Source organism: Hypanus sabinus, chromosome 18 (assembly GCF_030144855.1).
Source record: "Hypanus sabinus isolate sHypSab1 chromosome 18, sHypSab1.hap1, whole genome shotgun sequence".
Lineage (NCBI taxonomy): Eukaryota > Metazoa > Chordata > Chondrichthyes > Myliobatiformes > Dasyatidae > Hypanus > Hypanus sabinus.
The window spans coordinates 38573149-38813522 of record NC_082723.1 but is presented as its reverse complement, the minus strand read 5'-3'; the positions used below and the strand labels follow the sequence as shown (position 1 = coordinate 38813522).

At 44.0% G+C, this 240374-nt stretch overlaps 2 protein-coding genes across 7 annotated transcripts; one reads left to right on the top strand and one right to left on the bottom strand.

Moving 5' to 3' along the window:
• The first annotated feature begins 1676 nt into the window (after nt 1-1676).
• card9 (caspase recruitment domain family, member 9) lies at nt 1677-203559 on the top strand. 5 transcript variants are annotated; one of them, XM_059943784.1, is made up of 12 exons: nt 1677-1741; nt 11867-12084; nt 14149-14286; nt 16332-16657; nt 17740-17919; nt 19812-19955; nt 192244-192369; nt 193173-193364; nt 194986-195031; nt 196199-196284; nt 200387-200463; nt 202419-203559. In XM_059943784.1, exons 2-12 carry the CDS (start codon nt 11895-11897, stop codon nt 202543-202545), a joined length of 1632 nt encoding a protein of 543 aa, XP_059799767.1. In that variant the 5' UTR covers nt 1677-1741; nt 11867-11894; the 3' UTR covers nt 202546-203559. The 5 variants fall into 5 exon arrangements, with proteins under 5 accessions (XP_059799767.1, XP_059799769.1, XP_059799771.1 ...); XM_059943786.1 differs by having other exon boundaries at nt 1698-1741; nt 11870-12084; XM_059943788.1 differs by having other exon boundaries at nt 1740-1866; nt 11870-12084.
• Nucleotides 203560-210527: 6968 nt separating this feature from the next.
• Nucleotides 210528-232373, bottom strand: LOC132407527 (paired mesoderm homeobox protein 2-like). 2 transcript variants are annotated; one of them, XM_059994190.1, is made up of 5 exons: nt 231722-231855; nt 230963-231371; nt 216271-216455; nt 214887-215065; nt 210528-212528 (listed from the first exon to the last, which is right to left on the bottom strand). In XM_059994190.1, exons 2-5 carry the CDS (start codon nt 231249-231251, stop codon nt 212393-212395), a joined length of 789 nt encoding a protein of 262 aa, XP_059850173.1. In that variant the 5' UTR covers nt 231252-231371; nt 231722-231855; the 3' UTR covers nt 210528-212392. The 2 variants fall into 2 exon arrangements, with proteins under 2 accessions (XP_059850173.1, XP_059850175.1); XM_059994192.1 differs by lacking the exon at nt 230963-231371 and having other exon boundaries at nt 231722-232373.
• Between the last annotated feature and the right edge of the window lie 8001 nt (nt 232374-240374).

The following is a 240374-nucleotide window of genomic DNA, read 5'->3' as shown; positions in this document are numbered from 1 at the left end:
CCCACCAGATTTCCATTTACCATTGTATTGGTTTTCATTTTCCCCTGGTAATTTGGGAGGCTGTGACGAAATAGTAAAAGCTTTACTTCTTGTGCCACTCTGGAGAGTTAGTAACCTCAGTGAGTGTGCTGCTTCCTGTGCATGTGCAACTGAGACCATGTCTGTGAGGGTGCAGCCAGACGGCTGAGTGTGAAAAGCGACACCATCCAAAGCAAAGCAGTCCATTTGTCCCATGGACCGACCATCACTGCAAACTGTGTCCATCTCTAATGCAAAATGCAGCACAGCAGCTCAGAGGATTCTGCAGCATCTCCCTCGTGTGTCACTTAACCCTGTTTAGGACAAGGTGCTCACCATCTTCCAATTCACTGCCATGCCGAATACTGAACGTCAGTTGGTAACGTGTGCCCCTCATCTACGTGGTATTCAGATCACCCAAATCTAATCTTCCCTGAAGAGAGACAGGCCAAAGATGAGGTTGTGGGGGAAAGTTTTGTTTCATGGTTCCTTCACGATTTTAAATCTGTCCTTTCACTTGCCTGATTTCAGAAGCAGAACTTTGGCTTTTCGTTGTTCTAGCTACTAACAGCAGGGTTCCAGATTATTTCAAACGTGCCTTAAAGCAATTCAGTAATCAAATAGTTAAGATGCCAAATGGGTAAATAATCTGAACTGAAAAAGATAAGTGGGCGCAGTCAGTTTATTCCCTACCCCCTCCACCGTCACCCACCGTGCGAAGTGTGACAGACACTGGGAGGTACTGTTTGGATGCAGATACAGTGTGAAGTTCCGACCTCCAACCTGAAGTACCGGATTAACCATTTCACTTTCCACAATTGCTGGCTGACCTACCCAAAGTTTGAGGCATTTTCAGGGAAGTTGTAACCTGCTTATCTGCAGTGAGAACTGTGAAGCCAGAGAATGTGGCTTGTACTGAAGAAGGGGCGGGGGAGAAATTCCAAACAGTATTTCGGTCCACCTGGTTGCATAAGACACTGGCTCCACGGGCGATAGTGGAACATTCCCCCAAGAGGATTACAGCCTTGTCGTTGCGTGCCTCAATGGCCCGGAGAACCATGCTGGCTGGAGTCAGGGCTTTATACTTTGACTCTTGGTAGGGTCACCCATGCCAAACAGGTCAAAGGGTAGAGGCCGATCCTCCAGGTTCAGGGGTTTAGCTCAGGGCAAACAAAACTGTTAAAGAAAAAAAAACAATGAATATATCTCTGCGCCAATATTCCTGAGCCTGCACCTGTGACTGACGGTAAACCGAGAGGAAGCTGCTGACAAGATGAGGGAAGCCGTGAACGCCGCCAGAGATCGTGGACCTTCATTGCTGCCCCGAACAAACAGACAAAAGAGGAAGAAAACACAAATATTTCTTAAAGAATTTGATTGTTAACGATTCAAGGTATATAATTGGTTTACAATCAGGGCTACAAGTAGTGGATGCCAAATTAATATTTACAGCATTTGAATGTATTTTGCTGGTCCAGATGTCTGATTTATTCGCCTACTACCACACCACCGTACACGGATCGGGATTTCGACGAGCCAGCACGGACTGAATGGTTTAAGCTGCGCAGTTCAGTAATTGTGAGAAATCCCGTGGAGATTCCCGTGAACGTGAGAGCTGACCTCACCGACTTCATTCCTGTTTACAGTGCGTCAGGACTTCCTCTTGCAGAAGCTGTGCGCTGGTCTAACTCACGGATGCTTCATTCGCTTCCCGGCTGATAGGGTAAGAGTTTTGTGTAGTTATCTTTTATAAATTGTGCCCAGGACACCGGGGGCGCTGAAAACTTGCTGCGCACTCAGGGTGCCGAGCCGCGATCCCAAGGAGGTGAGAGTTTCTTTAAAAAGCAGGTAAGAGACGTGGGTTTGCTAGAGAGCCGAACGCCTCGCGTGTAGTATCTGTGGATCCTCCGGGGAAGGAAGGTGTAGGAATGAGATACATTGTGGTGCTGAGGGAGTACAGAACCACTGTTCAGGAATTCCACTTTTGGATTAAATTTTAATTCAAAGTCCATCCGCTACTGACCTTATTTCAAGGAAGAATAGTCTCCGAATAGAAGGGCGTCCATTTATAATAGAGATTAGGAGTAATTTCTTTATACAGTGAATCTGTGTAGTTCATAGCCCAATCGGATGTGGAGGCCCAGACTTTGAGTTTGTTTAAAGCGAAGATGATAGGTTCGTAATTAGTAAGGGCGTCAAAGGTTACGGGGAGAAGGCGGGAGAATGGAGTTGAGAGCGAAAATAAATCAGCCATGATGGAATGGCAAGGAGTTGATGGGCTGAATGGCCTAATCCTGCTTCTATTTCTTATGGTCCGAAAAGTACCGACTAAACTTTGTATCTCAACAGGCGTCTATTATGAACCATCTCCACGATAGGGGTAAGTTAGCAGTTAAGGTTTCCCCACAGTAACTGCAACCACACTTCAAAACCTGAGGGGTTTTGATTTGAGTGAAACATTTTTGACATCATCTAATATTTAAAGACAAACGCATAGACTTTATAACCCGCGTCTGCGTCTTCAGGTCAGCAACACTCATCCACATCATCGATCGCCGTAACAAACTTAAATAACTGCAAATATAGTCTCGTATTTCACTTGATCAAAGTTCCATGGAGCAAACAGTACCTGTGGAACTTACACCCCAGGAATTCGCCGAGTGGCGCGCACACACACACTGACCCTCACTGGGGGACGGGTCCCACACACACTGACACTCACCGGGGGAAGGGTCCCACACACACACTGACCTTCACCGTGGGATGGGTCCCACACTCACTGACCCTCAGCGGGGTACGGGTCAGCCCACACTCACACTGACCATCACTGGGGGACGGGTCCCCCCCACACACACACACTGACTCTCACTGGGGGGACAGGTCCCACACACATTGACCCTCACTGGGGACGGGTCCCACACACATTGACCCTCACTAGGGGATGGGTCCCTCCCCCACACACACTGACCCTCACTGGGGACGGGTCCCACACACACTGACCCTCACTGGGGACGGGTTCTAACCCCACACACACACTGACCCTCACTGGGGACGGGTCCCCCTCACACACACACTGACCCTCACTGCAGGGACAGGTCCCACACACATTGACCCTCACTGGGGGACGGGTCCCACGGGTCCCACCCACACACACACTGACCCTCAATGGGGGACAGGTCCCCCCACACACACACACACACTGACACTCAATGAGGGACAGCTTCCACACACACTGACCCTCATCGGGGACGGGTCCCTCCCATACACACAGACCCTCACTGGGGGATGTGTCCCACACACACTGACCCTCACTGGGGGACGGGTCCCCCCCACACACACACTGACCCTCACTGGGGGACAGGTCCACCCCCACACACACTGACCCTCACTGGGGACGGGTCCCACTTACATTGACCCTCACTGGGGGACGGGTTCCTCCCCCACACACACTGACCCTCACAGGGGGACGGGCCTCACTCGCAGTGACCCTCACCGTGGGATGGGTCCCACACACACACTGACCTTCACTGGGGGATGGGTCCCACACACACTGACCCACACTAGGGGACGGGTCCCCCCCCCACACACACTGACCCTCACTGGGGGATGGGTCCCACCCCCACACACTCTGACCCTCACTGGGGACGGGTCCCACACACACTGACCCTCACAGGGATATGGGTCCCCTCACACACACACTGACCCTCACTGCGGGGACAGGTCCCAAACACATTGACCCTCACTGGGGGACGGGTCCCCCCACACATACACTGATTCTTACTGGGGGACGGGTTACACACACACTGACCATCACTGGGGACGAGTCCCACACACAGACACCCTCACCGGGGGACGGGTCCCCCCCCCCCCACACACACACTGACCATCACTGGGAGATGGGTCCCCCCCACACACACACACTGACTCACTGGGGAAGGGTCCCCCCCACACACACACTTACCCTCTCTGTGGGATGGGTCCCACAAACACTGACCCTCACTGGGGACGGGTCCCACACACACTGACCCTCACTGGGGGATGGGTCCCAACCCCAAACACACTGACCCTCACTGGGGACGGGTCCCACACACAGACCCTCACTGGGGATGGGTCCCACACACACTGACCCTCACTGGGGTATGGGTCCCCCCACACATACTGTCCCTCACTGGGGATGGGTCCCCCTCACACACACAATGACCCTCACTGGGGACGGGTTCCACACACACTGACCCTCACTGGGGACGGGTTCTAACCCCACACACACACTGACCCTCACTGGGGATGGGTCCCCCTCACACACACACTGACCCTCACTGCGGGGACAGGTCCCACACACATTGACCCTCACTGGGGGACGGGTCCCTCCCCCACACACACTGACCCTCACTGGGGACGGGTCCCACACACACTGACCCTCACTGGGGGACGGGTCCCCCCCCCCACACACACACTGACACTCAATGAGGGACAGGTTCCACACACTGACCCTCACTGGGGACGGGTCCCTCCCACACACACACTGACCCACACTGGGGGATGTGTCCCACACACACTGACCCTCACTGGGGGATGTGTCCCACACACTGACCCTCACCGGGGGACAGGTCCCCCCCACACACACACTGACCCTCACTGCGGGACGGGTCCCACCCCCATACACACTGACTCTCACTGGGGACGGGTCCCACACACACTGACCCTCACTGGGGTATGGGTCCCCCCCACACACACTGACCCTCACTGGGGACGGGTCCCCCTCACACACACACTGACCCTCACTGCGGGGACAGGTCCCACACACATTGACCCTCACTGGGGGACGGGTTTCTCCCCCTCACACACTGACCCTCACAGGGGGACGGGCCCCACACGCAGTGACCCTCACTGGGGGATGGGTCCCACCCCCACACACACTGACCCTCACTGGGGTATGGGTCCCCCCCACACACACTGACCCTCACAGGGGGACGGGCCCCACACGCAGTGACCCTCACTGGGGGATGGGTCCCACCCCCACACACACTGACCCTCACTGGGGTATGGGTCCCCCCCACACACACTGACCCTCACTGGGGACGGGTCCCCTTCACACACACACTGACCCTCACAGGGGGACGGGCCCCACACGCAGTGACCCTCACTGGGGGATGGGTCCCACACTCACTGACCCTCAGTGGGGGACGGGTAACCCCCACACTCACACTGACCATCACTGGGGGACGGGTCCCCAACCCCCCCCCCCACACACACACACACACACTGTCCTTCACTGGGGGATGGGTCCCACACACACTGACCCACACTAGGGGACGGGTCCCCCCCCACACACACTGACCCTCACTGGGGGATGGGTTCCACCCCCACACACTCTGACCCTCACTGGGGACGGGTCCCACACACAGACCCTCACTGGGGACGGGTCCCACACACACTGACCCTCACAGGGGTATGGGTCCCCTCACACACACACTGACCCTCACTGGGGGATGGGTCCCACCCCCACACACTCTGACCCTCACTGGGGACGGGTCCCACACACAGACCCTCACTGGGGACGGGTCCCACACACACTGACCCTCACAGGGGTATGGGTCCCCTCACACACACACTGACCCTCACTGGGGGACGGGTTTCTCCCCCTCACACACTGACCCTCACAGTGGGACGGGCCCCACACGCAGTGACCCTCACTGGGGGATGGGTCCCACCCCCACACACACTGACCCTCACTGGGGTATGGGTCCCCCCCACACACACTGACCCTCACAGGGGGACGGGCCCCACACGCAGTGACCCTCACTGGGGGATGGGTCCCACCCCCACACACACTGACCCTCACTGGGGTATGGGTCCCCCCCACACACACTGACCCTCACTGGGGACGGGTCCCCTTCACACACACACTGACCCTCACAGGGGGACGGGCCCCACACGCAGTGACCCTCACTGGGGGATGGGTCCCACACTCACTGACCCCCAGTGGGGGACGGGTAACCCCCACACTCACACTGACCATCACTGGGGGACGGGTCCCCAACCCCTCCCCCCACACACACACACACACTGACCTTCACTGGGGGATGGGTCCCACACACACTGACCCACACTAGGGGAAGGGTCCCCCCCCCACACACACTGACCCTCACTGGGGGATGGGTTCCACCCCCACACACACACTGACACTCAATGAGGGACAGCTTCCACACACACTGACTCTCACTGGGGACGGGTCCCACACACACTGACCCTCACTGGGGACAGGTCCCCCCCACACACACACTGACCCTCACTGGGGGACAGGTCCACCCCCACACAAACTGACCCTCACTGCGGGACGGGTCCCCCCCCCACACACACTGACCCTCACTGGGGGATGGGTCCCACCCCCATACACACTGACTCTCTCTGGGGACGGGGACGGGTCCTATACACACTGACCCTCACTGGGGTATGGGTCCCCCCCATACACACTGACCCTCACTGGGGACGGGTCCCCCTCACACACACACTGACCGTCACAGGGGGACTGGCCCCACACACAGTGACCCTCACTGGGGGATGGGTCCCACACTCACTGACCCTCAGTGGGGGACGGGTAACCCCCACACTCACACTGACCATCACTGGGGGATGGGTCCCCAACCCAACACACACACACACACACACACACACACACACACACACACTGACCTTCACTGGGGGATGGGTCCCACACACACTGACCCACACTAGGGGATGGGTCCCCCACACACACACACTGACCCTCAATGGGGGACAGGTCCCCCCACACACACACACACTGACACTCAATGAGGGACAGCTTCCACACACACTGACCCTCACTGGGGACGGGTCCCTCCCTCACACACTGACCCTCACTGGGGATGGGTCCCCCCCCCCCACACACACACTGACCCTCACTGGGGGACAGGTCCCTCCCACACACACACTGACCATCACTGGGGATGAGTCCTACACACAGACACCCTCACCGGGGGACGGGTCCCCCCCCCCACACACACACTGACCATCACTGGGGGATAGGTCCCCCCCCCACACACACTGACTCACTGGGGAAGGGTCCCCCCACAAACACACTTACCCTCTCTGTGGGATGGGTCCCACACACACTGAACCTCACTGCGGATGGGTCCCAACCCCACACACACTGACCCTCACTGGGGACGGGTCCCACACTCACTGACCCTCACTGGGGGATGGGTCCCAACCCCACACACACTGACCCTCACTGGGGACGGGTCCCACACACAGACCCTCACTGGGGATGGGTCCCACACACACTGACCCTCACTGGGGTATGGGTCCTCCCCACACACACTGACCCTCACTGGGGACGGGTCCCACACAGATTGACCCTCACTGGGTGATGGGTCCCTCCCCCACACACACTGACCCTCACTGGAGACGGGTTTTAACCCCACACACACACTGACCCTCACTGGGGACGGGTCCCCCTCACACACACACTGACCCTCACTGCGGGGACAGGTCCCTCACACATTGACCCTCACTGGGGGACGGGTCTCTCCCCCACACACACTGACCCTCACTGGGGACGGGTCCCACACACACTGACCCTCACTGGGGGACGGGTCCCCCCCACCACACACACACACTGACCCTCAATGGGGGACAGGTCCCCCCACACACACACACACTGACACTCAATGAGGGACAGGTTCCACACACACTGACCCTCACTGGGGATGGGTCCCTCCCACACACACACTGACCCTCACTGGGGGATGTGTCCCACACACTGACCCTCACCGGGGGACAGGTCCCCCCCCACACACACACTGACCCTCACTGGGGGACAGGTCCCTCCCACACACACACTGACCCTCACTGGGGGATGGGTCCCACCCCCATACACACTGACTCTCACTGGGGATGGGTCCTACACACACTGACCCTCACTGGGGTATGGGTCCCCCCCACACACACTGACCCTCACTGGGGACGGGTCCCCCTCACACACACACTGACCGTCACAGGGGGATGGGTCCCCAACCCCCCCCCCCACACACACACACACACACACACACACACACACACACACACTGACCTTCACTGGGGGATGGGTCCCCCACACACTGACCCACACTAGGGGATGGGTCCCCCCCACACACACACTGACCCTCAATGGGGGACAGGTCCCCCCACACACACACACACTGACACTCAATGAGGGACAGCTTCCACACACACTGACCCTCACTGGGGACGGGACCCTCCCTCACACACTGACCCTCACTGGGGATGGGTGTCCCCCCCACACACACACTGACCCTCACTGGGGCACAGGTCCCTCCCACACACACACTGACCATCACTGGGGACGAGTCCCACACACAGACACCCTCACCGGGGGATGGGTCCCCCCCCCACACACACTGACCATCACTGGGGGATGGGTCCCCCCCCCACACACACTGACTCACTGGGGAAGGGTCCCCCCCACACATACACTTACCCTCTCTGTGGGATGGGTCCCACACACACTGACTCACTGGGGAAGGGTCCCCCCCACACACACACTTACCCTCTCTGTGGGATGGGTCCCACACACACTGACCCTCACTGGGGGATGGGTCCCAACCCCACACACACTGACCCTCACTGGGGACGGGTCCCACACACAGACCCTCACTGGGGATGGGTCCCACACACACTGACCCTCACTGGGGTATGGGTCTTCCCCACACACACTGTCCCTCACTGGGGACGGGTCCCCCTCACACAAACACTGACCCTCACTGGGGGACGGGTCCCCAACCCCACACACACACACACACACACACACACACACACACACTGACCTTCACTGGGGGATGGGTCCCACACACACTGACCCACACTAGGGGACGGGTCCCCCCCACACACACACTGACCCTCAATGGGGGACAGGTCCCCCCACACACACACACTGACACTCAATGAGGGACAGCTTCCACACACACTGACCCTCACTGGGGACGGGTCCCTCCCTCACACACTGACCCCCACTGGGGATGGGTTCCCCCCCCCACACACACACTGACCCTCACCGGGGGACGGGTCCCCCACACACACACACTGACCCTCACTGGGGGACAGGTCCACCCCCACACACACTGACCCTCACTGCGGGACGGGTCCCCCCCACACACACACTGACCCTCACTGGGGACGGGTCCCACTTACATTGACCCTCACTGGAGGACGGGTTCCTCCCCCACACACACTGACCCTCACATGGGGACGGGCCCCACACGCAGTGACCCTCACAGTGGATTGGGTCCCACACACACACTGACCCTCACTGGGGGATGGGTCCCACACTCACTGACCCTCAGTGGGGGACGGGTCCCCCCCACACACACACTGACCCTCACTGGGGGACAGGTCCACCCCCACACACACTGACCCTCACTGCGGGACGGGTCCCCCCCCCCACACTCACACTGACCATCACTGGGGAACGGGTCCCCAACCCCACACACACTGACCCACACTGGGGACGGGTCCCACACACAGACCCTCACTAGGGGAAGGGTCCCCCTCCCACACACACTGACCCACACTGGGGACGGGTCCCACACACAGACCCTCACTAGGGACGGGTCCCACACACACTGACCCTCACTGGGGTATGGGTCCCCCCCCACACACACTGACCCTCACTGGGGACGGGTCCCCCTCACACACACACTGACCCTCACTGCGGGGACAGGTCCCACACACATTGACCCTCACTGGGGGACGGGTCCCCCCACAAATACACTGATTCTTACTGGGGGACGGGTTACACACACACTGACCATCACTGGGGACGAGTCCCACACACAGACACCCTCACCAGGGGACGGGTCCCCCCCCACACACACACTGACCCTCACTGCGGGATGGGTCCCCCCCACACACACTGTCCCTCACTGGGGACGGGTCCCACACACATTGACCCTCACTGGGGGATGGGTCCCTCCCCCACACACACTGACCCTCACTGGGGACGGGTTCTAACCCCACACACACACTGACCCTCACTGGGGACGGGTCCCACACACACACACTGACCCTCAATGGGGGACAGGTCGCCCCACACACACACACACACACTGACACTCAATGAGGGACAGGTTCCACACACACTGACCCTCACTGGGGACGGGTCCCTCCCACACACACACTGACCCTCACTGGGGGATGTGTCCCACACACACTGACCCTCCCTGGGGGATGGGTCCCCCCCACACACACACTGACCCACACTGGGGACGGGTCCCACACACAGACCCTCACTAGGGACGGGTCCCACACACACTGACCCTCACTGGGGTATGGGTCCCCCCCCACACACACTGACCCTCACTGGGGACGGGTCCCCCTCACACACACACTGACCCTCACTGTGGGGACAGGTCCCACACACATTGACCCTCACTGGGGGATGGGTCCCCCCACAAATACACTGATTCTTACTGGGGGACGGGTTACACACACACTGACCATCACTGGGGACGAGTCCCACACACAGACACCCTCACCAGGGGACGGGTCCCCCCCCCACACACACACTGACCCTCACTGGGGAATGGGTCCCCCCCACACACACTGTCCCTCACTGGGGACGGGTCCCACACACATTGACCCTCACTGGGGGACGGGTCCCTCCCCCACACACACTGACCCTCACTGGGGACGGGTTCTAACCCCACACACACACTGACCCTCACTGGGGACGGGTCCCACACACACACACTGACCCTCAATGGGGGACAGGTCGCCCCACACACACACACACACACACACACACACACTGACACTCAATGAGGGACAGGTTCCACACACACTGACCCTCACTGGGGACGGGTCCCTCCCACACACACACTGACCCTCACTGGGGGATGTGTCCCACACACACTGACCCTCCCTGGGGGATGTGTCCCCCCCACACACACACTGACCCTCACTGGGGACGGGTTCCACACACACTGACCTTCACTGGGGGACAGGTCCACCCCCACACAAACTGACCCTCACTGCGGGACGGGTCCCGCCCCACACACACACTGACCCTCACTGGGGATGGGTCCCACTTACATTGACCCTCACTTCGGGACGGGTTCCACCCCCACACACACTGACCCTCACAGGGGGACGGGCCCCACATGCAGTGACCCTCACTGGGGGATGGGTCCCACACACACTGACGATCACTGGGGGATGGGTCCCACCCCCACGCACACTGACCCTCACAGGTAGGGGAGCATCACAATCTGTACACACATTCCATTGGTCGCCTGATTTCACCGAGACCAAAGGAACAATTTCGATGCCAGGTGCTTCTTCTCGTCGGAGATTGAAGCGTCCGCCTTAATTTGGTGAACTGGGACTCCGGGGCGAGATTGTCTGAGTGAGGAGGCGGTTACTGAGCAGCCCCGAGGCAATATTTCGGAAGATGCTATCTCGCATGAGCTTGTTTATTAAAGTGAAACGTTTGCCTATGAATCAGCATGAATAGGGCTTCGTTTTTGACGAGGGCGTCGTCTTGAACCGTTAGTGAAACGGGATACATGTCCGCCTTTGCTCAGAGTGAAAACCGGTGCCGGATGCGATGCTCTTTACTTCAGCCGCCAAATCCTTGACTTCCTGAAGCAGGTTGAATGGAGATGTGGCGTGAAGGAGAGGGCTTAGCTTCGGCTCCAGGGTCGGTAACATTCGGGGGTGGGCTGGGACACTGGGAGACAGTTGTGAGGGTTAATGGTCAGTAAAGGCGCGGGGGCGAGAGGTCCGTACGGGCTGTACTTTATGGACCTCCTAATGCCTGCGTTCTGTTCAGAAGCGATCCGCTCGGGGATTGGGACAGAATGTCCGACAATCAGGAGTCTGATGCCGAGGAGTTATGGAACACCCTGGATAACTACAGGGCAAGACTCACCTCAGTGATCGAGCCCAGCCGGATTACACCCTACCTCCGCCAGTGCAAGGTCCTCAATCATGAAGACGAGGAACAGATCTTCAACGACCCCAACCTCGTCATCCGAAGGCGGAAAGTGGGTGAGTCCCGTGGGGGGAGGGCAGGAACCTGAAACCACCGCCCCCCCCCACCCCCAGGTCAGGTCATAATTTCCGTCCCCGCGAGAGGTGAGAGCCGATTCAGGCCATTTCCAGCTATGGTCAGCACTGTTTGTTGGATCGTGATTTTTTTTCTGTATATAAGTGAGCAAGGCGTAAAAGATTTTTATGAGCTGTAACTATTGAGAGGACTTGGTGAAGGGGCATCTCAGTCCGGGCAGTTAGGTCGGAGACTCACAAGACGTGAAGCCGTCATCATCTCCTGGACCTGACCTGGGTAATCCCTCTGCCTTGCTCTGTCTGTGTTTATGGTTGGCTTTAGGTCTGTATTTTGGCCAGATCCACATTTCATAAGTAACCTTTGTATCCAGGGTGAAAATCCCAGGAGGCATAACTTTAAGGTGCTGAGAATAACATTTGGATGTTAAGGCGGGTTTTTGACGGAGGGTGGCGGGCGCGTGGAACACGCCGGCACTGGTGGCGGTGGAGACGGATACATTAGGGACATTTAAGAGATAGAAGAATTTAAAAAAAACTACAGCACAATGCAGGTCCTTCGGCCCGCAATGCCACCACAGATAGGCACGTGGATTAAATAGAAATGGAAGCGGAGGAGGGGTCGTATTGACTTTGGAACAGGTTAAAGGGAGGACAGACACATCATTGTGGGTCGAAGGACATCCTGAATTATGAAAGTTGCTATTGAAATGTAAACAGCCTGTAGTCCAGGAGTGCTGTTTGAATCCGTAATCTGCTGATTTTGAATGGAGGGTCCTGTCGTTATCAGGAACCTAATGGGGGTAGAATGCCCCACTTAGGGCGGCACAGTAGAATAGAGGTAAGGGTAATATTATTAGAGCACCAGAGACCTGGGTTCAATTCATACTCTGCCTGTAAAGAGTTGATACATTCTGAGAAGGATCTAGTGCTTTCAGCCGTGTACAGATATCGAATTGAAGCGATGTTTCGATGACAAACTCCGCCATCTTCATCAGGAATGATGCCTGGGCATGTCTAGTCCGGTGGTATTTATACCCCCGTCATCCGTCCCTCCTGATTGTTTGGCCCTCATCCAATCAGTCTTGCGCTGTCTCACCTTCTTTACAATCGAATTCCAGTTCTTATTTAGAGCGAGATCCTCGTCTTCATTAAAGTTATTTCCCTCTAGTTTTATTTGCAAGCGCTAGGTTCCGCAGCCGCCGATTTCTCCGGGTAACCCGAACGGATACAGCTCCTGATGGGGATTTCCACCGTGCCGATGCAGTATACGCTACTCTGGATTCACAGGGAATCCTGTCAATGGTCATCTTTTACCCACCTAAGCTGTGATTGGAGCTTCATTACGGGTTTGTGGATGGTATTGATCCGGCCTTTCTTCAGGTTCCTGGTAACTGTCACTACTGCATGCCTTCGCTAAATTTCTGGATCGCCAGGAGCGGCGTTTATCGGCCAAATGGCAGAACATTGCATTTGCAATGGTAACAGGATTGACACCGACAGCACAGAGCTACTGTGCCGCGCCAGTGCCTTTTGAGAATGCCTAGTGAAGCAAGCCTTTGAAATAAAACCAGAGGAAAATAGTTTTAACCAAGACTAAGCTTTCGCTCTAAGTAAGAACTAGAATTCGATTGTAAACAAGGCAGAAACCTGACCGGATGAGGACTAACTAGTCCGGAGGGACGGACGACGGGGGTATAAATACCACCGGCCTAGACACGCCCGGGCATCATCCCCGATAAGATGGCGGAGTTTGTCATCGTAACACCGGTTATAATCAATACCTGTACTCGGCTGGAAGAGTTTATTCGTTTATACGTTCCCCTCGTGACCACGTGAGTTTCCTCCAGGTGCTTCGGTTTCCTCCCACGTTGCAAAGGCTAGTGGTTTAATGGGCAGTGTGGGCTGGTGGGTCGGAGGAGTCCGGTTACTGTACTGAATCATCAGATAAATAGAATTATCCAGGCCGATCGCAGCCTGCAGCGGGCATTCCAGTGGAGCCTAAGGACCTGTGTAGTACAACTAACCAATCCCCTCTTGTGTCTGCAGGCATGCTGCTCGACATTCTCCAGCGGACTGGCCGCAAGGGTTACATCGCCTTTCTGGAGAGCCTGGAGCTTTACTATCCCGACCTTTACAGGAAGATTACAGGAGAGGACCCCGCTCGCACTTTCTCCGTTATCCTAGGTGAAGAGTAAATACTCTATAACTTTGACCGCCTTCTGGTTTTGTACTTAATTAGGACTGAATTCTTATCTATCTATCTGTCTGTCTGTCTGTCTGTCTGTCTGTCTGTCTGTCTGTCTGTCTGTCTGTCTGTCTGTCTGTCTGTCTGTCTGTCTGTCTGTCTGTCTGTCCGTCCGTCCGTCCATCCATCCATCATAGTAACAAGTCCATCCAGCCCACTGTCTTTCATTCACACTGGAGTTCAGTCAATGTTGTTTCTTGAAGTTCATCACTCCCTGACCTAAACTTGCTCTAGGTCCATTAACTTCTCCAATGGAAATTTTTGATCCAGTATCAGGAACCTGCAGATGCTGGACATCTAGTAACCACAGTAAAGGTATGGAAAATGGAATATGGCCATCCCTGGACCTTAGCCTGTTTGTTGAGAAGCGAGGGAACAATGCAACTGGTCCAGTGCGCCTGGTATCAGGATCAGGATCATCTGTTTGGAGTGACAGGACCCACAGGGAAGAGGGTCTGTTTGTTGGCCATGGCTTAGTTGCTGACACCATGGACATAAACTCCACTTGAAAAACGTGAATAGAAACCATGGTTAATGCTCCCAAGTTCCTGGGGCATGATTTGAAGCACTACAGTGTTCTGTCCAACTTATGTCTCTGAACACCACTTAGCAGGCCAGGCAGCATCCAGGAAGAGAACACAGTCGACGTTTTGGGCTGAAACCCTTCAGCAGGACTGGTGAGGGGCTTTTGGTCCAAAACATCGACTGTATTCTTTTTCCATGGATGCTGCCTGGCCTGCTGAATTCCTCCAGCATTTTGTGTGTGTTGCTCAGATTTCCAGCATCTGCAGATTTTCTCTTTTTAGTCACTAACTTCATTGTTTTATATGGGACCATAGGGCACAGGAGCAGAATTAGGCCATTCATCCCATTGAGTCTGTTCCACTATTCCATCACAGCTAATTTATTACCCCCCTCAACCCCATTCACCTGCCTTCTCCCAGGATCCTTTGATACCCTGACCAATGAACCTCTGCTTGAAATATACCCAAAGGCCTGGCTTCCACAGCCATCTGTAGCAATGAACTCCATACATTTATCACTTTCTGCCTAAAAAACTGCTCTTTTCTCAAGGGATGCCCTTCTATCCCCTAGAACCCCCCCCCCCCCCAACTCCATTATATGGAAACTCCTGGCTGTAGCTGTTAGAGGTTTCATATGGGATCTTACTGTGTACAAAATGCATTGGTAGTTGTATTTGTCACATGCCACACCCTGACCAACACACCACAGCAAATTCATAGTATACATAAAGCTGATTCTTGATCTTTGATTTCCTATAATAGCAACAGTTTCAAAATTCATCGTTGGCTGTGAAGTAACTTTTCAGTTGTGCTAGTTTGTTGAGGGAATGTGTTGGTTGAGATGTGGATTGTTCTTTGGTTTGTTACGAGCAGGAATGCTTCTTTGTCGGATAAGTGTTTCTCTCGCCGTTGTTTCGCTTTAGAATGGCTGATATGGTAATTGTATTCATTTGTTAATCAATGGGGAATGTTATTGTGTCTTGTGATGCTGGGAACTTGGGGGAGGGGTTTTCGCGGGTTTTTGGTGTGAGGGGAGTCGGGAGGAAGACGCCGAGGAAGGAGGACGTGCGCTGGACTGCTCGTAAGACCACCCCAATACAATTACCATATCAGCCATTCTAAAGTGAAACAACGGCGAGAGAAACACTTATCCGACAAAGAAGCATTCCTGCTCGTAACAAACCAAAGAAGCCATTTTGAGTAACATACACAGGACATTGTACAGTGGATTGAGCATAGATCTGATGGATGGGTTGACAGCAGCCCTCACTGTGCAGTGACAAGGAGAATGAGATTGAGAATGGCTGCAGAGAGAAATAAAGTTCACGTCTGAATGATCTTTTCTCTGCGACAACCGCTCAGCCCTCTGCTGCAATGGACCTGTCAATAAGGAGGTGGCTGATGCTTGGGGTGGTTATCCAAGCTAGAAGACTGACCAGGGTCTCACTGCCTTTGCTTAGATGCTGGAGGGGAGTCGAGCCTGACCCAGCTGCTGATGGCCGAAGTGCAGAAGCAGCAGCAGGCGGTGATCCAGAGCAATCGGCGGGTTCAGGAGCTGACCGCCGAGCTGAAGAGCAAGGAGGACAACATCAGGCAGATGCAGGTGAAGCTGAGCGAGCTGCACAAGCACCAGGAGCGGTTTTGGAAGATGCGGGAGGAGCGCAACAACTACAGTGAGGAGCTGAGAATGTGCAAGGAGGAGAACTACAAATGGGCAAAGGACTTCGCAATGCAGAGTGAGGAGAAGAACAAGGCCATGATGAGGAACAGAGACCTGCAGCTGGAGGTGGGTGGAAACGTGAATCAGAGCCCATCCCCTCGCAGGATCCCACTGGAATCTTCTCTTCATTATCCATCCTGAATCAGAGCCCATCCCCTCCCAGATTCCCACTGGAACCTTCTCTTCATTATCCATCCTGAATCAGAGCCCATCCCCTCCCAGGTTCCCACTGGAACCTTCTCTTCATTATCCATCCTGAATCAGAGCCCATCCCCTCCCAGATTCCCACTGGAACCTTCTCTTCATTATTCATCCTGAATCAGAGCCCATCCCCTCCCAGATTCCCACTGGAACCTTCTCTTCATTATCCATCCTGAATCAGAGCCCATCCCCTCCCAGGTTCCCACTGGAACCTTCTCTTCATTATTCATCCTGAATCAGAGCCCATCCCCTTCTTGGCCTTGGGAAATTTGATTGCCTGTTTTCCGGTTTTGTACACATTTGTTTTCTCATCCGTATCTTAAGGAATCAAACCACTTCCCATTCACTCTTGTAACAAATGAACAAGCCCCTGTGTGCTTACTGCCCATGATCTCACTGGAGTTTTGGGCAGCAATGAAGGTCCCCCATTTCTGTCTGACCATACAGTTGCAAACAGATATAGAAGGATTCTTCTTTGCTGTTTCTGTAACAACTTTTGTTTTACCAGCCAGGGTTGTTAGCCCTGACTTGAAGCCCTGAACCTGGAGGACTGGTGGACCCCTCTTAGTCTGGCCTCTACCCTTTGACCTGTTTGGCATGCGTGACCCTACCACGAGTCAGGGCCCAAGTCCCCGACTCCAGCCAACTCAGCTCTCTGGGTCATTGAGTCATGCAAGCCTCCAAAACCTATGGCAAGGTTGTGGTCCTCTTGGAGGAAGCCCTTACTTATCTGCCCCTATATTTAGAATCCAACTTGACCCATTTCCTTCCCCATTAGTCCCATTGTACAGGTTCTCAATGACTAATCTCCTTCCCATCCCTGAGGCCAGAGCTTTTGCCATCAGAGGGCCGATTTGCAGGTGTAGCTAATGCTTTAGTTTCTGATGGTGACGGGTGAATCTGGACTGTGTGAACTAAATGCTGAGGCATTTTAAACCTTGCTCCAGATCGAGAAACTGAAGCACAGTCTAATGCTGGCGGAGGACGGGTACAAGGTGGAAAGGACTCACACCATTAAACTCCGGCACGCCATGGAGCAGAGACCAAAGCAGGAACTTATCTGGGAGCTCAGGCGTGAGAACGACCTACTGAAGGCAAAGTTGCAGGAGCTGGTCTGTCCTGTGCAGGTAATCACCACCTGGAATGAGAAAGGAGTTTCCTTTTCATTACCTTTCCTCCACATTTTGCTGTTTCATGTATTAAGGTGAAACAAGCTTGGGTTTGAGGAGACCTTTAGCCAGAGCCTCCAGGAGAGAAGCTGCTCTACTGCTCTAACAGAGCCACACGAGCAGGCTGGCCATGCCATTCGTGTCCCCAGTACCATTCTCCAAAGCTCATATCCTGGTCTGAGACCGAGGAAAAGACTCCAGGATGATCTCAAAGCTTCCTTGAAGAGATTTACTCACTCTTGGGAATCCCTGGCCAAGAAGGAGCATTTGGGAATGGTCTGTGAACCTTGAGCTTATGGTTTTGGCTTTAGTGGTTGGGAGCATTGACTGTGGAGTTCAGTGAGAGCTTGGGCCAGCTTGTACACAGCATCCCCAGTCTTTGGTTTCAAGTTTACCTCAGTGCCATGATCAGACCATGACATTTGGGAGATTTTCCCAGGAGAGGGGCTTCTTCTGGGCTTTCCATGTTCTCCAAGTCAAGTTCAACTTGATATCAGTGTCGACATGGAGCATTCTGCAAGTCTTCCTGGGCTGGGGAAGGCATTTGTGCTGGTATTGGTTCATTTCTGTCACATGATACTGTGAAAGGTTTGTCTTGCGTAATGTTTATACAGATCAAATCATCACGCAGTGCAGTGAACTAGAATAAGTAAGACAATAACAATAAGAATAAAGTGTAAAAGCGATTGAAACAGTGCAGTGCAGGTAAACAATGAAGTGTGAGATAATAACGAGGTAGATTGTGAGGCCAAGCATCCATCATATCATACGAGGGATCCTTTCAAGCGTCTGATTACAAAGGGAAAGAATCCATCATTGAGCCTGGTGGGACATGCTTTCAGGCATTTGTATCTTCTGCCTGATAGGAGAGGGGAGACAAGAGAATGTCCGGGGTGGGTCAGCTGCTTTACCGAGGCAGAATCCATGGAGGAGTGACCGGTTCCTGTGGTGTGCTGAGCTGTGTCCACAACCCTCTGCAGAGCAGTTGCCACACGAAGCAGCATCTTCAGAGCTGGGGCTCAAGTTCAAATTTGTCTTTTTACGGGAGTGGACCTTGTCTTTGCCCGGGTATCTTAGAACATAGAACACAGAACAGTACAGCACGTTACAGGCTTTTCGGCCCACAATGTTGTGCTGACCCTCAAACCCTGCCTCCCATATAACCCCCCACCTTAAATTCCTCCATATACCTGTCTAGTAGTCTCTTAAACTTCAGAACATTCTGCAAAAGCCATCTCTTCCTTCAACTTCACAGCCACCTTGAGGTGCTGCCACTGACCTGGAAATCCAGTTCAAAGCAGAAGACAAATGAAACAATCTGGAAGTTGAATATAAAACCAGAAATACTCAGCCGGTCAGACAGTAAACCTGTCCTTCTTCAGTTGCTGGTGTGTAAAGACTCCTGTTTTCCCACTCTTCTAGTTCTGTTCTGTTGATGAGTCCTCAACCTGAACTGTTTGCTCTGTTTCTCTCCCATGAGTGCTGTCCGGTCTTCTGAATGTTTGTATAGGTTACTGCGAGTTCCAATTGGACATGGTGACTGGACGTCAAGCCGTGCCTCATGTCCCAAGCTGGAAATGACACTTGGTACATAGAGGTAGTTTGTAATTAATGAGGCTCTGTAGTTTCAGAGTGCCTCCTGGACATTTTACAGTCATGATTGTCTGTCCTTTGCAGAGTTTGTGCCAAAGAGTTCCACTTAAGCTGATTTCAGTGTGCTTCAACTTAATTGTGTTATAACAGATTTGACAGATTATAAACATACAACACACTTAACTTACACAAAGCTAATCTGCAGCAGACATCAGGAAACCTAATCTGCTTTTATTTAACTGTTGCACAAATTAAAGGCTGACGATGTCGATAAAAGTAAGATATACATCCAGATTCTGGAAGATGACCGGAGGACGGCACTGGAAGAACATCAAGAATTTGTCAACAGCATTTACAGTTTACGTAAAGAGCTTCAGGATGTGGCAGAGTTACGAGACAAGGTAGGATTTTATCTCCCCTGTTTCCTGCTTTCCAAAGCTTGGCAGCACTGTCAAGGATAGTGTTTAATTCCCTTCATCTTGGGAAGGCAGTTTGGATCCCCTGTCCATAGCCCCAAGGCTCAGCTTACACTCCCATCATAATGCAGTCATTTGGTAGAGGTCAATTCACTGAAGGCTCTGCAGATAGGAAGTTAATCTTTTCATCTATGGGAGCCATCAACTAGACACTACTACATTCAGTAAGAATCAGGTCCAGCAGATCACGAACCTTTAGGTCAGGATAGGAGGAGGCGATGAGGGGGTGATCTCTGTTTCAGCTGTACTGGAGTTAGACGGGTATGGGGTGACTGTCAATGTGTGTGCTGACAACATCTTTTCACAGCTTCCTCTTCCCTTTACGCAGGGAGATTCGTCAACTGGCATCCAGCTTTGAGATGCATTTTGTTCCAGTAAAAATTAGAAAATCAAAGTCATGATATCAGTCCTTGAAATTTTCCACCATGTCCATTCTACTCCCTGTCTCAAAGGACCAGATCTTTTGCAACTGATAACACTGAGTTGATTTTTCAGTCCCCTGGCTTCCCTTTTAACAACAACCCTTGCTGAGACACCCATAACTTACTTTGTCAGCACAGCTCTCTCATTCCATCTGTAGACTTGATTGTCCTTCATGTTGACCATTAACCAACTATATTGACCATAACAGCCCAAGTGCCATTGACCAACAATGATGACCATATCAACCAGAGTGCCATTTCCCAACTATATTGACCATATCAACCCAAGTGCCATTGACCAACAATGATGACCATATCAACCCAAGTGCCATTGCCCAACAATGATGACCATATCAACCCAAGAGCTGTTGACCAATAATGATGACCATATCAACCCAAGTGCCATTGACCAACAATGATCACCATATCAACCCAAGTGCCATTGCCCAACAATGATGACGATATCAGCACAAGTGCAATTGACAAAAAATGATGACGATATTAACCCAAGTGCCGTTGACCAACAATGATGACCATATCAACCCAAGTGCCATTGACCAACAATGATGATCATATCAACCCGTGCCATTGAACAACAATGATGACCATATCAACCCAAGTGCATTGCCCAACAATAATGACCATATCAACCCAAGTGCATTGCCCAACAATGATGACCATATCAATCCAAGTGCCATTGCCCAACAATGATGACCATATCATTCCAAGTGCCATTGCGCAATTGTATTGACCATATCAACACAACTGCCATTGCCCTACAATGATGACCATATCAACCCAAGTGCCATTGCACAACAATGCTGACCATATCAACACAAGTGCCATTGACCAACAATGTTGACCATATCAACCCAAGTGCCATTCACCAACAATAATGAATATATCAACACAAGTGCCATTGAAAAACAATGTTGACCATAACAACCCAAGTGCCATTGCCCAACAATGATCACCATATCAACACAAGTGCCATTGACCAACACCGATGACCATATCAACCCAAGTGCCATTGCGCAACTATATTGACCATATCAACCCAAGTTCCATTGCCCAACTATATTGACCATATCAACCCGTCCCATTGACCAACAATGATGACCATATCAACCCAAGAGCTGTTGACCAATAATGATGACCATATCAACCTAAGTGCCATTGACCAACAATGATGACCATATCAACCTAACTGCCGTTGCCCAACCATAATGACCATATCAACCCAAGTGCCACTGCCCAACAATGATGACCATATCAACTCAAATGCCATTGCCCATATTGACCATATCAACCCAAGTGCCATTGAACAAAAATGATGACCATATCAACCCAAGTGCAATTGCCCAACAATGATGAATATATCAACCTAACTGCCGTTGCCCAACTATAATGACCATATCAACCCAAGTGCCATTGCCCAACAATGATGACCATATCAACCTAAATGCCATTGCCCATATTGACCATATGAACCCAAGTGCCATTGCCCAACAATGATGACCCTATCAACCCAAGTGCCATTGACCAACAATGATGAACATATCAACCCAAGTGCCATTGACCAACAATGATAACCATATCAACCCAAGTATCATTCACAAACAATAATGACTATATCAACCCAAGTGCCATTGACCAACAATGTTGACCATATCAACCCAAGTGCCATTGACCAACAGTGATGACCATATCAAGCCAAATGACATTGCCCAACCATATTTACCATATCAACCCAAGTGCCATTGCCCAACAATAATGACCATATCAACCCAAGTACATTGCCCAACAATGATGACCATATCAATCCAAGTGCCATTGCCCAACAATGATGACCATATCATTCCAAGTGCCATTGCGCAATTATATTGACCATATCAACAGTGCCATTGACCAACAATAATGATTATATCAACCCAAGTGCCATTGACCAACAATAACGACCATATCCACCCAAGTGCCAGTGACCAACAATGATGACCATATCAACCCAAGTGCCATTGACCAACAATGATGACCATATTATTTCAAGTGCCATTGCCCAATTATATTGACCATATCAACAAAGTGCCATTGACCAACAATAATGACCATATCATCCCAAGTGCCAGTGACCAACAATGATGACCATATCAACCCAAGTACATTGCCCAACAATGATGACCATATCAATCCAAGTGCCATTGCCCAACAATGATGACCATATCAACCCAAGTACGTTGCCCAACAATGATGACCATATCATTTCAAGTGCCATTGCCCAATTATATTGACCATATCAACAAAGTGCCATTGACCAACAATAATGACCATATCTTCCCAAGTGCCAGTGACCAACAATGATGACCATATCAACCCAAGTACATTGCCCAACAATGATGACCATATCAACCCAAGTGCAAGTGACCAACAATGATGACCATATCAACCCAAGTGCCATTGACCAACTATGTTGACCATATCAACCCAAGTGCCATTGCCCAACTATATTGACCATATCAACCCAAGTGCCATTGACCAACAATGCTAGCCACATCAACTCAAGTGCGATTGACCAACAATGATGACCATATCAACCGCAAGAGCTGTTGACCAATAATGATGACCATATCAGCCCAAGTGCCGTTGACAAACAATGATGACCATATCAACCCAAGTGCCATTCACCAACTATGATGACCATATCAACCCAAGTGCCATTGCACAACAATGATAACCATATCAATCCAAGTGCCATTGCCCAACTATAATGATCATATCAACCAAGTCCCTTTGACCAACAATAATGACCATATCAACCGACATGACATTGACCAACAATGCTGACCATATCAACCCAAGTGCCATTGCCCAAATATATTGACCATATCAACACAAGTGCCAGTGACCAACAATGATGACCATATCAACCCAAGTGCCATTGCCCAACAATGATGACCATATCAATCCAAGTGCCATTGCCCAACTATATTGATCATATCAATCAAGTGTCTTTGATCAACAATAATGACCATATCAATCCAAGTGTCATTGCCCAACTATATTAATCATATCAATCAAGTGTCTTTGATCAACAATAATGACCATATCAATCCAAGTGCCATTGCCCAACTATATTAATCATATCAATCAAGTGTCTTTGATCGACAATAATGACCATATCAACCAACATGCCATTGACCAACAATGCTGACCATATCAACACAAGTGCCATTGACCAACAATGTTGACCATATCAACCCAAGTGTCATTCACCAGCAATAATGAATATATCAACACAAGTGCCATTGAAAAACAATGTTGACCATATCAACCCAAGTGCCATTGCCCAACAATGATGACCATATCAACACAAGTGCCATTGACCAACACCGATGACCATATCAACCCAAGTGCCATTGCGCAACTATATTGACCATATCAACTCATGTCCCATTGACCAACAATGATGACCATATCAACCCAAGAGCTGTTGACCAATATTGATGACCATATCAGCCCGTGCCGTTGACCACCAATGATGACCATATCAACCCAAGTGCTATTGACCAACAATAATGACCATATCAACCCAACTGCCATTGCCCAACAATGATGACCATATCAACTCAAATGCCATTGCCCATATTGACCATTTCAACCCAAGTGCCATTGAACAAAAATGATGACCATATCAACCCAAGTGCCATTGCCCAACAATGATGACCATATCACTCCAAGTGCCATTGCCCAACTATATTGATGATATCAACCATGTGCCTTTGATCAACAATAATGACCATATCAACCGACATGACATTGACCAACAATGCTGACAATGTCAACCCAAGTGCCATTGCCCAGCTATATTGACCATATCAACACAAGTGCCATTGACTAACAATAATGACCATATCATCCCAAGTGCCAGTGACCAACAATGATGACCATATCAACCCAAGTGCCATTGACCAACTATGTTGACCATATCAACCCAAGTGCCATTGCCCAACTATATTGACCATATCAAAGCAAGTGCCATTGACCAACAATGTTGACCATATCAACCCAAGTGTCATTCACCAGCAATAATGACCATATCAATCCAAGTGCCATTGCCCAACAATGATGACCATATCAACCCAAGTACATTGCCCAACAATGATGACCATATAAATCCAAGTTCCATTGCCCAACAATGATGACCATATCATTCCAAGTGCCATTGCGCAATTATATTGACCATATCAACAAAGTGCCATTGACCAACAATAATGATTATATCAACCCAAGTGCCATTGACCAACAATAACGGCCATATCAACCCAAGTACCATTGACCAACTATGTTGACCATATCAACCCAAGTGCCATTGCCCAACTATATTGACCATATCAACCCAAGTGCCATTGACAAACAATGCTAACCACATCAACTCAAATGCGATTGCCCAACAATGATGACCATATCAACCGCAAGAGCAGTTGACCAATAATGATGACCAGATCAGCCCAAGTGCCGTTGACCAACAATGATGACCATATCAATCCAAGTGCCATTGCCCAACTATGATGACCATATCAACCAAGTGCCTTTGACCAACAATAATGACCATATCAACCGACATGACATTGACCAACAATGCTGACCATATCAACCCAAGTGCCATTGCCCAAATATATTGACCATATCAACACAAGTGCCAGTGACCAACAATGATGACCATATCAACCCAAGAGCTGTTGACCAATAATGATGACCATATCAGCCCAAGTGCCGTTGACCAACAGTGATGACCATATCAACCCAAGGGCCATTGACCAACAATGATGACCATATCAAGCCAAGTGCCATTGCCCAACTATATTGACCATCTCAACCCAAGTGCCATTGACCAACAATGATGACCATATCAACCCAAGAGCTGTTGACCAATAATGATGACCATATCAGCCCAAGTGCCGTTGACCAACAGTGATGACCATATCAACCCAAGTGCCATTCACCAACCATGATGACCATATCAACCCAACTGCCTTTGCCCTACAATGATGAGCATATCAACCCAAGTGCCATTGCCCAACAATGATGACCATATCAATCCAAGTGCCATTGCCCAACTATATTGATCATATCAATCAAGTGTCTTTGATCAACAATAATGACCATATCAACCAACATGCCATTGACCAACAATGCTGACCATATCAACACAAGTGCCATTGACCAACAATGTTGACCGTATCAACCCAAGTGTCATTCACCAGCAATAATGAATATATCAACACAAGTGCCATTGAAAAACAATGTTGACCATATCAACCCAAGTGCCATTGCCCAACAATGATGACCATATCAACACAAGTGCCATTGACCAACACCGATGACCATATCAACCCAAGTGCCATTGCGCAACTATATTGACCATATCAACCCAGGTCCCATTGACCAACAAAGATGACCATATCAACCCAAGAGCTGTTGACCAATAATGATGACCATATCAGCCCAAGTGCCGTTGACCACCAATGATGACCATATCAACCCAAGTGCCATTGACCAACAATAATGACCATATCAACCCAAGTGCAATTGCCCAACAATGATGACCATATGAACCTAACTGCCGTTGCCCAACCATAATGACCATATCAACCCAACTGCCATTGCCCAACAATGATGACCATATCAACTCAAATGCCATTGACCAACAATGATGATCATATCAACCCGTGCCATTGAACAACAATGATGACCATATCAACCCAAGTGCATTGCCCAACAATAATGACCATATCAACCCAAGTGCATTGCCCAACAATGATGACCATATCAATCCAAGTGCCATTGCCCAACAATGATGACCATATCATTCCAAGTGCCATTGCGCAATTGTATTGACCATATCAACACAACTGCCATTGCCCTACAATGATGACCATATCAACCCAAGTGCCATTGCACAACAATGCTGACCATATCAACACAAGTGCCATTGACCAACAATGTTGACCATATCAACCCAAGTGCCATTCACCAACAATAATGAATATATCAACACAAGTGCCATTGAAAAACAATGTTGACCATAACAACCCAAGTGCCATTGCCCAACAATGATCACCATATCAACACAAGTGCCATTGACCAACACCGATGACCATATCAACCCAAGTGCCATTGCGCAACTATATTGACCATATCAACCCAAGTTCCATTGCCCAACTATATTGACCATATCAACCCGTCCCATTGACCAACAATGATGACCATATCAACCCAAGAGCTGTTGACCAATAATGATGACCATATCAACCTAAGTGCCATTGACCAACAATGATGACCATATCAACCTAACTGCCGTTGCCCAACCATAATGACCATATCAACCCAAGTGCCACTGCCCAACAATGATGACCATATCAACTCAAATGCCATTGCCCATATTGACCATATCAACCCAAGTGCCATTGAACAAAAATGATGACCATATCAACCCAAGTGCAATTGCCCAACAATGATGAATATATCAACCTAACTGCCGTTGCCCAACTATAATGACCATATCAACCCAAGTGCCATTGCCCAACAATGATGACCATATCAACCTAAATGCCATTGCCCATATTGACCATATGAACCCAAGTGCCATTGCCCAACAATGATGACCCTATCAACCCAAGTGCCATTGACCAACAATGATGAACATATCAACCCAAGTGCCATTGACCAACAATGATAACCATATCAACCCAAGTATCATTCACAAACAATAATGACTATATCAACCCAAGTGCCATTGACCAACAATGTTGACCATATCAACCCAAGTGCCATTGACCAACAGTGATGACCATATCAAGCCAAATGACATTGCCCAACCATATTTACCATATCAACCCAAGTGCCATTGGCCAACAATAATGACCATATCAACCCAAGTACATTGCCCAACAATGATGACCATATCAATCCAAGTGCCATTGCCCAACAATGATGACCATATCATTCCAAGTGCCATTGCGCAATTATATTGACCATATCAACAGTGCCATTGACCAACAATAATGATTATATCAACCCAAGTGCCATTGACCAACAATAACGACCATATCCACCCAAGTGCCAGTGACCAACAATGATGACCATATCAACCCAAGTGCCATTGACCAACAATGATGACCATATCATTTCAAGTGCCATTGCCCAATTATATTGACCATATCAACAAAGTGCCATTGACCAACAATAATGACCATATCATCCCAAGTGCCAGTGACCAACAATGATGACCATATCAACCCAAGTACATTGCCCAACAATGATGACCATATCAATCCAAGTGCCATTGCCCAACAATGATGACCATATCAACCCAAGTACGTTGCCCAACAATGATGACCATATCATTTCAAGTGCCATTGCCCAATTATATTGACCATATCAACAAAGTGCCATTGACCAACAATAATGACCATATCTTCCCAAGTGCCAGTGACCAACAATGATGACCATATCAACCCAAGTACATTGCCCAACAATGATGACCATATCAACCCAAGTGCAAGTGACCAACAATGATGACCATATCAACCCAAGTGCCATTGACCAACTATGTTGACCATATCAACCCAAGTGCCATTGCCCAACTATATTGACCATATCAACCCAAGTGCCATTGACCAACAATGCTAGCCACATCAACTCAAGTGCGATTGACCAACAATGATGACCATATCAACCGCAAGAGCTGTTGACCAATAATGATGACCATATCAGCCCAAGTGCCGTTGACAAACAATGATGACCATATCAACCCAAGTGCCATTCACCAACTATGATGACCATATCAACCCAAGTGCCATTGCACAACAATGATAACCATATCAATCCAAGTGCCATTGCCCAACTATAATGATCATATCAACCAAGTCCCTTTGACCAACAATAATGACCATATCAACCGACATGACATTGACCAACAATGCTGACCATATCAACCCAAGTGCCATTGCCCAAATATATTGACCATATCAACACAAGTGCCAGTGACCAACAATGATGACCATATCAACCCAAGTGCCATTGCCCAACAATGATGACCATATCAATCCAAGTGCCATTGCCCAACTATATTGATCATATCAATCAAGTGTCTTTGATCAACAATAATGACCATATCAATCCAAGTGTCATTGCCCAACTATATTAATCATATCAATCAAGTGTCTTTGATCAACAATAATGACCATATCAATCCAAGTGCCATTGCCCAACTATATTAATCATATCAATCAAGTGTCTTTGATCGACAATAATGACCATATCAACCAACATGCCATTGACCAACAATGCTGACCATATCAACACAAGTGCCATTGACCAACAATGTTGACCATATCAACCCAAGTGTCATTCACCAGCAATAATGAATATATCAACACAAGTGCCATTGAAAAACAATGTTGACCATATCAACCCAAGTGCCATTGCCCAACAATGATGACCATATCAACACAAGTGCCATTGACCAACACCGATGACCATATCAACCCAAGTGCCATTGCGCAACTATATTGACCATATCAACTCATGTCCCATTGACCAACAATGATGACCATATCAACCCAAGAGCTGTTGACCAATATTGATGACCATATCAGCCCGTGCCGTTGACCACCAATGATGACCATATCAACCCAAGTGCTATTGACCAACAATAATGACCATATCAACCCAACTGCCATTGCCCAACAATGATGACCATATCAACTCAAATGCCATTGCCCATATTGACCATTTCAACCCAAGTGCCATTGAACAAAAATGATGACCATATCAACCCAAGTGCCATTGCCCAACAATGATGACCATATCACTCCAAGTGCCATTGCCCAACTATATTGATGATATCAACCATGTGCCTTTGATCAACAATAATGACCATATCAACCGACATGACATTGACCAACAATGCTGACAATGTCAACCCAAGTGCCATTGCCCAGCTATATTGACCATATCAACACAAGTGCCATTGACTAACAATAATGACCATATCATCCCAAGTGCCAGTGACCAACAATGATGACCATATCAACCCAAGTGCCATTGACCAACTATGTTGACCATATCAACCCAAGTGCCATTGCCCAACTATATTGACCATATCAAAGCAAGTGCCATTGACCAACAATGTTGACCATATCAACCCAAGTGTCATTCACCAGCAATAATGACCATATCAATCCAAGTGCCATTGCCCAACAATGATGACCATATCAACCCAAGTACATTGCCCAACAATGATGACCATATAAATCCAAGTTCCATTGCCCAACAATGATGACCATATCATTCCAAGTGCCATTGCGCAATTATATTGACCATATCAACAAAGTGCCATTGACCAACAATAATGATTATATCAACCCAAGTGCCATTGACCAACAATAACGGCCATATCAACCCAAGTACCATTGACCAACTATGTTGACCATATCAACCCAAGTGCCATTGCCCAACTATATTGACCATATCAACCCAAGTGCCATTGACAAACAATGCTAACCACATCAACTCAAATGCGATTGCCCAACAATGATGACCATATCAACCGCAAGAGCAGTTGACCAATAATGATGACCAGATCAGCCCAAGTGCCGTTGACCAACAATGACGACCATATCAATCCAAGTGCCATTGCCCAACTATGATGACCATATCAACCAAGTGCATTTGACCAACAATAATGACCATATCAACCGACATGACATTGACCAACAATGCTGACCATATCAACCCAAGTGCCATTGCCCAAATATATTGACCATATCAACACAAGTGCCAGTGACCAACAATGATGACCATATCAACCCAAGAGCTGTTGACCAATAATGATGACCATATCAGCCCAAGTGCCGTTGACCAACAGTGATGACCATATCAACCCAAGGGCCATTGACCAACAATGATGACCATATCAAGCCAAGTGCCATTGCCCAACTATATTGACCATCTCAACCCAAGTGCCATTGACCAACAATGATGACCATATCAACCCAAGAGCTGTTGACCAATAATGATGACCATATCAGCCCAAGTGCCGTTGACCAACAGTGATGACCATATCAACCCAAGTGCCATTCACCAACCATGATGACCATATCAACCCAACTGCCTTTGCCCTACAATGATGAGCATATCAACCCAAGTGCCATTGCCCAACAATGATGACCATATCAATCCAAGTGCCATTGCCCAACTATATTGATCATATCAATCAAGTGTCTTTGATCAACAATAATGACCATATCAACCAACATGCCATTGACCAACAATGCTGACCATATCAACACAAGTGCCATTGACCAACAATGTTGACCGTATCAACCCAAGTGTCATTCACCAGCAATAATGAATATATCAACACAAGTGCCATTGAAAAACAATGTTGACCATATCAACCCAAGTGCCATTGCCCAACAATGATGACCATATCAACACAAGTGCCATTGACCAACACCGATGACCATATCAACCCAAGTGCCATTGCGCAACTATATTGACCATATCAACCCAGGTCCCATTGACCAACAAAGATGACCATATCAACCCAAGAGCTGTTGACCAATAATGATGACCATATCAGCCCAAGTGCCGTTGACCACCAATGATGACCATATCAACCCAAGTGCCATTGACCAACAATAATGACCATATCAACCCAAGTGCAATTGCCCAACAATGATGACCATATGAACCTAACTGCCGTTGCCCAACCATAATGACCATATCAACCCAACTGCCATTGCCCAACAATGATGACCATATCAACTCAAATGCCATTGACCAACAATGATGATCATATCAACCCGTGCCATTGAACAACAATGATGACCATATCAACCCAAGTGCATTGCCCAACAATAATGACCATATCAACCCAAGTGCATTGCCCAACAATGATGACCATATCAATCCAAGTGCCATTGCCCAACAATGATGACCATATCATTCCAAGTGCCATTGCGCAATTGTATTGACCATATCAACACAACTGCCATTGCCCTACAATGATGACCATATCAACCCAAGTGCCATTGCACAACAATGCTGACCATATCAACACAAGTGCCATTGACCAACAATGTTGACCATATCAACCCAAGTGCCATTCACCAACAATAATGAATATATCAACACAAGTGCCATTGAAAAACAATGTTGACCATAACAACCCAAGTGCCATTGCCCAACAATGATCACCATATCAACACAAGTGCCATTGACCAACACCGATGACCATATCAACCCAAGTGCCATTGCGCAACTATATTGACCATATCAACCCAAGTTCCATTGCCCAACTATATTGACCATATCAACCCGTCCCATTGACCAACAATGATGACCATATCAACCCAAGAGCTGTTGACCAATAATGATGACCATATCAACCTAAGTGCCATTGACCAACAATGATGACCATATCAACCTAACTGCCGTTGCCCAACCATAATGACCATATCAACCCAAGTGCCACTGCCCAACAATGATGACCATATCAACTCAAATGCCATTGCCCATATTGACCATATCAACCCAAGTGCCATTGAACAAAAATGATGACCATATCAACCCAAGTGCAATTGCCCAACAATGATGAATATATCAACCTAACTGCCGTTGCCCAACTATAATGACCATATCAACCCAAGTGCCATTGCCCAACAATGATGACCATATCAACCTAAATGCCATTGCCCATATTGACCATATGAACCCAAGTGCCATTGCCCAACAATGATGACCCTATCAACCCAAGTGCCATTGACCAACAATGATGAACATATCAACCCAAGTGCCATTGACCAACAATGATAACCATATCAACCCAAGTATCATTCACAAACAATAATGACTATATCAACCCAAGTGCCATTGACCAACAATGTTGACCATATCAACCCAAGTGCCATTGACCAACAGTGATGACCATATCAAGCCAAATGACATTGCCCAACCATATTTACCATATCAACCCAAGTGCCATTGCCCAACAATAATGACCATATCAACCCAAGTACATTGCCCAACAATGATGACCATATCAATCCAAGTGCCATTGCCCAACAATGATGACCATATCATTCCAAGTGCCATTGCGCAATTATATTGACCATATCAACAGTGCCATTGACCAACAATAATGATTATATCAACCCAAGTGCCATTGACCAACAATAACGACCATATCCACCCAAGTGCCAGTGACCAACAATGATGACCATATCAACCCAAGTGCCATTGACCAACAATGATGACCATATCATTTCAAGTGCCATTGCCCAATTATATTGACCATATCAACAAAGTGCCATTGACCAACAATAATGACCATATCATCCCAAGTGCCAGTGACCAACAATGATGACCATATCAACCCAAGTACATTGCCCAACAATGATGACCATATCAATCCAAGTGCCATTGCCCAACAATGATGACCATATCAACCCAAGTACGTTGCCCAACAATGATGACCATATCATTTCAAGTGCCATTGCCCAATTATATTGACCATATCAACAAAGTGCCATTGACCAACAATAATGACCATATCTTCCCAAGTGCCAGTGACCAACAATGATGACCATATCAACCCAAGTACATTGCCCAACAATGATGACCATATCAACCCAAGTGCAAGTGACCAACAATGATGACCATATCAACCCAAGTGCCATTGACCAACTATGTTGACCATATCAACCCAAGTGCCATTGCCCAACTATATTGACCATATCAACCCAAGTGCCATTGACCAACAATGCTAGCCACATCAACTCAAGTGCGATTGACCAACAATGATGACCATATCAACCGCAAGAGCTGTTGACCAATAATGATGACCATATCAGCCCAAGTGCCGTTGACAAACAATGATGACCATATCAACCCAAGTGCCATTCACCAACTATGATGACCATATCAACCCAAGTGCCATTGCACAACAATGATAACCATATCAATCCAAGTGCCATTGCCCAACTATAATGATCATATCAACCAAGTCCCTTTGACCAACAATAATGACCATATCAACCGACATGACATTGACCAACAATGCTGACCATATCAACCCAAGTGCCATTGCCCAAATATATTGACCATATCAACACAAGTGCCAGTGACCAACAATGATGACCATATCAACCCAAGTGCCATTGCCCAACAATGATGACCATATCAATCCAAGTGCCATTGCCCAACTATATTGATCATATCAATCAAGTGTCTTTGATCAACAATAATGACCATATCAATCCAAGTGTCATTGCCCAACTATATTAATCATATCAATCAAGTGTCTTTGATCAACAATAATGACCATATCAATCCAAGTGCCATTGCCCAACTATATTAATCATATCAATCAAGTGTCTTTGATCGACAATAATGACCATATCAACCAACATGCCATTGACCAACAATGCTGACCATATCAACACAAGTGCCATTGACCAACAATGTTGACCATATCAACCCAAGTGTCATTCACCAGCAATAATGAATATATCAACACAAGTGCCATTGAAAAACAATGTTGACCATATCAACCCAAGTGCCATTGCCCAACAATGATGACCATATCAACACAAGTGCCATTGACCAACACCGATGACCATATCAACCCAAGTGCCATTGCGCAACTATATTGACCATATCAACTCATGTCCCATTGACCAACAATGATGACCATATCAACCCAAGAGCTGTTGACCAATATTGATGACCATATCAGCCCGTGCCGTTGACCACCAATGATGACCATATCAACCCAAGTGCTATTGACCAACAATAATGACCATATCAACCCAACTGCCATTGCCCAACAATGATGACCATATCAACTCAAATGCCATTGCCCATATTGACCATTTCAACCCAAGTGCCATTGAACAAAAATGATGACCATATCAACCCAAGTGCCATTGCCCAACAATGATGACCATATCACTCCAAGTGCCATTGCCCAACTATATTGATGATATCAACCATGTGCCTTTGATCAACAATAATGACCATATCAACCGACATGACATTGACCAACAATGCTGACAATGTCAACCCAAGTGCCATTGCCCAGCTATATTGACCATATCAACACAAGTGCCATTGACTAACAATAATGACCATATCATCCCAAGTGCCAGTGACCAACAATGATGACCATATCAACCCAAGTGCCATTGACCAACTATGTTGACCATATCAACCCAAGTGCCATTGCCCAACTATATTGACCATATCAAAGCAAGTGCCATTGACCAACAATGTTGACCATATCAACCCAAGTGTCATTCACCAGCAATAATGACCATATCAATCCAAGTGCCATTGCCCAACAATGATGACCATATCAACCCAAGTACATTGCCCAACAATGATGACCATATAAATCCAAGTTCCATTGCCCAACAATGATGACCATATCATTCCAAGTGCCATTGCGCAATTATATTGACCATATCAACAAAGTGCCATTGACCAACAATAATGATTATATCAACCCAAGTGCCATTGACCAACAATAACGGCCATATCAACCCAAGTACCATTGACCAACTATGTTGACCATATCAACCCAAGTGCCATTGCCCAACTATATTGACCATATCAACCCAAGTGCCATTGACAAACAATGCTAACCACATCAACTCAAATGCGATTGCCCAACAATGATGACCATATCAACCGCAAGAGCAGTTGACCAATAATGATGACCAGATCAGCCCAAGTGCCGTTGACCAACAATGATGACCATATCAATCCAAGTGCCATTGCCCAACTATGATGACCATATCAACCAAGTGCCTTTGACCAACAATAATGACCATATCAACCGACATGACATTGACCAACAATGCTGACCATATCAACCCAAGTGCCATTGCCCAAATATATTGACCATATCAACACAAGTGCCAGTGACCAACAATGATGACCATATCAACCCAAGAGCTGTTGACCAATAATGATGACCATATCAGCCCAAGTGCCGTTGACCAACAGTGATGACCATATCAACCCAAGGGCCATTGACCAACAATGATGACCATATCAAGCCAAGTGCCATTGCCCAACTATATTGACCATCTCAACCCAAGTGCCATTGACCAACAATGATGACCATATCAACCCAAGGGCCATTGACCAACAATGATGACCATATCAAGCCAAGTGCCATTGCCCAACTATATTGACCATCTCAACCCAAGTGCCATTGACCAACAATGATGACCATATCAACCCAAGAGCTGTTGACCAATAATGATGACCATATCAGCCCAAGTGCCGTTGACCAACAGTGATGACCATATCAACCCAAGTGCCATTCACCAACCATGATGACCATATCAACCCAACTGCCTTTGCCCTACAATGATGAGCATATCAACCCAAGTGCCATTGCCCAACAATGATGACCATATCAATCCAAGTGCCATTGCCCAACTATATTGATCATATCAATCAAGTGTCTTTGATCAACAATAATGACCATATCAACCAACATGCCATTGACCAACAATGCTGACCATATCAACACAAGTGCCATTGACCAACAATGTTGACCGTATCAACCCAAGTGTCATTCACCAGCAATAATGAATATATCAACACAAGTGCCATTGAAAAACAATGTTGACCATATCAACCCAAGTGCCATTGCCCAACAATGATGACCATATCAACACAAGTGCCATTGACCAACACCGATGACCATATCAACCCAAGTGCCATTGCGCAACTATATTGACCATATCAACCCAGGTCCCATTGACCAACAAAGATGACCATATCAACCCAAGAGCTGTTGACCAATAATGATGACCATATCAGCCCAAGTGCCGTTGACCACCAATGATGACCATATCAACCCAAGTGCCATTGACCAACAATAATGACCATATCAACCCAAGTGCAATTGCCCAACAATGATGACCATATGAACCTAACTGCCGTTGCCCAACCATAATGACCATATCAACCCAACTGCCATTGCCCAACAATGATGACCATATCAACTCAAATGCCATTGACCAACAATGATGATCATATCAACCCGTGCCATTGAACAACAATGATGACCATATCAACCCAAGTGCATTGCCCAACAATAATGACCATATCAACCCAAGTGCATTGCCCAACAATGATGACCATATCAATCCAAGTGCCATTGCCCAACAATGATGACCATATCATTCCAAGTGCCATTGCGCAATTGTATTGACCATATCAACACAACTGCCATTGCCCTACAATGATGACCATATCAACCTAAATGCCATTGCCCATATTGACCATATGAACCCAAGTGCCATTGCCCAACAATGATGACCCTATCAACCCAAGTGCCATTGACCAACAATGATGAACATATCAACCCAAGTGCCATTGACCAACAATGATAACCATATCAACCCAAGTATCATTCACAAACAATAATGACTATATCAACCCAAGTGCCATTGACCAACAATGTTGACCATATCAACCCAAGTGCCATTGACCAACAGTGATGACCATATCAAGCCAAATGACATTGCCCAACCATATTTACCATATCAACCCAAGTGCCATTGCCCAACAATAATGACCATATCAACCCAAGTACATTGCCCAACAATGATGACCATATCAATCCAAGTGCCATTGCCCAACAATGATGACCATATCATTCCAAGTGCCATTGCGCAATTATATTGACCATATCAACAGTGCCATTGACCAACAATAATGATTATATCAACCCAAGTGCCATTGACCAACAATAACGACCATATCCACCCAAGTGCCAGTGACCAACAATGATGACCATATCAACCCAAGTGCCATTGACCAACAATGATGACCATATTATTTCAAGTGCCATTGCCCAATTATATTGACCATATCAACAAAGTGCCATTGACCAACAATAATGACCATATCATCCCAAGTGCCAGTGACCAACAATGATGACCATATCAACCCAAGTACATTGCCCAACAATGATGACCATATCAATCCAAGTGCCATTGCCCAACAATGATGACCATATCAACCCAAGTACGTTGCCCAACAATGATGACCATATCATTTCAAGTGCCATTGCCCAATTATATTGACCATATCAACAAAGTGCCATTGACCAACAATAATGACCATATCTTCCCAAGTGCCAGTGACCAACAATGATGACCATATCAACCCAAGTACATTGCCCAACAATGATGACCATATCAACCCAAGTGCAAGTGACCAACAATGATGACCATATCAACCCAAGTGCCATTGACCAACTATGTTGACCATATCAACCCAAGTGCCATTGCCCAACTATATTGACCATATCAACCCAAGTGCCATTGACCAACAATGCTAGCCACATCAACTCAAGTGCGATTGACCAACAATGATGACCATATCAACCGCAAGAGCTGTTGACCAATAATGATGACCATATCAGCCCAAGTGCCGTTGACAAACAATGATGACCATATCAACCCAAGTGCCATTCACCAACTATGATGACCATATCAACCCAAGTGCCATTGCACAACAATGATAACCATATCAATCCAAGTGCCATTGCCCAACTATAATGATCATATCAACCAAGTCCCTTTGACCAACAATAATGACCATATCAACCGACATGACATTGACCAACAATGCTGACCATATCAACCCAAGTGCCATTGCCCAAATATATTGACCATATCAACACAAGTGCCAGTGACCAACAATGATGACCATATCAACCCAAGTGCCATTGCCCAACAATGATGACCATATCAATCCAAGTGCCATTGCCCAACTATATTGATCATATCAATCAAGTGTCTTTGATCAACAATAATGACCATATCAATCCAAGTGTCATTGCCCAACTATATTAATCATATCAATCAAGTGTCTTTGATCAACAATAATGACCATATCAATCCAAGTGCCATTGCCCAACTATATTAATCATATCAATCAAGTGTCTTTGATCGACAATAATGACCATATCAACCAACATGCCGTTGACCAACAATGCTGACCATATCAACACAAGTGCCATTGACCAACAATGTTGACCATATCAACCCAAGTGTCATTCACCAGCAATAATGAATATATCAACACAAGTGCCATTGAAAAACAATGTTGACCATATCAACCCAAGTGCCATTGCCCAACAATGATGACCAAATCAACACAAGTGCCATTGACCAACACCGATGACCATATCAACCCAAGTGCCATTGCGCAACTATATTGACCATATCAACTCAGGTCCCATTGACCAACAATGATGACCATATCAACCCAAGAGCTGTTGACCAATATTGATGACCATATCAGCCCGTGCCGTTGACCACCAATGATGACCATATCAACCCAAGTGCTATTGACCAACAATAATGACCATATCAACCCAACTGCCATTGCCCAACAATGATGACCATATCAACTCAAATGCCATTGCCCATATTGACCATTTCAACCCAAGTGCCATTGAACAAAAATGATGACCATATCAACCCAAGTGCCATTGCCCAACAATGATGACCATATCACTCCAAGTGCCATTGCCCAACTATATTGATGATATCAACCATGTGCCTTTGATCAACAATAATGACCATATCAACCGACATGACATTGACCAACAATGCTGACAATGTCAACCCAAGTGCCATTGCCCAGCTATATTGACCATATCAACACAAGTGCCATTGACTAACAATAATGACCATATCATCCCAAGTGCCAGTGACCAACAATGATGACCATATCAACCCAAGTGCCATTGACCAACTATGTTGACCATATCAACCCAAGTGCCATTGCCCAACTATATTGACCATATCAAAGCAAGTGCCATTGACCAACAATGTTGACCATATCAACCCAAGTGTCATTCACCAGCAATAATGACCATATCAATCCAAGTGCCATTGCCCAACAATGATGACCATATCAACCCAAGTACATTGCCCAACAATGATGACCATATAAATCCAAGTTCCATTGCCCAACAATGATGACCATATCATTCCAAGTGCCATTGCGCAATTATATTGACCATATCAACAAAGTGCCATTGACCAACAATAATGATTATATCAACCCAAGTGCCATTGACCAACAATAACGGCCATATCAACCCAAGTACCATTGACCAACTATGTTGACCATATCAACCCAAGTGCCATTGACAAACAATGCTAACCACATCAACTCAAGTGCGATTGCCCAACAATGATGACCATATCAACCGCAAGAGCAGTTGACCAATAATGATGACCAGATCAGCCCAAGTGCCGTTGACCAACAATGATGACCAGATCAATCCAAGTGCCATTGCCCAACTATGATGACCATATCAACCAAGTGCCTTTGACCAACAATAATGACCATATCAACCGACATGACATTGACCAACAATGCTGACCATATCAACCCAAGTGCCATTGCCCAAATATATTGACCATATCAACACAAGTGCCAGTGACCAACAATGATGACCATATCAACCCAAGAGCTGTTGACCAATAATGATGACCATATCAGCCCAAGTGCCGTTGACCAACTGTGATGACCATATCAACCCAAGGGCCATTGACCAACAATGATGACCATATCAAGCCAAGTGCCATTGCCCAACTATATTGACCATCTCAACCCAAGTGCCATTGACCAACAATGATGACCATATCAACCCAAGAGCTGTTGACCAATAATGATGACCATATCAGCCCAAGTGCCGTTGACCAACAGTGATGACCATATCAACCCAAGTGCCATTCACCAACCATGATGACCATATCAACCCAACTGCCTTTGCCCTACAATGATGAGCATATCAACCCAAGTGCCATTGCCCAACAATGATGACCATATCAATCCAAGTGCCATTGCCCAACTATATTGATCATATCAATCAAGTGTCTTTGATCAACAATAATGACCATATCAACCAACATGCCATTGACCAACAATGCTGACCATATCAACACAAGTGCCATTGACCAACAATGTTGACCATATCAACCCAAGTGTCATTCACCAGCAATAATGAATATATCAACACAAGTGCCATTGAAAAACAATGTTGACCATATCAACCCAAGTGCCATTGCCCAACAATGATGACCATATCAACACAAGTGCCATTGACCAACACCGATGACTATATCAACACAAGTGCCATTGCGCAACTATATTGACCATATCAACCCAGGTCCCATTGACCAACAAAGATGACCATATCAACCCAAGAGCTGTTGACCAATAATGATGACCATATCAGCCCAAGTGCCGTTGACCACCAATGATGACCATATCAACCCAAGTGCCATTGACCAACAATAATGACCATATCAACCCAAGTGCAATTGCCCAACAATGATGACCATATGAACCTAACTGCCGTTGCCCAACCATAATGACCATATCAACCCAACTGCCATTGCCCAACAATGATGACCATATCAACTCAAATGCCATTGCCCATATTGACCATTTCAACACAAGTGCCATTGACCAACAATAATGACCATATCATCCCAAGTGCCAGTGACCAACAATGATGACCATATCAACCCAAGTGCCATTGACCAACTATGTTGACCATATCAACCCAAGTGCCATTGCCCAACTATATTGACCATATCAACGCAAGTGCCATTGACCAACAATGTTGACCATATCAACCCAAGTGCCATTCACCAACAATAATGAATATATCAACCCAAGTGCCATTGAAAAACAATGTTGACTATATCAACCCAAGTGCCATTGAGCAAAAATGATGACCATATCAACACAAGTGCCATTGACCAACACCGATGACCATATCAACCCAACTGCCATTGCCCAAATATATTGACCATATCAACCCAAGTGCCATTGCCCAACTATATTGACCACATCAACCCAACTTCGATTGCCCTACTATATTGACCATATCAACCCAAGTGCCATTGACCAACAATGATGACCATATCAACCCAAGAGCTGTTGACCAATAATGATGACCATATCAACCCAAGTGCCATTGTCCAACAATAATGACCATATCAACCCAAGTGCAATTGCCCAACAATGATGAACATATCAACCTAACTGCCGTTGCCCAACTATAATGACCATATCAACCCAAGTGCCATTGCCCAGCAATGATGACCATATCAACCCAAATGCCATTGCCCATATTGACCATATCAATCCAAATGCCATTGCCCAACAATGATGACCATATCAACCCAAGTACATTGCCCAACAATGATGACCATATCAATCCAAGTGCCATTGCCCAACAATGATGACCATATCAACCCAAGTACATTGCCCAACAATGATGACCATATCAATCCAAGTGCCATTGCCCAACAATGATGACCATATCATTCCAAGTGCCATTGCGCAATTATATTGACCATATCAACAAAGTGCCATTAACCAACAATAATGATTATATCAACCCAAGTGCCATTGACCAACAATAACGACCATATCCACCCAAGTGCCAGTGACCAACAATGATGACCATATCAACCCAAGTGCCATTGACCAACAATGATGACCACATCAACCCAAGTACATTGCCCAACAATGATGACCATATCATTTCAAGTGCCATTGCCCAATTATATTGACCATATCAACAAAGTGCCATTGACCAACAATAATGACCATATCTTCCCAAGTGCCAGTGACCAACAATGATGACCATATCAACCCAAGTACATTGCCCAACAATGATGCCCATATCAACCCAAGTGCAAGTGACCAACAATGATGACCATATCAATCCAAGTGCCATTGACCAACTATGTTGACCATATCAACCCAAGTGCCATTGCCCAACTATCTTGACCATATCAACCCAAGTGCCATTGACCAACAATGCTAGCCACATCAACTCAAGTGCGATTGACCAACAATGATGACCATATCAACCGCAAGAGCTGTTGACCAATAATGATGACCATATCAGCCCAAGTGCCGTTGACCAACAATGATGACCATATAAACCCAAGTGCCATTCACCAACTATGATGACCATATCAACCCAAGTGCCATTGCACAACAATGATAACCATATCAATCCAAGTGCCATTGCCCAACTATAATGATCATATCAACCAAGTCCCTTTGACCAACAATAATGACCATATCAACCGACATGACATTGACCAACAATGCTGACCATATCAACCCAAATGCCATTGCCCAAATATATTGACCATATCAACACAAGTGCCATTGACCAACAATGATGACCATATCAACCCAAGAGCTGTTGACCAATAATGATGAACATATCAACCCAAGTGCCATTGACCAACAATGATGACCATCTAAAAACAAGTGCCACTGGCAAGCTATATTGACGATATCAGCCCAAGTGCGAGTGACCAACAATGATGACCATATCAACCCAAGTGCCATTGCCCAACAATGATGACCATATCAATCCAAGTGCCATTGCCCAACTATATTGATCATATCAATCAAGTGTCTTTTAATCAACAATAATGACCATATCAATCCAAGTGCCATTGCCCAACTATATTAATCATATCAATCAAGTGTCTTTGATCGACAATAATGACCATATCAACCAACATGCCATTGACCAACAATGCTGACCATATCAACACAAGTGCCATTGACCAACAATGTTGACCATATCAACCCAAGTGTCATTCACCAGCAATAATGAATATATCAACACAAGTGCCATTGAAAAACAATGTTGACCATATCAACCCAAGTGCCATTGCCCAACAATGATGACCATATCAACACAAGAGCCATTGACCAACACCGATGACCATATCAACCCAAGTGCCATTGCGCAACTATATTGACCATATCAACCCAGGTCCCATTGACCAACAATGATGACCATATCAACCCAAGAGCTGTTGACCAATAATGATGACCATATCAGCCCGTGCCGTTGACCACCAATGATGACCATATCAACCCAAGTGCTATTGACCAACAATAATGACCATATCAACCCAAGTGCAATTGCCCAACAATGATGACCATATCAACCTAACTGCCGTTGCCCAACCATAATGACCATATCAACCCAACTGCCATTGCCCAACAATGATGACCATATCAACTCAAATGCCATTGCCCATATTGACCATTTCAACCCAAGTGCCATTGAACAAAAATGATGACCATATCAACCCAAGTGCCATTGCCCAACAATGATGACCATATCACTCCAAGTGCCATTGCCCAACTATATTGATGATATCAACCATGTCCCTTTGATCAACAATAATGACCATATCAACCGACATGACATTGACCAACAATGCTGACAATGTCAACCCAAGTGCCATTGCCCAGCTATATTGACCATATCAACCCAAGTGCCATTGACCAACAATAACGGCCATATCAACCCAAGTACCATTGACCAACTATGTTGACCATATCAACCCAAGTGCCATTGACAAACAATGCTAACCACATCAACTCAAGTGCGATTGCCCAACAATGATGACCATATCAACCGCAAGAGCAGTTGACCAATAATGATGACCAGATCAGCCCAAGTGCCGTTGACCAACAATGATGACCAGATCAATCCAAGTGCCATTGCCCAACTATGATGACCATATCAACCAAGTGCCTTTGACCAACAATAATGACCATATCAACCGACATGACATTGACCAACAATGCTGACCATATCAACCCAAGTGCCATTGCCCAAATATATTGACCATATCAACACAAGTGCCAGTGACCAACAATGATGACCATATCAACCCAAGAGCTGTTGACCAATAATGATGACCATATCAGCCCAAGTGCCGTTGACCAACTGTGATGACCATATCAACCCAAGGGCCATTGACCAACAATGATGACCATATCAAGCCAAGTGCCATTGCCCAACTATATTGACCATCTCAACCCAAGTGCCATTGACCAACAATGATGACCATATCAACCCAAGAGCTGTTGACCAATAATGATGACCATATCAGCCCAAGTGCCGTTGACCAACAGTGATGACCATATCAACCCAAGTGCCATTCACCAACCATGATGACCATATCAACCCAACTGCCTTTGCCCTACAATGATGAGCATATCAACCCAAGTGCCATTGCCCAACAATGATGACCATATCAATCCAAGTGCCATTGCCCAACTATATTGATCATATCAATCAAGTGTCTTTGATCAACAATAATGACCATATCAACCAACATGCCATTGACCAACAATGCTGACCATATCAACACAAGTGCCATTGACCAACAATGTTGACCATATCAACCCAAGTGTCATTCACCAGCAATAATGAATATATCAACACAAGTGCCATTGAAAAACAATGTTGACCATATCAACCCAAGTGCCATTGCCCAACAATGATGACCATATCAACACAAGTGCCATTGACCAACACCGATGACTATATCAACACAAGTGCCATTGCGCAACTATATTGACCATATCAACCCAGGTCCCATTGACCAACAAAGATGACCATATCAACCCAAGAGCTGTTGACCAATAATGATGACCATATCAGCCCAAGTGCCGTTGACCACCAATGATGACCATATCAACCCAAGTGCCATTGACCAACAATAATGACCATATCAACCCAAGTGCAATTGCCCAACAATGATGACCATATGAACCTAACTGCCGTTGCCCAACCATAATGACCATATCAACCCAACTGCCATTGCCCAACAATGATGACCATATCAACTCAAATGCCATTGCCCATATTGACCATTTCAACACAAGTGCCATTGACCAACAATAATGACCATATCATCCCAAGTGCCAGTGACCAACAATGATGACCATATCAACCCAAGTGCCATTGACCAACTATGTTGACCATATCAACCCAAGTGCCATTGCCCAACTATATTGACCATATCAACGCAAGTGCCATTGACCAACAATGTTGACCATATCAACCCAAGTGCCATTCACCAACAATAATGAATATATCAACCCAAGTGCCATTGAAAAACAATGTTGACTATATCAACCCAAGTGCCATTGAGCAAAAATGATGACCATATCAACACAAGTGCCATTGACCAACACCGATGACCATATCAACCCAACTGCCATTGCCCAAATATATTGACCATATCAACCCAAGTGCCATTGCCCAACTATATTGACCACATCAACCCAACTTCGATTGCCCTACTATATTGACCATATCAACCCAAGTGCCATTGACCAACAATGATGACCATATCAACCCAAGAGCTGTTGACCAATAATGATGACCATATCAACCCAAGTGCCATTGTCCAACAATAATGACCATATCAACCCAAGTGCAATTGCCCAACAATGATGAACATATCAACCTAACTGCCGTTGCCCAACTATAATGACCATATCAACCCAAGTGCCATTGCCCAGCAATGATGACCATATCAACCCAAATGCCATTGCCCATATTGACCATATCAATCCAAATGCCATTGCCCAACAATGATGACCATATCAACCCAAGTACATTGCCCAACAATGATGACCATATCAATCCAAGTGCCATTGCCCAACAATGATGACCATATCAACCCAAGTACATTGCCCAACAATGATGACCATATCAATCCAAGTGCCATTGCCCAACAATGATGACCATATCATTCCAAGTGCCATTGCGCAATTATATTGACCATATCAACAAAGTGCCATTAACCAACAATAATGATTATATCAACCCAAGTGCCATTGACCAACAATAACGACCATATCCACCCAAGTGCCAGTGACCAACAATGATGACCATATCAACCCAAGTGCCATTGACCAACAATGATGACCACATCAACCCAAGTACATTGCCCAACAATGATGACCATATCATTTCAAGTGCCATTGCCCAATTATATTGACCATATCAACAAAGTGCCATTGACCAACAATAATGACCATATCTTCCCAAGTGCCAGTGACCAACAATGATGACCATATCAACCCAAGTACATTGCCCAACAATGATGCCCATATCAACCCAAGTGCAAGTGACCAACAATGATGACCATATCAATCCAAGTGCCATTGACCAACTATGTTGACCATATCAACCCAAGTGCCATTGCCCAACTATCTTGACCATATCAACCCAAGTGCCATTGACCAACAATGCTAGCCACATCAACTCAAGTGCGATTGACCAACAATGATGACCATATCAACCGCAAGAGCTGTTGACCAATAATGATGACCATATCAGCCCAAGTGCCGTTGACCAACAATGATGACCATATAAACCCAAGTGCCATTCACCAACTATGATGACCATATCAACCCAAGTGCCATTGCACAACAATGATAACCATATCAATCCAAGTGCCATTGCCCAACTATAATGATCATATCAACCAAGTCCCTTTGACCAACAATAATGACCATATCAACCGACATGACATTGACCAACAATGCTGACCATATCAACCCAAATGCCATTGCCCAAATATATTGACCATATCAACACAAGTGCCATTGACCAACAATGATGACCATATCAACCCAAGAGCTGTTGACCAATAATGATGAACATATCAACCCAAGTGCCATTGACCAACAATGATGACCATCTAAAAACAAGTGCCACTGGCAAGCTATATTGACGATATCAGCCCAAGTGCGAGTGACCAACAATGATGACCATATCAACCCAAGTGCCATTGCCCAACAATGATGACCATATCAATCCAAGTGCCATTGCCCAACTATATTGATCATATCAATCAAGTGTCTTTTAATCAACAATAATGACCATATCAATCCAAGTGCCATTGCCCAACTATATTAATCATATCAATCAAGTGTCTTTGATCGACAATAATGACCATATCAACCAACATGCCATTGACCAACAATGCTGACCATATCAACACAAGTGCCATTGACCAACAATGTTGACCATATCAACCCAAGTGTCATTCACCAGCAATAATGAATATATCAACACAAGTGCCATTGAAAAACAATGTTGACCATATCAACCCAAGTGCCATTGCCCAACAATGATGACCATATCAACACAAGAGCCATTGACCAACACCGATGACCATATCAACCCAAGTGCCATTGCGCAACTATATTGACCATATCAACCCAGGTCCCATTGACCAACAATGATGACCATATCAACCCAAGAGCTGTTGACCAATAATGATGACCATATCAGCCCGTGCCGTTGACCACCAATGATGACCATATCAACCCAAGTGCTATTGACCAACAATAATGACCATATCAACCCAAGTGCAATTGCCCAACAATGATGACCATATCAACCTAACTGCCGTTGCCCAACCATAATGACCATATCAACCCAACTGCCATTGCCCAACAATGATGACCATATCAACTCAAATGCCATTGCCCATATTGACCATTTCAACCCAAGTGCCATTGAACAAAAATGATGACCATATCAACCCAAGTGCCATTGCCCAACAATGATGACCATATCACTCCAAGTGCCATTGCCCAACTATATTGATGATATCAACCATGTCCCTTTGATCAACAATAATGACCATATCAACCGACATGACATTGACCAACAATGCTGACAATGTCAACCCAAGTGCCATTGCCCAGCTATATTGACCATATCAACACAAGTGCCATTGACCAACAATAATGACCATATCATCCCAAGTGCCAGTGACCAACAATGATGACCATATCAACCCAAGTGCCATTGACCAACTATGTTGACCATATCAACCCAAGTGCCATTGCCCAACTATATTGACCATATCAAAGCAAGTGCCATTGACCAACAATGTTGACCATATCAACCCAAGTGTCATTCACCAGCAATAATGACCATATCAATCCAAGTGCCATTGCCCAACAATGATGACCATATCAACCCAAGTACATTGCCCAACAATGATGACCATATCAATCCAAGTGCCATTGCCCAACAATGATGACCATATCATTCCAAGTGCCATTGCGCAATTATATTGACCATATCAACAAAGTGCCATTGACCAACAATAATGATTATATCAACCCAAGTGCCATTGACCAACAATAACGACCATATCAACCCAAGTACCATTGACCAACTATGTTGACCATATCAACCCAAGTGCCATTGCCCAACTATATTGACCATATCAACCCAAGTGCCATTGACAAACAATGCTAACCACATCAACTCAAGTGCGATTGCCCAACAATGATGACCATATCAACCGCAAGAGCAGTTGACCAATAATGATGACGAGATCAGCCCAAGTGCCGTTGACCAACAATGATGACCATATCAATCCAAGTGCCATTGCCCAACTATGATGACCATATCAACCAAGTGCCTTTGACCAACAATAATGACCATATCAACCGACATGACATTGACCAACAATGCTGACCATATCAACCCAAGTGCCATTGCCCAAATATATTGACCATATCAACACAAGTGCCAGTGACCAACAATGATGACCATATCAAGCCAAGTGCCATTGCCCAACTATATTGACCATCTCAACCCAAGTGCCATTGACCAACAATGATGACCATATCAACCCAAGAGTTGTTGACCAATAATGATGACCATATCAGCCCAAGTGCCGTTGACCAACAGTGATGACCATATCAACCCAAGTGCCATTCACCAACCATGATGACCATATCAACCTAACTGCCTTTGCCCTACAATGATGAGCATATCAACCCAAGTGCCATTGCCCAACAATGATGACCATATCAATCCAAGTGCCATTGCCCATCTATATTGATCATATCAATCAAGTGTCTTTGATCAACAATAATGACCATATCAACCAACGTGCCATTGACCAACAATGCTGACCATATCAACACAAGTGCCATTGACCAACAATGTTGACCGTATCAACCCACGTGTCATTCACCAGCAATAATGAATATATCAACACAAGTGCAATTGAAAAACAATGTTGACCATATCAACCCAAGTGCCATTGCCCAACAATGATGACCATATCAACACAAGTGCCATTGACCAACACCGATGACCATATCAACCCAAGTGCCATTGCGCAACTATATTGACCATATCAACCCAGGTCCCATTGACCAACAATGATGACCATATCAACCCAAGAGCTGTTGACCAATAATGATGACCATATCAGCCCAAGTGCCGTTGACCACCAATGATGACCATATCAACCCAAGTGCCATTGACCAACAATAATGACCATATCAACCCAAGTGCAATTGCCCAACAATGATGACCATATGAACCTAACTGCCGTTGCCCAACCATAATGACCATATCAACCCAACTGCCATTGCCCAACCATGATGACCATATCAACTCAAATGCCATTGCCCATATTGACCATTTCAACCCAAGTGCCATTGAACAAAAATGATGACCATATCAACCCAAGTGCCATTGCCCAACAATGATGACCATATCACTCCAAGTGCCATTGCCCAACAATGCTGACAATGTCAACCGAAGTTCCATTGCCCAGCTGTATTGACTATATCAACACAAGTGGCATTGACCAACAATAATGACCATATCATCCCAAGTGCCAGTGACCAACAATGATGACCATATCAACCCAAGTGCCATTGACCAACTATGTTGACCATATCAACCCAAGTGCCATTGCCCAACTATATTGACCATATCAACGCAAGTGCCATTGACCAACAATGTTGACCATATCAACCCAAGTGTCTTTCACCAGCAATAATGACCATATCAATCCAAGTGCCATTGCCCAAGAATGATGACCATATCAACCCAAGTACATTGCCCAACAATGATGACCATATCAATCCAAGTGCCATTGCCCAACAATGATGACCATATCAACACAAGTGCCATTGACCAACACCGATGACCATATCAACCCAAGTGCCATTGCGCAACTATATTGACCATATCAACCCAGGTCCCATTGACCAACAATGATGACCATATCAACCCAAGAGCTGTTGACCAATAATGATGACCATATCAGCCCAAGTGCCGTTGTCCACCAATGATGACCATATCAACCCAAGTGCCATTGACCAACAATAATGACCATATCAACCCAACTGCCATTGCCCAACAATGATGACCATATCAACTCAAATGCCATTGCCCATATTGACCATTTCAACCCAAGTGCCATTGAACAAAAATGATGACCATATCAACCCAAGTGCCATGGCCCAACAATGATGACCATATCACTCCAAGTGCCATTGCCCAACTATATTGATGATATCAACCATGTGCCTTTGATCAACAATAATGACCATATCAACCGACATGACATTGACCAACAATGCTGACAATGTCAACCCAAGTGCCATTGCCCAGCTATATTGACCATATCAACACAAGTGCCATTGACTAACAATAATGACCATATCATCCCGTGCCAGTGACCAACAATGATGACCATATCAACCCAAGTGCCATTGACCAACTATGTTGACCATATCAACCCAAGTGCCATTGCCCAACTATATTGACCATATCAAAGCAAGTGCCATTGACCAACAATGTTGACCATATCAACCCAAGTGTCATTCACCAGCAATAATGACCATATCAACCCAAGTACATTGCCCAACAATGATGACCATATAAATCCAAGTTCCATTGCCCAACAATGATGACCATATCATTCCAAGTGCCATTGCGCAATTATATTGACCATATCAACAAAGTGCCATTGACCAACAATAATGATTATATCAACCCAAGTGCCATTGACCAACAATAACGGCCATATCAACCCAAGTACCATTGACCAACTATGTTGACCATATCAACCCAAGTGCCATTGCCCAACTATATTGACCATATCAACCCAAGTGCCATTGACAAACAATGCTAACCACATCAACTCAAGTGCGATTGCCCAACAATGATGACCATATCAACCGCAAGAGCAGTTGACCAATAATGATGACCAGATCAGCCCAAGTGCCGTTGACCAACAATGATGACCATATCAATCCAAGTGCCATTGCCCAACTATGATGACCATATCAACCAAGTGCCTTTGACCAACAATAATGACCATATCAACCGACATGACATTGACCAACAATGCTGACCATATCAACCCAAGTGCCATTGCCCAAATATATTGACCATATCAACACAAGTGCCAGTGACCAACAATGATGACCATATCAACCCAAGAGCTGTTGACCAATAATGATGACCATATCAGCCCAAGTGCCGTTGACCAACAGTGATGACCATATCAACCCAAGGGCCATTGACCAACAATGATGACCATATCAAGCCAAGTGCCATTGCCCAACTATATTGACCATCTCAACCCAAGTGCCATTCACCAACAATGATGACCATATCAACCCAAGAGCTGTTGACCAATAATGATGACCATATCAGCCCAAGTGCCGTTGACCAACAGTGATGACCATATCAACCCAAGTGCCATTCACCAACCATGATGACCATATCAACCCAACTGCCTTTGCCCTACAATGATGAGCATATCAACCCAAGTGCCATTGCCCAACAATGATGACCATATCAATCCAAGTGCCATTGCCCAACTATATTGATCATATCAATCAAGTGTCTTTGATCAACAATAATGACCATATCAACCAACATGCCATTGACCAACAATGCTGACCATATCAACACAAGTGCCATTGACCAACAATGTTGACCGTATCAACCCAAGTGTCATTCACCAGCAATAATGAATATATCAACACAAGTGCCATTGAAGAACAATGTTGACCATATCAACCCAAGTGCCATTGCCCAACAATGATGACCATATCAACACAAGTGCCATTGACCAACACCGATGACCATATCAACACAAGTGCCATTGCGCAACTATATTGACCATATCAACCCAGGTCCCATTGACCAACAAAGATGACCATATCAACCCAAGAGCTGTTGACCAATAATGATGACCATATCAGCCCAAGTGCCGTTGACCACCAATGATGACCATATCAACCCAAGTGCCATTGACCAACAATAATGACCATATCAACCCAAGTGCAATTGCCCAACAATGATGACCATATGAACCTAACTGCCGTTGCCCAACCATAATGACCATATCAACCCAACTGCAATTGCCCAACAATGATGACCATATCAACTCAAATGCCATTGCCCATATTGACCATTTCAACACAAGTGCCATTGAACAAAAATGATGACCATATCAACCCAAGTGCCATTGCCCAACAATGCTGACAATGTCAACCCAAGTTCCATTGCCCAGCTGTATTGACTATATCAACACAAGTGGCATTGACCAACAATAATGACCATATCATCCCAAGTGCCAGTGACCAACAATGATGACCATATCAACCCAAGTGCCATTGACCAACTATGTTGACCATATCAACCCAAGTGCCATTGCCCAACTATATTGACCATATCAACGCAAGTGCCATTGACCAACAATGTTGACCATATCAACCCAAGTGCCATTCACCAACAATAATGAATATATCAACCCAAGTGCCATTGAAAAACAATGTTGACTATATCAACCCAAGTGCCATTGAGCAAAAATGATGACCATATCAACACAAGTGCCATTGACCAACACCGATGACCATATCAACCCAACTGCCATTGCCCAAATATATTGACCATATCAACCCAAGTGCCATTGCCCAACTATATTGACCACATCAACCCAACTTCCATTGCCCTACTATATTGACCATATCAACCCAAGTGCCATTGACCAACAATGATGACCATATCAACCCAAGAGCTGTTGACCAATAATGATGACCATATCAACCCAAGTGCCATTGTCCAACAATAATGACCATATCAACCCAAGTGCAATTGCCCAACAATGATGAACATATCAACCTAACTGCCGTTGCCCAACTATAATGACCATATCAACCCAAGTGCCATTGCCCAGCAATGATGACCATATCAACCCAAATGCCATTGCCCATATTGACCATATCAATCCAAATGCCATTGCCCAACAATGATGACCATATCAACCCAAGTACATTGCCCAACAATGATGACCATATCAATCCAAGTGCCATTGCCCAACAATGATGACCATATCAACCCAAGTACATTGCCCAACAATGATGACCATATCAATCCAAGTGCCATTGCCCAACAATGATGACCATATCATTCCAAGTGCCATTGCGCAATTATATTGACCATATCAACAAAGTGCCATTAACCAACAATAATGATTATATCAACCCAAGTGCCATTGACCAACAATAACGACCATATCCACCCAAGTGCCAGTGACCAACAATGATGACCATATCAACCCAAGTGCCATTGACCAACAATGATGACCACATCAACCCAAGTACATTGCCCAACAATGATGACCATATCATTTCAAGTGCCATTGCCCAATTATATTGACCATATCAACAAAGTGCCATTGACCAACAATAATGACCATATCTTCCCAAGTGCCAGTGACCAACAATGATGACCATATCAACCCAAGTACATTGCCCAACAATGATGCCCATATCAACCCAAGTGCAAGTGACCAACAATGATGACCATATCAATCCAAGTGCCATTGACCAACTATGTTGACCATATCAACCCAAGTGCCATTGCCCAACTATATTGACCATATCAACCCAAGTGCCATTGACCAACAATGCTAGCCACATCAACTCAAGTGCGATTGAACAACAATGATGACCATATCAACCGCAAGAGCTGTTGACCAATAATGATGACCATATCAGCCCAAGTGCCGTTGACCAACAATGATGACCATATCAACCGACATGACATTGACCAACAATGCTGACCATATCAACCCAAATGCCATTGCCCAAATATATTGACCATATCAACACAAGTGCCATTGACCAACAATGATGACCATATCAACCCAAGAGCTGTTGACCAATAATGATGAACATATCAACCCAAGTGCCATTGACCAACAATGAAGACCATCTCAAAACAAGTGCCACTGGCAAGCTATATTGACGATATCAGCCCAAGTGCGAGTGACCAACAATGATGACCATATCAACCCAAGTGCCATTGCCCAACAATGATGACCATATCAATCCAAGTGCCATTGCCCAACTATATTGATCATATCAATCAAGTGTCTTTTAATCAACAATAATGACCATATCAATCCAAGTGCCATTGCCCAACTATATTAATCATATCAATCAAGTGTCTTTGATCGACAATAATGACCATATCAACCAACATGCCATTGACCAACAATGCTGACCATATCAACACAAGTGCCATTGACCAACAATGTTGACCATATCAACCCAAGTGTCATTCACCAGCAATAATGAATATATCAACACAAGTGCCATTGAAAAACAATGTTGACCATATCAACCCAAGTGCCATTGCCCAACAATGATGACCATATCAACACAAGAGCCATTGACCAACACAGATGACCATATCAACCCAAGTGCCATTGCGCAACTATATTGACCATATCAACCCAGGTCCCATTGACCAACAATGATGACCATATCAACCCAAGAGCTGTTGACCAATAATGATGACCATATCAGCCCGTGCCGTTGACCACCAATGATGACCATATCAACCCAAGTGCTATTGACCAACAATAATGACCATATCAACCCAAGTGCAATTGCCCAACAATGATGACCATATCAACCTAACTGCCGTTGCCCAACCATAATGACCATATCAACCCAACTGCCATTGCCCAACAATGATGACCATATCAACTCAAATGCCATTGCCCATATTGACCATTTCAACCCAAGTGCCATTGAACAAAAATGATGACCATATCAACCCAAGTGCCATTGCCCAACAATGATGACCATATCACTCCAAGTGCCATTGCCCAACTATATTGATGATATCAACCATGTCCCTTTGATCAACAATAATGACCATATCAACCGACATGTCATTGACCAACAATGCTGACAATGTCAACCCAAGTGCCATTGCCCAGCTATATTGACCATATCAACACAAGTGCCATTGACCAACAATAATGACCATATCATCCCAAGTGCCAGTGACCAACAATGATGACCATATCAACCCAAGTGCCATTGACCAACTATGTTGACCATATCAACCCAAGTGCCATTGCCCAACTATATTGACCATATCAACGCAAGTGCCATTGACCAACAATGTTGACCATATCAACCCAAGTGTCATTCACCAGCAATAATGACCATATCAATCCAAGTGCCATTGCCCAACAATGGTGACCATATCAACCCAAGTACATTGCCCAACAATGATGACCATATCAATCCAAGTGCCATTGCCCAACAATGATGACCATATCATTCCAAGTGCCATTGCGCAATTATATTGACCATATCAACAAAGTGCCATTGACCAACAATAATGATTATATCAACCCAAGTGCCATTGACCAACAATAACGACCATATCAACCCAAGTACCATTGACCAACTATGTTGACCATATCAACCCAAGTGCCATTGCCCAACTATATTGACCATATCAACCCAAGTGCCATTGACAAACAATGCTAACCACATCAACTCAAGTGCGATTGCCCAACAATGATGACCATATCAACCGCAAGAGCAGTTGACCAATAATGATGACCAGATTAGCCCAAGTGCCGTTGACCAACAATGATGACCATATCAATCCAAGTGCCATTGCCCAACTATGATGACCATATCAACCAAGTGCCTTTGACCAACAATAATGACCATATCAACCGACATGACATTGACCAACAATGCTGACCATATCAACCCAAGTGCCATTGCCCAAATATATTGACCATATCAACACAAGTGCCAGTGACCAACAATGATGACCATATCAACCCAAGAGCTGTTGACCAATAATGATGAACATATCAACCCAAGTGCCATTGACCAACAATGATGACCATATCAAGCCAAGTGCCATTGCCCAACTATATTGACCATCTCAACCCAAGTGCCATTGACCAACAATGATGACCATATCAACCCAAGAGTTGTTGACCAATAATGATGACCATATCAGCCCAAGTGCCGTTGACCAACAGTGATGACCATATCAACCCAAGTGTCATTCACCAACCATGATGACCATATCAACCTAACTGCCTTTGCCCTACAATGATGAGCATATCAACCCAAGTGCCATTGCCCAACAATGATGACCATATCAATCCAAGTGCCATTGCCCAACTATATTGATCATATCAATCAAGTGTCTTTGATCAACAATAATGACCATATCAACCAACGTGCCATTGACCAACAATGCTGACCATATCAACACAAGTGCCATTGACCAACAATGTTGACCGTATCAACCCAAGTGTCATTCACCAGCAATAATGAATATATCAACACAAGTGCCATTGAAAAACAATGTTGACCATATCAACCCAAGTGCCATTGCCCAACAATGATGACCATATCAACACAAGTGCCATTGACCAACACCGATGACCATATCAACCCAAGTGCCATTGCGCAACTATATTGACCATATCAACCCAGGTCCCATTGACCAACAATGATGACCATATCAACCCAAGAGCTGTTGACCAATAATGATGACCATATCAGCCCAAGTGCCGTTGACCACCAATGATGACCATATCAACCCAAGTGCCATTGACCAACAATAATGACCATATCAACCCAAGTGCAATTGCCCAACAATGATGACCATATGAACCTAACTGCCGTTGCCCAACCATAATGACCATATCAACCCAACTGCCATTGCCCAACCATGATGACCATATCAACTCAAATGCCATTGCCCATATTGACCATTTCAACCCAAGTGCCATTGAACAAAAATGATGACCATATCAACCCAAGTGCCATTGCCCAACAATGATGACCATATCACTCCAAGTGCCATTGCCCAACAATGCTGACAATGTCAACCCAAGTTCCATTGCCCAGCTGTATTGACTATATCAACACAAGTGGCATTGACCAACAATAATGACCATATCATCCCAAGTGCCAGTGACCAACAATGATGACCATATCAACCCAAGTGCCATTGACCAACTATGTTGACCATATCAACCCAAGTGCCATTGCCCAACTATATTGACCATATCAACGCAAGTGCCATTGACCAACAATGTTGACCATATCAACCCAAGTGTCTTTCACCAGCAATAATGACCATATCAATCCAAGTGCCATTGCCCAAGAATGATGACCATATCAACCCAAGTACATTGCCCAACAATGATGACCATATCAATCCAAGTGCCATTGCCCAACAATGATGACCATATCAACACAAGTGCCATTGACCAACACCGATGACCATATCAACCCAAGTGCCATTGCGCAACTATATTGACCATATCAACCCAGGTCCCATTGACCAACAATGATGACCATATCAACCCAAGAGCTGTTGACCAATAATGATGACCATATTAGCCCAAGTGCCGTTGACCACCAATGATGACCATATCAACCCAAGTGCCATTGACCAACAATAATGACCATATCAACCCAAGTGCAATTGCCCAACAATGATGACCATATGAACCTAACTGCCGTTGCCCAACTATAATGACCATATCAACCCAACTGCCATTGCCCAACAATGATGACCATATCAACTCAAATGCCATTGCCCATATTGACCATTTCAACCCAAGTGCCATTGAACAAAAATGATGACCATATCAACCCAAGTGCCATTGCCCAACAATGATGACCATATCACTCCAAGTGCCATTGCCCAACAATGCTGACAATGTCAACCCAAGTTCCATTGCCCAGCTGTATTGACTATATCAACACAAGTGGCATTGACCAACAATAATGACCATATCATCCCAAGTGCCAGTGACCAACAATGATGACCATATCAACCCAAGTGCCATTGACCAACTATGTTGACCATATCAACCCAAGTGCCATTGCCCAACTATATTGACCATATCAACGCAAGTGCCATTGACCAACAATGTTGACCATATCAACCCAAGTGCCATTGCCCAACAATGATGACCATATCAACACAAGAGCCATTGACCAACACCGATGACCATATCAACCCAAGTGCCATTGCGCAACTATATTGACCATATCAACCCAGGTCCCATTGACCAACAATGATGACCATATCAACCCAAGAGCTGTTGACCAATAATGATGACCATATCAGCCCGTGCCGTTGACCACCAATGATGACCATATCAACCCAAGTGCTATTGACCAACAATAATGACCATATCAACCCAAGTGCAATTGCCCAACAATGATGACCATATCAACCTAACTGCCGTTGCCCAACCATAATGACCATATCAACCCAACTGCCATTGCCCAACAATGATGACCATATCAACTCAAATGCCATTGCCCATATTGACCATTTCAACCCAAGTGCCATTGAACAAAAATGATGACCATATCAACCCAAGTGCCATTGCCCAACAATGATGACCATATCACTCCAAGTGCCATTGCCCAACTATATTGATGATATCAACCATGTCCCTTTGATCAACAATAATGACCATATCAACCGACATGACATTGACCAACAATGCTGACAATGTCAACCCAAGTGCCATTGCCCAGCTATATTGACCATATCAACACAAGTGCCATTGACCAACAATAATGACCATATCATCCCAAGTGCCAGTGACCAACAATGATGACCATATCAACCCAAGTGCCATTGACCAACTATGTTGACCATATCAACCCAAGTGCCATTGCCCAACTATATTGACCATATCAAAGCAAGTGCCATTGACCAACAATGTTGACCATATCAACCCAAGTGTCATTCACCAGCAATAATGACCATATCAATCCAAGTGCCATTGCCCAACAATGATGACCATATCAACCCAAGTACATTGCCCAACAATGATGACAATATCAATCCAAGTGCCATTGCCCAACAATGATGACCATATCATTCCAAGTGCCATTGCGCAATTATATTGGCCATATCAACAAAGTGCCATTGACCAACAATAATGATTATATCAACCCAAGTGCCATTGACCAACAATAACGACCATATCAACCCAAGTACCATTGACCAACTATGTTGACCATATCAACCCAAGTGCCATTGCCCAACTATATTGACCATATCATCCCAAGTGCCATTGACAAACAATGCTAACCACATCAACTCAAGTGCGATTGCCCAACAATGATGACCATATCAACCGCAAGAGCAGTTGACCAATAATGATGACCAGATCAGCCCAAGTGCCGTTGACCAACAATGATGACCATATCAATCCAAGTGCCATTGCCCAACTATGATGACCATATCAACCAAGTGCCTTTGACCAACAATAATGACCATATCAACCGACATGACATTGACCAACAATGCTGACCATATCAACCCAAGTGCCATTGCCCAAATATATTGACCATATCAACACAAGTGCCAGTGACCAACAATGATGACCATATCAACCCAAGAGCTGTTGACCAATAATGATGAACATATCAACCCAAGTGCCATTGACCAACAATGATGACCATATCAAGCCAAGTGCCATTGCCCAACTATATTGACCATCTCAACCCAAGTGCCATTGACCAACAATGATGACCATATCAACCCAAGAGTTGTTGACCAATAATGATGACCATATCAGCCCAAGTGCCGTTGACCAACAGTGATGACCATATCAACCCAAGTGCCATTCACCAACCATGATGACCATATCAACCTAACTGCCTTTGCCCTACAATGATGAGCATATCAACCCAAGTGCCATTGCCCAACAATGATGACCATATCAATCCAAGTGCCATTGCCCAACTATATTAATCATATCAATCAAGTGTCTTTGATCGACAATAATGACCATATCAACCAACATGCCATTGACCAACAATGCTGACCATATCAACACAAGTGCCATTGACCAACAATGTTGACCATATCAACCCAAGTGTCATTCACCAGCAATAATGAATATATCAACACAAGTGCCATTGCCCAACAATGATGACCATATCAACCCAAGTACATTGCCCAACAATGATGACCATATCAATCCAAGTGCCATTGCCCAACAATGATGACCATATCATTCCAAGTGCCATTGCGCAATTATATTGACCATATCAACAAAGTGCCATTAACCAACAATAATGATTATATCAACCCAAGTGCCATTGACCAACAATAACGACCATATCCACCCAAGTGCCAGTGACCAACAATGATGACCATATCAACCCAAGTGCCATTGACCAACAATGATGACCACATCAACCCAAGTACATTGCCCAACAATGATGACCATATCATTTCAAGTGCCATTGCCCAATTATATTGACCATATCAACAAAGTGCCATTGACCAACAATAATGACCATATCTTCCCAAGTGCCAGTGACCAACAATGATGACCATATCAACCCAAGTACATTGCCCAACAATGATGCCCATATCAACCCAAGTGCAAGTGACCAACAATAATGACCATATCAATCCAAGTGCCATTGACCAACTATGTTGACCATATCAACCCAAGTGCCATTGCCCAACTATATTGACCATATCAACCCAAGTGCCATTGACCAACAATGCTAGCCACATCAACTCAAGTGCGATTGAACAACAATGATGACCATATCAACCGCAAGAGCTGTTGACCAATAATGATGACCATATCAGCCCAAGTGCCGTTGACCAACAATGATGACCATATCAACCGACATGACATTGACCAACAATGCTGACCATATCAACCCAAATGCCATTGCCCAAATATATTGACCATATCAACACAAGTGCCATTGACCAACAATGATGACCATATCAACCCAAGAGCTGTTGACCAATAATGATGAACATATCAACCCAAGTGCCATTGACCAACAATGAAGACCATCTCAAAACAAGTGCCACTGGCAAGCTATATTGACGATATCAGCCCAAGTGCGAGTGACCAACAATGATGACCATATCAACCCAAGTGCCATTGCCCAACAATGATGACCATATCAATCCAAGTGCCATTGCCCAACTATATTGATCATATCAATCAAGTGTCTTTTAATCAACAATAATGACCATATCAATCCAAGTGCCATTGCCCAACTATATTAATCATATCAATCAAGTGTCTTTGATCGACAATAATGACCATATCAACCAACATGCCATTGACCAACAATGCTGACCATATCAACACAAGTGCCATTGACCAACAATGTTGACCATATCAACCCAAGTGTCATTCACCAGCAATAATGAATATATCAACACAAGTGCCATTGAAAAACAATGTTGACCATATCAACCCAAGTGCCATTGCCCAACAATGATGACCATATCAACACAAGAGCCATTGACCAACACAGATGACCATATCAACCCAAGTGCCATTGCGCAACTATATTGACCATATCAACCCAGGTCCCATTGACCAACAATGATGACCATATCAACCCAAGAGCTGTTGACCAATAATGATGACCATATCAGCCCGTGCCGTTGACCACCAATGATGACCATATCAACCCAAGTGCTATTGACCAACAATAATGACCATATCAACCCAAGTGCAATTGCCCAACAATGATGACCATATCAACCTAACTGCCGTTGCCCAACCATAATGACCATATCAACCCAACTGCCATTGCCCAACAATGATGACCATATCAACTCAAATGCCATTGCCCATATTGACCATTTCAACCCAAGTGCCATTGAACAAAAATGATGACCATATCAACCCAAGTGCCATTGCCCAACAATGATGACCATATCACTCCAAGTGCCATTGCCCAACTATATTGATGATATCAACCATGTCCCTTTGATCAACAATAATGACCATATCAACCGACATGTCATTGACCAACAATGCTGACAATGTCAACCCAAGTGCCATTGCCCAGCTATATTGACCATATCAACACAAGTGCCATTGACCAACAATAATGACCATATCATCCCAAGTGCCAGTGACCAACAATGATGACCATATCAACCCAAGTGCCATTGACCAACTATGTTGACCATATCAACCCAAGTGCCATTGCCCAACTATATTGACCATATCAACGCAAGTGCCATTGACCAACAATGTTGACCATATCAACCCAAGTGTCATTCACCAGCAATAATGACCATATCAATCCAAGTGCCATTGCCCAACAATGGTGACCATATCAACCCAAGTACATTGCCCAACAATGATGACCATATCAATCCAAGTGCCATTGCCCAACAATGATGACCATATCATTCCAAGTGCCATTGCGCAATTATATTGACCATATCAACAAAGTGCCATTGACCAACAATAATGATTATATCAACCCAAGTGCCATTGACCAACAATAACGACCATATCAACCCAAGTACCATTGACCAACTATGTTGACCATATCAACCCAAGTGCCATTGCCCAACTATATTGACCATATCAACCCAAGTGCCATTGACAAACAATGCTAACCACATCAACTCAAGTGCGATTGCCCAACAATGATGACCATATCAACCGCAAGAGCAGTTGACCAATAATGATGACCAGATCAGCCCAAGTGCCGTTGACCAACAATGATGACCATATCAATCCAAGTGCCATTGCCCAACTATGATGACCATATCAACCAAGTGCCTTTGACCAACAATAATGACCATATCAACCGACATGACATTGACCAACAATGCTGACCATATCAACCCAAGTGCCATTGCCCAAATATATTGACCATATCAACACAAGTGCCAGTGACCAACAATGATGACCATATCAACCCAAGAGCTGTTGACCAATAATGATGAACATATCAACCCAAGTGCCATTGACCAACAATGATGACCATATCAAGCCAAGTGCCATTGCCCAACTATATTGACCATCTCAACCCAAGTGCCATTGACCAACAATGATGACCATATCAACCCAAGAGTTGTTGACCAATAATGATGACCATATCAGCCCAAGTGCCGTTGACCAACAGTGATGACCATATCAACCCAAGTGTCATTCACCAACCATGATGACCATATCAACCTAACTGCCTTTGCCCTACAATGATGAGCATATCAACCCAAGTGCCATTGCCCAACAATGATGACCATATCAATCCAAGTGCCATTGCCCAACTATATTGATCATATCAATCAAGTGTCTTTGATCAACAATAATGACCATATCAACCAACGTGCCATTGACCAACAATGCTGACCATATCAACACAAGTGCCATTGACCAACAATGTTGACCGTATCAACCCAAGTGTCATTCACCAGCAATAATGAATATATCAACACAAGTGCCATTGAAAAACAATGTTGACCATATCAACCCAAGTGCCATTGCCCAACAATGATGACCATATCAACACAAGTGCCATTGACCAACACCGATGACCATATCAACCCAAGTGCCATTGCGCAACTATATTGACCATATCAATCCAGGTCCCATTGACCAACAATGATGACCATATCAACCCAAGAGCTGTTGACCAATAATGATGACCATATCAGCCCAAGTGCCGTTGACCACCAATGATGACCATATCAACCCAAGTGCCATTGACCAACAATAATGACCATATCAACCCAAGTGCAATTGCCCAACAATGATGACCATATGAACCTAACTGCCGTTGCCCAACCATAATGACCATATCAACCCAACTGCCATTGCCCAACCATGATGACCATATCAACTCAAATGCCATTGCCCATATTGACCATTTCAACCCAAGTGCCATTGAACAAAAATGATGACCATATCAACCCAAGTGCCATTGCCCAACAATGATGACCATATCACTCCAAGTGCCATTGCCCAACAATGCTGACAATGTCAACCCAAGTTCCATTGCCCAGCTGTATTGACTATATCAACACAAGTGGCATTGACCAACAATAATGACCATATCATCCCAAGTGCCAGTGACCAACAATGATGACCATATCAACCCAAGTGCCATTGACCAACTATGTTGACCATATCAACCCAAGTGCCATTGCCCAACTATATTGACCATATCAACGCAAGTGCCATTGACCAACAATGTTGACCATATCAACCCAAGTGTCTTTCACCAGCAATAATGACCATATCAATCCAAGTGCCATTGCCCAAGAATGATGACCATATCAACCCAAGTACATTGCCCAACAATGATGACCATATCAATCCAAGTGCCATTGCCCAACAATGATGACCATGTCAACACAAGTGCCATTGACCAACACCGATGACCATATCAACCCAAGTGCCATTGCGCAACTATATTGACCATATCAACCCAGGTCCCATTGACCAACAATGATGACCATATCAACCCAAGAGCTGTTGACCAATAATGATGACCATATTAGCCCAAGTGCCGTTGACCACCAATGATGACCATATCAACCCAAGTGCCATTGACCAACAATAATGACCATATCAACCCAAGTGCAATTGCCCAACAATGATGACCATATGAACCTAACTGCCGTTGCCCAACTATAATGACCATATCAACCCAACTGCCATTGCCCAACAATGATGACCATATCAACTCAAATGCCATTGCCCATATTGACCATTTCAACCCAAGTGCCATTGAACAAAAATGATGACCATATCAACCCAAGTGCCATTGCCCAACAATGATGACCATATCACTCCAAGTGCCATTGCCCAACAATGCTGACAATGTCAACCCAAGTTCCATTGCCCAGCTGTATTGACTATATCAACACAAGTGGCATTGACCAACAATAATGACCATATCATCCCAAGTGCCAGTGACCAACAATGATCACCATATCAACCCAAGTGCCATTGACCAACTATGTTGACCATATCAACCCAAGTGCCATTGCCCAACTATATTGACCATATCAACGCAAGTGCCATTGACCAACAATGTTGACCATATCAACCCAAGTGCCATTGCCCAACAATGATGACCATATCAACACAAGAGCCATTGACCAACACCGATGACCATATCAACCCAAGTGCCATTGCGCAACTATATTGACCATATCAACCCAGGTCCCATTGACCAACAATGATGACCATATCAACCCAAGAGCTGTTGACCAATAATGATGACCATATCAGCCCGTGCCGTTGACCACCAATGATGACCATATCAACCCAAGTGCTATTGACCAACAATAATGACCATATCAACCCAAGTGCAATTGCCCAACAATGATGACCATATCAACCTAACTGCCGTTGCCCAACCATAATGACCATATCAACCCAACTGCCATTGCCCAACAATGATGACCATATCAACTCAAATGCCATTGCCCATATTGACCATTTCAACCCAAGTGCCATTGAACAAAAATGATGACCATATCAACCCAAGTGCCATTGCCCAACAATGATGACCATATCACTCCAAGTGCCATTGCCCAACTATATTGATGATATCAACCATGTCCCTTTGATCAACAATAATGACCATATCAACCGACATGACATTGACCAACAATGCTGACAATGTCAACCCAAGTGCCATTGCCCAGCTATATTGACCATATCAACACAAGTGCCATTGACCAACAATAATGACCATATCATCCCAAGTGCCAGTGACCAACAATGATGACCATATCAACCCAAGTGCCATTGACCAACTATGTTGACCATATCAACCCAAGTGCCATTGCCCAACTATATTGACCATATCAAAGCAAGTGCCATTGACCAACAATGTTGACCATATCAACCCAAGTGTCATTCACCAGCAATAATGACCATATCAATCCAAGTGCCATTGCCCAACAATGATGACCATATCAACCCAAGTACATTGCCCAACAATGATGACCATATCAATCCAAGTGCCATTGCCCAACAATGATGACCATATCATTCCAAGTGCCATTGCGCAATTATATTGGCCATATCAACAAAGTGCCATTGACCAACAATAATGATTATATCAACCCAAGTGCCATTGACCAACAATAACGACCATATCAACCCAAGTACCATTGACCAACTATGTTGACCATATCAACCCAAGTGCCATTGCCCAACTATATTGACCATATCATCCCAAGTGCCATTGACAAACAATGCTAACCACATCAACTCAAGTGCGATTGCCCAACAATGATGACCATATCAACCGCAAGAGCAGTTGACCAATAATGATGACCAGATCAGCCCAAGTGCCGTTGACCAACAATGATGACCATATCAATCCAAGTGCCATTGCCCAACTATGATGACCATATCAACCAAGTGCCTTTGACCAACAATAATGACCATATCAACCGACATGACATTGACCAACAATGCTGACCATATCAACCCAAGTGCCATTGCCCAGATATATTGACCATATCAACACAAGTGCCAGTGACCAACAATGATGACCATATCAACCCAAGAGCTGTTGACCAATAATGATGAACATATCAACCCAAGTGCCATTGACCAACAATGATGACCATATCAAGCCAAGTGCCATTGCCCAACTATATTGACCATCTCAACCCAAGTGCCATTGACCAACAATGATGACCATATCAACCCAAGAGTTGTTGACCAATAATGATGACCATATCAGCCCAAGTGCCGTTGACCAACAGTGATGACCATATCAACCCAAGTGCCATTCACCAACCATGATGACCATATCAACCTAACTGCCTTTGCCCTACAATGATGAGCATATCAACCCAAGTGCCATTGCCCAACAATGATGACCATATCAATCCAAGTGCCATTGCCCAACTATATTAATCATATCAATCAAGTGTCTTTGATCGACAATAATGACCATATCAACCAACATGCCATTGACCAACAATGCTGACCATATCAACACAAGTGCCATTGACCAACAATGTTGACCATATCAACCCAAGTGTCATTCACCAGCAATAATGAATATATCAACACAAGTGCCATTGAAAAACAATGTTGACCATATCAACCCAAGTGCCATTGCCCAACAATGATGACCATATCAACACAAGAGCCATTGACCAACACCGATGACCATATCAACCCAAGTGCCATTGCGCAACTATATTGACCATATCAACCCAGGTCCCATTGACCAACAATGATGACCATATCAACCCAAGAGCTGTTGACCAATAAAGATGACCATATCAGCCCGTGCCGTTGACCACCAATGATGACCATATCAACCCAAGTGCTATTGACCAACAATAATGACCATATCAACCCAAGTGCAATTGCCCAACAATGATGACCATATCAACCTAACTGCCGTTGCCCAACCATAATGACCATATCAACCCAACTGCCATTGCCCAACAATGATGACCATATCAACTCAAATGACATTGCCCATATTGACCATTTCAACCCAAGTGCCATTGAACAAAAATGATGACCATATCAACCCAAGTGCCATTGCCCAACAATGATGACCATATCACTCCAAGTGCCATTGCCCAACTATATTGATGATATCAACCATGTCCCTTTGATCAACAATAATGACCATATCAACCGACATGACATTGACCAACAATGCTGACAATGTCAACCCAAGTGCCATTGCCCAGCTATATTGACCATATCAACACAAGTGCCATTGACCAACAATAATGACCATATCATCCCAAGTGCCAGTGACCAACTATGATGACCATATCAACCCAAGTGCCATTGACCAACTATGTTGACCATATCAACCCAAGTGCCATTGCCCAACTATATTGACCATATCAAAGCAAGTGCCATTGACCAACAATGTTGACCATATCAACCCAAGTGTCATTCACCAGCAATAATGACCATATCAATCCAAGTGCCATTGCCCAACAATGATGACCATATCAACCCAAGTACATTGCCCAACAATGATGACCATATCAATCCAAGTGCCATTGCCCAACAATGATGACCATATCATTCCAAGTGCCATTGCGCAATTATATTGGCCATATCAACAAAGTGCCATTGACCAACAATAATGATTATATCAACCCAAGTGCCATTGACCAACAATAACGACCATATCAACCCAAGTACCATTGACCAACTATGTTGACCATATCAACCCAAGTGCCATTGCCCAACTATATTGACCATATCATCCCAAGTGCCATTGACAAACAATGCTAACCACATCAACTCAAGTGCGATTGCCCAACAATGATGACCATATCAACCGCAAGAGCAGTTGACCAATAATGATGACCAGATCAGCCCAAGTGCCGTTGACCAACAATGATGACCATATCAATCCAAGTGCCATTGCCCAACTATGATGACCATATCAACCAAGTGCCTTTGACCAACAATAATGACCATATCAACCGACATGACATTGACCAACAATGCTGACCATATCAACCCAAGTGCCATTGCCCAAATATATTGACCATATCAACACAAGTGCCAGTGACCAACAATGATGACCATATCAACCCAAGAGCTGTTGACCAATAATGATGAACATATCAACCCAAGTGCCATTGACCAACAATGATGACCATATCAAGCCAAGTGCCATTGCCCAACTATATTGACCATCTCAACCCAAGTGCCATTGACCAACAATGATGACCATATCAACCCAAGAGTTGTTGACCAATAATGATGACCATATCAGCCCAAGTGCCGTTGACCAACAGTGATGACCATATCAACCCAAGTGCCATTCACCAACCATGATGACCATATCAACCTAACTGCCTTTGCCCTACAATGATGAGCATATCAACCCAAGTGCCATTGCCCAACAATGATGACCATATCAATCCAAGTGCCATTGCCCAACTATATTAATCATATCAATCAAGTGTCTTTGATCGACAATAATGACCATATCAACCAACATGCCATTGACCAACAATGCTGACCATATCAACACAAGTGCCATTGACCAACAATGTTGACCATATCAACCCAAGTGTCATTCACCAGCAATAATGAATATATCAACACAAGTGCCATTGAAAAACAATGTTGACCATATCAACCCAAGTGCCATTGCCCAACAATGATGACCATATCAACACAAGAGCCATTGACCAACACCGATGACCATATCAACCCAAGTGCCATTGCGCAACTATATTGACCATATCAACCCAGGTCCCATTGACCAACAATGATGACCATATCAACCCAAGAGCTGTTGACCAATAAAGATGACCATATCAGCCCGTGCCGTTGACCACCAATGATGACCATATCAACCCAAGTGCTATTGACCAACAATAATGACCATATCAACCCAAGTGCAATTGCCCAACAATGATGACCATATCAACCTAACTGCCGTTGCCCAACCATAATGACCATATCAACCCAACTGCCATTGCCCAACAATGATGACCATATCAACTCAAATGACATTGCCCATATTGACCATTTCAACCCAAGTGCCATTGAACAAAAATGATGACCATATCAACCCAAGTGCCATTGCCCAACAATGATGACCATATCACTCCAAGTGCCATTGCCCAACTATATTGATGATATCAACCATGTCCCTTTGATCAACAATAATGACCATATCAACCGACATGACATTGACCAACAATGCTGACAATGTCAACCCAAGTGCCATTGCCCAGCTATATTGACCATATCAACACAAGTGCCATTGACCAACAATAATGACCATATCATCCCAAGTGCCAGTGACCAACTATGATGACCATATCAACCCAAGTGCCATTGACCAACTATGTTGACCATATCAACCCAAGTGCCATTGCCCAACTATATTGACCATATCAAAGCAAGTGCCATTGACCAACAATGTTGACCATATCAACCCAAGTGTCATTCACCAGCAATAATGACCATATCAATCCAAGTGCCATTGCCCAACAATGATGACCATATCAACCCAAGTACATTGCCCAACAATGATGACCATATCAATCCAAGTGCCATTGCCCAACAATGATGACCATATCATTCCAAGTGCCATTGCGCAATTATATTGACCATATCAACAAAGTGCCATTGACCAACAATAATGATTATATCAACCCAAGTGCCATTGACCAACAATAACGACCATATCAACCCAAGTACCATTGACCAACTATGTTGACCATATCAACCCAAGTGCCATTGCCCAACTATATTGACCATATCAACCCAAGTGCCATTGACAAACAATGCTAACCACATCAACTCAAGTGCGATTGCCCAACAATGATGACCATATCAACCGCAAGAGCAGTTGACCAATAATGATGACCAGATCAGCCCAAGTGCCGTTGACCAACAATGATGACCATATCAATCCAAGTGCCATTGCCCAACTATGATGACCATATCAACCAAGTGCCTTTGACCAACAATAATGACCATATCAACCGACATGACATTGACCAACAATGCTGACCATATCAACCCAAGTGCCATTGCCCAAATATATTGACCATATCAACACAAGTGCCAGTGACCAACAATGATGACCATATCAACCCAAGAGCTGTTGACCAATAATGATGAACATATCAACCCAAGTGCCATTGACCAACAATGATGACCATATCAAGCCAAGTGCCATTGCCCAACTATATTGACCATCTCAACCCAAGTGCCATTGACCAACAATGATGACCATATCAACCCAAGAGTTGTTGACCAATAATGATGACCATATCAGCCCAAGTGCCGTTGACCAACAGTGATGACCATATCAACCCAAGTGCCATTCACCAACCATGATGACCATATCAACCTAACTGCCTTTGCCCTACAATGATGAGCATATCAACCCAAGTGCCATTGCCCAACAATGATGACCATATCAATCCAAGTGCCATTGCCCAACTATATTGATCATATCAATCAAGTGTCTTGGATCAACAATAATGACCATATCAACCAACGTGCCATTGACCAACAATGCTGACCATATCAACACAAGTGCCATTGACCAACAATGTTGACCGTATCAACCCAAGTGTCATTCACCAGCAATAATGAATATATCAACACAAGTGCCATTGAAAAACAATGTTGACCATATCAACCCAAGTGCCATTGCCCAACAATGATGACCATATCAACACAAGTGCCATTGACCAACACCGATGACCATATCAACCCAAGTGCCATTGCGCAACTATATTGACCATATCAACCCAGGTCCCATTGACCAACAATGATGACCATATCAACCCAAGAGCTGTTGACCAATAATGATGACCATATCAGCCCAAGTGCCGTTGACCACCAATGATGACCATATCAACCCAAGTGCCATTGACCAACAATAATGACCATATCAACCCAAGTGCAATTGCCCAACAATGATGACCATATGAACCTAACTGCCGTTGCCCAACCATAATGACCATATCAACCCAACTGCCATTGCCCAACCATGATGACCATATCAACTCAAATGCCATTGCCCATATTGACCATTTCAACCCAAGTGCCATTGAACAAAAATGATGACCATATCAACCCAAGTGCCATTGCCCAACAATGATGACCATATCACTCCAAGTGCCATTGCCCAACAATGCTGACAATGTCAACCCAAGTTCCATTGCCCAGCTGTATTGACTATATCAACACAAGTGGCATTGACCAACAATAATGACCATATCATCCCAAGTGCCAGTGACCAACAATGATGACCATATCAACCCAAGTGCCATTGACCAACTATGTTGACCATATCAACCCAAGTGCCATTGCCCAACTATATTGACCATATCAACGCAAGTGCCATTGACCAACAATGTTGACCATATCAACCCAAGTGTCTTTCACCAGCAATAATGACCATATCAATCCAAGTGCCATTGCCCAAGAATGATGACCATATCAACCCAAGTACATTGCCCAACAATGATGACCATATCAATCCAAGTGCCATTGCCCAACAATGATGACCATATCAACACAAGTGCCATTGACCAACACCGATGACCATATCAACCCAAGTGCCATTGCGCAACTATATTGACCATATCAACCCAGGTCCCATTGACCAACAATGATGACCATATCAACCCAAGAGCTGTTGACCAATAATGATGACCATATCAGCCCAAGTGCCGTTGACCACCAATGATGACCATATCAACCCAAGTGCCATTGACCAACAATAATGACCATATCAACCCAAGTGCAATTGCCCAACAATGATGACCATATGAACCTAACTGCCGTTGCCCAACCATAATGACCATATCAACCCAACTGCCATTGCCCAACAATGATGACCATATCAACTCAAATGCCATTGCCCATATTGACCATTTCAACCCAAGTGCCATTGAACAAAAATGATGACCATATCAACCCAAGTGCCATTGCCCAACAATGATGACCATATCACTCCAAGTGCCATTGCCCAACAATGCTGACAATGTCAACCGAAGTTCCATTGCCCAGCTGTATTGACTATATCAACACAAGTGGCATTGACCAACAATAATGACCATATCATCCCAAGTGCCAGTGACCAACAATGATGACCATATCAACCCAAGTGCCATTGACCAACTATGTTGACCATATCAACCCAAGTGCCATTGCACAACTATATTGACCATATCAACGCAAGTGCCATTGACCAACAATGTTGACCATATCAACCCAAGTGTCTTTCACCAGCAATAATGACCATATCAATCCAAGTGCCATTGCCCAACAATGATGACCATATCAACCCAAGTACATTGCCCAACAATGATGACCATATCAATCCAAGTGCCATTGCCCAACAATGATGACCATATAATTCCAAGTGCCATTGCGCAATTATATTGACCATATCAACAAAGTGCCATTAACCAACAATAATGATTATATCAACCCAAGTGCCATTGACCAACAATAACGACCATATCCACCCAAGTGCCAGTGACCAACAATGATGACCATATCAACCCAAGTGCCATTGACCAACAATGATGACCATATCAATCCAAGTGCCATTGCCCAACAATGATGACCATATCATTTCAAGTGCCATTGCCCAATTATATTGACCATATCATCAAAGTGCCATTGACCAACAATAATGACCTTATCATCCCAAGTGCAAGTGACCAACAATGATGACCATATCAACCCAAGTGCCATTGACCAACTATGTTGACCATATCAACCCAAGTGCCATTGCCCAACTATATTGACCCTATCAACCCAAGTGCCATTGACTAACAATGCTAACCACATCAACTCAAGTGCGATTGCCCAACAATGATGACCATATCAACCGCAAGAGCAGTTGACCAATAATGATGACCATATCAGCCCAAGTGCCGTTGACCAACAATGATGACCATATCAACCCAAGTGCCATTCACCAACTATGATGACCATATCAACCCAAGTGCCATTGCACAACAATGATGACCATATCAATCCAAGTGCCATTGCCCAACTATAATGATCATATCAACCAAGTGCCTTTGACCAACAATAATGAGCATATCAACCGACATGACATTGAGCAACAATGATGACCATATCAACCCAAGAGCTGTTGACCAATAATGATGAACATATCAACCCAAGTGCCATTGAACAACAATGATGACCATCTCAAAACAAGTGCCACTGGCAAGCTATATTGACCATATCAGCCCAAGTGCGAGTGACCAACAATGATGACCTTATCAACCCAAGTGCCATTGCCCAACTATGATGACCATCTCAACCCAAGAGCCATTGCCCTACAATGATGACCATATCAATCCAAGTGCCATTGCCCAACTATATTGATCATATCAATCAAGTGTCTTTGATCAACAATAATGACCATATCAATCCAAGTGCCATTGCCCAACTATATTAATCATATCAATCAAGTGTCTTTGATCAACAATAATGACCATATCAACCAACATGCCATTGACCAACAATGCTGACCATATCAACACAAGTGCCATTGACCAACAATGTTGACCATATCAACCCAAGTGCCGTTGCCCAACAATGATGACCATATCAACACAAGTGCCATTGACCAACACCGATGACCATATCAACCCAAGTGCCATTGCGCAACTATATTGACCATATCAACCCAGGTCCCATTGACCAACAATGATGACCATATCAACCCAAGAGCTGTTGACCAATAATGATGACCATATCAGCCCAAGTGCCGTTGACCACCAATGATGACCATATCAACCCAAGTGCTATTGACCAACAATAATGACCATATCAACCCAAGTGCAATTGCCCAACAATGATGACCATATCAACCTAACTGCCGTTGCCCAACCATAATCACCATATCAACCCAACTGCCATTGCCCAACAATGATGACCATATCAACTCAAATGCCATTGCCCATATTGACCATTTCAACCCAAGTGCCATTGAACAAAAATGATGACCATATCAACCCAAGTGCCATTGCCCAACAATGATGACCATATCACTCCAAGTGCCATTGCCCAACTATATTGATGATATCAACCATGTGCCTTTGATCAACAATAATGACCATATCAACCGACATGACATTGACCAACAATGCTGACAATGTCAACCCAAGTGCCATTGCCCAGCTATATTGACCATATCAACACAAGTGCCATTGACCAACAATAATGACCATATCATCCCAAGTGCCAGTGACCAACAATGATGACCATATCAACCCAAGTGCCATTGACCAACTATGTTGACCATATCAACCCAAGTGCCATTGCCCAACTATATTGACCATATCAACGCAAGTGCCATTGACCAACAATGTTGACCATATCAACCCAAGTGTCATTCACCAGCAATGATGACCATATCAATCCAAGTGCCATTGCCCAACAATGATGACCATATCATTCCAAGTGCCATTGCGCAATTATATTGACCATATCAACAAAGTGCCATTGACCAACAATAATGATTATATCAACCCAAGTGCCATTGACCAACAATAACGACCATATCAACCCAAGAGCTGTTGACCAATAATGATGAGCATATCAACCCAAGTGCCATTGACCAACAATAATGACCATATCTTCCCAAGTGCCAGTGACCAACAATGATGACCATATCAACCCAAGAGCTGTTGACCAATAATGATGAACATATCAGCCCAAGTGCCGTTGACCAACAATGATGCCCATATCAACCCGTGCCGTTCACCAACTATGATGACCATATCAACCCAACTGCCATTGCCCAACTATATTGACCATATCAACCCAAGTGGCATTGCCCAACTATATTGACCACATCAACCCAAGTTCCATTGCCCTACTATATTGACCATATCAACCCGTGCCATTGACTAACAATGATGACCATATCAACCCAAGAGCTGTTGACCAATAATGATGACCATATCAACCCAAGTGCCATTGACCAACAATAATGACCATATCAACCCAAGTGCAATTGCCCAACAATGATGAACATATCAACCTAACTGCCGTTGCCCAACTATAATGACCATATCAACCCAAGTGCCATTGCCCAGCAATGATGACCATATCAACCCAAATGCGATTGCCCATATTGACCATATCAATCCAAGTGCCATTGCCCAACAATGATGACCATATCATTCCAAGTGCCATTGCACAATTATATTGACCATATCAACAAAGTGCCATTGACCAACAATAATTATTATATCAACCCAAGTGCCATTGACCAACAATAACGACCATATCCACCCAAGTGCCAGTGACCAACAATGATGACCATATCAACCCAAGTGCCATTGACCAACAATGATGACCATATCAATCCAAGTGCCATTGCCCAACAATGATGACCACATCATTTCAAGTGCCATTGCCCAATTATATTGACCATATCAACAAAGTGCCATTGACCATATCAACCCAAGTGTCATTCACCAGCAATAATGACCATATCAATCCAAGTGCCATTGCCCAACAATGATGACCATATCATTCCAAGTGCCATTGCACAATTATATTGACCATATCAACAAAGTGCCATTGACCAACAATAATGATTATATCATTTCAAGTGCCATTGCCCAATTATATTGACCATATCAACAAAGTGCCATTGACCAACAATAATGACCATATCATCCCAAGCGTCAGTGACCAACAATGATGACCATATCAACCCAAGTGCAATTGCCCAGCAATGATGACCATATCAACCAAACTGCCGTTGCCCAACCATAATGACCATATCAACCGACATGCCACTGACCAACAATGCTGACAATATCAACCCGTGCCATTGCCCAACTATAATGACCATATCAACTCAAGTGCCATTGATCAACAATAATGACCATATCAACCGACATGACATTGACCAACAATGCTGACAATATCAACCCAAGTGCCATTGCCCAGCTATATTGACCATATCAACACAAGTGCCATTGACCAACAATAATGACCATATCATCCCAAGTGCCAGTGACCAACAATGATGACCATATCAACCCAAGTGCCATTGACCAACTATGTTGACCATATCAACCCAAGTGCCATTGCCCAACTATATTGACCATATCAACGCAAGTGCCATTGACCAACAATGTTGACCATATCAACCCAAGTGTCATTCACCAGCAATGATGACCATATCAATCCAAGTGCCATTGCCCAACAATGATGACCATATCATTCCAAGTGCCATTGCGCAATTATATTGACCATATCAACAAAGTGCCATTGACCAACAATAATGATTATATCAACCCAAGTGCCATTGACCAACAATAACGACCATATCAACCCAAGTGCCATTGACCAACTATGTTGACCATATCAACCCAAGTGCCATTGCCCAACTATATTGACCATATCAACCCAAGTGCCATTCACAAACAATGCTAACCACATCAACTCAAGTGCGATTGCCCAACAATGATGACCATATCAACCGCAAGAGCAGTTGACCAATAATGATGACCATATCAGCCCAAGTGCCGTTGACCAACAATGATGACCATATCAATCCAAGTGCCATTGCCCAACTATGATGACCATATCAACCAAGTGCCTTTGACCAACAATAATGACCATATCAACCGACATGACATTGACCAACAATGCTGACCATATCAACCCAAGTGCCATTGCCCAAATATATTGACCATATCAACACAAGGGCCATTGACCAACAATGATGACCATATCAACCCAAGAGCTGTTGACCAATAATGATGAACATATCAACCCAAGTGCCATTGACCAACAATAATGACCATATCTTCCCAAGTGCCAGTGACCAACAATGATGACCATATCAACCCAAGAGCTGTTGACCAATAATGATGAACATATCAACCCAAGTGCCATTGACCAACAATGATGACCATATTAAGCCAAGTGCCATTGCCCAACTATATTGACCATCTCAACCCAAGTGCCATTGACCAATAATGATGACCATATCAACCCAAGAGCTGTTGACCAATAATGATGACCATATCAACCCAAGTGCCATTCACCAACCATGATGACCATATCAACCCAACTGCCTTTGCCCTACAATGATGAGCATATCAACCCAAGTGCCATTGCCCAACAATGATGACCATATCAATCCAAGTGCCATTGCCCAACTATATTGATCATATCAATCAAGTGACTTTGATCAATAATGACCATATCAACCAACATGCCATTGACCAACAATGCTGACCATATCAACACAAGTGCCATTGACCAACAATGTTGACCGTATCAACCCAAGTGTCATTCACCAGCAATAATGAATATATCAACACAAGTGCCATTGAAAAACAATGTTGACCATATCAACCCAAGTGCCATTGCCCAACAATGATGACCATATCAACACAAGTGCCATTGACCAACACCGATGACCATATCAACCCAAGTGCCATTGCGCAACTATATTGACCATATCAACCAAGGTCCCATTGAACAACAATGATGACCATATCAACCCAAGAGCTGTTGACCAATAATGATGACCATATCAGCCCAAGTGCCGTTGACCACCAATGATGACCATATCAACCCAAGTGCCATTGACCAACAATAATGACCATATCAACCCAAGTGCAATTGCCCAACAATGATGACCATATCAACCTAACTGCCGTTGCCCAACCATAATGACCATATCAACCCAACTGCCATTGCCCAACAATGATGACCAAATCAACTCAAATGCCATTGCCCATATTGACCATTTCAACCCAAGTGCCATTGAACAAAAATGATGACCATATCAACCCAAGTGCCATTGCCCAACAATGATGACCATATCACTCCAAGTGCCATTGCCCAACAATGCTGACAATGTCAACCCAAGTTCCATTGCCCAGCTGTATTGACTATATCAACACAAGTGGCATAGACCAACAATAATGACGATATCATCCCAAGTGCCAGTGACCAACAATGATGACCATATCAACCCAAGTGCCATTGACCAACTATGTTGACCAGATCAACCCAAGTGCCATTGACCAACAATAACGACCATATCCACCCAAGTGCCAGTGACCAACAATGTTGACCATAACAACCCAAGTGCCATTGCCCAACAATGATGACCATATCAACACAAGTGACATTGACCAACACCGATGACCATATCAACCCAACTGCCATTGCCCAACTATATTGACCATAGCAACCCAAGTGCCATTGCGCAACTATATTGACCATATCAACCCAAGTTCCATTGCCCAACTATATTGACCATATCAACCCGTCCCATTGACCAACAATGATGACCATATCAACCCAAGAGCTGTTGACCAATAATGATGACCATATCAACCCAAGTGCCATTGACCAACAATGATGACCATATCAACCTAACTGCCGTTGCCCAACCATAATGACCATATCAACCCAAGTGCCATTGCCCAACAATGATGACCATATCAACTCAAATGCCATTGCCCATATTGACCATATCAACCCAAGTGCCATTGAACAAAAATGATGACCATATCACTCCAAGTGCCATTGCCCAACTATATTGATCATATCAACCATGTGCCTTTGATCAACAATAATGACCATATCAACCCAAGTGCAATTGCCCAACAATGATGAATATATCAACCTAACTGCCGTTGCCCAACTATAATGACCATATCAACCCAAGTGCCATTGCCCAACAATGATGACCATATCAACCCAAATGCCATTGCCCATATTGACCATATGAACCCAAGTGCCATTGCCCAACAATGATGACCCTATCAACCCAAGTGCCATTGACCAACAATGATAAATATATCAACCCAAGTATCATTCACAAACAATAATGACTATATCAACCCAAGTGCCATTGACCAACAATGTTGACCATATCAACCCAAGTGCCATTGACCAACAGTGATGACCATATCAAGCCAAATGACATTGCCCAACCATATTTACCATATCAACCCAAGTGCCATTGCCCAACAATAATGACCATATCAACCCAAGTACATTGCCCAACAATGATGACCATATCAATCCAAGTGCCATTGCCCAACAATGATGACCATATCATTCCAAGTGCCATTGCCCAACAATGATGACCATATCATTCCAAGTGCCATTGCGCAATTATATTGACCATATCGACAAAGTGCCATTAACCAACAATAATGATTATATCAACCCAAGTGCCATTGACCAACAATAACGACCATATCCACCCAAGTGCCAGTGACCAACAATGATGACCATATCAACCCAAGTGCCATTGACCAACAATGATGACCATATCAATCCAAGTGCCATTGCCCAACAATGATGACCATATCATTTCAAGTGCCATTGCCCAATTATATTGACCATATCATCAAAGTGCCATTGACCAACAATAATGACCTTATCATCCCAAGTGCAAGTGACCAACAATGATGACCATATCAACCCAAGTGCCATTGACCAACTATGTTGACCATATCAACCCAAGTGCCATTGCCCAACTATATTGACCATATCAACCCAAGTGCCATTGACCAACAATGCTAACCACATCAACTCAAGTGCGATTGCCCAACAATGATGACCATATCAACCGCAAGAGCAGTTGACCAATAATGATGACCATATCAGCCCAAGTGCCGTTGACCAACAATGATGACCATATCAACCCAAGTGCCATTCACCAACTATGATGACCATATCAACCCAAGTGCCATTGCACAACAATGATGACCATATCAATCCAAGTGACATTGCCCAACTATAATGATCATATCAACCAAGTGCCTTTGACCAACAATAATGAGCATATCAACCGACATGACATTGACCAACAATGATGACCATATCAACCCAAGAGCTGTTGACCAATAAAGATGAACATATCAACCCAAGTGCCATTGAACAACAATGATGACCATCTCAAAACAAGTGCCACTGGCAAGCTATATTAACCATATCAGCCCAAGTGCGAGTGACCAACAATGATGACCATATCAACCCAAGTGCCATTGCCCAACTATGATGACCATCTCAACCCAAGAGCCATTGCCCTACAATGATGACCATATCAATCCAAGTGCCATTGCCCAACTATATTAATCATATCAATCAAGTGTCTTTGATCAACAATAATGACCATATCAACCAACATGCCATTGACCAACAATGCTGACCATATCAACACAAGTGCCATTGACCAACAATGTTGACCATATCAACCCAAGTGTCATTCACCAGCAATAATGAATATATCAACACAAGTGCCATTGAAAAACAATGTTGACCATATCAACCCAAGTGCCATTGCCCAACAATGATGACCATATCAACACAAGTGCCATTGACCAACACCGATGACCATATCAACCCAAGTGCCATTGCGCAACTATATTGACCATATCAACCCAGGTCCCATTGACCAACAATGATGACCATATCAACCCAAGAGCTGTTGACCAATAATGATGACCATATCAGCCCAAGTGCCGTTGACCACCAATGATGACCATATCAACCCAAGTGCTATTGACCAACAATAATGACCATATCAACCCAAGTGCAATTGCCCAACAATGATGACCATATCAACCTAACTGCCGTTGCCCAACCATAATCACCATATCAACCCAACTGCCATTACCCAACAATGATGACCATATCAACTCAAATGCCATTGCCCAAATTGACCATTTCAACCCAAGTGCCATTGAACAAAAATGATGACCATATCAACCCAAGTGCCATTGCCCCACAATGATGACCATATCACTCCAAGTGCCATTGCCCAACTATATTGATGATATCAACCATGTGCCTTTGATCAACAATAATGACCATATCAACACAAGGGCCATTGACCAACAATGCTGACAATGTCAACCCAAGTGCCATTGCCCAGCTATATTGACCATATCAACACAAGTGCCATTGACCAACAATAATGACCATATCATCCCAAGTGCCAGTGACCAACAATGATGACCATATCAACCCAAGTGCCATTGACCAACTATGTTGACCATATCAACCCAAGTGCCATTGCCCAACTATATTGACCATATCAACGGAAGTGCCATTGACCAACAATGTTGACCATATCAACCCAAGTGTCATTCACCAGCAATAATGACCATATCAATCCAAGTGCCATTGCCCAACAATGATGACCATATCAACCCAAGTACATTGCCCAACAATGATGACCATATCAATCCAAGTGCCATTGCCCAACAATGATGACCATATCACTCCAAGTGCCATTGCCCAACTATATTGATGATATCAACCATGTGCCTTTGATCAACAATAATGACCATATCAACCGACATGACATTGACCAACAATGCTGACAATGTCAACCCAAGTGCCATTGCCCAGCTATATTGACCATATCAACACAAGTGCCATTGACCAACAATAATGACCATATCATCCCAAGTGCCAGTGACTAACAATGATGACCATATCAACCCAAGTGCCATTGACCAACTATGTTGACCATATCAACCCAAGTGCCATTGCCCAACTATATTGACCATATCAAAGCAAGTGCCATTGACCAACAATGTTGACCATATCAACCCAAGTGTCATTCACCAGCAATAATGACCATATCAATCCCAGTGCCATTGCACAACAATGATGACCATATCAACCCATGTACATTGCCCAACAATGATGACCATATCAATCCAAGTGCCATTGCCCAACAATGATGACCATATCATTCCAAGTGCCATTGCGCAATTATATTGACCATATCAACAAAGTGCCATTGACCAACAATAATGATTATATCAACCCAAGTGCCATTGACCAACAATAACGACCATATCAACCCAAGTGCCATTGACCAACTATGTTGACCATATCAACCCAAGTGCCATTGCCCAACTATATTGACCATATCAACCCAAGTGCCATTCACAAACAATGCTAACCACATCAACTCAAGTGCGATTGCCCAACAATGATGACCATATCAACCGCAAGAGCAGTTGACCAATAATGATGACCATATCAGCCCGTGCCGTTGACCAACAATGATGACCATATCAATCCAAGTGCCATTGCCCAACTATGATGACCATATCAACCAAGTGCCTTTGACCAACAATAATGACCATATCAACCGACATGACATTGACCAACAATGCTGACCATATCAACCCAAGTGCCATTGCCCAAATATTTTGACCATATCAACACAAGGGCCATTGACCAACAATGATGACCATATCAACCCAAGAGCTGTTGACCAATAATGATGAACATATCAACCCAAGTGCCATTGACCAACAATAATGACCATATCTTCCCAAGTGCCAGTGACCAACAATGATGACCATATCAACCCAAGAGCTGTTGACCAATAATGATGAACATATCAACCCAAGTGCCATTGACCAACACTGATGACCATATCAAGCCAAGTGCCATTGCCCAACTATATTGTCCATCTCAACCCAAGTGCCATTGACCAACAATGATGACCATATCAACCCAAGAGCTGTTGACCAATAATGATGACCATATCAGCCCAAGTGCCGTTGACCAACAGTGATGACCATATCAACCCAAGTGCCATTCACCAACCATGATGACCATATCAACCCAACTGCCTTTGCCCTACAATGATGAGCATATCTACCCAAGTGCCATTGCCCAACAATGATGACCATATCAATCCAAGTGCCATTGCCCAACTATATTGATCATATCAATCAAGTGTCTTTGATCAACAATAATGACCATATCAACCAACATGCCATTGACCAACAATGCTGACCATATCAACACAAGTGCCATTGACCAACAATGTTGACCGTATCAACCCAAGTGTCATTCACCAGCAATAATGAATATATCAACACAAGTGCCATTGAAAAACAATGTTGACCATATCAACCCAAGTGCCATTACCCAACAATGCTGACCATATCAACACAAGTGCCATTGACCAACACCGATGACCATATCAACCCAAGTGCCATTGCGCAACTATATTGACCATATCAACCCAGGTCCCATTGACCAACAATGATGACCATATCAACCCAAGAGCTGTTGACCAATAATGATGACCATATCAGCCCAAGTGCCGTTGACCACCAATGATGACCATATCAACCCGTGCCATTGACCAACAATAATGACCATATCAACCCAAGTGCAATTGCCCAACAATGATGACCATATCAACCTAACTGCCGTTGCCCAACCATAATGACCATATCAACCCAACTGCCATTGCCCAACAATGATGACCATATCAACTCAAATGCCATTGCCCATATTGACCATTTCAACCCAAGTGCCATTGAACAAAAATGATGACCATATCAACCCAAGTGCCATTGCCCAACAATGATGACCATATCACTCCAAGTTCCATTGCCCAGCTATATTGACTATATCAACACAAGTGCCATTGACCAACAATAATGACCATATCATCCCAAGTGCCAGTGACCAACAATGATGACCATATCAACCCAAGAGCCATTGACCAACTATGTTGACCATATCAACCCAAGTGCCATTGCCCAACTATATTGACCATATCAACGCAAGTGCCATTGACCAACAATGTTGACCATATCAACCCAAGTGTCTTTCACCAGCAATAATGACCATATCAATCCAAGTGCCATTGCCCAACAATGATGACCATATCAACCCAAGTACATTGCCCAACAATGATGACCATATCAATCCAAGTGCCATTGCCCAACAATGATGACCATATCATTCCAAGTGCCATTGCGCAATTATATTGACCATATCAACAAAGTGCCATTTACCAACAATAACGACCATATCCACCCAAGTGCCAGTGACCAACAATGATGACCATATCAACCCAAGTGCCATTGACCAACAATGATGACCATATCAATCCAAGTGCCATTGCCCAACAATGATGACCATATCATTTCAAGTGCCATTGCCCAATTATATTGATCATATCATCAAAGTGCCATTGACCAACAATAATGACCTTATCATCCCAAGTGCAAGTGACCAACAATGATGACCATATCAACCCAAGTGCCATTGACCAACTATGTTGACCATATCAACCCAAGTGCCATTGCCCAACAATATTGACCATATCAACCCAAGTGCCATTGACCAACAATGCTAACCACATCAACTCAAGTGCGATTGCCCAACAATGATGACCATATCAACCGCAAGAGCAGTTGACCAATAATGATGACCATATCAGCCCAAGTGCCGTTGACCAACAATGATGACCATATCAACCCAAGTGCCATTCACCAACTATGATGACCATATCAACCCAAGTGCCATTGCACAACAATGATGACCATATCAATCCAAGTGCCATTGCCCAACTATAATGATCATATCATTTCAAGTGCCATTGCCCAATTATATTGACCATATCAACCAAGTGCCATTGACCAACAATAATGACCATATCATCCCAAATGCCAGTGACCAACAATGATGACCATATCAACCCAAGTGCAATTGCCCAACAATGATGACCATATCAATCTAAGTGCCATTGCCCAACAATGATGACCATATCATTCCAAGTGCCATTGCACAATTATATTGACCATATCAACAAAGTGCCATTGACCAACAATAATGATTATATCAACCCAAGTGCCATTGACCAACAATAATGACCATATCCACCCAAGTGCCAGTGACCAACAATGATGACCATATCAACCCAAGTGCCATTGACCAACAATGATGACCATATCAATCCAAGTGCAATTGCCCAACAATGATGACCATATCAACCTAACTGCCGTTGCCCAACCATAATGACCATATCAACCGACATGCCATTGACCAACAATGCTGACAATATCAACCCAAGTGCCATTGCCCAACTATATTGACCATATCAACACAAGTGCCATTGACCAACAATGTTGACCATATCAACCCAAGTGCCATTCACCAACAATAATGAATATATCAACCCAAGTGCCATTGAAAAACAATGATGACCATATCAACCCAAGAGCTGTTGACCAACAATGATGACCATATCAACCCAAGTGCCATTGACCAACAATAATGACCATATCATCCCAAGTGCCAGTGACCAAGAATGATGACCATATCAACCCAAGTGCAATTGCCCAACAATGATGACCATATCAACTAAACTGCCGTTGCCCAACCATAATGACCATATCAACCGACATGCCATTGACCAACAATGCTGATAATATCAACCCAACTGACATTGCCCAACTATAATGACCATATCAACACAAGTGCCATTGACCAACAATGTTGACCATATCAACCCAAGTGCCATTCACCAACAATAATGAATATATCAACCCAAGTGCCATTGAAAAACAATGTTGACCATATCAACCCAAGTGCCATTGAGCAAAAATGATGACCATATCAACACAAGTGCCATTGACCAACACCGATGACCATATCAACCCAACTGCCATTGCCCAACTATATTGACCATATCAACCCAAGTTCCATTGCCCAACTATATTGACCATATTAACGCAAGTGCCATTGACCAACAATGTTGACCATATCAACCCAAGTGTCATTCACCAGCAATAATGACCATATCAATCCAAGTGCCATTGCCCAACAATGATGACCATATCAACCCAAGTACATTGCCCAACAATGATGACCATATCAATCCAAGTGCCATTGCCCAACAATGATGACCATATCATTCCAAGTGCCATTGCACAATTATATTGACCATATCAACAAAATGCCATTGACCAACAATAATGACCATATCATCCCAAGTGCCAGTGACCAACAATGATGACCATATCAACCCAAGTGCAATTGCCCAACAATGATGACCATATCAATCCAAGTGCCATTGCCCAACAATGATGACCATATCATTCCAAGTGCCATTGCACAATTATATTGACCATATCAACAAAGTGCCATTGACCAACAATAATGATTATATCAACCCAAGTGCCATTGACCAACAAAAACGACCATATCCACCCAAGTGCCAGTGACCAACAATGATGACCATATCAACCCAAGTGCCATTGACCAACAATGATGACCATATCAATCCAAGTGCCATTGCCCAACAATGATGACCATATCAACCTAACTGCCGTTGCCCAACCATAATGACCATATCAACCGACATGCCATTGACCAACAATGCTGACAATATCAACCCAAGTGCCATTGCCCAACTATATTGACCATATCAACACAAGTGCCATTGACCAACAATGTTGACCATATCAACCCAAGTGCCATTCACCAACAATAATGAATATATCAACCCAAGTGCCATTGAAAAACAATGTTGACTATATCAACCCAAGTGCCATTGAGCAAAAATGATGACCATATCAACACAAGTGCCATTGACCAACACCGATGACCATATCAACCCAACTGCCATTGCCCAAATATGTTGAGCATATCAACCCAAGTGCCATTACCCAACTATATTGACCACATCAACCCAACTTCCATTGCCCTACTATATTGACCATATCAACCCAAGTGCCATTGACCAACAATGATGACCATATCAACCCAAGAGCTGTTGACCAATAATGATGACCACATCATTTCAAGTGCCATTGCCCAATTATATTGACCATATCAACAAAGTGCCATTGACCATCAATGTTGACCATATCAACCCAAGTGTCATTCACCAGCAATAATGACCATATCAATCCAAGTGCCATTGCCCAACAATGATGACCATATCATTCCAAGTGCCATTGCACAATTATATTGACCATATCAACAAAGTGCCATTGAACAACAATAATGATTATATCAACCCAAGTGCCATTGACCAACAATAATGACCATATCATCCCAAGTGCCAGTGACCAAGAATGATGACCATATCAACCCAAGTGCAATTGCCCAACAATGATGACCATATCAACTAAACTGCCGTTGCCCAACCATAATGACCATATCAACCGACATGCCATTGACCAACAATGCTGACAATATCAACACAAGTGCCATTGCCCAACTATATTCACCATATCAACCCAAGTTTCATTGCCCAACTATATTGACCACATCAACCCAAGTTCCATTGCCCTACTATATTGACCATATCAACCCAAGTGCCATTGACCAACAATGATGACCATATGAACCCAAGAGCTGTTGACCAATAATGATGACCATATCAACCCAAGTGCCATTGACCAACAATAATGACCATATCAACCCAAGTGCAATTGCCCAACAATAATGAACTTATCAACCTAACTGCCGTTGCCCAACTATAATGACCATATCAACCCAAGTGCCATTGCCCAACAATGATGACCATATCAACCCAAATGCCATTGCCCATATTGACCATATCAACCCAAGTGCCATTGCCCAACAATGATGACCATATCAACCCAAGTGCCATTGACCAACAATGATGAGCATATCAACCCAAATGCCATTACCCAACTATATTGACCACATCAACCCAACTTCCATTGCCCTACTATATTGACCATATCAACCCAAGTGCCATTGACCAACAATGATGACCATATCAACCCAAGAGCTGTTGACCAATAATGATGACCATATCAACCCAAGTGCCATTGTCCAACAATAATGACCATATCAACCCAAGTGCAATTGCCCAACAATGATGAACATATCAACCTAACTGCCGTTGCCCAACTATAATGACCATATCAACCCAAGTGCCATTGCCCAGCAATGATGACCATATCAACCCAAATGCCATTGCCCATATTGACCATATCAATCCAAGTGCCATTGCCCAACAATGATGACCATGTCATTCCAAGTGCCATTGACCAATTATATTGACCATATCAACAAAGTGCCATTGACCAACAATAATGATTATATCAACCCAAGTGCCATTGACCAACAATAACGACCATATCCACCCAAGTGCCAGTGACCAACAATGATAAACATATCAACCCAAGTGCCATTGACCAACAATGATGACCATATCAATCCAAGTGCCATTACCCAACAATGATGACCACATAATTTCAAGTGCCATTGCCCAATTATATTGACCATATCAACAAAGTGCCATTGACCATCAATGTTGACCATATCAACCCAAGTGTCATTCACCAGCAATAATGACCATATCAATCCAAGTGCCATTGCCCAACAATGATGACCATATCATTCCAAGTGCCATTGCACAATTATATTGACCATATCAACAAAGTGCCATTGACCAACAATAATGATTATATCAACCCAAGTGCCATTGACCAACAATAATGACCATATCATCCCAAGTGCCAGTGACCAACAATGATGACCATATCAACTAAACTGCCGTTGCCCAACCATAATGACCATATCAACCGACATGCCATTGACCAACAATGCTGACAATATCAACCCAAGTGCCATTGCCCAACTATATTCACCATATCAACCCAAGTGGCATTGCCCAACTATATTGACCACATCAACCCAAGTTCCATTGCCCTACTATATTGACCATATCAACCCAAGTGCCATTGACCAACAATGATGACCATATCAACCCAAGAGCTGTTGACCAATAATGATGACCATATCAACCCAAGTGCCATTGACCAACAATAATGACCATATCAACCCAAGTGCAATTGCCCAACAATAATGAACATATCAACCTAACTGCCGTTGCCCAACTATAATGACCATATCAACCCAAGTGCCATTGCCCAACAATGATGACCATATCAACCCAAATGCCATTGCCCATATTGACCATATCAACCCAAGTGCCATTGCCCAACAATGATGACCATATCAACCCAAGTGCCATTGACCAACAATGATGAGCATATCAACCCAAATGCCATTGACCAACAATGATAACCATATTAACCCAAGTACCATTCACAAACAATAATGACTATATCAACCCAAGTGCCATTGAGCAACAATGCTGACAATATCAACCCAAGTGCCATTGCCCAAATATATTGACCATATCAACACAAGTGCCATTGACCCACAATGATGACCATATCAACCCAAGTGCCATTGACCAACACCGATGACCATATCAACCCAAGTGCCATTGCGCAACTATATTGACCATATCAACCCAGGTCCCATTGACCAACAATGATGACCATATCAACCCAAGAGCTGTTGACCAATAATGATGACCATATCAGCCCAAGTGCCGTTGACCACCAATGATGACCATATCAACCCAAGTGCCATTGACCAACAATAATGACCATATCAACCCAAGTGCAATTGCCCAACAATGATGACCATATCAACCTAACTGCCGTTGCCCAACCATAATGACCATATCAACCCAACTGCCATTGCCCAACAATGATGACCATATCAACTCAAATGCCATTGCCCATATTGACCATTTCAACCCAAGTGCCATTGAACAAAAATGATGACCATATCAACCCAAGTGCCATTGCCCAACAATGATGACCATATCACTCCAAGTTCCATTGCCCAGCTATATTGACTATATCAACACAAGTGCCATTGACCAACAATAATGACCATATCATCCCAAGTGCCAGTGACCAACAATGATGACCATATCAACCCAAGAGCCATTGACCAACTATGTTGACAATATCAACCCAAGTGCCATTGCCCAACTATATTGACCATATCAACGCAAGTGCCATTGACCAACAATGTTGACCATATCAACCCAAGTGTCTTTCACCAGCAATAATGACCATATCAATCCAAGTGCCATTGCCCAACAATGATGACCATATCAACCCAAGTACATTGCCCAACAATGATGACCATATCAATCCAAGTGCCATTGCCCAACAATGATGACCATATCATTCCAAGTGCCATTGCGCAATTATATTGACCATATCAACAAAGTGCCATTTACCAACAATAACGACCATATCCACCCAAGTGCCAGTGACCAACAATGATGACCATATCAACCCAAGTGCCATTGACCAACAATGATGACCATATCAATCCAAGTGCCATTGCCCAACAATGATGACCATATCATTTCAAGTGCCATTGCCCAATTATATTGATCATATCATCAAAGTGCCATTGACCAACAATAATGACCTTATCATCCCAAGTGCAAGTGACCAACAATGATGACCATATCAACCCAAGTGCCATTGACCAACTATGTTGACCATATCAACCCAAGTGCCATTGCCCAACAATATTGACCATATCAACCCAAGTGCCATTGACCAACAATGCTAACCACATCAACTCAAGTGCGATTGCCCAACAATGATGACCATATCAACCGCAAGAGCAGTTGACCAATAATGATGACCATATCAGCCCAAGTGCCGTTGACCAACAATGATGACCATATCAACCCAAGTGCCATTCACCAACTATGATGACCATATCAACCCAAGTGCCATTGCACAACAATGATGACCATATCAATCCAAGTGCCATTGCCCAACTATAATGATCATATCATTTCAAGTGCCATTGCCCAATTATATTGACCATATCAACCAAGTGCCATTGACCAACAATAATGACCATATCATCCCAAATGCCAGTGACCAACAATGATGACCATATCAACCCAAGTGCAATTGCCCAACAATGATGACCATATCAATCTAAGTGCCATTGCCCAACAATGATGACCATATCATTCCAAGTGCCATTGCACAATTATATTGACCATATCAACAAAGTGCCATTGACCAACAATAATGATTATATCAACCCAAGTGCCATTGACCAACAATAATGACCATATCCAACCAAGTGCCAGTGACCAACAATGATGACCATATCAACCCAAGTGCCATTGACCAACAATGATGACCATATCAATCCAAGTGCAATTGCCCAACAATGATGACCATATCAACCTAACTGCCGTTGCCCAACCATAATGACCATATCAACCGACATGCCATTGACCAACAATGCTGACAATATCAACCCAAGTGCCATTGCCCAACTATATTGACCATATCAACACAAGTGCCATTGACCAACAATGTTGACCATATCAACCCAAGTGCCATTCACCAACAATAATGAATATATCAACCCAAGTGCCATTGAAAAACAATGATGACCATATCAACCCAAGAGCTGTTGACCAACAATGATGACCATATCAACCCAAGTGCCATTGACCAACAATAATGACCATATCATCCCAAGTGCCAGTGACCAAGAATGATGACCATATCAACCCAAGTGCAATTGCCCAACAATGATGACCATATCAACTAAACTGCCGTTGCCCAACCATAATGACCATATCAACCGACATGCCATTGACCAACAATGCTGATAATATCAACCCAACTGACATTGCCCAACTATAATGACCATATCAACACAAGTGCCATTGACCAACAATGTTGACCATATCAACCCAAGTGCCATTCACCAACAATAATGAATATATCAACCCAAGTGCCATTGAAAAACAATGTTGACCATATCAACCCAAGTGCCATTGAGCAAAAATGATGACCATATCAACACAAGTGCCATTGACCAACACCGATGACCATATCAACCCAACTGCCATTGCCCAACTATATTGACCATATCAACCCAAGTTCCATTGCCCAACTATATTGACCATATCAACGCAAGTGCCATTGACCAACAATGTTGACCATATCAACCCAAGTGTCATTCACCAGCAATAATGACCATATCAATCCAAGTGCCATTGCCCAACAATGATGACCATATCAACCCAAGTACATTGCCCAACAATGATGACCATATCAATCCAAGTGCCATTGCCCAACAATGATGACCATATCATTCCAAGTGCCATTGCACAATTATATTGACCATATCAACAAAATGCCATTGACCAACAATAATGACCATATCATCCCAAGTGCCAGTGACCAACAATGATGACCATATCAACCCAAGTGCAATTGCCCAACAATGATGACCATATCAATCCAAGTGCCATTGCCCAACAATGATGACCATATCATTCCAAGTGCCATTGCACAATTATATTGACCATATCAACAAAGTGCCATTGACCAACAATAATGATTATATCAACCCAAGTGCCATTGACCAACAAAAACGACCATATCCACCCAAGTGCCAGTGACCAACAATGATGACCATATCAACCCAAGTGCCATTGACCAACAATGATGACCATATCAATCCAAGTGCCATTGCCCAACAATGATGACCATATCAACCTAACTGCCGTTGCCCAACCATAATGACCATATCAACCGACATGCCATTGACCAACAATGCTGACAATATCAACCCAAGTGCCATTGCCCAACTATATTGACCATATCAACACAAGTGCCATTGACCAACAATGTTGACCATATCAACCCAAGTGCCATTCACCAACAATAATGAATATATCAACCCAAGTGCCATTGAAAAACAATGTTGACTATATCAACCCAAGTGCCATTGAGCAAAAATGATGACCATATCAACACAAGTGCCATTGACCAACACCGATGACCATATCAACCCAACTGCCATTGCCCAAATATGTTGAGCATATCAACCCAAGTGCCATTACCCAACTATATTGACCACATCAACCCAACTTCCATTGCCCTACTATATTGACCATATCAACCCAAGTGCCATTGACCAACAATGATGACCATATCAACCCAAGAGCTGTTGACCAATAATGATGACCACATCATTTCAAGTGCCATTGCCCAATTATATTGACCATATCAACAAAGTGCCATTGACCATCAATGTTGACCATATCAACCCAAGTGTCATTCACCAGCAATAATGACCATATCAATCCAAGTGCCATTGCCCAACAATGATGACCATATCATTCCAAGTGCCATTGCACAATTATATTGACCATATCAACAAAGTGCCATTGAACAACAATAATGATTATATCAACCCAAGTGCCATTGACCAACAATAATGACCATATCATCCCAAGTGCCAGTGACCAAGAATGATGACCATATCAACCCAAGTGCAATTGCCCAACAATGATGACCATATCAACTAAACTGCCGTTGCCCAACCATAATGACCATATCAACCGACATGCCATTGACCAACAATGCTGACAATATCAACACAAGTGCCATTGCCCAACTATATTCACCATATCAACCCAAGTGGCATTGCCCAACTATATTGACCACATCAACCCAAGTTCCATTGCCCTACTATATTGACCATATCAACCCAAGTGCCATTGACCAACAATGATGACCATATGAACCCAAGAGCTGTTGACCAATAATGATGACCATATCAACCCAAGTGCCATTGACCAACAATAATGACCATATCAACCCAAGTGCAATTGCCCAACAATAATGAACATATCAACCTAACTGCCGTTGCCCAACTATAATGACCATATCAACCCAAGTGCCATTGCCCAACAATGATGACCATATCAACCCAAATGCCATTGCCCATATTGACCATATCAACCCAAGTGCCATTGCCCAACAATGATGACCATATCAACCCAAGTGCCATTGACCAACAATGATGAGCATATCAACCCAAATGCCATTACCCAACTATATTGACCACATCAACCCAACTTCCATTGCCCTACTATATTGACCATATCAACCCGTGCCATTGACCAACAATGATGACCATATCAACCCAAGAGCTGTTGACCAATAATGATGACCATATCAACCCAAGTGCCATTGTCCAACAATGATGACCATATCAACTAAACTGCCGTTGCCCAACCATAATGACCATATCAACCGACATGCCATTGACCAACAATGCTGACAATATCAACACAAGTGCCATTGCCCAACTATATTCACCATATCAACCCAAGTGGCATTGCCCAACTATATTGACCACATCAACCCAAGTGCCATTGCCCAACAATGATGACCATATCAACCCAAATGCCATTGCCCATATTGACCATATCAACCCAAGTGCCATTGCCCAACAATGATGACCATATCAACCCAAGTGCCATTGACCAACAATGATGAGCATATCAACCCAAATGCCATTACCCAACTATATTGACCACATCAACCCAACTTCCATTGCCCTACTATATTGACCATATCAACCCAAGTGCCATTGACCAACAATGATGACCATATCAACCCAAGTGCAATTGCCCAACAATGATGAACATATCAACCTAACTGCCGTTGCCCAACTATAATGACCATATCAACCCAAGTGCCATTGCCCAGCAATGATGACCATATCAACCCAAATGCCATTGCCCATATTGACCATATCAATCCAAGTGCCATTGCCCAACAATGATGACCATGTCATTCCAAGTGCCATTGACCAATTATATTGACCATATCAACAAAGTGCCATTGACCAACAATAATGATTATATCAACCCAAGTGCCATTGACCAACAATAACGACCATATCCACCCAAGTGCCAGTGACCAACAATGATAAACATATCAACCCAAGTGCCATTGACCAACAATGATGACCATATCAATCCAAGTGCCATTACCCAACAATGATGACCACATCATTTCAAGTGCCATTGCCCAATTATATTGACCATATCAACAAAGTGCCATTGACCATCAATGTTGACCATATCAACCCAAGTGTCATTCACCAGCAATAATGACCATATCAATCCAAGTGCCATTGCCCAACAATGATGACCATATCATTCCAAGTGCCATTGCACAATTATATTGACCATATCAACAAAGTGCCATTGACCAACAATAATGATTATATCAACCCAAGTGCCATTGACCAACAATAATGACCATATCATCCCAAGTGCCAGTGACCAAGAATGATGACCATATCAACCCAAGTGCAATTGCCCAACAATGATGACCATATCAACTAAACTGCCGTTGCCCAACCATAATGACCATATCAACCGACATGCCATTGACCAACAATGCTGACAATATCAACCCAAGTGCCATTGCCCAACTATATTCACCATATCAACCCAAGTGGCATTGCCCAACTATATTGACCACATCAACCCAAGTTCCATTGCCCTACTATATTGACCATATCAACCCAAGTGCCATTGACCAACAATGATGACCATATCAACCCAAGAGCTGTTGACCAATAATGATGACCATATCAACCCAAGTGCCATTGACCAACAATAATGACCATATCAACCCAAGTGCAATTGCCCAACAATAATGAACATATCAACCTAACTGCCGTTGCCCAACTATAATGACCATATCAACCCAAGTGCCATTGCCCAACAATGATGACCATATCAACCCAAATGCCATTGCCCATATTGACCATATCAACCCAAGTGCCATTGCCCAACAATGATGACCATATCAACCCAAGTGCCATTGACCAACAATGATGAGCATATCAACCCAAATGCCATTGACCAACAATGATAACCATATTAACCCAAGTACCATTCACAAACAATAATGACTATATCAACCCAAGTGCCATTGAGCAACAATGCTGACAATATCAACCCAAGTGCCATTGCCCAAATATATTGACCATATCAACACAAGTGCCATTGACCCACAATGATGACCATATCAACCCAAGTGCCATTGACCAACAATGATGAACATATCAAACCAAGTGCCATTGACCAACAATGATGAACATATCAACCCAAGTGCCATTGACCAACAATGATAACCATATCAACCCAAGTGCCATTGACCAACAATGATAACCATATCAACCCAAGTTCCATTCACAAACAATAATGACTATATCAACGCAAGTGCCATTGACCAACAATGTTGACCATATCAAACCAAGTGCCATTGAGCAACAGTGATGACCATATCAAGCCAAATGACATTGCCCAACCATATTTACCATATCAACCCAAGTGCCATTGCCAAACAATAATGACCATATGAACCCAAGTACATTGCCCAACAATGATGACCATATCAATCCAAGTGCCATTGCCCAACAATGATGACCATATCATTCCAAGTGCCATTGCGCAATTATATTGACCATATCAACAAAGTGCCATTTGACCAACAATAATGATTATATCAACGCATGTGCCATTGACTAACAATAACGACCATATCCACCCAAGTGCCAGTGACCAACAATGATGACCATATCAACCCAAGTGCCATTGACCAACAATGATGACCATATCAATCCGTGCCATTGCCCAACAATGATGACCATATCATTTCAAGTGCCATTGCCCAATTATATTGACCATATCAACAAAGTGCCATTGACCAACAATAATGACCATATCATCCCAAGTGCCAGTGACCAACAATGATGACCATATCAACCCAAGTGCCATTGACCAGCTATGTTGACCATATCAAACCAAGTGCCATTGCCCAACAATGCTAACCACATGAACTCAAGTGCGATTGACCAACAATGATGACCATATCAACCGCAAGAGCTGTTGACCAATAATGATGACCATATCAGCCCAAGTGCCGTTGACCAACAATGATGACCATATCAACCCAAGTGCCATTCACCAACTATGATGACCATATCAACCCAAGTGCCATTGCACAACAATGATGACCATATCAATCCAAGTGCCATTGCCCAACTATAATGATCATATCAACCAAGTGCCTTTGACCAACAATAATGAGCATATCAACCGACATGACATTGACCAACAATGCTGACCATATCAACCCAAGTGCCATTGCCCAAATATATTGACCATATCAACACAAGTGCCATTGACCAACAATGATGACCATATCAACCCATGAGCAGTTGACTAATAATGATGAACATATCAACCCAAGTGCCATTGACCAACAATGATGACCATCTCAAACCAAGTGCCACTGGCAAGCTATATTGACCATATCAGCCGAAGTGCGAGTGACCAACAATGATGACCATATCAACCCAAGTGCCATTGCCCAACTACATTGACGATCTCAAACCAAGTGCCATTGACCAACAATGATGACCATATCAACCCAAGAGCTGTTGACCAATAATGATTACCATATCAGCCCAAGTGCCGTTGACCAACAGTGATGACCATATCAACCCAAGTGCCATTGCCCTACAATGATGACCATATCAACCCTAGTGCCATTGCACAACAATGATGACCATATCAATCCAAGTGCCATTGCCCAACTATATTGATCATATCAACCAAGTGCCTTTGATCAACAATAATGACCATATCAAAGGACATGCCATTGACCAACAATGCTGACAATATCAACTCAAATGCCATTGCCCATATTGACCATTTCAACCCAAGTGCCATTGAACAAAAATGATGACCATATCAACCCAAGTGCCATTGCCCCACAATGATGACCATATCACTCCAAGTGCCATTGCCCAACTATATTGATGATATCAACCATGTGCCTTTGATCAACAATAATGACCATATCAACCGACATGACATTGACCAACAATGCTGACAATGTCAACCCAAGTGCCATTGCCCAGCTATATTGACCATATCAACACAAGTGCCATTGACCAACAATAATGACCATATCATCCCAAGTGCCAGTGACCAACAATGATGACCATATCAACCCAAGTGCCATTGACCAACTATGTTGACCATATCAACCCAAGTGCCATTGCCCAACTATATTGACCATATCAACGCAAGTGCCATTGACCAACAATGTTGACCATATCAACCCAAGTGTCATTCACCAGCAATAATGACCATATCAATCCAAGTGCCATTGCCCAACAATGATGACCATATCAACCCAAGTACATTGCCCAACAATGATGACCATATCAATCCAAGTGCCATTGCCCAACAATGATGACCATATCATTCCAAGTGCCATTGCGCAATTATATTGACCATATCAACAAAGTGCCATTGACCAACAATAATGATTTTATCAACCCAAGTGCCATTGACCAACAATAACGACCATATCCACCCAAGTGCCAGTGACCAACAATGATGACCATATCAACCCAAGTGCCATTGACCAACAATGATGACCATATCAATCCATGTGCCATTGCCCAACAATGAAGATCCATATCATTTCAAGTGCCATTGCCCAATTATATTGACCATATCATCAAAGTGCCATTGACCAACAATAATGACCTTATCATCCCAAGTGCAAGTGACCAACAATGATGACCATATCAACCCAAGTGCCATTGACAAACTATGTTGACCATATCAACCCAAGTGCCATTGCCCAATTATATTGACCATATCAACCCAAGTGCCATTGACCAACAATGCTAACCACATCAACTCAAGTGCGATTGCCCAACAATGATGACCATATCAACCGCAAGAGCAGTTGACCAATAATGATGACCATATCAGCCCAAGTGCCGTTGACCAACAATGATGGCCATATCAACCCAAGTGCCATTCACCAACTATGATGACCAGATCAACCCAAGTGCCATTGCACAACAATGATGACCATATCAATCCAAGTGCCATTGCCCAACTATAATGATCATATCAACCAAGTGCCTTTGACCAACAATAATGACCATATCAACCGACATGACATTGACCAACAATGCTGACCATATCAACCCAAGTGCCATTGCCCAAATATATTGACCATATCAACACAAGTGCCATTGACCAACAATGATGACCATATCAACCCAAGAGCTGTTGACCAATAATGATGAACATATCAACCCAAGTGCCATTGACCAACAATAATGACCATATCAACCCAAGTGCAATTGCCCAACAATGATGAACATATCAACCTAACTGCCGTTGCCCAACTATAATGACCATATCAACCCAAGTGCCATTGACCAACAATGATGACCACATCAATCCATGTGCCATTGCCCAACAATGAAGATCCATATCATTTCAAGTGCCATTGCCCAATTATATTGACCATATCATCAAAGTGCCATTGACCAACAATAATGACCTTATCATCCCAAGTGCAAGTGACCAACAATGATGACCATATCAACCCAAGTGCAATTGCCCAACAATGATGACCATATCAACTAAACTGCCGTTGCCCAACCATAATGACCATATCAACCGACATGCCATTGACCAACAATGCTGACAACATCAACCCAAGTGCCATTGCCCAACTATAATGACCATATCAACACAAGTGCCATTGACCAACAATGTTGACCATATCAACCCAAGTGCCATTGCCCAACAATGATGACCATATCAACCCAAGTACATTGCCCAACAATGATGACCATATCAATCCAAGTGCCATTGCCCAACTATAATGATCATATCAACCAAGTGCCTTTGACCAACAATAATGAGCATATCAACCGACAGGACATTGACCAACAATGCTGACCATATCAACCCAAGTGCCATTGCCCAAATATATTGACCATATCAACACAAGTGCCATTGACCAACAATGATGACCATATCAACCCAAGAGCTGTTGACCAATAATGATGAACATATCAACCCAAGTGCCATTGACCAACAATGATGACCATCTCAAACCAAGTGCCACTGGCAAGCTATATTGACCATATCAGCCCAAGTGCGAGTGACCAACAATGATGACCATATCAAGCCAAGTGCCATTGCCCAACTATATTGACCATCTCAACCCAAGTGCCATTGACCAACAATGATGACCATATCAACCCAAGAGCTGTTGACCAATAATGATGACCATATCAGCCCAAGTGCCGTTGGCCAACAGTGATGACCATATCAACCCAAGTGCCATTCACCAACCATGATGACCATATCAACCCAACTGCCTTTGCACTACAATAATGACCATATCAACCCAAGTGCCATTGCCCAACAATGATGACCATATCAATCGAAGTGCCATTGCCCAACTATATTGATCATATCAATCAAGTGTCTTTGATCAACAATAATGACCATATCAACCAACATGCCATTGACCAACAATGCTGACCATATCAACCCAAGTGCCATTGCCCAGCAATGATGACCATATCAACCCAAATGCCATTGCCCATATTGACCATATCAATCCAAGTGCCATTGCCCAACAATGCTGACCATATCAACCCAAGTGCCATTGACCAACAATGATGACCATATCAACCCAAGAGCTGTTGACCAATAATGATGACCATATCAACCCAAGTGCCATTGACCAACAATAATGACCATATCAACCCAAGTGCAATTGCCCAACAATAATGAACATATCAACCTAACTGCCGTTGCCCAACTATAATGACCATATCAACCCAAGTGCCATTGCCCAACAATGATGACCATATCAACCCAAATGCCATTGCCCATATTGACCATATCAACCCAAGTGCCATTGCCCAACAATGATGACCATATCAACCCAAGTGCCATTGACCAACAATGATGAGCATATCAACCCAAATGCCATTACCCAACTATATTGACCACATCAACCCAACTTCCATTGCCCTACTATATTGACCATATCAACCCAAGTGCCATTGACCAACAATGATGACCATATCAACCCAAGAGCTGTTGACCAATAATGATGACCATATCAACCCAAGTGCCATTGTCCAACAATAATGACCATATCAACCCAAGTGCAATTGCCCAACAATGATGAACATATCAACCTAACTGCCGTTGCCCAACTATAATGACCATATCAACCCAAGTGCCATTGCCCAGCAATGATGACCATATCAACCCAAATGCCATTGCCCATATTGACCATATCAATCCAAGTGCCATTGCCCAACAATGATGACCATGTCATTCCAAGTGCCATTGCACAATTATATTGACCATATCAACAAAGTGCCATTGACCAACAATAATGATTATATCAACCCAAGTGCCATTGACCAACAATAACGACCATATCCACCCAAGTGCCAGTGACCAACAATGATAAACATATCAACCCAAGTGCCATTGACCAACAATGATGACCATATCAATCCAAGTGCCATTACCCAACAATGATGACCACATCATTTCAAGTGCCATTGCCCAATTATATTGACCATATCAACAAAGTGCCATTGACCAACAATAATGATTATATCAACCCAAGTGCCATTGACCAACAATAATGACCATATCATCCCAAGTGCCAGTGACCAAGAATGATGACCATATCAACTAAACTGCCGTTGCCCAACCATAATGACCATATCAACCGACATGCCATTGACCAACAATGCTGACAATATCAACCCAAGTGCCATTGCCCAACTATATTCACCATATCAACCCAAGTGGCATTGCCCAACTATATTGACCACATCAACCCAAGTTCCATTGCCCTACTATATTGACCATATCAACCCAAGTGCCATTGACCAACAATGATGACCATATGAACCCAAGAGCTGTTGACCAATAATGATGACCATATCAACCCAAGTGCCATTGACCAACAATAATGACCATATCAACCCAAGTGCAATTGCCCAACAATAATGAACATATCAACCTAACTGCCGTTGCCCAACTATAATGACCATATCAACCCAAGTGCCATTGCCCAACAATGATGACCATATCAACCCAAATGCCATTGCCCATATTGACCATATCAACCCAAGTGCCATTGCCCAACAATGATGACCATATCAACCCAAGTGCCATTGACCAACAATGATGAGCATATCAACCCAAATGCCATTGACCAACAATGATAACCATATTAACCCAAGTACCATTCACAAACAATAATGACTATATCAACCCAAGTGCCATTGAGCAACAATGCTGACAATATCAACCCAAGTGCCATTGCCCAAATATATTGACCATATCAACACAAGTGCCATTGACCCACAATGATGACCATATCAACCCAAGTGCCATTGACCAACAATGATGAACATATCAAACCAAGTGCCATTGACCAACAATGATGAACATATCAACCCAAGTGCCATTGACCAACAATGATAACCATATCAACCCAAGTTCCATTCACAAACAATAATGACTATATCAACGCAAGTGCCATTGACCAACAATGTTGACCATATCAAACCAAGTGCCATTGAGCAACAGTGATGACCATATCAAGCCAAATGACATTGCCCAACCATATTTACCATATCAACCCAAGTGCCATTGCCAAACAATAATGACCATATGAACCCAAGTACATTGCCCAACAATGATGACCATATCAACCCAAATGCCATTGCCCATATTGACCATTTCAACCCAAGTGCCATTGAACAAAAATGATGACCATATCAACCCAAGTGCCATTGCCCCACAATGATGACCATATCACTCCAAGTGCCATTGCCCAACTATATTGATGATATCAACCATGTGCCTTTGATCAACAATAATGACCATATCAACCGACATGACATTGACCAACAATGCTGACAATGTCAACCCAAGTGCCATTGCCCAGCTATATTGACCATATCAACACAAGTGCCATTGACCAACAATAATGACCATATCATCCCAAGTGCCAGTGACCAACAATGATGACCATATCAACCCAAGTGCCATTGACCAACTATGTTGACCATATCAACCCAAGTGCCATTGCCCAACTATATTGACCATATCAACGCAAGTGCCATTGACCAACAATGTTGACCATATCAACCCAAGTGTCATTCACCAGCAATAATGACCATATCAATCCAAGTGCCATTGCCCAACAATGATGACCATATCAACCCAAGTACATTGCCCAACAATGATGACCATATCAATCCAAGTGCCATTGCCCAACAATGATGACCATATCATTCCAAGTGCCATTGCGCAATTATATTGACCATATCAACAAAGTGCCATTGACCAACAATAATGATTTTATCAACCCAAGTGCCATTGACCAACAATAACGACCATATCCACCCAAGTGCCAGTGACCAACAATGATGACCATATCAACCCAAGTGCCATTGACCAACAATGATGACCATATCAATCCATGTGCCATTGCCCAACAATGAAGATCCATATCATTTCAAGTGCCATTGCCCAATTATATTGACCATATCATCAAAGTGCCATTGACCAACAATAATGACCTTATCATCCCAAGTGCAAGTGACCAACAATGATGACCATATCAACCCAAGTGCCATTGACAAACTATGTTGACCATATCAACCCAAGTGCCATTGCCCAATTATATTGACCATATCAACCCAAGTGCCATTGACCAACAATGCTAACCACATCAACTCAAGTGCGATTGCCCAACAATGATGACCATATCAACCGCAAGAGCAGTTGACCAATAATGATGACCATATCAGCCCAAGTGCCGTTGACCAACAATGATGGCCATATCAACCCAAGTGCCATTCACCAACTATGATGACCAGATCAACCCAAGTGCCATTGCACAACAATGATGACCATATCAATCCAAGTGCCATTGCCCAACTATAATGATCATATCAACCAAGTGCCTTTGACCAACAATAATGACCATATCAACCGACATGACATTGACCAACAATGCTGACCATATCAACCCAAGTGCCATTGCCCAAATATATTGACCATATCAACACAAGTGCCATTGACCAACAATGATGACCATATCAACCCAAGAGCTGTTGACCAATAATGATGAACATATCAACCCAAGTGCCATTGACCAACAATAATGACCATATCAACCCAAGTGCAATTGCCCAACAATGATGAACATATCAACCTAACTGCCGTTGCCCAACTATAATGACCATATCAACCCAAGTGCCATTGACCAACAATGATGACCACATCAATCCATGTGCCATTGCCCAACAATGAAGATCCATATCATTTCAAGTGCCATTGCCCAATTATATTGACCATATCATCAAAGTGCCATTGACCAACAATAATGACCTTATCATCCCAAGTGCAAGTGACCAACAATGATGACCATATCAACCCAAGTGCAATTGCCCAACAATGATGACCATATCAACTAAACTGCCGTTGCCCAACCATAATGACCATATCAACCGACATGCCATTGACCAACAATGCTGACAACATCAACCCAAGTGCCATTGCCCAACTATAATGACCATATCAACACAAGTGCCATTGACCAACAATGTTGACCATATCAACCCAAGTGCCATTGCCCAACAATGATGACCATATCAACCCAAGTACATTGCCCAACAATGATGACCATATCAATCCAAGTGCCATTGCCCAACTATAATGATCATATCAACCAAGTGCCTTTGACCAACAATAATGAGCATATCAACCGACAGGACATTGACCAACAATGCTGACCATATCAACCCAAGTGCCATTGCCCAAATATATTGACCATATCAACACAAGTGCCATTGACCAACAATGATGACCATATCAACCCAAGAGCTGTTGACCAATAATGATGAACATATCAACCCAAGTGCCATTGACCAACAATGATGACCATCTCAAACCAAGTGCCACTGGCAAGCTATATTGACCATATCAGCCCAAGTGCGAGTGACCAACAATGATGACCATATCAAGCCAAGTGCCATTGCCCAACTATATTGACCATCTCAACCCAAGTGCCATTGACCAACAATGATGACCATATCAACCCAAGAGCTGTTGACCAATAATGATGACCATATCAGCCCAAGTGCCGTTGGCCAACAGTGATGACCATATCAACCCAAGTGCCATTCACCAACCATGATGACCATATCAACCCAACTGCCTTTGCACTACAATAATGACCATATCAACCCAAGTGCCATTGCCCAACAATGATGACCATATCAATCGAAGTGCCATTGCCCAACTATATTGATCATATCAATCAAGTGTCTTTGATCAACAATAATGACCATATCAACCAACATGCCATTGACCAACAATGCTGACCATATCAACCCAAGTGCCATTGACCAACAATGATGACCATATCAACCCAAGAGCTGTTGACCAATAATGATGACCATATCAACCCAAGTGCCATTGACCAACAATAATGACCATATCAACCCAAGTGCAATTGCCCAACAATGATGAACATATCAACTTAACTGCCGTTGCCCAACTATAATTACCATATCAACCCAAGTGCCATTGCCCAGCAATGATGACCATATCAACCCAAATGCCATTGCCCATATTGACCATATCAATCCAAGTGCCATTGCCCAACAATGCTGACCATATCAACCCAAGTGCCATTGACCAACAATGATGACCATATCAACCCAAGAGCTGTTGACCAATAATGATGACCATATCAACCCAAGTGCCATTGACCAACAATAATGACCATATCAACCCAAGTGCAATTGCCCAACAATAATGAACATATCAACCTAACTGCCGTTGCCCAACTATAATGACCATATCAACCCAAGTGCCATTGCCCAACAATGATGACCATATCAACCCAAATGCCATTGCCCATATTGACCATATCAACCCAAGTGCCATTGCCCAACAATGATGACCATATCAACCCAAGTGCCATTGACCAACAATGATGAGCATATCAACCCAAATGCCATTACCCAACTATATTGACCACATCAACCCAACTTCCATTGCCCTACTATATTGACCATATCAACCCAAGTGCCATTGACCAACAATGATGACCATATCAACCCAAGAGCTGTTGACCAATAATGATGACCATATCAACCCAAGTGCCATTGTCCAACAATAATGACCATATCAACCCAAGTGCAATTGCCCAACAATGATGAACATATCAACCTAACTGCCGTTGCCCAACTATAATGACCATATCAACCCAAGTGCCATTGCCCAGCAATGATGACCATATCAACCCAAATGCCATTGCCCATATTGACCATATCAATCCAAGTGCCATTGCCCAACAATGATGACCATGTCATTCCAAGTGCCATTGCACAATTATATTGACCATATCAACAAAGTGCCATTGACCAACAATAATGATTATATCAACCCAAGTGCCATTGACCAACAATAACGACCATATCCACCCAAGTGCCAGTGACCAACAATGATAAACATATCAACCCAAGTGCCATTGACCAACAATGATGACCATATCAATCCAAGTGCCATTACCCAACAATGATGACCACATCATTTCAAGTGCCATTGCCCAATTATATTGACCATATCAACAAAGTGCCATTGACCAACAATAATGATTATATCAACCCAAGTGCCATTGACCAACAATAATGACCATATCATCCCAAGTGCCAGTGACCAAGAATGATGACCATATCAACTAAACTGCCGTTGCCCAACCATAATGACCATATCAACCGACATGCCATTGACCAACAATGCTGACAATATCAACCCAAGTGCCATTGCCCAACTATATTCACCATATCAACCCAAGTGGCATTGCCCAACTATATTGACCACATCAACCCAAGTTCCATTGCCCTACTATATTGACCATATCAACCCAAGTGCCATTGACCAACAATGATGACCATATGAACCCAAGAGCTGTTGACCAATAATGATGACCATATCAACCCAAGTGCCATTGACCAACAATAATGACCATATCAACCCAAGTGCAATTGCCCAACAATAATGAACATATCAACCTAACTGCCGTTGCCCAACTATAATGACCATATCAACCCAAGTGCCATTGCCCAACAATGATGACCATATCAACCCAAATGCCATTGCCCATATTGACCATATCAACCCAAGTGCCATTGCCCAACAATGATGACCATATCAACCCAAGTGCCATTGACCAACAATGATGAGCATATCAACCCAAATGCCATTGACCAACAATGATAACCATATTAACCCAAGTACCATTCACAAACAATAATGACTATATCAACCCAAGTGCCATTGAGCAACAATGCTGACAATATCAACCCAAGTGCCATTGCCCAAATATATTGACCATATCAACACAAGTGCCATTGACCCACAATGATGACCATATCAACCCAAGTGCCATTGACCAACAATGATGAACATATCAAACCAAGTGCCATTGACCAACAATGATGAACATATCAACCCAAGTGCCATTGACCAACAATGATAACCATATCAACCCAAGTTCCATTCACAAACAATAATGACTATATCAACGCAAGTGCCATTGACCAACAATGTTGACCATATCAAACCAAGTGCCATTGAGCAACAGTGATGACCATATCAAGCCAAATGACATTGCCCAACCATATTTACCATATCAACCCAAGTGCCATTGCCAAACAATAATGACCATATGAACCCAAGTACATTGCCCAACAATGATGACCATATCAATCCAAGTGCCATTGCCCAACAATGATGACCATATCATTCCAAGTGCCATTGCGCAATTATATTGACCATATCAACAAAGTGCCATTTGACCAACAATAATGATTATATCAACGCATGTGCCATTGACCAACAATAACGACCATATCCACCCAAGTGCCAGTGACCAACAATGATGACCATATCAACCCAAGTGCCATTGACCAACAATGATGACCATATCAATCCGTGCCATTGCCCAACAATGATGACCATATCATTTCAAGTGCCATTGCCCAATTATATTGACCATATCAACAAAGTGCCATTGACCAACAATAATGACCATATCATCCCAAGTGCCAGTGACCAACAATGATGACCATATCAACCCAAGTGCCATTGACCAGCTATGTTGACCATATCAACCCAAGTGCCATTGCCCAACAATGCTAACCACATGAACTCAAGTGCGATTGACCAACAATGATGACCATATCAACCGCAAGAGCTGTTGACCAATAATGATGACCATATCAGCCCAAGTGCCGTTGACCAACAATGATGACCATATCAACCCAAGTGCCATTCACCAACTATGATGACCATATCAACCCAAGTGCCATTGCACAACAATGATGACCATATCAATCCAAGTGCCATTGCCCAACTATAATGATCATATCAACCAAGTGCCTTTGACCAACAATAATGAGCATATCAACCGACATGACATTGACCAACAATGCTGACCATATCAACCCAAGTGCCATTGCCCAAATATATTGACCATATCAACACAAGTGCCATTGACCAACAATGATGACCATATCAACCCATGAGCAGTTGACTAATAATGATGAACATATCAACCCAAGTGCCATTGACCAACAATGATGACCATCTCAAACCAAGTGCCACTGGCAAGCTATATTGACCATATCAGCCGAAGTGCGAGTGACCAACAATGATGACCATATCAACCCAAGTGCCATTGCCCAACTACATTGACGATCTCAAACCAAGTGCCATTGACCAACAATGATGACCATATCAACCCAAGAGCTGTTGACCAATAATGATTACCATATCAGCCCAAGTGCCGTTGACCAACAGTGATGACCATATCAACCCAAGTGCCATTGCCCTACAATGATGACCATATCAACCCTAGTGCCATTGCACAACAATGATGACCATATCAATCCAAGTGCCATTGCCCAACTATATTGATCATATCAACCAAGTGCCTTTGATCAACAATAATGACCATATCAAAGGACATGCCATTGACCAACAATGCTGACAATATCAACTCAAATGCCATTGCCCATATTGACCATTTCAACCCAAGTGCCATTGAACAAAAATGATGACCATATCAACCCAAGTGCCATTGCCCCACAATGATGACCATATCACTCCAAGTGCCATTGCCCAACTATATTGATGATATCAACCATGTGCCTTTGATCAACAATAATGACCATATCAACCGACATGACATTGACCAACAATGCTGACAATGTCAACCCAAGTGCCATTGCCCAGCTATATTGACCATATCATCAAAGTGCCATTGACCAACAATAATGACCTTATCATCCCAAGTGCAAGTGACCAACAATGATGACCATATCAACCCAAGTGCAATTGCCCAACAATGATGACCATATCAACTAAACTGCCGTTGCCCAACCATAATGACCATATCAACCGACATGCCATTGACCAACAATGCTGACAACATCAACCCAAGTGCCATTGCCCAACTATAATGACCATATCAACACAAGTGCCATTGACCAACAATGTTGACCATATCAACCCAAGTACATTGCCCAACAATGATGACCATATCAATCCAAGTGCCATTGCCCAACAATGATGACCATATCAACCCAAGTACATTGCCCAACAATGATGACCATATCAATCCAAGTGCCATTGCCCAACTATAATGATCATATCAACCAAGTGCCTTTGACCAACAATAATGACCATATCAACCGACATGACATTGACCAACAATGCTGACCATATCAACCCAAGTGCCATTGCCCAAATATATTGACCATATCAACACAAGTGCCATTGACCAACAATGATGACCATATCAACCCAAGAGCTGTTGACCAATAATGATGAACATATCAACCCAAGTGCCATTGACCAACAATGATGACCATCTCAAACCAAGTGCCACTGGCAAGCTATATTGACCATATCAGCCCAAGTGCGAGTGACCAACAATGATGACCATATCAAGCCAAGTGCCATTGCCCAACTATATTGACCATCTCAACCCAAGTGCCATTGACCAACAATGATGACCATATCAACCCAAGAGCTGTTGACCAATAATGATGACCATATCAGCCCAAGTGCCGTTGGCCAACAGTGATGACCATATCAACCCAAGTGCCATTCACCAACCATGATGACCATATCAACCCAACTGCCTTTGCACTACAATAATGACCATATCAACCCAAGTGCCATTGCCCAACAATGATGACCATATCAATCGAAGTGCCATTGCCCAACTATATTGATCATATCAATCAAGTGTCTTTGATCAACAATAATGACCATATCAACCAACATGCCATTGACCAACAATGCTGACCATATCAACCCAAGTGCCATTGACCAACAATGATGACCATATCAACCCAAGAGCTGTTGACCAATAATGATGACCATATCAACCCAAGTGCCATTGACCAACAATAATGACCATATCAACCCAAGTGCAATTGCCCAACAATGATGAACATATCAACCTAACTGCCGTTGCCCAACTATAATGACCATATCAACCCAAGTGCCATTGCCCAGTAATGATGACCATATCAACCCAAATGCCATTGCCCATATTGACCATATCAATCCAAGTGCCATTGCCCAACAATGCTGACCATATCAACCCAAGTGCCATTAACCAACAATGATGACCATATCAACCCAAGAGCTGTTGACCAATAATGATGACCATATCAACCCAAGTGCCATTGACCAACAATAATGACCATATCAACCCAAGTGCAATTGCCCAACAATGATGAACATATCAACCTAACTGCCGTTGCCCAACTATAATGACCATATCAACCCAAGTGCCATTGCCCAGCAATGATGACCATATCAACCCAAATGCCATTGCCCATATTGACCATATCAATCCAAGTGCCATTGACCAACAATGATGACCATATCAATCCAAGTGCCATTGCCCAACAATGATGACCACATCATTTCAAGTGCCATTGCCCAATTATATTGACCATATCAACCCAAGTGTAATTCACCAGTAATAATGACCATATCAATCCAAGTGCCATTGCCCAACAATGATGACCATATCATTCCACGTGCCATTGCACAATTATATTGACCATATCAACAAAGTGCCATTGACCAACAATAATGATTATATCAACCCAAGTGCCATTGACCAACAATAACGACCATATCCACCCAAGTGCCAGTGACCAACAATGATGACCATATCAACCCAAGTGCCATTGACCAACAATGATGACCATATCAATCCAAGTGCCATTGCCAAACAATGATGACCATATCATTTCAAGTGCCATTGCCCAATTATATTGACCATATCAACAAAGTGCCATTGACCAACAATAATAACCATATCATCCCAAGTGCCTGTGACCAAGAATGATGACCATATCAGCCCAAGTGCCGTTGACCAACAATGATGACCATATCAACCGACATGCCATTGACCAACAATGCTGACAACATCAACCCAAGTACATTGCCCAACAATGATGACCATATCAATCCAAGTGCCATTGCCCAGCAATGATGACCATATCAACCGCAAGAGCAGTTGACCAATAATGATGACCATATCAGCCCAAGTGCCATTGACCAACAATATCGACCATATCCACCCAAGTGCCAGTGACCAACAATGATGACCATATCCACCCAAGTGCCATTGACCAACAATGATGACCATATCAACCAAGTGCCTTTGACCAACAATAATGAGCATATCAACCGACATGACATTGACCAACAATGCTGACCATATCAACCCAAGTGCCATTGCCCAAATATATTGACCATATCAACACAAGTGCCATTGACCAACAATGATGACCATATCAACCCATGAGCAGTTGACTAATAATGATGAACATATCAACCCAAGTGCCATTGACCAACAATGATGACCATCTCAAACCAAGTGCCACTGGCAAGCTATATTGACCATATCAGCCGAAGTGCGAGTGACCAACAATGATGACCATATCAACCCAAGTGCCATTGCCCAACTACATTGACGATCTCAAACCAAGTGCCATTGACCAACAATGATGACCATATCAACCCAAGAGCTGTTGACCAATAATGATTACCATATCAGCCCAAGTGCCGTTGACCAACAGTGATGACCATATCAACCCAAGTGCCATTGCCCTACAATGATGACCATATCAACCCTAGTGCCATTGCACAACAATGATGACCATATCAATCCAAGTGCCATTGCCCAACTATATTGATCATATCAACCAAGTGCCTTTGATCAACAATAATGACCATATCAAAGGACATGCCATTGACCAACAATGCTGACAATATCAACTCAAATGCCATTGCCCATATTGACCATTTCAACCCAAGTGCCATTGAACAAAAATGATGACCATATCAACCCAAGTGCCATTGCCCCACAATGATGACCATATCACTCCAAGTGCCATTGCCCAACTATATTGATGATATCAACCATGTGCCTTTGATCAACAATAATGACCATATCAACCGACATGACATTGACCAACAATGCTGACAATGTCAACCCAAGTGCCATTGCCCAGCTATATTGACCATATCAACACAAGTGCCATTGACCAACAATAATGACCATATCATCCCAAGTGCCAGTGACCAACAATGATGACCATATCAACCCAAGTGCCATTGACCAACTATGTTGACCATATCAACCCAAGTGCCATTGCCCAACTATATTGACCATATCAACGCAAGTGCCATTGACCAACAATGTTGACCATATCAACCCAAGTGTCATTCACCAGCAATAATGACCATATCAATCCAAGTGCCATTGCCCAACAATGATGACCATATCAACCCAAGTACATTGCCCAACAATGATGACCATATCAATCCAAGTGCCATTGCCCAACAATGATGACCATATCATTCCAAGTGCCATTGCGCAATTATATTGACCATATCAACAAAGTGCCATTGACCAACAATAATGATTTTATCAACCCAAGTGCCATTGACCAACAATAACGACCATATCCACCCAAGTGCCAGTGACCAACAATGATGACCATATCAACCCAAGTGCCATTGACCAACAATGATGACCATATCAATCCATGTGCCATTGCCCAACAATGAAGATCCATATCATTTCAAGTGCCATTGCCCAATTATATTGACCATATCATCAAAGTGCCATTGACCAACAATAATGACCTTATCATCCCAAGTGCAAGTGACCAACAATGATGACCATATCAACCCAAGTGCCATTGACAAACTATGTTGACCATATCAACCCAAGTGCCATTGCCCAATTATATTGACCATATCAACCCAAGTGCCATTGACCAACAATGCTAACCACATCAACTCAAGTGCGATTGCCCAACAATGATGACCATATCAACAGCAAGAGCAGTTGACCAATAATGATGACCATATCAGCCCAAGTGCCGTTGACCAACAATGATGACCATATCTACCCAAGTGCCATTCACCAACTATGATGACCAGATCAACCCAAGTGCCATTGCACAACAATGATGACCATATCAATCCAAGTGCCATTGCCCAACTATAATGATCATATCAACCAAGTGCCTTTGACCAACAATAATGACCATATCAACCGACATGACATTGACCAACAATGCTGACCATATCAACCCAAGTGCCATTGCCCAAATATATTGACCATATCAACACAAGTGCCATTGACCAACAATGATGACCATATCAACCCAAGAGCTGTTGACCAATAATGATGACCATATCAACCCAAGTGCCATTGACCAACAATAATGACCATATCAACCCAAGTGCAATTGCCCAACAATGATGAACATATCAACCTAACTGCCGTTGCCCAACTATAATGACCATATCAACCGACATGCCATTGACCAACAATGCTGACAACATCAACCCAAGTGCCATTGCCCAACTATAATGACCATATCAACACAAGTGCCATTGACCAACAATGTTGACCATATCAACCCAAGTACATTGCCCAACAATGATGACCATATCAATCCAAGTGCCATTGCCCAACAATGATGACCATATCAACCCAAGTACATTGCCCAACAATGATGACCATATCAATCCAAGTGCCATTGCCCAACTATAATGATCATATCAACCAAGTGCCTTTGACCAACAATAATGACCATATCAACCGACATGACATTGACCAACAATGCTGACCATATCAACCCAAGTGCCATTGCCCAAATATATTGACCATATCAACACAAGTGCCATTGACCAACAATGATGACCATATCAACCCAAGAGCTGTTGACCAATAATGATGAACATATCAACCCAAGTGCCATTGACCAACAATGATGACCATCTCAAACCAAGTGCCACTGGCAAGCTATATTGACCATATCAGCCCAAGTGCGAGTGACCAACAATGATGACCATATCAAGCCAAGTGCCATTGCCCAACTATATTGACCATCTGAACCCAAGTGCCATTGACCAACAATGATGACCATATCAACCCAAGAGCTGTTGACCAATAATGATGACCATATCAGCCCAAGTGCCGTTGGCCAACAGTGATGACCATATCAACCCAAGTGCCATTCACCAACCATGATGACCATATCAACCCAACTGCCTTTGCACTACAATAATGACCATATCAACCCAAGTGCCATTGCCCAACAATGATGACCATATCAATCGAAGTGCCATTGCCCAACTATATTGATCATATCAATCAAGTGTCTTTGATCAACAATAATGACCATATCAACCAACATGCCATTGACCAACAATGCTGACCATATCAACCCAAGTGCCATTGACCAACAATGATGACCATATCAACCCAAGAGCTGTTGACCAATAATGATGACCATATCAACCCAAGTGCCATTGACCAACAATAATGACCATATCAACCCAAGTGCAATTGCCCAACAATGATGAACATATCAACCTAACTGCCGTTGCCCAACTATAATGACCATATCAACCCAAGTGCCATTGCCCAGTAATGATGACCATATCAACCCAAATGCCATTGCCCATATTGACCATATCAATCCAAGTGCCATTGCCCAACAATGCTGACCATATCAACCCAAGTGCCATTGACCAACAATGATGACCATATCAACCCAAGAGCTGTTGACCAATAATGATGACCATATCAACCCAAGTGCCATTGACCAACAATAATGACCATATCAACCCAAGTGCAATTGCCCAACAATGATGAACATATCAACCTAACTGCCGTTGCCCAACTATAATGACCATATCAACCCAAGTGCCATTGCCCAGCAATGATGACCATATCAACCCAAATGCCATTGCCCATATTGACCATATCAATCCAAGTGCCATTGACCAACAATGATGACCATATCAATCCAAGTGCCATTGCCCAACAATGATGACCACATCATTTCAAGTGCCATTGCCCAATTATATTGACCATATCAACCCAAGTGTAATTCACCAGCAATAATGACCATATCAATCCAAGTGCCATTGCCCAACAATGATGACCATATCATTCCACGTGCCATTGCACAATTATATTGACCATATCAACAAAGTGCCATTGACCAACAATAATGATTATATCAACCCAAGTGCCATTGACCAACAATAACGACCATATCCACCCAAGTGCCAGTGACCAACAATGATGACCATATCAACCCAAGTGCCATTGACCAACAATGATGACCATATCAATCCAAGTGCCATTGCCAAACAATGATGACCATATCATTTCAAGTGCCATTGCCCAATTATATTGACCATATCAACAAAGTGCCATTGACCAACAATAATGACCATATCATCCCAAGTGCCTGTGACCAAGAATGATGACCATATCAGCCCAAGTGCCGTTGACCAACAATGATGACCATATCAACCGACATGCCATTGACCAACAATGCTGACAACATCAACCCAAGTGCCATTGCCCAACTATAATGACCATATCAACACAAGTGCCATTGACCAACAATGTTGACCATATCAACCCAAGTACATTGCCCAACAATGATGACCATATCAATCCAAGTGCCATTGCCCAGCAATGATGACCATATCAACCGCAAGAGCAGTTGACCAATAATGATGACCATATCAGCCCAAGTGCCATTGACCAACAATATCGACCATATCCACCCAAGTGCCAGTGACCAACAATGATGACCATATCCACCCAAGTGCCATTGACCAACAATGATGACCATATCAATCCAAGTGCCATTGCCCAACAATGATGACCATATCATTTCAAGTGCCATTGCCCAATTATATTGACCATATCAACAAAGTGCCATTGACCAACAATAATGACCATATCATCCCAAGTGCCTGTGACCAAGAATGATGACCATATCAACCCAAGTGCAATTGCCCAACAATGATGACCATATCAACTAAACTGCCGTTGCCCAACCATAATGACCATATCAACCGACATGCCATTGACCAACAATGCTGACAACATCAACCCAAGTGCCATTGCCCAACTATAATGACCATATCAACACAAGTGCCATTGACCAACAATGTTGACCATATCAACCCAAGTACATTGCCCAACAATGATGACCATATCAATCCAAGTGCCATTGCCCAACAATGATGACCATGTCAACCCAAGTACATTGCCCAACAATGATGACCATATCAATCCAAGTGCCATTACCCAACAATGATGACCATATCATTCCAAGTGCCATTGCACAATTATATTGACCATATCAACAAAGTCCCATTGACCAACAATAATTATTATATCAACCCAAGTGCCATTGACCAACAATAACGACCATATCCACCCAAGTGCCAGTGACCAACAATGATGACCATATCAACCCAAGTGCAATTGCCCAACAATGATGACCATATCAATCCAAGTGCCATTGCCCAACAATGATGACCATACCATTCCAAGTGCCATTGCACAATTATATTGACCATATCAACAAAGTGCCATTGACCAACAATAACGACCATATCCACCCAAGTGCCAGTGACCAACAATGATGACCATATCAACCCAAGTGCCATTGACCAACAATGATGACCATATCAATCCAAGTGCCATTGCCCAACAATGATGACCATATCAACCTAACTGCCATTGCCCAACCATAATGACCATATCAACCGACATGCTATTGACCAACAATGCTGACAATATCAACCCAAGGGCCATTGCCCAACTATATTGACCATATCAACACAAGTGCCATTGACCAACAATGTTGACCATATCAACCCAAGTACATTGCCCAACAATGATGACCATATCAATCCAAGTGCCATTGCCCAACAATGATGACCATATCATTTCAAGTACCATTGCCCAATTATATTGACCATATCAACAAAGTGCCATTGACCAACAATAATGACCATATCATCCCAAGTGCCAGTGACCAACAATGATGACCATATCAACCTAACTGCCGTTGCCCAACCATAATGACCATATCAACCGACATGCCATTGACCAACAATGCTGACATTATCAACACAAGTGCCATTGACCAACAATGTTGACCATATCAACCCAAGTGCCATTCACCAACAATAATGAATATATCAACCCAAGTGCCATTGAAAAACAATGTTGACTATATCAACCCAAGTGCCATTGAGCAAAAATGATGACCATATCAACACAAGTGCCATTGACCAACACCGATGACCATATCAACCCAACTGCCATTGCCCAACTATATTGACCATATCAACCCAAGTGCCATTGCCCAACTATATTGACCACATCAACCCAACTTCCATTGCCCTACTATATTGACCATATCAACCCAAGTGCCATTGACCAACAATGATGACCATATCAACCCAAGAGCTGTTGACCAATAATGATGACCATATCAACCCAAGTGCCATTGACCAACAATAATGACCATATCAACCCAAGTGCAATTGCCCAACAATGATGAACATATCAACCTAACTGCCATTGCCCAACTATAATGACCATATCAACCCAAGTGCCATTGCCCAGCAATGATGACCATATCAACCCAAATGCCATTGCACATATTGACCATATCAATCCAAGTGCCATTGCCCAACAATGATGACCATATCATTCCAAGTGCCATTGCCCAACAATGATGACCATATCATTCCAAGTGCCATTGCGCAATTATATTGACCATATCAACAAAGTGCCATTAACCAACAATAATGATTATATCAACCCAAGTGCCATTGACCAACAATAACGACCATATCCACCCAAGAGCCAGTGACCAACAATGATGAACATATCAACCCAAGTGCCATTGACCAACAATGATGACCATATCAATCCAAGTGCCATTGCCCAACGATGATGACCACATCATTTCAAGAGCCATTGCCCAATTATATTGACCATATCAACAAAGTGCCATTGACCATCAATGTTGACCATATCAACCCAAGTGTCATTCACCAGCAATAATGACCTTATTAATCCAAGTGCCATTGCCCAACAATGATGACCATATCATTCCAAGTGCCATTGCACAATTATATTGACCATATCAACAAAGTGCCATTGACCAACAATAATGATTATATCAACCCAAGTGCCATTGACCAACAATAACGACCATATCCACCCAAGTGCCAGTGACCAACAATAATGACCATATCATCCCAAGTGCCTGTGACCAAGAATGATGACCATATCAACCCAAGTGCAATTGCCCAACAATGATGACCATATCAACTAAACTGCCGTTGCCCAACCATAATGACCATATCAACCGACATGCCATTGACCAACAATGCTGACAACATCAACCCAAGTGCCATTGCCCAACTATAATGACCATATCAACACAAGTGCCATTGACCAACAATGTTGACCATATCAACCCAAGTACATTGCCCAACAATGATGACCATATCAATCCAAGTGCCATTGCCCAACAATGATGACCATGTCAACCCAAGTACATTGCCCAACAATGATGACCATATCAATCCAAGTGCCATTACCCAACAATGATGACCATATCATTCCAAGTGCCATTGCACAATTATATTGACCATATCAACAAAGTGCCATTGACCAACAATAATTATTATATCAACCCAAGTGCCATTGACCAACAATAACGACCATATCCACCCAAGTGCCAGTGACCAACAATGATGACCATATCAACCCAAGTGCAATTGCCCAACAATGATGACCATATCAATCCAAGTGCCATTACCCAACAATGATGACCATATCATTCCAAGTGCCATTGCACAATTATATTGACCATATCAACAAAGTGCCATTGACCAACAATAATTATTATATCAACCCAAGTGCCATTGACCAACAATAACGACCATATCCACCCAAGTGCCAGTGACCAACAATGATGACCATATCAACCCAAGTGCCATTGACCAACAATGATGAGCATATCAACCGACATGACATTGACCAACAATGCTGACAATATCAACCCAAGTGCCATTGCCCAGCTATATTGACCATATCAACGCAAGTGCCATTGACCAACAATGTTGACCATATCAACCCAAGTGTCATTCACCAGCAATAATGACCATATCAATCCAAGTGCCATTGCCCAACAATGATGACCATATCAACCCAAGTACATTGCCCAACAATGATGACCATATCAATCCAAGTGCCATTGCCCAACAATGATGACCATATCATTCCAAGTGCCATTGCTCAATTATATTGACCATATCAACAAAGTGCCATTGACCAACAATAATTATTATATCAACCCAAGTGCCATTGACCAACAATAACGACCATATCCACCCAAGTGCCAGTGACCAACAATGATGACCATATCAACCCAAGTGCAATTGCCCAACAATGATGACCATATCAATCCAAGTGCCATTGCCCAACAATGATGACCATACCATTCCAAGTGCCATTGCACAATTATATTGACCAGATCAACAAAGTGCCATTGACCAACAATAACGACCATATCCACCCAAGTGCCAGTGACCAACAATGATGACCATATCAACCCAAGTGCCATTGACCAACAATGATGACCATATCAATCCAAGTGCCATTGCCCAACAATGATGACCATATCAACCTAACTGCCATTGCCCTACCATAATGACCATATCAACCGACATGCCATTGACCAACAATGCTGACAATATCAACCCAAGGGCCATTGCCCAACTATATTGACCATATCAACACAAGTGCCATTGACCAACAATGTTGACCATATAAACCCAAGTGCCATACACCAACAATAATGAATATATCAACCCAAGTGCCATTGAAAAACAATGTTGACTATATCAACCCAAGTGCCGTTGAGCAAAAATGATGACCATATCAACACAAGTGCCATTGACCAACACCGATGACCATATCAACCCAACTGCCATTGCCCAACTATATTGACCATATCAACCCAAGTGCCATTGCCCAACTATATTGACCACATCAACCCAACTTCCATTGCCCTACTATATTGACCATATCAACCCAAGTGCCATTGACCAACAATGATGACCATATCAACCCAAGAGCTGTTGACCAATAATGATGACCATATCAACCCAAGTGCCATTGACCAACAATAATGACCATATCAACCCAAGTGCAATTGCCCAACAATGATGAACATATCAACCTAACTGCCGTTGCCCAACTATAATGACCATATCAACCCAAGTGCCATTGCCCAGCAATGATGACCATATCAACCCAAATGCCATTGCCCATATTGACCATATCAATCCAAGTGCCATTGCCCAACAATGATGACCATATCATTCCAAGTGCCATTGCCCAACAATGATGACCATATCATTCCAAGTGCCATTGCGCAATTATATTGACCATATCAACAAAGTGCCATTAACCAACAATAATGATTATATCAACCCAAGTGCCATTGACCAACAATAACGACCATATCCACCCAAGTGCCAGTGACCAACAATGATGAACATATCAACCCAAGTGCCATTGACCAACAATGATGACCATATCAATCCAAGTGCCATTGCCCAACGATGATGACCACATCATTTCAAGAGCCATTGCCCAATTATATTGACCATATCAACAAAGTGCCATTGACCATCAATGTTGACCATATCAACCCAAGTGTCATTCACCAGCAATAATGACCATATTAATCCAAGTGCCATTGCCCAACAATGATGACCATATCATTCCAAGTGGCATTGCACAATTATATTGACCATATCAACAAAGTGCCATTGACCAACAATAATGATTATATCAACCCAAGTGCCATTGACCAACAATAACGACCATATCCACCCAAGTGCCAGTGACCAACAATGATGACCATATCAACCCAAGTGCCATTGACCAACAATGATGACCATATCAATCCAAGTGCCATTGCCCAACAATGATGACCATATCATTTCAAGTGCCATTGCCCAATTATATTGACCATATCAACAAAGTGCCATTGACCAACAATAATGACCATATCATCCCAAGTGCCTGTGACCAAGAATGATGACCATATCAACCCAAGTGCAATTGCCCAACAATGATGACCATATGAACTAAACTGCCGTTGCCCAACCATAATGACCATATCAACCGACATGCCATTGACCAACAATGCTGACAACATCAACCCAAGTGCCATTGCCCAACTATAATGACCATATCAACACAAGTGCCATTGACCAACAATGTTGACCATATCAACCCAAGTACATTGCCCAACAATGATGACCATATCAATCCAAGTGCCATTGCCCAACAATGATGACCATATCAACCCAAGTACATTGCCCAACAATGATGACCATATCAATCCAAGTGCCATTGCCCAACAATGATGACCATATCATTCCAAGTGCCATTGCACAATTATATTGACCATATCAACAAAGTGCCATTGACCAACAATAATTATTATATCAACCCAAGTGCCATTGACCAACAATAACGACCATATCCACCCAAGTGCCAGTGACCAACAATGATGACCATATCAATCCAAGTGCCATTGCCCAACAATGATGACCATATCATTTCAAGTACCATTGCCCAATTATATTGACCATATCAACAAAGTGCCATTGACCAACAATAATGACCATATCATCCCAAGTGCCAGTGACCAACAATGATGACCATATCAACCCAAGTGCAATTGCCCAACAATGATGACCATATCAATCCAAGTGCCATTGCCCAACAATGATGACCATATCATTCCAAGTGCCATTGCACAATTATATTGACCATATCAACAAAGTGCAATTGACCAACAATAACGACCATATCCACCCAAGTGCCAGTGACCAACAATGATGACCATATCAACCTAACTGCCGTTGCCCAACCATAATGACCATATCAACCGACATGCCATTGACCAACAATGCTGACAATATCAACCCAAGTGCCATTGCCCAACTATATTGACCATATCAACACAAGTGCCATTGACCAACAATGTTGACCATATCAACCCAAGTGCCATTCACCAACAATAATGAATATATCAACCCAAGTGCCATTGAAAAACAATGTTGACTATATCAACCCAAGTGCCATTGAGCAAAAATGATGACCATATCAACACAAGTGCCATTGACCAACTCCGATGACCATATCAACCCAACTGCCATTGCCCAACTATATTGACCATATCAACCCAAGTGCCATTGCCCAACTATATTGACCACATCAACCCAACTTCCATTGCCCTACTATATTGACCATATCAACCCAAGTGCCATTGACCAACAATGATGACCATATCAACCCAAGAGCTGTTGACCAATAATGATGACCATATAAACCCAAGTGCAATTGCCCAACAATGATGAACATATCAACCTAACTGCCGTTGCCCAACTATAATGACCATATCAACCCAAGTGCCATTGCCCAGCAATGATGACCATATCAACCCAAATGCCATTGCCCATATTGACCATAGCAATCCAAGTGCCATTGCCCAACAATGATGACCATATCATTCCAAGTGCCATTGCACAATTATATTGACCATATCAACAAAGTGCCATTAACCAACAATAATGATTATATCAACCCAAGTGCCATTGACCAACAATAACGACCATATCCACCCAAGTGCCAGTGACCAACAATGATGACCATATCAACCCAAGTGCCATTGCCCAACAATGATGACCATATCAATCCAAGTGCCATTGCCCAACAATGATGACCATACCATTCCAAGTGCCATTGCACAATTATATTGACCATATCAACAAAGTGCCATTGACCAACAATAACGACCATATCCACCCAAGTGCCAGTGACCAACAATGATGACCATATCAACCCAAGTGCCATTGACCAACAATGATGACCATATCAATCCAAGTGCCATTGCCCAACAATGATGACCATATCAACCTAACTGCCATTGCCCAACCATAATGACCATATCAACCGACATGCTATTGACCAACAATGCTGACAATATCAACCCAAGGGCCATTGCCCAACTATATTGACCATATCAACACAAGTGCCATTGACCAACAATGTTGACCATATCAACCCAAGTACATTGCCCAACAATGATGACCATATCAATCCAAGTGCCATTGCCCAACAATGATGACCATATCATTTCAAGTACCATTGCCCAATTATATTGACCATATCAACAAAGTGCCATTGACCAACAATAATGACCATATCATCCCAAGTGCCAGTGACCAACAATGATGACCATATCAACCTAACTGCCGTTGCCCAACCATAATGACCATATCAACCGACATGCCATTGACCAACAATGCTGACATTATCAACACAAGTGCCATTGACCAACAATGTTGACCATATCAACCCAAGTGCCATTCACCAACAATAATGAATATATCAACCCAAGTGCCATTGAAAAACAATGTTGACTATATCAACCCAAGTGCCATTGAGCAAAAATGATGACCATATCAACACAAGTGCCATTGACCAACACCGATGACCATATCAACCCAACTGCCATTGCCCAACTATATTGACCATATCAACCCAAGTGCCATTGCCCAACTATATTGACCACATCAACCCAACTTCCATTGCCCTACTATATTGACCATATCAACCCAAGTGCCATTGACCAACAATGATGACCATATCAACCCAAGAGCTGTTGACCAATAATGATGACCATATCAACCCAAGTGCCATTGACCAACAATAATGACCATATCAACCCAAGTGCAATTGCCCAACAATGATGAACATATCAACCTAACTGCCATTGCCCAACTATAATGACCATATCAACCCAAGTGCCATTGCCCAGCAATGATGACCATATCAACCCAAATGCCATTGCACATATTGACCATATCAATCCAAGTGCCATTGCCCAACAATGATGACCATATCATTCCAAGTGCCATTGCCCAACAATGATGACCATATCATTCCAAGTGCCATTGCGCAATTATATTGACCATATCAACAAAGTGCCATTAACCAACAATAATGATTATATCAACCCAAGTGCCATTGACCAACAATAACGACCATATCCACCCAAGAGCCAGTGACCAACAATGATGAACATATCAACCCAAGTGCCATTGACCAACAATGATGACCATATCAATCCAAGTGCCATTGCCCAACGATGATGACCACATCATTTCAAGAGCCATTGCCCAATTATATTGACCATATCAACAAAGTGCCATTGACCATCAATGTTGACCATATCAACCCAAGTGTCATTCACCAGCAATAATGACCATATTAATCCAAGTGCCATTGCCCAACAATGATGACCATATCATTCCAAGTGCCATTGCACAATTATATTGACCATATCAACAAAGTGCCATTGACCAACAATAATGATTATATCAACCCAAGTGCCATTGACCAACAATAACGACCATATCCACCCAAGTGCCAGTGACCAACAATAATGACCATATCATCCCAAGTGCCTGTGACCAAGAATGATGACCATATCAACCCAAGTGCAATTGCCCAACAATGATGACCATATCAACTAAACTGCCGTTGCCCAACCATAATGACCATATCAACCGACATGCCATTGACCAACAATGCTGACAACATCAACCCAAGTGCCATTGCCCAACTATAATGACCATATCAACACAAGTGCCATTGACCAACAATGTTGACCATATCAACCCAAGTACATTGCCCAACAATGATGACCATATCAATCCAAGTGCCATTGCCCAACAATGATGACCATGTCAACCCAAGTACATTGCCCAACAATGATGACCATATCAATCCAAGTGCCATTACCCAACAATGATGACCATATCATTCCAAGTGCCATTGCACAATTATATTGACCATATCAACAAAGTGCCATTGACCAACAATAATTATTATATCAACCCAAGTGCCATTGACCAACAATAACGACCATATCCACCCAAGTGCCAGTGACCAACAATGATGACCATATCAACCCAAGTGCAATTGCCCAACAATGATGACCATATCAATCCAAGTGCCATTACCCAACAATGATGACCATATCATTCCAAGTGCCATTGCACAATTATATTGACCATATCAACAAAGTGCCATTGACCAACAATAATTATTATATCAACCCAAGTGCCATTGACCAACAATAACGACCATATCCACCCAAGTGCCAGTGACCAACAATGATGACCATATCAACCCAAGTGCCATTGACCAACAATGATGAGCATATCAACCGACATGACATTGACCAACAATGCTGACAATATCAACCCAAGTGCCATTGCCCAGCTATATTGACCATATCAACGCAAGTGCCATTGACCAACAATGTTGACCATATCAACCCAAGTGTCATTCACCAGCAATAATGACCATATCAATCCAAGTGCCATTGCCCAACAATGATGACCATATCAACCCAAGTACATTGCCCAACAATGATGACCATATCAATCCAAGTGCCATTGCCCAACAATGATGACCATATCATTCCAAGTGCCATTGCTCAATTATATTGACCATATCAACAAAGTGCCATTGACCAACAATAATTATTATATCAACCCAAGTGCCATTGACCAACAATAACGACCATATCCACCCAAGTGCCAGTGACCAACAATGATGACCATATCAACCCAAGTGCAATTGCCCAACAATGATGACCATATCAATCCAAGTGCCATTGCCCAACAATGATGACCATACCATTCCAAGTGCCATTGCACAATTATATTGACCAGATCAACAAAGTGCCATTGACCAACAATAACGACCATATCCACCCAAGTGCCAGTGACCAACAATGATGACCATATCAACCCAAGTGCCATTGACCAACAATGATGACCATATCAATCCAAGTGCCATTGCCCAACAATGATGACCATATCAACCTAACTGCCATTGCCCTACCATAATGACCATATCAACCGACATGCCATTGACCAACAATGCTGACAATATCAACCCAAGGGCCATTGCCCAACTATATTGACCATATCAACACAAGTGCCATTGACCAACAATGTTGACCATATAAACCCAAGTGCCATACACCAACAATAATGAATATATCAACCCAAGTGCCATTGAAAAACAATGTTGACTATATCAACCCAAGTGCCGTTGAGCAAAAATGATGACCATATCAACACAAGTGCCATTGACCAACACCGATGACCATATCAACCCAACTGCCATTGCCCAACTATATTGACCATATCAACCCAAGTGCCATTGCCCAACTATATTGACCACATCAACCCAACTTCCATTGCCCTACTATATTGACCATATCAACCCAAGTGCCATTGACCAACAATGATGACCATATCAACCCAAGAGCTGTTGACCAATAATGATGACCATATCAACCCAAGTGCCATTGACCAACAATAATGACCATATCAACCCAAGTGCAATTGCCCAACAATGATGAACATATCAACCTAACTGCCGTTGCCCAACTATAATGACCATATCAACCCAAGTGCCATTGCCCAGCAATGATGACCATATCAACCCAAATGCCATTGCCCATATTGACCATATCAATCCAAGTGCCATTGCCCAACAATGATGACCATATCATTCCAAGTGCCATTGCCCAACAATGATGACCATATCATTCCAAGTGCCATTGCGCAATTATATTGACCATATCAACAAAGTGCCATTAACCAACAATAATGATTATATCAACCCAAGTGCCATTGACCAACAATAACGACCATATCCACCCAAGTGCCAGTGACCAACAATGATGAACATATCAACCCAAGTGCCATTGACCAACAATGATGACCATATCAATCCAAGTGCCATTGCCCAACGATGATGACCACATCATTTCAAGAGCCATTGCCCAATTATATTGACCATATCAACAAAGTGCCATTGACCATCAATGTTGACCATATCAACCCAAGTGTCATTCACCAGCAATAATGACCATATTAATCCAAGTGCCATTGCCCAACAATGATGACCATATCATTCCAAGTGGCATTGCACAATTATATTGACCATATCAACAAAGTGCCATTGACCAACAATAATGATTATATCAACCCAAGTGCCATTGACCAACAATAACGACCATATCCACCCAAGTGCCAGTGACCAACAATGATGACCATATCAACCCAAGTGCCATTGACCAACAATGATGACCATATCAATCCAAGTGCCATTGCCCAACAATGATGACCATATCATTTCAAGTGCCATTGCCCAATTATATTGACCATATCAACAAAGTGCCATTGACCAACAATAATGACCATATCATCCCAAGTGCCTGTGACCAAGAATGATGACCATATCAACCCAAGTGCAATTGCCCAACAATGATGACCATATGAACTAAACTGCCGTTGCCCAACCATAATGACCATATCAACCGACATGCCATTGACCAACAATGCTGACAACATCAACCCAAGTGCCATTGCCCAACTATAATGACCATATCAACACAAGTGCCATTGACCAACAATGTTGACCATATCAACCCAAGTACATTGCCCAACAATGATGACCATATCAATCCAAGTGCCATTGCCCAACAATGATGACCATATCAACCCAAGTACATTGCCCAACAATGATGACCATATCAATCCAAGTGCCATTGCCCAACAATGATGACCATATCATTCCAAGTGCCATTGCACAATTATATTGACCATATCAACAAAGTGCCATTGACCAACAATAATTATTATATCAACCCAAGTGCCATTGACCAACAATAACGACCATATCCACCCAAGTGCCAGTGACCAACAATGATGACCATATCAATCCAAGTGCCATTGCCCAACAATGATGACCATATCATTTCAAGTACCATTGCCCAATTATATTGACCATATCAACAAAGTGCCATTGACCAACAATAATGACCATATCATCCCAAGTGCCAGTGACCAACAATGATGACCATATCAACCCAAGTGCAATTGCCCAACAATGATGACCATATCAATCCAAGTGCCATTGCCCAACAATGATGACCATATCATTCCAAGTGCCATTGCACAATTATATTGACCATATCAACAAAGTGCAATTGACCAACAATAACGACCATATCCACCCAAGTGCCAGTGACCAACAATGATGACCATATCAACCTAACTGCCGTTGCCCAACCATAATGACCATATCAACCGACATGCCATTGACCAACAATGCTGACAATATCAACCCAAGTGCCATTGCCCAACTATATTGACCATATCAACACAAGTGCCATTGACCAACAATGTTGACCATATCAACCCAAGTGCCATTCACCAACAATAATGAATATATCAACCCAAGTGCCATTGAAAAACAATGTTGACTATATCAACCCAAGTGCCATTGAGCAAAAATGATGACCATATCAACACAAGTGCCATTGACCAACTCCGATGACCATATCAACCCAACTGCCATTGCCCAACTATATTGACCATATCAACCCAAGTGCCATTGCCCAACTATATTGACCACATCAACCCAACTTCCATTGCCCTACTATATTGACCATATCAACCCAAGTGCCATTGACCAACAATGATGACCATATCAACCCAAGAGCTGTTGACCAATAATGATGACCATATAAACCCAAGTGCAATTGCCCAACAATGATGAACATATCAACCTAACTGCCGTTGCCCAACTATAATGACCATATCAACCCAAGTGCCATTGCCCAGCAATGATGACCATATCAACCCAAATGCCATTGCCCATATTGACCATAGCAATCCAAGTGCCATTGCCCAACAATGATGACCATATCATTCCAAGTGCCATTGCACAATTATATTGACCATATCAACAAAGTGCCATTAACCAACAATAATGATTATATCAACCCAAGTGCCATTGACCAACAATAACGACCATATCCACCCAAGTGCCAGTGACCAACAATGATGACCATATCAACCCAAGTGCCATTGACCAACAATGATGACCATATCAATCCAAGTGCCATTGCCCAACAATGATGACCATATCATTCCAAGTGCCATTGCGCAATTATATTGACCATATCAACAAAGTGCCATTAACCAACAATAATGATTATATCAACCCAAGTGCCATTGACCAACAATAACGACCATATCCACCCAAGTGCCAGTGACCAACAATGATGACCATATCAACCCAAGTGCCATTGACCAACAATGATGACCATATCAATCCAAGTGCCATTGCCCAACAATGATGACCATATCATTTCAAGTGCCATTGCCCAATTATATTGACCATATCAACAAAGTGCCATTGACCAACAATAATGACCATATCATCCCAAGTGCCTGTGACCAAGAATGATGACCATATCAACCCAAGTGCAATTGCCCAACAATGATGACCATATCAACTAAACTGCCGTTGCCCAACCATAATGACCATATCAACCGACATGCCATTGACCAACAATGCTGACAACATCAACTCAAGTGCCATTGCCCAACTATAATGACCATATCATTCCAAGTGCCATTGCCCAACAATGATGACCATATCAACCCAAGTACATTGCCCAACAATGATGACCATATCAATCCAAGTGCCATTGCCCAACAATGATGACCATATCATTCCAAGTGCCATTGCACAATTATATTGACCATATCAACAAAGTGCAATTGACCAACAATAATTATTATATCAACCCAAGTGCCATTGACCAACAATAACGACCATATCCACCCAAGTGCCAGTGACCAACAATGATGACCATATCAATCCAAGTGCCATTGCCCAACAATGATGACCATATCATTTCAAGTACCATTGCCCAATTACATTGACCATATCAACAAAGTGCCATTGACCAACAATAATGACCATATCATCCCAAGTGCCAGTGACCAACAATGATGACCATATCAACCCAAGTGCAATTGACCAACAATGATGACCATATCAATCCAAGTGCCATTCACCAACAATAATGAATATATCAACCCAAGTGCCATTGAAAAACAATGTTGACTATATCAACCCAAGTGCCATTGAGCCAAAATGATGACCATATCAACACAAGTGCCATTGACCAACACCGATGACCATATCAACCCAACTGCCATTGCCCAGCTATATTGACCATATCAACCCAAGTGCCATTGCCCAACTATATTGACCACATCAACCCAACTTCCATTGCCCTACTATATTGACCATATCAACCCAAGTGCCATTGACCAACAATGATGACCATATCAACCCAAGAGCTGTTGACCAATAATGATGACCATATCAACCCAAGTGCCATTGACCAACAATAATGACCATATCAACCCAAGTGCAATCGCCCAACAATGATGAACATATCAACCTAACTGCCGTTGCCCAACTATAATGACCATATCAACCCAAGTGCCATTGCCCAGCAATGATGACCATATCAACACAAATGCCATTGCCCATATTGACCATATCAATCCAAGTGCCATTGCCCAACAATGATGACCATATCATTCCAAGTGCCATTGCACAATTATATTGACCATATCGACAAAGTGCCATTGACCAACAATAATGATTATATCAACCCAAGTGCCATTGACCAACAATAACGACCATATCCACCCAAGTGCCAGTGACCAACAATGATGACCATATCAACCCAAGTGCCATTGACCAACAATGATGACCATATCAATCCAAGTGCCATTGCTCAACAACGATGACCACATCATTTCAAGTGCCATTGCCCAATTATATTCACCATATCAACAAAGTGCCATTGACCATCAATGTTGACCATATCAACCCAAGTGTCATTCACCAGCAATAATGACCATATCAATCCAAGTGCCATTGCCCAACAATGATGACCATATCATTCCAAGTGCCATTGCGCAATTATATTGACCATATCAACAAAGTGCCATTAACCAACAATAATGATTATATCAACCCAAGTGCCATTGACCAACAATAACGACCATATCCACCCAAGTGCCAGTGACCAACAATGATGAACATATCAACCCAAGTGCCATTGACCAACAATGATGACCATATCAATCCAAGTGCCATTGCCCAACGATGATGACCACATCATTTCAAGAGCCATTGCCCAATTATATTGACCATATCAACAAAGTGCCATTGACCAACAATAATGACCATATCAACCCAAGTGCCATTGACCAACAATAACGACCATATCCACCCAAGTGCCAGTGACCAACAATGATGACCATATCAACCCAAGTGCCATTGACCAACAATGATGACCATATCAATCCAAGTGCCATTGCTCAACAACGATGACCACATCATTTCAAGTGCCATTGCCCAATTATATTGACCATATCAACAAAGTGCCATTGACCATCAATGTTGACCATATCAACCCAAGTGTCATTCACCAGCAATAATGACCATATTAATCCAAGTGCCATTGCCCAACAATGATGACCATATCATTCCAAGTGCCACTGCACAATTATATTGACCATATCAACAAAGTGCCATTGACCAACAATAATGATTATATCAACCCAAGTGCCATTGACCAACAATAACGACCATATCCACCCAAGTGCCAGTGACCAACAATGATGACCATATCAACCCAAGTGCCATTGACCAACAATGATGACCATATCAATCCAAGTGCCATTGCCCAACAATGATGACCATATCATTTCAAGTGCCATTGCCCAATTATATTGACCATATCAACAAAGTGCCATTGACCAACAATAATGACCATATCATCCCAAGTGCCTGTGACCAAGAATGATGACCATATCAACCCAAGTGCAATTGCCCAACAATGATGACCATATCAACTAAACTGCCGTTGCCCAACCATAATGACCATATCAACCGACATGCCATTGACCAACAATGCTGACAACATCAACCCAAGTGCCATTGCCCAACTATAATGACCATATCAACACAAGTGCCATTGACCAACAATGTTGACCATATCAACCCAAGTACATTGCCCAACAATGATGACCATATCAATCCAAGTGCCATTGCCCAACAATGATGACCATATCATTTCAAGTGCCAGTGACCAACAATGATGACCATATCAACCCAAGTGCAATCGCCCAACAATGATGACCATATCAACTTAACCTCCGTTGCCCAACCATAATGACCATATCAACCGACATGCCATTGACCAACAATGCTGACAATATCAACCCAAGTGCCATTGCCCAACTATATTGACCATATCAACCCAAGTGCCATTCACCAACAATAATGAATATATCAACCCAAGTGCCATTGAAAAACAATGTTGACCATATCAACCCAAGTGCCATTGAGCAAAAATGATGACCATATCAACACAAGTGCCATTGACCAACACCGATGACCATATCAACCCAACTGCCATTGCCCAACTATATTCACCATATCAACCCAAGTGCCATTGCCCAACTATATTGACCACATCAACCCAACTTCCATTGCCCTACTATATTGACCATATCAACCCAAGTGCCATTGACCAACAATGATGACCATATCAACCCAAGAGCTGTTGACCAATAATGATGACCATATCAACCCGTGCCATTGACCAACAATAATGACCATATCAACCCAAATGCAATTGCCCAACAATGATGAACATATCAACCTAACTGCCGTTGCCCAACTATAATGACCATATCAACCCAAGTGCCATTGCCCAGCAATGATGACCATATCAACCCAAATGCCATTGCCCATATTGACCATATCAACCCAAGTGCCATTGCCCAACAATGATGACCATATCAACCCAAGTGCCATTGACCAACAATGATGAACATATCAACCCAAATGCCATTGACCAACAATGATAACCATATTAACCCAAGTAACATTCACAAACAATAATGACTATATCAACCCAAGTGCCATTGACCAACAATGCTGACAATATCAACCCAAGTGCCATTGCCCAAATATATTGACCATATCAACACAAGTGCCATTGACCCACAATGATGAGCATATCAACCCAAGTTCCATTGACCAACAATGATGACCATATCAAACCAAGTGCCATTGACCAACAATGATGAACATATCAACCCAAGTGCCATTGACCAACAATGATAACCATATCAACCCAAGTTCCATTCACAAACAATAATGACTATATCAACCCAAGTGCCATTGACCAACAATGTTGACCATATCAACCCAAGTGCCATTGAGCAACAGTGATGACCATATCAAGCCAAATGACATTGCCCAACCATATTTACCATATCAACCCAAGTGCCATTGCCAAACAATAATGACCATATCAACCCAAGTACATTGCCCAACAATGATGACCATATCAATCCAAGTGCCATTGCCCAACAATGATGACCATATCATTCCAAGTGCCATTGCGCAATTATATTGACCATATCAACAAAGTGCCATTGACCAACAATAATGATTATATCAACGCATGTGCCATTGACCAACAATAACGACCATATCAACCCAAGTGCCATTCAACAACTATGATGACCATATCAGCCCAACTGCCATTGCCCTACAATGATGACCATATCAACCCTAGTGCCATTGCACAACAATGATGACCATATCAATCCAAGTGCCATTGCCCAACTATATTGATCATATCAACCAAGTGCCTTTGATCAACAATAATGACCATATCAAAGGACATGCCATTGACCAACAATGCTGACAATATCAACCCAAGTGCCATTGCCCAACTATATTGACCATATCAACACAAGTGCCATTGACCAACAATGTTGACCATATCAACCCAAGTGCCGTTCACCAAAAACAATGAATATATCAACCCAAGTGCCATTGAAAAACAATGTTGACCATATCAACCCAAGTGCCATTGACCAACAATGTTGACCATATCAACCCAAGTGCCATTGCCCAATTATATTGACCATATCAACCCAAGTGCCATTGACCAACAATGCTAACCACATCAACTCAAGTGCGATTGCCCAACAATGATGACCATATCAACCGCAAGAGCAGTTGACCAATAATGATGACCATATCAGCCCAAGTGCCATTGACCAACAATGATGACCATATCAACCCAAGTGCCATTCACCAACTATGATGACCATATCAACCCAAGTGCCATTGCACAACAATGATGACCATATCAATCCAAGTGCCATTGCCCAACTATAATGATCATATCAACCAAGTGCCTTTGACCAACAATAATGACCATATCAACCGACATGACATTGACCAACAATGCTGACCATATCAACCCAAGTGCCATTGCCCAAATATATTGACCATATCAACACAAGTGCCATTGACCAACAATGATGACCATATCAACCCAAGAGCTGTTGACCAATAATGATGAACATATCAACCCAAGTGCCATTGACCAACAATGATGACCATCTCAAACCAAGTGCCACTGGCAAGCTATATTGACCATATCAGCCCAAGTGCGAGTGACCAACAATGATGACCATATCAAGCCAAGTGCCATTGCCCAACTATATTGACCATCTCAACCCAAGTGCCATTGACCAACAATGATGACCATATCAACCCAAGAGCTGTTGACCAATAATGATGACCATATCAGCCCAAGTGCCGTTGGCCAACAGTGATGACCATATCAACCCAAGTGCCATTCACCAACCATGATGACCATATCAACCCAACTGCCATTGCCCTACAATAATGACCATATCAACCCAAGTGCCATTGCCCAACAATGATGACCATATCAATCCAAGTGCCATTGCCCAACTATATTGATCATATCCATCAAGTGTCTTTGATCAACAATAATGACCATATCAACCAACATGCCATTGACCAACAATGCTGACCATATCAACACAAGTGCCATTGATCAACAATAATGACCATATCAACCGACATGACATTGACCAACAATGCTGACAATATCAACCCAAGTGCCATTGCCCAGCTATATTGACCATATGAACGCAAGTGCCATTGACCAACAACGTTGACCATATCAACCCAAGTGTCATTCACCAGCAATAATGTCCATATCAATCCAAGTGCCATTTCCCAACAAGGATGACCATATCAACCCAAGTACATTGCCCAACAATGATGACCATATCAATCCAAGTGCCATTGCCCAACAATGATGACCATATCATTCCAAGTGCCATTGCACAATTATATTGACCATATCAACAAAGTGCCATTGACCAACAATAATTATTATATCAACCCAAGTGCCATTGACCAACAATAACGACCATATCCACCCAAGTGCCATTGACCAACAATGATGACCATATCAACCCAAGTGCCATTGACCAACAATGATGACCATATCAATCCAAGTGCCATTGACCAACAATGATGACCATATCAACCTAACTGCCGTTGCCCAACAATAACGACCATATCAACCCAAGTGCCATTGCGCAATTATATTGACCATATCAACAAAGTACCATTCACAAACAATAATGACTATATCAACCCAAGTGCCATTGACCAACAATGATGACCATATCAATCCAAGTGCCATTGCCCAACAATGATGACCATATCATTTCAAGTGCCATTGCCCAATTATATTGACCATATCAACAAAGTGTCATTGACCAACAATAATGACCATATCATCCCAAGTGCCAGTGACCAACAAAGATGACCATATCAACCCAAGTGCAATTGCCCAACAATGATGACCATATCAACCTAACTGCCGTTGCCCAACCATAATGACCATATCAACCGACATGCCATTGACCAACAATGCTGACAATATCAACCCAAGTGCCATTGCCCAACTATGATGACCACATCAACCCAAGTGCCATTGACCAACAATTTTGAACATATCAACCCAAGTGCCATTGACCAACAATGATGACCATATCAACCCAAGTGCCATTCACCAACTATGATGACCACATCAACCCAAGTGCCATTGCACAACAATGATGACCATATCAACCCAGGTTCCATTGACCAACAATAAGGACCATATCAACCCAAGTACATTGCCCAACAATGATGACCATATCAATCCCAGTGCCATTGCCCAACAATAATGACCATATCAAACCAACTGCCATTCACAAACAATAACGACCATATCAACCAATGTGCCAGTGACCAACAATGATGACCATATCAACCCAAGTGCCATTGATCAACAATGATGACCATATCAACTCCAGTGCCATTGCCCAACTATATTGACCATATCAACCCAAGTGCCATTGACCAACCATATTGACCATATCAACCAACTGTCTTTGACCAACAATGTTGACCATATCAACCCAAGTGCCATTGATCAACAATGATGACCATATCAACCCAAGTGCCATTGACCAACAATGATGACCATATCAACTCCAGTGCCATTGCCCAAATATATTGACCATATCAACCCAACTGCCATTGTCCAACCATATTGACCATATCAACCAACTGTCTTTGACCAACAATGATGACCATATCAACCCAAGTGCCATTGACCAACAATGATGGCCATATCAATCCAAGTGCCATTGCCCAACAATGATGACCATATCATTTCAAGTACCATTGCCCAATTACATTGACCATATCAACAAAGTGCCATTGACCAACAATAATGACCATATCATCCCAAGTGCCAGTGACCAACAATGATGACCATATCAACCCAAGTGCAATTGACCAACAATGATGACCATATCAATCCAAGTGCCATTCACCAACAATAATGAATATATCAACCCAAGTGCCATTGAAAAACAATGTTGACTATATCAACCCAAGTGCCATTGAGCCAAAATGATGACCATATCAACACAAGTGCCATTGACCAACACCGATGACCATATCAACCCAACTGCCATTGCCCAGCTATATTGACCATATCAACCCAAGTGCCATTGCCCAACTATATTGACCACATCAACCCAACTTCCATTGCCCTACTATATTGACCATATCAACCCAAGTGCCATTGACCAACAATGATGACCATATCAACCCAAGAGCTGTTGACCAATAATGATGACCATATCAACCCAAGTGCCATTGACCAACAATAATGACCATATCAACCCAAGTGCAATCGCCCAACAATGATGAACATATCAACCTAACTGCCGTTGCCCAACTATAATGACCATATCAACCCAAGTGCCATTGCCCAGCAATGATGACCATATCAACACAAATGCCATTGCCCATATTGACCATATCAATCCAAGTGCCATTGCCCAACAATGATGACCATATCATTCCAAGTGCCATTGCACAATTATATTGACCATATCAACAAAGTGCCATTGACCAACAATAATGATTATATCAACCCAAGTGCCATTGACCAACAATAACGACCATATCCACCCAAGTGCCAGTGACCAACAATGATGACCATATCAACCCAAGTGCCATTGACCAACAATGATGACCATATCAATCCAAGTGCCATTGCTCAACAACGATGACCACATCATTTCAAGTGCCATTGCCCAATTATATTGACCATATCAACAAAGTGCCATTGACCATCAATGTTGACCATATCAACCCAAGTGTCATTCACCAGCAATAATGACCATATCAATCCAAGTGCCATTGCCCAACAATGATGACCATATCATTCCAAGTGCCATTGCGCAATTATATTGACCATATCAACAAAGTGCCATTAACCAACAATAATGATTATATCAACCCAAGTGCCATTGACCAACAATAACGACCATATCCACCCAAGTGCCAGTGACCAACAATGATGAACATATCAACCCAAGTGCCATTGACCAACAATGATGACCATATCAATCCAAGTGCCATTGCCCAACGATGATGACCACATCATTTCAAGAGCCATTGCCCAATTATATTGACCATATCAACAAAGTGCCATTGACCATCAATGTTGACCATATCAACCCAAGTGTCATTCACCAGCAATAATGACCATATTAATCCAAGTGCCATTGCCCAACAATGATGACCATATCATTCCAAGTGCCACTGCACAATTATATTGACCATATCAACAAAGTGCCATTGACCAACAATAATGATTATATCAACCCAAGTGCCATTGACCAACAATAACGACCATATCCACCCAAGTGCCAGTGACCAACAATGATGACCATATCAACCCAAGTGCCATTGACCAACAATGATGACCATATCAATCCAAGTGCCATTGCCCAACAATGATGACCATATCATTTCAAGTGCCATTGCCCAATTATATTGACCATATCAACAAAGTGCCATTGACCAACAATAATGACCATATCATCCCAAGTGCCTGTGACCAAGAATGATGACCATATCAACCCAAGTGCAATTGCCCAACAATGATGACCATATCAACTAAACTGCCGTTGCCCAACCATAATGACCATATCAACCGACATGCCATTGACCAACAATGCTGACAACATCAACCCAAGTGCCATTGCCCAACTATAATGACCATATCAACACAAGTGCCATTGACCAACAATGTTGACCATATCAACCCAAGTACATTGCCCAACAATGATGACCATATCAATCCAAGTGCCATTGCCCAACAATGATGACCATATCATTTCAAGTGCCAGTGACCAACAATGATGACCATATCAACCCAAGTGCAATCGCCCAACAATGATGACCATATCAACTTAACCTCCGTTGCCCAACCATAATGACCATATCAACCGACATGCCATTGACCAACAATGCTGACAATATCAACCCAAGTGCCATTGCCCAACTATATTGACCATATCAACCCAAGTGCCATTCACCAACAATAATGAATATATCAACCCAAGTGCCATTGAAAAACAATGTTGACCATATCAACCCAAGTGCCATTGAGCAAAAATGATGACCATATCAACACAAGTGCCATTGACCAACACCGATGACCATATCAACCCAACTGCCATTGCCCAACTATATTCACCATATCAACCCAAGTGCCATTGCCCAACTATATTGACCACATCAACCCAACTTCCATTGCCCTACTATATTGACCATATCAACCCAAGTGCCATTGACCAACAATGATGACCATATCAACCCAAGAGCTGTTGACCAATAATGATGACCATATCAACCCGTGCCATTGACCAACAATAATGACCATATCAACCCAAATGCAATTGCCCAACAATGATGAACATATCAACCTAACTGCCGTTGCCCAACTATAATGACCATATCAACCCAAGTGCCATTGCCCAGCAATGATGACCATATCAACCCAAATGCCATTGCCCATATTGACCATATCAACCCAAGTGCCATTGCCCAACAATGATGACCATATCAACCCAAGTGCCATTGACCAACAATGATGAACATATCAACCCAAATGCCATTGACCAACAATGATAACCATATTAACCCAAGTAACATTCACAAACAATAATGACTATATCAACCCAAGTGCCATTGACCAACAATGCTGACAATATCAACCCAAGTGCCATTGCCCAAATATATTGACCATATCAACACAAGTGCCATTGACCCACAATGATGAGCATATCAACCCAAGTTCCATTGACCAACAATGATGACCATATCAAACCAAGTGCCATTGACCAACAATGATGAACATATCAACCCAAGTGCCATTGACCAACAATGATAACCATATCAACCCAAGTTCCATTCACAAACAATAATGACTATATCAACCCAAGTGCCATTGACCAACAATGTTGACCATATCAACCCAAGTGCCATTGAGCAACAGTGATGACCATATCAAGCCAAATGACATTGCCCAACCATATTTACCATATCAACCCAAGTGCCATTGCCAAACAATAATGACCATATCAACCCAAGTACATTGCCCAACAATGATGACCATATCAATCCAAGTGCCATTGCCCAACAATGATGACCATATCATTCCAAGTGCCATTGCGCAATTATATTGACCATATCAACAAAGTGCCATTGACCAACAATAATGATTATATCAACGCATGTGCCATTGACCAACAATAACGACCATATCAACCCAAGTGTCATTCAACAACTATGATGACCATATCAGCCCAACTGCCATTGCCCTACAATGATGACCATATCAACCCTAGTGCCATTGCACAACAATGATGACCATATCAATCCAAGTGCCATTGCCCAACTATATTGATCATATCAACCAAGTGCCTTTGATCAACAATAATGACCATATCAAAGGACATGCCATTGACCAACAATGCTGACAATATCAACCCAAGTGCCATTGCCCAACTATATTGACCATATCAACACAAGTGCCATTGACCAACAATGTTGACCATATCAACCCAAGTGCCGTTCACCAAAAACAATGAATATATCAACCCAAGTGCCATTGAAAAACAATGTTGACCATATCAACCCAAGTGCCATTGACCAACAATGTTGACCATATCAACCCAAGTGCCATTGCCCAATTATATTGACCATATCAACCCAAGTGCCATTGACCAACAATGCTAACCACATCAACTCAAGTGCGATTGCCCAACAATGATGACCATATCAACCGCAAGAGCAGTTGACCAATAATGATGACCATATCAGCCCAAGTGCCATTGACCAACAATGATGACCATATCAACCCAAGTGCCATTCACCAACTATGATGACCATATCAACCCAAGTGCCATTGCACAACAATGATGACCATATCAATCCAAGTGCCATTGCCCAACTATAATGATCATATCAACCAAGTGCCTTTGACCAACAATAATGACCATATCAACCGACATGACATTGACCAACAATGCTGACCATATCAACCCAAGTGCCATTGCCCAAATATATTGACCATATCAACACAAGTGCCATTGACCAACAATGATGACCATATCAACCCAAGAGCTGTTGACCAATAATGATGAACATATCAACCCAAGTGCCATTGACCAACAATGATGACCATCTCAAACCAAGTGCCACTGGCAAGCTATATTGACCATATCAGCCCAAGTGCGAGTGACCAACAATGATGACCATATCAAGCCAAGTGCCATTGCCCAACTATATTGACCATCTCAACCCAAGTGCCATTGACCAACAATGATGACCATATCAACCCAAGAGCTGTTGACCAATAATGATGACCATATCAGCCCAAGTGCCGTTGGCCAACAGTGATGACCATATCAACCCAAGTGCCATTCACCAACCATGATGACCATATCAACCCAACTGCCATTGCCCTACAATAATGACCATATCAACCCAAGTGCCATTGCCCAACAATGATGACCATATCAATCCAAGTGCCATTGCCCAACTATATTGATCATATCCATCAAGTGTCTTTGATCAACAATAATGACCATATCAACCAACATGCCATTGACCAACAATGCTGACCATATCAACACAAGTGCCATTGATCAACAATAATGACCATATCAACCGACATGACATTGACCAACAATGCTGACAATATCAACCCAAGTGCCATTGCCCAGCTATATTGACCATATGAACGCAAGTGCCATTGACCAACAACGTTGACCATATCAACCCAAGTGTCATTCACCAGCAATAATGTCCATATCAATCCAAGTGCCATTTCCCAACAAGGATGACCATATCAACCCAAGTACATTGCCCAACAATGATGACCATATCAATCCAAGTGCCATTGCCCAACAATGATGACCATATCATTCCAAGTGCCATTGCACAATTATATTGACCATATCAACAAAGTGCCATTGACCAACAATAATTATTATATCAACCCAAGTGCCATTGACCAACAATAACGACCATATCCACCCAAGTGCCATTGACCAACAATGATGACCATATCAACCCAAGTGCCATTGACCAACAATGATGACCATATCAATCCAAGTGCCATTGACCAACAATGATGACCATATCAACCTAACTGCCGTTGCCCAACAATAACGACCATATCAACCCAAGTGCCATTGCGCAATTATATTGACCATATCAACAAAGTACCATTCACAAACAATAATGACTATATCAACCCAAGTGCCATTGACCAACAATGATGACCATATCAATCCAAGTGCCATTGCCCAACAATGATGACCATATCATTTCAAGTGCCATTGCCCAATTATATTGACCATATCAACAAAGTGTCATTGACCAACAATAATGACCATATCATCCCAAGTGCCAGTGACCAACAAAGATGACCATATCAACCCAAGTGCAATTGCCCAACAATGATGACCATATCAACCTAACTGCCGTTGCCCAACCATAATGACCATATCAACCGACATGCCATTGACCAACAATGCTGACAATATCAACCCAAGTGCCATTGCCCAACTATGATGACCACATCAACCCAAGTGCCATTGACCAACAATTTTGAACATATCAACCCAAGTGCCATTGACCAACAATGATGACCATATCAACCCAAGTGCCATTCACCAACTATGATGACCACATCAACCCAAGTGCCATTGCACAACAATGATGACCATATCAACCCAGGTTCCATTGACCAACAATAAGGACCATATCAACCCAAGTACATTGCCCAACAATGATGACCATATCAATCCCAGTGCCATTGCCCAACAATAATGACCATATCAAACCAACTGCCATTCACAAACAATAACGACCATATCAACCAATGTGCCAGTGACCAACAATGATGACCATATCAACCCAAGTGCCATTGATCAACAATGATGACCATATCAACTCCAGTGCCATTGCCCAACTATATTGACCATATCAACCCAAGTGCCATTGACCAACCATATTGACCATATCAACCAACTGTCTTTGACCAACAATGTTGACCATATCAACCCAAGTGCCATTGATCAACAATGATGACCATATCAACCCAAGTGCCATTGACCAACAATGATGACCATATCAACTCCAGTGCCATTGCCCAAATATATTGACCATATCAACCCAACTGCCATTGTCCAACCATATTGACCATATCAACCAACTGTCTTTGACCAACAATGATGACCATATCAACCCAAGTGCCATTGACCAACAATGATGGCCATATCAACCCAAGTGCCATTCCAATATTGACCATATCAACCCAAGTGCCATTGACGTAGAATGATGACCATATCAACCCAAGTGCCATTGTCCAACAATGATGAACATATCAACCGAAGTGCCATTGCCCAACAATGAAGACCATATAAATCCAAGTGCCATTGCCCAACTATATTGACCATATCAACCCAAGTGCCATTGACCAACAATGATGACCATATCAACCCAAGTGCCATTCACCAACTATGTTGACCATATCAACCCATCTGCCATTGCCCAACAATGATGACCATATCAAGCCAAGTGCCGTTGCCCAACTATAATGACCATATCCACCCAAGTGCCATTGACCAACAACGTTGACCATATCAACCCAAGTGCCATTGACCAACAATGATGACCATATCAACGCAAATGCCATTCCCATATTGACCATATCCACCCAAGTGCCATTGACCAACAATGATGACCATATCAACCCAAGTGCCATTGACCAACAATGTTGAACATATCAACCCAAGTGCCATTGACCAACAATGATGACCATATCAACGCAAATGCCATTCCCATATTGACCATATCCACCCAAGTGCCATTGACCAACAATGTTGAACATATCAACCCAAGTGCCATTGACCAACAATGATGACCATATCAAACAAACTGCCATTCACAAACAATAACGACCATATCAACCCAGGTGTCAGTGACCAACAATGATGACCATATCAACCCAAGTGACATCACCAACAATGTTGACCATATCAACCCAAGGGCCATTAACCAGCAATGATGCCCATATCAACGCGTGCCATTGACCAACAATGATGACCGTATCGACCCAAGAGCTGCTGACCTATAATAATAACCATAACAGCACAAGGGCCGTTGACCAACAATGATGACCATATCAACCCAAGTGCCATTGCCCAACAAAGATGACAATATCAGCACAAGTGCCATTGACCAACAATGATGAGAATATCAACCCAAGTGCCATTGATCAACAATGATGACCATATCAACCCAAGTGCCATTGACCAACAATAATGACCATATCAACCCAAGTGCCATTGACCAGCAATGATGACCAGATCAACCCAAGTGCCATTGACCAACAACATTGACCATATCAACCCGTGCCATTGACCAGCAATGATGAACAGATCAACCCAAGTGCCATTCACCAACTATGATGACCATATCAACCCAACTGCCATTGCCGAACAATGATGACCATATCAACCCAAGTGCCATGGCCCATCAATGATGACCATATCAATCCAAGTGCCATTGCCCAACTATATTGATCATATCAACCAAGCGCCTTTGACCAGCAATAATGACCTTATCAATCCAAGTGCCATTGACCAGCAATGATGACCAGATAAACCCAAGTGCCATTGACCAACAACATTGACCATATCAACCCAAGTGCCATTGACCAACAATGATGAACATATCAACCGAAGTGCCATTGCCCAACAATGAAGACCATATCAATCCAAGTGCCATTACCCAACTATATTGACCATATCAACCCAAGGGCCATTCACCAACTATGATGAACATATCAACCCAACTGCCATTGCCCAACAATGATGACCATATCAACCCAAGTGCCGTTGCCCAACTATAATGACCATATCAACCCAAGTGCCATTGACCAACAATGAAGACCATATCAATCCAAGTGCCATTGACGTACAATGATGACCATATCAACCCAAGTGCCATTGCCCATCTATATTGACCATATCAACCCAAGGGCCATTGACCAACAATGATGACCATATCAACCCAAGAGCTGTTGACCAATAATGATGACCATATCAGCCCAAGTGCCGTTGACCAACAATGATGCCCATATCAACCCGTGCCGTTCACCAACTATGATGACCATATCAACCCAACTGCCATTGCCCAACAATGATGACCGTATCAACCCAAGTGCCATTGACCAACAACGTTGACCATATCAACCCAAGTGCCATTGCCCAACAATGATGACCATATCAACCCAAGTGCCGTTGCCCAACTATAATGACCATATCAACCCAAGTGCCATTGACCAACAACGTTGACCATATCAACCCAAGTGCCATTGACCAGCAATGATGACCATATCAACGCAAATGCCATTGCCCATATTGACCATATCCACCCAAGTGCCATTGACCAACAATGATGATCATCTGAAAACAAGTGCCATTTACAATCAATAACGATCATATCAACTCAAGTGCCAGTGACCAACAATGATGGCCATATCAACCGAAGTGACATTGACCAACAATGTTGACCATATCAACCCAAGTGTCATTGACCAACAATGATGACCATATCAACCCAAGGGCCATTAACCGGCAATGATGCCCATATCAACGCGTGCCATTGACCAACAATGATGACCATATCAACCCAAGTGCCATTGCCCAACTATATTGACCATTTCAACAAAGTGCCAGTGACCAACAATGATGACCATATCAACCGAAGTGACATTGACCAACAATGTTGACCATATCAACCCAAGTGTCATTGACCAACAATGATGACCATATCAACCCAAGTGCAATTGACCAACAATGATGACCATATCAATCCAAGTGCCATTCACCAGCAATAATGAATATATCAACCCAAGTGCCATTGAAAAACAATGTTGACTATATCAACCCAAGTGACATTGAGCCAAAATGATGACCATATCAACACAAGTGCCATTGACCAACACCGATGACCATATCAACCCAACTGCCATTGCCCAGCTATATTGACCATATCAACCCAAGTGCCATTGCCCAACTATATTGACCACATCAACCCAACTTCCATTGCCCTACTATATTGACCATATCAACCCAAGTGCCATTGACCAACAATGATGACCATATCAACCCAAGAGCTGTTGACCAATAATGATGACCATATCAACCCAAGTGCCATTGACCAACAATAATGACCATATCAACCCAAGTGCAATCGCCCAACAATGATGAACATATCAACCTAACTGCCGTTGCCCAACTATAATGACCATATCAACCCAAGTGCCATTGCCCAGCAATGATGACCATATCAACACAAATGCCATTGCCCATATTGACCATATCAATCCAAGTGCCATTGCCCAACAATGATGACCATATCATTCCAAGTGCCATTGCACAATTATATTGACCATATCAACAAAGTGCCATTAACCAACAATAATGATTATATCAACCCAAGTGCCATTGACCAACAATAACGACCATATCCACCCAAGTGCCAGTGACCAACAATGATGACCATATCAACCCAAGTGCCATTGACCAACAATGATGACCATATCAATCCAAGTGCCATTGCTCAACAACGATGACCACATCATTTCAAGTGCCATTGCCCAATTATATTGACCATATCAACAAAGTGCCATTGACCATCAATGTTGACCATATCAACCCAAGTGTCATTCACCAGCAATAATGACCATATCAATCCAAGTGCCATTGCCCAACAATGATGACCATATCATTCCAAGTGCCATTGCGCAATTATATTGACCATATCAACAAAGTGCCATTAACCAACAATAATGATTATATCAACCCAAGTGCCATTGACCAACAATAACGACCATATCCACCCAAGTGCCAGTGACCAACAATGATGAACATATCAACCCAAGTGCCATTGACCAACAATGATGACCATATCAATCCAAGTGCCATTGCCCAACGATGATGACCACATCATTTCAAGAGCCATTGCCCAATTATATTGACCATATCAACAAAGTGCCATTGACCATCAATGTTGACCATATCAACCCAAGTGTCATTCACCAGCAATAATGACCATATCAATCCAAGTGCCATTGCCCAACAATGATGACCATATCATTCCAAGTGCCACTGCACAATTATATTGACCATATCAACAAAGTGCCATTGACCAACAATAATGATTATATCAACCCAAGTGCCATTGACCAACAATAACGACCATATCCACCCAAGTGCCAGTGACCAACAATGATGACCATATCAACCCAAGTGCCATTGACCAACAATGATGACCATATCAATCCAAGTGCCATTGCCCAACAATGATGACCATATCATTTCAAGTGCCATTGCCCAATTATATTGACCATATCAACAAAGTGCCATTGACCAACAATAATGACCATATCATCCCAAGTGCCTGTGACCAAGAATGATGACCATATCAACCCAAGTGCAATTGCCCAACAATGATGACCATATCAACTAAACTGCCGTTGCCCAACCATAATGACCATATCAACCGACATGCCATTGACCAACAATGCTGACAACATCAACCCAAGTGCCATTGCCCAACTATAATGACCATATCAACACAAGTGCCATTGACCAACAATGTTGACCATATCAACCCAAGTACATTGCCCAACAATGATGACCATATCAATCCAAGTGCCATTGCCCAACAATGATGACCATATCATTTCAAGTGCCAGTGACCAACAATGATGACCATATCAACCCAAGTGCAATCGCCCAACAATGATGACCATATCAACTTAACCTCCGTTGCCCAACCATAATGACCATATCAACCGACATGCCATTGACCAACAATGCTGACAATATCAACCCAAGTGCCATTGCCCAACTATATTGACCATATCAACCCAAGTGCCATTCACCAACAATAATGAATATATCAACCCAAGTGCCATTGAAAAACAATGTTGACCATATCAACCCAAGTGCCATTGAGCAAAAATGATGACCATATCAACACAAGTGCCATTGACCAACACCGATGACCATATCAACCCAACTGCCATTGCCCAACTATATTCACCATATCAACCCAAGTGCCATTGCCCAACTATATTGACCACATCAACCCAACTTCCATTGCCCTACTATATTGACCATATCAACCCAAGTGCCATTGACCAACAATGATGACCATATCAACCCAAGAGCTGTTGACCAATAATGATGACCATATCAACCCGTGCCATTGACCAACAATAATGACCATATCAACCCAAATGCAATTGCCCAACAATGATGAACATATCAACCTAACTGCCGTTGCCCAACTATAATGACCATATCAACCCAAGTGCCATTGCCCAGCAATGATGACCATATCAACCCAAATGCCATTGCCCATATTGACCATATCAACCCAAGTGCCATTGCCCAACAATGATGACCATATCAACCCAAGTGCCATTGACCAACAATGATGAACATATCAACCCAAATGCCATTGACCAACAATGATAACCATATTAACCCAAGTAACATTCACAAACAATAATGACTATATCAACCCAAGTGCCATTGACCAACAATGCTGACAATATCAACCCAAGTGCCATTGCCCAAATATATTGACCATATCAACACAAGTGCCATTGACCCACAATGATGAGCATATCAACCCAAGTTCCATTGACCAACAATGATGACCATATCAAACCAAGTGCCATTGACCAACAATGATGAACATATCAACCCAAGTGCCATTGACCAACAATGATAACCATATCAACCCAAGTTCCATTCACAAACAATAATGACTATATCAACCCAAGTGCCATTGACCAACAATGTTGACCATATCAACCCAAGTGCCATTGAGCAACAGTGATGACCATATCAAGCCAAATGACATTGCCCAACCATATTTACCATATCAACCCAAGTGCCATTGCCAAACAATAATGACCATATCAACCCAAGTACATTGCCCAACAATGATGACCATATCAATCCAAGTGCCATTGCCCAACAATGATGACCATATCATTCCAAGTGCCATTGCGCAATTATATTGACCATATCAACAAAGTGCCATTGACCAACAATAATGATTATATCAACGCATGTGCCATTGACCAACAATAACGACCATATCAACCCAAGTGCCATTCAACAACTATGATGACCATATCAGCCCAACTGCCATTGCCCTACAATGATGACCATATCAACCCTAGTGCCATTGCACAACAATGATGACCATATCAATCCAAGTGCCATTGCCCAACTATATTGATCATATCAACCAAGTGCCTTTGATCAACAATAATGACCATATCAAAGGACATGCCATTGACCAACAATGCTGACAATATCAACCCAAGTGCCATTGCCCAACTATATTGACCATATCAACACAAGTGCCATTGACCAACAATGTTGACCATATCAACCCAAGTGCCGTTCACCAAAAACAATGAATATATCAACCCAAGTGCCATTGAAAAACAATGTTGACCATATCAACCCAAGTGCCATTGACCAACTATGTTGACCATATCAACCCAAGTGCCATTGCCCAATTATATTGACCATATCAACCCAAGTGCCATTGACCAACAATGCTAACCACATCAACTCAAGTGCGATTGCCCAACAATGATGACCATATCAACCGCAAGAGCAGTTGACCAATAATGATGACCATATCAGCCCAAGTGCCATTGACCATCAATGTTGACCATATCAACCCAAGTGTCATTCACCAGCAATAATGACCATATTAATCCAAGTGCCATTGCCCAACAATGATGACCATATCATTCCAAGTGCCACTGCACAATTATATTGACCATATCAACAAAGTGCCATTGACCAACAATAATGATTATATCAACCCAAGTGCCATTGACCAACAATAACGACCATATCCACCCAAGTGCCAGTGACCAACAATGATGACCATATCAACCCAAGTGCCATTGACCAACAATGATGACCATATCAATCCAAGTGCCATTGCCCAACAATGATGACCATATCATTTCAAGTGCCATTGCCCAATTATATTGACCATATCAACAAAGTGCCATTGACCAACAATAATGACCATATCATCCCAAGTGCCTGTGACCAAGAATGATGACCATATCAACCCAAGTGCAATTGCCCAACAATGATGACCATATCAACTAAACTGCCGTTGCCCAACCATAATGACCATATCAACCGACATGCCATTGACCAACAATGCTGACAACATCAACCCAAGTGCCATTGCCCAACTATAATGACCATATCAACACAAGTGCCATTGACCAACAATGTTGACCATATCAACCCAAGTACATTGCCCAACAATGATGACCATATCAATCCAAGTGCCATTGCCCAACAATGATGACCATATCATTTCAAGTGCCAGTGACCAACAATGATGACCATATCAACCCAAGTGCAATCGCCCAACAATGATGACCATATCAACTTAACCTCCGTTGCCCAACCATAATGACCATATCAACCGACATGCCATTGACCAACAATGCTGACAATATCAACCCAAGTGCCATTGCCCAACTATATTGACCATATCAACCCAAGTGCCATTCACCAACAATAATGAATATATCAACCCAAGTGCCATTGAAAAACAATGTTGACCATATCAACCCAAGTGCCATTGAGCAAAAATGATGACCATATCAACACAAGTGCCATTGACCAACACCGATGACCATATCAACCCAACTGCCATTGCCCAACTATATTCACCATATCAACCCAAGTGCCATTGCCCAACTATATTGACCACATCAACCCAACTTCCATTGCCCTACTATATTGACCATATCAACCCAAGTGCCATTGACCAACAATGATGACCATATCAACCCAAGAGCTGTTGACCAATAATGATGACCATATCAACCCGTGCCATTGACCAACAATAATGACCATATCAACCCAAATGCAATTGCCCAACAATGATGAACATATCAACCTAACTGCCGTTGCCCAACTATAATGACCATATCAACCCAAGTGCCATTGCCCAGCAATGATGACCATATCAACCCAAATGCCATTGCCCATATTGACCATATCAACCCAAGTGCCATTGCCCAACAATGATGACCATATCAACCCAAGTGCCATTGACCAACAATGATGAACATATCAACCCAAATGCCATTGACCAACAATGATAACCATATTAACCCAAGTAACATTCACAAACAATAATGACTATATCAACCCAAGTGCCATTGACCAACAATGCTGACAATATCAACCCAAGTGCCATTGCCCAAATATATTGACCATATCAACACAAGTGCCATTGACCCACAATGATGAGCATATCAACCCAAGTTCCATTGACCAACAATGATGACCATATCAAACCAAGTGCCATTGACCAACAATGATGAACATATCAACCCAAGTGCCATTGACCAACAATGATAACCATATCAACCCAAGTTCCATTCACAAACAATAATGACTATATCAACCCAAGTGCCATTGACCAACAATGTTGACCATATCAACCCAAGTGCCATTGAGCAACAGTGATGACCATATCAAGCCAAATGACATTGCCCAACCATATTTACCATATCAACCCAAGTGCCATTGCCAAACAATAATGACCATATCAACCCAAGTACATTGCCCAACAATGATGACCATATCAATCCAAGTGCCATTGCCCAACAATGATGACCATATCATTCCAAGTGCCATTGCGCAATTATATTGACCATATCAACAAAGTGCCATTGACCAACAATAATGATTATATCAACGCATGTGCCATTGACCAACAATAACGACCATATCAACCCAAGTGCCATTCAACAACTATGATGACCATATCAGCCCAACTGCCATTGCCCTACAATGATGACCATATCAACCCTAGTGCCATTGCACAACAATGATGACCATATCAATCCAAGTGCCATTGCCCAACTATATTGATCATATCAACCAAGTGCCTTTGATCAACAATAATGACCATATCAAAGGACATGCCATTGACCAACAATGCTGACAATATCAACCCAAGTGCCATTGCCCAACTATATTGACCATATCAACACAAGTGCCATTGACCAACAATGTTGACCATATCAACCCAAGTGCCGTTCACCAAAAACAATGAATATATCAACCCAAGTGCCATTGAAAAACAATGTTGACCATATCAACCCAAGTGCCATTGACCAACTATGTTGACCATATCAACCCAAGTGCCATTGCCCAATTATATTGACCATATCAACCCAAGTGCCATTGACCAACAATGCTAACCACATCAACTCAAGTGCGATTGCCCAACAATGATGACCATATCAACCGCAAGAGCAGTTGACCAATAATGATGACCATATCAGCCCAAGTGCCATTGACCAACAATGATGACCATATCAACCCAAGTGCCATTCACCAACTATGATGACCATATCAACCCAAGTGCCATTGCACAACAATGATGACCATATCAATCCAAGTGCCATTGCCCAACTATAATGATCATATCAACCAAGTGCCTTTGACCAACAATAATGACCATATCAACCGACATGACATTGACCAACAATGCTGACCATATCAACCCAAGTGCCATTGCCCAAATATATTGACCATATCAACACAAGTGCCATTGACCAACAATGATGACCATATCAACCCAAGAGCTGTTGACCAATAATGATGAACATATCAACCCAAGTGCCATTGACCAACAATGATGACCATCTCAAACCAAGTGCCACTGGCAAGCTATATTGACCATATCAGCCCAAGTGCGAGTGACCAACAATGATGACCATATCAAGCCAAGTGCCATTGCCCAACTATATTGACCATCTCAACCCAAGTGCCATTGACCAACAATGATGACCATATCAACACAAGAGCTGTTGACCAATAATGATGACCATATCAGCCCAAGTGCCGTTGGCCAACAGTGATGACCATATCAACCCAAGTGCCATTCACCAACCATGATGACCATATCAACCCAACTGCCATTGCCCTACAATAATGACCATATCAACCCAAGTGCCATTGCCCAACAATGATGACCATATCAATCCAAGTGCCATTGCCCAACTATATTGATCATATCAACCAAGTGCCTTTGATCAACAATAATGACCATATCAAAGGACATGCCATTGACCAACAATGCTGACAATATCAACCCAAGTGCCATTGCCCAACTATATTGACCATATCAACACAAGTGCCATTGACCAACAATGTTGACCATATCAACCCAAGTGCCGTTCACCAAAAACAATGAATATATCAACCCAAGTGCCATTGAAAAACAATGTTGACCATATCAACCCAAGTGCCATTGACCAACTATGTTGACCATATCAACCCAAGTGCCATTGCCCAATTATATTGACCATATCAACCCAAGTGCCATTGACCAACAATGCTAACCACATCAACTCAAGTGCGATTGCCCAACAATGATGACCATATCAACCGCAAGAGCAGTTGACCAATAATGATGACCATATCAGCCCAAGTGCCATTGACCAACAATGATGACCATATCAACCCAAGTGCCATTCACCAACTATGATGACCATATCAACCCAAGTGCCATTGCACAACAATGATGACCATATCAATCCAAGTGCCATTGCCCAACTATAATGATCATATCAACCAAGTGCCTTTGACCAACAATAATGACCATATCAACCGACATGACATTGACCAACAATGCTGACCATATCAACCCAAGTGCCATTGCCCAAATATATTGACCATATCAACACAAGTGCCATTGACCAACAATGATGACCATATCAACCCAAGAGCTGTTGACCAATAATGATGAACATATCAACCCAAGTGCCATTGACCAACAATGATGACCATCTCAAACCAAGTGCCACTGGCAAGCTATATTGACCATATCAGCCCAAGTGCGAGTGACCAACAATGATGACCATATCAAGCCAAGTGCCATTGCCCAACTATATTGACCATCTCAACCCAAGTGCCATTGACCAACAATGATGACCATATCAACACAAGAGCTGTTGACCAATAATGATGACCATATCAGCCCAAGTGCCGTTGGCCAACAGTGATGACCATATCAACCCAAGTGCCATTCACCAACCATGATGACCATATCAACCCAACTGCCATTGCCCTACAATAATGACCATATCAACCCAAGTGCCATTGCCCAACAATGATGACCATATCAATCCAAGTGCCATTGCCCAACTATATTGATCATATCAATCAAGTGTCTTTGATCAACAATAATGACCATATCAACCAACATGCCATTGACCAACAATGCTGACCATATCAACACAAGTGCCATTGATCAACAATAATGACCATATCAACCGACATGACATTGACCAACAATGCTGACAATATCAACCCAAGTGCCATTGCCCAGCTATATTGACCATATCAACGCAAGTGCCATTGACCAACAACGTTGACCATATCAACCCAAGTGTCATTCACCAGCAATAATGACCATATCAATCCAAGTGCCATTTCCCAACAAGGATGACCATATCAACCCAAGTACATTGCCCAACAATGATGACCATATCAATCCAAGTGCCATTGCCCAACAATGATGACCATATCATTCCAAGTGCCATTGCACAATTATATTGACCATATCAACAAAGTGCCATTGACCAACAATAATTATTATATCAAACCAAGTGCCATTGACCAACAATAACGACCATATCCACCCAAGTGCCATTGACCAACAATGATGACCATATCAACCCAAGTGCCATTGACCAACAATGATGACCATATCAATCCAAGTGCCATTGACCAACAATGATGACCATATCAACCTAACTGCCGTTGCCCAACAATAACGACCATATCAACCCAAGTGCCATTGCGCAATTATATTGACCATATCAACAAAGTAACATTCACAAACAATAATGACTATATCAACCCAAGTGCCATTGACCAACAATGATGACCATATCAATCCAAGTGCCATTGCCCAACAATGATGACCATATCATTTCAAGTGCCATTGCCCAATTATATTGACCATATCAACAAAGTGCCATTGACCAACAATAATGACCATATCATCCCAAGTGCCAGTGACCAACAAAGATGACCATATCAACCCAAGTGCAATTGCCCAACAATGATGACCATATCAACCTAACTGCCGTTGCCCAACCATAATGACCATATCAACCGACATGCCATTGACCAACAATGCTGACAATATCAACCCAAGTGCCATTGCCCAACTATGATGACCACATCAACCCAAGTGCCATTGACCAACAATTTTGAACATATCAACCCAAGTGCCATTGACCAACAATGATGACCATATCAACCCAAGTGCCATTCACCAACTATGATGACCACATCAACCCAAGTGCCATTGCACAACAATGATGACCATATCAACCCAGGTTCCATTGACCAACAATTATGACCATATCAACCCAAGTACATTGCCCAACAATGATGACCATATCAATCCCAGTGCCATTGCCCAACAATAATGACCATATCAAACCAACTGCCATTCACAAACAATAACGACCATATCAACCAATGTGCCAGTGACCAACAATGATGACCATATCAACCCAAGTGCCATTGATCAACAATGATGACCATATCAACTCCAGTGCCATTGCCCAACTATATTGACCATATCAACCCAAGTGCCATTGACCAACCATATTGACCATATCAACCAACTGTCTTTGACCAACAATGTTGACCATATCAACCCAAGTGCCATTGATCAACAATGATGACCATATCAACCCAAGTGCCATTGACCAACAATGATGACCATATCAACTCCAGTGCCATTGCCCAAATATATTGACCATATCAACCCAACTGCCATTGTCCAACCATATTGACCATATCAACCAACTGTCTTTGACCAACAATGATGACCATATCAACCCAAGTGCCATTGACCAACAATGATGGCCATATCAACCCAAGTGCCATTCCAATATTGACCATATCAACCCAAGTGCCATTGACGTAGAATGATGACCATATCAACCCAAGTGCCATTGTCCAACAATGATGAACATATCAACCGAAGTGCCATTGCCCAACAATGAAGACCATATAAATCCAAGTGCCATTGCCCAACTATATTGACCATATCAACCCAAGTGCCATTGACCAACAATGATGACCATATCAACCCAAGTGCCATTCACCAACTATGTTGACCATATCAACCCATCTGCCATTGCCCAACAATGATGACCATATCAAGCCAAGTGCCGTTGCCCAACTATAATGACCATATCCACCCAAGTGCCATTGACCAACAACGTTGACCATATCAACCCAAGTGCCATTGACCAACAATGATGACCATATCAACGCAAATGCCATTCCCATATTGACCATATCCACCCAAGTGCCATTGACCAACAATGATGACCATATCAACCCAAGTGCCATTGACCAACAATGTTGAACATATCAACCCAAGTGCCATTGACCAACAATGATGACCATATCAACGCAAATGCCATTCCCATATTGACCATATCCACCCAAGTGCCATTGACCAACAATGTTGAACATATCAACCCAAGTGCCATTGACCAACAATGATGACCATATCAAACAAACTGCCATTCACAAACAATAACGACCATATCAACCCAGGTGTCAGTGACCAACAATGATGACCATATCAACCCAAGTGACATTGACCAACAATGTTGACCATATCAACCCAAGGGCCATTAACCAGCAATGATGCCCATATCAACGCGTGCCATTGACCAACAATGATGACCGTATCGACCCAAGAGCTGCTGACCTATAATAATAACCATAACAGCACAAGGGCCGTTGACCAACAATGATGACCATATCAACCCAAGTGCCATTGCCCAACAAAGATGACAATATCAGCACAAGTGCCATTGACCAACAATGATGAGAATATCAACCCAAGTGCCATTGATCAACAATGATGACCATATCAACCCAAGTGCCATTGACCAACAATAATGACCATATCAACCCAAGTGCCATTGACCAGCAATGATGACCAGATCAACCCAAGTGCCATTGACCAACAACATTGACCATATCAACCCGTGCCATTGACCAGCAATGATGAACAGATCAACCCAAGTGCCATTCACCAACTATGATGACCATATCAACCCAACTGCCATTGCCGAACAATGATGACCATATCAACCCAAGTGCCATGGCCCATCAATGATGACCATATCAATCCAAGTGCCATTGCCCAACTATATTGATCATATCAACCAAGCGCCTTTGACCAGCAACATTGACCATATCAACCCAAGTGCCATTGACCAACAATGATGAACATATCAACCGAAGTGCCATTGCCCAACAATGAAGACCATATCAATCCAAGTGCCATTACCCAACTATATTGACCATATCAACCCAAGGGCCATTCACCAACTATGATGAACATATCAACCCAACTGCCATTGCCCAACAATGATGACCATATCAACCCAAGTGCCGTTGCCCAACTATAATGACCATATCAACCCAAGTGCCATTGACCAACAATGAAGACCATATCAATCCAAGTGCCATTGACGTACAATGATGACCATATCAACCCAAGTGCCATTGCCCATCTATATTGACCATATCAACCCAAGGGCCATTGACCAACAATGATGACCATATCAACCCGAGCTGTTGACCAATAATGATGACCATATCAGCCCAAGTGCCGTTGACCAACAATGATGCCCATATCAACCCGTGCCGTTCACCAACTATGATGACCATATCAACCCAACTGCCATTGCCCAACAATGATGACCATATCAACCCAAGGGCCATTCACCAACTATGATGAACATATCAACCCAACTGCCATTGCCCAACAATGATGACCATATCAACCCAAGTGCCGTTGCCCAACTATAATGACCATATCAACCCAAGTGCCATTGACCAACAATGAAGACCATATCAATCCAAGTGCCATTGACGTACAATGATGACCATATCAACCCAAGTGCCATTGCCCATCTATATTGACCATATCAACCCAAGGGCCATTGACCAACAATGATGACCATATCAACCCGAGCTGTTGACCAATAATGATGACCATATCAGCCCAAGTGCCGTTGACCAACAATGATGCCCATATCAACCCGTGCCGTTCACCAACTATGATGACCATATCAACCCAACTGCCATTGCCCAACAATGATGACCGTATCAACCCAAGTGCCATTGACCAACAACGTTGACCATATCAACCCAAGTGCCATTGCCCAACAATGATGACCATATCAACCCAAGTGCCGTTGCCCAACTATAATGACCATATCAACCCAAGTGCCATTGACCAACAACGTTGACCATATCAACCCAAGTGCCATTGACCAGCAATGATGACCATATCAACGCAAATGCCATTGCCCATATTGACCATATCCACCCAAGTGCCATTGACCAACAATGATGATCATCTGAAAACAAGTGCCATTTACAATCAATAACGATCATATCAACTCAAGTGCCAGTGACCAACAATGATGACCATATCAACCGAAGTGACATTGACCAACAATGTTGACCATATCAACCCAAGTGTCATTGACCAACAATGATGACCATATCAACCCAAGGGCCATTAACCGGCAATGATGCCCATATCAACGCGTGCCATTGACCAACAATGATGACCATATCAACCCAAGTGCCATTGCCCAACTATATTGACCATTTCAACAAAGTGCCATTGACCAACAATGATGACCGTATCGACCCAAGAGCTGTTGACCTATAATAATAACCATATCAGCCCAAGTGCCGTTGACCAACAATGATGACCATATCAACCCAAGTGCCATTGCCCAACAAAGATGACAATATCAGCACAAGTGCCATTGACCAACAATGATGAGAATATCAACCCAAGTGCCATTGACCAACAATGATGACCATATCAACCCAAGTGCGATTGAGCAACAATGATGACCATATCAACTCCAGTGCCATTGCCCAACTATATTGACCATATCAACCCAAGTGCCATTGTCCAACCATATTGACCATATCAACCAAGTGCCTTTGACCAACAATGATGACCATATCAACACAAGTGCCATTGCCCAACAAAGATGACAATATCTGCCCAAGTGCCATTGACCAACAATAATGTCCATATCAATCCAGTGCAATTGACCAACTATATTGATAATACCAACCAAGTGCCTTTGACCAACAATAATGACCATATCAACCCAAGTTCCATTGACCAGCAATGATGACCAGATCAACCCAAGTGCCATTGACCAACAACGTTGACCATATCAACGCAAGTGCCTTTGACCAACAATGATGGCCATATCAACCCAAGTGCCATTCCCATATTGACCATATCAACCTAAGTGCCATTGACGTAGAATGATGACCATATCAACCCAAGTGCCATTGCCCAACAAAGAAGACCATATCAACCCAAGTGCCATTGACCAACAATAATGACCATATCAATTCAACTGCGATTGACCAACTATATTGACCATATCAACTGAACTGCCATTGAAAAACAATGATTAACATATCAACCCAAGTGCCATTGACAAACAATAATGAACATATCAATCCAAATGCCATTACCCAACTATATTGATAATATCAACCAAGTGCCTTTGACCAACAATAATGACCACATCAACCCAAGTGCCATTGACCAGCAATGATGTCCATATCAACCGAACTGCCGTTGCCGAACAATGATGACCATATCAACCCAAGAGCCATTGCCCAACTATATTGATCATATCAACCAAGTGCCTTTGACCAACAATAATGACCATATCAACCCAAGTGCCATTGACCAGCAATGATGACCAGATCAACCCAAGTGCCATTGACCAACAACATTGACCATATCAACCAAAGTGCCATTGACCAGCAATGATGACCAGATCAACCCAACTGCCATTGCCGAACAATGATGACCATATCAACCCAAGTGCCATTGACCAACAACGTTGACCATATCAACCCATGTGCCATTGCCCAACAATGATGACCATATCAACCCAAGTGCCATGGCCCATCAATGATGACCATATCAACCCAAGAGCCATTGCCCAACTATATTGATCATATCAACCAAGTGCCTTTGACCAACAATGATGACCATATCAACCCAAGTGCCATTGCCCAACAATGATGACCATATCAACCCAAGTGCCGTTGCCCAACTATAATGACCATATCAACCCAAGTGCCATTGACCAACAACGTTGACCATATCAACCCAAGTGCCATTGACCAGCAATGATGACCATATCAACGCAAATGCCATTGCCCATATTGACCATATCCACCCAAGTGCCATTGACCAACAATGATGATCATCTGAAAACAAGTGCCATTTACAATCAATAACGATCATATCAACTCAAGTGCCAGTGACCAACAATGATGGCCATATCAACCGAAGTGACATTGACCAACAATGTTGACCATATCAACCCAAGTGTCATTGACCAACAATGATGACCATATCAACCCAAGGGCCATTAACCGGCAATGATGCCCATATCAACGCGTGCCATTGACCAACAATGATGACCATATCAACCCAAGTGCCATTGCCCAACTATATTGACCATTTCAACAAAGTGCCATTGACCAACAATGATGACCGTATCGACCCAAGAGCTGTTGACATATAATAATAACCATATCAGCCCAAGTGCCGTTGACCAACAATGATGACCATATCAACCCAAGTGCCATTGCCCAACAAAGATGACAATATCAGCACAAGTGCCATTGACCAACAATGATGAGAATATCAACCCAAGTGCCATTGACCAACAATGATGACCATATCAACCCAAGTGCTATTGAGCAACAATGATGACCATATCAACTCCAGTGCCATTGCCCAACTATATTGACCATATCAACCCAAGTGCCATTGTCCAACCATATTGACCATATCAACCAAGTGCCTTTGACCAACAATGATGACCATATCAACACAAGTGCCATTGCCCAACAAAGATGACAATATCTGCCCAAGTGCCATTGACCAACAATAATGTCCATATCAATCCAGTGCAATTGACCAACTATATTGATAATACCAACCAAGTGCCTTTGACCAACAATAATGACCATATCAACCCAAGTTCCATTGACCAGCAATGATGACCAGATCAACCCAAGTGCCATTGACCAACAACGTTGACCATATCAACGCAAGTGCCTTTGACCAACAATGATGGCCATATCAACCCAAGTGCCATTCCCATATTGACCATATCAACCTAAGTGCCATTGACGTAGAATGATGACCATATCAACCCAAGTGCCATTGCCCAACAAAGAAGACCATATCAACCCAAGTGCCATTGACCAACAATAATGACCATATCAATTCAACTGCGATTGACCAACTATATTGACCATATCAACTGAACTGCCATTGAAAAACAATGATTAACATATCAACCCAAGTGCCATTGACAAACAATAATGAACATATCAATCCAAATGCCATTACCCAACTATATTGATAATATCAACCAAGTGCCTTTGACCAACAATAATGACCACATCAACCCAAGTGCCATTGACCAGCAATGATGTCCATATCAACCGAACTGCCGTTGCCGAACAATGATGACCATATCAACCCAAGTGCCATTGACCAACAACGTTGACCATATCAACCCATGTGCCATTGCCCAACAATGATGACCATATCAACCCAAGTGCCATTAACCAACAACGTTGACCATATCAACCCAAGTGCCATTGACCAGCAATGATGACCATATCAACGCAAATGCCATTGCCCATATTGACCATATCCACCCAAGTGCCATTGACCAACAATGTTGAACATATCAACCCAAGTGCCATTGACCAACAATGATGATCATCTCAAAACAAGTGCCATTTACAATCAATAACGATCACATCAACTCAAGTGCCAGTGACCAACAATGATGACCATGTTAACCCAAGTGACATTGACCAACAATGTTGACCATATCAAACCAAGTGTCATTGACCAACAATGATGACCATATCAACCCAAGGGCCATTAACCGGCAATGATGCCCATATCAACGCGTGCCATTGACCAACAATGATGACCATATCAACCCAAGTGCCATTGCCCAACTATATTGACCATTTCAACAAAGTGCCATTGACCAACAATGATGACTGTATCGACCCAAGAGCTGTTGACCTATAATAATAACCATATCAGCCCAAGTGCCGTTGACCAACAATGATGACCATATCAACCCAAGTGCCATTGCCCAACAACATTGACCATATCAACCAAAGTGCCATTGACCAGCAATGATGACCAGATCAACACAAGTGCCATTGACCAACAACGTTGACCATATCAACGCAAGTGCCATTGACCAACAATGATGACCATATCAACCCAAGTACCATTCCCATATTGACCATATCAACCCAAGTGCCATTGACCAACAATGATGAACATATCAACCCAAGTGCCATTGACCAACAATGATGAACATATCAACCGAAGTGCCATTGCCCAACAATGAAGACCATATCAATCCAAGTGCCATTGCCCAACCATATTGACCATATCAACCCAAGTGCCGTTGACCAACAATGATGCCCATATCAACCCAAGTGCCATTCACCAACTATGATGACCATATCAACCCAACTGCCATTGCCCAACAATGATGACCATATCAACCCAAGTGCCATTGACCAACAATGATGAACATATCAACCGAAGTGCCATTGCCCAACAATGAAGACCATATCAATCCAAGTGCCATTGCCCAACTATATTGACCATATCAACCCAAGGGCTATTGACCAACAATGATGACCATATCAACCCAAGAGCTGTTGACCAACAATGATGCCCATATCAACCCGTGCCATTCACCAACTATGATGACCATATCAACCCAACTGCCATTGCCCAACAATGATGACCATATCAACCCAAGTGCCGTTGCCCAACTATAATGACCATATCAACGCAAATGCCATCGCCCATATGGACCATATCCACCCAAGTGCCATTGACCAACAATGATGACCATATCAACCCAAGTGCCATTGACCAACAATGATGACCATATCAACCCAAGTGCCAGTGACCAACAATGTTGAACATATCAACACAAGTGCCATTGACCAACAATGATGATCATCTCAAAACAAGTGCCATTTACAATCAATAACGATCATATCAACTCAAGTGCCATTGAACAACAATGATTAACATATCAAACCAAGTGCCATTGACCAACAATAATGACCATATCAACACAACTGCCATTGCCGAACAATGATGACCATATCAACCCAAGTGCCATGGCCCAACTATATTGATCATATCAACCAAGTGCCTTTGACCAACAATGATGACCATATCAACCCAAGTGCCATTGCCCAACAATGATGACCATATCAACCCAAGTGCCGTTGCCCAACTATAATGACCATATCAACCCAAGTGCCATTGACCAACAACGTTGACCATATCAACCCAAGTGCCATTGACCAGCAATGATGACCATATCAACGCAAATGCCATTGCCCATATTGACCATATCCACCCAAGTGCCATTGACCAACAATGATGATCATCTGAAAACAAGTGCCATTTACAATCAATAACGATCATATCAACTCAAGTGCCAGTGACCAACAATGATGGCCATATCAACCGAAGTGACATTGACCAACAATGTTGACCATATCATCCCAAGTGTCATTGACCAACAATGATGACCATATCAACCCAAGGGCCATTAACCGGCAATGATGCCCATATCAACGCGTGCCATTGACCAACAATGATGACCATATCAACCCAAGTGCCATTGCCCAACTATATTGACCATTTCAACAAAGTGCCATTGACCAACAATGATGACCGTATCGACCCAAGAGCTGTTGACCTATAATAATAACCATATCAGCCCAAGTGCCGTTGACCAACAATGATGACCATATCAACCCAAGTGCCATTGCCCAACAAAGATGACAATATCAGCACAAGTGCCATTGACCAACAATGATGAGAATATCAACCCAAGTGCCATTGACCAACAATGATGACCATATCAACCCAAGTGCTATTGAGCAACAATGATGACCATATCAACTCCAGTGCCATTGCCCAACTATATTGACCATATCAACCCAAGTGCCATTGTCCAACCATATTGACCATATCAACCAAGTGCCTTTGACCAACAATGATGACCATATCAACACAAGTGCCATTGCCCAACAAAGATGACAATATCTGCCCAAGTGACATTGACCAACAATAATGACCATATCAATCCAGTGCAATTGACCAACTATATTGATAATACCAACCAAGTGCCTTTGACCAACAATAATGACCATATCAACCCAAGTTCCATTGACCAGCAATGATGACCAGATCAACCCAAGTGCCATTGACCAACAACGTTGACCATATCAACGCAAGTGCCTTTGACCAACAATGATGGCCATATCAACCCAAGTGCCATTCCCATATTGACCATATCAACCTAAGTGCCATTGACGTAGAATGATGACCATATCAACCCAAGTGCCATTGCCCAACAAAGAAGACCATATCAACCCAAGTGCCATTGACCAACAATAATGACCATATCAATTCAACTGCGATTGACCAACTATATTGACCATATCAACTGAACTGCCATTGAAAAACAATGATTAACATATCAACCCAAGTGCCATTGACAAACAATAATGAACATATCAATCCAAATGCCATTACCCAACTATATTGATAATATCAACCAAGTGCCTTTGACCAACAATAATGACCACATCAACCCAAGTGCCATTGACCAGCAATGATGTCCATATCAACCCAAGAGCCATTGCCCAACTATATTGATCATATCAACCAAGTGCCTTTGACCAACAATAATGACCATATCAACCCAAGTGCCATTGACCAGCAATGATGACCAGATCAACCCAAGTGCCATTGACCAACAACATTGACCATATCAACCAAAGTGCCATTGACCAGCAATGATGACCAGATCAACACAAGTGCCATTGACCAACAACGTTGACCATATCAACGCAAGTGCCATTGACCAACAATGATGATCATCTGAAAACAAGTGCCATTTACAATCAATAACGGTCATATCAACTCAAGTGCCAGTGACCAACAATGATGACCATATCAACCGAAGTGACATTGACCAACAATGTTGACCATATCAACCCAAGTGTCATTGACCAACAATGATGACCATATCAACCCAAGGGCCATTAACCGGCAATGATGCCCATATCAACGCGTGCCATTGACCAACAATGATGACCATATCAACCCAAGTGTCATGGCCCATCAATGATGACCATATCAACCCAAGTGCCATTCCCATATTGACCATATCAACCTAAGTGCCATTGACGTAGAATGATGACCATATCAACCCAAGTGCCATTGCCCAACAAAGAAGACCATATCAACCCAAGTGCCATTGACCAACAATAATGACCATATCAATTCAACTGCGATTGACCAACTATATTGACCATATCAACTGAACTGCCATTGAAAAACAATGATTAACATATCAACCCAAGTGCCATTGACAAACAATAATGAACATATCAATCCAAATGCCATTACCCAACTATATTGATAATATCAACCAAGTGCCTTTGACCAACAATAATGACCACATCAACCCAAGTGCCATTGACCAGCAATGATGTCCATATCAACCGAACTGCCGTTGCCGAACAATGATGACCATATCAACCCAAGAGCCATTGCCCAACTATATTGATCATATCAACCAAGTGCCTTTGACCAACAATAATGACCATATCAACCCAAGTGCCATTGACCAGCAATGATGACCAGATCAACCCAAGTGCCATTGACCAACAACATTGACCATATCAACCAAAGTGCCATTGACCAGCAATGATGACCAGATCAACCCAACTGCCATTGCCGAACAATGATGACCATATCAACCCAAGTGCCATTGACCAACAACGTTGACCATATCAACCCATGTGCCATTGCCCAACAATGATGACCATATCAACCCAAGTGCCATTGACCAACAACGTTGACCATATCAACCCAAGTGCCATTGACCAGCAATGATGACCATATCAACGCAAATGCCATTGCCCATATTGACCATATCCACCCAAGTGCCATTGACCAACAATGTTGAACATATCAACCCAAGTGCCATTGACCAACAATGATGATCATCTCAAAACAAGTGCCATTTACAATCAATAACGATCACATCAACTCAAGTGCCAGTGACCAACAATGATGACCATGTCAACCCAAGTGTCATTGACCAACAATGATGACCATATCAACCCAAGGGCCATTAACCGGCAATGATGCCCATATCAACGCGTGCCATTGACCAACAATGATGACCATATCAACCCAAGTGCCATTGCCCAACTATATTGACCATTTCAACAAAGTGCCATTGACCAACAATGATGACCGTATCGACCCAAGAGCTGTTGACCTATAATAATAACCATATCAGCCCAAGTGCCGTTGACCAACAATGATGACCATATCAACCCAAGTACCATTCCCATATTGACCATATCAACCCAAGTGCCATTGACGTACAATGATGAACATATCAACCGAAGTGCCATTGCCCAACAATGAAGACCATATCAATCCAAGTGCCATTGCCCAACTATACTGACCATATCAACCCAAGTGCCATTGACCAACAATGATGACCATATCGACCCAAGAGCTGTTGACCAATAATGATGACCATATCAGCCCAAGTGCCGTTGACCAACAATGATGCCCATATCAACCCAAGTGCCATTCACCAACTATGATGACCATATCAACCCAACTGCCATTGCCCAACAATGATGACCATATCAACCCAAGTGCCATTGACCAACAATGATGAACATATCAACCGAAGTGCCATTGCCCAACAATGAAGACCATATCAATCCAAGTGCCATTGCCCAACTATATTGACCATATCAACCCAAGGGCTATTGACCAACAATGATGACCATATCAACCCAAGAGCTGTTGACCAATAATGATGACCATATCAGCCCAAGTGCAGTTGACCAACAATGATGCCCATATCAACCCGTGCCATTCACCAACTATGATGACCATATCAACCCAAGTGCAATTGCCCAACAATGATGACCATATGAACCTAACTGCCGTTGCCCAACCATAATGACCATATCAACGCAAATGCCATTGCCCATATGGACCATATCCACCCAAGTGCCATTGACCAACAATGATGACCATATCAACCCAAGTGCCAGTGACCAACAATGTTGAACATATCAACACAAGTGCCATTGACCAACAATGATGATCATCTCAAAACAAGTGCCATTTACAATCAATAACGATCATATCAACTCAAGTGCCATTGAACAACAATGATTAACATATCAAACCAAGTGCCATTGACCAACAATAATGACCATATCAACACAACTGCCATTGCCGAACAATGATGACCATATCAACCCAAGTGCCATGGCCCATCAATGATGACCATATCAACCCAAGAGCCATTGCCCAACTGTATTGATCATATCAACCAAGTGCCTTTGACCAACAATGATGACCATATCAACCCAAGTGCCATTGCCCAACAATGATGACCATATCAACCCAAGTGCCATTGACCAACAACGTTGACCATATCAACCCAAGTGCCATTGACCAGCAATGATGACCATATCAACGCAAATGCCATTGCCCATATTGACCATATCCACCCAAGTGCCATTGACCAACAAAGATGATCATCTGAAAACAAGTGCCATTTACAATCAATAACGATCATATCAACTCAAGTGCCAGTGACCAACAATGATGGCCATATCAACCGAAGTGACATTGACCAACAATGTTGACCATATCAACCCAAGTGTCATTGACCAACAATGATGACCATATCAACCCAAGGGCCATTAACCGGCAATGATGCCCATATCAACGCGTGCCATTGACCAACAATGATGACCATATCAACCCAAGTGCCATTGCCCAACTATATTGACCATTTCAACAAAGTGCCATTGACCAACAATGATGACCGTATTGACCCAAGAGCTGTTGACCTATAATAATAACCATATCAGCCCAAGTGCCGTTGACCAACAATGATGACCATATCAACCCAAGTGCCATTGCCCAACAAAGATGACAATATCAGCACAAGTGCCATTGACCAACAATGATGAGAATATCAACCCAAGTGCCATTGACCAACAATGATGACCATATCAACACAAGTGCCATTGCCCAACAAAGATGACAATATCTGCCCAAGTGACATTGACCAACAATAATGACCATATCAACTCCAGTGCCATTGCCCAACTATATTGACCATATCAACCCAAGTGCCATTGTCCAACCATATTGACCATATCAACCAAGTGCCTTTGACCAACAATGATGACCATATCAACACAAGTGCCATTGCCCAACAAAGATGACAATATCTGCCCAAGTGACATTGACCAACAATAATGACCATATCAATCCAGTGCAATTGACCAACTATATTGATAATATCAACCAAGTGCCTTTGACCAACTATAATGACCATATCAACCCAAGTTCCATTGACCAGCAATGATGACCAGATCAACCCAAGTGCCATTGACCAACAACGTTGACCATATCAACGCAAGTGCCTTTGACCAACAATGATGGCCATATCAACCCAAGTGCCATTCCCATATTGACCATATCAACCTAAGTGCCATTGACGTAGAATGATGACCATATCAACCCAAGTGCCATTGCCCAACAAAGAAGACCATATCAACCCAAGTGCCATTGACCAACAATAATGACCATATCAATTCAACTGCGATTGACCAACTATATTGACCATATCAACTGAACTGCCATTGAAAAACAATGATTAACATATCAACCCAAGTGCCATTGACAAACAATAATGAACATATCAATCCAAATGCCATTACCCAACTATATTGATAATATCAACCAAGTGCCTTTGACCAACAATAATGACCACATCAACCCAAGTGCCATTGACCAGCAATGATGTCCATATCAACCGAACTGCCGTTGCCGAACAATGATGACCATATCAACCCAAGAGCCATTGCCCAACTATATTGATCATATCAACCAAGTGCCTTTGACCAACAACATTGACCATATCAACCAAAGTGCCATTGACCAGCAATGATGACCATATCAACCCAAGTGCCATGGCCCATCAATGATGACCATATCAACCCAAGAGCCATTGCCCAACTATATTGATCATATCAACCAAGTGCCTTTGACCAACAATAATGACCATATCAACCCAAGTGCCATTGACCAGCAATGATGACCAGATCAACCCAAGTGCCATTGACCAACAACATTGACCATATCAACCAAAGTGCCATTGACCAGCAATGATGACCAGATCAACACAAGTGCCATTGACCAACAACGTTGACCATATCAACGCAAGTGCCATTGACCAACAATAATGATCATCTGAAAACAAGTGCCATTTACAATCAATAACGGTCATATCAACTCAAGTGCCAGTGACCAACAATGATGACCATATCAACCCAAGTGACATTGACCAACAATGTTGACCATATCAAACCAAGTGTCATTGACCAACAATGATGACCATATCAACCCAAGGGCCATTAACCGGCAATGATGCCCATATCAACGCGTGCCATTGACCAACAATGATGACCATATCAACCCAAGTGCCATTGCCCAACTATATTGACCATTTCAACAAAGTGCCATTGACCAACAATGATGAACGTATCGACCCAAGAGCTGTTGACCTATAATAATAACCATATCAGCCCAAGTGCCGTTGACCAACAATGATGACCATATCAACCCAAGTGCCATTGCCCAACAACATTGACCATATCAACCAAAGTGCCATTGACCAGCAATGATGACCAGATCAACACAAGTGCCATTGACCAACAACGTTGACCATATCAACGCAAGTGCCATTGACCAACAATGATGACCATATCAACCCAAGTACCATTCCCATATTGACCATATCAACCCAAGTGCCATTGACCAACAATAATGACCATATCAACCCAAGTGCAATTGCCCAACAATGATGACCATATCAACCCAAGAGCTGTTGACCAATAATGATGACCATATCAGCCCAAGTGCAGTTGACCAACAATGATGCCCATATCAACCCGTGCCATTCACCAACTATGATGACCATATCAACCCAACTGCCATTGCCCAACAATGATGACCATATCAACCCAAGTGCCGTTGCCCAACTATAATGACCATATCAACGCAAATGCCATTGCCCATATGGACCATATCCACCCAAGTGCCATTGACCAACAATGATGACCATATCAACCCAAGTGCCATGGCCCATCAATGATGACCATATCAACCCAAGAGCCATTGCCCAACTATATTGATCATATCAACCAAGTGCCTTTGACCAACAATAATGACCATATCAACCCAGGTGCCATTGACCAGCAATGATGACCAGATCAACCCAAGTGCCATTGACCAACAACATTGACCATATCAACCAAAGTGCCATTGACCAGCAATGATGACCAGATCAACACAAGTGCCATTGACCAACAACGTTGACCATATCAACGCAAGTGCCATTGACCAACAATGATGATCATCTGAAAACAAGTGCCATTTACAATCAATAACGGTCATATCAACTCAAGTGCCAGTGACCAACAATGATGACCATATCAACCCAAGTGACATTGACCAACAATGTTGACCATATCAACCCAAGTGTCATTGACCAACAATGATGACCATATCAACCCAAGGGCCATTAACCGGCAATGATGCCCATATCAACGCGTGCCATTGACCAACAATGATGACCATATCAACCCAAGTGTCATGGCCCATCAATGATGACCATATCAATCCAAGTGCCATTGCCAAATTATATTGATCATATCAACCAAGTGCCTTTGACCAACAATAATGACCATATCAACCCAAGTGCCATTGACCAGCAATGATGACCAGATCAACCCAAGTGCCATTGACCAACAACATTGACAATATCAACCCGTGCCATTGACCAGCAATGATGAACAGATCAACCCAAGTGCCATTACCCAACTATATTGACCATATCAACCCAAGGGCCATTCACCAACTATGATGAACATATCAACCCAACTGCCATTGCCCAACAATGATGACCATATCAACCCAAGTGCCGTTGCCCAACTATAATGACCATATCAACCCAAGTGCCATTGACCAACAATGAAGACCATATCAATCCAAGTGCCATTGCCCAACTATATTGACCATATCAACCCAAGTGCCATTGCCCAACTGTATTGACCATATCAACCCAAGTGCCATTGCCCAACAATGATCACCTCATCAACTCAAGTGCCATTGCCCAACAAAGATGACAATATCATCACAAGTGCCTTTGACCTACAATGATGACCTTATCAACCCAAATGCCATTGACCAACAATGATGACCATATCAACTCAAGTGCCATTGCCCAACTATATTGACCATATCAACCCAAGTGCCATTGCCCAACTATATTGACCATATCAACCCAAGTGCCATTGCCCAACAATGATCACCTTATCAACTCAAGTGCCATTGCCCAACAAAGATGACAACATCGTCACAAGTGCCATTAACTAACAATGATGACCTTATCAACCCAAGTGCCATTGACCAACAATGATGACCATATCAACTCAAGTGCCATTGCCCAACTATATTGACCATATGAACCCAAGTGCCATTGAACAAGAATAATCACCATATCAAGCCAACTGCCATTGCCCAATAATAATGACCATATCAACCCAAGTGCCATTGCACAACAGTGATGACGATATCATTCCAAGTGCCATTGCCCAATTATACTGACCATATCAACAAAGTGCCATTGACCAACAATAACGACCATATCCACCCAAGTGCCAGTGACCAAGAATGATGACCATATCAACCCAAGTGCCATTAACCAGCAATGATGACCATAACAACGCAAGTGCCATTGACCAGCAATGGTGACCATATCAGCTCAAGTGTCATTGACCAACAATGATGAACGTATCAACCCCAGTGCACTGCCCAACAATGATGACCATATCAATCCAAGTGCCATTGCCCAACTATATTGACCATATCAACCCAAGTGCCATTGCCCAACTGTATTGACCATATCAACCCAAGTGCCATTGCCCAACAAAGATGACAATATCATCACAAGTGCCTTTGACCTACAATGATGACCTTATCAACCCAAATGCCATTGACCAACAATGATGACCATATCAACTCAAGTGCCATTGCCCAACTATATTGACCATATCAACCCAAGTGCCATTGCCCAACTATATTGACCATATCAACCCAAGTGCCATTGCCCAACAATGATCACCTTATCAACTCAAGTGCCATTGCCCAACAAAGATGACAACATCGTCACAAGTGCCATTAACCAACAATGATGACCTTATCAACCCAAGTGCCATTGACCAACAATGATGACCATATCAACTCAAGTGCCATTGCCCAACTATATTGACCATATGAACCCAAGTGCCATTGAACAAGAATAATCACCATATCAAGCCAACTGCCATTGCCCAATAATAATGACCATATCAACCCAAGTGCCATTGCACAACAGTGATGACGATATCATTCCAAGTGCCATTGCCCAATTATACTGACCATATCAACAAAGTGCCATTGACCAACAATAACGACCATATCCACCCAAGTGCCAGTGACCAAGAATGATGACCATATCAACCCAAGTGCCATTAACCAGCAATGATGACCATAACAACGCAAGTGCCATTGACCAGCAATGGTGACCATATCAGCTCAAGTGTCATTGACCAACAATGATGAACGTATCAACCCCAGTGCACTGCCCAACAATGATGACCATATCAGCCCAAGTGCAGTTGACCAACAATGATGCCCATATCAACCCGTACCATTCACCAACTATGATGACCATATCAACCCAACTGCCATTGCCCAACAATGATGACCATATCAACCCAAGTGCCGTTGCCCAACTATAATGACCATATCAACGCAAATGCCATTGCCCATATGGACCATATCCACCCAGGTGCCATTGACCAACAATGATGACCATATCAACCCAAGTGCCATGGCCCATCAATGATGACCATATCAACCCAAGAGCCATTGCCCAACTATATTGATCATATCAACCAAGTGCCTTTGACCAACAATAATGACCATATCAACCCAAGTGCCATTGACCAGCAATGATGACCAGATCAACCCAAGTGCCATTGACCAACAACATTGACCATATCAACCAAAGTGCCATTGACCAGCAATGATGACCAGATCAACACAAGTGCCATTGACCAACAACGTTGACCATATCAACGCAAGTGCCATTGACCAACAATGATGATCATCTGAAAACAAGTGCCATTTACAATCAATAACGGTCATATCAACTCAAGTGCCAGTGACCAACAATGATGACCATATCAACCGAAGTGACATTGACCAACAATGTTGACCATATCAACCCAAGTGTCATTGACCAACAATGATGACCATATCAACCCAAGGGCCATTAACCGGCAATGATGCCCATATCAACGCGTGCCATTGACCAACAATGATGACCATATCAACCCAAGTGTCATGGCCCATCAATGATGACCATATCAATCCAAGTGCCATTGCCAAATTATATTGATCATATCAACCAAGTGCCTTTGACCAACAATAATGACCATATCAACCCAAGTGCCATTGACCAGCAATGATGACCAGATCAACCCAAGTGCCATTGACCAACAACATTGACAATATCAACCCGTGCCATTGACCAGCAATGATGAACAGATCAACCCAAGTGCCATTACCCAACTATATTGACCATATCAACCCAAGGGCCATTCACCAACTATGATGAACATATCAACCCAACTGCCATTGCCCAACAATGATGACCATATCAACCCAAGTGCCGTTGCCCAACTATAATGACCATATCAACCCAAGTGCCATTGACCAACAATGAAGACCATATCAATCCAAGTGCCATTGCCCAACTATATTGACCATATCAACCCAAGTGCCATTGCCCAACTGTATTGACCATATCAACCCAAGTGCCATTGCCCAACAATGATCACCTCATCAACTCAAGTGCCATTGCCCAACAAAGATGACAATATCATCACAAGTGCCTTTGACCTACAATGATGACCTTATCAACCCAAATGCCATTGACCAACAATGATGACCATATCAACTCAAGTGCCATTGCCCAACTATATTGACCATATCAACCCAAGTGCCATTGCCCAACTATATTGACCATATCAACCCAAGTGCCATTGCCCAACAATGATCACCTTATCAACTCAAGTGCCATTGCCCAACAAAGATGACAACATCGTCACAAGTGCCATTAACCAACAATGATGACCTTATCAACCCAAGTGCCATTGACCAACAATGATGACCATATCAACTCAAGTGCCATTGCCCAACTATATTGACCATATGAACCCAAGTGCCATTGAACAAGAATAATCACCATATCAAGCCAACTGCCATTGCCCAATAATAATGACCATATCAACCCAAGTGCCATTGCACAACAGTGATGACGATATCATTCCAAGTGCCATTGCCCAATTATACTGACCATATCAACAAAGTGCCATTGACCAACAATAACGACCATATCCACCCAAGTGCCAGTGACCAAGAATGATGACCATATCAACCCAAGTGCCATTAACCAGCAATGATGACCATAACAACGCAAGTGCCATTGACCAGCAATGGTGACCATATCAGCTCAAGTGTCATTGACCAACAATGATGAACGTATCAACCCCAGTGCACTGCCCAACAATGATGACCATATCAATCCAAGTGCCTTTGGCCAACTATATTGATAATATCAACAAAGTGCCCTTGACCAACAATGATGACCATATCAAGCCAAGGGACATTGCCCAACAAAGATGACAATATCAGCCCAAGTGCCATTGACCAATAATGATGACCATATCTACACAGGTGCCATTGACCCACAATGATGACCATATCAACCCAAGTGCCTTTGACCAACAATGATGATCATATCCACACAAGTGCCATTGACCAACTATATTGACCATATCAACGCAAGTGCCTTTGACCAACAATGATGACCATATCAATCAAGTGCCATTGACCATCAATGATGACCATATCAACCCAAGTGCCATTGCCCAACAAAGATGACAATATCAGCCCAAGTGCCATTGACCAACAATAATGACCATATCAATCCAAGTGCGATTGACCAACTATATTGACCATATCAACTCAACTGCCATTGAAAAACAATGATTAACATATCAACCCGTGCCATTGACCAACAATAATGAACATATCAATCCAAATGCCATTACACAACTATATTGATAATATCAACCAAGTGTCTTTGACGAACAATAATGACCATATCAACCCAAGTGCCATTGACCAGCAATGATGACGAGAACAACCCAAGTGCCATTGACCAACAACGTTGATCATATCAACCCAAGTGGCATTGACCAGCAATGATGACCCGATCAACCCAAGTGCCATTGACCAACAACGTTGACCATATCAACCCAACTGCCATTGCCCAACAATGAAGACCATATCAATCCAAGTGCCATTGCCCAACTATATTGACCATATCAGCCCAAGTGCCATTGACCAACAATGATGACCATATCAACCCAAGAGCTGTTGACCAATAATGATGACCATATCAGCCCAAGTGCCGTTGACCAACAATGATGCCCATATCAACCCAAGTGCCATTGACCAACTATGATGACCATATCAACCCAACTGCCATTGCCCAACAATGATGACCATATCAACCCAAGTGCCATTGACCAACAATGATGAACATATCAACCGAAGTGCCATTGCCCAACAATGAAGACCATATCAATCCAAGTGCCATTGCCCAACTATATTGACCATATCAACCCAAGGGCTATTGACCAACAATGATGACCATATCAACCCAAGAGCTGTTGACCAATAATGATGACCATATCAGCCCAAGTGCAGTTGACCAACAATGATGACCATATCAACCCAAGTGCCATTTCCCAACAAAGATGACAATATCAGCACAAGTGCCATTGACCAACAATGATGACCATATCAACCCAAGAGCTGTTGACCAATAATGATGACCATATCAGCCCAAGTGCCGTTGACCAACAATGATGCCCATATCAACCCAAGTGCCATTGACCAACTATGATGACCATATCAACCCAACTGCCATTGCCCAACAATGATGACCATATCAACCCAAGTGCCATTGACCAACAATGATGAACATATCAACCGAAGTGCCATTGCCCAACAATGAAGACCATATCAATCCAAGTGCCATTGCCCAACTATATTGACCATATCAACCCAAGGGCTATTGACCAACAATGATGACCATATCAACCCAAGAGCTGTTGACCAATAATGATGACCATATCAGCCCAAGTGCAGTTGACCAACAATGATGCCCATATCAACCCGTGCCATTCACCAACTATGATGACCATATCAACCCAACTGCCATTGCCCAACAATGATGACCATATCAACCCAAGTGCCGTTGCCCAACTATAATGACCATATCAACGCAAATGCCATTGCCCATATGGACCATATCCACCCAAGTGCCATTGACCAACAATGATGACCATATCAACCCAAGTGCCATGGCCCATCAATGATGACCATATCAACCCAAGAGCCATTGCCCAACTATATTGATCATATCAACCAAGTGCCTTTGACCAACAATAATGACCATATCAACCCAAGTGCCATTGACCAGCAATGATGACCAGATCAACCCAAGTGCCATTGACCAACAACATTGACCATATCAACCAAAGTGCCATTGACCAGCAATGATGACCAGATCAACACAAGTGCCATTGACCAACAACGTTGACCATATCAACGCAAGTGCCATTGACCAACAATGATGATCATCTGAAAACAAGTGCCATTTACAATCAATAACGGTCATATCAACTCAAGTGCCAGTGACCAACAATGATGACCATATCAACCGAAGTGACATTGACCAACAATGTTGACCATATCAACCCAAGTGTCATTGACCAACAATGATGACCATATCAACCCAAGGGCCATTAACCGGCAATGATGCCCATATCAACGCGTGCCATTGACCAACAATGATGACCATATCAACCCAAGTGTCATGGCCCATCAATGATGACCATATCAATCCAAGTGCCATTGCCAAATTATATTGATCATATCAACCAAGTGCCTTTGACCAACAATAATGACCATATCAACCCAAGTGCCATTGACCAGCAATGATGACCAGATCAACCCAAGTGCCATTGACCAACAACATTGACAATATCAACCCGTGCCATTGACCAGCAATGATGAACAGATCAACCCAAGTGCCATTACCCAACTATATTGACCATATCAACCCAAGGGCCATTCACCAACTATGATGAACATATCAACCCAACTGCCATTGCCCAACAATGATGACCATATCAACCCAAGTGCCGTTGCCCAACTATAATGACCATATCAACCCAAGTGCCATTGACCAACAATGAAGACCATATCAATCCAAGTGCCATTGACGTACAATGATGACCATATCAACCCAAGTGCCATTGCCCATCAATATTGACCATATCAACCCAAGGGCCAATGACCAACAATGATGACCATATCAACCCAAGAGCTGTTGACCAATAATGATGACCATATCAGCCCAAGTGCCGTTGACCAACAATGATGCCCATATCAACCCGTGCCGTTCACCAACTATGATGACCATATCAACCCAACTGCCATTGCCCAACAATGATGACCGTATCAACCCAAGTGCCGTTGCCCAACTATAATGACCATATCAACCCAAGTGCCATTGACCAACAACGTTGACCATATCAACCCAAGTGCCATTTACAATCAATAACGATCATATCAACTCAAGTGCCAGTGACCAACAATGATGACCATATCAACCCAAGTGACATTGACCAACAATGTTGACCATATCAACCCAAGTGTCATTGACCAACAATGATGACCATATCAACCCAAGGGCCATTAACCGGCAATGATGCCCATATCAACGCGTGCCATTGACCAACAATGATGACCATATCAACCCAAGTGCCATTGCCCAACTATATTGACCATTTCAACAAAGTGCCATTGACCAACAATGATGACCGTATCGACCCAAGAGCTGTTGACCTATAATAATAACCATATCAGCCCAAGTGCCGTTGACCAACAATGATGACCATATCAACCCAAGTGCCATTGCCCAACAAAGATGACAATATCAGCACAAGTGCCATTGACCAACAATGATGACCATATCAACCCAAGAGCTGTTGACCAATAATGATGACCATATCAGCCCAAGTGCCGTTGACCAACAATGATGCCCATATCAACCCAAGTGCCATTGACCAACTATGATGACCATATCAACCCAACTGCCATTGCCCAACAATGATGACCATATCAACCCAAGTGCCATTGACCAACAATGATGAACATATCAACCGAAGTGCCATTGCCCAACAATGAAGACCATATCAATCCAAGTGCCATTGCCCAACTATATTGACCATATCAACCCAAGGGCTATTGACCAACAATGATGACCATATCAACCCAAGAGCTGTTGACCAATAATGATGACCATATCAGCCCAAGTGCAGTTGACCAACAATGATGCCCATATCAACCCGTGCCATTCACCAACTATGATGACCATATCAACCCAACTGCCATTGCCCAACAATGATGACCATATCAACCCAAGTGCCGTTGCCCAACTATAATGACCATATCAACGCAAATGCCATTGCCCATATGGACCATATCCACCCAAGTGCCATTGACCAACAATGATGACCATATCAACCCAAGTGCCATGGCCCATCAATGATGACCATATCAACCCAAGAGCCATTGCCCAACTATATTGATCATATCAACCAAGTGCCTTTGACCAACAATAATGACCTTATCAACCCAAGTGCCATTGACCAGCAATGATGACCATATCAACCCAAGTGCCATTGACCAACAACATTGACCATATCAACCAAAGTGCCATTGACCAGCAATGATGACCAGATCAACACAAGTGCCATTGACCAACAACGTTGACCATATCAACGCAAGTGCCATTGACCAACAATGATGATCATCTGAAAACAAGTGCCATTTACAATCAATAACGGTCATATCAACTCAAGTGCCAGTGACCAACAATGATGACCATATCAACCCAAGTGACATTGACCAACAATGTTGACCATATCAACCCAAGTGTCATTGACCAACAATGATGACCATATCAACCCAAGGGCCATTAACCGGCAATGATGCCCATATCAACGCGTGCCATTGACCAACAATGATGACCATATCAACCCAAGTGTCATGGCCCATCAATGATGACCATATCAATCCAAGTGCCATTGCCAAATTATATTGATCATATCAACCAAGTGCCTTTGACCAACAATAATGACCATATCAACCCAAGTGCCATTGACCAGCAATGATGACCAGATCAACCCAAGTGCCATTGACCAACAACATTGACAATATCAACCCGTGCCATTGACCAGCAATGATGAACAGATCAACCCAAGTGCCTTTACCCAACTATATTGACCATATCAACCCAACTGCCATTGCCCAACAATGATGACCATATCAACCCAAGTGCCGTTGCCCAACTATAATGACCATATCAACCCAAGTGCCATTGACCAACAATGAAGACCATATCAATCCAAGTGCCATTGACGTACAATGATGACCATATCAACCCAAGTGCCATTGCCCATCAATATTGACCATATCAACCCAAGGGCCAATGACCAACAATGATGACCATATCAACCCAAGAGCTGTTGACCAATAATGATGACCATATCAGCCCAAGTGCCGTTGATCAACAATGATGCCCATATCAACCCGTGCCGTTCACCAACTATGATGACCATATCAACCCAACTGCCATTGCCCAACAATGATGACCGTATCAACCCAAGTGCCGTTGCCCAACTATAATGACCATATCAACCCAAGTGCCATTGACCAACAACGTTGACCATATCAACCCAAGTGCCATTGCCCAACAATGATGACCATATCAACCCAAGTGCCGTTGCCCAACTATAATGACCATATCAACCCAAGTGCCATTGACCAACAACGTTGACCATATCAACCCAAGTGCCATTGACCAGCAATGATGACCATATCAACGCAAATGACATTGCCCATATTGACCATATCCACCCAAGTGCCATTGACCAACAATGATGATCATCTGAAAACAAGTGCCATTTACAATCAATAACGATCATATCAACTCAAGTGCCAGTGACCAACAATGATGACCATATCAACCTAAGTGACATTGACCAACAATGTTGACCATATCAACCCAAGTGTCATTGACCAACAATGATGACCATATCAACCCAAGGGCCATTAACCGGCAATGATGCCCATATCAACGCGTGCCATTGACCAACAATGATGACCATATCAACCCAAGTGCCATTGCCCAACTATATTGACCATTTCAACAAAGTGCCATTGACCAACAATGATGACCGTATCGACCCAAGAGCTGTTGACCTATAATAATAACCATATCAGCCCAAGTGCCGTTGACCAACAATGATGACCATATCAACCCAAGTGCCATTGCCCAACAAAGATGACAATATCAGCACAAGTGCCATTGACCAACAATGATGAGAATATCAACCCAAGTGCCATTGACCAACAATGATGACCATATCAACCCAAGTGCTATTGAGCAACAATGATGACCAGATCAACTCCAGTGCCATTGCCCAACTATATTGACCATATCAACCCAAGTGCCATTGTCCAACCATATTGACCATATCAACCAAGTGCCTTTGACCAACAATGATGACCATATCAACACAAGTGCCATTGCCCAACAAAGATGACAATATCTGCCCAAGTGCCATTGACCAACAATAATGACCATATCAATCCAGTGCAATTGACCAACTATATTGATAATATCAACCAAGTGCCTTTGACCAACAATAATGACCATATCAACCCAAGTTCCATTGACCAGCAATGATGACCAGATCAACCCAAGTGCCATTGACCAACAATGATGGCCATATCAACCCAAGTGCCATTCCCATATTGACCATATCAACCTAAGTGCCATTGACGTAGAATGATGACCATATCAACCCAAGTGCCATTGCCCAACAAAGAAGACCATATCAACCCAAGTGCCATTGACCAACAATAATGACCATATCAATTCAACTGCGATTGACCAACTATATTGACCATATCAACTGAACTGCCATTGAAAAACAATGATTAACATATCAACCCAAGTGCCATTGACAAACAATAATGAACATATCAATCCAAATGCCATTACCCAACTATATTGATAATATCAACCAAGTGCCTTTGACCAACAATAATGACCACATCAACCCAAGTGCCATTGACCAGCAATGATGTCCATATCAACCGAACTGCCGTTGCCGAACAATGATGACCATATCAACCCAAGTGTCATTGACCAACAATGATGACCATATCAACCCAAGTGCCATTGACCAACAACGTTGACCATATCAACCCAAGTGCCATTGACCAACAATGATGACCATATCAACGCAAATGCCATTGCCCTTATTGACCATATCAATCCAAGTGCCATTGACCAACAATGATGACCATATCAACCCAAGTTCCATTGACCAATCATGTTGAACATATCAACCCAAGTGCCATTGACCAACAATGATGACCATCTCAAAACTACTGCCATTCTCAAACAATAACGATCATATCAACTCAAGTGCTATTGAACAACAATGATTAACATATCAAACCAACTGCCATTCACAAGCAATAACGACCAATTCAACCCAAGTGCCAGAGACCAACAATGATGACCATATCAACCCGTGACATTGACCAACAATGTTGACTATATCAACCCAAGTGTCATTGACCAACAATGATGACCATATCAACCCAAGGGCCATTAACCTGCAATGATGACCATATCAGCGCGTGCCATTGACTAACAATGATGACCATATCAACCCAAGTGCCATTGCCCAACTATATTGACCATTTCAACAGTGCCATTGACCAACAATGATGACCATATCAACCCAAATGCCATTGCCCATATTGACCATATCAACCCAAGTGCCATTGACCAACAATGATGACCATATCAACCCAAGTGCCATTGACCAACAATGTTGAACATATCAACCCAAGTGCCATTGACCAGCAATGATGACCATCTCAAAACAAGTGCCATTCTCAAACAATAACGATCATATCAACTCATGTGCCATTGAACAACAATGATTAACATATCAAACCAAGTGCCATTGACCAACAACGTTGACCATATCAACCCAAGTGCCATTGACCAACAATGATGACCATATCAACCCATGTGCCATTGACCAACAATGTTGAACATATCAACCCAAGTGCCATTGACCAACAATGATGACCATCTCAAAACAAGAGCCATTCTCAAACAATAACGATCATATCAACTCAAGTGCCATTGAACAACAATGAAGACCATATCAATCCAAGTGCCATTGCCCAACTATATTGACCATATCAACCCACGTGCCATTGACCAACAATGATGACCATATCAACCGAAGAGCTGTTGACCAATAATGATGACCATATCAGCCCAAGTGCCATTGTCCAACAAAGATGACAATATCAGCCCGAATGCCATTGACCAACAATGATGACCATATCAACCCAAGTGCCATTGACCAACAATGATCACCATATCAACTCAAGTGCCATTGCCCAACAAAGATGACAATATCATCACAAGTGCCATTGACCTACAATGATGACCTTATCAACTCAAGTGCCATTGCCCAACTATATTGACCATATCAACCCAAGTGCCATTGACCAACAATGATGACCATATCAAACCACGTGACATTGACCAAACATGTTGACCATATCAACCCAGGGGTCATTGACCAGCATGATGACCATATCAACCCAAGTGCCATTGACCAACAATGTTGAACATATCAACCCAAGTGCCATTGACCAGCAATGATGACCATCTCAAAACAAGTGCCATTCTCAAACAATAACGATCATATCAACTCATGTGCCATTGAACAACAATGATTAACATATCAAACCAAGTGCCATTGACCAACAACGTTGACCATATCAACCCAAGTGCCATTGTCCAACAAAGATGACAATATCAGCCCAAGTGCCATTGACCAACAATGATGACCATATCAACTCAAGTGCCATTGCCCAACAAAGATGACAATATCATCACAAGTGCCTTTGACCTACAATGATGACCTTATCAACCCAAATGACATTGACCAACAATGATGACCATATCAACTCAAGTGCCATTGCCCAACTATATTGACCATATCAACCCAAGTGCCATTGCCCAACTATATTGACCATATCAACCCAAGTGCCATTGCCCAACAATGATCACCTTATCAACTCAAGTGCCATTGCCCAACAAAGATGACAATATCATCACAAGTGCCTTTGACCTACAATGATGACCTTATCAACCCAAATGCCATTGACCAACAATGATGACCATATCAACCCAAGTGCCATTGCCCAACTATATTGACCATATCAACCCAAGTGCCATTGCCCAACTATATTGACCATATCAACCCAAGTGCCATTGCCCAACAATGATCACCTTATCAACTCAAGTGCCATTGCCCAACAAAGATGACAATATCGTCACAAGTGCCATTAACCAACAATGATGACCTTATCAACCCAAGTGCCATTGACCAACAATGATGACCATATCAACTCAAGTGCCATTGCCCAACTATATTGACCATATGAACCCAAGTGCCATTGAACAAGAATAATCACCATATCAAGCCAACTGCCATTGCCCAATAATAATGACCATATCAACCCAAGTGCCATTGCACAACAGTGATGACGATATCATTCCAAGTGCCATTGCCCAATTATACTGACCATATCAACAAAGTGCCATTGACCAACAATAACGACCATATCCACCCAAGTGCCAGTGACCAAGAATGATGACCATATCAACCCAAGTGCCATTAACCAGCAATGATGACCATAACAACGCAAGTGCCATTGACCAGCAATGGTGACCATATCAACTCAAGTGTCATTGACCAACAATGATGAACGTATCAACCCCAGTGCACTGCCCAACAATGATGACCATATCAATCCAAGTGCCTTTGGCCAACTATATTGATAATATCAACAAAGTGCCCTTGACCAACAATGATGACCATATCAAGCCAAGGGACATTGCCCAACAAAGATGACAATATCAGCCCAAGTGCCATTGACCAATAATGATGACCATATCTACACAGGTGCCATTGACCCACAATGATGACCATATCAACCCAAGTGCCTTTGACCAACAATGATGATCATATCCACACAAGTGCCATTGACCAACTATATTGACCATATCAACGCAAGTGCCTTTGACCAACAATGATGACCATATCAATCAAGTGCCTTTGACCAACAATGATGACCATATCAACCCAAGTGCCATTGCCCAACAAAGATGACAATATCAGCCCAAGTGCCATTGACCAACAATAATGACCATATCAATCCAAGTGCGATTGACCAACTATATTGACCATATCAACTCAACTGCCATTGAAAAACAATGATTAACATATCAACCCGTGCCATTGACCAACAATAATGAACATATCAATCCAAATGCCATTACACAACTATATTGATAATATCAACCAAGTGTCTTTGACGAACAATAATGACCATATCAACCCAAGTGCCATTGACCAGCAATGATGACCAGAACAACCCAAGTGCCATTGACCAACAACGTTGACCATATCAACCCAAGTGGCATTGACCAGCAATGATGACCCGATCAACCCAAGTGCCATTGACCAACAACGTTGACCATATCAACCCAACTGCCATTGCCCAACAATGAAGACCATATCAATCCAAGTGCCATTGCCCAACTATATTGACCATATCAGCCCAAGTGCCATTGACCAACAATGATGACCATATCAACCCAAGAGCTGTTGACCAATAATGATGACCATATCAGCCCAAGTGCCGTTGACCAACAATGATGCCCATATCAACCCAAGTGCCATTCACCAACTATGATGACCATATCAACCCAAATGCCATTGCCCAACAATGATGACCATATCAACCCAAGTACCGTTGCCCAACTATAATGACCATATCAACCCAAGTGCCATTGACCAACAACATTGACCATATCAATCCAAGTGCCATTGACAAGCAATGATGACCATATCAACGCAAATGCCATTGACCAACAATGATGACCATATCAACGCAAATGCCATTGCCCTTATTGACCATATCAATCCAAGTGCCATTGACCAACAATGATGACCATATCAACCCAAGTGCCATTGACCAACAATGATGACCATCTCAAAACTACTGCCATTCTCAAACAATAACGATCATATCAACTCAAGTGCCATTGAACAACAATGATTAACATATCAAACCAAGTGCCATTGACCAACAATAATGACCATATCAAACCAACTGCCATTCACAAGCAATAATGACCATATCAACCGAAGTGCCAGAGACCAACAATGATGACCATATCAACCCGTGACATTGACCAACAATGTTGACTATATCAACCCAAGTGTCATTGACCAACAATGATGACCATATCAACCCAAGGGCCATTAACCAGCAATGATGACCATATCAGCGCGTGCCATTGACCAACAATGATGACCATATCAACCCAAGTGCCATTGCCCAATTATATTGACCATATCAACCCATGTGCCATTCCCATATTGACCATATGAACCCAAGTGCCATTGACCAACAATGATGAACATATCAACCCAACTGCCATTGCCCAACAATGAAGACCATATCAATCCAAGTGCCATTGCCCAACTATATTGACCATATCAACCCAAGTGCCATTGACCAACAATGATGACCATATCAACCCAAGAGCTGTTGACCAATAATGATGACCATATCAGCCCAAGTGCCGTTGACCGACAATGATGCCCATATCAACCCAAGTGCCATTCACCAGCTATGATGACCATATCAACCCAAATGCCATTGCCCAACAATGTTGACCATATCAACCCAAGTGCCGTTGCCCAACTATAATGACCATATCAACCCAAGTGCCATTGACCAACAACATTGACCATATCAACCCAAGTGTCATTGACAAGCAATGATGACCATATCAACGCAAATGCCATTACCCATATTGACCATATCAACCCAAGTGCCATTGACCAACAATGATGACCATATCAACCCAAGTGCCATTGACCAACAACGTTGACCATACCAACCCAAGTGCCATTGACCAACAATGATGACCATATCAACGCAAATGCCATTGCCCTTATTGACCATATCAATCCAAGTGCCATTGACCAACAATGATGTCCATATCAACCCAAGTGCCATTGACCAACAATGTTGAACATATCAACCCAAGTGCCATGGACCAAAAATGATGACCATCTCAAAACTAGTGCCATTCTCAAACAATAACGATCATATCAACTCAAGTGCCATTGAACAACAATGATTAACATATCAAACCAAGTGCCATTGACCAACAATAATGACCATATCAAACCAATTGCCATTCAGAAGCAATAACGACCATATCAACCCAAGTGCCAGAGAACAACAATGATGACCATATCAACCCGTGACATTGACCAACAATGTTGACTATATCAACCCAAGTGTCATTGACCAACAATTATGACCATATCAACCCAAGGGCCATTAACCAGCAATGATGACCATATCAGCGCGTGCCATTGACTAACAATGATGACCATATCAACCCAAGTGCCATTGCCCAACTATATTGACCATTTCAACAGTGCCATTGACCAACATTGATGACCATATCAACCCAAATGCCATTGCCCATATTGACCATATCAACCCATGTGCCATTGACCAACAATGATGACCATATCAACCCAAGTGCCATTGACCAACAATGTTGAACATATCAACCCAAGTGCCATTGACCAGCAATGATGACCATCTCAACCCAACTGCCATTGCCCAACAATGATGACCATATCAACCCAAGTGCCGTTGCCCAACAATAATGACCATATCAACCCAAGTGCCATTGACCAACAACGTTGACCATATCAACCCAAGTGCCATTGACCAACAATGATGACCATATCAACGCAAATGCCATTGCCCTTATTGACCATATCAACCCAAGTGCCATTGACCAACAATGATGACCATATCAACCCAAGTGCCATTGACCAACAATGTTGAACATATCAACCCAAGTGCCATTGACCAACAATGATGACCATCTCAAAACAAGAGCCATTCTCAAACAATAACGATCATATCAACTCAAGTGCCATTTAACAACAATGAAGACCATATCAATCCAAGTGCCATTGCCCAACTATATTGACCATATCAACCCACGTGCCATTGACCAACAATGATGACCATATCAACCGAAGAGCTGTTGACCAATAATGATGACCATATCAGCCCAAGTGCCATTGTCCAACAAAGATGACAATATCAGCCCAAGTGCCATTGACCAACAATGATGACCATATCAACCCAAGTGTCATTGACCAACAATGATCACCATATCAACTCAAGTGCCATTGCCCAACAAAGATGACAATATCATCACAAGTGCCATTGACCTACAATGATGACCTTATCAACTCAAGTGCCATTGCCCAACTATATTGACCATATCAACCCAAGTGCCATTGACCAACAATGATGACCATATCAACCCAAGAGCTGTTGACCAATAATGATGACCATATCAGCCCAAGTGCCGTTGACCAACAATGATGCCCATATCAACCCAAGTGCCATTCACCAACTATGATGACCATATCAACCCAAATACCATTGCCCAACAATGATGACCATATCAACCCAAGTGCCGTTGCCCAACTATAATGACCATATCAACCCAAGTGCCATTGACCAACAACATTGACCATATCAACCCAAGTGCCATTGACAAGCAATGATGACCATATCAACGCAAATGCCATTGCCCATATTGACCACATCAACCCAAGTGCCATTAACCAACAATGATGACCATATCAACCCAAGTGCCATTGACCAACAACGTTGACCATATCAACGCAAGTGCCATTGACCAACAATGATGACCATATCAACGCAAATGCCATTGCCCTTATTGACCATATCAATCCAAGTGCCATTGACCAACAATGATGACCATATCAACCCAAGTGCCATTGACCAACAATGTTGAACATATCAACCCAAGTGCCATTGACCAACAATGATGACCATCTCAAAACTAGTGCCATTCTCAAACAATAACGATCATATCAACTCAAGTGCTATTGAACAACAATGATTAACATATCAAACCAAGTGCCATTGACCAACAATAATGACCATATCAAACCAACTGCCATTCACAAGCAATAACTACCAATTCAACCCAAGTGCCAGAGACCAACAATGATGACCATATCAACCCAAGGGCCATTAACCTGCAATGATGACCATATCAGCGCGTGCCATTGACTAACAATGATGACCATATCAACCCAAGTGCCATTGCCCAACTATATTGACCATTTCAACAGTGCCATTGACCAACAATGATGACCATATCAACCCAAATGCCATTGCCCATATTGACCATATCAACCCAAGTGCCATTGACCAACAATGATGACCATATCAACCAAAGTGCCATTGACCAACACTGATGATCATATCAATCCAAGTGCCATTGTCCAACCGTATTGACCATATCAACCCAAGTGCCATTGACCAAAAATAATCATCATATCAAGTCAAGTACGTTTCCCCAATAATAATGACCATATTAACCCAAGTGCATTGCCCAGCAATGATGACAATATCAATCCAAGTGCCATTGCCCAACAATGATGACCATATCCACCCAAGTGTCATTGACCAACAATGATGACCATATCAACCCAAGTGCCATTTACCAACAATGATGATCATATCCACACAAGTGCCATTGCCCAAATATATTGCCCATATCAACCCAAGTGCCATTGACCAACAATGATGACCATATTAACCCAGGAGCTGTTGACCATTAATGATGACCATATCAGCCCAAGTGCCGTTGACCAGCAATGATGACCATATCATCCCAAGTGCCATTCACCAACTACGATGACCATGTCAACGCAAGTGCCATTGCCCAACAAAGATGACCATATCAGCCCAAGTGCCATTGACCACCAATGATGACCATATCAACACTATTGCCATTGACCAGCAATGATGACGATATCAACTCAAGTGTCAATGACCAAGAATGATGACCATATCAACCCAAGTGCTAGTGACCAACAATGATGACCATATCAACCCAAGATGCATTGCCCAACGATGACCATATCAACCCAAGTGCCATTGACCTACAATGTTGACCATATCAACCCAAGTGACATTGCCCAACTGTATTGACCATATCAACCCAAGTGCCATTGACCAACAATGTTGACCATATCAGCCCAAGTGCCGTTGACCAACAATGATGACCATATCATCCCATGTGCCATTCACCAATTACGATGATCATATCAACGCAAGTGCAATTGCCCAAATATATTGACCATATCAACCCACGTACCATTGCCCAACAAAGATGACAATATCAGTCCAATTGCCATTGACCAACAATGAGGACCATGTCAACCCAAGTGCCATTGCCCATCTATATTGACCATATCATCCCAAGTGCCATTGACCAACAATGTTGACCATATCAACCCAACTGCCATTGCCCATCTATATTGACCATATCAACCCAAGTGCCATTGACCTACAATGTTGACCATATCAACCCAAGTGACATTGCCCAACTGTATTGACCATATCAACCCAAGTGCCATTGACCAACAATGTTGACCATATCAGCCCAAGTGCCGTTGACCAACAATGATGACCATATCATCCCATGTGCCATTCACCAATTACGATGATCATATCAACGCAAGTGCAATTGCCCAAATATATTGACCATATCAACCCACGTACCATTGCCCAACAAAGATGACAATATCAGTCCAATTGCCATTGACCAACAATGAGGACCATGTCAACCCAAGTGCCATTGCCCATCTATATTGACCATATCATCCCAAGTGCCATTGACCAACAATGATGACTATATCAACCCAAGAGCTGTTGACCAATAATGATGACCATATCAGCCCAATTGTCATTGACCAACAATGACCATATCATCCCAAGTGCCATTCACCAACAATGTTGACCATATCAACCCAACTGCCATTGCCCATCTATATTGACCATATCAACCCAAGTGCCATTGACCAACTATATTGACTATATCAACCCAAGTGCCATTGACCAACAATTTTGACCATATCTACCCAAGTGCCATTGACCAACAATAATGACCATATCAACCCGTGCCATTGACCAACAATGATGACCATATCAACCCAAGTGCCATTGCCCAACAATGATGACCATATCAACCCAAGTGCCATTGCCCAACAATGATGACCATATCAACCCAAGTGCCATTGCCCAACTATATTGACCATATCAACCCAAGTGCCATTGCCCAACTATATTGACCATGTCAACCCAAGTGCCATTGACCAACATTGCCTTCCTGGCCAGCGAAATCAGCATTTGGATCGTGTACCTCACCTTCAGCACTCTTAACTCCAATTCTGACCTGTTGAATAGCTCCCCCCTTTCCTCTGGCTGCACAAAATTTGCTTGTCCTTAAAACCCTTCATCTTCTGCCCTTCTTTTAAAAGCAAATGGAAGTTCTTCGCTTTGAGCAGGCGTTTGACTGTGCTCCCTGACGTCCGAGGTCGACTGTTCCTCTGGCAAATGGTTAGAGAAATTTCTTCCACATTGAACTCACTACAGAACACCGGTCACATGGGAAGTCGATGATAAGCCTCAGCAGCCTAGGGTTGGGTTTGTTCCCTTGGGGGAGGGACACAAGAGGACATCTTAATCATTACTGCAGACATTGGAGTCAGCAGCAAGAATAAGCCTGGGAAGGAAGCCCAACTTGACAAAATAGTCTGGAGACACCCATAGCTGTAGATCCCAGAACTATGATGGAGGGTCACCCCCACCTTCTGTGAATCTAGGAGCAACCCTGGTGCTGCTGACCCAGCCGGAGCAGGGGCTATGCACCTGATTAAAGAACCATTGGTAGACTCAGTTGTTCTTCCTAATTCCAACTCTTGTCTTGCTCTCTTGGTTCCTGGTAAAGTACCTGGAAGAGAAGGAGGTATTCGAGCTGAAGTGTGTAACACTGCGGAAAGATTCCCAGATGTACAAGGATCGCATTGAAGCAATCTTGCTCCAAATGCAAGAAGTGGTGACAGAGAGGGATCAGGTAACTGGAAAAGAGATTCTCTCCTTCAAATCGTAACTTACACTATATGGAGCCTGCACTTCCTGATGGTCTCACTGTTTCCATGGAGACATCCCATGCTTCTGAGTAGCCCTCCCCTCCCCACCCACCCCAAAGGCCTTGAAAGGTTACCTTTGCCAAAGACCTTTAAACTATTTAATTTTTTTCCCATAAAAGCATTTAGAAACCCCTGAAATAATTTAAGTCAATATTTTAAAATTTAGACTTTTTTAAAGTTAGTTATTTTAAAACATGAAAAGTAGTAACATATAATTTTAAAACTTTAAAATTAAGTATAAAATAACTCATATACTAAGTTGTATCAATCTTTCTCCAGAGTGCTGGCAACTTATTTCAGCTGAAGGAGTTTGTGGTTTGTCCAGCAGAAACTTACACGGGGTAAAGCTCAGGGAGTGGGCAGTAATCAGTGATGTCACTGCTCCAGCAGAAACCAGCAGGCGCCCTACTCCTGTGTTTCAACACACGAGGTGCGACCGAGGTTACGCTGGGTATGGAACAGCGGAAAGTTGGCCAATCCCTGTCGAATCTTCAGCTGGAGATGAGCACCATCTGACCCAACAATCTGGCTCAATGTCGAGTGGCAGGGTCAAGGTGGGGAGGTCAGTGCACTGTGACCCCCTGGAAGTCTTTCCAGAGGAACACTAACACTGAGAGACTCACGTCAGGAGGAAGCCTGACCGTCACAAGACAGGTGCTTCAGTTGTTGTCTGAGCTTGGGTCTCACTTGGTACCTGTGTCTCCCCGTGTCTGCTGCCCCGCCACAGGCTCTGAAGTCGAGGGAGGAGATCCACAAGCTGCACACGCAGACCTTGCAGCAGAAGGACGATTATCGGAAGCTGATCCGTGAGCAGGGCGAAAGATGCGACGAGCTGCAGATTGAACTGTTCCGGCAAGAGGAGCAACTCCTGAACCTGCAGGCCAAACTCAAGAAGGTCAAACAGCTGCCAGACAGTTCGGTAACACCCAGCTTCCTCGTTACGTGGGGGGTAGGGTCGGGACCTGGTCTGCCACAGTGGAGCTCCAGTCCAGCGTTAGACTTCAGCCTGCAGTGTGGGACTTTGCTCCACGTTCCCGATTGTCTGTAGGGGCAAGTTCGCTCCCAATCCATGTCTCTGCTCCCTGATAGTATCTGATCCAATCTGGTTTGTCATGGTGATGGAGGACTGTCTTTATGTGTGTACGGGTGGGTTGGGAGTCAAGGGGCTGCTGCTTCTCTGCTGAACATTGTGGGCGTGCATTGTTGGTGCTGGAAAGTGTGGCCACACTTACGGGCTGCCCCCAGCACATCCTTAGGTTGAGTTGGTTGCTCAAGCAAACGACGCACTTTCTGGTGCATTTGGACGTGGACTTGAACCGGAATCTGAGTTAGGAGCTTGGAGCTGGGCTCTGGGGTTCACAGCATGGTGTCGAGATGAAGGCTTTAAGGGTTGTCTGATGTTTGGTTTGAAGACACATGAAGTGATTTATAATTCATAAAACCGTTCTTGAGTTTTTCTTCAGACTTTGATGAGGCCACCTGCCAAGCTTCTCAGGATGCGAGTCACTTTGCTTCCACTTGGCGTAATGGTGCTGCCCTGCTCCAAGTGGGATCCCTTCTCCCGACGGTGCTGACTGTAACAGACTGGCATTGTTTACCGGCACGCCCTGCCCCGCGGTGCCGGTCCTTTACTAGAGAACACAGGCTGCATTCTTCAGCATGGGGAGAGGGAATTCACAGCCCGTTAAATCTTGATCCAATCTGCACCCCCAGACCAAGTGCATGGACGGATACACGCGGTGGCCACTTTATGAGGTACACCTGCTCGTTAATGCAAAAATCCCATCAGCCAATCGTGACGGCAACTCTGCATAAAAGCAGGCAGACACGGTCAAGAGCTTCAGTTGGGTTTCAGACCAAACAGCAGAATGGGGGAAGAAATTAGATCTATGTGACTTTGACTGTGGAGTGATTGTTGGTGCCAGGCAGGGTAATTTAAGTATCTCCTGGGGTTTTCATGCACAGCCGTCTCTAGAGTTTACAGAGAATGGTGAGAAAAAAATAAAAGATATACAATTAGTGGCACTTCTGTGGATGAAAATATCTTGTTAATGAGGGAGGTCAGGGGAGAATGGTCAGGCTGGTTCAAGCTGACGGTAACTCAGATAACCTCGATTTACGACCATCGGGTGCAGAAGCACATCTCCGAATGCACAACACATCGAACCTTGAAACGGGCAGGCTGGAGCTGCAAAAGATGACTGGCTCCACTGCTGTGCCTAATAAAGTGGCCAGTAGTGTATATAGACACTCATACATCTGCTGACAGATCCTGAGGGAGACATATGTGTTCAAGTGTCACGTGTTTGGATGGGTTTGTACGCACACCTATTCATACACACATACACTTCAATTGTGCCCCTTCTGTCAGCAAGTGAGATGAGTTAATTCAGCGTAGGGCTGGTAGAACAAGTACTTTTAATGGAAGTAGTCCTTATGTTTAATACATGTCTCCATTTATAGTTAAACTCCATGTTGGCTGTGTGATTATGGCAACTGGCACGGACAGACACTGCTCACTTCACCCTCTCTTTTAACAGATCACCCCCACCGGAATCCCGGATTCAGAACAGGACTTGGCTGAATGTGAGTCTCTTCGGTAAAGCCCTGCCACGTAGGGTAGCGATGTCAACCCTCAGATGCAGTTCAACACACTTACTGCGAACGCTGTTGGTGTTGGTGTCGTGTCCTCGGTCCCAAGGGCAGTAGTTTGGGAAAGAGCAGCAGATATCCCCCTGGGGTTTGTACCTGAACCGACATAATAAGAAGGTAGACTGGCGTACTTGCCGAATGCTATCTGTGCTCGGGTTGTGCTGCGTTCATCAGTGGGATCTTGCTGTTGGGCTCACTCAGGACAGCGGGGGGGTGCAGTGGGAAAATTGCTGGGTAACTTATCCCAAAGGCTGAGCTAACAGCCCAGAAGCATTAGTTCTAATCTCAGCACGGCAGCCGGGGAATTTTAATTAATCTGGAATTTGTACAACGCTGTGGCGGTAGTGATGATGGTGCGAACGTTGGAATGCATTCCACCAATGTGTCTGAAAGGAGGAATGTGCCGACTCTGGTTGACTGAACTCGGACAGAGTTGCTGGCCCACGGTGATGTGTGTAACTGCTCTCTGAACCGGGCCGACGGGCAGTAAGCCTGCCCTTGCTGGTCACTTCCAAGGTTCACGCAGGGCGAAATTTAGTAAGTCATCTGGCAGTTCAGGATATCTGGAGAGAATTTCGTTCTGACCTGCCTGCTGATAGGTGCTGAGTTCAGCTCTGTCGCTGCCCGGTCCTGCATGAGTCTCGTCCACCACCTTTTGGGGGCAATGCGGCACATTGGGGGGGTGGGGGTCATGGACTCTAGAAGCAACTCCATCCTTCCTGTTCCTCGCAGAAGCTCTGAAGGTGTGAACCACCTTCCCCAACAATTCCCACATCCTACCTGTCCTGGCCAGCTTGATGGGCTGCTTCTGTCCACCACCTTCCCCCAACACTACTCCCTCAACCTCTCCACCTCTCCCAGCTTCTCGTCATCCCTCCCCTCCCCCACTCCCCACATCCCCCCCCCCCCCCACCAGCCACCAGTAGATGCCGGGGACCCCAGCCCAGCTGAACTGAAGGACCCGGAACGAAGAGGCAAGCTGACATTTCCCTGAAGAAGGGTCTCGGCCTGAAGCATTTCCGCAGATGCTGGCTGACCTGCTGAGCTCCTCCGGCATTTTGTGTGCGTTGTTTCCCTGATTGTGTTGTCTACTCCTTTCAGGCTGTTGGACACAGAGCACAGAGAATCTGAAGGACACTAGCACCGAGCAGTTCCCAGAAACGCTGAAATATTCTGGCGTAAAGAGCGTAAGTTGTCCTGCTATTCAAAGCATCTTCATCACCTGGTTCCCATCCATGACCTTATCTGTCCTTACCCTGTCAACTCAAGAAATTGTGGTACCTGGCAAGGTAAATCCAGGGGTTCACAACATGGCTTAGCACAGCCTGCATTGTCCACTGGGGCAGTGCTCATGGACACCATCAACTGTACCCTCAAACGCATCTCTCTCATTTCACCCCATCCTCCCGCCACCCCACCAGGGACAGGGTTCCCCTTGTCCTCACCTACCACCCCACCAGCCTCCAGGTCCAACGTATAATTCTCCGCAACTTCCACCATCTCCAACGGGATACCACCACCAAGCACATCTTTCCCTCCCCTCCCTTTCTGCTTTCCGCAGGAATCGCTCCCTATGCGACTCCCTTGTCCACTCGTCCCCCCCCCCCCATCCCTTCCCACCGATCTCCCTCCCAGCACTTATCCTTGTAAACGGAACAAGTGCCAAACCTGCCCTTACACTTCCTCCCTCACCACCATTCAGGGCCCCAGACAGTCCTTCCAGGTGAGGCGACACTTCACCTGTGAGTCGGCTGGTGTGGTATACTGCATCCGGTGCTCCCGGTGTGGCCATTTATATATTGGTGAGACCCGACGCAGACTGGGAGACCGTTTCTCTGAACACCTACACTCAGTCCGCCAGAGAAAGCAGGATCTCCCAGTGGTCACACATTTTAATTCCACATCCCATTCCCATTCTGTTATGTCTGTCCATGACCTCCTCTACTGTCAAGATGAAGCCACACTCAGGTTGGAGGAACAACACCTTATATTCCATCTGGGTAGCCTCCAACCTGATGGCATGAATATTAACTTACGTTAATGCCCAGCCTTCCCTTCTTACCCCATCCCTATTTTTAATTTTTTTTCTCTCTTTGACCTCTCTTGCCTGTCCTCCATCTCCCTCTGGTGCTCCCCCCCCTTCTTTCCTCGGCCTCCCGTCATGATCTTTTCCCTTCTCCAGCTCTGTATCCCTTTTGCCAATCAACCTTCCAGCTCTTAGCTTCATCCCTCCCCCTCCTGTCTTTTCCTATCATTTTGGATCTCCCCCACCCCCTCCCACTTTCAAATCTCTTACTATCTCCTTCTTCTGTTAGTCCTGACAAAGGGTCTCAACCCGAAACATCGACTGTACTTCTTCCTATAGATGTTGCCTGGCCTGCTGCGTTCCATCAGCATTTTGTGTATGTTGAATGACTTGCTGACTTTGGGGGTTTCTCCAACCCTTGTCTTCGCTGGTCTGCCAGCCTGACGTCCAGCCACAGATGTCTTTCATCCATGTCACTTTGCTGGCCTTTGATCGTGGAATGAGGAATGCAGAGTGGAGGCCTAGATTTCAGCCTGACCTCGAACTCTAACTCCCCCACATCCGTGTCCCAAGACCCTAACCTGACCCCTGACTCCCTTCTCTGTCCCCAAAACATCCCTACAAACTTGAAAAAGCAAACAGGTCTGAGCCACGACCTTGATGGAGGGTTTGAGTTATAAGAACTGGCTGAAAAGGCTGGGGAACAACCTTTAAAAAAAAACAAGAAGGGATGCAGTACGTAGGTAGTTTTTGTTTTATTTCATGGAAGAAATCATAGAAAGCCTCTTAGTAAAAGTAGAAGACAGAAAGTCTGAAGGAAAATAACATGAGTGAAACATTAGAGAAAGCCAATGAATCTGAAAGCCACTGGCCTGCATCCCAAGGGATGGCAGTGGAAGTAATAGATGTCCAGGTAGTTGTGTTCCAAAATGTGGTGAACTACATATACCTGTCTGGACACGCCCCTTTGCTGACTGCTCCTGTGGCTCCTCCCACAGACCCCCGTATAAAGGCGATTGGAGGCACTGCTCCCCCCTCAGTCTCCAAGATGTCGTGGTCATGTTTGCAGCTAATAAAAGCCTATCTTTTGCCTCCCGTCTCCGAGAGTTATTGATGATGCATCACAAAGCTCTGGATTCTAGAACAGCTTCCACAGACTGGAAGGTGGCAAATTTTAAGTGGAATGTTACAATCTTCCATTAAGGAGCTGATGATTTATAAAGCAGTAGGACGAGGCAGAGTCATGTGGATTTGTGAAAGGGAAGATCATGCTTGAGAGACCTATTGATTTTCTGAGGATGGAACCAGCAAAAGAGGTAAGGCAGAATGTAGAGTGTTTTGGTTGTTTAAAGGGATTTGATAAGGAACTGCACGAGAGATTACTAAACGAAGTGAGGGCAGGAGGTGTCGGGGATGATATGCTGTCATGGAGTGGGGTTTGGATGTTGAACGAAGTAGGAGTAAGCAGTTTTGAGTGGATGGCTACAATTAATGAGGCGCAGGGGTCAGTGTGACATCTCAAATTAGTAAATGAGTAAATGGAGGTATGGTATAGATCAACCATTATCTGATGGGATGGAGGAATCACTTCAGGGGATGTGTGAGCTTCCCCAGGCAACAGGTCAGCATTGACCTGGTGGGCCGAAGGGCCTGTTACCTCGCTGTTTGATTCTGTGATCCTCTACAAAAATCAGAAAACGCTCACCTTATTAAACCTTGTTCCGCTGGTCGTTCTGTCTTTGCCGATCCGGTCACCCAGCTCGGATCTATGATCTTCAGCCAGTGAAAATCTACTTAGCTCAGATGTAAGGCTGTGAATTGAGCTGGTACGGACATCAGATATCATGGGAAGAATGGGGCTGAATGGCCTCATCCTGCTCCTATGTCTTATGGTATCTATTGACTTTAGTTGGAGAGAGTTCAGTTGAGGAAGGACTTTTGAAACTTTGATCTGCGAGCTGATTTGAAGATTATATTCTTTTTGTCCTGGTTCCTGGAACTCTGCCCATTTCCATCACACACATCCTCCACAGAAAGAGTTTCTAACTGTTCCTTTCAAAATCCTATCAGCCCTATCCATCTAAATTTCTATCCTGGAGAATGTAATCTCCAATTATAATTTTCCCGTAAGTCCCGGTATTAATTTATTTTTATTATGTATACTGAGATAGTCATTGTTTTGCTTGCCATCCAGACTGATCATGCCTTACATCATTACTTCCAGGTAGTAAACTACAAGTCAGAATACAGAACATTGAGATGCCCTTGCAGAGAAAGTGCAGTGCTGGTAGACAAATAACATGCAAGAGCAACCATGAGGTAGACTGGGAGATTAAGGTTTAAAAGTTTATCTTTTAGCAAATGAGTGGTCTATTCAGGAGTCTGATAACAGTGGGATTGAATCTGTTGGATATTGATGTTCTTGATCCAACGTTCTTTTAGAAGCCTCCACAAGAATTAAACCTTCATAGTCATTTTATTAAGTGTTAACAAAACAAAAGGAAGTTGAACAGGCAGTGATCGAAGTCCGCTAAGTGAGGGGAAAGCTAAGATTAAGATGGTGCTGTGTTGCATTTAGCTATTTTATACCCATAGAGATAAGGAAAAATACCATTTAAATTTTAAGGTAAGAGTTAACCAATTAGAAAGCAATTATTCAAATTCTGCAGTACCAAGTTGACCAATGAGAAAGCAATTATTCAAATAGTGCAGAAGAAAGAAGCTTTCAGGGCTTCCCAGAATTATACCACTATGGGCATATTAATCTTGCAGAAAATACAAGCAGATAATTGATTGTTAAACTGAAAAGAAAGTAACAACTAAACAGTCCAATCTAAGAATTAAACAGATGGATCCAACAAAGCTGTGCTGGAGTCTGGTGGTATGTGCTCTCAAGCTTTTGAATCATCTGCCTGATGACAGAAGGGAGAAGAGAGGATGTTTGGAGTACAAGTATCCTAATCATGTTTGTTGTTTTTTCAAAGCAGAGGGAAATATAGACAGAGTAACAGAAGAGAGGCAGGTTGGTGTTAATGGCTGGGCTGCATTTACAAATCTCTGGAGTTTATTCTGCATTCTGTTGCTGTTTTCCTTCCTTGGTAGAATTTTGCTGAATCTGCAGTGTCGCCTTTCCAAGGCCAGTTTTGGAGTGTGACAGAGTGGATGAGGTCCCTGACTGGTCTGGAGATCAGGGTGGGATGGCATGGTGTTAGCAGGAGGTGGTTAGACTGTGTGACTGACGTCCTCCGTTGTTTCTTTCACAGCTGCTGTCCACTAAAGACCAGCTGAAAGTGAAGTCCAGCAGGCTGAGAATGAAGAAAAGCTTTGAAGACTACAGAAGGTTTGTGACTAATCCTTGTTACAATTTTCCATCATTTCTGAAACCTTCTCTGCCTGTTGTACCCTTTCCTCTATGTGCTCCATCTGCAGCCACCCTATTCAGTCCATGTACCGAACCAAATTGCCTCCTCTGTTACTTCCACCAGTCTGTCCTGATATCTGTCAGTCTGCATTTCCATCTTGCCGTCTCCCTCCAGCTCACTGTCTATATACCAAACCCACATTCTATCTGTGCCTACATCTTTCTATCTGCCATCTGCGTTTCTCACTCTGCCTGTCTGTTATGTTGCTTGTTATCCCATTGCCTGTCAGTTCTTTGACCTGCCTCTGTATTGCTGTCCATGTCCGCCTGTGAAACAAATTAGAAGTTCATGAGCACCATTTCTCCAGTCAAAATGTTCTGGGAAAGGTCAAAGATTTGATAGTGCCACTTTCAAAACCTTGTCCGTGTGATCCAAGCTCATCTGCCTTACCCTCAAAACTCCTTGCTTTGAAATGGACATAACTCAGAATGCTTGGCCCACCATGCTCAACCTTTCAGTTCCCATAGGTTTAGCATCTGCTTTCCCCACAATCACTGCACTAGCTGCCCTGGAACCCTGGTTCCCGTCCTCCTGCAACTCGTTTAAATCTCCCAGAGCAAAAGTAGCAAACTTTTCCACAAAGATGTTGGTCCCCCTGCAGTTTGGGTGCAAACTGTTCCATTAGTAGAGATCTCCCCTTCCCTGGGAGAGAGCCCAATGATCCGAAAGTCAGAAGCTGTCCCTCCTGCACCATCTCCTTAGCCGAGTGTTAAAAGAGTTATCTTCCTATTTCTCCAACACATGACATGGATACTGAACCAGAGCTTACTAATCTGGAGGTCCTGTTGTTTAAGTTAGAACCTGAACTCACTTTGCAGGACCTTATCATTCTTTCTGCCTCTGCCATTGTTCCTGACCTGGACCTTGGCCTTTGGCTGCTCCCCCACCTCCTTAAGAATGCTATGGACTCAATCTGAGATGTCCTCAACTCTGGCACCAGTGAGGCAACGTGCCATCTGGGAATCTTGTTCTTGTCCACAGAACCTCCTGTCTGTTCCCCTCACCAGTGGATCCCCTATCACTACCGTTTTCCTCATCTCCCTCCTTCGGTTCAGAGCCACAGAGCCAGAATCACTGACGGAGGCCTAGCCGCGGCAGCTTTTTCCCTGGTAGGCCAGCTGAATCCACAGTGTTAACGAGGGAGTAGTCACAGAGGTACTCCGCATTATCGGCCTATTCCCTTTTCCTCTCCTGACCGTCAGCCAGCTACCTGCTTCCTGCAACCTAGGTGTGACTACCACCCTATATCACCTCCTATTTCTCCCCAAATGATGTAAGATGCTGCGGCTGGATGCAGGTGTAGTCAGCAGGGATGCTGGAGGTCTCCCTGCCTTCCCACATCCCACATTGTAAATCTTACTGCTCTGACTGTGCCATAAAAAGAAAGAGAAACTTGACAGGAACCCTACCCCGGTCTCTGCCGCTCTTCGCTGAAGCCTCTTGAGCCAAAGCCTCAGCTCCCCTTCTAACCCTGTCCCACTCCAATAATGACTGCTCCCACAATGGCCACTCCACTGAAATCTAAAAGCAAACTACTGCAGATGCTGTAAATCTGAACTATAACCAGTAAATGCTGGAACTGGCAGAGATAATGTTCCAACCCAGTGACCTTTCATCAGTTTTATAGACATTCAGCACTCTGCACCATCAGAGAAACAAACGGGTATGAACTGTGACACAGCAGATTGCTCATCAATAATACTCTCATACATAGGAGAGCTACAACTCTGTTTCTCTCTCAATAAAAGAGACTGCCCTGTCACTGTTTGTTAAGAGGTGAGGCAGCTAAGGCTTTTAACCCCACATTGAAAAGAGTCCTCACCAAATCCTGAATCGAAACCTTTTTTGTCTCTCTGATGAACAAATTGAACAGGAAGCGGGCAATCCGACTGAACAAGCAGGTGAATGATGGGGCGAAGGAGAACATGACAGCCAGTGAGACCACAGACTCCGACTACTCCGAAGGTGAAGGAGGAGGCAAAAGTGACGAAGGGAGATGATCCAGTCATCCGACGGGGGCTGAAACTCCCGGATTGATGCTCATTCCACACCACCGCCATCATGGAGACAGCGCACCTGTGATTTACTGACGCTAGCCATGGTTCACTGGCTCACAGCTTCACTCTCTCCTCCACGCGGGCCAGCTGATTGTGGGATTGAGTGTGAATGCAGTGTCCTAGCTGACCCTCTCAAGGCCATGCTACAGGGAGTCTGTCGTTCGGTACAACCGTCTACTCTTTCGGATTTGGTGAATAACCCCCGAGCTACTGTTTGGAAGGATGAGCAGAACTTCTGGGTGTTCTGGTGAATACAACTCACAACTGAGACAGGTCATCTGGTCGCTATTCTTACAGTACCTCTCTATCCAGGCTCTCTTTACTGAGGCAGTGAGGAGATTATGGTTTCTGATAAATACTTTCTTAATGTTATTATCAGCGGAAAAGACTCTATTACAATGTCTCTGCTCTAATCCTTTGTACCAGAATCTCTCTGTGTGTCTTCATCTGTCTTCATTCTTCTTTCCAGCATTTTTACTGGATCTGTGTCACAGTCCCTCATTTATCACAGCTCTTCTTTTTCTCCATCTCTCTCCCTTGCTCTCTCTATCTCTTTCTGCTCTCTCCTTCTCTCCCTCCCTCTCTCCTTTTCTCTCCCTCCCTCTCCCTCCCCCTCTCTCTCTCCTCTCTCCTTCTCTCCCTCCCTCTCTCCCTCTCTCTCCCTCCCTCTCCTTCCCCCTCTCTCTCTCTCCTCTCTTCTTCTCTCTCCCTCTCCCTCCCTCTCTCCTCTTTTGTCTCCTGTTCTTTCTGTCTCTCCCCAGCTCTAAGCATCTGCCCCTTTGTCATAGTGGCAGCATCCAATTGACCCAAACTTGCATAAATCAGCACAATGTCTCCTTTTATTGTGAGGGGGTCCTGCAAGAGTAAGCTGTGTCAGTGACTGCCTTTATCATTATATTTTCTGGTGGGCTTCCGTACAATAGCCAAATAAAATTGCATACTCAGTGTTAAGGTCTGAGTAACATAAGGGCATCACATTTCTTTCTTGCCATTTCTTTGATGAACAATATAAACAGAAGGGCAGAAGGCAGGTTAACAACAGAACCAGTGAGTGAGGACTAACCAACACACACAAAATGCTGGATGAACTCAGCAGGTCAGGCAGCATCTATGGAAAAAAGTACGGTCGACGTTTTGGGCCAAGACCCTTAGTGTGGATTAACCTGTCACTAAACAGGGTTTATTTTGCCTTTTGTAGACTGCCTTCCCCCTTCCTGGACTTTCACAGGCTCAGGCTGTGCTGTAACATCACCAGTAGGTGGCAGCATCTCTTCCTTCCTCTGTGAGCTGGAGAAGGAGGTGAGGAAGCTTCTCTTCCTACTCTTTTTGTCCATGTGTAAGGCTGGTTGTCGGTAAAGTTGTCCTAACGTGGAAAGAGACGAGCATCCAATCAGTAAACACAAAGTACACTGCAGATGCCATGGTCCAATCAACACGCACAACATGCTGGAGGATCTCAGCAGGTCAGGCAGCATCCGTGGAAACGAGCAGTCAACGTTTCGGGCCGAGACCCCTCGTCAGGACAATCAGCATCCAATCAGTGTACTAATGGATCCCAGAAGGCAGCTTCTTGTTCTCTTTGTCGGATTTGTTAACAGATCCTGACATGTTGCTTAGAGATGACATAAACTTTCCTCAGCTGATGAGGTCACGTTGCCTGGACTAGGTGTGTCCTGATGAGGGGTCTCGGCCCGAAACGTCAACTGTGCTCTTTTTTCATACCTGACCTGCTGAGTTCCTTCAGCTTTTTGTGTGTGTTGCTTGAATTTCCAGCATCAGCAGATTTTCTCTCGTTTGTAGGTGTATCCAATGTTGCTTGAACAAAGCCGTCAAATGGGGATGGCATGACAGCATAATGTAACCCCATTACAGTACAGTTACATTAGCATAACCCCATTACAGTACAGTTACGGTGTAACATCATTACAGTACATTTAGATTAGTGTAACCCAATTACAGTACAGTTACAGTGTAACATCATTACAGTACATTTAGATTAGTGTAACCCCATTACAGTACCAGTGACCGGAGTCCAATTCTGCTGCTGTCTGTGAGGAGCTTGTACGTTCTCCCGGCGACTGTGTGGGCTTCCTCGGGGCGCTCCGGTTTCCTTCCACATCCCAAAGACGTATGTATCAGTAGATTAGTTGGTCACATTGGTGTAATTGGACAGGTGTGGGCTGTCACCGTGCTGTATCACTAAATTAAATGGGTGGAGTCTTTCAGAATCTATGAATAACCTCTTTCTGGGCTTCCAGCTGGATACAGGTATTGATTTTAACTGACACTTCAATGACAAACTCTAACAAACTCTCCCAGAGAGATGAACAGTAGCAGAACACTGCTTTAACAATAGCCGTAGGATTGACTTTGACGGCACAAGACTATTGTGTCATCCCAATGGCTTTTGGGACTGCCTGGTGAAGGAATCCATTGAAATAAAACTGGAGGATTTTTTTTAACAAAGACGAAGGTCTCTGTCTAAGTAAGAGCTGGAATTCGATTGTAAACAAGTTGAGAAAGTGGAAACCTGATTGGATGAGGACTAACCAATCAGGAGGGACGGACAACGGGGGTATAGATAGCCCTGGACTAGACATGCCCAGGCATCATCCCTGATGAGGATGGACAGAATTTGTCAATGAAACGTCGGTTATAATCGATACCTAAACCCGGCTGGAAGCCCAAGGAGAGTTCATTCGTCATGTACGCTGGGAAAGCATGGGACCCATTTTCGCTGTCAGAATCTGTTTTATAACCAAGGCTGCTTGTTAATGAGGCAGCAAAGACACACTTCCTCATCAGTACTCTTGTTTCTTGTGAATCGTTAATCTCCTAAATTCTCCATGTGTTCCTGTTCAGTCTTTCTGACAGCAAGAAATCATCTAGCCTGGCCTATGTCACCTGGATCAACCTATCCATTCCCCACAATTCACAGTATCCCACAAAGATCCATGTAATGCAATGGTCTAGGATAAGTACAGACCATAAAGCACTCCTTTCAATCTTTGTCCATTGTGATTTGATGATTTGCAGATGACCTGTCTTCTGAGCTAAACAAATGAACCATCAACCAGAGGCAGGAGGTCTCTGCCTAGAAAATCAAAATACTTCGGATGTCAGATATCTGAAACAAAAATGGAAAATACTGCAGACACTCAGCAAATGAGATCTATGGAGGGAGAGCAGTTAGTGTTTGATGCACCATCAATAACTCTCTGAGACGTGAGGCGAGATACAGGCTTTTATTGGCTGGAAGAAAGAACAAGCAGCAATTGACCACCACACTACATCCTGGAGACTGAGGGCAGGGCTCAGGCTCCAACCGTCTTTATACCGGGGTCCGTGGGAGGAGCCACAGGAGCAGTCAGCGGGGGGTGGGGGGGCATGTCCAGACAGGTATATGTAGTTCACCACAGTGTTTCAGCTAGAGGACTTTGGAAAGTGGGCAGAAGAGGTTTAGTGGGATGTTGCCTGGATTAGAGAGCGCGTGCTCTAACCCAAGGCTAGCTTTGCTTTCTCTGGGTGGAGGAGGCTGAGGGGAGATCTGATGGAGGTTTATAAGGTGATGAGAGGCAAGATTTTTTTACACAGAGAGCGGTGGGTGCTGCCCAGGGTGGTGACAGAGGGAGATACATTAGGGACTTTTAGGAGATGTTTAGATGAATATGAGGAAAATGGAAGGATACGAACGTGTGTAGGCTGAAGATTAGCTGAGGAACCTGAAGTACGATTGGGACCGTCCTGACATACCACAAAGGCACTGGTGCTGATTATGAAGACGGATAATTATCAGGCTGAAAATGTGGACACTACAGCTCCTCGGCCCAGGCAAGGTGAGAAAACTACCCTAAAATTTCAGAAAAGGAAAACAAAACGTATTCATGAAGGAGACATGCCCCTTAGTCCATGGTGGCAATTTTCACAATGATTCCATTCAATTGATACTCTTGATTCTGAACAGGGAGCGTGGCCCTTCGGCCCACAATATTATGCTGACCCCTTAGCCTACTCCAAGATTAAGCTAAAGTCCACGCCCCCAATTTTACCCTCTGTTTTTCTTTCATCCATGTGCCTATCTACGAGTCTCTTACATGTAATGTATCTGCCATTACCACCATCCCTGGCAATGCATTCCACGCACTCGCCATTCTCTGCGTGAAAAACCTGCCACTATCATCTCCCGCTGTATTTTTCTCCAATCTTCTTAAAATTGTGCCCTCTCCTATTAGCCATTTCCACCTTGGCGGGGGGGGGGGGGGGTGGGAGCCTCTGGCTGTCCACTCTATCTGTACCTCTTATAATCTTATACACCTCCATCAAATCACCTCTCATCCTCCTCGCTCCAAAGAGAAAAGCGAATTCAAGCTCTCCTCATAAAGACTTGTTCTCTAATCCAGCGGAGGTGAAGCAACGATTCCAAATGCAATTCCCTATTTGGAGTTAATATACGTAGATAGGGTCTTACTGATAATTTCCTCTGTTTCCCATTCGCTCCCCTCTTTGCCATTCAGTCTCAATCTCTCTGTTATCCTTGATCCCAGCGATGATTTTGGTGCGATTGAACTCAGGGAGGTGTCGTGGCAGTGGGAGGCGGTGGACAGCAGGTGGCGCTATTGTGAATGGAATTGTATTTGGGAGCCGGTTGCCAAGGGATGAATAATTGAATTGTTGAAGACAATGGAAACATGGGGAGACGCTGGGTGCAGAGAGGCTTCCAGGACTAATAAGAGGATAAAATACTGGAAGTGGCAGATCAGTGGAAAGAGAAGCAGTTATTCTTCGGAAATGTTAACTTTCTCCGTGGAAGCTGTATGACCTGCTGACTATTTCTGACATTCTCTGCTTTGTGTCAGCATTCTAGCTTGTGCAGTGTTTTGCTTTTGGGAAATCGAGTTAACACAGTGCAGGGCATTCTTACATTAAAACGTTTGTGCTTCTCTCCCGGCTTCCAGCGCACATTCTCCACACCCGTCAACCTCCGCATCTCCCTGTTCCCGAACTAGTCCGGCGACGGGCTCCAGCTCCAAATGAGAAACGGCAACTCCCGTTAAACGCCGTCTTCACTGTCCCAGCAGGCGTGTGTGTCAGTGACGACTCAGCCACATCAGGGGGTATCGGGGCAGAAGCTCAGATCTGGAATTATCAAGGATTCATCTCACCCTAACCATGGACATTTGACTCTCCTCCCATCCGGTAGGCGCTACCGGAGAGGCTCCCCCCACCTGCAGGCTCAGGAAGAGCTTCTTCCCCGAGGCTGTGACCCCGCTGAACCTCACATCCCATATTGTACTGTCTCAGTACTTTCATATTTGTGTGCTGTAGCACTTAATTTTCATTCGCAGTTATTTTGTAAATAACAGTATTCTTTGCATTTCTGGTTAGATGCTAACTGCATTTATGACAAATTCGAATCTAACCTAATTTATAAATTGGCTTTAGGGAGAGCTTGTATGGGGGGGGGGGAGGAGAGGAGGAGGAGGAGGGAGGGAGGGAGGGAGAGAGAGAGAGAGAGAGATCTCTAGGGGAAGGTCAGGGTGGGAATCCTGGAGCCTAAAGGTCTTGACTTGTGAAAAGATTGCTGCCGTCTGTGATCTGATTAAAACCAGGAGTGATCAAGACTGGACCTGATCAGTGCCGAAATCTTGGAGGGTTATAATGCTGAGGTAGTCCTTGCAGAAATGGAGAGGGGTGCGGGGGATGTAAAAACAAAGGCATGAATGTTTAAACTGACGCATTGGTTGAGTGGGAGAGAACATGCTAGGCGGGCAGAGTTTACGGACGCATGCATTGTCACAAGATTGAGGTGCTGATGGGCAGGTCTCCCTGGACACATTCACCCTCAGAGGTGCCGAGCCACTCTCCCAACACCCCCCCCCCCGCCCCTTCCCCTGTCGACCAAGAGAGCCATGCTGAGGCCTGAGACCCTCACAGAGCCCTGCAGCTGAACAGCTGCTTTCCTCATGCCTCGGGACTTGATTGCACGACGGCGTTTTCCTTTCCACTTAACCCAGAGATCACTCCCAATTCACTGGAGTTCTGATAACTTCCATAAATTACCCAAGGCTTGGGAAGAATTATATCAGAGGAATTTGAGCATCTCAGCATTCTCGGAATCTCCCCAGTGGCTTGGGCAGATCCACGCTGAATGGGTATGTCGGCAGACTTAGATTCCTGAGATATAATTTCCTGTTTAGTTTCCTAGTGGAATTGGTAAATCAATCAAGGTTTATCCTGACTTGGGTCCTTTCCTGGAATATTAAAATATAAATTGCACTCGGTGCTGACTTGTACCTATCAATACACGCCTGCCATAAAATAGCTCAGACTTCAGCGACTGAAATTGAAACAAAATGCTCAAAATAGTCCGCAGGTCAGGTAGCGTCTGTAGAGAGAATTAATGTTTCACGTTAGTGGTTTTTCATCGGAGTTGTATCATGCAACAGAACCCCAGCCCAGCTTTGTTTTCCTCAGGTCCACGGTGCAGGCTGTTTGAGTTGGACCGTGAATACATGATCTGGAGATTAGGAAAAATGTTTCTTACCACAGAGAAAAGTCCAGGCTGAGTCTCTCAGTTTCTCCAAAATGGAGTGTAATAACCATTCTTTTGGGAAATGGGTGGTTGGTTATCGAGAAATGGCATGAGTTTGGGAAGGAGAGAGATCAGGCTGCAGGGAGGGACAACTGGGGAGAAGGGATGACAATATAATGGAATGAGGGTAGGAATAAAAAGGGGAAGAAGAAAGATTGGAACAAAGGAGTGGGAAAGGAGAGAATGAAGAAAACAGCAGGAAGCGAGGGGACAGCACAGCTGAAGGGACAAAAGGGAGGAAGTGAGGGAAGGGTGTGGCAACAAAAATGAGGGAGGAGAGGGGAATCGTTCAGGGGGATTTGTCTAATTGTTTCTCAGGATGTTACTGCTGAGGATGAACTACACGAACAGCAGAGAATCAGGACGAGTTAACAGGCCAGACCTCTCCTGTGTGTCTGCTTTCTTTCTGGCTCCACTCCCTGCTCAGGGGATTGGTCTTTTTGCTTGATGCAGGATATTTTTTCCCTCAATAATGATTTTGGGAATCTTTATCAAAGGCCAAAAGTTATTAAAGCCTTCATTCCATTGAACGGGTTTGCCAAGAAAAACAAGAGGGGGGCCTCACACTGCAGCCTGATCAGCGGGCGAAAGGGAACCAGTCACTCCTGCCTGGTACAGTGAGTCTCAATGAAAGCTCCTGTACAAAGGACTGCTTACAGCTTTGTGTGTCTGGTACAGACACTGCGGGCTGAAGGGCCTGCCCATGTCTGTGTCCTTGTACAGTGGCAGGTAGAAAGAACGGGATCAGTCGACTCAGAACCAGGTCTAACATCACTGTTGTGTAATACATAATAAAACAAAATTGCATAAGAAATATATGAATTTAATAAGTAGGGCAAAAACAGTGTTCATGGGTTCACCATCCATTCAGAAATCGGATGGCAGAGAGGAAGAAGCTGTTCCTGAATCAGTGACTGTGTGTCTTCAGGCTCCTGTCCCTCCTCCCGGATGGTGGCAATGAGAAGAGGGCATGTCCTGGCTCTTCAACAGTTCAATGTCGTTACAGTTTTCGGGATAGATCGGCGTGAAACAACTTTACAACTGGGCATTTTTAAGAGTTGGATTCAAACTCTGGGTGGCTTTCCACAACCCCCCCCCCCCGGGATTTAAGGCCCGTCACGATCCTCCATTTCAGATATTTTGTACATGCTGTGATTCTTGCAGCTCCACCATTGACGGTGGATCTCCAGCCCAAGATTCCGTCGCTCCTGTGATAAACTCTTAACCGGGGCAGGCGGGCGGGGCAGGACTGGAAGTACACTCCTGCAGAGGCACAGCTCAGTTATAGAATGACCCATCAGTGCTACAAAGGATCTGGTCCCTGCAATCAGGATTCAAGATAATATTTAAACATTATTTATTCAACTAATTTGTTTTTAGGTGAAACAATTAAACATCACATGCATAAATTCAATGCAAAATAACACTTTGTACAAGTATCATCCTTGCTGCACACTTCGTCCCAATGTTTTTTTTATTATCGTGCAAAGTAATTCAATTTTGTGATGAACTTTGACACCCCCCAGTCACAAAACACCTGTGGGATCGATTTCAATTGTTGTAACGTCTGTGTGGTTGTGAGGCATTTGAATTTGACTGTTCTGGGAAATAATTTCACTCCCTGCCCCCCACCCCAATCCCCCGGTTTCACATGGCGACGGATCAAAAAGAAAGTTATCAGAAATTTTAATAAACTTTATAATGTTTTCTCTGGCAACTGAGTCCCTATCCAAAGATGACAGATATAAAATATTTGGCCTGAGTATCAGAGAGGATGAAAGTTTCTGACAGGGGTCTGTTGTTATCTTCTCTCTCTATTCTCAATGTAGTAGAGTTATACAGCCTGGAATCAGGCTCTTCAGCCCATCGAATCCATTCCAACCGTCAAGCATCCATTTCCCTCAGTTATACTTTAAAACACATTTGCCTCTCACCATGTGGCTCTTGATTCTCCCCAAAATGTATTACTCCCTCACACACTGGGGGCACCGTACAGTAACTAATTACTCCACAGGATTTTGGGGGCATGGGAGTATTCACGCAATTAAAGGGAGAATGTGCAAGCCCCACTCCAGACAACAGCAGGAGGTGAGGATCTTTCCCCCAGGATAGAAATGTCAAGTACTGGAGAGCTTGCATTGAAGGTTTAAAGGGGGTATGTGTGTGTGTGTGTGTGGTGGGGGTGTAAGTACATAGAGGGTGGTTGGAATGGGCTGCCCAGCGTAGTGATGGAAGCAGATATCAACGTGACATTTCAGAGGCTTTTAGTTAGACTTGGGACTCTGCAGGGACTGGAGGGATCACAGGCGGGCAGAGAGCTTATGGTGGCGCTGTGCTGGGCACAGACACTGTGGGCGATATTGCCTTTTGTCCCTGGGGCTCACCTCTACCAGCTGTACCATCGCGCTCTCCTTGGGCTCACGAGAAGCCCGAGGAACCACAGGTGCCAGCACCCAGTGACAACCGGTGCCCGAGGAACCCAACCCTGGTGAGAAGGCATGCAGGTGAAAGTCACACCAATTCCCACTCGCTGCCTTTGGACCAGAGGTTCCCAACCTTTTCAAAACCACGGACCAAGGTTAGAGTGGGAAGCCCTGCTCGAACTGTCAGTGAATGTCACCCCATGTTGGTAAGAGTGCACCTTATTTATTGGGATGCAAAGTGAAGGAGGAATGGATTGGACTCCGCTCTGGGGAATGGGGAAATGAGAAGGTATGGAAGGAAGGGCTCGGCAGCCAATCGACACGCAGCCCGAAGAAACAAGTTAAACCATACTGGGAAGTGTTCAAAGTGACATCTGCAATTGTTTCATGACACGCTGCTCACAACGACCAGCACAGGGCGTCCAAGGAGATGGTGCTACACGTACCAGTCCGCGAAGGAGTAGCAAGAGACTCCGGGTACTCCGACGTATTGTCCCGAGCACGTTGCTGTGGGTCAGAGTGCATCTCCACCACATGAGCTTGGGTCAGCAGGCCACTCTCCAACTCACTGCCCCAGAGTCTGACATTATCCAGGGCTGCTGAGCCCCAAACAGCAATTGTCTGGTGTAAGCACGTCCCAGGCCGCTTATCCCGGGCAGGTTGTCCCAGAATGTACCAAGCGCGTAATCCCGGATGAGGGCGCACGCTGAGCACGCCGACTGTATCCGCAGCACAATGTCCTGAGCCCCTCCGCTCCACCCCAGGCCAGCCCGGATCAGTTGATGGGAGTTACGTGGCTGCACTGGAGGCTGAATTCCTTGGCCTTCATCCGCAGGTTGGCTATGCTGGTTGCCATCGACGCTCCGGGGCTGCTGGTGCTCGACATGTTCGAGTTGTAAGATGACACCGGGCTGTAAAATCACAGCAGGTTACTCACACAAACATCGAATTTCAAACTACCTCGGCAGGGGCTTGCCAACTCCATCCCCACACATCAGAAGAATCCAACCCACACACACGCACACACAGATGCTCGCACGCACACACACACACGCTCGCACGCACACACACTCATACGCACACTCACACACTCGCACGCACACGCACACGCCTACACACTCACACACACGCACGCATGCACTCACGCGGATGCACACACACACCCACGCGCACACTCACACATACACACTCACACACACATGCACACACCCACACACACTCATGCGCACACATACACACACTCTCTTATTTGACAGAGTTAGTGGAGCAGAAAGTATTGGCCAGGACATTGGGAGCACATTCCTGGCCACTTCCATACAATGCCACGGGATCTTTAACAACCGCCTTGAGAAGAGGCAGGGCCGGGATTGTCTTCTCATCGGAAGGTTTGGGGCTGTGAAGCCGCCATCGGCAATGTACTGGAGGGTCTGCTTCTCGTCAGTTTGACTGAAGGACAAATACTGGATGAGACACTGGGGATAACTTAATCAATATCAAAATGGGTGACTACACTCCACAGTTTAAAAGCAATCAAGATGCATCTCATTCAGGGGAGCATTTAACCCCCGTTAGACTATCAGCCTGCTTTAGGTCTGCAGGACCTGGAACCGTGACCTTTGTACCTGGGCTCAGGCACATGGTGTAATGAGCGGCACTGGATACGAACACTGTCAGACAACACAGGTTCATATTCAGCTTTCACATGTGCAAATTCACTTTTAATAAAATTACTTGAGAGAGAAATTGAGGTGCAAGTGTGTATATGTGTCTGCCTATGGCACACACGCATATGTGTGTAGGAGTGTGCACTGGCGTGCGTGCTTATGTGTGTTTGCATGCACATGTGTTGGCATGGGAGCCTGTGTGTGTGTGAGTGAGTGTGTGTATGAGTGAGTGTGTGCGTGTGAGTGTGTGCGTGCGTGAGTGCGTGTGAGTGTGTGTGTGAGAGTGTGAGTGTGTGTTTTGAGTTTGTGTGTGAGAGTGTGTGTGAGTGTGTAAATGTGTATGTGAGTGTGAGAGTGAATGTGTGCATTAGTGATGTGTGTGAGAGTGACTGTGTGAGTGAGTGAGTGTGTGTGAGTGAGAATGTGTGTGAGAGTGAGTGTGTATGAGTGAGTGTGTGTGAGAGTGATTGTGTGTGTGTGAGAATGTGTGTGTGAGAGTGAGTGTGTATGAGTGAGTGTGTGTGAGAGAGTGATTGTGTGTGTGTGAGTGAGTGTGCATGTGAATGTGTGTGTGAGAATGTGTGTGTATGAGTGTGTGTGTGAGAGTGAATGTGGGTGTGAGTGTGTGTGAGAGTGTGAGTGTGCATGTGAATGTGTGTGTGTGTATGAGTGTGAGTGAGTGTGTGTGAGAGTGTGTTTGAGTGTGTGTGTGAGAGTGAGTATCTGTGAGAGAGTGAGCGTGTGTGTGTCTGTGTAGCACTTGGCGACAGCTGTGTAGGAATGGGGTTCGTATTCTGGAGATGGAAAGGACAACCAGAAGTCAGCAGGAGCGAGCCGGGAGAAATGCAGCCACGGTTGCCATCACTACCACCAATACCACATATACATGTCCCACCTGCAATAGAGCTTGGGGTCCAGGATAGGACTGTACAGTCATCAAAGATCTCACCGTTAAAGGAGTGGGCGTCGTCATCGGATCTCGATGGACAACCAAAGAAGTGTGTGAGAGAGAGTGAGTGTGAGCATGTAAATAGACCTTCACCTTCCCATTCCTTTCCTGTCCTGTGATGGACACCGAGGTTGCTGATGCTGGATGTGAAACACACATGGAACAGAATGCAGGAAGAACACGGTGGGTCGATCAGCGTCTGCAGAGGCAAACACGTTGTCACATTTCAGATTGAGCCCTGCACCAGGACTGGGGGGGGGGGGGGGCAGGAAGAAGAAAGATCGTCTGTGTACCACAGTGATGGGGCTTCCTGGTGGAGGCTGGAAGGTGATGGGTGGGGAGGGGATGATGGCCAAGTGGGAAGAGGAAAAGAACACAAGGAGAGATGGTCGGGCGAGTGTGTGTGGGAGGAGAGTGCCGAGCGTGTGGGTTACCTGAAACAGGAACACTGAACTGCGATGTAGCTAACTGACTGGAATTTGAGGTGTTCTCTCTGTTTGCATTTGGTCTCACTATAGGAATGGGAAGGCAGAGAGCAGATAGGTGAGCGTGCAAGTGGGGAAGAGGGTTGAGGTGACGCGCCACAACAAGCTCGAGGTAGCAGGAGCCATTGAACCTTGTCAAGTACAGCCTGGTGTGAGTATCGCTGACTTTACCTGTAGGATGGGTTTGCTGACCACGAAAGGAACTCGGCGCTGAGGGAGACTTGCCGAGGGGCCACGGGTTGCTCCACGGCTGCTTCTGTGCCGTAGGATTTGAGGAGGGAGACTGTTCTGCTGGCCAAGGAGGCTCGCTCATTCCTTCGAAACTTTGCTCTCCGATTCTGGAACCAAACCTATGAAAAGAATGGGGTGGTGAGGTGAGGAGGTGGGAGAGAGGAGAAACAAGAGATGTATTTGCCTTCTGTAGATCCAACATCAATCCTTCGTATTTCACTGGATTTACCCGACAGCTACAGATCCTTTGATCCAAATCCACTCAGCTCCTCCTGCACCTCCTCCTTTGAACTGTCACTGCGCAGGAGGGCTAAACAGTTAAAACCTGATGGCAAGCCATGAAAAAGCTGGGTCAAAAACGTAGGCTTTTAAGAGTTTAGGAGTTTCTTGAAGGAGCAGAATGAAGCAGAGAGATTTAGTAAGGGAATTCCAGAGACACAGGAGACTGCCGACTGGAGTCTGGAGCAACAAACAATCTGCTGGAGGAACTCAGCTGGATGACCAGCATCTGGGGGAGGGAAGAAATCACTGACGTTTCCAGCTGAAAGTCCCACAGATGTTACTTGACCTGCTGAGTTCTCCCAGAAGATTATTTGTTGCAAGAAGATTCTAGAGCTCTGGGTCAAGGCAGTTGAATTTGGTGTGTTGGAAATCCTGGACCTACAAGAGCCCAGAGCTGGAGCAGCAGAGAGCTCTCCAAGTGTCCTAGGCCACTGAGATGATAACGCAACACGCACACAATGCTGGAGGAACTCAGCAGGTCAGGCAGCATCTATGGAGAGGAATAAAGAGTCAATGTTTTGGGCCGAGACCCTCTATCAGGACTGAGCATTTTGTGTTCTACTCTGGATTTCCAACCTCTGCTGAATTTCTTTCTCACTGAGATGGTGCGGTGTTCAGCCAAGTAAAGATCTGGATTCAAACAAACAGTAGAGATTGTTTCTCCCCTGCGTTTATCAAACTTTTGCTTAAGGCTGTGCATCACAAAGCTCCTGTGGTTTGGGCGGAGAGCGTACCAACCCAACTGGCAGAGAGGATCAGCGAAATAAATCGTTAGGTTTGTTAATGGCAGCAGTCTGAGCTCCAGGTTCTGGAGAGCTACACCAACGACCAAAGAGAAAGGGAGCAAGATAACACAACAGCTAAAGAAATCCCTGCCACACAGCTGAAGCGAACAGCATTTGCGAACTTAAGGGAGGCCTGAGAAACATCAAGGAAGCGAATGGGAAGAGTGGGAAAGGTGACTAGAGTGGAAGAGCCTGCATGGCTCCAGTATCCCCCCGTATAACAATCCTGTTTACGAGCAGCATGGCTTTGTCCTGACCTGCACTCTCGCCTCACTCAGATTGACTCTTCTGGCCAGCTCCTCCCGGACAAATGCGTCAGGATAATGAGTCCTCTCAAACACCCTCTCCAGCGCCTGTAGCTGTGAGCTGTTAAACGTGGTCCGGTTCCTCCTCTGCTTCTTCCGCTCCTTCTGGAGATCGGTGTTCAGAATGCGTCTCACCACTGCAGAGGGGGAGAGACGAGGCAGGAGAGATTATGGACCAAATCAAATTAAATACAGGTTATCTGACAGCAGTACGGACTGGAGGGTGAAGGGTTAGTGTGTGTGGGACCCATCCCCCAGCGAGGGTCAATGTGTGGGGAACCTGTCCCCCTGTGAGGGTCAATGTGTGTGTGGTCACGTCCCCCAGTGAGGGTCAGTGTGTGGGGAACCTGTCCCTCAGTGAGGGTCAGTGTGTGTGGGATTCATCCCTCAGTGAGGGTCAGTGTGTGTGGGACCCGTCCCCCAGTGAGGGTCAGTGTGTGTGGGACCCGTCCCCCAGTGAGGGTCAGTGTGTGTGGGACCCGTCCCCCAATGAGGGTCAGTGTGTGTGGGATTCATCCCTCAGTGAGGGTCAGTGTGTGTGGGATTCATCCCCCAGTGAGGGTCAGTGTGTGTGGGACCCCTCTCCCCAGTGAGGGTCAGTGTATGTGGGACCCGTCTCCCTGTGAGGGTCAGTGTGTGTGGGACCCGTCCCCCAGTGAGGGTCAGTGTGTGTGGGACCCGTCCCCTTCTGATCCATGTATATTTGATAAACAGGACCTGACACTCAGGGACATGGGCTATTTTATATTTTTGTTTGTGACTGTAAGTTTACTGCTATCTTATATGTACTAAAGGTGCTTTGTATGAATTTTGATGCTGTGCTTTGTATCTTGGCCCCTGAGGAAGACTGGTTTGTTTGGCTGTATTGATGGGTATTTATGTATGGTTGAATAACAATTAAACTTGACCTTGAGTACAGATATTTCTCATGAAATCCCCACTGGATATTAACTATATTTGGCAGGAAAATCCAAACTTAATGACAGTGAGTGGGAAATTCCTTTGCGGAAGACAGTGCAGAGAGACCCTGGTCACCGTACATCATTTCACATCACTGAGTGTGTGACTGGACACCTCAGTGCAAGTTCCCCTTCCACCGCATCAGGAGCTCAGAGGATGGCACTATAAGACCAGAAAACATTAGGCCATTTGTCAGCGAGTTAGACTGGTGGGAAGAGTTTAAAAAGAAGACAGCTTTATAGAGCGGGCAACAGAGTAGAGGTAAATAGAGTAGGAGGGCTTTGGCGATAAACGGGTCAAGGTGACGTAGGTTACCTGTGAATTATAGGAATAGGAAGTATGGCTGTAAGGCCGGGTGTCAGATGTAGGAATTTCGGGAGACTCCCAGCCTCCAGGACAGCCACATCTATGCCAGGTGCATCGAGCTGCAGCTCCTAAGGAAACAACACACACAAAATGCTGGTGGAACGCAGCAGGCCAGGCAGCATCTATAAGGAGAAGCGCTGTCGATGTTTCGGGCCGAGACCCTTCGTCAGGACTCCTAAGGGACCACGTTAGGGAACTGGAGATGCAGCTCGATGACTTTCGTCTGGTCAGGGAGAGCGAAGAGGTGATAGAAAAGAGTTATAGGCAAGTAGTTACTCTGGGGCTTCAGGAGACAGACAAGTGGGTAACAGTCAGGTACTACAGAGTACTCCTGTGGCTGTCTCCCTTGACAATAAGTACTCCTCTTTGAGTACTGTTGGGGGAACAGCCTACCTGGGGGAAGCAACAGTGGCCGTGCCTCTGGCACAGAGTCTGACCCTGTGGCTCAGAAGGGTAGGGAAAGGAAGAGGAAGGCAGTAGTGATAGGGGACTCTATACAGAGGGTCAGACAGGCGATTCTGTGGACACAGGATAGTTTGCCTCCCAGGTGCCAGGGTCCCAGATGATTCTGATTGCGTCCATTAATTCCTGAAGTGGGAATGTGAACAGCCAGAGGTCATGGTACATTTTGGTACCACTGACATGGGTAGGAAAAGGGAGGAGATCCTGAAAACAGACTACAGGGAGTTAGGAAGGAAGTTGAGAAGCAGGACCGCAAAGGTAGTATTCTCGGGATTACTGCCTGTGCCACAGACAGTGAGAATAGGAACAGAATGAGGTGGAGGATAAATGTGTGACAGAGGATTGGAGCAGGGGGCAGGGATTCAGATTTCTGGATCATTGGGTCCTCTTTTGGGGCAAGTGACCTGTACAAAAAGGACGGGTTGCACTTGAATCTTAGGGGTCTAATATCTTGGCAGGGAGGTTTGCAAAGGCTATTGGGGAGAGTTTAAGCTAGAATTGCTGGGGTGCTGGGAACCGAACCGAAGTGACGGAGAAAAGGGAGGTTGGCTCAGAAATAGACAAAGCTTGGAGACAGTGCGAGAGGGAGGATAGGCAGGTGATAGAGAAGGGATGCGATCAGACCAAAGGTGTGAGATGTGTCTATGTTAATGCAAGGAGTATTATGAACAAAGCAGATGAGCTTAGAGTGTGGATCAGCACCTAGAGCTATGATGTGGTGGCCATTACAGAGACTTGGATGGCTCAGGGGCAGGAGGGTTTACTTAAGAGGGCCAGGCTTTAGATGTTTCAGGAAGGACAGGGAGGGATGGCACTGGCACTGATGATCAGAGATAGTGTGACGGCTGCAGAAAAGGAGGAAGACATGTCTACGGAGTCTCTGTGGGTGGAAGTTAGGAACAGGATAGGGTCAATAGCTCTGCTGGGTGATTTTTACAGACCACCCAACAGTAACAGGGACAGATAGCGAGACATATTCTGAAAAGGTGAAATAACAACAGGGTTGTCATGGTGGGAGATGTTAATTTCCCCAATATTGATTGGCATCTCCCTAGAGCGAGGGGTTTAGATGGGATGGAGTTTGTTAGGTGTGTTCAGGATGGTTTCTTGATACAATATGTAGATAAGTCTACAAGAGGAGAGGCTGTACTTGATCTGGTATTGGGAAATGAACCTGGTCAGGTGTCAGGTCTCTCAGTGGGAGAGCATTTTGGAGATAGTGATCACAATTCTATCTCCTTTACCATAGCATTGGAGAGGGATGGGAAGAGACAAGTTAGGAAAGCATTTAATTGGAATAAGGGAAAATATGAGGCCTTCAGGCAGGAACTTGGAAGCATACATTGGGAAGGGATGTTCTCAGGGAAATGTATGGAAGAAATGTGGCAAATATGCAGGGGATATTTGTGTGGAGTTCTGCATAGGTACATTGCAAAGAAACAGAAAGGATGGTAGGGTACAGGAACCGTGGTGTACAAAGCTATTGAAAATCTAGTCAAGCTTATGAAAGGTTCAAAAAACTAGGTAATGATAGAGAACTAGAAGATTATAAGGCTAGCAGGAAGGAGTTTAAGGATGAAATTAGGAGAGCCAGAAGGGGCCATGAGAAGGCCTTGGCAACCAGGATTAAAGAAAACCCCAAGGCTTTCTACAAGCACGTGAAGAGCAAGAGGATAAGATATGAGAGGATAGGACCAATCAAGTGTGACAATGGAAAAGTGTGTTTGGAACCAGGAGAGATAGCAAGAATACTTAATGAATACTTTACTTCAGTATTCACTATGGAAAAGGATCCTGGCAATTGTAGGGATGACTTACAGCAGATTGAAAAGTTTGAGCATATAGACATTAAGAAAGAGGATGTGTTTGAGCTTTTGGAAAACATCAAGTTGCATAACTTTCTGGAACTGAACGAAATGTACCCAAGCTACTGTGGGAGGCGAGGGAGGAGATTACTGATCCTCTGGTGATGATCTTTGTATCATCAATGGAGACGAGAGAGGTTCCAGAGGATTTGTGGGTTGCAGATGTTGTTCCTTTATTCAAGAAAGAGAGATAGCCAAGGAAATTATAGACCAGTGAGTCTTACCTCAGTGGTTGTTAAGTTGATGGAAAAAAACCTGAGAGTCAGGATTTATGAACATTTGGAGAGAATATGTTTAGGAATATTCAGCATGGCTTTGTCAAAGGCAGCTCGTGCCTTACGAGCCTGATTGAATTTTTTGAGGATGTGACTAAACACATTGATGAAGGAAGAGCAGCAGATGCAGTGTATATGGATTTCAGCAAGGCATTTGTCAAGGTACCCCATGGAAGGCTTATTGAGAAACTAAGGACGCATGGGATCCAAGGGGAAATTGCTTTGTGGATCCACAACTGACTTGCCCACAGAAGGCAAAGAGTGTTCGCAGATGGGTCATATTCTGCTCGGAGGTTGGTGACCAGTGGTGAGCCTCAAGGATCTGTTCTGGGACCCTACTCTTCGTCATTTTTATAAATTATCTGGATGAGGGAGGGAGGGAGGTAAGTTTGCTGATGACACAAAGGTTGGAGGTGTTGTGGATAGTGTGGAAGGGTGTCAGAGGTTACAGCGGGACATTGATAGCATGCAAAACTGGGCTGAGAATTGGCAAATGGAGTTCAACCCAGATAAGTGTGAGGTGGTTCATTTTGCTAGGTCAAATATAATGGCAAAATATAGTATTAATGGTTACACTCTTGGCAGTGTGGAGGATCAGAGGGATCTTGGGGTCTGAGTCCATAGGACACTCAAAGCTGCAACACAGGTTGACTCTGTGGTCAAGAGGGCATATGGTGCATTGGCCTTCATCAATTGTGGGATTGAATTTAAGAGGCAAGAAGTAATGTTACAGCTATATAAGACCCTGGTCAGACCCCACTTGGAGTACTGTGCTCAGTTCTGGTCGCCTCACTTCAGGAAGGACGTGGAAACCATAGAAAGGGTACAGAGAAGATCTACAAGGAATGTTGCCTGGATTGGGGAGCATGCCTTATGAGAATAGGTTGAGTGAACTCAGCCTTTTTTCCTTGGAGCAACAGAGGATGAGAGGTGACCAGATGGAAGTGTATAAGATGATGACAGGCATTGATTGTGTGGATAGTCAGAGGCTTTTTCCCAGGGCTGAAATGGCTAACGTGAGTGGGCACAGTTTTAAGGTGTTTGGAAGTAGGTAGAGAGATGTCAAGGCAAGTTTTTTTACACAGAGAGTGATGAGTGTGTGGAATGGGCTGCCGGCAATGGTGGTAGAGGCAGAAACAATAGGGTCTTTTAAGAGGTTCCTGGATAGGTACCTGGAGCTTAAAAAATAGAGGGCTATGGGTAATCCTGGGTAATTTCTAAAGTAAGTATGCATTCGGCACACGATTGTAGGCCGAGGGGCCTATACTGTGTTGTAGGTTTTCTGTGTTTCTATTTCTGATTTGTTCTCCCTCTCAACCCTGTTATCCTTCCTTCTCCCCATAACCTTTGATGTCCTGACTAATCAAGAACCAACCTCCGGTTTAAATATACTCAATGACTTGACCTCCACAGCCATCTGTGCAATGAATTTCACAGATTTACCTCGCTCTAGTTAAAGAAACTGCTACTCTTTTAAAAGGCCACCCTTGTACTCTGTGACTAGGCCCTCTGGTCTGAACTCTCACACTACTGGAAATACCATTGCAGCTTCCAAGATCCCTTCTAAACCCTTCAGGAGAACACAGACCAAGTTAGCAACAATCACTATACGATATTTTCAAGGCAATGCTGGATTGGTTTTCTAGTCAGATGGTCCCAGCCTTCTTTGATCCTTCTGACACCTCTACCCTGTTCACACCATCTTTTACTGACTTCATGATCTCACTGCCAACCACTCTCATGTCTCCCCACCCCTTCAATTACCCACTTTGCCCAGTAGACTCCCCAATCCGCCACTTAACCCATTCCAACTCATGATGCACAGGTTGCTTTCCAATCCTTAGCTGATGTCTCTCTTCCCACCCTCTCCTTAAATCACAGCATTCTTTCATCCGTCCTTCTCAGGTCCTGAGCACAGGCCCCAATTCTTTAACCCCTTCTCACATTGCTGACCATAGCCCGGACCCAATCAGGCCAGACCTCAGCCCCAAAGCCCTGCCTTGGTCCCACTCCCAGTTCCCAAATGGCTGTGCTCAAGCTCTTGGACCTTGGGTACGGCTTCAGTGCACAACAGAAGGCACACAAGTACGACAGTCATCTGGGATTCGGCAGTAGTGCAGCACTTGGTGCTGTTGTCACAGTTCTCCTGACCTTGGATTTTCTTCCTGACACTGTCTGGGTTTCCTCTCACATCTCAAGAGATCTGCAGATCACCTGGCTAATTGAGCTATGTGGGGGTAACGGCAGGAAGATCACAGGGTAGTTGATGGGCGTGTGTGAGAGAGAACAGGTAACGGAAATACCACCGAATGATACCGTTGAGATTGCTTTGAGCGCTGTCTAAATAGGCTCCTTCTGTGATTGAAAATATAAAGAATGACTTTTCCCAGGTCAGGTAGTCACTAAAAACTTCACCAGGAGAGTCAGTGAAACCTTCTTTCCAACCATGTTCCTAATCTATCCAACTCCAGCCTTTGAAAGGAACCTGGCTGGATATTTTCTGAAAAATTTAGAAAATTCTGTTTTCATGATGACATAACCCTTGGATTCCAAAGCTATGAGATTCCTTTTAACAAACTGCAGCTACATTTCTGGGTACTTACAACGTTAAAGGAAGATCTGACTGAAGATTTTAAGATATTAAGTAGAACCAGTGGGCTAGATAGCGAGTACCTATTTGCACTGGTTAGAGAATCTTGGACTGAAGCGTACAAACTGAAAATTAAAGCTAAATCCCGCAGGCTAAAGTTAGAAAACATTCCACCAAGAAGAGGGTGCTGGATGTTTGTTCTTCTTCTTAAGCCAATCACCCCTACTGGGGCCTAAGCCGCCAACAGCAACTTGCTCAAGTCTTTGGTCCTGGGCCTTCTACTTTCACATGACTTCACTTGTCTTCCAGGTGAAGATCTTTCCTCTCCCAGGAATGAGGTCTTTGGCGTTCCGCTACCTCTGGGTTTTTATAGGATAGCCCCATGCCCAACCCTCCCCCTTTCACAGCCGGGTTTGAGACTGTCCATGGTCGAGTCGTGCTGGGTGCTTGGGCATTTGCAAATGGCAGCTGATCCTCAGATCTCCTGCTGCACTTTGTCTCAATCTCAGCTTCTGATGACACAGGTTTATACAAAGCCACCTCCATTTGGATTCACACCAAATCCCTTTCACTATTTATTGAATTAACTACCTTGGCTCCTGGGCCTTTGGCATTCCCATTTTTTCCAGACTCTCCCTGCCCCTATCCCTATCCCTCCCTCTAGTAACTTCCTGCGCCCTGACAACTCTGAGCTAGGACCCCGGGACTTTTCAGTTCTGCCCCTTTTAATCGTTTCACTCTTGGCAATCTTCAGCTGCAGAAGATCTGGAATTCATTCCTTAAACCTCTCCAACTCTCTCTCTCCACTTTTGAGATGCCCCTTAAGAAATTTATCTTTGGCCAGACTTTTGACCTCCTTGTATAGTGTAGCTTTCAGTTTCAAACCCATTTTCAGAAGGGAGCAAGGATGCTGATTGGGACGTAGATTTTCTAGAAAAAAGTATTTTTTTACCTTCTGGAGCAAATCTCTACTGAAGAGGTTTGCTGTTGGCGGAGGTGAGGCGCCGACTCTCTCCGACTAAGAGAACGTTTCCTTTTGGGGCCTTACTTTCAAAAACCAAAGTGTTTTCAATTACAGGTCAGTGATCTGCCAACGTTTAATTCACCACACTTTCAGCTTTGTTTTCCAATTAAGATATCTTTGGCTGCCTTGCTCTCATTAGCTGGGTACACTTTCAACCGGGAGCTGACTTCAGCCTGGGGCCTGGATTAACACATGTCGTGGTGACTCCACCGAACTTGGCGGGTCCAGTTTGCTCTCCCACCTCGCTCGCCGTTCCCTTTGCAAATCGCAGTGTTTTGATTTGAAATTAATGATGCAACTTGCTTTCTTCCCGCCCTATTCCAGAAAGTGCGTGGTACTCATCGCCTAAGGGCGGAAGAGGAGTGTCGAGGGAAAAAGCCGCACTAACTGAGGGGGCTCGGCACTATCAGCGCCAAGGGAAAGCAGCTCCGGGAGGGGCACTTAATGAGGGAGCTCTGCGGTGTTGGGGGAGGGGAGATAACGCCGTACTGTGGGTGGGGGGAGCACTGGCAGAGCGCTGCACGGCTGGGAGTGGGAAGAAGACTACAAAATGAGTCAGTACCGATGCCAGACGGGTCACCCCGCAGGTGGAGCGGAGGCATCCTGGCCTCACCGTCCTCTGGCAGCGCTGACCTCACACCCCACCAGCCGGCCGGTCCTGCTGACCACTGGAGGTCCGTCACCATCTGGGTGGATCTCACACACTCGTCCGCTTCAGAAAGAGCCAGGGAGGTCAGCCCCGGACGCACGGCGTTGTCACCATTCAGATTATCCCGAGGTAACCGCAATGTGACTTGTGGGACCTTGTTGCGATGCTGCGTAGACACAAAGTACACTGCAGATGCTGGGGTCAGAGCAACACGTTCAACAAGCTGGAGGAACTCAGCAGGTCGGGCAGCATCCGTGGAAACGAGCAGTCAGCGTTTCGGGCCGAGACCTGAACGTTGACTGCTCGTTTCCACCGATGCTGCCCGACTTGCTGCGTTCCTCCAGCTGGTGCGTGTAAGTTAGATGCTGCAATCCCCAATTTACCATAGTACCTCTGCTCCTGAACTGCATTGGAAGATCCAAAGGTCGGGACAGGCGCTACATAAACGCACAAACGAATACAGTATTAGAGTTTTACACTTGTCCGAAGAATTCTAAGAAGCGTGGTAGGATTAAGACACGAGTAATCGCGTTCCCGCAGCCCGGTGGGCAGGAGCAGTGCTGGCGTCCGCCTCACCCGCAACACGTTGCCGGCAGCTCCGGCACCACCTCCCGGAGAATCCTCCGCGGTCAGGGCGCCGCACTCCGCTCACCCAACTCCGGCTGGCGGGCGACCCCGACCGTCTCTTTGGAGAGTTGGCCCGCACCTCGCGGCACCTGTGCGGCTGGTTCGGTGAACCGGCGCCGTAGCTGTGTGATTCCCGGTGGCAATCACCGTCACCTCCAACGGAACGCGTCCTGCCCTGCGCTCGAAGCATTGCTGTTCCCACCAAACAAAGCGACTCGTGAACTATTACTTTCCTATTCAATATTCCTGAGCATCCTCCTAAATAACGTCCCCCAGAGAAAGTGAGACCCTCCCGGGGTTCACACCCCGCAGTGGTGAGAATCTCACGTGTTCACATCGCTCTCGTCTTCCTCTCTAAAATGATACAACGAATAGTTTGCATCTGTACAGACAAATAACGAAGCAAAGTCCTGAACGATATTCACCAAGTTGGATCAGACCAGGCCAGCATTAACAGAATGGCTCCTTGGGCCCACTGCGCTGAAGGTACTTCACTCACTTGATGCGTCACTTCCGAGACACAGTTGATAATCAAACACAAGGGTGCAGTGGCACATAGATTCAAAGTGTAAGGGGCAGTCTTCTTTCCTTGAAGGGTATTAATTTTTGTATTTTTTTGAAACAGCGATGCACAAGAAGACAGGTTTGGTATGAATGTGCTTTCGTTCTTTCTGTCAACAGAAATGAAGACACTGGAGGTTACTGAGGTTCAGTGAAAGCCAAGGCGAGGGAGTCTAGTAATCCCTTTCCTTCCCATTCTCAACAGAGTCGTTTCACTGCGGGTCAGGATAAAGCAACTACAGATCTTGGAATGCAATGTATCCTCTGCTAATTATCAGTAACATCTTCTTCTGAGGCAATCTCACAGGATGAATGATGACTTGCAGGTTCTGAGGTGGCTAATGAGGGGAATATGGGAACTGGGAGGGTGCAGGCCTGACACATCAGCTGTCCAATTCCCTCCACAGATGCTGCTTGGCCCACTGCTTTCCTCCTTCCATTCAATTTTTTTTACTTTTGCTTCAGATTCTGGCATCCCCACTCTCCTCCATCCCTGGCACACAATGAGGCCCAGTGACTAAGGGTGAGGACACCAGGTGCCATCGCTCTGTGTGGGTTTATAGAAGATGATGTATTCACGGACAGATCCTCCGTCCCATGGCGCATCGAAAATCTGACAGTGTGTTAGTCCCTCGGTACCACAGGAAATTAAATCAAACGCCGGGGGGGGGGGGGTTGAGTTAGTTTAGCATCTCATTTGGCATTTATATATTCAAAAAAATCTTTGGTTACATCAGGTTTAAATGAGTTGGTGTTTCTGAAATGTCTTACGTTCCTCAGAAACATAATGACTCCTTTACTTTGGGGCCACGATGTTTCTATACTGGATTATAAATGTGGAGAATGTGTTTTCTACTCCCACATTGCTCCATTATGAGGATCTGAATTTAGTTTTTAAGAACCTGGAGTAAAGATGTTGGATTGATGAACATAAAGAAAAAGATGTATTAGTGTTAAAAACTCAATAATCAATACAGTACTCATCTGCCCTTCTTACCCTGCTCGGGTCTATATAATTCTCCACCCACATGGTTCATTATCAACTGAAGTCACCCACCAAACCAGTTTGTTAAGTACCCTCAGCACATAGGGAAAGGATTCAGTCTTCGAGGACTGTTCTACCATTTAGTTAGATCCTGCTTCTATTTAAAACAAAATTCTACCAAACTAAAGAAGTTTTGACTCTGAAGAAGAGCCTCGGACTGAAACGTTGACTCATACACAGTTCCTCTGGCGGTTTGTGCGCGGTGATTTTGGATTTCCAGTATCTGCAAACTGTCTCGTGTTTATGATCTAAATTTGGAAATTTTCAACAAGAACCAAGTCTCAAAAGTTCATGAGGGAGAATGGTATTTCCAATTATCACTTCCCTTTGTACGAAGAAATCCCTCCCAAGATCAACAGTGACTAGCCCAATTCTAATTTGAAGATCATGCCCCTTGTTATGAAGTGCCCCAATAGAGGAAATAGATCCCTTCTATTCTCTTCACAACAACCGATCACTTCTGAACTTTTATATTCAAATTAGACAATGCAACCAGCCTTCTAACTTAATCCCTTATTCTTGTTCTCTGAGTGCAATATTTCGTCCTGAGATGCAGAGTCCTGAACTGACTGCAGGAACTCCAGAAGAAGCCTAACCAGCGTTTTATAAAACTGAATCCCAGTTTCTGGCTCTTCTGAATTCCAGCCCTCTTGAGATAAAGGCCAAACATTCCACTAGCCTTGAAATTATTTTTAATACCATCTACCAGCCCTCATCTCTCTGCTCACAGAAGTCTCATGGAGTTTTTGGTATTTGTAACACAGCGGGCTTTACATGTATGGATTTAATCGGAACAGTCTGCCAAAAGCAGAGTAAAGTTTATTTCCACTCTGCAGTTTTGAAGTAAGCCCTCTCTCGCACTTGGCTGAAAAACTTTCTTTGAGTAAAGTAATGAACTTATTCAATGCAATGATAGCATTCGATCTATAGAGTAACTTAAATTGTCTCCCAAATGCTTTGATAACCTGATGTGTTCCCCCCCCCCCCCCTTGGTGTTACATTCATCTATGATTCCATGTGAATTCCCATGGAATTTAGAAGGATGAGAGGGGATCTGATTGAAACATACAAGATTATTAAGGGATTGGACACACTGGAGGCAGGAAGCATGTTCCCGCTGATGGGTGAGTCCAGAACTAGAGGCCACAGTTTAAGAATAAGGAGTAGGCCATTTAGAACAGAGATGCTGAAAAACTTTTTCACCCAGAGAGTGGTGGATATGTGGAATGCTCTGCCCCAGAAGGCAGTGGAGGCCAAGTCTCTGGATGCTTTCAAGAGAGTTAGATAGAGCTCTTATAGATAGCGGGGTCAAGGGATATGGGGAGAGGGTAGGAACGGGGTACTGATTGTGTATGATCAGCCATGATCTCAGTGAATGACAGTGCTGGCTAGAAGGGCTGAATGGCCTACTCCTGCACCTTTTGTCTATTATTGAACATTATAACAAGCTGAAGAACAAGGAAGTGATCTCCTCAGTATTACTATCAGTGTTTGCCCCTGCAGTGCACTCAAAAGAAAGTTGCGTCGAGAAAGAAAGGAGAAATAAGATGAGGGACTGGGAAGAGAGAGAAAGACATTCAGAGAAGGACAAGGAAATGCAGGTGCAAGCATCGGAAAGGAAAATAATGCAGAGATTGAGAGATACAGACAAGGAAATGAGTCCAATGTGGATCGAGCAGGAGGTGAAGGAACAACCATCTGAGGGAGAATAAGGTACAAAAGGCCATCAGTAGCAGAAGTGGGTGACAGTCGCAGGACAGACAAAGAGATTCTGGTGACTAAAAAGAATATCATATGTTGGGGGACGACAAATTGGGACAGTGTGCTTAGTGACGGGTGGTGGGAGTGACAGACTTCGGGAGGCAGTGACAGAGGGGGGAGTTTGGCGAGGGTGACAAATTTGGGAGGAGTGACAGACGTTGAGATGACGGACTAAAGTGTTACTGGGGAGAGGAATTGTGTCAGACGTGGGGGAGGTGGAGGGGTTTTGAGTCACAGACTGGAGAATAGGTGAAGAGATGTAGGATGGGGTACAGAGTGACAGGCTAGTGTGGGGGAGAGCACTGTAATCATTATCCCGTTTCTGTTTTGTGGAAGTTCAAAAGATTTTGTTATTTTAAAGGTTTTAATAACTTTTAAAATCTAGTTTTGAAAATATTCCATTTGTTGACAAGTTCAAGTATCTGGGGTCAACTGTTTAGCAGGATGTAGACTTCGATGAGGAACTGATTCATCAAATAACATTGGTTGTGGGTTATGTGGAATTTGGCAGCAGAAATATTTTGCATTTGGACAGGATCAGTGAAACTAAAATGTAAGCTGAAAACATATGTGCATCGAGCAACTTTGTACAGAGACGCTGGATAAGGTATGAAAGAGTGTCATAGCGTCATGGAACCATACAACATGTAAAACAGGCCCTTTGGCCCATCTGTCCATGCTGACAAAGATGCTCCATTCAATCGAGTCCCACTTGCCAGCATTTCCCCAATATCATTCTCAACCTTTCCGATCTAAATTCCTGTCCAGCTGCCCTAAAAGCTGGTATTGTACTTGCCTCTGGCAGTTTGTTCTACACAGATGCCATCTTTTGTGTAAAAAAAATATCTCTTAAGTTTCTATTACATCTCTCCCTCTTACTTTAAACTATGCCTCTTGTTTTTGGTTCTTCAATCCAAGGAAAAAGTCACCCTGTCTATTCCCCGCATGATTTTTTTATACCTCTTGAAGATCACCTCTCAGTCTTCTACACTCCAAGGAATAACAATCCCTCCTGATAACTCATTCCCTCAAATTCCATGCAAATTAAGGGAATGATGTATTAAAGGTATTTTCAGAAAATACTTGAGAAAAGGCCAGCTTGTTATAGACAGTATGGAGGAACCAGAAATATCCAAAATGGTACTCACAGGTAGAAGGAGAAGAAAAAAATGTGAAGATCAGAAGGAGTGAAGTGGTGGAAAGAGACTCAAAAGAGGAATTGGAAGAATATACACAAAGCTGAAGGTGGAACAGCAAACTTACAAGAGAGGGAAAAGTTTTAACTTTTTAATGATGTGACTCTAAACTTCCAGAAACATTCCTGTCAATGATTGAAACTGCTCTGTCAGGACACAGACATTCCATGAACTAGAATCTGTCCAAGTTCTGGCAATTTAATCTTCAGGCCACACAACCCAACATTAAACATAATGAGAGCTGAAAATCACGGGTTAGCATCTTTGAATGATTCCAGCAAATTAAATGTGTCTAATCAACTCCTGGTGTTTATTTTGCACCTTTATTCACACCTTAATCCTAGTTTTGTGAATGAAAGGGCTGTAAATGCCTCTGAATTATCTGATTTTCTGGTTTGTTTCAGTGGACGTAGTGTAGGTCCAGAGTCACACTGCTTGAGATCAGGGAAGGGAACTGTCAGAATTGCCCAAAGGCAACTGAGAACCAGATGGGGTTTTTAACCACAATTTGATAGGTTCACAACCACTTTCACTGAACCCTGTTTTAATGATAATCCACCAGGTCTCTCAGCTTGCTCCACTACTTGATTATAGTGTGGCTGATCACACCACATTCCTGTTTACCCACAGCCACCAACTCCCATATTAACTTTTAACTGCAGATTTTCTGAAGTTATTTAAAATTGAGCGCACAGAACAAATCCAAATTTCGTGGAATCAAGCCCACATTCTTGTCTCTGAACCATGAACCCTACTTCACTATTCCTCCTCTGCACGAATTATTTATTATTTGTTGTAACTGAAGGTAATTTGTTTACAAATTTCATGAGATATGTTTGTGATAATAAACCTGATTCTGATTCTCAATTACTAGGCAAGTGAAACAGCTACAATGCTATTGGACCCTGGGGGGACAGGTACACTACAGGAACGGAGGAGGAAATTCACGAATCTTCCCCAGTAATAAACAAATCAAAATATTAAAATTACGAACGTGTCTGGAGAGGGAAACCAATTAGAGAGAACACTACATATTGGCCTCGCCAGATTACAGAGGTTAAGTTGTATACTTATTTCAATGTCTGTAATACTTTTGACCCTAAGTATAATTACACGTGCAGTTGGAATGTGGGTGCAGGAGTAGACCACTCGGCCCCTCAACTGCTCGCCCTTTGATAAGGTCACGGCTCATGTGATCACCACCTCTCCTTCCCGTTCCTGTCTCCCCCAGTAACCGCACACCTCTTGTGTTTATTCACCTACCTCTGTTTTTTAAACATTCAAAGATTCTGCTTCTCTTGGAGAAAGAGAGTTCCGAAGATTCAGATGGAAGAATCGGATTCATTTTCCCGGGGTAGAAATGCCAAATACGAGAGAGCAGAGTGTTGGGGGGGGGGGGCAAGTTTGAAGGAGATGCGTTGGACAGGTTTTTTGTTCTACGCGGAATGGTAGGTGTCTGATAGGCACTTCCAGGCAGGGGTGGGGGGGGGGGGGTGATGGAAGCAGATACGATAGTGGCGCGTAAGAGGCTTTTGAATAAACGGACGAACATGCAGCGATAGAGAGAAATGGATCATGTGTAGGCAGATGGGGTCAGTTTAATTTGGCACCACGTTCGTCTAAAACATAGAAGGCCGAAGGGTCTATTCCTGTCCATTTTCTATGCAACCCTCTGAAAGAAACAAAAAGTAACAGATCTTTCTTAAAAGGGCAACCCTTTATTATTGAGAGTGACTCCTGCATCCCACAAGAGGAAACATACTCTCCACTTCCACCCTCATCTTAGCAGCCCGCAATATTTTTCCAGTGTATTCAACTGCAAACCTCCAGTAGTGACTTTCAATTGCAATTGCGTTTACAGTGAGATTCCTTCGCGCACCCGTCTAAGATACTGCAATCGTCCTACGACTTGTATTATTGTGGAATTATAATTGTTTCTGGACGGAGTAATTGATGGTGTGGGTTTGGCGCCGTCCGGTTATTACCTCAGCAGTTCGGATTACCCTGAGCTCCCTCACTCACCATTCTGCCGAGCCGCCTCCCCTCCTTCGCTGTCGCCGAGACCAGCCTGATCCTTCGTTCTCCTGCTGACCTCTCTCGCTCCTCTGGCCGGCTCCATCTCACCGTTCACGTCGGCTGCCTCCTCCAGGTCGAGCAGATGACTGACCGAGAAACTCTTTCTGTTCTGAACAGCGTCCGGCGTGTCCAGCGCAGCCGAACGCGGAATGCTTGCCTTTTCCATGAGCTTAGCAGTCCCCTCTCCTCACCCCAACCATTCTCCCCCTCCTCCAGTCCCGTGGGCACCAGGGATCACCCCCACCCCTCAAAACTTTTCACAACTTCTGACAACTTTTGTCTTGCTGTAAAACACACGCCACTTCTTGCTGACGAATACGAAAAGAAGCCTTTCAAGGTTTTGCCAGTTCCTGCCTCCCAGCCCACTCTCTCCCCCCCGGGACTCTTACACAACTCACAGAGAGAGAGGGAAAAAGCATCGGGACAGCCGCCCACTTTAACCTCTGCCGTGACTCAGCCCGGGTCTAACCGTACAGTCTCCACCTCCTCCCCCTCTCCAACACACTGCCACACTCCCTTTTGACTTTCAAATTCCGCCCAAAAGGCTCAAAAACATCATTTGAAAACATCCTAAAGCTGGGCGTCATCAAACCTCGAAAACAGCTTCCCCACCCCTGCAGAGACCCGATGTGATGTGTCAGGGATCCACTGGCCGCTCGCAACTTCTTCCTCAGCGTAAATTTCAGCCTTTGCGACTGGCTCCCGAGATTTTGGTTTCGGTGGTTTATAAATAAAACAACGGAGTGATTCGTGTGATTTTACAGAGGCTACGTCCAATGTATATATCGAGCCCACATTAATAAGAGTTAACCTAGCCAAGACTGAGAAGCAAGATAAATTCAAATCGAGCGTTTTGGATGGTTTATAACCAGAATAACACGTACCTTGAATGAATTACTGGTTGGAATTTGTGTGGTCTGGAAATTAAAATAGTGAAAACTTTGGAGGCTGAATCTATGCGGGGGATTAGAATGTTTATAACATAATAAAGTCAATTAAAGCGATTTACATTTCCAATAATAGATAATCGGGTGTGAGATGTTGACAGGATTCTAACTAAGGGAGGCTTAGTTGGAATCCGAAGCAGCGAAAAAAACTGGAGGAACTCAGCCAGTCAGGCAGTATCTGTGGAAGGGCTGTCCACTTACCTCATGGTTGCTGTCTGACCAGTTGAATTCCTCCAGTTTGTGTGTGTGTGTTGCTCTAAGTGAGGGAAACTGGTCTGCTATGGAAGAGCTCAGGATTGGAAAAGACCACAGCAAGTGGTGGACACTACCCAGCCCATCACCGGAAAAGCCCTCCCCGCCACTGAGCACGTTTACCGCCACAAGAAAGCAGCATCCATGCTCAGAAACCACCGCCCCTCACCCCCTCCATCCAGGCCAAGCTCTCTTCTCACTACCACCATCCAGCAAGAGGTACAGCAGCCCTAGGTCCCACACCTTCAGGTTCAGGAACAGTTCTTACCCTTCACCCATCAGTGTGGATAACTTCACTCAACAGAGCTCTGAATTGATTCTACAGACTTACTTTCAAGGACTCTTGAACAACGCAGTGTCGTCGTGTTTTTATATGCACCGTTTGTCTTCTTGCGCTCTCTGGTTGTTTGTCAGACTTTATGTTTGTCAGACAGTTTTTCATACATTCTATTGTATTTCTTTATTTTCTTGTAAATACCTGCAAGACAATGAATCTCATTTATGGTAACATATACTCACTTTGATAATACATTTACTTTGAAGTAATACAGCATACTGGGACAAAGGGTTGTACTTTGAACTCCTCTAACCGGGGGTAGGGAGCCCAAGATCCAGCAAGTGAACCGTATTCCCGTCGTTTCACTCCGACACGACACGCCCGCTCTTCTGAAACACCTTGCTTGCTGGGCCCTCTCAAGAATGGCCCAGCAACACTCAGCAACTAATATTTCAGAATCAGAGAACATTTACAGTACAGCAGACCGTTCAGCCCACCTAACCTTTTGCAAGGAGATTCCTTTAAGTCCCAACAACCAGTTAAATATTTTTCTAACTCTAGATTCCTTTTGACCATAAATCTGCTTCCACACTCCTTTCCAGATCATAACTAATTGGGGGGAAGGGGAGGGGGAATCATGGCTGCTTGCTGAGTTGTATTTCTTCACTCCTCGTCTATTAGCCACTGTAGACTATCACTTTATAACATTAAAGTACAGCATGTCTTCTGTGTTTTTTAAAAAATTCATTTACAGATACAGCGCAGAACAGGCCCTTCCCGCCAACGTCGCGCCACCCAGCAACCCACCTATTTAACACTAGCTTAATCACAGGACAATTTACAATGACCAATTAACCCACTAATCGGTACGTCTTTGGAATGTGGAATGAAACCGGAGCATCTGGTCACAGAATGAATCTACAAACCCCTTACTGACGGCACCGGAACGGAACGCCGACGCCCCGAGCAGTAATGGCGTCTCGCTAACCTCGACACCACGTTGGCGCCCGCGGTAGTCCTCAACACTCCACAATGGGAGGAGTTCTCCTCTATCTATTGTGGTCCCGACCCTTCAAGATCTTGAAAGCTTCTATCTTCCCTGCTTTGACAGCAATCCAAATTTTCCCAAATTCTAATCACGATGAGCCTCATTTCCAGATGCTGTCTGTCCACTAATACTTTTTGCTCTCTGTAACCTCCCCGTGACAAGAATTGGATGAGGCACTGTTTACAAAGAGAAGTTTTATATAAGTTCCATAGCTTTAACTCTTTGTTTTGCACTGCATGTCTCAAGAGTTTGAATCCCAGCAGAATGAATACTATTTTACTATTTTCAATGTTTCCATCATCAAAGCCTGTATACCACGTTTCTCTTTGGAACTACGCCCTTTTTATCAGTGATGCACCATCAATAACTCACACTGAGACGTAGGCGAGATATCGGCTTTTATTGACTGGAAGAAGGAACCAGGAGTGAGTGTCTATCATACAAGGTCTTGGAGACTGAGGCCGAGCGTCAGGCCTCAGATCGCCTTTATACAGGGGCCTGTGGGAGGAGCCACAGGAGCAGTCAGCAGGGGGTGTGTCCAGACAGGCACATAGTTCACCACAATCAGATTATCTTTCTTCGTTTATCACTTTGGAGGGTATCTCTCTGCCCTAATATTCATTTGTCTGCTCATCCCCATAGCCCATCTATTTCCACCTGAGGTCCATCACTGGTTTCTTCACTGTTTACTACTTTTCCAAGTTGAGTCATCTGCTGATTTTGAAACAGTGCCCGATGCATCGAAGTCCAAGTCATTAATAAGTATCAAAGTAAAACAATGGCCCTGTTATCAGCCAGCGGGGAATAGCCTGAGAAACAACTCTTCACCACAACTCTCTCTTTCCAGTCCCCAAGCCAATTCTGCAGCAGACACTTGATGAATTTGCTTACTAGTGTATAATGGAGCACTTTATCAAGCACCCTTTGAAGTCCATTTACACAAATTAACATCATTTCTTACCCTAACCCTAATCTTAAACCTTTTATTACCTCTGTAAAAATTCACTTCAATTACTTGAGCAAGATTTGTTCTTTTAACAAGGCAAGCCCTGAAATTGAGGCTTTATTCATGTACAGTATTTCACACTTCTTCACTACAGCTCCCACTGCTGCTGCTCTACTTTGATGGGGAACTCTTAAAACCTTATATATTTCAACTAGATTACATATCAAATCTCAAAACTCCAAATCATATGTCTACTAAATGTCTCCTATAGGTACATATATGTTTCCTAAGGTATGGAAACTGCACATATATTTTAGACATTATACTTAACTAAGCCTGCAAAATTGCTACTGTTAACCTTCATCCCCTGACATAAGAGGCCAGCACACCACATGTTTCCCTAATTGCTTGCTTCTGGTTATCAATTTATTGTGATTTATTTACAAGAATATCCAAACCAATATTTAATAGTTTCTTGACAAATAAAAAAATATTCAGCTTCCCTCTCTTCTACATTTCCCACTCTTTTTCTCTGCCTGATACCATTTTGCTAAGTTATTTGATCCCTTTGAAAACACCTTGTGCATTCCTCATTGTTACTCTATCAGCTTTTCCCTCAATCAAATTATTAACATAACTTGTAATTACTTGAAGACCATGTCCTGTTCTTTTTGGCCTGTCACTAATAAAAATAGGCTAATCTGAAAATGATGCATTTACTCTTGGTCTCTGTTTCTTGTTCTTTAATTAATTATCTATCCATTTTTATATATTGTTGCTAACACCGAGAGCACTTAATTTGTGGAACAACTATTCACACGCTGCCTTGTCAAATGGCTTAGGACAATCATTGGTCCAATATCACCCCCCCCCCCTCCACCTTACTGCTGGTTACATGGCCTATACTTCTGGACAGACGCCAAACACAATTTCCCTTTCATAAAACATGTTGACTTTGCTTATTATATTATGATTTTCTAAATGCCTTACAATTTCCTTAATAGTGGATTCTAGTATTTTGCCAACATCTGAAATCAGGCTAACTGGCTTGTAGCTCCTCAGAGAAACCCTTCCCCCGTGATGCTAAATTTGCCACTTTTAGTCCATTCCAGAATGCTTGAATTTTTTTAAGCTGTTGCAGGCACACGGTGGTCACTCCGAATACGTCCACCAACTTTGCAGCCAGCTCGTTTAAACACCGAGATGCAGGTTATCGGGTCCATGGTATTTGCTGGCTTTTAATCTCGTTCTCCAGCTTTTGGGAAAAAAATTACTTTAAGAGCTTTACTTCTCCACTGATTTGTATGTTACTTGTTGCTCCTATTGTGAAGATGTAAAACAAACTGCTGAGCAGACTGGACGAGCTGAATGGCTTAACTCTGTCATGTGGTCTAAATATTCATTAATGTTTATAATATCCATATTATAATTTTAATAATAATCCATATTATAATTATAATGGTCACTTTCATTTTCACTACTCTCTTATTTTTTAAATATTTGTTTTAATATTAATTGCAAATTTATAATCTTAATATATTATTATCATCATTGTCAGTTTGTGGCCACCATATAATATATGATTTCAAAATTTCTCCCAATCCTCACACTCATAATTTTATTTTTCAGAACCTTGAGCCATTACTTAAAATGAAATAATCTCCTGTTTCTCTTTCATTAACAACAAATGGACTATTTTTCCACGGGATTTTGTTTCTCAACAGACTGTATATTCATTGAGAACTGTCACAGAATTGGAACTAAATATTTATTTTGTGTGTTTACCATTGCTCATCTGGCATCAAAATGCAATTTCTTGATCAATCTTAGCAAACTTGGGCTTTTATATATACATATATATTTACTGGGTTTGTTTAATTCTTTGTTCTTAAGTAGATTACTTTTGATTAACGTAAAATTCTATTGTACTGTTGTCACTCTCAGAATATCTAGTTCTATCAGGTTGCAAGTTTACACTGTGTTATTACATGACGAGATCTCAAATAACCTAAAATGTATTGCTCTAGAAATTAATTATCTTAAATGCATTCAATGAAATGTTTTCCAAACTGCTTTTGCCAATTTGATTTGTCATGTCCACATGAAAATTAAAGTCTCTTTTAAGTTTTACAGGACGTTGATTACAGGCTCCTCTAATTTCCTGAATATTGTCCAACTGAATGACTATTGCCTAGAGACCTATAAACTGGATTCTTTCGTGCTTTGTTATTAAATTCCATCAGAGATTTGGTTAAAACAAAGACAGGACTGGCAATTCCAGGTTAACGGATCTTCAGGTAGGTGTGTGTGTGTGTGTGTGTGTGTGTGTGTGTGTGTGTGTGTGTGTGTGTGTGTGTGTGTGTGTGTGTGTGTGTGTGTGTGTGTGTGTGTGTGTGTGTGTGTGTGTGTGTGTGTGTGTGTGTGTGTGTGTGTGCGCGCGCATTGTGGTATTGACCAAGAGATCTACTACTGTGACAAAGGAGGATGTCCTAGAAGCTTCTTCAAATGAGAACGTATGGTTAGAGTCCTGATGAAAGGTCTCAACCTGAAATCTCCACTGTTTATCCCTCTCCATAAATGCTGCCTGACCTGCTGAGTTCCTCCAGCATTTTGTGTGTGTGTGTTACATGTGGGTAGAGGTTAGTTACAAAAAGGGGGTAATCACTTTACTGAAAGTATATCATAGGCCTCATAAAAGGAAGCAATAGAGCAGCTACATTGTAAAGAGATGTAAAAGTAAGGGGATTATAGTGCAGAGGATTTCTATTGCCCCAAAATAAACAGGGATTCGTTTAATGTGAAAGGCAAAGAGGGGAGGAATATTTAAGGTATGCCCAGAAGAACTTTTTCACTAGTACAAGTGAGGGGGCAGTACTGGACAATCCCAGGCAAGTGGTTGAAGTGTCAGTGGAACACACACAAAATGCTGGAGGAACTCAGCAGGCCAGGCAGCATCTATGGAAAAGAGTACAGTCAATGTTTCGGGCCAAGACCCTTTAGCAGGACTGGGGAAAAAACTGGAGAAAATTCATCTTTTTTTCCCAGTCCTGCTGAAGGGTCTCAGCTGGAAACGTCGACTGTATTTTTTTTTCCATAGATGCTGCCTGGCTTGCTGAGTTCCTCCAGCATTTTGTGTGTATTGCTTGGATTTCCAACAACTGCAGAGTCCCTCTTGTTTATGAAGTTCCAGTGGAGATAATTTAGGAGAAAGCGACTTTAAATGTGTAAGTTTTTTTTTACAGAAAGGGATAAGAAATGAATTTAACTTAAAGCTGGGGAAAAGCCAATTTCATATCATAAGCAGGACTTGGCAAAAGCAGACTGCCAGCAGTTACTCAGCGGTAGGGCTTCATAGCCAAATGGGAGTCAGGAGCCATTCAAAAGGGAAATAATTAGAGTTCAGGGCCACCATGTTCTCATAAAAGAGAAAGGTGTGGACAGCAAGTCCAAATAATCCTGGCTGTTAAATGATATCAAGGGAAGTATAAATCAAAACAAAAAGAAATATATGGCAAGGAAAGAGAACCGAGAGGGAAGACTCTTGAGGAGTAAGGAAAACACTAAGGGGGCTGCTTAAATAAAAAACTCGCAAGGAAAAGGTGGGTACAAATATCACCGGCATTCAAAATGAAGAGAAATTCCAAAACATGTTATGAATTGAGGTAACCAGGGAGTGAGTGCATCCTTTTATGGACCAAAAGGGAAATCTGGGCATGGAGAAAGAGGAGGTAGGTGAGATCCTCAAAGAATGCTTCTCACCTGTATTCAACAAAGAAAAGGACACTGTAGCTGGAGAATTCAACGAGGGCAGTGGGATGTTGGAACATATTACAATTACAGAGAAAGTAGTATTAGACTCTTTAATGGGCTTTAATGGTGATTAATCTCCAAGGCCCAAAGAGTTGTAACTCAGGTTACTCTGGGAAGCAATGGAGAAGATTGCTGGGATGCTGAAAGAGATTTTTAAATTTTCGCTGGCCACAAATTAGGTACAAAATGACAGGAAACAGCAGATATGATATCCTCTTGAAGAAGGGCAGCAGGGGGATAAGCCAGCTAATTGAAAACCTATGAGTCTAACATCAGTGGTAGGGAAGTTACAATGAGACCAAAAGGCTTAAGGGCAGAATTAGGCCATTCAGCCCCTTGTGTCTGCTCCACCATTCAATTATGGCTGATTTATTATCCCGCTCAACCCCATTCTCCTACCTACTCCCCATAAGCTTTGATGCCCTTACTAATCAAGAACCTATCAGCCTCTGCTTTGAAAATACCCATGACTTGGCCTCCACAGCTAACTGTGGCAATGAATTCCACAGATTCACCACTGTTAGGCTAAAAAAAATCTTCCTCATCTCTGTTCTAAAGAGACGTTCTTCCATTTTGATGCTGTGCCTGCTGATCCCAGACTCTCTCACTATCTCTGCATCGGAAGACGGTGGAGGCCAATTCTCTGGATGCTTTCAAGAAGGAGCTAGATAGATATCTGATGGATAGGGGAATCAAGGGATATGGGGACAAGGCAGGGACTGGGTATTGATAGTGAATGATCAGCCATGATCTCAGAATGGCGGTGCAGACTCGAGGGGCCGAATGGTCTACTTCTGCACCTATTTTTTATTGTCTATTGGACACATCTCCACAACAGGGCAACAAAGCAAAGTTAGGGAGGGGAAAATTACACAGAACATAGAACAATACAGTACAGGAATAGACCCTTTAGCACAAACCAAGATGACAGTCTAACTTAATCCCTTCTGCTTGCACGTAGTCCAAATCCCCAAGTAGTTCATACGTCTGTCTGTCTAAATGCATCTTGAACATTGCTATTTTATCTTCCTCTACTGTGCAGTGATACACCATGGTAACAGGCCCTATGGCCCAGTGATACACCACACCATGGCTACAGGCCCTATAGTCGAGTGATACACCACACCATGGTTACAGGCCCTATGGCCCAGTGATACACCATGGTAATAGGCCCTATGGCCCAATGATACACCATGGTAACAGGATCTATGGCCCAGTGATACACCATGGTAACAGGCCTTATGGCCCAGTGACACACCGTGGTTACAGGCCCTATGGCCCAGTGATACAGCATGGTAATAGGCCCTATGGCCCAATGA

What these genes read in the sequence shown, in the direction of transcription:
- card9 (XM_059943784.1), top strand. Translation starts at nt 11,895, where the DNA reads ATGTCCGACAATCAGGAGTCTGATGCCGAGGAGTTATGGAACACCCTG. An exon ending in AACAGCTGCCAGACAGTTCG is followed by an intron (nt 193,365 to 194,985) that starts GTAACACCCAGC and finishes CTCTTTTAACAG; the next exon opens with ATCACCCCCACCGGAATCCC. An exon ending in AGCTTTGAAGACTACAGAAG is followed by an intron (nt 200,464 to 202,418) that starts GTTTGTGACTAA and finishes CAAATTGAACAG; the next exon opens with GAAGCGGGCAATCCGACTGA.
- LOC132407527 (XM_059994190.1), bottom strand. Translation starts at nt 231,251, where the DNA reads ATGTTCGTCCGTTTATTCAAAAGCCTCTTACGCGCCACTATCGTATCT. An exon ending in TGAATGTTTAAAAAACAGAG is followed by an intron (nt 216,456 to 230,962) that starts GTAGGTGAATAA and finishes CCCCCTCTGCAG; the next exon opens with TGGTGAGACGCATTCTGAAC. An exon ending in TCAGCAAACCCATCCTACAG is followed by an intron (nt 212,529 to 214,886) that starts GTAAAGTCAGCG and finishes GTGATTTTACAG; the next exon opens with CCCGGTGTCATCTTACAACT.